The sequence below is a fragment of the Urocampus carinirostris genome, chromosome 1 (assembly GCF_059441175.1).
Source record: "Urocampus carinirostris isolate Australia breed hairy pipefish chromosome 1, RoL_Ucar_1.0, whole genome shotgun sequence".
NCBI classification, from domain to species: domain Eukaryota; kingdom Metazoa; phylum Chordata; class Actinopteri; order Syngnathiformes; family Syngnathidae; genus Urocampus; species Urocampus carinirostris.
In genome coordinates, this window is record NC_142349.1 from 45799367 (window position 1) to 46087724 (window position 288358).

Genomic DNA, 288358 nt, shown 5'->3' on the forward strand with positions numbered 1-288358 from the left:
GACAGCAACGACGCCCCCAGCCTGCAAACTAGTCCAGAAAGTCTATGACACCCATAACGCAGCTTCCCATCTCTGCCAGCTGGCCCATGCAGGCGTTGACATGCTTCAGGTTAAACGCTGTTCCGCTGACTCATTTCAAATCGTCCTTCTCCTTCGTATCACCACCAGGCAGGCAGGCGGAAAAAGAAAGGACAATACAGAATATGAGGTGGGCATCAATCATAAGCTTTGGAATAGAAGTGTGACATGAAATCTGATTGGCTAAAGTCTCAGCAGGTTTATTGAACACATACGTTATGCCTCGGTTCTACAGAAGTCTATGTGAAGGCCTCCAGGTAGATTACTGACCTTGGCAATAAGTAATAGCTGAAATGTGGTTAAATGCTTGAATATAAAACCACACAGGGGAAAGGCGATAAAAGGAAGATCACAGACTACAGTATTTGGAATTATTCAATAAGTATTCAGGGACAAAATATGATAACATCACATGATTCAGGTATTTTTAGGCCAGCAGAGAAAGCCTTGCAGGCACTCGCGGCACACAAGTGTTCCTAGTAGGAACAATTCAGTCGTCCATGAACCAAAACAAAAGACATTTTTAGAACCACACTTTTGTCCTACTTTTCAATACCTTGATAAAAACATGGTTTTAACTTGTTTTTAACCCTTAATTGAGCCAATTCGGAAGACATATCTCATCTATTTGATTCAAGTTCAACTCATTTTGCACAAATGAACCGAAAAGAAAATCACTGCTTCATACATACTGTGTATCTGCGCATGCGTAAGGGTTTTTATTTTTCACGTAAACACAAGAAGGATTTTAAAGGTTGTTGTCTGTCGGTCTATCATTTGCAACCAGTCATTCATTCTGCCGTGTGCGTGTACGTGAACATGCGCGAAGAGGACGAGGAGGGGGATAAGCTTCACGCGCGTTATGCAGAGCGCAGTTTTTGCGTGGTACTCGTTCTGTGAGCAGTAGCGAGCGTCAAACTGGACTTTACCGAATCAGCAAGCCGCTGTATCCTCCTTGGTGGACTTTTTCCCCGTAGAGATGCTCAAATAACCGATTTGAGTCGAAGGAGGAGGGGGTAACAAAAATCACCACGCTTTACTGTTTCGGACCTGTCGGGACACATCCACGGGAGGGGGGTCAGCTGACCCGCTGTTCCATGCCATTCGAGCTTCTGCGACCAGCACCGGTTCTATAAGCGCGTGAGTGGGAAGCATCTGGGCCGAAAGCGCGCGGTTGGATGCAGAAATACGAGGGGGACGACGCCACTCTTTCCGAAATGTAACATTTTGAAGCCACAGTGCTCGACGCTACGTATTTCACCTCCTTCACTCGTCCACCCACCAGCGGATCTATTTGCTTCGATCACAAAAAAGGTCGGTGTTCTCCATTATGTCACCTCTTTTCCAATGCATCTGATATAAAGGGGGCGGGGAAGACACCGTTCACATTCTGCAGAGAAAACGTTTTTCTACTTTGCAAAATCATATTATAGAGCTATTTGGTGCACCAATTTCACACTGTATTTTCGAACCCTCCATGAAACATGTTGGTGTAACTCTAGTCGGCTCCAATGTCCTCCATTTTCGCTCCTCCGACGCACACACATGCACAGTGGGGTTTTTAGGGGAGTGCCAAGCAGCCCACCATTGTTAAGAGGTGAGGTGTCATTCTTTATTCCAGGCACACACACGTTTGTGGCAATGCTGCCTGAAACAAACACTCTTCTGGAACGCCCCTGAGAGCCTCCATGTGGTGAACATTGTCAAGGGGAAAGGGGCTGATGTTGGTGGGGGGTGCTAGAAAAAGAGCATTCTCTACGTTTGTGTGTGTGTTTGCATTCAGCTGCTTCTTAAGTCATCAAAAAGCACCTCCTCCTTTTATTTGTGGAAACTCAACGAGCATGACACCGCCTGAAACTCAGTTGGAAATGAAGTTCAATAAAATAGGCACTTGGGTGCCATTACAGGAAAAGGATGTTTGAGTGGAAATTGGGGTCTGTGGATGTATTGCCGTTGGTTGGCCAACAGATTCTCGCCTCATTTCAGTTAGTTAATGGTTACATGGGTGCGTAGTGAGTGTTACAGTGGTGCCTTGAGATAAAACCTGTCATTTGATAATTTCTAAGTCATAAATACTGGTTGTGAACAAGGGGCGGCATAGTGGCAGACTGGTTAGCACGTCTGCCTCACAGTTCTGAGGTCCCGGATTCAATTCAGAAGTCACACATATCAAAGACATGCATGGCAAGTCGATTAGCAGGTGCAAAATGTCCCTAGGCATGAGTGAGTGCGTGAATAGTTGTCTGGTAGCCAGTTCAGGGTGTCCCATTCCCCCACTGCCTGAAGACAACTGGGATGAGCTCCCTGGCGAGGTTAAGTGATTTAGAAAATGGATGGATGGTTGTGAACTAATCACGAATGGTCAGCAGATATGGGTTTTGACCATCACCCTAGAAAAAGGCTGGGATTGGCACAGATAACAATAACTTGTCAATTACCATTCACATGCCAGACAAAGTGGAGTAACACACAGTATGTATACAGATAATATAACAACACCCACATTCACATTATCTTTATTAACTTTTAAAATGGACTGATATTACTCTGGTTTTGCCTTATAAAACCTTGGTAAGTCAATTTCAAATAATTTTCGTTTGCAGGGTAAATCAAAGGATGAGTCAAAGGGGGAAGTGAGTTAGCACATCAGTCAGCTGTTACTATTTATTGATAGCTTGATGGGAGAACAACAAAAGAGTGGCACTCAACCAGGTTTACGAAGCATTGGGGGAAATGATAACTATTTCAGATGCATGAGTTGGATGTAAAACTCTTGTTTTTGTGTATTGATTACCGTATTTTCTGCACTATAAGGCGCTCCTAAAAGCCTTTATTGTTTTCAAAAGCTGACCATGCGCCTTATATATGGATCAATATTAAGTCGCAAAGTCTTGCAACTAAGGCAAGCAGCCGCCGACTAGATTTTCCCCCGAAGGCGAAGTCGTCCGCGGTGTATGCCGGGATTTATATACCGGCGTTTCATTTCCTAACCAATGTGTCAATCATCGTTTGAATCAGTCACTATTGGCTGAAGTTATTCGGAGGTAAAGGGGGCGGATCCTTTTTATCAGTTACAGGCTCGCATAGGCTAAAGGGGCGAAACAAAGCCTGCAATTGGTCGAAAAAGATGAATGTGAATCACACGTTGGGTTGCACTACGGCATAGAGAAAACATTTTTTACTATTCTGTATTTGTAAATATTTTACTCTCCTGGATTTACTACACTCACGGTTGTAAGAAGACCATGGTTACGTATCATTATTGAACGTGATGGCTGCAAGAGAACTTAGGTGAGCTATGCGGGTTTATATTTTTCCGGTATCTTGTTTTAGAACGATCTTGATGTTTCTGTGATGAGTCTATTTTTAAACTAATTTCAATTCAAAGTGTTTATTGTCATATGCACAGTAAAGAACCCCGTTTCCCTGCACAATAAAATTCTTACTTTGCTGTCCACACAGTTGCCAGCAAAAAATAAAATAGAAACTAAGAAATGGTTGGCATTTCTTGAATCCCAAGACTTAAACCTTCCGAATGATATTTTGAACGATGCATTTGAGTGATTGGTGACATCACTCAAACTGTTTCCGTACATGTCTGAGACACGTATTTGCTTCTTTGCAAGCTTTCGGAATGTTAAGGGGGTAATAAGTTTGACTGAACTATCTGACTGTTTTGTCGACGTTCCCATTGCAGCGCCTTATAATCCGGTGCGCCTTATGCATGGAAAATATAGGACCAAAAACTATTTTTGGGGGGTGCGCCCTATAACCCGGTGCGCCTTATAGTGCGGAAAATACGGTACATTGCCCTCAGCTTGACAGATTCAAAGCAAGTAGGAGCACAAAAATAGATATTTGTTTTTGCAATTTTGTGTTTGTAGAGTGTGACTGTTCTACTTTTTGTATAAAAATACATGTTACAGTGGTATACCTTCCCCAACGTTTGTGTTTGGCTCAATCATTTAAGCTGAATCACTGTACACACAACGGCACTGGTCCAAATCTTGTTTGTCTAATTCATAATGAACATTTCCCATTCTAAAATAATGTAAATTGAAATAATCTTAAACAACGTGGTCGTTGTTTTTGAGATATTCATTTAAATCATTGGCTTATTTACATTTTCTAAAAACATGCACCCTTAATTAATTTCTAATTCGTAGTTGTTACGGTGAGTGAGAATCTTGAGTGTAAGGCTTTGTTCACACACTCATTTAATACAGGTTTAAAAAATATTTGTGCTGTTATACAAGTTCACACACAAATGGTAGATGTCAAACACGCAGAAATCCACAGGCACGTTTCCACTATCCTTTGCCAGCTCCAAACTTGTTTATGATCTTTACGATGTTCTACAAATCATTTGCATCAACTTGCATCTGTGACTTGTCTATTTTTAACCCAAGGGAGTGAAAGACGATCACATGACTCTTGGGCTGTAAACTAGACGCAGGAGTCTATTTGGGAACCTGGGATGACCACACACCAACAAGACAACTGACAAGCCATATTATGTGTTTTTGTGGGACTGGGGGTTTGATTAATCGCTGGCACAGTTAATTGCCAAGTCTATTAGCATATGGTCCTGCTGCGTGCCCATGTCCCATGCTAATGAGACCTAATTGGGGCAATGGGTTTTGCCTCCAAGATGCTGGAAAATCTTTCTTTTTTCTGTACATTGACTCTCAGCAGTCAGTCAGATTCCCCAAGTCTGCAATGCCCTGAGCTATAACATTTCATCACATCCTCTTAACTATTTTATAGGTTCATATTTCACTCTCAAAGATGAAAAGCTTTGAGCAGAGAGTCTGATGGATGAGGATTCTATTTTTCTCCAGGGACTAGAAGTATATTGTCAGGCATGTGCTCCGACCCCCAATCCTTCCACCATAGGTCCCCTGCTTGGTAGCTGACCAAAATGGATCAACAAAAATATTAACATGTTTGTTCGCTGACAATGATGCTCTTGTCTGGAAAGTCCCTCAAAACAAGCATGTGTGCTGTCAGCAGGTCCCTGAGTAACACGACTTAGTGTCACTCGCTCAAGTTGAAACAACACGCACAATTTTTTTGCTCGAAATAGCAGGGGAAGTAAAAATATCCAATTTTAGGGCAAACACGATACAACCTCTCAGTTCAAAAATCAGTTGACCATCTGAGGACAAATACAATTACCGCTCATGGGAAAGACTGGAACTTAGAATCCAATTAAAGAGTTTCTGTTTGAAATTAATGGAAAGCATTTATTTGATAATAATAATGATCATTATTTTTGGGAAAAACATCTCAATAATAAAGTCGTAAAAATACTAAGGATTGTAAATGGCCATGCCCGTGCAAATCTTAAAGCTAGCAAGTGAAAAATAAACCACATTCGAAGTAAAACTGCTATTATGAGATGACATTTTAAATAAGGTTTTAAGGCTAACGCTAGAAAAATAGTAATTGGCAAGTACAAACACAAGTATCAAGATTTTTCAAATTTTAATGTATCAATAACTCCAATACCAGAAAATTAAGAGAAAGACAGTTTGATATTGATAACATGCTTTAGCCTGAAATCAACTTTTTGTAGCCTTTTTACTCATCCGTGAATGGTCAAGTGCTGGAGAAAGACGGAGAGCTTTTTGTTAGATATTATATATTTCTGTATTAATTTAAATTTTGTCTACTGATAAAAATAATATTAAAACACGATGCTCTAAAGGGAATACTCATTTATTCTCCTTTTATAAAAAAGCAGGATTTAAGCAACATTTATTAAAGCATGAAAAAAGACATAGTAAAATAAAATGAGCACTGCATTTAATTTATGAACGAAATCGAATGTTCCCGGCATTCAGCAGCAGTCCCAAGCGCCAAAATGCTTGAGCGCTTTTCCACTTCAGATGACCCGATCATTTCACGAGCCTGATCGATATCTTGTGGTCAAGCGTAAATTCACATCCACTAAGAGAAGCAGTGACACAAGAAAGTAGGCCAATGGGTATATAGCATTAATTGTCACATAGTTAGCTCTGTGCCATAACGGTAACAAGCATTGTACAATGTTGTTGGTCACGGATACGTTCAGAGATTAAATATGTGACCTCTAGACCACTGTTTGTCAACTAGTGTGCCGTGCCACCTTGTCTAGCTGACTGTGAGTCTACAAGCCAGAACCAGCAGGCTCAAGGACAGCTTTTTCTATCAGGCTGAAGGGACTCTGAACTCTCTCCCTGCTCTACATCCTCCAACCGCTTTGCCTTCTGCCAAATCAATTCACTACTGTACTATTTAGATTCCGGCTTATACTTTGCACATTTTTTTGTCTAAACCTTGTATATCTTATATTTTTCGTATGCTTACTTTTACTTTTTTACTTATTTGAGATTTGTTATTCGTCTTATTTATTGCATGTTCGCACGCGGGGTGGGAGGAAGTGATTTCATCGGTGCTTTATGTTGTGCATATATATTGTTTTGTTTTTGCTTTTGTCAAGCTCGAAATAAAAGTTTAATTCATTCATATAGCATTGACAATAAAGTCCAAGTAGCGTACCACAGGAAATTACAGAAACGTATCTTTAAGAAAAAACATTTTCTGTATATTTGCTATTTCCAGTTGAGCTGAGTAACTAAAATTAATCCATATCAGTAGGTGGCAGCAGATTCACATTGTTTTTTGATTTTATGTACTACCGGTAATTATCTCTGCATGGGGTAGAACAGAAAACTATACTTCATAATTATTTTGTTTGATAAATCTGCTTAGCAATCTTAAGCAATGGCACAAATAAAATAAATTAAGAAGTATTGCTTCTAATCGATCTCATTTTGTTATTATTTCATTACAAAGAAAAAAAAGAAAACGATAAAACATAGTATATTATTTTTTTGTTCCACTGGAAGTAATAGTCATTAGTATTAATGTTGTTATTTTTCTGGAAAAACTAGATGAAATATTTAGGCTCAATAAAAAATTGACAAACACTGCTTTAAACGATAGGATGACTCATTTTCCTTTAGGAAAGGCTGTGTTAGTAAATAATTTGATAACTTCCCTCAGTCAATTAAATAATTCAAACACCAAAGACAAATGGTTGAATTATGTAGCTTGTTTTTTATAGGTATATAAGATATTTTTAGGTGAGTTTTTTTGTCTATTACGTTTCTACCTGTGTTACCCCACCGTTTATGTTCAAATATTCATTGCATTTACTTTTTGAGCTATTTCCTTTTGCAAGTGACGCAGTTCAGCATGCAGAGCAGTGCTCACTGCTCATTCAGGGCACGGTCCGACCCATAGAGTGATCCCCAACACAGCCATGCCGCATCTGCAAAACTGGCAAGAGCTGGAACCTCCCTCAATCACCCCCCCACCACCCTTACGTTACATAAGACACACAGAATGGATGGAAGGAAGAGAAAGGGGAGGCGAATTGGATGTAAGTAAATGGGAGGGAAGCAAAATGGAGCAAGGGATGTAATTGGGAAGGAGATGAAGAGTCGCGTTGTTGAAAGGACGGAAGCTTTATAATTGATGAGAGAGGGGAAACAGAAAACAAATTTTGCTTCTATTTCGATTCAACACAGTCCTTTCTGTCTGTCCCTCTGTCCATCTATCCATCCATCCATCCATCCATCCATCGATTAGCTTTATGCTAACGTATAAGGTCAAACGCCAAAAAAGGCTTAATATAATTAGCATCAGTGTCATTGTAAATATACTATTCTCTCTACCCTGGTAACATCATTCGAGAGGGGCGACCGACAGCAAGACAAACACATAAAAAGAAAATAAAAATAGGGAAAAAGTAGCCAAAAACACACACAAAAATCTTTGGACCATGGCCAACCCAAACGCCCAAACACCCAAACAAGTCAAGCACCTTGGCACCCAAGCCAGCCATGCCCTCATCCCTCCGGACGAAACGGGACACAAAAAAGCGGCTATGTCACTCGGGTCAGGGTGACACAACACACTCTTCTGTTCAACAGCAGGGCCCGACAGCTTTCACTGGTTTATCCCTGCTGCATCATAGAGGTACCCTGCCCATCCCTTAGAACATGTCTAAACCAATAGCTGTAGCTTTCACTATATTTAGAACCTATTTCCTGCAGTGCACTCATAACACCATCCATCCATGTCAATAGCGGCTTTCCTCTTGGTCTCCTTCCATTTACTTCTGCTCTGTAGATCCTCTTCAACATTCGCTCCTCATCCATCCTCTCAATTTGTCCAAACCAAGTACTCTCTCATCCACACGCTTGCTCAGTTCCACTAATACTCCAGTTCTGTCCCTCACAATTTCATTTCCCAATCTATCAAATATTGTCACTCCTAATATACTCCTCAAACACCTTATCTCAAAAACATTTATGTTATAGAAATTGTAAAGCAAAAACGTCTACATTAACACACCCTGGGCAACAAGAACATGAACAACAGGTAGCAATGAAATTCTTCTTTTGCTGTTATTTACGTTGCATTATTTCTGTTCTCATTGCTTCCTGTCATGCTGTAATACAGGGGTCTCAAGCATGGTGCCCCCTGAGGACTGCTGAGGTGGCTGCAGACCTATTCTGAAAATAGCTCACCAGTGCTGGGTCATTGTTATTTTCTAGTAAAACTATTTTATTGCGGTTGAGTCTATTTAACCTTAATTCCAATAATTAACCTGGTAATAACATAGCTGTTATTTTAGAAATGCATATCAAACTTAGTGGCCTTTGAGCTAATTAGTTGAAAAAAAGTGTCTCTCATCTTGAAAAGCGTAGGAGACCCTTGCTATAGCACAACCTGGTAACTACATCAATGCCATACAATCCCCAACTCACAACCGCCTGCACTGTTGAAATCAAGAAAATATAAACCAGAAATAAATTGTGTTAAAGTTATTGTATCTTTTAAACAGCTGTTCAATGTTTTGGACTCACATTTGAAAAAAAGGGGTGTTTGTGTGATGTCAGGCGTTTTTTGCTTAAAAGTCGACTCTGAGTTTGCATGTGACTGCACTGCACCCATGTGATTTTGTGTTTGTGTGTGTGTTTGTGAATGTTGCCGCTGGCTTTTCTATGAGTTTTTGTGTGGTTTTCCTGCAGCCAGAGCAGCCATCTGTGCGAGAAAGAGCAACAAGGGGGACTGAGTGTAGGGGTGCAAGGTCTTCCTGCCCCATGTTGCGAGGGTCCTCGCGGCCTTCTTCCTCATGCTTGCTCATTATGAGCTGACAAAGAAGAAGGAGGGCAGAGAATGAAAAAGGAAAACATGAGACAGAGAAGAAGCTGTCCACTTCGTTTAAAGCGGCCGAGCGAGCACTCTCTTGTCTCTGTCAAGATGGGGGAGGTAACCATGGTTACCGGCGGGTCTGGCAGGGAACACAAGGCTTTTTGGGGGAAGGTGGTGTGCACATCACAAACTGCTGGTTTTGTTTACGTGTCTTTTGATGACTCATCCATGGTGCAGCAGGGATGCAAGCAAGGTGTGCGTGGATCAGGGTTTTCCAACTTTTACTTTTTTGTTTTTTATAACCACAAAGGGCACCCGGTTTCATATGCATTTCTAAAAAAATGACAATTCATCTTGTTATTACTACGTCGCTACTACCCGGTGAATTATTGGAAGTTGGGTTAAAAGGACTATTTACCACTAAAAAACTATTAGCCAAAACCTTAGTTTTAAACACTAACTCTTGAGAACATTGTTGTGGAACCCTAAAACGGTTTAAAACCCAAACCTTCACTCCTAACTATAGCCCTACACCTAACTCTAGCTGTAACTCAAGTCCTAACCCTGTTTTAAACCATAACACTAGCTCTAATTTTGTTTTAGAATCTTACATTCAGTTTAGAAACATAACATGGCGCTCAAACCCTAGTCCCTAAACCTAGACTTAATTGTAGCTGTAATCCTATCCTAACCCTATTTCAGGACCCTAAATTCAGTTCAATACCCCAATAAGAAGTCTTAACGATAATTTCTAACCCTAGCCCCCATCCTATTTCAGAACAATAAAACAAATTTAAACCCTGATTTGAAGCCAAAACCATCGCTCCAAACCATAGCCCAACACCTGACCTAAGAAACATGGCAAAAATTTCAAGAATTTGCCTAAACATTTCCAAACCCAGAACTGGACCATTTATAGAAATGGTCCACGGGCTCTTTAACTTTTCTTAGGGGCACCCTGGTGCCTACGGGCACCACATTGGATACTCCTGGTGTAGAGGGTGTTGAGTAGTGTAGTTCTGGTCGAGGGGAGCGGGGTTCTATGACAAACTGTGGCAGAAAAACAGGGAGGGCCACCAAGAACTCCAGCGGCTGCAAATCTCTTTGGGGTACACGCGAGCTGTACACACATGAATATGCAAAACGCATGCACATTAAAACACTCGGACGGTTTCAAAAACATGAATAATAATCACTTGCTTATCATAGTCAGAAAGTTTTCCTCTTTTCCTGACAGCTATTTTTAAGAACCGTATGATGATGTGTTCAACAATTGGATACATGAATACTGAATTTCCCCATTAGATGTTTTATAATCAGCTGTTGACAATAAGTCGAACCGAACGCAACTATATCCTGAGAAAATATGATGTAAAATGGGGCCACAATGTCACTTAATGCTGATTTTGTATCAGTAGAGTTGTTGGGGAGGCCATATTTACAGCGGAGCAGCAGCATCACAGATTTATTGATCTGTAAACTTTTTCTGCATATTTGCATATACCGCGGCAACATCTGCAGAGTCGAAGAATGTTGGAATTAAAATTCACACTTGTTATTAAACACACTGTTAGTATCAAAGATATTAAAATTTTTTATTGCTTTTTTAAAATGTTTTCATCCATGTTTTTAATTCTTTTGTTCAGATTTTGTCTTGAGATGTCTATGGTTTCTGGTGAATTAGTCTGGAAAAGATTTTTGAGTTATGTCGAGGTTTATAGCTTTTGCGGTTTTTCAGTCTTCCACTTTGGATTGTTTCGCTTCTTTCTAAAGTGTCTAGATACACACATTTCTCCCTTGAAGCATTTAACCCAAATCTGTGACATAATCTACAAATTGCATAAACATTGGTATGTATAACATAAGGAGGTCATCATTTACAACTTAAAAAAAGGTTTGTACAGCCCCCTGAAATTGATTATTTTAAAACCAACCAAAAAAGAAAAATTGTTTTTGTTGCAAACAAAAATCAACTAAATACAAATTTTGAAGCAAATATATATATATATATATCTATATATATATATATATATATATATATATAGATATATATATATATATATATAAAACATTAATGATCATGATTTGCATGTTGTTAATGAACATAAGGATCTGGAGGTCACTCTTACTTCAAAACCTAAAGTTTATCACGCATATCGCCAAAATTACCAACAAAGCCAATAACATAGCATCAAACATTTACAGAAACTTTTACAACAAGAACCCAGCATTCTTAGTTCAAATGTTTTGCGTTTATGTTAGACCCGGGTTAGAATATAATAGCGTTGTGTAGAACCCTTACTTACTCAAGGACATTAACCTCCTGGAAGGAGTTCAACGTCGGTATACGAAGCATACGATGCACAACTTGTCATATCCGGAAAGACTACAAAGACTGAACTTGGACTTTTTGGAGCTCCGCAGAATTCGATTTGATTTAATTTTTGTGTTCAAAGTACTGCATGGAATGATCGATGTGCCTTTTGATCAATTTTTTGAGTTCTGTCGTGTTGATGGTTTACGTGGTCACAGTTACGGGTGCCTAGACCTACCAGCAACTTGCATGGAAACTATTTCTTTCAGGATACCAAAAATTTGGATTTTTTTTGCCTGACCGGGTTATTAGTGCAAATACGGTGCAAACCTTTAAGCAAAGGTTGGCAGAAATAGATTTGTCAAATTTTCTTAGGGGAGGAGGCGTAAGGTGACCATATTTGGCCATGCTCACTCTCAGCATTAGTTTTTTTTTTTTTGTGTCATGTTTTGATTAATGTATCTAAAAATAACTTCAATAAACATTTCATATATATATATATATATATATATATATATATATATATATATATATACGTATATCTGTGTATATATATATATATATATATATATATAACTGGGGTATATATAACCACGTTTTCTCTTTTTATGCCATTACCAGAGAGATCACAAATCTGCAGCGGATTACAATAAAGTCTGGCAACATTAAGTTTTTGATTGTCATTAAAACATTCAATGCTTTGTGTATTGCTGAAATAAGTTGCCCATAATTAGTAAATGTGTCGTTTGGGAAACTTTCCTGCGTATAGATTCACTCCTCTAAATCTTTGCCAAATTGGCTTCAAAACAATCTTAATGAGGGCCAATCCCAATATTCTTTATCCTTGTATTGATTATGTATTCGGCCATTGGACTTCTGATGGTTCGAAAAACGTCTCAAGCTCACGTACTGCTTTTCCTTAGCCTCTACTAGCTTTTTTATTAGTTCACCTTTGAACATTTGCCCTTCCCTCACCTAACATTGTTCTGTTTTTTCCTTTTAAAAGGGATGGCGTCCTCCCTGTTGCTGTTGCTGCTGCTTATGTCCCCCATGGTGGAAAGCCAAGACTCAGAGGACACTGAAGCGCTGCCCCGAGGCTGCGGTTGGGGTCTCGGCCGCCCCTACACCCTTCTGTGCGACCTGGATGCAGCGTGGGGAGTGGCGGTGGAGAGCGTGGCGGCAGGTGGCACTCTAGTGGCCGTCTTGCTGGCCCTAGTGCTGCTGTGCCGGCTGCGGCGCATTGGCGAGGCAGAGAAGCGCAGCGGCGTAGGGCCCCTCCTGCTGATGCTTTTGGGCGTGGCCGGCCTGTTCGGTTTGAGCTTTGCCTACCTGATAGAGCGGGACGAATCGCTGTGCTTGCTGCGGCGAGCGCTTTGGGGCCTCCTGTTTGCGCTCTGTTTCTCGTGCTTGCTGGTACAGGGGGTACGCCTGCGGCGGGTGGGCAGGGAGCACCGCAGCCCGAGTGGCTGTGCCCTGACGGGCCTGGCGCTAGGCCTGAGCGCCGTGCAGGGCATCATCGCCGCAGAGTGGCTGCTCCTGACCGTGCTGAGGGAGGGCCGGGCCGCCTGCCAGTACCTGCCCATGGACTTCTCTCTGGCCTGCAGCTACGTGCTGGCCCTTCTGCTCGCCGCTTCCACCGCCGCCACGCTAGCCCTGTGCGGGAAGACACGACGGTGGCGATGCAATGCCATCTGGCTGTTGGTCACCTGCCTGCTGTCTCTGCTGCTGTGGGTGGCCTGGGTGGGCTTATACCTGTACGGCAACGCCTGGCTGCGGAAGTCGCCCGAGTGGGACGAGCCCGCATTAGCCGTGGCGCTGGTAGCTCAGGGCTGGCTCCTGCTTATCTTCCACGCCATCCCCGAGGTGCACCTTTGCATAAAGCCACCACCACAACCCAATGCGCCGGACTACTTTGATACGTCGCAGAACTCCACTCGGATGAGGGAGACCAGCTTCGATGAGGACATCCCTCTCTCTCATCGGCAGTTTGTGGAGAACCAAGGCTACGGCTACAGCGATGAAAATACAGCTGGTAAGGTGCACTTAAAACTGAAAGTGTTGAAAACTGAAACATACCATGCTCATATACTTGTAATCTACTTATTAAATTTAGTTGTTCTGGAAGGTATTTCGTAAACAGAAAATTTTAGTAATAGAAACATAATTTACCCTAAAAATGGGTAATCAAAGGGCCAAAAACTCAGATATAATTTCCACAAAGTATGAATTAAATGGCAAACGGTGCATGACTAATTAGCAGGTCTTTCTCACAGATTGAGAGGTCCTGGGTTCAATTCCTATACCAGCCTTCTTGTGTGCAGTGAGTAAAAGTGTGCTTGGTTGTCTGCGGTGTCCACTTCCCATTGCCCGAAGTCAGCTCGGATGGGCTCTGGCACCACTGTGACTATAGTGAGGATAGGTGGTTGGATGATTGGATGAATATAAGTAATACATTGAAAAATAAAAACAATGTTTGATAACTTTGGTAGCTTCTGCATGCCACTGGGAAGAAAAGGAGAGTAATGAGGAGTATTATCCTCTGCAATTACAACCTTTCCACCCCATCGGGAACAGCAGACTTCTTTTCGTTATGATGATAAGGCTTTCATGCTCGTATAATTGCAAAAAACTAACTCAGAAAGCCAAGCGGCCCTCCTGACCAATAGGATGCCGGGAAGTCGTTCAGCTTAGACGCACCAATTTTAACATAAGTATGTTTAGATTCTCAATCTGCCAATAGCAGCACATGCTGATTTTTGAAAATGTTTGTCTTTGCTATATGGAATTTATTTTCCTTATGAATGGTGCAGAAATTTTCAGAAAAGGCTTTTGTCATTTGTTTTTAAAGTCAAGGGATTTCATGTTGTCTTATATTATTATTACTAATTACCATAATTGTGGGACAATAAATGGTGCTTAACTAAGAATTATCTATTTGCATCACTTCATATTGTTTTGCTCCTGTGTTGTACCCACACATGCAATAAATACAGGATGGAGAAAAAAAATATTCCCAATTTTAACAATTTATCACCATGTAATGCATAGATTTATGTGTTAAGCACTTAGTCAAAGACCGTGTACAAGTTTGAGAGGTTGGGGTAGAGTTAAATTCAGGCCTGAAAAATCCAACTCGGGCCCTTTGTAAGATGTCACCTGTTGCTGGAATACATTATGCCACATTTCATTGGAAATTTCAACTTTTTGGATTCAAGATGTGCTGCCCATTTAAAAATGTTAACACCACAATCAAGATACCCAAAAACTATAAGGCTAGCGTAACTCACTAATTACTCCCCGTGGCTGTCATAAAATTAGTAGAAAATGGCTTAGTTACATTCAGGAAAATCCAGAGAATCCAAATCTGTACAATATTTACTCCAAAACACATGATAATGCCGACAGATGAAGAAGAATCTGCCTGAAAGCATTCCTGTTTCGTCGGACGTTCCGAGTAGTAATCCTTTTGTTTCACTCCAAAACTCCCCTCTAAACATGAACAGACTCGTAAAACGATTAGCCTCTGACCTTTTGATTGACACCACTCTTGACCAATAGCAGGCTTTTTTCACTGTCCACAGCCCGCATTAGCCTAAACTGCCCTGTCTGATAAAACGGAGATCTCCTCCTGTAGCCCTGAATATTTTCAGCCAGTAGTTGCCAATTTGAATGACATTGACACATAGGTTAGCAAATAAAGTCCCCAACATAATTTTATGCCATTTTCGGGAGGTGTATTTAAATCAGAGCCAAAAATAAACATGCGCGCAATGCAACTCATGACTCATTTTTATGCACCATTATTACGTGCAAGTGTGCACAATCATTGATTGACTTCTTAAAAGAGGAGTCAAACATATACAACTCTTTCACAATGTCTAGAAAATTAGCCAAATTAAAGTACACATTTCTCACGGTTTTAGTGTTGTAAACGGGCCGTCTCCAAATGGCCATTTATGGAAACGCCTAAACCAACCCTTAGAAAAAATGTGTAAACAACAATGTTCATATTTTTATATTGTGTTCAAATTTGAAAACGTACCAGATAAGGCTTCGAGTGAGTGTCTCACCTGTTTTCCAGCTAAGATGCCCATAAACATTCATCTGCAGGCATTCATTAGCCCAAAAAATGTACTTGAAAATAAAAACGTTCTATTTCTGTGTGTTGCAACTCAGATTACTCAATGTTAGTAGCACTTGCAATAATTATTACAGTTTGGAACAAAATTTCAGAGTCTTACCCTTCAAAAGAGACCAATAGCATCCATATTCTCCAAATGTTTGACGTATTCAATTTATTTTGGGTACATCTTGGGGTGGAGTTTTAGGCAAATTTTACAGGAACAATAATGGGTTAACTTGATTGTGCCTGGAGAAAACCTTAATTTTTTTATATTTTATTTGTGGGCCGTGCTTTTTCTCGCTGTCTTAAAAAAAATTATCCACCCGTCATTGTTCTTTGTTTCTGTGCTGCCCGGGAACCTAACTGCATCTATTCCGCATATTTGCGTCACACAGAAAAAGAAACAAAAACAATGATGGGTGGATAATATAAAAATCAAAAGTCAGCAATAGAGAAGCCCAGACCGAACTAGAACATAATGATTGACATTTGAGGCCTGACCGAGGGAAAATCTTGCACCGTCAATTGAATACTCATCAAGTGACTGATGTTTGTGTGCAGGTCTGAGAAGCAGCGGCGGCGGGGGCGGGCAGCACAACAGCAACGCGGGCGCCAGACCAAGCGCTCCCTTCCGTAGCAACGTCTACCAGCCCACAGAGATGACCATGATCCTGAACGGGGGAGCGGTGAGTACATCCTCCCAGTCGCAGGTACACATTCCGCTTTCCCCCGGTCTGCCGGCTTGCCTCATCGACCGCCAGCCGGACTGCATGCACAATCATGCGTGCATTTCCGGATCATTTCCACTGAGCCGATGCTTCGGCCGGCCCGTGAGCGTCTGCATGTCCCAGCGCGAGGCGTGGAAAGCCGTTCCGGCACTTTCCCTGTGATATCCAGGTTCAGCTCCATGTAAAGAACAAATGCCTTCGGCGGCAAAGCGCAACGTGGGATGCCTCAACTGAATTCATCATATTTATTTGGCATCAAGTTTTTTTTTTTGATATTACAATAATAAGCAAGATTTTCAAATCGTGCAAATTTGCAAATGCCTAACTCCCAAAAATACAAGCTACCTGGCTTTACTTCTACATTTTAACTAGTGAGTCAACCAAGCACACATGTAGAACAACTACGGTCTATCTATGTAACATTTTTTCCACCACAGTATTAACTCGTTTTAATAGAAGTTACGTTCCAAAAAGAACCTGTGATCAGAAAAATCGGTAAAGTAGAAACCATTATTTATTTTTTTACAATTAATATACAACTAAAACCAAAGAACAAACCATTTTTACAGTCCCAAGGATTCGTCTAAAAAATAAAAGTGCTGTCAACCCTCACCCGAAAAAAAAAAACGGTCTGAAGAGGGATGGGTACCGCCAGGCTGTACTTGCCAGAGACACAGCACATGAAGTGGTGCCCCTACGACCCTGGCGGCTAAGGGATCCGGGATCTGAGAGCGATATAAACATTTTATTTATTTATTTATTTTACAATTCACGACAGTACCGTAAAATCATAAGTAGGGAGACTGTCTAGCCGAAAATAACGCACGATACAAATACTGAAGTAGCGAAACCATGAGATTACTTATTACTGTACGTTTGAGATGAGAAATTTCCCTTTTTGTTATATTTTGGTTTTATCAATTTATTGTTATTATTTCAAATTTGACTACATTTTTAAAGTCGAGCAATATAACAAAAACATCCATAAAAGGCACAAAATAATAATAATAATTGTATCTTATTAGAAAAGAATTATATATATTATGTCCTTTAGTATTTAGAATTTAGGGATGTATATTTTTAAATTTTACTACATTAAAAAAAATCTAGTAAAACAAGAAAAAATATCTGTGAATTTCACACCAAAATTGCAACAATCCTATATAAAGATAATTCTGCTCATTTTCAGGATAATAGTTTTTATTTTACTAAAATAAAAGTAGTATGATATACATATCATATATAATTTAAAGTATTTAATTTTTCTCCTTCCAGAAATTATTTTTCTTATTTGTATTTAGTTTTCTGGGAATATAAAAAATATAATCCTAAGAATGTGCAAAATGATCTATCTATTAAACAAGATTTAATTGTAGCAGAGGAAAAGTAACATAGATTTGTTCTTATAACATGCCAAAGCTGAGAGTCTATTGAGGCTTCGTCCTTGGAACTGTCTTCCTATTGAGAACGTACTAGACCATTGACCTTAATCTGGATATCAAGCAAGTGTGCAAATGGCTTTCCATGGAGGCCTGCGTTTTGTTTTTACATGCATGGTCGAGCTTTGACACAAATGTTCACGATACTCGACGTCGATTTGTGGACCGCCGAGTGGGCAGCAAGCAAGTTAACCTCCCGCGATCTTTCATGCTGTACGTAACGCCGATGAACCGCCTCTCTGGATTTCCATTGAGCACAAAAAATATTCGTGGGAGCTGCATGAGGAGCCGACATCGGCTAAAATATAGCCCCTTGTCACTATTTTTTAATATTGTATAGTCGTTTGTTTTTATTATTAAACCTAAACATACTAAACATTTAAAAGCAACAATACGCTTTTCTTTTACTTCATTTATTTTTCCTGCGCAGACTATGATCATGGCCGCATTTCCAAGTCAATTAGTTCTTATTTTGAGCCCTGCCTAATTTCTCGTATCTCAAACTGAAATAACTGAAACTGAAAACCAATGAATCAGTTCCCAAAAGGATCCAAGTTGACCCTAAATTGCTACACATACTATAAATACATCTTCTGGATCACTAAAATACATTCAAAAAGTAAGTGAACATAGAATGAAGTGATAATATAAACGAGATGATATTAACAAAATATGCCAACCTGTACATACGAAGTAACATTAAATTGTGGACTAACATTCATACCTTTACAAAAGATAACTATTACAATTAATATTTACAAAAAGGGTATATATTTAAACATGGTTTTGTTTCTGATGTCATGTTCTTTATTTATTTTTCTGCATATCATGATGGTGGTGTGTCAAAACTAAAAATTTGCAACTTTTGTGTGTATGCATGTCAAGACACGAGTGGCTTTTGGACAACAAAGGATTTTTGAGTCAAATAACCTTTAATGCTACAAATCCCATTTATATTCCATATGTTGCCATATATATATATAGTAAGTACTGCTATTGGTTAGTTTGTGTGTAAAAGGGGAAATTGTGAAGCACATTGGGAGGTCTTCATTGACTTGAAAAGCGCTATATAAATGCAAACCATTTACATTTACTCTTTAATCTCTATACGTGGGGTTAGAAATAACTTTGTCTACACTCGAGGAATTTTGACCATGAAATGTCCACATCTTTGTAGTATTATACCTTTGTCATTTCCGATTTATTTTTTACTCCCAAACACTCAAAATGTTCAGGAGGACCTTGGCTATCTTTTTCTTTTGGATGCCCTCTGTTTTTATATGCTCTTTCTTGATGATAACTTGTCAAAACCATCAGAAAGATAAAATAAGGAAAAATACTTTCCAAAGGATTAAAGTCACAGTATGTATCATTTAGCACCTCGTAGTGGTATTGATTTGTCTGCCATCATCTGCGACGGATACCTCAAACCCCACAGAAGGCCAGGGGGGAAAGTAGAAGAAAAACAGGATATGGTCACTTTAACTCTCCGTAATTTGTATTTTTCCATGTGCTTTTTAGGACTCATTTTCATCTGCACTAAACAGTAAATAAAATGATAGTCCGTAGTTTGCAATAATCTGTGGGGAGTTCAGCCCTTCGAGACTCCCTGTGATTAAGGGCTATACAAATAAACATGACTTGACTTGACTTAAATTGAGACCTACTTGTCAAATAATCCACAGTAGAAGCAAGATCGGGCCTTAAAAAATCCAATCCTACCCGATCTGGGCCAGACCCTGACTAATTGGGAGCGAACCCGAATTTTCATCTTATATTTGCGAGGACTCAGGAGGAGGAGGATTGCACTGACGAGTACGAGTCGGGTAGGGAATCTATCACGCGGATCCTTCACAAAGAAAGCCTGGCCAGAACCTGAACGTAATGATAAACATTTTAGGCCCGACACGACTCTGATTTTAGGCCGGGCTCGGGCTTAAGATCTTACCACTAATGCACGCAGTCCCTTTAAATTGGCAACCTAATAACAACTTCTTTTTTTTACCATACCTGCAGGTGCCCTCAGCCCCTCCCACCTACACAGGGAGGCAGCTGTGGTGAGCGGAAGGATGACGCTGGGACCACACAGGGGAAGCGAGAGTCCTTCGAAAAATGATCGACAACAACACGGATGCTACTTTCACTTTGTCCAATCTGTGTGCCAATCAAATGCCGTGTAAAAAAGGAGGCTGTGGAGGACAGAGCTAAATGTCTTCAAGCACAAAAATCCCCAAAAGACTTAGTGACCAGCCAACACGAAACAATTTTTTAAAAAGAATTAGCACCGTGAATATCCCCCAAACAGTGAACATCCTTTGTTTGGCTCTATCTTCCATCAAGCCTCAAGCGTGTCAACAAAAACCCTACCCTCTTTTCAAGACTAATTATGATGCCATAAAAAATCCTTCTCTTTTTACTTTTTTTTTTTGCTTGGACACAAAAATGTGACACACAAAAACAACCCTCCCCAAAAAATTACCTGCACAGACCCACTGGAAGCAAGCATCCCGAACGGCATCCTGGCAAATGTAGGACAAATGCTGGCAAATTTATCGCGCGGGAGGAAATGGAGCGGACAAGTTTCTGCAAGACAGCACTATATTTAGAGCGAGATGCGCAGAGATGAAATCTGCAGTCCGAGGTTGAGAATGAGGAGGAGGAGGCGAGCACAAGTGGAAAATCTTCCTTTGGTGATTGAAAATGAGTGGGAGCGGCCGTCTACTTCCTCTTCCTCCTTTGGAGGACCACTCGCTTCACCAGAGTCTCAATTTCAAAGCAGCTTCTCCTTCATCTTGTCAAGCTTTGTACATATTGTTGTAGTGACGTGTATATACATTATATATACAAAAAAAGCCAGATTTCTTGTTGACTTTTTTTCTATTGTGATTTAACCATCGAGTGTTTAAACCAGTTTTTCCCAACCTTTAGTGAAGCGAAGCGCATATAGCCTACCATTGCTAGTTGGTAAGACATATTAAACCCATCAAAATGATTGAAGGGACACTTTATTTTTACGCACCTCGTGTGGTAAAAAATGTAATTCATTAAAATAAGCATTATTGACTTCATAATTGAGCAAAAATACAGAAACTATCATAGCTAAACTAGGTTCACGGGGCTCGCTTAGAAAGAGCTTACTTGATTGTACACCATCTTGCTGCTCAGGGTATCCCAAAAAAGAAAAACCTTGTTGAAAGGCTCGGCAAGAAAATGAGAATAAAAAGAGGTGCGTTTTAGCCATGTTAAGTATAAATTTTAGTAGACAGTCAAAATACGGCAAGAGGACATCAATGGACTTTGAACTTGCAAGGAGGACCGGGAGAAGAGCTGTCAGATAATAACATTTCATCCCTTCCTGAAGCCCTTCTCTGAGCCCCCTCTTTTGATTAAATCTTTACGGTTACGGATAAGATATCAGCCCTAAAGGGTGTGGGAATCAAAGAACATGATTGACAGTAACAGTGGTGCATTAGTAAAAACAATGAACAACAAAGAGTACAAATAAGGAACTGGCATCCCATGGAATTCCCTTTGCACTCGTTCAATAGTAACTAACTTATCCGGTCACTTTGAGTCTCCTTCATTTGTATAATTCCTTGTGCTTTGCACAATAATTTTCCGTTGCACTACACAATACAGCGTCATCTAGAGGTCAAGTATTACATCGTGTCCCTTTAAAGGAAAGAGAGACATTCCCTTGCTATATTCAACATATAAAACATTGATAAATCAGTATGTGCATACTGTTTGATTGTCACTGGAATCTGCTAGCATAGATCAATAAACAATTGCTGTAAATCATTTTTTCCTGGAGGTGTCTTATCCAAAGTGGTTGGGAATAACTAGTTTACACACCTAACATGATGTGTCAACTGCTGTTTTTATTTTCATATTTTTCAAACAGTTGCTTTGCATTTATTTCTTTGTGTGCTCTTACCTTTTTTTTACATTTGTCATAGCAAAATAATTTGAAGTTTAGGTCATATTTCCTTTTTTGTAAACCAGAGTTTTAAAATACAAAACGAACAATGGCTGTGAATAATACTTAACGGCACTTTGTACAGTAACAGAGACAAGACTAAAATACTGTTAATGACGTATGGAGCAGAGCAGGGGCTCTGTTGGCAACACGTGACTCAGAAAAGACAGTTGCAACGTGTTTATATCTTCAAAAACAGGCCTCACCTCATAATAGGCCCAAACACAATTTGTTTTGCATAAACAACAGAGCAGGACCTAAGAAAGAATGGAACCAAGAGTCAATTGTAATCACTGGAGTTAAAAGCTTCATAGAAGTGACAGTAACATGGATAAACATTTGAAACACAACCAATGGTTAGCAAAAGAAACAAGGTTGTCATACACGGTATAGGAACTGACATTAACATGGGCTGATGTCACTACCTATAGAAACAACAGCACAGGCTACACGTTAGATGAAAAAGAATGGACAAAAGAAATTACGAGTTAAATTCCACTAGGGACGCACAGTCACAAGATGAAATCAAGGGCTCGTGAAACTGGATTCATCTCACCAAGGGAAAGGGGTAATGACTGACATGGACTACAGGAAACACAGTTCACACCGCCCACAGGAAGAATGAAAAAGTCTAAATGGCCAGGAAACAGGACAATGGTAACATGGACAGTATTGCCCACATGGATTAAGGGGTCAGACTGGGCGAGCTACAAGCACAAAGGTTGAGAATGTGGAGAACAGAAACAAAGTTTAAGACCACCTACAGGGATCACTGTTTACTCATTCACTGCCAGATGCCTGTCAGCTGTTTGACACTATTTCAGAACATTTTCATGGATTGACATTATGGAGGTTATCATCTTCCATTACAAGATCCCCAATCAGACAAAAACAATGGAAAGGATAAATTATTTCATCAACAAAGCAAATGAGGTCGTGTTCCTGGATTTTTTGCTCTAAAGTAATCGTATTATATGGAAAACAGTTGCAGACCTCAAATAGTGTGAAATATGGTGTGTACATGAAGAGGCCTGTTTAAAGCAAAGGAGCAACACCTTAAACTATATAAACAAAACTGGGAATGCAAATCCTTTAAAGTCTATTACCAAAATGGCAGCGTGTACCACCATTTGATAACGGCTTCAGTTTGTTTGGTCCTATTCTTGCATTTGTCAGCTTCTGTTGCTCTATTGAGACATATTTTATTATCAGCACAAACCTGGTTCACGCATACCTTTTCATACTGAATACAGGACATCTAAAATTGCCAACTAACTCTTTTGATACACACTTTTACTCCCTCACATTTACGTTCTACTTTAAAAATATGCCCATCTCAAATAGCAATGAAATGCCACTGACTAGAAGCAATGGTGTCCCAATAAAAAATTTGTAGCTGGAAGTATTATACCCATCATCAGACATGATAAATAGTAATGATTAAAGTTTTATTTTTAACATGGCAAAAAATGTGACCATTTATATTTTCAGTTTAGCATTAGCCACCTTATTTTTAGTCCTTCTCTTCTCAAAATTGATTTTCCACTATCCAAATTGTCCATGACCAATGAAAAAGCTAACTCTTTGAGATGAACAGTTTTTTTTAAGTCATTGTTTGCACGCCATATCCAAACGTTGCTGGATAGAAAAGTAGAAGCAGAAACTGGTATGGGTGGCTTGTACTCGTCAGACATTATCAGAAATGTTGGAAATCCAATATGGCTTTTTTTCAGCTGAAATCTGAAATCAAATCTCGATCTGGGATAAAGATACCCCGATTCACTAGCATCTAAATGCAATTACAGTGCGCTACAAACCTGTATTTCACCCATCAAAAAATGTGCCTGGTCAATACATCATTAGTAGCTAGCGGTGACAAGGCCACGAAAAAACATGGGTTACGGGAACAGGGTTATTAAATATGACACAGGATAAATATTAACATACTGGGACAAGGCTTGATCTATATGAACATTTATTTACTATGTGGAAGGGAGTTGACCTGAAGAGTGTAAGCTATTTAGGGGCAATTTTCAGCCCTTGTGATGTTTACACTCAGTCTAGAGTAAAAAAAAAAAAAATGTGACTGTAGATTTTGCACCGTCGACTACCTACAGTATGTGTGCATGCTCGGCACCAGTTCTACATGTGTGAAACCTTTCTCTAAGATGTGCTTTTGAATACAATTAACGTGGAAGTCACGTGATAACTAGCTTCATTTCATTGTACCACAATGGCATGTTCAATGTCTGTTAAGTGATCCGGGTTCCTTAACTTCACATCCGAAAGAAAAGGGGTTTCGAAAGAAAAGAGTAACAATCTCTCGACCCGAAAAGACTTTAGAATGGTGTACAAACTCTTGCACCTTGTATTTCATATCCGTATTCTAAATGTGAATTTGCACAGCACATTGTGTGTTGAAATGGAGTTTGTCGGGGCTGTTTGGGTGAGGGGACGGTCAATGTCACTTCCCCTCCCTTAAGTTTTGACCCGTCCTTGCCTGTCCTGTCCTGATTTGTGTTGCCTTCAGAGTGTTCCATCAGGACAGCTGACGGGCAGATCCTGGATTTCACAGCTGTGACTTTGTAGTGACGCAGCATGCCTATGTACAGATTCATTCATCATGCCCTCCTGCCACTATGAGAAAATACCATGACTAAAATAAATAATTAAAAAAACAAACACACATTATTCTTTCTGTAACTCATTTGGAAAAATGTTCAATAAAAGTGTCATCTTTAGATACATTGAACTGGATGTGAGTTTTTGTTAACCCAATAATAACGGAGTACTTTTACTCTGTTACATTTACTCGAGTACGTACGGGGAAATTTTGTACCTCTCGGAGTATTTTTAAATCCCTATACTTTGACTTTTACATGAGTGAATTTGTGAAGAAAAAAACGATTCTTTTACTCCACTACATTAGGCAACATTGAAGTTGTTACTTCGTTACTTAATAAATCCCCTCCACGTAAGCAGGGTTGGGTAGGGTTACTTTAACTGGATTACTTTCAATTACTTTTGGAGTACTCCGATACCAAATATGCTAATAAAAGACAAAAGAAACTAAATATGAATAAAATTACTAAATTTTGTGCAGGCTTGGGGAGTAACGGAATACATGGAACGGCAAAAATGATGTTGGCAATCTGTTTGGATTTATTTTCATTTTGTTTCTGTCGCATTTTATGTTAGTTTTGCCGTATATCAAAGCCAGGAGAGAAAGCTTACCACGTGTTGTGAGTCATAATTTTATTCATATTTAGTTTCTTTTGTCTTTTATTAGCATATTTGGTATTGGAGTAATCCAAAAGTAATTGAAAGTAATCCAGTTAAAGTAACCTTACCCAACCGTGCACGTAAGTACGTGTCTCTCTCTTGGCTAAGGCTCATTTATTTGGACGCAGAACTCCGCCAGGCTCCACCATGTTTAACCAATCAAACGTAGCAGCCTCGTCACGTGACCATATTCAACTTCAGTGGGGGAAAACCGATGAAACGGATCGAAACTTTCGCTTCGCAATACCAACTATGAAAACACAGAAGAAGAGGAGCACTCCTGGCCTCACATCAAAAGCATGTTCCCCTAGATAGGACACCAAACACCAGCCACAATATGCAATGTCTCCTTTGTTCTAGTTCATGGACTAGCTTGTTGTTCTGCTTGCAGAGCCTGTTAAGATAAGTATTGGGGCTTTAAATGTGCTGCATGATGCTACATGTCCTTAATTGATTTATTTGATTGATATTATTTTTATTTCATTGTTTATTAAATCATTTCAATTTATGATGATATTTTAATCCACTTTTAAATAAATGTATTTATTGGTTGATTGGATGGACTTTGATCATTTAACCATCTGATTGGTTGTTTTAAAAAATCAATAAATATGACGTTGCCACAGTTATTCCGTACTTGAGTATTTTTTTCACCAAGAACTTTTTTTACTCTTACCCAAGTATGTATTTGGATGACTGCTTTTACTTTTACTTGAGTAAAACTTTTGGCTACTCTACCCATAATGAAATAAATAGACGGAAACCTCTACACCATCGTGTGAAAGCAGTGAACCCTCCATATTTCTTGGCTTTTGATATCTTCAATCTTAGTTAAGAATAGTTGAGACACTCCATATCTATTCCTTCTTTTGTCATCAAACCACTCAAACATTTCCTCCTTGATTTCTGGGTAATGTCCAAGAATTTTTATTTTTTACTCCAGGCAAAGTGTCGTGCATAAATAATATTACAAATAAAACGACTACAATTCAGCACTCTTACCATAATTTTTTGCTCAAATTTCCTCCATTAATGTTGTTTCTGAATAAGAAACGTCCCCTGCCAACTTTCTGCCATCTATTTGTTACTGTTGACACAAAACCAAATGTGCACATATGAAATGCCCCCCTGATTTTAGTATTTTATTTTGGAGATGTAAATGCAGTGATACGGTAGGAAGAATATCAGAATATCACTTTGGAGAAATTTAATTGTCGCATACTCTGTGTTTGAGATAGCGGCACCGTAACCGTGTAAAGTCTACTTCTATTTCTATTATTAAGTGTTTACTTTTAATGTTGTCGACAGATATAAACTTTCCAGCCTTATTTATTTGTTGTAATCAGAGTGGTGTTGCTGGTGGAGGGAGAACTGAACGAAGGAGCTCCTGTCAAATTGCAGTAGACATGATTTATGATCTGCTTTTGAAAGTAGCGGAGTAACACTCCATGTTGTAACGATGGTTGAGTTAAAAAATGTTATCAATCACGTGTTACAGTAGTCGTTACCAAGAAAAGTAATTGCATAGAGTCCATATTTTCGAGTGAGACCTCTCAGAGGCCGGGATTGTAATGTGCGGCCTCTGCCAAAAGAACGCTGTGATACAGTTTCAGTCCAGGCTGGATTGCGAGCTCCATCTCATGTCCCCTCAAATGAAATGGCTCATTTCATCACGCCGCCCACTAAGTGAAGCAGCTGTCTACTATTCTGCGCCCACAAAGAAAGATACACGAGCCAATCGTTTCCGCTCGGCCCGGTGGAGAGCGGCAGTCGTTTATCATCGCCGGGCTTGCCACAACTTAAAATCGCTACTCAGTGCTGCAACAAGGGACACCTACAGGGTAGGAAGTTTTATGTGGTAACATTGATTGGGTTAACACAAACAGTTAGCAAAATGAAGTTGAAATGTTAAATCCACCCCCAATAAATCAATGAAATCAATCAGAAGTGTTGGGCGCGTGGAGGGCAAAGTGGACGAGTGGTTAGCGCATCCACTGCAGTTCTGAAGTCATTGGATTAAACCCAGCTACCATCCTCCTGTGCGGGGCTTGCATGTTCTCCCGGTGTTTGCTTGGGTTTCCTCCAGGCACTCCGGTTTCCTCCCACATTCCAACATGCATGTCAGGTTAATTGGCCTGTCCAAATTGTCCCTAGGTGTGAATGTGCCAGTGTCTCTGTTTCTGTGTCCCCTTCCCCCCTGCCCGAAGATAGCTGGTATGGGCTCCAGCACCCCGCAACCCTACTGAGAATAGCCTGTGCAGATAATGGATGGATGGATTTTGAAATTTCTATGAAAAAGTAACTAAATAGTTACTAGTTACTTCATTTACAAAGTAATTGCGTTGCCCCCCACATTACTGACACCCCAGACTAGTGCGTTACTCCAAAATTAACTATGTAGTTAAAAATGACTGTACTCATAAAAAGCTGACTCCTTATAACTGCTTCAAAATAGTCAAATAATAAAATAAATAGAAGGAAACATGTACACCAATATGTGGGAGCACTCAACCCTACATAGTTCTTAGCTTGTGCAATTTTAAGAGCCTGCAAACTAACTCGTCCGAGACACTCCATATCCATTTTGATTTAAAACCACTTGACGATTTTCTTCTCTATTTGTGGGTAGTGTCCAATAAGTTTTCCTTTGTCACAGAAGCACAATGCAGAAACAGATAAGTACAGTGGTCTTTATTTTGAACAGGATTCAGCACACAGGGAGTCAGGCATTTAAGCAACAGTATCTACAACACCAGAAGCAGAAGTTGTTGTCCAAGAGGCAGGCGAGGGGCCGGTAATCCAGCCAGCATTAAGAGTGGCAGTCCAAGAATTCAGCAGGCGGTACTCGTGATCCAGAGGGGCGCGCAAGGGTTTGGAATACTGCTATAACAACAAGACTTTGACAGAAAGGCTTCCCACGTGATAAGATAGGCAATGAACTAGCACCGAGCCAAGCAAATGGAGTGTTTAAACAGTGAAAGGGGAGAGGTGTTATTGGAGGGTAATCACGACAAGTGACATATGGTGTGAGATGGAAATTAAAGACAGGAATTGAGTGACCAAAAGAGGTATTTTATAGTTGTAAATATGGTTTAGATGTGAGAATATATGGTAGGAGGAACATCAGAATATCATGCAGGAGAAATTACACACCCTCGTATTCAGTGCCATTGTAACCGCATTCAGTTGTATTTTGTAGGTTCACATAAACACATCTACTTGTCTTTAATGTCATATTCAGCATTATGTTGATGGCGGATCAAAGATTATATGTTGCCTTATGAGCAATGTGTTGTAGCTAGATTTGATATCTTACCAGCTTTTAAACTGCCTGGTGGGCGTCACGACTAGCTACAGCCGTACATTTAGTTGTTAGTGCAACCTTTTCCAACATTTTACCTATTTTTACATCTACATTTTTGACACCACTTACTTAGATTGGATTTTAACATAATAATTTTACTTACTTATTTCAGGACCTCTTTGCACAATTTGCTATTCTGCTTGGTTTTCTTTCTATTTCAAAAATATTGAATGCACTTTAAAGACATGCCTTGAAACATACTTTGTCATCTTCACGCCATTGTGAAGGCCCCCTTGATGACATCCTTGATCTTTGAAAAATGTGGAGAGGAACTACCATTCTGGACACTGTCAGCATCAGCGTTGGGACTAACGCGTTACAAAAGAACCTTTCACTTTACTCTGTAACGAGTTCTTGAAATACAGTGTCTTCTGACTTCAGAATTCCTGAATATCTTTCGGATCTGATTTCCCCCTATGTTCCGGTCCGAAGCCTTCGTTCTGAGAGCGCCGGTTTTCTGGTGATCCCAAGAGCCAAGAAGTGTTCCACTGGTTCGAGAGCGTTCTCCATCCGGGCACCGGTGCTGTGGAATGCTCTTCCTCCTGAGATCAGTTCTGCAACCTCAGTGGAAATTTTTAAATCTAAGCTTAAAACACACTTCTACTCTATAGCATTTGAATAACCTATACTTTTCTTGGACAATATATCTGTAGTATTTGTGATTGCAACATCCTTTGCTGTCTGGTAATCCTGAAAGGGGGATGCCACATGTGCGGTCCCTTCTCAAGGTTTCTTCATTTTCCTCATGTTGAGGTTTTTGAGTTTTTCCTTGCCGTCATGTTGGTTCCAGATCAGGGGATGATGTAATAATAGTCTGAAAAAAATAGTCTGTGTAATAACCTGTGAAGCCGTTTGAGACTATTTGTGATTAAGGGCTATACCAATAAAAATTACTTGACTTGACTGAGTAACTCGCATTGTCACATACACGCTTGTTCCACCGGCCACGCGCTCAATGGTGTGGGCGTGTTTATGTTTATCAACAAGGCACAGCTGAAACAGTTGGCGCTGGCTCAAGCAGAGTACAAGCATACTGAGATTCTCCTCATGGAGATATTGACACTACCGTATATACTCGAATATAAGCCAAATTTAGAGCTATAAATCCAAATAATGAAATCAGGGGGTCAGCATATGCACACAGACACTCCCTGACATACGAACGAGTTAGCTTCCGGACGATCGTTCGTAAGTTGAATTTTTCGTAAGTTGCTTCAGTGCTACATTTTGTATGTTTATGGTTTATATAAGTATGTTTAAGGTTTGTATAAGTAATGTGTATTGTTTTGTACTAACAAACCAACATTTAATAAAATAATATGCTCTATAAATATGAATAAAGTGAGGTTTTACTTACTTTTGAGACTTGCACTTCAAGAGGTCCTCCTCCGTGGTAAAAAGTGGCCGAAAAAAGCGTTCCGATCACTTTCTCAAACGCATCAAGCTTTCTTGTTCCACCTTCATTTCAAAAGAAGCGGATTGCCTCTGTCTTACACTTTCTGAATTTCCCCACGGGGATGAATAAAGTATCTATCTATCTATCTATCTATCTATCTATCTATCTATCTATCTATCTATCTATCTATCTATCTATCTATCTATCTATCTATCTATCTATCTATCTATCTATCTATCTATCTATCTATCTATCTATCTATCTATCTATCTATCTATCTATCTATCTTTACACAACCATATTGAAAGGAGGCACGAGATATTAAACAAAAATGTCAAAGTTCTTAGCACGCTAGCGATACAGTACACGTTATGATTACACACGAACCAGGAAGTAGAAGCCGGATTTCTTCTTCTGTGTGGATGCTGGGTGACCTCTTACAGCGCCACACGGCAGAAAGAAGCACTACAGTACTGTCCTCTACTCAGAAAAAGGTCCACACAGTACAAAGTCTAGCTTACAGCAATGTCTAGATCATTTTCGACATCCCCAAAAAAATGTTTTGCGTAAGTCGAAAGTTCGTAAGTAGGGGAGCGTCTGTATTTGGTTGTGTACCAGGAGCGCCTCTCCGTTAGTTTGGTGCTAGAGTATTTATGTTAAATTATTTAGCATAACACTGCCAACATTTGTTATTTTAGTTAGCTGCAGGTAAGTTAAAGAAGCTAGGCTCCAAAAGTAAACATTTAGGCAAAGTTCACACTGCAGAGCTTAATGCTGAATTCCGATTTTTGGATGAAATCCAGTGAGAGCTAACAATCACGTATGACTACCAACCTACAAAAACTAGCATATAACAGGCCACTAAACTCCCAGTAAACAAACATGTTGTTTGAAGCAGCCAAGAGCTAACGTTGGAGCTGTTAATGTTATAAAAAACTTTATATTTCTACTCAGCAAAGTGAGAATATGTTGCCTAAAATATTATGTTGACTTACCTTAGAACAGAAGCAGACATCTTTATTAACTTTATCTGCTTCGAGTAGGTGCTGTGGTCGAAACATAACTTTATCCAAAGGAGACACTTGTCTAGACGTGGCTAAATCGGTTAAAAATACCCCCCATTACCCAGCCTCTCAGGTTACCTCGTATCAGATTTGCATGTACCCCATGCACACCGTTTGACCATTTTAAACTTTAAAATGTAAGAAGAAACACACAAAAAACAACAACGAAAACTGATGAATAGCAATGCAATTGAATAGCCATGCCAGCAGAGCTTGTCTGAGTCTATCGAGTTTGCTACGCGCAATGTTATTGGTTCATTATGTTTAAGGGCGAGGCTTAGCCATAGGTCAACTGGGTAGACTATGCACACGGACATAGAATTGATAGTAAAAGTGTGCTGAATTGTAATATTACTTGTAAAATTATCTTTGCGATACACCATGCCTGGAGAAAAAAAAGAACATGCCCTATACTAGTGACTTTAAACTAGAGGTGACAAAGGCCATTGAAGAAACAGGCAACCTGGAAGCAGCATGAAAGTGTAACATAGACAATTACAATGTCTACTCAAGAGGATATATTGCTGGGAATTGCACCGAGAGACAAACGTGCAAACAGTGGATCAAAACATTGGACAGTACCAAAAAATGGAGATCTTTGAGTGGTTATGGATATGGGGTATATCAGCTACGTGTTCGTTTGCAAACTCTTAAGATGGTGCAAGCCAAGAAATATTAAATGTGTACACTAATTCCACAGGTTGGAGTATTATTATTATTTTTAGTATGTGGCTATATTAAAGCTGTTTTAGGGGGTCAGCTTATATGCGATTCAGGCTTATATAATAATAATAATAATAATTTCCTTGTATTGTCATTCTGTGTAACAATGTACACAGAACGAAATGTCGATTGCACCTGACCCGTTGTAGCGAGCCGATGCAGCCGCAGCCAACAGAGGGCGCCGCCGACCACTTTTTAAGTCTTAGGAATGACTCGGCCGGGGCGCGAACCACCGACCTCCCAGTCTCAAAGCGGGCGCCTTACCATCTAGGCTACGTGGGTGTATAAAGTAATTTGTAACTAGATAGTTGTTTTCAAAGTAACGCAGTCCTATTGGGTGTCAGTACCCAAGGGGGTACAGAATTACTTTTTAGATGAAGTAACTAATAACTGTAACTAATTATAGTTTTTCAGTAACATGCCCAACACCGGTGTCGAGAAAGAGAAAATTAACAGGTTACCATTTGAAAAATATCCAATTTTTATTAAGTCTTGGTTATTAAACTACAAAGCTCACATGCGTCCTTCAACTTGGCGACGATGGCTCTGAGGGAATGGACACGGATTCAGTGTTTTCCTGTTCATCCATGCTGGGCATGCTGGGCACACTGGGCATGAGCTGTTCGCCTTCGTCCGGGGTGATGAGGGGTGTGATGAAAGACATGCTCAACGGGGTGGGAGAGAGCACTGTGAGGCTCAGGTCGGAACTGTCCGATTCTGTGCTTTCGTTGGTTTCAGACATGGTTGTGCCCACTGTAGACAGTAAAAGTTATGTCTGGTTAACCTTGTGTACAATTGTAAATCTCCATTGAATCTTAGCGAAGACTAATTAAAGACCAAGATAAGATAAAGGTCACTAGGTAACATGTTTTTCTATATCAAACATGGGCAAACTACGACCGGTTAAGCTTTCAAATCCAGCCTGCTGAATGGAAATAGTGAAAATATCATGTTAAAAATGTGCTGATACTATGTTATGCCTTTTGTTGCCGTGCCCATATTTGCCACAAAAATAGATGAGAGAAAATAAAAAAATGGACAGTGCAGCAACAAGATTGGAGAGATGACAGAGAGATCATGATGGTAATTACCGGCTGCGATGCATTCAGCTTCAAATGAGTTTTAAACAAGTACTTATTATTTGATGACAATCAAACCTAGTCCCCATAGGTGGGCTTTAGCAAGCTCATTAATATATTGTCCTAAATTGTTGAGCAACGAATTCACTGTGTCGCATCACTGACCTTGGTGTCATTCTTGTCCCAAGAGTTCCCTTCCTTATAAAGAAACACCTTTTTTAAAAAATCATTTTTGTTGCATATTCAATGTGCTGCTCAAGACCAACATGCAAATGACTTAAATATCTTTAAAATGTATTTATATCGTTTAAATGTCAAATGTTGAGCAAAAGACTGAAACAAAACCCTTCCTTGGCCTTTTAAAGGACTCTTCTCACCCTAGCCACCACCTCCTTGCCCTGTTGCCCTCTGTTAGCGCCCAGATCTCCTAAACAAGGACAGACTAAGACAGTTTTTTTCCCAAGTCCATCACCACCCTAAACAAGTGTGCAAAATTGTGACTTTATACATCTTGCAACCTATTTGGATTCTTGTTGTTGTTGCTACTGCTAAGAGTTATTTCACAATGTTTTCTTGCACTTCTGTATCGATGCACCATTTTACAAAAGAGAAACCATTGAATAATTGTTATAACTAAGGCCAGTCTCTAAGCACTGCTTTATAAATATTTTGCCTATTTGTCCTTACTGTCTTTGATTTTTATTTCTCTCTTTAAAGTCTCCATTACATGTTTACCCAGGAGTGCCATGTCTAATATTGTTGCATACAATGTTTCGCAACTTTAATATCAATGACAATAAAGACAATTTAATTAAATTCAGTTTTGAGTTTTCAAAACCAACCGTCCATTATCTGCACCGCTTATCCTCAGTAGGGTTGCGGGGGTGCTGGAACCCATCCCAGTTATCTTCAGGCAGTAGGCAGGGGACACCCTAAAACTGGTTGCCAGCCAGTCACAGGGCACACAGGGACAGACAATTCGCTCGCTAATTCACACCTAGGGACAATTTGGACCGGGCAATTAACTTAACATGCATGTTTTTGGAATGTGGGAGGAAACCGGAGTGCCTGGAGGAAACCCACGCAAGCATGGGGAGAACATGCAAACGCCACACAGGTTCGATCTCATGACCTCAGAACTGTGCTGCAGTGGTTAGCGGCGCCGTGCTGCCCAGTTTTCAACACATTTTACCTTTTGTGTTTAAAAGGGACATATTATATCATTTTGCTTTCATTTTCACAGTTTCAAAACCAATTTTATAACATTTATCGGTTCCAGACACTGTATCGGCTAATATTTATAATCAAATTTATCAATCAATATTTTCCTCTGGCCTGGTTCCTCTGCAAAAATTTTGGACAAAAAAAAACAAAAAGTTTTACTAACCCATGTTCGATCCATGGCCCAAATAAGGCTTTATACACTATGTGTCTCCAGGCACTTCTGGCTGGCATCATGTATCCATTATGCCAAGAATGATACCAAGAGTAGAACCTGCCCTCTGTTCCTTCACCTCATGCCCCAAAAGTAGCAGTGTGTGCGCCTGCCTGGGTCTCTCATGGAGCTTATTGTTTTTTCGCCTGACTGCCATGCACATCATACCAGCGAAATGTGAAATGGCAGCTGTTGCAGGATCACCTTGGAGAGTGAGCGTGTTGTCGGGAAAAGGAGGAGGTGCAGACTATGGGGGATTTTCAAATAATTCACTTTCATCCTCTTTTTTGAATCTGGCAACAGACTTAAACACAATTGAACTGATTTGAATCACAAGCTGATCCATTAGTGATTGTCCTTTGGAAATAGAGGAGGGAGGAGGGCAGCTGACGGTCAGATAGAATGTCAGATCAGCAGCTATGCTGTGGTAAGGAATGTGGCTGAGCTGAAAGCGGGAGCGTTTACAGTCAAACCGTGGGGGTCAATGTTTGTCCACTTGGAAGACAAGCTGCTTTTCCTTTTGCCTTGTTTTGCTTACGATCACAAAGAACAGAGCAAGGTGAAGGCCAAGAGGCTATGAGTTATCTCAGATGGTAGATGCTTGTTATGTGGTATGCAATGGATAAGAAGCTATCGGATGGATGGATGGATGGATGGATGGATGGATGGATGGATGGATGGATGGATGGATGGACGGATGGATGGACGGATGGATGGATGAACAGATGGACAATTGGATAAATGGGTGGATAGCTGATGCATGAATAAATCAAAAGAAAAAAATGAACCCAAATTCATTTTTCTTAAGGATCAATAGTGTCATAAATAACCAAACTGGATCCAAATAGGACTGACAAATAATGTTTGGGTACCAGTTCTCACCCAGTCTACCTCAAAAACTGTCAACCTATGCACACATAGGTTGATTTTTCATTTATTTTGGGGATATTGGGGATTGGGGATATAAGTGTTTCCATTAGTGCATAACGTTTTGTGAGGGAACCCAGGCAACTCCTGCCCAATCAAAGTGGCTCATAGCCTTGATATTCAGTGTAGAGACAACATTTGCTAGCCATGCCTGAATAATTCCACCTTCCGTCACCGAAACCCATGACTCTTGGTGGTGCTGCTCAGTCATGGACTTCATTAAACATTATTAACATTGTAATGATCAGAATGTACACCACAAACATCTACAGATCTATGACTCTGCCTTAACCAAATCCAACAAAATATTTGTTAATTTCATGCACCAAATGTATTTTTACACCGCCTCCGTGATTTTTGGTTGTTTAATCTGAAGGTTGCTTGCACAAAGAGCTGAAATAATTCCTCTTTATTCTTCCTTTGCTGTTTTTTCATCCTTGTACTGTACGTACCATCCCCAATCCTCGTTCCCTCTCACTTGCACACATACTAAGCCCTGCAGTCATTAGCTCTTCTCTTGACAGCTTTCCCCTCCTTGCTTGCATTCTCTTCATCCCTGCCCTCATTTTCAAAGTCCCTGCTACATGTATCCTCATCTTTTTGGCTTTGAAGAATTCCAATCTACGACTGCACAGCATGCAGAAGACTACATTTGCACTTGCACACAGTCTAGCCAGCTAACAATGTTTACTACGTTTTTATTGACGACAATAAAGATAATTCTACTCTATTCTAGCTGGTACAAAGCTTTTCCGTCACACTAAACATAAGCAACGATGCGCATTTCAATATGTTTCCTCTTACCTCGCTTCTCAACCTGAGCCCAGAATTCCCTGACGGCCTTGGTAATGTCACGGGTTACCCTCAAGTTCTTCTGCCACTGGCGTAGCTCCTGCACATGGGGCTGGGCCCTGACCTACATGCAACACAAGTAAAATCATTGACATCGCACATTTCACATTCCACATTCCAAAACATAATATCTAACAAAAAATTAATCGCGTCAAACATGTGTTGCAGTGAGTTGGCTTAGCTTCGCTCATGTCATGTAATGTTGGTGCGATGTTGGTAGGACCCCCAAAAATAGCAAATGAAAACATAGTAGATTCACTATTCTTATTATTTTTATTATCATTATAATTATATTATTATTATTATTAATATTATTATCATCATTTTGTCATTGATGTTATAGAAGTAATCATTATTATTGTTTTTATTATTATAATCATTAATTACTGACACAATCAAGGAATGGACTGGTGCCATCTTTGCCACAACACAAACTCAGGACAGGAACAGTCAAACGTGGGAAAAGCTCTCCAAAGTTGCATCCTCAGTGGTGCCCTGATGACTCAGGGGATAAGGGATTCGTGAGCCGTGGACGGTAAAATATTATCAGGCGTTTAACCGACCTGTGGTACAGAAAAGGTTAGGGACTATTATTTTAAGGAAGGGCAGCAAGAGGTGGTGGCTGGAATAAGAGGACTCCTGAAAAATGTTGTTGCCTCTGCTCCAGTATCACCAACAGTAATTGTCCCCCAGACTTGGCAGAGAGCAGCTGATGATTTTCTGGCCTGTGTTGATGACTCTCTGTAAGTTTCTTCTGTCTGCTGCAATGCTCCAAGATTACCACACTTGTGCTTCCATATGCAAACATGCTCTCCATTGTGACTCGGCATAAGATCACCATTCCTGTCTCTTTAAGTCTATAAATAGAGGCTAACTGTTGGGAATGTTGAAATTTTAATTAAAAATGGCCTGCATAGTTAATTAATTTCTAGACTCTAAATCTGGAACAAACGAGTTAACATTATTTCAAATGGGACGAGTGTCACAGAATAAACTACAATGAACCTTTGGAGGTAAGAGTTATTTGTCACAAAATGATGCAGATTAAAAACAACAACAACACAAGCACACAGTGAAAATTATACGGATTAAGTGCATCGTACGCATTACATTTCCAAAACCCGTGAAGTGACACAGTGGACTGTTGTAGCGATGCCTTTCGTTTGGCGCAAAGCGGCCTTGTACAGCATTGAAATCTGTGGTCGTGTGAATGTGCTTCCAAGCAACACCTTCACCCGGCAGCAGTTAGCTAACTTTTCGCTAACTCACGCTGCCATGATACAAATAAAAGGCCTTGTAATCAGCTTGGATAGGAAGCCTACAACCATGGTTCAACTCCAGAACTATCAATCTGATGAGGCATGCGAGTTATGCTAAGGTAATGCTAATAGTCCTACTGAAGAGACTGAAACCACAGGCTGAAAACATCCTAACCAAAGAACAGGCAGGATTCGTGGAGGAAAAGACCATCACAGAACAGATTTTGAACAGAGAACAACACCAGAGAAACCTCTGTCATGTTTTTTAGTGGATTTCAAGAATCTGGAGGGACAACAACAAAGAAGTGTAATCAAAGATCAGACACATGCAAGCACTGGTTACTTCCATCTTCCCCTCCGCTTGCGAAACATGGTCTCTTTACAGCAAAACTGGAAAAGAATATCAAGGCTATGGAGATGCGATGCTACAGTCAACTTCTAGGCATCAGCTATTAGCCCATGTGAAAAACAAAACAGTGTGCAACACCATCAGAGGGCACATTGGAACCTACAAAGAACTGTTGTCGGCTGTGCGCAGATGGAAACTTCAGTGTCACAAGATCATCAGGACTGACCAAGATGATTCTTCAGGGCACAGTCCAAGGGGGCAGAAGGAGAGGAAGACTGAAAAAGAACTGGCCTGACAACATTAAGGAATGGACTTTTGTCGAAGGAACTGTCAAAAGTGGGCAAAGCTGGCCAGAGTTGCGTCCACATTGGTGCTGTACACTGCAAAAAAATAAATACACACCCAATGGCAGAAAATGTCGCTCATTTTAAGCTAAGCTCATACATTTCTTTATTTTAAGATATGTTATCCTGTTTTAATAGTAAAATAAAATAAATGAATACTTCAGATAAATAAACTATATTATTTAGCAATATTCTCAATACGTCATGGTTACCATGGCGCCCAATAGGCCGCGCCCGTGTGGCGCCAGCTGCGGCTCGTTGAGAGACTGGCTGCCCGTCAAATGAACTTCTGCCCCACAAGACGTGGGTTCTGACTCGGTTCTGTTTTCCTGTTGATATTTCCAGTCCGGTATTGTTTATTTTTGTCCTGTTTAAATTCAGGTTCCAGTTTTGTTTCCGTCTGTTTTTGTCCTGTTGTTATTTTCTCCATGTTTTGTTCCCGTCTAGTTTCTCAAGTTTATTTTCGATATCCTGATCCGTTATCTATCTTGTCTGTCCCGTCCCGTCTGGTATCGACCCCATCCGTCCAGTATCAACTCGGACAATTGGAATCAATCTCATCGGTCTCTGGCTTCGTGTCTTTCCACGCCAGGCCGGCTGCCTAACCTACATGACTCCCAATTTCCAATAAAATAAAGCCTTGTGTGAGAACGTCACGCAATTGGTTCCTGATCCTGTTCTGGTTACAAAATATTGGGATTGTAATTCAATATGTGATCTTTTCACTATTATTCGTTGTGTTTGGTTTTAAAAGGGACAGTGTGCACTATTTAATGCTTCTTAGTGGTAAAAAAAAAACATATTTTATTCAGTAAATAAAGCTATATTCATTTTTACAGAAAAATCCACAAACTATCATTTTTGAAAATACTTATAAGGTCAAATTAAGGGCAATTATTTTTATAACATGAACCTAAACTAGACTGAGCTGACATATTGTCTGCCATCTTGCTGCTATCACAAAAAACCTTGTAATAGGCTGGGTATAGAATTAGAAAAAACAAAGTGTGCAGTTTGGTAGTAGTATGTATTCTTGGAATTTGCAGAACTCATTTTCAGTAGCATTACACCGGGGGTCTCCAACTTTTTTCAAGCTAAGAGCTGTTTTGTTATGTTTTTTACTTATTAGCGCAAAGGGCCGGTTTGGTATGCATTTCAAAATTAATGAATTATCTTACTAATTACTACGTTGTTACTATGTTATTACCAGGTTAATTATTAACTGTAGGCTTGAATAGACTCAACCACACAAAAAAAATCATTTTACTGTACTAGAAAATCACAATGACCCAGCACTGGTGAGCTATCTTCAGAACATCTACGTGGGCACCTCAGCTGTCCTAAGAGGGCACCCTGTTGTAGACAGCTGCATTACACAATACAGCGACATCTAGTGGTCAAATATTACACCGTGTCCCTTTATATACAAGTTACAAATCTACATATGATTGATTTTACATTAGGTTTTTGGTCTCATAGGGTAATTCATGATGAAAAAAAAATTAAACCATGATATGCAGTAAAAGGTTTTTGTTTATTTGGTTAAGGGTGGGTAAACACTTTTTTAGCAGTCACTATCATCCTTTTAACTCAATTTCATTGCACAACCAAGCGAGTTTCTTAGTCTACAGGGGTCCGTGTGCATATTTGCTAAATTTCCTGCACAAATGCGGCTTCAAGCCGGCCTACTATTCAAAGCTTTCATGTATGGCGACAAGCGGCTCATTCAGCCGGAAACGCAGACCTACTTCTGCAAACTGGGTGACCGGCGGGGTACGTGTATGTATGTGCCACTCTCAGCTCTTTTTGCCCTTACGTCAAGCCCGATCATTGCTCACGCTGGCCCACTTTTTTGACAATAAATAGCACACAACTGCACTTGGACAACCCAGTTAACTAAAGTGGACTTTAGTCCATCAGAATGACAAAAAAAACAAAATAGAAGGGATGTTAAGTCAAGTCAAGTCATGTTTATTTGTACAGCCCTTAATCACAAAGAGTATCAAAGGGCTGCACAGATCAAAGACTATTGCAAACTAAAGACTCTTATTACACCATCCCCTGATCTAAAACCTACATGAGGGCAAGGAAAAACTCAAAAACCTCAACATGAGGAAAATGAAGAAACCTTGAGAAAGGCCACACGTCAGGTAATCCCCCTTCCAGGATGACCAGGCTGCAATGGATGTTGCAATAACAGATAATACACAGATATTGTCAACATAAAATATAGGTTATTCATTTGCTATAGAATAGAAGTGTGTTTTAAGCTTAGGTTTAAACATTTCGCATAAGAATATGCTAAATTTTAATCATTTAAGATGTTTATAGCTAATAACATAAAAAATATGGAGGAGCGATCCTGCCATATGTCGAACTAGAATTAGACCTACAAATACATGCTATATATAAATAAATCATAATACTACTAATAATAATACTGTACCTAAATATTTGACATAAATGTAATGTGTCTTTTTTATTTCCCGTGTATTTTGACATTTATTCCGTCAATTACTTCTACTATCTTTCCTGGATTTCAGAGGAGGATACTTGCATGAACGTATGTGTCAAACAATAAAGTCATGGGTCAGAACTGGCACTCATTTTTGTGATAACATTTGTACGGTGATATACTTCTAAAACACCCAAATCACTTATTGTTTTCACTTCAAAAAAAAATGTTAAAATAATTCTCATTTTATTGTTTACTTTAAAATAAATGCACTCATGTTCAAATTAAGAGTTCTAAAAACATCACAGTAATTCCTTCGGAACTTCGTAGCTAGCTTTGATATGCTGCATCAATATAGATCTCTACATTGTCCTCTTACCTATCGTTGCTGCCATGTAAACAACACGTTTTTTACTGTTTTGCATATATTGTAAGGGGATGGTTTTTTTCCCCTTACATTTTAAGACCATTTTTTTGCCATTCTATCCTACTTCTCACACCTTTCAGCCCTAAGGTATTGCTCCCCTTATTAATGAATACAATTCTCCTTATTAAGCAGTCCTAAACCTTACAACACTGCACCTATTTACTCACAGCAAGAAAATTGAATAGAAATTCAGTTAATTTGGGAACAAATGTTTATTGTGTTTACCAAACAAACGACACTAAAAATTATTTAAGCATCTTTAATAGTTATTTAACCACTAGCAGTAAATGTAGTGTTATGATACCTAGCAGTATATTGTGTTTTTCCAGCAATGCAAAAATTGCTATACGTTGTACAAAATTTGAAATGATTGAAAAAAAACATATGAAATATTTATGAATATTTCACAACGTAAGTCAAAACGGAAATTCCTTTTTGCTTGACAGCTACAATATATATTGCATACTATTGTTCTTTGAGGGAGAGTGTTCAACAGCAGCCACAGGAGTTTTGATGTTTTTTTTAATGAACTCAATTATTTCGGTCAGTGGTTAATAACACACATATTTAAGAATAAGTATTCCTTACTTGTGCTTTGGCAAGCAAGCCAGCATTCGCTTATTGTGCCAAGCAACTTGTTTATTTATGTTTGATTTCACACACAAACAAGCTCAACAACCCTGAATGTTTTTGGGCTTGCTGACAGAACGCCAACCCACTTCAAATTCGTTTTTTCATCGATGTGACTCGCTTGCCCGTATAAAACGCTTCAGCAAGCTGAAAACTAAACTCGAAATGCTTTTTCCCTAATCCTTTGAATTATTAAAGGTTTTACATAATTTCGTTGCTGACGACTTTCTCTTCCATTTTCTCTCTCCCCTGCCTGCATGTTTTCGGTATGCAGACAATACGCTGGTTAAAAACTCTTGGAAAGAAGCAGATTGTTTGAAAGTTGTCATGACAACATTGGTTGTAATGTAGACGCAATGGAGCGCGAACTGTGCACAGTGGATTTGAATCACACTGGGTGGATAAATGTGAAGCCTGTTTATCAGACAGTGACAACTCATACTCTCCGCTGCCTGTCCCACACTGATCCTGGGAAGGTATTCCCCAACTGATTTTTTTTTCAATTCGGCACAGAACATGAAGTGTTCCTCCCGAGAATTATGCAAATATGTCGCAAAATATTCCACGTGCTTGGGGACTTGAGAAACTTTGTTTAAAGTTGACCCATCTCGCTTGTTTCATCTAGAGCTGTGATCTCATTGAAGAAACATAACGCTAGTGGCTAATCCGCTTAACTCATCGTGTGAGGCAGCTCTAAAACAGACAGCCATCGTAGTGAACAGTGATTGCATACCACGGAATTTTGCTTGGAGGTATGCTATTTTGGATTTTTGTTTGTCACTGTGGTGTACTTTGTTCGGCTAGCTACACGTTAGCGTTGAGGCTGCCGAAAGCTTTCATGTTTTGTTTGCATCCGATAGGTGGTCGTCAGCTACCCATTGTGTGTTTTTTGGGTCAGCTAGCCTAGTGTTAGCAGTGGTTTTTCTGTGTATTTTGGTTTATATCCAGCCGGCTTTGTGTTTATCAGGGTAGCCGTTGCCACTTTTCGTTGTTGGTTCCCTGTTAGCCTGACTGCTTTGGCTCAGGTTTTTCCGTGTTCCTTGTTTAGCTGATTTCCGGCTGGGTTTGCAGTTGTGGCAGTGGCTGTTGCCGTTTTTTTCTTATTGGTTCCCAGTTAGCCTGGCTGTTCTCAGTGTTTTTTGTTTTTTTTTTGTCAGCCAGCCTCGCGATCTTCCACCGAGGCTGCGGTTGCCTTTCGTTGATGAGCCCCGTGTAGCCGAGCTATTTTTGCCAATTATCCCCTTTTTGGCTGTACGGCCTTTCCTGTACCATTATTTCATCCACCTACATTTTCTACTCATAAACTACCAAAACGTTGCCATTCGGCTACTTAACACGTGAAACAATATGGCGACAGGCTTGATACACGTGCTGGTGTTCCTCTGATGACATCACAGCTCAGGATGACAAAAAAAAGACATGCTTCAAAATGCATTATCTCAGAAAATAATTGGTATGGTGTAATTGTGCCCTCTGCAGTCCTTTGGGACATTTTGTGTTCAAAGGTTAAACAAATAAATGTAACTTAACTTGACTTGAATATACTGATAATATATATATATATATATATATATATATATATATATATATATATATATATATATATATATATATATATATATATATATATATATATAAATATATAGATTTTATGCAAAAGGCATGTACTATTTCCTCACATTATAAATGTTTAAACATTTAGGAATACCTTTTACCATCAGCCGAGCGTGTGTGTGAATATGCGTGCATGTGCTTGTGTGTACGTGCGCATTGCAGTCAGTGGCATGCATGGATGAATGGATTAGTGAGCAAAGTGTAAAGACGATTACGCAATACGCTGAGACCCCCCCCCCCAGCACTTGCTTGACAGGAGCAGGGACAACAGACAATCGCATTAAGTGTCAGCTTTTTTTCCATTCATCTGCGCAATGTTTTGATGCAGAAAAGCCGACGACAACACACTGAATTTTTTCTCTATTTCTGTTTTACACTGCAGTCAACGATGCGTCACGCAGGTTATATAACAGCCGGGAGAGCAAAGGAGAGGCAGTGTGTGTATTCGAGCACGAGGGAGCTTTGGGCGGTGAAGGGCTGACAAGAGCAGAAAATTTGAATGACTAGAATAGATAACCATACAAAACTATTATTCTGTCAAGAATATTTGCAGTTTAAAATAGCAGACTGCCTGCAACGTGAAATCATTTGCATTTTTCCCTTTGAAAAATGGCCTTCTTGGCATTTTAAATGATGGCTACGCCAGCAGAGAGCACAAGTAAACCTGCACACAAGCATGTGATTGAATGCAGGCCAAGTAAAACGTTGTCCATGACAAAGGATTTTAGATTCAATAATAACTCTTTTTATTTATTTATTTTTTGGTTTATTTCAACAGATTTTGTGCCCTTCCTTCTGGTGTGCACGTCTTTATCTCCTATATTGCTAACATAAGGCATATTATATAAACAAGTTACTTGTGAACAACAAACATGCTAGTTGTTCTTCTCAGAGGACAACTAATATGTCATAGTTAATTGTGAGATTTGGGAGATGCTAGTATTGGATGACGCTTTTAGTTTACACACACATACACTCAAAGTTAACATAAAACAATTAATTTCCTAAAAATGATACACCTTTGTTTTCTGTGAGCCCAATGTAAACTCATAGCGCCAAATGGCAAAGACGGGTTTATGGGCAGCATTATTTCTCACAGTAATCCTCCATTTTGGAAAAAAGTACATGCAAGAGAACAAATATACTTGATGGATTGGCTTGCTGCTAGCTTGATAATGCTGTCTCTAATTCTTTTGTTTAGGGCTGAGGTGTTTGCCAAATCAGAATATTTGGTCTCACTATCGCCCTCTGTCATGAGGCAAGAGTATTACAAGCTTCACTCTGCATCTCCAGACACTCAGCACAGTAATATGTTACATAGTAATTGTATTAGTAGTATTTAAAATATAATGTTACATTTCTGCATTTTCAAAAAGTACAAAAAATGGTGACTTTAAACAGGAAACAACTTTTACACTGAATAAATATAATGATTGAATAGATTTATATTTATATTTCCATGATGATAGGAGAGGCTCAGCCTCAAGTGTCTCCCCCGTCTGTACATCACTGTATAAAGGCACTAAAGTAATAGTTAGATGTTGATCCAATAAACAGCCACCAGTTGCTTCTTCTTCGGTAATCAATATGGGATTAGCATATGCCAAATAAAGCTTTTCATTGCCGATCACGCAAAACTGGAGGACACCCTACGTGCAGTGAGACATGTGCAATTCACTGACTAAATTAGGAACTCATATATTTTAACATGTTATATGCTGTTTAGGATAACAAATCGATATAAATTGGATCAAATCATTTTTTGTTTGATTTTAAAATTGAGAATGCGCATTTAACCCTCTTAAAAGCGGCCGACGGACTGTTGAGAAGCAAATATGTGTCAGTGCGGTGTCACCAGTCACTGAAATACATCATGCCACATATCATTGGAAAGCTTGACTTGTTGGGATTCAAGATACCATTTAAAAATGAACTCATCACAGAAAAATCACGATCGGTTTGAAACAAGATACCCGAAAACTATAAAGTCGGGGTAGCTCACCAAAGACGTCGTCTTGCAGCCATCACATTCGATGATAGTACGCAAGCATGGACTACTTACATCCGCGAGAGTGTAGTGAATGCAACCGTATAAAATATTTACTCCAAAACAAATGATCATGCCAACAAAGAAACTCTGCATTGATGGATGTTCCTTGTTTAGCTCCATAATTCCTGTTTACAAATAAACAGACGAGTAAAATTATTTTGTATCGCCCGTTCGCGACCTAATTGGTATTCACATCTTTTTCAGACAAATGCAGGCTTTCTTTTACGGTCCACAAACCGCATTGGCCTATTGGTTGTTTGGTTGGATCCCTTCACCACTAGGATCATAGGGCACCATTTCCAGTGGTGTGTCTTAGGCAAGTACAGCCTGGTGGCGGCCATCCCTCTCCAAGCCAACATAGGCTTCCATCCTTTCGCATGTTAGTGAACGTACTAACTACTGTGACTGTAAATGCTAAAAAGGACCCACCTTCTTTACCTCCGATCAGCTTTAGCCGATAGTGACCGATTCAAATGATGATTTATACATTGGTTCACCAATGTAATGTCCCTATCATATTCAAATTACCGTATTTTCCGCACTATAAGGCGCACCTAAAAGCCTTTATTTTTTTCAAAAGCTGACCATGCGCCTTATAATACAGTGCGCCTTATTTATGGATCAATTTTAAAATTGCAAAGTTTTCCAACTAACTTGCAGCCGCCGACTAGATTTTCCCCCGAACGCCAAGTAGTACGCGGTGGATGCTGGGATTTATTTACCGGCGTTTCATTGGCTAACCAATGTGTCAATCATCATTTGAATCGATCACTATTGGCTAAAGTTATTCGGAGGTCAAGGGGCGGATCCTTTTTATCATTTACAGGCTGCCATTGGCTTGAACGGCGAAACAAAGCCTGCAATTGGCCGAAAAAGATGAATGTGTATAGCATGTGGCTGACGGCATAGAGAAAGCATTTTTTTCTATTCTGTATTTGTAAATATTGTATTCTCCTGGATTTACTACCCTCACGGATATAAGAGGACATTGCCTGCACATTATTATGAACACAACGACTTCGGTGAGCTACTCCGGGTTTTATATTGTCCCTGTATCTTGTTTCAGACTGAACTCGATGTTTCTGTGATAAGCGATGCAGATAATGGATGGAATGGAGTGTCTATTTTTAAATTCAACTCCATTTCAAGTGTTTATTGTTATATGCACAGTAAAGTTGCGAGCGAAAAAGAAAATAGATACTAAGGAATGGTTAGCATTTCTTGAATCCCAAGACTTTAACCTTCGGAATGATGGAACGATGCATTTGAGTGACATCGTACGGACACCGCATCCGCATGTGTTCTCGACACGTATTTGCGTCTTTGCAAGCTTTCGGAATGTTAAGGGGGTAAGAAGTTGGACTGAACTATCTGACTGTTTTGTCCACGTTCCCATTGTAGCGCCTTATAATCCGGTGCGTCTTATGTATGTCAAAAATAGGACCAAAAACTATTTTTTCGGGGTGCGCCCCATAACCCGGTGCGCCTTATAGTGCGGAAAATACGGTAGTGGAAATAAGTGTGTGTAAGGTCACTACTGACTAATTTTTATGGACTACTTTATGCACAAGTGTGCACATCATTGATTGACTTCTGAAAAGAGAATTCCAACGTTTACAACTCCTTCAGACTGTGTAAAAGAATGGCTGAAGTAAAACACAAATTTGCAAATATTTGAGTGTTGAATACTGGTTGTCTCCAAATGGCCACTCTTGTAAAAACCCAGACCTACCCTTGGACTGCATTTATGTAGCACTTTTCAAGTTACTGAAGACTTCCCAAACTGCTTTACAATGTATATCACACTTACCTATTCACGTACACAATCACACACCGATAGCGGCGTCAACGATGCACGGGGCCTACCTGCTTATCGGGGAATTAGGGGTTCAGTGTCATGCCCAAGGACACTTCTGCATTAAACTGGGAGGAGCTATGCTAAATATTACAGTGGCTTATTGTGTAGAATGTGTGACAAGTTGGTATTCTTGTATTTATGTTTACTGTACATGAATGTAGTATACTGCCTCCCTGTGGCCTTGTCGAATGGAATGCACGGACCTACGGCACTTTTCAACGAACATGCTTTGCTGCACAAAAGTAATCAAAGGTTAGGGTTGTTATTGGACTGAGCATGTCACTATTCTAATCCTTTGGCCCCTTAGTTAAGCATAGGCTTCTAAACACTTCTAATTACCGGTAATACCTCCATGCAAGTGTCAATCAAAACAGAGGTTTGTTCAGACATTCGATCACACACTTATCACTCCTGTGGGCATGAGACAGATTTGTGAACTGAAAAATCTATTCCACTCACAATTGGTCACATGCTTGTTGCAGAGGCATTATGTAGCAGACACACTCGATAAACCCCCAAATAGTCCTAACTTAGGTTATTGTGAGGACATCCATGATTATTGTAGCACCTTACTCCAACCTTAACCACAACCAACCAATTATCTAACTTTAACCGTCCAACCAATTTCTAAAGCGCAGCCTTGACTGGAATCCAGTTTTTATGAAATATTGTTTCTCCTACTTGAGAGCAACAGATTACACATTCATTCTATTGAGAGCTTGTAAATAAACATGGCTATAACACACAGTAAATTCGTGTTTAACTTCAATATGGGTTTAGGACTCATCTTGAGTGGGTCACGTTTTCCTTTCAGCAGTCACCTGAGAGGGAAATCCCAGATCTACTTGATAGGATTAGTTAGATAGATAAAACATGCTCCATAAATACAAAGTGATGTATTGCAAATGCGCTCCAGGTGGCTAGAGGTTTACTTCAGAAAACTATTTGTAGCAAGATGGCAAACAATCATGCCAGTTCCCCCTAGGGGTGAGCCTTAAGTTATGGAAAATAGATATAAATGTATCAACCTATGAGTGTTTACGGAAATGCAAGTTTACATAATGGTTCATGTATTTTGCTTCCTATTCAAATCAATCATGTTTTTTGTTTAATGGATCAAAATTTTCAACCACTAGGACGCAATAAATAATACACAATGTCCCCTTGAAAATCTATTTTTTATATGTTCCAAGTGAATGCAGTACGCCCCAAGAGCATTAAAAATTGTAGTAGATAGGTGACTCTTTACCGCTACCTGTTGCAAATTGGCCTCAATTGAAGGAGTCTGAATTGGAATAATATCAACAGCAATGAAAGAAGCTACTAAAAGATGAAAAACTGAAAGCTTCACATATTTTAGTGCGTCAAAGGGAATTGTATGCTTTTTAAATTCGATTGTAATAATAATTTTGCACCAGACTTCTTTTTTTGTTAAGCACAACATCTCTGCAGGAGGGAACCAAAGCCGAAAACAACGAATAATGGAAGCAAGCTGATGCTAAATATATGTATGTACCACGCTTTTCACATTGGTAGCCAACTGGACTGTCTGTTGCAGTGGTTCCCCACCTTTTCTGTACCACAAACCAGTCTCTGAGAATATTCTCACTAATAACTCAGGAATAACATCAATAATAATGACGATAACAACATCGATAATAAAATAAGCTTAAATGTACTGTGCAGTCACTAGACCACCATTGATGAAGACCAGGGGTGTCAAACAGGCGGCCCGTGGGCCGGATCAGGCCACTAAGGGATTGCATCTGGCCTGCGAGACAATGTTGAGGAAAGCGCAAGAGAAAAACAAGCTGCAGGTTGAAATATGTCCACTTGATGTTGCCAATGCCAGGTGCCTCGTACGAAGACGATGTAGTTGTATTTCTTTCTCTCTCGCTCGTACTCTCTCTCTCTCTTTCACTCGCTCTCTCTCTCTCTCTGTCTCTCTCTCTTGCTTTTTTCTCTCTCTCTTGGATTTTTTCTCTCTCTCTCTTTTCTCTCTCTTTCTCTCATTCTGGCTTTTCTCTCTCTCTCTCTCTCTCTCTCTCTCTCTTTCTCTCATTCTGGCTTTTTGCTCTCTCTCTCTCTCTCTCTTACTTTTTTTCTCTCTCTCTCTCTCTCTCTCTCTCACTTTTCTCTCTCTTTCTCACATTCTGGCTTTTCGCTCTCTCTCTCTCTCTCTCTCTCTCTCTTTCTCTCTCTCTCTTTCTCTCTCTCTCTCTCACTTTCCCTTTCTCTCTTTCTCTCAAATCTACTAGTCCGGCCCCTGGAAGAATGTTTGTCCTATCGTGTGGCCCCCGAGTTAAAATGAGCTTGAGACCCCTGATGTAGATGACAATAGGAAAAAGGCTTTGAGTTTTATCTCATATCACAATTTTCTGTCATGGCACCCTCTTGAAAGATATAAACGCAATAAAGCACAAGAAGGAAAAAAATCTTTGTGGTATATCTGATGATAAATCAGACTTTGAAGGAATACACTGTAAATCTTATTTCGATATTGTGTTGACAGTTTACGAAGTCAAAAAATTATTTTACTGTAATCATGGCCCAACTTATTCAACAACATAGTACAAGAGTAAAATATCATGATGACCAGATACATATAAAGCTTTTTTTTCTCACGTCATCTACATCCGGCGGCGCAGTGGTTAGCGCGTGTGCGGCACAGTTCTGAGGTCATGAGATTGAACCCCCTGTGTGGAGTTTGTATGTTCTCCCCGTGCTTGTGTGGGTTTCCTCCGGGCACTCCGTTTCTTCCCACATTCCAAAAACATGCATGTCAGGTTAATTGGCCGGTCCGAATTGTCCCTAGGTGTGAATGAGCGAGTGAATGGTTGTCTGTCTCTATGTGCCCTGCGACTGGCTGGCAACCAGTTCAGAGTGTCCCCTGCCCACTGGCCGAGGATAGCTGGGATGGGCTCCAGCACCCCCGCGATAAGCAGTGCAGATAATGGATGGATGAATGGACAATAATTACTACCGTAACTCCTCATGTATGACTAAACTTTGAGGGTTTATTTTGTATTAAAAAGAAGTATGTCATACAAAAATAGCATTTTTTTCCTTTCTGTGTGATATCGTACCAAACGACCCACAGACCGGTAGCAATCTGCGGACCGGTGGTTGTGGACTAGTGCTATGCTGTTCTGGGTTCCAATCCTAGCTCTTTGAAACTTCTCCCTTATCACCATGTTAGTTGTTTTTTTCCAAAGTACCTCAGCCTCTTTCCACTTACTGACCTCCCATTATAGACTGGCAAAAGCTGCAGTGTGCACCTCAGCACTTTCAGGGTACCTTATGTGTGTTGTTCTCCTATTTGGAGTACCTTGTAGCCCCTCCAGAAGGACTGGATGATTAAAGCAGCCTGCTCGTCACTCAGCTGCAGGAAGAGTGGCATGGGAGGCCTTGGACTGACAACAAAGCAAAAAAAGATTAAAGTTGCAAAATTTGCATGTGAAAGAAATCAAGTTGAAGCTTAAAAAACATTTACATGAATATTCTTTAAAGGTATCCCAAATTCTTTACGAGATGATGCACTTTGAAAGCAACACGTTTTGTAACCTGAGATGTGATGTCATTAGAGAAACACCTGCACACTAGCAGGCCAGTCGCCATATTGTTTTACATGTCTATTAGTTGAAGAGGTTGAAGTGTTTTAAGCGAAGTTTTGGTAGTTTTGTGCAGATAGCCCAGGCGTTGTGTTGCAGGTGGGTGCAGTAATAGTACAACAACGTGTATGCAGTCAAAAAAGGTCCAAATAAAACACGTAGTCCCGCCTTCAGTGGGCTAAGCAGGACTGATCAACAAAAGACGGACACAGCCTCAGAGGAAAGATGAGAGGCTGGACGACCCAAAAACACGCAGTGACCAGCAAGGCTAACCGGAAAACAACAACGAAAGGGGGAAACGGCTATGGTGACAAACGCAAAGCTGGGCGGGAATGAATAAAACAAGGAACAAGACAAAACCGTTGCTATCGCAAGACTACCCGTCCGAACAACACATGGTGGACAGCCAACAAGCTTAAACCGGAAGAAAACAAAACAAAAAAGCCCTGGGTGGCCCAATGCTAACAGGGAGCTAACAGGACGAAATTATACCAACAACGACAGAAACGTCAAAAAACTCAAACAAAAAGCCACAATCAACTACCTCCAAGCAGCAATGAGCGTTGTACAGTCGCTTTTCACTACGATCGCTCTCTGTTTCGGAGCCGGCCTCACATGTTCTGTTAATAGGATTTGCCATTTTAAAAGGGGTTGATATCCTCTGGAGCAAACAAGCCAGATGGGTTAAATTTGAGACTAAATTTCTCAAGTCCCCCAGTGTCTGGAATATTTTGCAACATATTTGCATAATCGTGGGGGGAACACTACACATTCTCCAGCAAAATGAAAAAATAAAAATCTGTTTGGGAAAACTTTTAAAGAATAATGGCACTTACTGCATGCTTAGCCAGGCTCTAACAAATGGGATGTTGTTAAACTGCCGGTGGGGCTGTCCTTGTCTGCGGGGATTGTGACTGGCAAAGAGTAGGAGAGCAGATGAAAGAACATCTCGAAAATGTCACAATAGGAGAGAGGCCCCTCTCCAAGAGCCACTCAAGGATAAGAGATCACGAGACATAAGAGAATCTGTAAGACTTACTTGTACAGCCACTCCACCAGAAAGTCAATGGGGTTGAATGTCATTACTTTTCTCTGAAACACAGTACAAACATAGTACTCAGTTGAGAAACAGACTACATAAATTGCATTCTGGCAAATAATATTTTAAAAACAAATAGAAGTATAACAACTATGTAAAAAGACATTTAAAATAACATAGAACATACAGAGAGTAATCAACACAGCCCAAGAGATCATCGGCTGATCTCTGCCTAGTCTGGAGGAAATTGTGGCTTGGAATATCAAAACAGGACAATTGACATTAAAAAAGACAATTCCCACCTTGGCCAAAAACTCTTTCACCTGTTGCCCTTAGTATGCGCTGTAGGTCCCTTAAACAAGGACAAACAGGCTAAGAGACAGCTTCTTCTCCAAGGGCAATGACCACCCTAAACGAGTGAATAATCTTAATAAAAATGTTTTAACATATTTTTTCCTTCTCTGTTGCTCCTAAATGAAACTGTGAAAATGTATACTATTGCACAAAACTGTGAAAAATATTCACCTTGTGACTTATTTTGTTGCTGCCTAATCTAATTGAACTTCTCTTTATTGAACTATTGTTGCAATGCACCATTTTTCATTCACTATTATTGTAACTTGGGCCAGTCTCTAAGCTCTACTTTGTATATTTTTTCAACCTTTTATCCTGATCATCTTTTCTTTATTACATGTTTACCCAGGAGTGCCATGTCTAATCTTGTTGCATAAAACGTTTTACTACATTGTTATCAGTGACAATAAATATAATTCAATTAATGAGATTTACATTCAATGCTGATAAAAAAAGTATTTTTTCTTTTAAAAGTTGCTTTAAAAATATAATACATAAATGAAAGCAGAAAATGCTAAAAAGGTTAGGTATAAAAACTTTCAATGTTGCCACTAACAAGTGCCTGATTATAATCAAAAATATAGATTAATAGAAAAGAATAAGGCAAAAGGAAATTTGCAAGGAAATAAATTACAGTCACACATGCGCCAACATTTTAGAGCATCTCAAGTTAATTAATTTCAAACTTAATTTATTTACTCAACAACAGTTGTATGAAAGAACATTGAATACATCAAAAAAATTACGACAGAACTGAAAATAAAACTGAGATAAAGTAACCTTCTTTGATATCTAGCGATAATTTGGTAACATGAAGTAGAATAAACGAGAAAGTGGAAAAAGTGTAGGTTTCAGATTTTGGTGGTCTTCAAAAGGACATAGTGTAGATATTAGTGCCTCCTAGTGGGGCAAAAATATTGATTAAATAAACAATAGGGATTTTAATAAAAAGCAAAAATACTTAAACTATTGTATAAACATGCATTTTCAAAATAGGTTGATAAATGTTTGACCTAACATGCCATTTTGTTAATTTGGGTACCCCCAAAAACCTCTCGAAAGGCTGGGCAAAATATGAGAAGAAAAGTCACTGTGAGTCTCCACAGATTGTATTCTTCCCTGTGGCACTCGTTTTTGGTTGCACTGCACAACACAGAGCACCTAGTGGTGATTTACTACCCAGTGTCCTGGGCGAATCTGGCCTTGTCCTTTAGGGTGCATGCTAAATATTTGCGTACCTGCATACATCCTTGCTTCTCTGCTTCTTTCAAGACCGCCTCAAGTGCAGGCACCAGCACAGGAAACACTTTCTCTTCCATGTAATGCGTGACCGGATCTGTCCAGCAAACCGTCAAGTCAAGTCAAGTCATGTTTATTTGTATAACCCTCAATCACAAAGAGTCTCGTAAAGGCGATGCAATCATAATGGAAACCGGAAAATGGGGACCAACTTACGTTGAAATGGTTGTGGACAGAAAGGGTGGACTCGTTTTTTGCGGCTTAGAGGAGGATGTACTCCAAACACGGAGAAACCGGCGTGGGCAGGATGGTGCAGAAGAGGGTCCAGGTCCAACAGTAGAGCGTTCTCTTCCTCCTCATCGTCCTCCAAGATCTACACTCAAGAAAGACAAAGGTGAAGCAACTCTGGCCTTGTCCAACCAGACCTCAGCATTAAAGTGCTGCCAATACAGATAACATCTGCAGATAGCCCTTTTGGTGTTGGTATCTTGTAACAACAATCGAGTTGAATACCAGTTTGGAATAAAGGTGGTCAGGAGACTACCTAAAGGAGCCCAATTTGGAACTTTCAGCTTTAAGTCAATATTGCAGCCTTAGTCAGTGCATTTATGGTGTGCGTGCAAGTATGTGCATCTTTTAAAGCACTCGAATGAACTCTTTATTCATCTTTCTTGGGGTTTGAGTAGACGTTTGGACTTTAATTTGACCATTTTCATGCAACAAAAACAAATAAAAACAAAAACACGCAGGTACAAGCATGAAGTCACTCTCCAGGACACCAGGCCATAAGCATAAGGGCTCTTTGAACTCAGTAGGGCATTATTAACACATACTTATTAAGTTGAAATTTAACTTTCAACTTTTTAAGGTTACCTTTAAAATTAGCAAATTTTTCTGATAAGAGGAGAATATATTTCTCAGTCTAAATGATTCAGTCCAGGGGGAATAGTGTCTAACAAGAAATTTTAAAGCATAAGAAACTAAGACTGACTATATATAAAATATAATAAATGATTATCTGACCAGGGCAGCACGGCGGCGCAGTAGTTAGCGCATGTGCGGCACAGTTCATGTCATGGGAATCTCCTGCGTGGGTTCAAATCCGGCTCCAGACTTCCTGTGCGGAGTTTGTATGTTCTCCCCGTGCTTGCGTGGGTTTCCTCCAGGCACTCCGGTTTCCTCCCACATTCCAAAAACATGCATGTCAGGTGGATTGGCCGGTCCAAATTGTCCCTAGGTGTGACTGTGAGCGAGTGAGTTGTCTGTCCCCGTGTGCCCTGCGATTGGCTGGCAACCAGTTCAGGGTGTCCCCCTGCCCACTGCCAGCAGATGGCTGGGATGGGTTCCAGCCAACACCCCCCCCCCCTCCCCCACGCGACCCTAATGAGGATAAGCGGTACAGCTAATGAGATGAGATGAGACTATCTGACCACATACCTTTTTTTTCTTGGCGTTGCGGACAGTATATGACAAGAGTACGACGCGCGCCCCCTCTAGTGGTACGTTGAACGCACAGTTTAATGTAGTGCAGGGTAAAAATAATGGTACGTTTCAAACTTTGGAAACATTAAAGCGGCACTGTGAAATACATTGACAATGGATGTCGCTGTTTGGTGTAGTGCAAATAGTGCAAGTAGGAATACAAACTATGAACACTCAAAGGGACCAAACCGCACAATTTTTCTTCACATTTTTCTTCTGTTGCAAGGTTTTTGATTTTTGGGTTACCACTGCCCTTCAGAAAAATACATCTACATTGACATGTTTTAAAATGCAAGTTTTAATAAAAGCTCGTGTTTTTATTATTCAAATCAGTATTTCTCTTTTTTGTGTATAAAGCTATTCAGATTTAATTTCCCTCGATGTTCCGGTCCGGAGCCTTCGCTCTGAAAATGCTGGTCTACTAGTGATCCAAGAGCCAAGAAGAGAACTACTGGTTGGATGGCGTTCTCCATTCGGGCCCCGGTGTTTCGAGAACGTTCTCCATTCGGGCCTCGGTGTTGCGGAATGCTCTGCCCTGAGATCCGATCTGCAACCTCAGTGGAAGTGTTTAAATCTAGGCTTAAAACACACTCTATAGCTTATGAATGACCTATATTTCATGTTGACAATATCTGTGTATTATTTGGTATTGCAACATATATTGCAATCTGGTCATCCTAGAAGGAGGATTACTTCATGTGGGGTCCCTTCTCATGGTTTCTTCATTTTCCCCATGTTGAGGTTTTTGAATATTTAATTGCCCTCATGTAGGTTTTAGATCAGGGGATGGTGTAATAATAGTCTATAGTTTGCAATAATCTGTGGTCTGTGCAGCCCTTTCATACTCCTTGTGATTAAGGGCTATACAAATAAACATGACTTGACTTGACTATTTGTGCAACAGTTTTGCATACTTTTATAAAAAATAATTTGTACTTCTCATATTTGGATCCATACACTTAATCTGTATCCATCTTTGAAACATAAAGAGACCGTGTGAATTATTTATCGCTTTCTAAAAACAAAGTCATTTACCAGACAATGAGCTTTTGAACCTTTGATATATCAACTAGATAGATAGATAGATAGATAGATAGATAGATAGATAGATAGATAGATAGATAGATAGATAGATAGATAGATAGATAGATAGATAGATAGATAGATAGATAGATAGATAGATAGATAGATAGATAGATAGATAGATAGATAGATAGATAGATAGATAGATAGATAGATAGATAGATAGATAGATACTTTATTCATTCCCGTAGGGAAATTCACACTTCCAGCAGTATCATTGTGTTGAAAATAAAACGATAATAAGTAAAAGGAATATAATACATAAATACCCAATGTAACATGTTAATATAGAGTATTTAAATAGTGCTGCATACATACACACTGTAGTAAAAATAGGGTAATATGCAATGTGGGGGTGTGGTTTAATGTGGGCTTATACTCCCCCGGGTGGAGTCAAAGAGCCTCAAAAATGAAAGTGATGCAATGCGTATTGTCCGATTTGATACTCAAAATTTTGGAACAAAATAGTTTTTCACCAGTGATTTAGGATCTAGTATGTTTCAGTATTGCGGTGGTTAGCACATTGGCCTAACACGCTTTACACCCAAAAAGACAACGATAACCAGATGATGAAGGTGCTGTATCTGAGTCAAACCTGGGTGCTTCCCCATGCTGCTGGTAACCATGGTAACCAGTAATATCTGTTCCATGAGGCGGAGGAAACCCATCCATCCATCCATTATCTGCACCGCTTATGCTCAGTAGGGTCACGGGGGTGCTGGAGCCCATCCCAGCTATCTTCGGGCAGTGGGCAGGGGACACCCTGAACTGGTTGCCAGCAAGTCGCAGGGCACACAGGGACAGACAATTTGCTCGCTCATTCAAACCTCGGGACAATTTTGACCGGCCAATTAACCTAACATGCATGTTTTTGGAATGTGGGAGGAAACCGGAGTGCCCGGAGGAAACCCACACAAGCACGGGGAGAACATGCAAACTCAACACAGGAGGTTAGATCTCATGACCTCAGAACTGTGCCGCACACGCGCTAAAAACTGCGCCGCCGTGCTGCCTGCGGAGGAAACCCATTCCCAAAAAAAAGGTCCTGAAAAGGGATAGGCTCTGCCAGTCTGTACTTGCCTAAGACACACCGCAGGAAGTGGTGCCCCGTCAACCCTGAAAGTGAAAGGTTAAAAAAAATTACTTTAATTAAAAAATATATCGATGTAAATAATACGCACGGCAGCGCAGTGGTTAGCACGTGTGCGGCACAGTTCTAAGGTCTTGGGAACCTCCTGTGTGGGTTCAAATCCAGCTACCGGAGTTTGTATGTTCTCGCGTGGGTTTCCTCCGGCCACTTGGGTTTCCTCCCACATTCCAAAGACATGCATTTCAGGTGAATTGGCCGGTCCAAATATTCCCTAGGTGTGAATGAGCGAGCGAGTTGTCTGTCCCTGTGTGCCCTGCGAATGGCTGGCAGCCATTTCAGGGTGTCCCCTGCCCACTGCCCGATGATTGCTGGGATGGGCTCCAGCACCCCCGCGACCCTACTAAGGATAAGCGGTACGGCTAATGAGATGAGATGAGACATGAACCAGTAGGGCTCTCCAGCCCATCCCAAACATGCATTTTTAAAAATACTAATTTAGAAAATGTGCCTCCCCCTACAGGAAGTTGACATAGTTGTCTTCCATCTTGCTGCTAGATACCCAGAAACCTTTAAAAGACTGGAAAAACAATTGGTAAGTATAGTGGTGTGTTTTAGTCACTTCTTACTTTGTATTCTGCATTGTTTTAATAGCACTCATGGGTTGCATTACATAATACAGCGAAACCTAGCGGTCAAATAACACTCACTGTCCCTTTAAAATAGTTAAACGTGGGTAAATAGGACCGACTTGCCTTAGGAGAGTTGCTGCTGCTTTTGGAAGGTTGCGAGTAGGTACCGGGAGGAGTGGGCAGTGCTGCTTCAAAGTCTTCAAAGACAAACATCATATAGATTTCAAAGTCATTTTAAAAACAGTTTGATAACAAGCAGAGTCCTATGTAACCCTCGTTACAAAGCGAGTTAGAAATAAATAAATAAAAGAGATTATCTATCAGATAGATAGATAGATAGATAGATAGATAGATAGATAGATAGATAGATAGATAGATAGATAGATAGATAGATAGATAGATAGATAGATAGATAGATAGATAGATAGATAGATAGATAGATAGATAGATAGATAGATAGATAGATAGATAGATAGATAGATAGATAGATAGATAGATAGATAGATAGATAGATAGATAGATAGATAGATAGATAGATAGATAGATAGATAGATAGATAGATAGATAGATAGATAGATAGATAGATAGATAGATAGATAGATAGATAGATAGATAGATAGATAGATAGATAGATAGATAGATAGATAGATAGATAGATAGATAGATAGATAGATAGATAGATAGATAGATAGATAGATAGATAGATAGATAGATAGATAGATAGATAGATAGATAGATAGATAGATAGATAGATAGATAGATAGATAGATAGATAGATAGATAGATAGATAGATAGATAGATAGATAGATAGATAGATAGATAGATAGATAGATAGATAGATAGATAGATAGATAGATAGATAGATAGATAGATAGATAGATAGATAGATAGATAGATAGATAGATAGATAGATAGATAGATAGATAGATAGATAGATAGATAGATAGATAGATAGATAGATAGATAGATAGATAGATAGATAGATAGATAGATAGATAGATAGATAGATAGATAGATAGATAGATAGATAGATAGATAGATAGATAGATAGATAGATAGATAGATAGATAGATAGATAGATAGATAGATAGATAGATAGATAGATAGATAGATAGATAGATAGATAGATAGATAGATAGATAGATAGATAGATAGATAGATAGATAGATAGATAGATAGATAGATAGATAGATAGATAGATAGATAGATAGATAGATAGATAGATAGATAGATAGATAGATAGATAGATAGATAGATAGATAGATAGATAGATAGATAGATAGATAGATAGATAGATAGATAGATAGATAGATAGATAGATAGATAGATAGATAGATAGATAGATAGATAGATAGATAGATAGATAGATAGATAGATAGATAGATAGATAGATAGATAGATAGATAGATAGATAGATAGATAGATAGATAGATAGATAGATAGATAGATAGATAGATAGATAGATAGATAGATAGATAGATAGATAGATAGATAGATAGATAGATAGATAGATAGATAGATAGATAGATAGATAGATAGATAGATAGATAGATAGATAGATAGATAGATAGATAGATAGATAGATAGATAGATAGATAGATAGATAGATAGATAGATAGATAGATAGATAGATAGATAGATAGATAGATAGATAGATAGATAGATAGATAGATAGATAGATAGATAGATAGATAGATAGATAGATAGATAGATAGATAGATAGATAGATAGATAGATAGATAGATAGATAGATAGATAGATAGATAGATAGATAGATAGATAGATAGATAGATAGATAGATAGATAGATAGATAGATAGATAGATAGATAGATAGATAGATAGATAGATAGATAGATAGATAGATAGATAGATAGATAGATAGATAGATAGATAGATAGATAGATAGATAGATAGATAGATAGATAGATAGATAGATAGATAGATAGATAGATAGATAGATAGATAGATAGATAGATAGATAGATAGATAGATAGATAGATAGATAGATAGATAGATAGATAGATAGATAGATAGATAGATAGATAGATAGATAGATAGATAGATAGATAGATAGATAGATAGATAGATAGATAGATAGATAGATAGATAGATAGATAGATAGATAGATAGATAGATAGATAGATAGATAGATAGATAGATAGATAGATAGATAGATAGATAGATAGATAGATAGATAGATAGATAGATAGATAGATAGATAGATAGATAGATAGATAGATAGATAGATAGATAGATAGATAGATAGATAGATAGATAGATAGATAGATAGATAGATAGATAGATAGATAGATAGATAGATAGATAGATAGATAGATAGATAGATAGATAGATAGATAGATAGATAGATAGATAGATAGATAGATAGATAGATAGATAGATAGATAGATAGATAGATAGATAGATAGATAGATAGATAGATAGATAGATAGATAGATAGATAGATAGATAGATAGATAGATAGATAGATAGATAGATAGATAGATAGATAGATAGATAAGATAGATAGATAAGATAAATAGATAGATAGATAGATAGATAGATAGATAGATAGATAGATAGATAGATAGATAGATAGATAGATAGATAGATAGATAGATAGATAGATAGATAGATAGAAATAATGCACATTCTGTGACGAAAGCCATATGAATATATTTGAAATGATTCACAGTCCATATTATAAAATGAATTCAAAGAAAGTAAACGCAGCCACCCTCTTTTATTTTACTACACCATCGGGCACATTTGAATGAATCTAAACTGTCCACAATAGGAACTCCTACTTAGATAAAAAGAGTTTTTAAAAATCCATCTTACCGGCACAAACCTCCTCCCAAAGGGACTTTTTGGGCACAGTTATAACCCGCGGGGACTCCTCAGTCAGAAAGCTAAACATGTTGCAAAACTTGATGTGTTAAAACTCGATACTTTGGTAAACCCTGCTCTTCAACCTTGCCCAACTCACTTAACAATCAAAATAACAGTTTATCGTAATTCGTCCTCGACTTCATTCATGTTGTTCCTAAGCGGTTGCTAAGCAATCGCTCATTGTTAAAGAGAAACAGACCAATGGTTACCAACACGCAGGGTGGACTTAATTTCGTTTTTTGACGTCATTATTGTGACTTGTCGCTCATGTCTTATCTTCATTTTCGAGTTTGCACCATTTTGCAGCCGTGACATAAGCAAAGAAAGCACCTCGTGGAGTTGAACACAGGGAGGCGTCAAAGGACAATTAACAGCTGGGAGTTTTGAAGGGGAAAATTATGGCTGGATTAAGGTAGTTTCACTTTAACATCGTTTGGAACTTTGCACTAGCTTTAGCGGTAACTAAACTACATGTTTTTGGAAACATTTTTTTCACTGGAATTCAAGCACTTTGAGTAAACCGTTTTATTTTCCTAAACGATTTTATTCGCGGCTACACCGACTAAATGCTCAGCAAAACTTCAAGTTTGCACATGAGCAAGAGGATAACTGAACAGCTGGTTTTAAACTCCCAGTCTCCAGGTATCTTTTTTGTTCTCTCCTTGGATTGTCTTTGAATATAAAAGTTAATCTTTTCCAAACAATACATATGTTGCTGGATTTTTGTCTCCATCTGGACTCAGTCTTACTCATGAGTCAATGACACTGCCAAAAAGGCAAATGCCACCCAAAATGGTTTTCCGTCTCAACGCAGGTGATGCTGAAATGGCGCACAGCCATTCTACTTTGATTGTCTGTTTGTGTGTCTGTCCACCCATGAAAAGGGGACAAGACGTTTATATATGACCACCATATTTCACAAGCAGTTAGTTAGGTTACCATAGATGTTAAAAATGCCAAACAAAAATGGTTTTGTTGACTCAGCATTTTTTCCCCAAGGACATTCCACGCTCCCAGGCCAGAACGACTTTGAATATCAACGCCATTTCGGGATTTTAGTCCCCATTAGGATTCAGTCCTACCCTTTAGGGTTTCCATTTTCATATGCCAATGACCCTGCCAAAAAGGAAAAAGCCACCCAAAAACATGAGTGAGGCTTTAATAGTGCACCATTTTGTTTGTTAGATAAAATAGTGGATATTAAAAGGCTAATTCAGATTCAGATTCAGATTCAGATCTACTTTATTGTCATTCTAGTACACGTGTATACAGAACGAAATGTCGATGCATCTGACCCCCACAGTTTCCTTGAATGTACAGATATAAATAATGTTGTATTGTATTTTGGCTACGTATAGTATTTTACCATAGTTCCGATAGTGCAAGAAGAGTAGCTAACCAGATGCGCAAAATGGGCAGTCAGGTTAACAAGTCAGGTACACAGTAACGTTAACACTGTAACAATAACGCTGTAATTACAATAGTGCAGAGAGCAATGTGCAAGGAGTGGCAAGCTATAAAAAAAAAACTGCCAGTAGTGCAAAAGTCAGATTAGCAGCCGTTTAGATTTAAGTTAACTATATGTTAGATTGACCATTTAACAGTCTAATGGCCAGGGGGACTAGACTATTGCGGAGCCTGGTGGTCCTGCACCGCACACTGCAGTACCTCTTCCCAGAGGCTAGCAGAGTGAACAGTCCATGATGGGGGTGAGAGGGGTCCCCGGTAATGTTTTTAGCATGGGATAGGCAGTGCTTCTGGCCAATGTCCTGAATGGAGGGAAGTGTAGTCCCGATTATTTTCTCTGCTGACCTCGTTACCCTCCTAACACTACCCCAGTCGGTAGCGCTGCAGCCTCCACACCACACAGAGATACAGCTGGTCAGGATACTCTCTATGGTGCCCCTGTAGAATGTAATGAGGGAGGGTGGGGGCAGGTGGGCTCTCCTCATCCTCCGCAGGAAGTACAGGCGCTGCTGTGCCCTCTTAACCAGTGATGCAGTGTTTACGGACCAGGTGAGTTTGTTTGTAATGTGCACCCCTAGGAACTTGATACTGCTGACAACCTCCACAGCCTTGTTGTTGATGCAAAGTGGGGCATGGTTGGGCTGGTTTTTCCTAAAGTCGACAATGATCTCTTTAGTTTTGTCGACATTCAGGACCAGGCTGTTGTCCCTGCACCAGCCCACCAACTGCTCCACCTCCTCTCTGTAGGCCAGGTCGTTGTCATCCCTGATGAGGCCCACCACTGTTGTGTCGTCAGCATACTTCACGATGTGGTTTGTGGCGGACCTAGGGGCGCAGTCGTGTGTCATCAAGGTGAACAGCAAGGGGCTTAGGACGCAGCCTTGGGGGGAGCCCGTGCTGAGGTAGATGACATCTGAACTGTTCTGACCTATCCGCACTGATTGGGGTCTGTCACAGAGGAAGTCCAGCAGCCAGTTCCGCAGGGGGGTGTTGAAACCCAGGAGTCTCATTTTGTCCACCAGATGTTGTGGGATGATGGTGTTGAATGCTGAACTGAAGTCCAGGAACAGCATCCGCACATGGGTGTTCTTCTCCTCTAGATGTGTCAGGCTCAGGTGAAGCGCAGAGGAGATGGCATCCCTGGTGGAGCGGTTTGTCCTGTAGGCAAACTGAAAGGGGTCGAATGAGGAGGGGAGACTGGAGGTGATGTGCTCTTTAACCAGTCTCTCAAAGCACTTCATTATGATAGGAGTCAGTGCAACGGGCCGGTAATCGTTGAGTGATAAGATCTGGGGTTTCTTTGGCACTGGGATGATGTTGGCAAATTTGAAGCATGATGGTACTTTGGCTTGGTCTAGCGAGGTGTTGAAAATGTCTGTTAGTACACAAGCCAGCTGATCGGCGCACTCCCTAAGTACCCGCCCCGGAATGTTGTCCGGGCCTGGAGCCTTCCTTGTGTTGACCCTTCTCAGGGTCTTCCTCACGTCAGATGAGTCCAGGTGGAGTGCTCTTTCGCCCTGATTTGGAACCGCTTTCGCTGCAGGGGTGCCGTTTTGTGCCTCGAACCTTCCAAAGAATTTGTTGAGGTCATTCAGAAAGTCCATGCTAGTGTTCTGCACTGGGGATACAATACAACATGCCATGTTTCAAGTCAAATCATGTTTATTTGTATAGCCCTTAATCCCAAGGAGTCTCAAGGGGCTTCACAGACCACAGATTATTGCAAACCACAGACTATAATTACTCCATCCCCTGATCTCAAACCTACACGAGGTCAAGGAAAAACTCAAAAACCTCAACATGAGGAAAATGAAGAAACCTTGAAAAGCACATGAGGTATTCCCCCTTCCAGGATTACCGGGCAGTAATAGATGTTGCAAAAACAAACAATGAAATAAAAAATGGAAAATAAAAGATTAAAGTGTAATATAAAATAAAAAATAAAATAAAAAGGATGACCAGAATAAAGGAACAGTGAGTATTATTTTACCAACAGATGTCGCTGTTTGGTGTTGTGCAACCGGAAATGACTCAAAGTGACCTAAACGCACAATTTACTTCAAATTATTTTTGAAGGTTTGTTGGTACCCATAACAGCAAGATGGCTGACGATTATGTCAGCTGCCTTTAGATGAGTTTCATGGTATGTAAAACAAATTCTATAAAATTTATTGACCAACTTGTTGGTTGGTTGGTTGGTTGGTTGGTTGTTTAGTTGGTTGGTTGGTTAGTTTGATCATATAATCACGACGGTTTAGAGGCACCACTTCCTGTGGTGTGTCTTGGGCAAGTACTGCCTGGTGGCGCCCATCTCTCTTTGGTATTTTTCAAAATGTATGTTCATGTAATTTTAATGTATTTTTGCTTCTTATTTAGATTTGTATTGTTTGTTTTAAATGAATGAAGTTTGTTTTACTACTAGGACATAATACACACTGTTATTTTGAAGTAAAATACAACTGAGCGCAAATTATTTTTTAACGGTCCTTTTCTTCCCTCTGTCGTTCCATCCCTCTAGGTTTTTTTGTTTGTCTGTTCCTTCCCTACTTGTTTTTCTTTCTTTCTTTCTTTCTTTGTTTTTCTTCTTTCATTATTTGTTTGTTTGTTTGTTTCTTTCTTTCTTTCTGTCTTTCTTTCTTTCTGTCTTTCTTTCTGTCTTTCTTTCTGTCTTTCTTTCTGTCTTTCCTTCTTTCTTTCTTTACAAAGTGCCAATTCCAGTCTTTGGCAGATATGGACCTGTAAAAAAATAGATAGAAAATATGGTTGATTGCCACTTCTGGGTCAGATTTATGAGTGAGTTATCTTTTAAAAATACAAAACAAAAATAAAACAACAACATTGTATATATAATATGCATTTCCTGAGCCTTAACTAGGCAAATTCATTTGCTTTATTCAGTTTGCATGCAAGAAACAATTTAATGGTGTTAATTTATTCAGTGCCAACAGGGAGAGAGTTGTCCTTAAAGACGAACTCGTCAGAATATTACTCTGGAGAATATTAATGAGATGCAGTGAACATTTCAATTAAAAGTACATAAACGTAAACAGTTTTAATTATTATGATTCTATTTAATAGGTTTTAACAATAGAGTAGAGGCGATGATCATGATTCCCAGGAGGGTTCATTTGAATTTCTTCCAATGAAGAAAATGACTTGTGTTGTTTAAGACGACGCTTTCCATCAGCCTCTCGGGGGAAGGACATTAATGACTAAGTGCTTAGAAGACAAGAAGCTCAACCAATAAAATAGATAGGAAGGCGGGAGGGGGGGTCACGCTGCAATTTTATGGCCCGTTAGCTATTAAAGGTGAATGAGAACTTTTGATCCAACCTAAAAATGAATAAAACCTGATATGAACATTACGCAACAATGTTTTGAAAAATGTCTAAAACAGGCCGTCCTACGGCTAGCAATCCTAACGGAACAACCGTATTTGTTACTCCTAGGATGGCCGACTGCTGATGATTGCGTTTCAACGTATGTTCTGCCCTGTGGGGGCTTTCTGCCACATTCCGGTCATTCAACCTTGTTTATGAGCAAAGTTCAGGAGAGCGCGTGTGTTTTTCAAAGCGAAGACGCAAACATCGACCGCATCAGCGTAGACAATTGGAAAGAAAGTGCGTGTCCTTTTGACAGGGTTGTTTTTATTTCGAGTGTCAGCGAAATGCGCAACAAGATAAATGGGTTGCTCCGGGCCCTCAAAGCAAATCCCTTGGACTGCCACTGTACATAAAATATCGTTGGATTACTAAGAACTAGCAGACTGGGAAAACGTGAATACCGCTCTCCTCCCCTTGTTAATTCCAAGCGCTGCAATAGTTTCATTGGAATACTCAACACATGTACTGACTTCCAAAAGGTGTGAATAAAGAACTATTGTTTTATGAAGATAATATATTTTGTCCGTTATTGTAGTTGTCTGCACAGTTGTAAAATTGCTGCATCAAGAGGTTCTATTCTTTCAGAAGGCCTCCAAAGTACAATGAGGCTGTACAAAAAAGACACATCATTGAAAACATAAAACATGGTATTAGCAAAAACAGTGACTGGGAACAGGAAAACCTCCTGAGACAGAATACCTCCTTTCCTCCAAAATTTAGTCCTTATTACATGTTTACTCTGGAGTGCCATGTCTAATCTTGTTACATGTAATGTTTCACAATGACAATTATTTCAAATCAGAGTTTACATATTCCCTCGGTTTAAGTAAAGCAATTATTTTCTTCTTTCTAAAAATCCATCAATTTTGGACCCGCTTATCTTTAATAGTGTTGCGTGTGCGCTGGAGCCCATCCGAGCTGTCTTTGGGCAGTGGGAAGGGAACACCCTGATCTGGTTGCCAACCAGTCGCAGGGCACACAGAGACATCCGCACATTTACATCCTATCTAATACCCAGGGACAATTTCGACCCGCCACTCAACATGTCATGGATGTTTTTGGTATGTAGGAGGAAACTGGAGTGCTTGGAGAAAACCCACATAGGCGGGAGAACATGCAAACTCTGCACAGGAAGAATGGTAGCTGGAATTTAACCTGGGACCTCTGAAGTCTAAAACATCACTGTGTGTCTGCTATAATGTGAAAAAGACTGCCCATACTTCATATGACTGTATTACGACCCCCACATTCTAGTTTCTCAAGGACAGAGGCACTTTGTCACAGTTATAGGTAAGAGCCAGGGATGCTTGGTACTTCTCTTTTCAGACCAATGGCTCTAGAATTGTAATTAATACCAATACCAGTTACTAACTATGGTACATACAATTCCACCAAAGACAAATGCCCATATAACATTGATCTATTTATGTTGGCCTGGAGAGGAATGGGCACCACCAGGCTGTACTTGCCCAAGACACACCACAGGGAATGGTGCCCCTACAACTCTAGTGGTTAAGGGATGCAACCAACCAACCAACCAACCAAGATGGCCACTAAGGGGCAGCTGATACTTTAAGCCTCCTCTGTCTCGATTCATGGTTCACGGATCATGGATCCCTTAACCACCTGGGTTGTAGGGGAACAGCGGCGCTCATCCCTCTCCAGCCTGTTATTCGGGTAGGGATTTACTCTCCTACATGAAACAGATAGTACTTGCTTCTTTGGTTACCAGTGTCTTGATTTTTCAAGAGCAAACTTTGAGAATGTAGAGCTCTCATCGGCTACGTGATGGGTGACCATTCGGAGCCCTAGCTGGTTACAATAATTTTCTAAATGTATCCAGAAAAAAATAGGCAGGCCAAGTAATAATATAAAAATATTATCATCAGAGACATCAAATTGTATTTAAATGTTCTAATTCATTACCATGAGCAATGTTTTCTTTGTGCAAAGTGACCTTTTAAAAAATGGAAACAATTTCACCCAAGCACGTTAAGTTTGGGTTTTTTATTCATTGTGAATCAAAACGAAGTTTTTGTTTGAAACGTTCATATTTGGTTTTCTTAACAATGTCTTCCAAACGATTGCTGCTTATAATCGCAGGTCTGTTGCAATTACCGATACCTAAAAACTAAGTCTCGTATCGAAACTGATATGTGGTCACAAAAGTTGCCCAAATTATTGTAAGAATACTACAGATGTGCTTAACATCATGTGGACTTTAGTTTTAAATTATATCAAAAGATTTTTTTTTGCAACTGCGCATTTGATCAACCAGATCATGTCTAAAATCAAATAAAAATTTAACTAGTAGCGTTAGCCTCTTTGTGAGATAAAATGCAAACATACTTTGTAAGAATGAGAGAGAGATGGAGAACAGGAAGCCTGAGGGTTCGCTATCTAGAACCCTGAGTTTTTAAGATGCGTTAAGGGAAAATATGGGAAGAATAAAATAGAAATTGGCACGGAATGGGATAGAGATGGAAAAGTCAATAACGTAACTTGTCATGATGCCATAAATGCTTTTAATAAAACACCGTGGAAGAAGTCATATCAACTTCACATTTAGGTTTCAGAATCATAGCCCGGAATTGAAATGTGGATATTCTGCAACCACTGCGTTCAAACAAATCATAAAATCTCTTTTCTGCACGCTCTGAATGGAGCTTGGCTTTTGGGTTGCTATCAGGCATGAGTCAGTGGCCAATCTGCAGCAAAGAACAATTCCTGGCACGGGAAGATGCCCTCATTTTTGTCATGCTCTGGAAAATGGGATGACCTCGGGAGAGGGAGATGGGCCGCAGAAGTTTAGCGAAAGTCGAGTGTGCTCTCAGAAGAACGAGGGGAAAAACGGGCATCTGCGGCGCAAAGTTCACTCTGCATACTGACTATTTATGCAACAAAGTTTAGTGACCCCTGCATTTCAAGGACAAAAACACACACCAACCTTCTTTTAACAGTGACAAGCTAAACCGAATGCAGAAAAAAAGCTTTAAATGTAAAAATACAAAGTAATGGAAGCACAAAACTGTTTTGTTATTGTGTTTCAAGTGCATTTAAAAAAAGCAGTTTTTCAAATAGTATTAGACATCATGATTTAGAATGAACTTGAGATTCATTTGCAACCGTTTCAAGGCATAGCTTGAGTCTTGTCCAAACTCAGAGTTGAGGAAGAGTTATGCTGGCGACCGCCACCGACCAGTCACAAGACCCATAGTTCGAAGGTCATCAGTAGTGCCTTGCCATGCAAGTTGCAATCATTCCCTGACGACAATTAGATCTGTAATCATGTTTCCCAATTCCAAAGGGGCTAAAGGTCCGTTAAAACCAGGACTAACAGGCTTAAAAGGCAGTTTTTCCCCAGGGTCATCACCACCCTAGACAAGCGCACAAGACTAAAAAATGTGTATCTTGGTTACGTACAGAAAAATGGGTATCGATATATTATCTATTTGACATTTTTCCCCTAATAGCTCATTAAGTTTTCCAGTGCCATATAGCAAAAGTGATTTGAAGTGTGCTCATCTCAAAACTGATATTGTATTTCATAGTCAAGTCACATTTATTTGTATAGCCCTTCATCACAACATGTCTCAAAGGACTGGACAGATCAATATTACACCAGGCAAGGAAAAACTCGAAACCTCAACATGAGGAGAAAGCGAAACCTTGAAAAGGGGCCTCGCATGTGATAATCCCCCTTCCAGGATGACTGAGGTGGAATGGATTTTGCATTGGGGAACAATACACAAAACATAGTGAACATCAATAAGAAAAACATTACTAATGAATAAGAATTTTCCAAAAACTCCATGAAAACAACGACGCAGCTTCTGAACTTGCCGGCTGCTCCATGCAGACGGTTACATGCTTCAGGTCCAGGCACTGGTCAGCTGAGTCACCCCTCATTTCACCACCAACAAGGCAGCCGGAAAGGACAAGAAAAGAAAAGTATGAGGTGGGCATCAATCATAAACTACAGAACAGAAGTAAGAAAAAACATGAATGTAATAACTGAGGGCTTGTGAAAGTAATTTTATTCCAAGCAGTGGTGGGCTGTCCGGGCCTGCATGGCCTTCTCTGCTGGCCTAAAAAATATCTGACTCATGTGATGTAATTATATTTTGTCCATGAATACTTTTTGAATAATTCTAAATCGTCTGTCTGCTTCCTTTCATTGCTTCCCCGCCTGTCTGGTTTTATATTACATAATATATATATTTCAACCAATCACATTTCAGCATTTACTTGTTGCCAGGATCAGAAATTTACCTTCACAAAGACGTTTAAAGGCCCTGAGACATAATATCAGAGTTCGATTATCCTGTTGGTTTAGCCAATCAGATTTCGAGTTGGTGACATCAAGGCCATCTTGCAGACTTAAGAAAATATAAGTCATGGAGCGGCAACGCACCAAAGTCTAAAATCCGTTATTCTACTGAATTATAATTGCATTTTTTCCCCTCTTCAGTGAACCTTTAACTCATTGAAATTTTGGATTTCTATAATACTAAGGTGCTTTATGGAGAGTAGCTCAGAATCTCTGGAAAACAAACAACTAAATTTAAATTAACAATATTGCTTTTTCAGTGCAACAGCAAATAAACTTTATATTTGTAATGTAAAACATATACCACAGAAAATATAGATCCAAATCTTTGTAGATGTAAAAAGATAAAATAGAATAAAATTTCAACCTTTTTTATGCACGACAAGAGAAAAAAACATCTTAAAGGGAACCCTCTCTTGATTGGTGGGGAGCCGGCTCCTGTCGTTTACTTCCTCGAGTCGGTTTGTTCACGACTGACACATCACTAAAGTTCTATGAGGGTTTTAATAGAGTTCTGACGGCTTCTGTTGGCGGAAATTGGTTGACCAATTAAAGTATCAAAAAAAAACATTGTTGTCCTTGAGCACCACCATTATCAATTGGAGCTTGTTTTTGCCCCCAAAAGTCATTCTTATTGATGTTGGGTTGGTGGGTAAAGATTTTTTCATAAATATACAACTACTTTAAGCAGATTCAGGAGGCTGATATTTAGCTACATACTGAAGACTTTAAAGTGTATCACAGGTTCACACCCATGCCGGTGGCCCAGTTAACTCATTTTCACCCAAAAGCAAGAAAACAAAACAAAAAAAAAATACTGATAGATTATGAGGACACAAATACAAGACTATTTTGAATACCACTGTGTAGAAAATTGGAGATGGGTAGAACACCTTAATGTCAAAAATGGACTTCTGTCCCTCAAATGGACAGATTGTATAATTTGACCTCTAAATGTTGCTGTGGGGTGTAGTAAAACCAAAAACGAGTTCCAAAAAGCACAAGAAAGAATAAAAACGGCAGAAACTTAAAGTGAGCAAAAAGCACCATCTTAATTCTTATATTTTGTCCAGTCGTTTTGAGGTTTTCAAGTACCCGTAGCAGCAAGATGTCAGACAATTGTGTCAGCTCCTTTTAGGTGGCGCTCATGTAAAATAGATGCAGTTTTCTGGAACTTCGAGTAGTGTAAAAAATGTTAGTTTATATGATAATTTATGTATTTGAGCTTAATAATCAAATCCAGACAACAGTATATTCCATAATATAAAATACTTATACTAATGTATACTATACACCTGCAAATATGTAAGATATTTTTTTTATAAAGTGCAAAAAGAAGCGAGGCAACAAGTACTTTGTCAGCGTCATCTTATTCCCTGCAAACGCCAATTGACACCCGCCATTTCACACCACAGAAGCAGGCCAATAAAGTTTGTTCGCACATGTTGAAAATGGCCAAATGCGGACAACAGCGGAGAATATGTGAGCTATGGATTTTATTATCTTGAAATCCAAGCCAGAGAAGCGAAGCGTCATGGATTTCTCTAAAAATCTAGCTAATTGAGCATTAAAAGGAATACAGTTTTTCACTTGAAATCGTTTTGTTATTGCTAGTCATCTTTCGATATGAACACTGTATATTCTACTATCACTGCTTAAAAATGCACAATCCTTTCATTCAATACTTTTGAGAAGGGGATTTTTTTTTAATTGATTTTGATCGCAGCTTGTATTTAGGCTAGCATGGTGGGTCCTTGGCTCAGACCAATAGTGAACCACTGAGCATTCAAAGCACTCTCTTATTTGCATTTAATTAACATGCTCAATGCTGCATAAATCACGGGCCACAAGGAATCAAAGTTGAAATTCGTTGCAGACGCGTTTAATAATCGCTTTTAGTTAATTTGATCCTTTCGTTGTTGCATATTAGTCAAAATTGTGAAAACGACTTAAAGAATACAAAAAAATGCTACCCAAAATAGAGTGAAAAAGACTAAAACCGTCGAATAAAATGACCAAAAAATAACCGAAAAATGACAATTAAGACTAAGCAATGCCAAAAAGGAGACACAAACAAACTTTAAAAGACTCGAAAATTACTCCAAAAACCCAGCTCAAATCCAACCATTCCCTCCATTATCTGCACTGCAACCATTCATACGCTCACTCATGACTGGGGACAATTCGGACCGGCCAATTAACCTGACATGCATGTCTTTGGGATGTTTGAGGAAACCGGAGTGCCCGAAGGAAATCCACGCAAGCATGAACATGCAAACTCTGCACAGGAAGGCCGGTAGCTGGATTTAAACTCATGACCTCATAACTGTTCTAACCACCTAGCTGCCGTGCAGTCTCTAACTAAAACCGCATAATGAAAAACAAAAAACTAAAATGTAAATATGTGAAGAAAACTGAAAATTATGAAAAATGACTGAAAAAGTACTGAAAAGTACAGAAAAATTACAAAAGCTAGTGAAAAACATGAAAGAGTACCAAAACAGAACTTAACAGTATGATAAAGTACTAAAAAGAAAGAAAAAGTACTGAAAGATATGTAGAAGTACTGAATAGTATTATCTTACATATTACTCAAGAGTATGCAAATGAACAAAAAATGACTGAAAATGACCCAAAACATTAATTTATGATGAAAATTGACCAAAAACTACCCCAAAAATGCCAAGAAACAACTCAAACGACACACAAAAAATGACCAAAAACTGAACCTAAAATCAAAAATCAAAAGAAAAATCACAAAAACAATGAATAAGATGGACAAAAAAATAACAACCAAAAGGACTACAAAAAATCTGAAAAAAATGACCCCCAAAACAACCGAAATCACTTAAAAAAGAACTATTCAACGAAAACCAAGTAAATATTACTTAAACATGACAAGACGCGAACAAAACGACTCCGAAAAATGACCAAAAAAATGACTGAATTCACCCGAAGAAACAAAGCTAAAATGGAAAATCGTCAGAAAAACGACAAAAATATGACTGAGAAACATACCTGTCAACCTCCACAGCTCCATGCCCTTGCAAACTGTCATGTTTTCCCTTACAAAATACAAAAAAATCTTACACCATATTTTTTTTCCAAACGTGTTTATTTATATAGTTTAACATGTTATATTGTACATGTGTATATATATATATATATATATATATATATATATATATATATATATATATATATATATATATATATATATATATATATATATATATATATATAAAATGATGATATAATGATACATTTTGTTGTGAGATTCTGAGTTGCTCGACATGAATGAGGTTTATTATAAAAAAAGTTAAAAAATTAAGTAGCTTGGACGATCATAGTAGAAGGAAAAAATACATGCAAATATAATTGAGTAGAATAATACATTTTCTTATTCAAATTATTAATTAATTTTCCGCCTTAAATTATTGTTGGTAATATACTGATTAAAGGGATAACCACAAACCTGTATTTTTTCATTTTCTCCTTTTATACTTCCTTTTTTTCTTAACTTCTTTATACAACATAATAATTCGTAATATCATGCATGAAAGCAAATGAGCCGTTTCAGAGCCCGCTCTCTTTAATGAGTTGTTCCGAAAAAGACGGTTCTCTAAAAAGAGGCGGACTTCTTTCACTACACAACTACCATGGAATGATGCATGATGGGAAATCCCCAGGTGGCAGATGCATGCGCACAGTAGCATCAAACCGCTCGTATCGTTTGCAACGGAAAAAAAACGGTACAGAGCTAAAGGCTACCGCGGCAAACTGGTTTGACTTGATCGATATGCTGTTTCGTGATAGTCGGTGTATACCATATGGTACCCATCATTGACAAATTTGCGTTTTTCGTACAGATTTTATTGTATGTCGTACACGTCTTAAAATGCAAATTAAACGTACTTTGTATGGCAAAAACGTACAGGTTGACAGGTATGGAGAAACGACCTGTCATGGTCGCCTTGGCGATCGGTCTGCCCCGCCCCCTGGGCACCAGCTGAAGCAGTTCAACTAATTGCGTGTCTGCTATTTAAGGCTGGATTGTGGGTTTTGCAGGGGCTGGCTCATTATATACACATTGTCCTGTCTGTTATGCCTTGTCCTGTTTTGTTGAGTTGGAAGAAGCCTGTGTTTTCACGTTTTGTTAAAACCTGTTTGTTCTGTCTTGTCCCTGAGTTATGGACAACTTTTATTTTGGTAAATAAAAGTTTTGGATCGTCACGCAATTGAGTTCTCCCTTCCTGCCTCCTGCCTCCGTTCTGGTCCGGTCACCCCTTCCACTCCCTGACACGACGTCAGGAAAACCAACCTAAAAAAACAAAAAATGACCAAAAATGACTGAAAAACAACCCTTATAATGACAAAAGCTACATAAATAAAATAAGAACAATAAAAATAACATTAAAATTTCTTGGTCCGTTGACAAACCTGTAGTAGCCCTTTGGTCCGGCCAGCCGCAAAACTATCATCGAGCAGGCCAACTGCAGCCTGCGGGGCATATGCTTGAGACCCCTGCTTTGAGCGATCTGACACTTACACGAACGCAACAATCCCCCAATCCCCCCTCCTCATCTCCGGTGACGTCACAAGAGCACAAGGCGCGCGAGCGGCGCGGGACGAGCTTCCACTGCCTTGACACCAACAAGCGCAAATCCACATTCATTATCATGTCCTCCCCCCGCGACCCTTACCAAATATTACGTTTGACTCGATAATTGATTCTCGGGAGAGAAAGACAAGTTTGGGATTGAAAAGGAACGGAGCAACTCTTTTTGCCACATGCTCATAGGATGACGCGAACCGGCGTGGAACGAAGCGGGCGAAGCCTCCACAACAGGTAAATAAGACTTTACTCCATTTTGGCTCGCGAAACTTTATACGAGGGTTGATTTGGCGAAAGCGAGTTGAGTTATTTAAACACCACGGCTCAAGTGTGACGTTCCTTTGGTCTGAGTGAAGTCAAAAGAAGAAAAATAAGAATACTAAATGACAGCTCTTGGGGGTAATAATGTTCAGCAAGCCGTTTCTTGGACACTATATCATTTGAGCATTTTGATTGTGATGTCCGGTGTTAACTTGACTGTTAAGAATAATTGCTGCTTCCTATATGAAAGCTGTTACGAATATTTGCCATTAGAAGTCGGCTGTTCACAAGGTTCCTTCTTGATAAAGAAATCATGATAGCGCTGTCTTAAACTACTTTTTAACAACATAATAATTCTTTTAAAAATAACTTTTTTGTAAAATTGAAGCTCCTTTTTACCAGTTTCCTTATCTTTCCAAGTTTAAATTCTAACTTAGTATTTTGATTCGACCTCTAAAATCCACGATGACTCATGATTTTTCCAACCATTTTTCATCATATTATATATCATAATATTTTTACTATCAAGGGTGTAGGTTTGGTTTTGCCATTGGTGGGGATGTATTGGATTTTTTTAAGTGATCACATAATATTGGTGGGGACATAACAACAATGCTGGGTATTGGTGGGGACATGTCCCCTACGTCCATGCCAAAATGACAGCCTTGGTCACTATCATCCAAACAGAAAACACAAATAACAAAATACAATATAAGCCATGCTCATTTTGTCGTCCTGATTTATTCCCTTAATAAGCTTACAATTTTCATTACACTTGAAAGATTTTAAGCATCCGGACGTTGATCACGCAATGAATTTGTTTACTTATTCGCATAACAATGCCTTGTCATGAAATGTAAACGACATGCACAGCTGAACTAGTTAGATCCCATTTAGTTTTTTTGTTATGGTTGATTTTTTGCAACATACTATGCAGGGGCAGCATGGCGACTGGGTTCAATGGTACAGAGGTTCAAAGTTCAATCCCAGCTACCGCAGCCTCCCCATGTGGAGTTTGCATGTCCTCCCCATGAACTCCGGTTACCTCCCACATTCCAAAAACATGCAACGTCAGGTTAATTGGCCCGTCCAAATTGTCCCTAGTTGTGAATGAGCGAGTGAGTTGTCTGTCTCTGTGTTCCCTGCGAATGACTGGCCACCAGTTCAGGGTGTCCCCTGCCCACTGCCTGAAGACGGCTGGTATGGGCTCCTGCACCTTCACGGCCCTAAGCGAGGATAAGAGATGTGGAAAAAGATGTTTGTTTTGGAACATCCTATGCAGAATCCACAAAAATGTAAAATATTTTAGGTATTATGTGACCTGATATACCAAAACGAGTCACAGTTAGGCAAATATTAAATTTGGGTTTTTGGTATCAATGGAAATCATAAGATGATACCATGGCTTTACGATGAACAACTTTGAAGATATGGACATTTAAATTACGACCTTCCATTCACCTTTTCTGTTTTAACAGTTAAAGGGATTGTCTGATTTTAAAGTTTAAGCCTAAAATAGACAAATGTACACATATAAAAAAGATTTAGACCAGACCGAAATAAATTTTTATCACATATTTATTTAAATACACATTAAAATAACTTAAATTTTGTTTTCTGAGATTGAAAATATTGATCTTCAACTGCTGTTTTTGTTACTTTCCCTATTTTTGTGGATTATGAAATTTGAGGAAAGTGTTTTTCGAATGTCATTTCTTTCCAAATAGCGAAACATATATTAAAAAGAAAAGGATTTTTTATTTTTATTTTGCCAGTTTATTTTTTTGTTATCGGCCTGTAGCCAAAATTAGAATGTTTCTAGTTGCGACTTATTTCGGCAAAGCGTGTCACATATTTCAATTACCAAACACTTGACTATTTATTGTAGCTTATTACAGACAAATACACATAAGGAGAGGAAAAGTGAGCAAAATGGGCTGTAATGTTCAATTCTTTTTTTTTGTCCAACAAATGCATTAATTATTTGTCAGACACACTGCTGGATTTGATTGCATGTCTAAGAAAGAAACTCTGACAAGCAGATGTGCGCCATGTTTAAACAAATGTCTGAGTTTTATGAATGAGGTTTGCAGCAGCAGCTGATGGAAAATGTTGAGGACTTGGCTGAATTCCCTCTTAGTGCATTTGTGGCTGTTCCTGATTTATCCAGCAGGAGGTACTATTTTTTTGGTCCCACTCCAGTATATAGGTTTTATTTCATACAGAGGAGTCAATGATGATGATGATGATGATGATGGTCTGAATTTATATAGCGCTTTTCAAGTCAATTGAAGACCTCCCAAAGCGCTTTACAATGTGATTCACACTTTTCCCTTTTACACACTAACATACCGGTTGCAGGGTCAGCCATGCAATGCAACTACCTGCTATCGGGGGCATTAGGGATTCGGTGTCTTGCCCAAGGACATATAACACGGAGGAGCTGGGAATGGATAAATGGAGATAGTTCATCAGCATTCTGGTGTGTGCGGGACTAAATTCACGTTCTTGTGTTTGTGTTGCTATATCATTTATAATTTATGGGCATCAGAAACCAAGCTTAATAAAATTTATCACGCCTGGTAAGAGAGATACAGTAATACTTTATTAATAGCGTTCAGTCAAATGCTGGCATCTCACAACTCACGGTCAATAGACTCAATGAACACTTTTTCAAATGCACATAAATACATAACTAGCAATACACCATGCAAGACTGCCCATCAAACAAAAGATACAAATAAATGAGCTCTAGTCATGAGCAAATGCCCTCAATTGAGGCACTATAGATTCTAATTACTGTTGTGACAAAAGACCTTTTGAAGCATTCACTCGATGAGATTATTGAGATGGGATGTTTGCATAATTAAACGTACTTAAGCCCTTAAACAACTGCTGGTTTGATACACATAAGCCAGAAACGCACACAAACGCAGGCTTGCATGCATATTGTCTATGTTCTAGGACAACAATTGAAGATTAAAACATTGAAATTCAGTGGCTACGGAAAGTATCACGTCCCCTAAATGTTTCGCTTGCTGTGTCAATAAAGCCTTAATCAAAACAGTTCATTGTATTTCTCATTAATCTACACTCAACTCACATTCGAGAGAGAAAAAAATTAAGTACTGAAATGTGTGCGTGTTCATTAAACACAGAAAAACTGCTCATCACCTGCTCAATGCAATCCCTGTCAAATATAGTATTGGGAGCATTATGTTTTGGGGGTGTTTTTTGACTGCTGGTCAGGACCACTGGTTTTAATTGAAGCAAATATAACTTTGGCCAAGTACAGTGATAGCCTGGAGTAAAACCCCCCCGGGATTGCTTAAAACTTCAGACTAAATCCTGACCCAATTGAGCATCTTTGAAGACCTGAAAAAGGCTGTACAGGGCCCTCATAACGCCAGGCGCTGCACCGATCTGTCTTTTTATCTGCCGTTTCATTCTACCCTCACTCGTGAATAAGACCCCGAGATACTTGAACACCTCCTTGGGGCAGGATCTCATCCCCAACTATGAACCATGGTCTCGGACTTTGAGGTGCTGAAATCCTCCCGTCCGCTTTACACTCGGCTGAAAATTTACCAGTGAGAGCTGAAGATCAACGCTTGAGGAAGCCAGCAGCACCACATCATCTGCAAAAAGCAGAGATGAAATGTTGAAGCTTCCAAGCCGAATCCCTTCCCCGCCAAGGCTGCACCTAGAAATTCTGTCCATAAAATGTATAAACAGAACTGATGACAAAGGGCAGCCCTGGCGGAGTCCAACCCCCCTATAGAAATGAATCTTAATGCCTCAAATGCTGTTTAAACTCTTTTGCACTGATAAGACTGTGTGGTACCACATAATCCCAAAGCATCGCCCCATAGGGCTCCCCTAGGGACATTGTCTCACGCCTTCTCCAAGTCCACAAAACACATGTTGACCGGATAGGCAAACTCACATGCACCCTCAAGGACCCTGCAGACTGTGTAGAGCTGGTCCACTGTTCCACAGCCTGGATGACTTCTGGACCTACTCGCCTCTACAGTACCACCAAATAGACCGTACCAGGGAGGCTGAGAAATATGATTCCTCTGTCGTTGCAACAGACTTTCCAGGCCCCTTTCTTGAAAAGGGAAACTTATCACCCCAGTCTGCCAGTCCAGAAGTGCTGTCTTAAATGTTGCAGAGGCGTGTCAACAATGACACGCCCACAACACTCAGAGCCTTAATGAACTCCTGGCTGATCTCATCTACTCCCAGGGCTTTGCCACCGAGGAACTTTTTAATCACCTCAGTTACTTTAACCCCAGAGATATGAGAGCCCACCTCAGAGCTTCCAGGCTTTGCTTCCTCAGATGAAGACGTGTTGGTGGATTTGAGAAGGTCTTAAAGTGCAATAAACTACTCAAAAGGCTGGGAAAAGCACCCAGAAACTGAATTATGTAACTCTTCAAATTTGCATAATTGCCATTTTAACATCTGTAGAAGTTTGAAACCAACTTTATCTCAACCCATGTCACATAATGAAGAAATTCTAGACCTAAGACGTTTAAAAAACACTTTTATGTGATAGTTTTTGTGTTTTCGCTTATTATTTAACTCATTTTATTTTTAAATTAAAACAATGTTTTAATACAACTATGTCTCACCACACACACTAGGACTTTACATTAAGTAAAAAAAACATCACTGAAGTTACTTCTTGTTTGTGGCTTTTTTTCTAACTCTTCATTTTACAATGACTATGGTTTGGCAGAATAACTGCTCACCTCTTAGTAATATTTGACTGTTAGATGTCGCTGTGTTGTGTAGTGCAACCGAAACTAAGTGCTACAAAGGACAAAAAGAATACAAATTAGACTCTAGGTGACCAAACCATAGCATTTTTCTTGTCATTTTTTTACCCAACCTTTTACAAGGTTACTCATAGCTGCAAAATGGCAGATAATTACGTCAGCACCTTAACATGAACCTCATGTGATATTAAGTAAATATCAACAGTCTTTTTTAAAATCTATGTTTGTGTGAAAGTTCATATATTTTTGTTTATTATTCAAATGAATATTGTTTTTTTTTTTAACAAATAAATTTCTTTATCATCAAGAGGCGCTAAATAACACACAACGTCCCTTTAAATTTGGTCTTTTTCACGGTGACTTGACTTGCGAACACGTTTTTAAAGCTCACACTGATCCACTGTCTTTCTCAGCTTCTCTTCTTCTACACTTGAGAAACACAGTAGGCTTTTTATACCCCCAAATGACTTCTGTGTCTGGTCACAGTGGAATATCCTAACATATATACTTATTTTGGTAGTTTAGGGTCATAAAGATCTGTGGTCGGCAACCACTGGGCCGCGGACCGGTGCTGGTGGGTAGTTTTATACAGAAAGAAAAATAAGTTCCCTCATACCGTACGTTTTGTTGTTTTACTGACTGCTTTGTTTCTGCTCAATCAAATTAAAATGTTTTTTTTTAATTAATTGGGGTTTTTTTTACCACTCGGAAGCACAAAATGATACAAAATTTGCATTAAACTGCTGCTACCAATTGCCTGTTTTTTTATGTTTATTATTTTTGGCACGCTTGATCCTTAGTGAATATCACATTTGGGTGGATTCAGGGTTTTTACAGGTGCTTGAAATCCTTGAAAATAAATTTTAATGTTGCCCTTTCAAGGATTGAAAAGTGCTTACATTTTGGGTGAAGTGATTGTAAATGCTTGAAATTGTTGCCATGTTTTCAAAAAGTCCGCTTAAAATGACACTGACACTGCTCACTGATAGCTTTGCTATGCCATTCCATTTCTACTTTTCACGTGATTAACAGCAGCTGGCATTAATTTGTATGGCATTATCAGTGTTCTTGTTTGCCTGCGTCCCTGCGTCCTTGACGCATCATTTTTGCTGGGGACGCATTGGGTCAAATCAACGTGCGTCCCCGGGACGCAACGTTTTGGACACCAAATTGTCATTATTACCCGATTACTTTTTTTTTTAACAAAGATTTACTGCACTCCAAACTTTTTGTCAGGCAGATCTGCCATTCGCCATTGTTGTTTTGGTCTCGCGCCGATCTCGACAAACGAGATCTCGTTGCTTCGAGATGACACCATTGTTGTGGCGGTTGTCGAGTGAAAGAGAAGTATGCCTCCGAAAAAACAGTTGGTACTAGGTGCAAATCAACAAATAATTGGTAATTTCTTCAGTGTTGATAATAAGTCGAAACATAACACAGAAAGTAGCAACAACGGCAATAATTCCGGCACGAAAAAACGGCGGACAAATTCTTCAGAAGACCTCGAAGGCAAGGAAAACACGTGTTTTGAAGCGAACGATTCGACGACGGAAAATAAACAAAAGAATACTAGCAAGAAAACGACTTTTCTGCCCAAATGGACTAAATTATATTCCTGATTACGCTATGAGGAGGATGATAATGGATTGGACCTTGAGAAGGCATTACAACTATGGCGGGACAGCTAACCACGAAGAAAAATTTGAAGTAATAACTGCTTTGTATTAACAATTAACTGTGATGATTAAAACTGCATGATTATATAAATATTTCAGCAATATTATTTTGTATAGTGTACAATATTGTGAACTGAAAAATCTGAAGTGATAACTGCTTTGTATTACTAATTAACTGTGATGATTAAAACTAAGTGAAAATATAGATTAATATAATTATTTCAGCAATAATATTTTGTATAATGTGCAATATTTTTGTGAACTGAAAAATCTTGAAGTGATAACTGATTTGTATTACCAATAAACTGTGATGGTTAAAACTGAATGAATATATAGATTTATATTATATATTTGTCGCCGATTTAGAATTTCAACCGCGATAACACTAAATTTTAGGGACCCATAGATCTCTGTTGGGACCCATAGATTTTTGAGCATGCGAGTCCCTGGGACCCATCACTTTTCAGAGGTAAAATGAACACTGCATTATCCTATGAAGCATCATCGCCCCCCTGAGGTTTGCGCCCAAGAGGACAGGTGTATGCTAAATAAGGCATCATTAAATTTATATTAGTGCGAGAATTACATACTAATTATGGACATTTATTATGGGGAATGCAAATTATTGAAATACTGTAGAGCGTTTTCCAGTGGTAAATTGTTATGGGAAGAAGTTCCTACGACTGAAATTGTAAGGTACATAGTTCTGTCATTTTTATACAACACTTATATAAGGAGAGGTTTGTTTAAATTACCCACATGATGTTCAGATCCACGAATAAATTTGAAATTTACTTAAGATCTAAAAATGAATTATTCTGATAAATGCACCCGCAAGATTAAAAAAACACTTATGGAAATGGCAGATATATTTGTGGCCCTGCAAAATACGATTCACACCGTTTTTTTTCTTTTAAATGTACTCAATACATTGGAAAATTAGCTTTGAAAATCTTTAAAAAGTGCTTGAATTTGGCCAGGAAAAAGATGTACGAAGCCGTGGATATCAAAGGTAGCCTGTGCCTACTGTTTAAAATTTCTACATCTATGCCATGGCAAATAAACAAACTCCAAAAGCCTGACGTGGAAAATTTACGATCCAGCTGGGCAAATGCGGAACTATAATTGCCTTGTTAATAGTCCGACAGTGTTTGGACAGATAATTGCGGCCAATTGAAAAGCATCACGAAGCGCAGGAATAACCGCAGATCATCTCATTACAGGCGTTAGGCACGCAAATCTATTCGGCACTCGCGGACACACAACAGAAAGCAGCATCTGTGCTGTGCCTTGCGGGGGGCCCGTGCATGACGGTGGTAGGCTCTATGAGGTGGTGATGGGCGCACACATTGCGGCGCTTTGGACGTGAGAGAGCTTCCATGCATACAAAATCAGCACAAGAGCTCGTTCACTGTTGTTGTGCCTCGATTCAGCCACTTCGGCTTCCAACACTTTCTATTATGGTTACCGGCGACGATCTTGGCAGGTGCCACATTTGATTCCATTTGTTTGCTTGCTACGTTGAGCGTTTAGCCAAACTCAACCCTTACATAGACCAGGACGTTAATTTGGCCTGAAAGAGCTAACGCTGAAAGTGCGTGTTGGTATTTCCTTCACAAATGTGGTCAGCATCGCCATAGGCTGGAAAAGGTAAAAGGGGAACATCAGAATACATTATGTGTATACATTATTGCAATGATGGCTGGAGTCCTCCAATTTTAGTATTTGATGTTTATTTGCTTTAATGGTTTGTTACTAAAGATTTGGATGTCATTAAAAAATACATATGTAAAGAACATTGAAAAGGGGCATTACCAGGGTAAAGGGGGATGGTCAGTGCCCAACCACGAACATGCTCTGACCACCAAAAGAAAATTGGTTGTAGCAATGAGGGGAGTCTGGGGGGCACATATGCCATCCCATTCATAAGATATTATATGTCAGCGGATACTTGCGCGGACCCCCTGCGTCCTACAGCACACAGTGTGCGCATCAGTCCCCATACAACATCACCTTACTTTGCCAATGTTGCCACGCAAGTTAGCGCGCATTTCGGAATACCGTGAATTAATCTGTGATTGAGACTAAGCGTGTTTGCTAGCTTCCATTTATTTATAACAATTGATACACGTAAGCAGTTTAAAAAACTCCATCGTCAGACTTAGTCAGAAGCCCAAATGTGCTCAGGGGAATAAGAGAAGTGCCACCTGGCAATTCTGTTCTCTTTAGAGAAGCGGCTCTTTCAGCTGGGCTACCAAACGGCTCTTCAGATTTTTTTGTCATTTTAATCCATATATTACCAATTATTATGTAACATTATGGACAAAATGTTTTTAGACAAAGGGGGCGGGATAAAACAAAAATTGACAAAAGAAAAGAAAAAAGAGGTTAAAAAAATACAATAAAGGAAAAAATATAATGAAAAAAAGGAAAAGAAAAAGTAAAAAGCTGAGAAAATGAAACAAAAGAAGAAAAAAAGAAAAGGATGAAATAAATAACACAGGAAGAAAATAAGTGGAAAAAGAAGCAAAAAGCTATGCGGAAAGAAAAAATACAAAGAAATAAAAGCAGGAAAATTTGAGAAAAAAAGAAAGGAGTAAAGAAGAAAAAGGAAAAAGGACACGCTTTTGGGTCTCCCTTGAACAATATATTACTAATAATAATGAAATATGCACAAAATGAATTCATATCTTTTTTTTAAAAATCCACTATCCCACTAAATTTTAATAACAATAACTTATTTAAAACTTTGAACCTTTTTATACTGAGCAGCTTCAAAGTAAAGCAATTAAAATCCCTGCATGAAACAACAAAATGTCAATTTCAAATATTGACTGTTCATTGCAACAACAAATAAACTAAGAAATACAAGAATAAACTAAACAATTTTCCCCCGCAGAAAAAGAAGCTAATCAGGAAACATATACCTAAAAAAGACTGGAAACACAAATTAAAATATTTACAAATCTAAAAAAAAAAAGATAAAAAAAAAATGATTTATTTATTTTTTACTTAACAGGTTTAAAGTCAGCAACACAGATTGTATGGAAAAAATAGCTTATTGACCAATCATAAAAGGGAAAAAGCTGACTGTCTATTGTTTTAAATGTTAAAGCCTGATGTAAGCTGTTGTTGTGGATGCTGCTGGTTATGTGCATTACTACTGTGCAAAACATCTTTGGGATAATAATAGTTGTGCCTGAGGACGGCTGGGATTTGGCCCAGCATCCCCCTGACCCTGGTGGGGATAAGCGCTTCAGAAAATTCATAAATTGGTGACTTCACCATTTAGCAATTGGGATTCAAAGGGTAGGACAATAATTGCCTGATTTGTGAAGTGGCCGACATGCGAATCCAGACTGACCTGTAAAAAAAAGACTTGCTATCAAATCTTCAAGATGATCGCATACATGTAAATATGCATATTGAAAGTTTTTAATATGTACATTCATTTTTGAAAGACTGCGACAAAGTTTTACACTGCTTGGACAAAAAAAACACATGTACCAACAATGAGCCAAACATTGAAATCGCAAATGGTTAAAGGGACAAGGTGTATGTTTTGACTACGATATGTCACTGTATTGTGTCGTGCAACTGAAAAGGAGTGCTAGAAAACACAAGGAAGAATACAAACCATGGAGACTCAAAGTGATGGAAACACACCCTTTTTTCCCAACCTTTGGTGAGATTTTTGATCATTGAGAGTACTCTTAGCAGCAAGATGGTGGACAATTATGTCACCTCCCTCTATGTTATGTAAGAGTTGGTTGGTTGGTTGGATCCCTTAACCACAATGGTCGTAGTGGCACCATTTCTTGTGGCGTGTCATGGGCAAGTACAGTCTGATGGCACCCATCCCTCTCCAGGCCAACATCTGTTTTTCATGCTGTTATGACAGTTAATGTCACGACCGGTACAAGCAGGGGACCCAAATGCGGAACGTTTAACACAATGCTTTATTGAGGAATCTGGGAAGTCAGGGCGAGATCCGGTGCTCGCTGGGCAGGAGTAGGGGAAGCCCTCGCGAACGAAGAACGGAGTTTGGAACAAGTTGGGTAGCCGATACGGGATAACGGAGGTTGGTCCACGATCAGAACATGTCGGGCAGCCGGGACGGGAGACGGAGGGTGGATCGGAGATCAGAGCAAGTCACGCAGTCGGGATGGGAGAATTTAAACTCGGCATTTAAGGTTTCGGTCGGAAACCATCCGTTATTTGTTCCAGAGGAATATTTGATCAGATTTTGAAATTCTATACCAAGAAAATGTACATGAAAAAAATGTTTACAGACGCTCCCTACTTGCGACTATTTGACTTATGATAAAGGGTAGATATGAACATTTTTTTCAGGATGTCGAAAAATATCCGGACATTCTTGTAAGTTAGATTTTGTATTGTGTGCACCTTTTTCTGAGTACAGGATATTACTGTAGTGCTTCTTTCTGCCGCTACCGGCGAGTGGTGGTGCTGTCAGAGGTCACCCAGGATCCACCCGGAAGAAAAAAAATCAGTTTCTTCTTCCTAGTTTGTGTGTAAACATTCTATACTGTCTATACTATGTCTATACTATCTCCAGCGCTGTAAAAACTTTGCCATTTTTATTGTTTAATATCTCGTGCATCCATTCAATATGGTTGTGTAAAGTGTAAAGAAGAGGCGAGCCGTTTCTTTTGAAACGAAAGTAGAATAAGAAACCTTGATGTGGTTGAGAAAATGGTTGGATCGCTTTTTTTGCGTCCACTGTAATGCAGAGGAGGACCTCTTGAAGCTTATCTTCCAAAATTAAGTTAAACTCAACTTTTTTTATCTTTATAGTGCATATTATTTTATGAAATGTTTATTTTTTTTAGTGCAAAACAATACTTACTAATAAAAGCCTTAAACATACTTATACAAACCTTAAATATGCAAAATACAGAACTGAAGCAACTTACGAATAAATTCAACTTAAAAACGATCGTCCGGAATGTCATTCGTAAGTAGGGCAGCATCTGAATGTGATGTTTCAGCAATTTTAAATGTCATGTACAATAAAAAGTTATTAAAAGTTATTAAAAATAAAACTGAACCAAATGTATCAATGGATGGTAATGAGGCCGTATCCACCAATTTAATAAAAAACAAAAAGTTACTTATATACATAGAATAAACAATAACAACACACAAGTTGAGCAACAAAATAATTTGATTCTAATGAGGTTCAAAAGAATTAGTAATGAAATGGGCCTGGCACCACCAGAAATAATATTGTATTCACCTTAGAGGTCGTTTTCGAGCAAAACATTTGTCAATTATTTCTAAATAACTGTTAATAATAGAGTGTGTGAGCGTCAGTGTGCATCTGTGTACAGCGCTTAAGAATAACATAATTACTAGGATTATAGGCCTTTTTTTGGTATGAACATCCATTGTTATTCTTCCAGACATTTTTCTCCATGCGATAATGCTGAGGTTGATGAAACACCAGATTTAAAAAAACCTGAGACCCAAAATATTGTTAAATGATATTGATTAAAAAAAAAGACCAGTCAAAAAGTATCACCATTTGCATTTCCGAGCTGACTGCTTTCTGAATGAAGGTGGAGTGTTTCCACCCTTTTGTCACTTTTCCATGGTTGTTTGAATCGACCCTTTAATTTGCGATACGACTTAGTTTACCATGATGTCATTTCTCTGGTACGGAAAATGATACAATAGAATAAACATTTCTGAAAAAAAGTAAGAACAAAATTAAGATTTGCAAGAACAGTGCCAAATACTTGTTGGGAATTTTGAAGGAAAAGGAAACACATGTCTTCCGGCGTTCAACATTTGGTGTCCTAAAAATACCAAAGTTAAAGATGTTAAATAACCAATAACAAATGCTGAAGAAGGAACAACATGAAAATTCTTGGACATCTTAAACTGTATTACCTGATTTGAGAAATTTCCTTCCATCTTGTAAAATTTTTCACAATACAAATAATCAATCGGTGAATCACAACAAACAGTTATCTTTTTATATTTTTGGTATCCTTCAGGAATAAAAATTAAAGATTTGAGTTTAACTTCTTTTGAAATCTCCACAATGGTTCTTTCATTGATTGCGTTTCCATTTGTAAAATAACTTTGGCCGGGGATTCCATATAATATTCAATTACAAATTCTTCGATGCCCATTTTCCAAAGGGAGAGAAAAATGATACAGCATAACCAAGATTGTTGGTTGAAGTAATCTTGACTATCAGTTTGCTTTCTGTTTCGATTAATTAGGATTCAAAGCTTGTTAAACTTGTTGGCTGTGTTCATACCATAGGAGGCACGTTTATCACATTTAGTTGTGTAGGGATAATTCCCCGACCGACTCCACCCACAGAACTGCCACTATGGGAAGCGACCGACTGTTCATTTGTCATCAAAAGATTAATGTTCTCCATCCGTGTGTCATGTTTATGTCAGGAACTATTTGACAGCGTTTCTTGAATGAAATTGTGCACTTTATCAACCATTATGATTATTATATCTGTTATAATAAACCGATTGGAAAACTTTATTTTGAAAAGCCTCAACAAGAACTCCCCGGTAACAGGCAAGGCAAGCAATATATATATATATATATATATATATATATATATGCATAATGTATGTAGGGGGTGCAGTGGTTAGTGCGTGTGCGGCAGTTCTGAGGTTGTGAGATACCCCCTGTGTGGAGTTTGCATGTTCTCCCCCTGCTTGCATGGGTTTTCTCCGGGCACTCCGGTTTCCTCCCACATTACAAAAACATGCTTGTCAGGTTAATTGGCCAGTAAATTGTCCCTGGGAGTGAATGAACGAGTGAATGGTTGTCTGTCTCTATGTGCCCTGCGATTGGCTGGTAACCAGTTCAGGGTGTCCCCTGCCCACTGCCCAAAGATAGCTGGGATGGGCTCCAGCACCCCCACGAGCCTACTGAGGATAAGTATGGCAGATAATGGATAGATATATGTATGTCTATATATATATGTGTATGTATATATATATATGTATATATATACAGTATATATATATATATATGTAAACTATTGCGACTGAGTGATTAAAAAACAATAGAGTACATGCTTTTAACTTAGATTGTCATTTTCTAACACTTACTAAGTTACTGTCTCACATTTCCCTATTCTGGGTCCAAGAAAGGTACAACTAGGAGCCAACATTTTAGCAAACTACAGCTTTCTTTTGGAAGTATTGCAAGTAAGATATTAGCATCATTGGCTGTCTTCAAGCCCCAAAACATTTGCAACATTTTTAACCCGGTCATCTGTTTTTTGGTTAATGCTACCATCTTGAAACCGTAAAAGATAATCAATAAATCTTTACTATGACTTTGAATGGTGGGTGTTTGCAATGGATCACTCATGAAATAAAACGATGTGATGTAATGCTCTTTTAGAACATTCCACAGGCCATTCTTACCCCAAGCTTGTGTTTGATGGTGCCAATCAAACTATAAGAATGAGGAATTTTCTCTTTGTAGAGACATGAGATTACATTGAGCTTTGCTGGGGCAGCTCATTAAGGTGTGTAAGGTCTGTCTTATCGCGTAGCCGTTCAAAAGGACGGCGATTAAAGCCGCAGCTCCTTTGAAGCTGCTCACAAAACAATGATGATTGATGGCCTTATTTATCGCATCAACCAACAATTTATTAAGTTCCTCAAAGGAAAGAAGTTGCGGCAGCAGGTGTGTGAGCAAAACAGGACGAGTGGTAGGACACAAAAAGATTGACAGTAAACAAGCAATATCACTCAGGAGATCCTCAAAGTACACGGTGGCAAAAAGTGTGAGCACGGCAGTGTACGCCCTCAGGCCGGTTCTTTGGGCTGCCGCCAAACATGATGAGCCCAGGAGTGTGCTAAGAATAGCCCACCACTACAAAGAGCTGTCACTCTGGATTGTAACAGAGTGCTGATAAGGGTCCATAAGGGTGATGTTGCTGCTGGGTGCCGCCAGCCCACAACACCTTCCCTGCACACATGGACTTTATCAACAGAGATAGGATGCTGGCTGGTGTGAGAACATGTTACACATTCGCAGAGAATGAAAGTTAGGTTGTTGGCGCAACGTTTCACACATTATGAGCATGACGGTAAATAGCAAAGTCGATGTTTTATTGTAATAATCGTATAGAATGGACTTAACTATTTAATCTAGAAAATTAGTTTGTGTTTATGCAAAGCTGCAAAGCTGTCATAATACGAAAGTGGTTGGCATGGCCCGATGTGACATCCAAATACTATGTTATGACTACACAGTCCACTTGCACTAGATATCCCAGTGGCATATTTTCTCACTGTCACATAAAGATCAGTCATGCGTTGAAGTCTTAATAGCTTAAATGGTGGCGGTCTACAAAACCCCAATAAAAGCAAGTAACAGAAACACCCTTAAGAAAATCGGCGTTGTAGCAAAGGACCTAAGAGGATTTTATGCAAGCAATCACATCGTTTTCTCTGGGGGCTGCTGAAATTAGCATTAATATGAATAAACAGTCACAGGTGTAACCCTTGAAAAACAAACCCGGGCTGACCTGCTATAGATTTTCTTTGATGTTACGCATGACAGCTGCGACACCGTGTTTGTAAAAATGACAATTTATCACTCTTCTTTTTGTTACCTGCCATTCCTTCACAGTAGGGTTGAATGATTAATGACATCCAAAACATAAGTAGATTTTTATGTACACGCAGGACCAAATGCACCAAAATGAAGAAAAGTGAATATAAATGGAAATCAAAAACAAATGAACTGTGATTGCTCATGGGTCTTGACCAATTTATCATCTTCAGTGGAGAGGAAGTAGCAAAACGGATGCCCCACTGAGATAGATAAAAATAATAGAATAGAATTCTAACCCAATTTCCTTTCAAACGTCTTGTAAAGAGAATACAAGACCAAACTTACTGAATTAAATTGTCTTTATTTCATTGATATCTATGTGGTGAAACATTGTATGCAATGAAATTAGACATGGCACTCCAGGACAAACCTGTAATTACAACTTTAAAGAAAAAATACTGGATAAATTGGCAAAAATATTTACAATGTAGGGCTTAAAGACTGGGCCAGGTTATAATGATAGTGTAATGAAAGAAATGTGCAGCGTAACAATATTGCAATGAAAAGTAATGCAATAACATTAGTAGCAACAAGAATTCCCCATTAAATTGCAAGATATATTTTCACAGTTTTGCACGCTTGTTTAGGGTGGTGATGACCCTGGGGAAGAAAACAATTGAGTATTGTTTCTTAACTTTTATTTTCCAAAATAATTGTGATCAAAATTCTGTATTAAGACGAGTGGACGCTTTTTCAACATATCATTGTTAGGATATTCTAGTCAAGTCACATTTTTTGTATAGCCATTAATCACAAAATGTCTCAAAGGACTGCACAGGTTACAATTACACCATCTTCTAGGTTGGCTTCCGCTTTAACTCAAGTTAAAGCTTTAGCTTTGAACACACCAATACAGTGTGTGTGTACACACTGTATTATATATATATATATATATATATATATATATATATATATATATATATATATATATATATATATATATATATAATAAACAAACATTTTCAATGTTGAAGATACCAGTATATTTTACAAAAGTGTTTAGATATTTGGTACATATATATTTGATACATGGTGTTTCTTTACATTCATGTTTTCACTGCTGTATTTGTAGAACATCCATTTTATACAGCTGATCCGAGATTTTTGTTGCATAATTGATCCTCAACTTTGTTAAAAACAATCTTACAACATGAAAACTGAAATCACACAATAATTCAATATAAAGCGAGGTAGCTCGTACAATATGTAATCATTTTTTTAAAATGTGGTAAAGAACATTTCGAAATGTCCTTGTTTAGTTGGAAACACATAAAATAAACACACTCAGGACCACACAACACAGCAAACACTTTGTACATGTGCACGTACACGTCTATTCTCAATAATCACAAAGGGAAGCATCAGAAACAATTCCTTCCTGTTAAGGAGAAGGGAAACATCTCCAGCCTATTGAATAGACATCGACTCCTATGTCGCCCGCAGACACATTTAAACGGACAATTTCTATTTATTCAGGCACTTGCTACCTTAAACGGATAAGTTGAAAGTTTATTACATCTCCCCACGTGTGGACTGAGCTGTTGATGTGACCTCCAAATCAAGCACCTATCACCCCCTTGCCCCCCCCCCCTGCTTCAGAAGGAAACACAATTACTTCTGTGCTCATATGGGCTTATAAAACCCCATACTGTGCTGTACGTTAATGTAACGTAAACATTACATAAGCAGGAGGCACGTGTTTTTCAATTAGAGACAGTCTGTTCAAGTCGTGGTTCTTCAGGTGGTGTGTCTTGGACAAGTACATCCTGGCGGCACCCATCCCACCTCTAGGCCATCATTTGGGGCTTTGGGTATCCTCGCCCGCATGAAACAGGTTACTAGGGGGAGGAGGATTCTCCTGATCTGAGTCTGCATAGGTCGAACATACAAAATTAATAAAGACTAACAACACACAAACTTTCTCCATAGTTGGAGATTTATTTCCTCCCAAGTGTATGTGTTTAGATCAAAGAAAGCATTATTATGAGCAGCTTAGTATTACCTAGGTGTTAGTTCAGCATTCTGTGCAGTTTTGAGTACATTAAACATACAAATCTAGCACAAAGTAACACCACCCACACGTTTTCAATACTTACCGAGAAATCATTAGCATAGCAGTAGGTCAGCGTTAGGTTAGGGTTAATTTAGCCCAAGCTGTACACCGCTTCTAAGTGTACTAAACATACAGAACTAACACAAAGTAACACCACACAAAAGTTCTTAATACTTACCAGGAGTAATATCTTTCTAGAAAATATTGACATAACCTAAGATTTGCTTAGCAATGTGTCAGTGTTAGGTTAGGGTTAGCTTAGTGCTAGCTGTTCTCTCTTGAGTACATTAATCATACAAAATTAACATAAACTAACGCCACACAAACGTTCTCAATACTTACTAAGACAAATGTCTACCGAGAGAACCTTACCATAACTTAACGTTAGATTAGCACTAGGTCAGCGTTAGCTTAGCATTAGCCGCGCTCAAAATCTCAACGTTAGCCTTAGCTCAGCTTAGTGCAACGCAGAGAGCCGTCCAGAGTTGTGTCTTCATTACACAAAGAAGAAGTCCTACAAAAGTATGTTCGCCCAACAATGGCTGCGTTTCTATTAAAGTTTTTCGCAAAAGAAAAATTTATACTTGCCCTATTCAGATGAAGAAGAATTTGGACATGGGGTTGTTTCCGCTGAAGTGTGATTCGCAAATCCGTACAGGCCTTGACAATAACGTTTCCTTACCTGCCTGTCTAATATGGCTTAAAGTTGATGTCATAATGTTTTAAAATGTATCTCTCTGTAAACTACCAAGGAAAAAAAGAAAAGAAAATGCGGGCAGTGGGCCTTAGAGGATGAAGAGTGACTAACCTGGTTTAACTGTTAGTGCGCCCGATATTATACTTATTCCAAATTGACCTGATTCCACATTATAGAAAAATGATTTGTGACTTGGAAGAGGTCATTGATTTTACCTGCTGCAGCTTATGACAAATACGTATGTAGAAAGTTAGGTATTCCTTCTCAGGTTTACTTTAAGTTTTGAGATTTGCTTCATTATTTTGTTCTCAATGCAAATAACAATAGTATTTTAGTCCTTTCGGTTTATAATTGCCCAGCCAATTGTTCTTCATTTAAAGCACGTAGCTTCCTGTCGATGTGAACAAACATTAAGGTTTGTATAGCCGGCCGTGCTCTAGTGGGAAATGGTCGGATTAATCAAGCTGACAGGTCCAAAAACCCAGTGTAACCGTATCAGAGTGGGTCAAAGGGATTTTTTTTTTCAGTTTTTTTTTTTTTTTTTTTTTTTGCCAGTCAAACTACATCTCTGACAGCTGCTGTTAAGCGTCCACGTGGATAAGGAAGCAACAGACTGACTCTAGCACGTTCTCTCTGGAGAGCGGCCAAACACTTCAATCGCACCCTTCCTGAACAAACCGCAGAAAATGGAAATTCAGTCGTGGACACGTATAAAAAAGATTAGAAACCACTCTCAGTATGATGCAATGCAATGTTTGATGCTTCATAAATAAACTTTTGGCAACTTAGACTCTAGACAGCAAGAAAATATACAGTAATAGAAATTGGCCCATTTTTATTGTTGGCAGAGTTACTTTTAAATATAAATTTGATTTATGTGGTTGTAGTGTGGTTAGGCAGTGATTGTTCGTCATGTGAAGCTGCAGGGAAGAAGTTTGTTTTCCATTAGCTTACACAAACGATCCTAACATTAAGGGTGCTGTCTGGAATTTGAAAATGTGTTACTCTCTGCCGCCTTCTCCTGGCTAAAAGTAATGATCGCAGCCTTAATCAGCTCATTCATCAAGTGCGTGCATTTCTTACACACACTCAAATAAACTCTTATTTTGTCATATTTTTGGCGCTTGGTTTGGCATTTGGACTGTATTTGAAACAGGTCTTTTCTTACTTTTACCATCTTTATGCTACTCTAACAAAGAACTGCGTTGAGGCGCATAACGTCCCTCTCCATCCCCCTCTCTCCTGTCACATCCCGGAACAGTGTTGCCAAAAGTAGGATAAAAACCGACAGGCGCTGTGAAAAAGAAAATGATAAAGGCTCTTTGAACTCAGTTGGTCTTACTTAATAGAGAAAATATTCTAATTTCAAATGACGCACCCCACCATTAACCCAGACTTTTCCCGGTGTCTTCAGTTCATTTTTAAATAGTGTTTTTTCCCAAACCAACAGAACACTGTGTATTTCAATCCATATTCAGGAAAAAAAACATAATTCAAAACCTGTGAATTCCAAACTACAGGGTGTGCCTGATTAAAAGTTGCATGCTCAAATTTATGACTCCAGCAGCAGTTCTCCTCCGAGTTGTTTACGTCATGTGTTTTCGGATGGAGCTCACAAAGATGAGCATATTTTTGCTATGTGCCGAAAGAAAATACAAATGAGGGCTTTGTCATGTAATGTAATGGAGCGTTACTTTACAAATGTAATCTGATACAGGTACTAGTTTCCTGTTGAAAAATGTAATTAGTAAAGTAATCCGAATACCAGATTATTGCAATAATGTAACTTGATTACTTTCAATTACTTTTGATATTACTCCAAAACCAAATATGCTGATAAAAGACAAATAAACATAATCTAGATAAAATCACATAGTTTTGTTTAAGATAAATGAACAATATAACTTTGAAAAATAATCAGAGGAAACCAAAGTCAGGTAGCTGCTTGTAGTCCTACTGGAAAGTGCTCAAAATGTAACCACATAGTATAGTTTATCAAACAAAATAAAACTTTCTCTTTCACATGGCAGACAAGATATACACTGTTTGAGTTTACATTAAGAGGACATTAAGTGCCAATGTGGTTTTAAACACACCAAGTGTTCACTTTCTAAATTTCCAATAAACTCCGGTAGGTTCTTCTTGCAGTGGGTATGCCAAAATTCTTGATAATAGTAAAGTAAGTGAAAAATTCTCACTATATAACAAGACAGTGAGCTGTATAACGATTTTAAACCCCAATTAAATGCAAAATACAAAAATAATTCAATCAATCATATGTACGAAATGCCCTTAATTGCATCACTAGTGCACAACTGTGCGGGAAAACACGCACACACGCAAGCACAAAACTGCAGGCTTGCACCAATTCAACATAATGAGTATTACATTGAAAAGTAGATAAAATACAAACCAAAAAAAGTGCTTTTATCTGCAAGACAGTGTGACAAACATCAAGACAGTGTGACAAACATCTAATCTGTACACCCCAATCACAGTTCTCAATATTTTATTTGGTTCTTCTATACGTTTGACTTTGACACCCCTGACATAGATCATTAGTTCAGATTGAAAACGACTATTTGGATGGAATATTTACAAAAAAAACACCTCAGGAATTTGGGCTGCTACCAGTTTTATAATATGGTATGAGTACTTGTGAAGGGGCCTGTTACTATTATCATTTCATTTGTAGGATCTAGAAATTACTTTAAGTATTGTCAAAATATTCATCGAATTTTACAGTAAAAAATAAAAAAAGTTATTCCTCTAAAATATTCAGTCCTTTGGGGAGAGTGTGGATGAGTAAGATTTTTTTCCACGAAATTCTACAGAGTTGTCTTGAAAAAGAGCTCTTAACAGATTTTTACGATGCATGTTAGCACAGTCGCATGTCTAGTCTGTGGTTTGCAATAGTCTCTGGTCTGTGCAGCCTTTTGAGACTATTTCTGATTAAGGGCTATTCAAATAAACATGACTTGATTTGACTTGATGCAGTTGTACAACACGGGCCGAGTCAATGGAGTGAAAGCGGTGAGCCATCGATCCATATGCTCTGACTTCATCCAGCCTTAGAGAAACCTCCGGCACTTTTCCAGTCGTGCCGTAAAAATAAAAGTCATAGCCGGATTTCAACTGTGAGACGCTCGTAAATGCCACGATCAGACATGTAGAGTGGGTTTGTCGGAGAGGAGGGGGGTTGAAGAGGTCAGCGGGTTGAATTGACGGAAATATCGGTTGTGCTAACTCGCTAAAGGCGGAATCAACCCAATCAGGAACGAACGTGGCTGATGCGATTAACCGACTGATGAGCCTCCCACTCGCTCGCCCGAGCACACGTGACTCATTGGGGGGCTTTGGGTAGGGTTCAAGCGGCGGACGTTGGAACGATGGCTTCCATGTCTGGCTGAGCGGGCGGCGTGACTCACGGGACCCTTTTGGGAGTTGAGATTCCTCTTCAGCGCACAGGAAGCCAAGAGTGCAGTGCAATGATTTACGGCAAACAAATCGATAGCAGCATAGGATGGAAGGTAAAGACAGGGAAGTAAAACGTGACATTATTTTGCATTTGACTACCGTATTTTCTGGACCATAAGTCGCTTAGGAGTATAAGTCGCACCAGCCAAAGTATGCACAATTAGGAACAAAACATTTATAAGTTAGATAGATAGATAGATAGATACTTTATTCATCCCCGAAGGGAAATTAACATTTCCGGCAGCATCCCTGAGCTGAGAACAATACAATAATAAAGCAAAAAGAATACAATATACAAATACCCAGTGTGACGTGCAAATGCCCACTGTAGCGTGTTATATAGAATAACTAAATAGTGCTACGCAGAATACATATTGCAATAAGATTCGGTAATATGCAATGTAGGTGGTGTGGTTTACTGTGGGCTTTTACTCTGCCGGGTAGAGTTAAAGAGCCTCATGGCATGAGGAAGAAAAGATCTCTTCAGTCTGTCCGTAGTACAAGACAGTGACAGCAGTCTGTCGTTGAAACTGCTCTTCTGTCTGGAGATAATGCTGTGTAGTGGATGCGATGGATTGTCCATGATTGACCGCAGCTTTTCCAGTGCCCGTCTCTCAGCTACTGTTGTTAGGCTGTCCAGCTCTTTGCCCACAACAGAGCTCGCTTTCCTAGCCAGTTTATTGAGACGAGAGGCATCCTTCTTCTTGACGCTGCCTCCCCAACACGCTGTCGCATAGAAGAGGCCAGCCTTCTGAGGAAGTAAAGTCGGCTTTGCCCTTTCCTACATAGAGCTTCTGTGTTGGCAGTCCAGTCCAGTTTGTTGTCCAGCTGCACACCCAGGTATTTGTAAGTCTGGAAAAATTCTACACATTCTCCTTTGATGGTTACAGGAACCGGGTGAGTTCTGGTTCTCCTGAAGTCCACCACCATCTCCCTGGTCTTGGTGGTGTTCAGGTGCAGCTGGTTTGCGTCACTCCATCGGACAAAGTCCTGAATCAATTTCCTGTACTCCTCGTCCTGCCCATTTCTGATACATGGAGTATAAATCGCTTTTTTGGAGGATACTTTTTTGAAAAAATCCGACACCCCAAACATAAATGGCTTCTTGAAAGGCAATTCAAAATTAAAATAAAATGGAGAAACACAGACTGAATAAGTGTACGGTATACTAACATTACGTGATCGACATGCCTGGTAATGTCAGTACCGACGTAACATATTAGAGTTATTCAGATAACTCTAGCACAAAGAACATGCTTACCAAACTATCAACTTCACTCCAAATCACTTAATTCAATGAAATCTTAATCCTCCGTATCACTTTTACTGATAAAGTCAAATCAAGTCAGGTAAACAGCTTCCCCAACTTGGAAGGTAGACTATAAGCTGATTCCTTCTTCTGCTTTCATATTGCTCACGTCATACTACTGAAGGCCTGGGTGTGAAATCAAGGTTTCCGCGGATCCTTGAACAGTCTTAAAAATCATTAAATTCATTATTCCAAAAATAAACCCTCATTTGGCATTAAAATGTCTTAAATCCCAATTTATGTCTTAAGAATGTGAACACATAAGATTTTTATTTGTTTGAACTTAAAAGATTTATCAAAAATACGTTTTTTTTCATGGTTCATGATAACAACGCTCATTAATGTAGCAAAAGAGTTCTATGGAATTAGTAGATATCTGCCAGGTTTCACTGAGAATCCATGATGTACTGTAAACATCCTTTTTATTTATTGTTTTCCTTGTTTAAAACTTTGGGGAGAGCTATATTTTTCAGATGGAAAGTTTTAAATGGACCATAATGTAAAATAGAAAAAAACAAACCATTAGTTAAAAATTGTCTCAAATACTTGGGGGGATTTTTGGTTTGTTTGTTTGAACTGTGTTTTTTTGTCGACTTGGTCTTAAATTTGATTTCAAAAGGTATTTAGGAAATGTTGAAAAGGCTTGAATTTAACTTGCTTTCAGCTGTTGGCATCCTGGAAATGCACGGCCTGCGACTGCTTGTTTCTGTTATTACCGTATTGTAGTTCGAAGTGGGGTTAAAATAAACTCAGTTAACCACTAAAACATCAAATTTCCTAGAAAATCGTAATGACCCATCACGGATTAGCTGTTTTCAGAACCAGTCCGCGGGGTACTCCGGTGTTCTTCATGCCCTACCTGCTGCCCCCGGGCACCATGCTGGTGAGCCCTGCTGTAGAACAATCATTTCTCCCCCTCCGCACCCCCTCTCATTCCCTTGTGATAACGACAGTCAAGGTTCAAGTGTCATTAGATTAGCGCGGTGCACAATCAGCGAGCGCTACATTTAGCTTCTTTCGCTCTGCTGAAGGGATGTGCTTCATTGCACGTCCCTTTACGAGAAATTCTAACCATGGAGGTGCCTAATTTGTTGGCAAAAATGCAAGTTTTTGCTCCTTAAAACAAGGACTGAACAATTCATCACATTCGAGATGACATTGCATTGTAGTACAAATGGAGGTGAACTGCCAAAATCTCAATAAATGATTAATAAGATCAATTATTCAGTAAGTATTCAATGAGTATGATAAAATAAAAATGCTGTCATTGTAATCCTTTAACTTAGGATAGTAAAATGATTTCGAACGGTGTCGATAGAAATTGTGTTAATCATATTTTAGGCACTATTTTTCTGCAATGTGTCAGAAAATATTAAATCGATGTTAATTATTATTTTCCAAAGAAAAAGCAAATCAAAATTGCACTTTTTGATAACCGGGTCACATTGAATTTTCACTCAACACCCACATGTGGGTTGATCAATATTTTTAAATAAAATAGACTCCATTGTTATTAATAAGGCTTTTGTTAGAGGTTTGCAAGAATTTTCATTTTGAGTCAATGCAAAGGTCTTTTTTCTTAACAAGTCAGCTATTCTAAATAAAAATAAGAGCACTTACTGTACTCCAAAAATACTTGTAGTGAAATATTCTTTTATTGTATGTCTTCCATCCATAAAAGAAAAGAAAGTAATGTATAATCAAATTGATGTTGCGATGATACAGATTAATTTATTGTTCATTGTGAACACAGGAACTTCAAAACTTATTGGGAAAATTCAGGACTTGACGAAAGTCAAGGTGGACCCATATGTCAAGGAAAACAGGAATTTAGGAGACAGGAGAATGCTCAAAAGTAATAGCTGTATTTGTACTAAGCTACAACCAAACGTCACTGAAATGACCAAAAAAAACGCCCAAAAAAACACGAGACTGTGTCGAGATTTAATTTAATTTAGCTGATGTGGTGAAAATAAAAACACCAACTCAAAAACTACTCATAATAAAATGGTCTTTATTGAATATATGTCTTCCCTATAAGACAAAATAATGTACAATCAATCTTGGATTGCAATAATACAGATCAATTTAGTGTTCATAGTGAGAAGTGGAACTTCAAAACGAATTGAGAACGATCATGTCAGGATTTGATGGAAGTCAAGTTGGACCAAACTGTCAAAAACAGGAATTAAGAAGGAAGAAGAATGCTCAAAGTAAGAGGTTTAATAAGTAAAAACAGTACAATGCAATAACCAAAAGTCGCCGAAATTACGAAAACGGTCCAACTAGGGACTGAGAAGAGCAGCTAAGTCAAGTCATGTTTATTTGTATAGCCTTTAATCACAAGGAGTCTCAAAGGGCTGCACAGACCACAGATTATTGCAAACTAGAAACTGTTATAACACCATCCCCTGATCTAAAACCTACATGAGGGCAAGGAAAAACTCAAAAACTTCAACAGGAAAAAACCTTGGGAAGGGACCGCACATGAGGTAATCCCCCTTCCAGGATGACAAGGCTGCAACAGATGTTTCAATAACAAAGAATACACAGATATTGTCAACACGAAATATACTTTAAGTCATTCATAAGCAACAGAATAGAAGTGTGTTGGTGAATCTTGGTTTACTCACTTAGTTTTATTTTGTATTACCTCTATTTTGATTGATAAACTATTATCAGTCACAAAATTTACATTTATGAGAACTGATAGGGTTTCAGAATCAACCAAATCCTTTTTCTGTTAAACTTATTGCCTTTTTCATAGCTCCCCCTTGAGTTTGTTTAGCGTGGCGAATTGGTTCAGGTGTAAAACTGCCTTCACTCAACTGTTAAAATTAACCAGTTAAAGCATTCAGTGCCAAACATAAAAATAATTGCCTGTTGTTTGTGAGTAAATGTGATATGCTTTATAAAGATCCATTTTCTTCCATAATTATGTTAGGCTACTAAAGTAGCCTGAATGATAAAGCATAATACCGAAAAACAAAGCAAAAATGTTGAGTTGAAAGTCTGGATTCAGCCCCAGAGCCAAACTGAGTTTGACATCCCTGGAGTAGAGAATTAATAACCAACCTGGTGCAAACAAGATGTGGAGACAACTGAAGCAATGTCAGCCCTGCACTCCAACATGACTATACAAAAACCCAATAAGCAAACAGAACTAAACACACACTGACCAACGAGACAAATGAGCCACACTTGGACAGTCCAAACAAGGTCGAGGGAGCTGATAGGCTAACCACAAGGAGGGGATGAACAAAACATAGGTGGACACAAAAGCCAAAAAACGTAAGAGGGAAACGCAGACCATTACAGGCATGTTTTCTATTTATTATATATACAATATCAAAATATACAGATTTAAATAACTATAATTAGATAAACTGCAAATGTTGTTTAAGCAGCTTTTGATGATCAGATTTCATTCAAAAACAGTCACATTACCCTCCACAAAAAAACCTGCTTAGAAAGTTGGCATTATCTGGAATGCTATTTCAAAAAGGAAAAAGAAAAGCAAGTGCAATCGTCTCCCTTTCAATAAATCCATGATATTGCGGTATTGACTGTCACTTTGCAGACATCTTGAAAAGTCGCCCAGTGTGAGCAGATAAATTCGAACCCAATTTCCTTTCAAACGTCTTGTAAAGAGAATACGAGACCAAACTTGCTGGATTGAAATGTCTTAATTGACAATGATAACAATGTAGTAAAACATTGTTTGCAACAAGATTAGACATGGCTTTTCAGGGTAAACATGTATTAAATACTTGAAGGTGAAACAAGATAAGACTATCAGGGTATATGGCAGACAAAATTGTTAACAAGGTAGTGCCGACAGACCGGTTGGTCTAAGTTAAAATAATAGGGCAATGTTTGTGAATGTAAAAGAATAGTGCATTATAAAAATAGTGCCATGAAAAAAGTGTGATAACATTTATCTGCAACAAGATACCCAAAATAGGTCACAAAGTATATATTTTCAGTTTCGTGCAATAATATTTATCAGCAACAAAAAATATAAAAAAGTCGCAAGTTTTGTGCGCTTGTTTAGGGTGGTGATGGCCCTAAGGAAGAAACTATCTGTTTGTCCTTGTTTTGAAGTACTTGGAGGGCTATCAGAGGGCAACAGGTCAGAGAGGTGGTGGCCGGGGTGGGAAGAGTATTTTAGAATGTTGATGGCTCTGCTATAGTATCGCAAGCCGGCAATGTAACCGGCCTCGCATATCAAGAAAACTGCTTCGACAATAAAAATGTAATAACATTGGCTGCAATTGAAATCGGTGATCCAATGGAATGTTGTGAATACGTGTTATGCAGTGCCTCAACGTTACAGTAGCAAAGCATGGTTGTCCATTATTTAGCACATCTGTCATACATGGAGCCATATTCCATGAGGAGATTCACACTGGGTGTTTTGATCTATTTTTTCCTTTAGTTCTGTGGAAAAAAATCTGCACGCACACAAACGTTATAATGACCATTGTGTTGCCTCAAAGAAGACATATTACATACAAGTTTGGTCTTTACTTGGTTTTTTTCCCTGCTGTAGCGCCAGCACAGTTAATTCCTGATGAGCTGCTGCAGCGTCAAGCGTCTACTGAGAGCAGAAAGGCAAGTCCCGCCGCTGCCAGAAGAATCGAAGCGTGGCTCCAATCACACATTCTTCCATGAACGCGTGTTTTTTTTTTTCAGTTCTTGGGAGTAGGAGACTCCCAATCACATGATGCAAAGTAAAATCGGGTTCAACAAAACTGCGTGCATGTTCCAACAAGTAGAGTATGCATCGTCTTATTTTTTTCCAGGAAATCAAACTCTTTTGATTAGCGTAGGAAACCCCCACCCAAAAAAATGGCCTGGAAGAGGGATTGGCAACGCCAGGCTGTACATGCCCACTGACACTACAGGAAGCAGTGTCCCTACAACCTTGGTGGATAAGGTATCCGTAAACCGTGAACTGTTGCATTATCTTGTGCCAAAACATCCATCCATTATCCGCACCGTTTATCCTCATTAGGGTCGCGGGGGTGCTGGAGCCCATCCCAGCCAACTCCGGGCAGTACGCAGGGGACACCCTGAACTGGTTGCCAGCCAGTCACAGGGCTCACAGAGACAGACAAGTCACTCGCTCATTCACACCTAGGGACAATTTGGACCAGCCAATTAACCTGACATGCATGTTTTTGGAATGTGGGAGGAAACCGGCAAACTCCGCACAGGAGGTTCGATCTCATGACCTCAGAACTGTGCCGCACACGCACTAACCACTGCCCCGCCGTGCTGCCCGTGCCAAAACATGCCAGGCCAAAAATAGATATAGCTACTGTTTTTCAAAAAAAATGTCGTTCTTACAAAAAAGAAATCATGGTATGCTCTCTTGATACAAATTTCAGCCAGCCAATCAATTTAAGTTAACAGTGTAAGTGCCAGAGGCTCTCAAGGGATGGTGTGGAGGCACAATAAAAAAAAACAGATTGGTACAATTAAACAGTTGTTCTTTATTAGGGCAGAGTTTGTCACACAAAAGGCAAGAATCCTAGCAAGAGTATCCAGAACACCAGAGGAAATAAAGCATTACCTATTAGACGGGCGAAAGGTTCAGTGATCCAGTGAGTCCACGGAGCGAAGTTGACAATGCAAAAGTTAATCAGGCGGCATTCATATTCCATGAGGTCTGGCAAGGGTTTGGTACACTGAAAAGACAGGAGTGATGTAGCAGGAGTGTTTGTAACGTGACGGGAAAGGCAAAAAAATAGCAATGAAACGAGTGGACCAAATTTTAAAAAAGGAAAGAAGATGAGTAGTGATTGGAGGAAAAAACAAACGGAAATCAAGGCATATGACAACAGCTATGAAGAGGATAAAAGAACCTGGAAGTGAGTGATCAAATAGGATATGTAAATGAGAGAGGGAATAGAGAGGCAGAGACAGAATTTATAGTGCAGGATTGTGACAATAAGTAACATCCGACTGATGACCTGCTTTACTCATGTCCAACTGTTTTTACAACCACGGCCTGCATTTTTTTGATGGCCTGCTACTGCACCACAGAGCAGCCAGGCATTGTGTATGACAGTTTTGGAAGCCAGCTATCATCCCAACCTTTCACTCTTGGACAGCGATCTATCACTAGTATCAGTAACTAGATAACGTCTCCACAGCAGATGGCACAATTGTAATGAATTTGGATTTACTTAAATCTGACATACGACAGGTTGGTGGTAACTGATCCTGGTGGTAAATTGGATATGCTTGCACAATAAGTTTAAAAACATGCATTAGATACAATATTATGCAACAGTGTTTCCCAACTGGTGGGTCGGCACCCAAAAGTGGGTATAGTAATCCTTGGCAAAATAAAGCAATCAAAAGAGGATAATTTACTGTAAACTCCTTCTGTAAATGACGAAAAATTCCTGCAAATGCGAGTTGACATCGGCAGTATCACACCACAGAATATGACCGGCTACAGCAGAGCATATGTGAGATATGGATTTTATTATCTTGAAGACAAAGCCACAGAGTTGAAGCATTTTGGACTATATTAAAATAGCAGCTAATTGTTGGTCTTTTTAAAAATGTTTAGTCGCTACCTCTGGTTCAAACTGTCCATTTCTTTCGTTTAATACATTTTAGAGGTGGATATTTTTCTTGATTTTGTTCACAGTTTGTAATTAGTGCGGAACGGTGTGTCCGAAAGACACACCGTTTGAAAACCAATGCATTAAAAGAAAATGTTCATGTTATTCATAGGCAAGGTTCTTTGTTTTTATTCGACTTTTTAATTGTTTTGATACGCTTCCACCGAGCAAATACAGTAAATATCTTGATTTGAGAGTGCCAATACTGGTGTCTGTTGTAAGTTGTTATGGGAATATTTTTAACTATAATTTAAGTGTTGCCGCCGTAAAGGCTTTCAAATGGAGTTCTGCCGTTTTAAAGGGAAAAAACATCTTAACCGAAAAAAAAACTAACCAGACCCAAACACTTGACAGGGTAGTGGTATGGCTCACTTTGTATTGACAAATATTTGACAATGGCCTACAACACCCATGTAAGCTTTTTTAGTCCAGACTTATTTCATCCTTATAATACTGCTCAAAGCAAGCAACAGCTCTATATTGCAAACGCTGCACCTTTCCGTGACATTTCAAGCTTATTGCTATTTCCCAACTCATTACTCATATCCCAATGTCAAACTCATTTAATTGTCCCTTCGAGTTATTATAATAAGCACAAAAAAAAATCTAATTATTTATAATTAGGAGGCGGACTTGCTAACACGAGGTGGTGTATCCCTGGATTTTCACAAAGAAAATATTTCCATCTGCCGCAGGGATGTCGAACTTTTGGACTAGCGTGACGTCATCCGCTCCGCTACAAGCACCCCTAGGGCATCATGTTAATCTGTTAATAAACAACGGGGTAGACTGCTGGAGGTGTGAATTTCCCTATGGGGATGAATAAAGTATCTATCTATCTATCTATCTATCTATCTATCTATCTATCTATCTATCTATCTATCTATCTATCTATCTATCTATCTATCTATCCATCTATCTATCTATCTATCTATCTATCTATCTATCTATCTATCTATCTATCTATCTATCTATCTATCTATCTATCTATCTATCTATCTATCTATCTATCTATCTATCTATCTATCTATCTATCTATCTATCTATCTCTAATAGCCTAGAGGCTAATAAACGCAAAACTTTCAATAAGGTCAGCTCATGACTTCTCAGTGCGGCATGGCTGGTACTTACCGTAACATGAAAGTGCACCTCACTCAGTATGCATGCCATAGTTCAGCAAGTACTGTATTTTAGTTTAGTCTAAGAGACTGACACTTGCAAAACAGCTACTTAAGTTCATGTTTTCTTGAAAAGAAAGGTACTTTGTCTACAGTTTGCAAAGTATACTAATGACTTGCTTAACAGGCATATATCCAGCTAACTCGCTCAGTTGTTGTCATTTCGCTTAAAAATATCCATTGCTTATTTCCTTTTTGTGGATGTAATGTATGTACTAGATATTATCTGCAGTTTAAAGCCTAAACATACTGTATTGCATTCAATGTACTTACTCAGACTCAGGCATGGCACAAAAATAGTAAGCCCTTGAGTACAGTATTTTAACTATAAGGCGCACCGGGTTACAAGGCGCACCCCCCAAAAATAGATTTTTTGTCCTATATTTTCCAAACATAAGGCGCACCAGACTATAAGGCGCTACAGTGGGAACGTCAACAAAACAGTCGGATAGTTCAGTCAAAGTTATTAACCCTTAACATTCTGGCGGCTCACAAAGAAGCAAATACGTGTCTCAGACACGTAAGGACACGATGTCTGTACGATGTCACTGATCACTCAAATACGTCATTCCACATATCATTAGGAAGGTTAAACTCTTGGGATTCAAGAAACGCCAACCTTTTCTTAGTTTCTAATTTCTTTTTAGCTGGTAACTGTGGACAGCAAAGTAAGAATTTCATTGTGCAGGGAAACGTGGTTCTTTACGACAATAAAGACTTTGAATTTAATTTGAAAATGGACTCATCAGAGAAACATCAAAATCAGTCTGAAAAAAGATATTGGGAAAATATAAAGCCGGGGTAGCTCACAAAAAACATCTTGCAACCATCATGTTCAATAACAATACTCAACCATGGTTCTCTTACATCCGTGAGTGTACTAAATCCAACCGTGTAAAATATTTAAATACTCTAAAATACGCAATAATGCTGACAAATAAAAGTAAAAGCTGCCAAGAAGCATCTACATCGATGGACGTTGCTTGTTGCTAGCTGTCTGTTTAGCCCCATAATTCCTGTTTTCAAATACAGACTAGTAAAAAATGTTTTCTGCATGCCGTAGAGCAACCTAACGTGTGATTCACATTCATCCTTTTCGGCCAATTGCAGGCTTTGTTTTATTCCGCTTTAGCCTATGCGAGCCTGCAAATGCCAAAAAAGAGCCGCCTCCTTTACCTCTGAATAACTTTAGCCAATAGTGACCGATTCAAATGATGATTGACACATTGGTTAGGAAATGAAACGCCGGTCTATATATCCCAGCATACACTGCGGAATACTTTGCCTGCAGGGGAAAACTAAGTCGGCGGCTGCTTGCCTTAGTTGCGAGATCTTGCGAATCAATATTAATCCATATATAAGGCGCACGGTATTATAAGGCCCATGGTCAGCTTTTTAAAAAAGAAATGAAGGCTTTTAGGTGCGCCTTATAGTTGTGTAAATATGGTAATTGAAACACACCCCAAAAACCTTTACGGGCACATGATAGTTGCTATTTCGAACCTCTTTAGTAGGGCAAAGAAAGACCATCTTACGTCTATCGTAGATTTTTGACACACACTCGACACACAAGCTGCCACAAATAACAAAAAATGCGAACAAAAGAAAAAGCAGCTAGAAAATGTACTAAAACAACAAACATCCCCACAGTTAGAACACATTAAATACCATTTTTTTACGTTTTTAATACAAATATTTTTCAAAATGAAAAGTTTCAAAACGTTCTGGTAATTAAAATGATTTTTCTAAATCAAAAGGAAATTCATGTTTAAAATCTTTGGAAGGCAAACACAAAGGTAGCTGGTGACACTTTACCTTTGTGCAGCATAACAGCAAAATGCAGCTTCACCATGTTTACTCTTGCCTTCACCAACTGACTAAATGTTTACTCTTGCCTTCACCAACTGACTAAAGACTGCCACTCTTAAAGCCATACCGTGCTTTCATTTTATTTCCCTTTTTTAACAATCCTCAATTTCAATGTATTCCAGACTCAAAGAATTGAGTGATCCATAAACTAGAACCAGGATTTAGAAATCCCTTCTCAGCTTACTGTGAGCCAGTGTTAATACCTTTGTGGCTGCAGTGTTATGTCCTGATATCTTTGATTTGGTCAGAATCCTCCCTCATTTGGAGTTTTTTTTCCTTAAGCACATTTCAAAGAGTTCAGTAAGAAATTTCTTACAATAATTGAGTCCACTTGGAACAAAAACATTGATAAGCCTTTTATATTAGTCAGGACTGTGGCTTTCACTAAAAGAAAAGGGGTGTGTTTTCCCTCGACAAGGAGATGCCACAAAATAGCACCAACTCTCATCATGTGAGGTCTCCTTAAAAAAAGTTAAAGGTTAAGCATTTACTCTATTAGGTATTTGTTAACAATGCCCAACTGAGTTCAAAGAACCATGTGCTTTATTTTCCACTGCACCTATGTGCTTTCATCTTACTTTTAGTTAAGCTGTTCAGGGCAGAACATGTTAAATAGAAGGAATGGGGCGTTAGGGCGAGTCATGCTTGTCCTTGCAGGTTTTTTTTCTTTCCATTGATTAGTGTAAGTGTAAGAAAATGCCTGCTTTGAGTACATGTCAAACACCAGCCCAAACCCTCAAAAAGATGAAGAGTTTTGTCGAGCATGTCAAAGAAATGCCCGTACTTGCAACGTATTAAGAACGAGCTGACAAGCCAGGAGATGACAACAGCAAATTGGAAAGTTCCAAATTCCGTACGGCTCATTTGAATATTTACGATTCATTATTCATCTCAAATTATGCTACAGATCAATGCAAACATATTTTAGTATTATTTCTGTAGGCAGTGAGCAAAGGTAAAAAAATAGAAGACTGCAAAATGTTCAGCAAGATACACACCTGTGCATTAAAGAAAATACGTGTCCTCCCTCAGGATTGCTTTAGAGTTGCTCTGCTCACCTCCTCCGCTCAGATTGTATGCTAATGTATTACGATGCATAATGGTACCCGCTCGTGTAACTGAGGAACATTGTGATTCACAACTGTCCACATGTTCTCTTAGTGCGCTTGCCTCCCTGCAGATGAGCTATTTGGCTATTTGCAATTCCTAAGTTGTCAATCCAATGAACCACCAATAAATATTCAGTCTTTGCCAACCTACATGTAGGACCATCACCCTCAAGATGATTGGAAAAAAGAGAAGACAGTCATGTATGCAAAACATACTCAGCAATGACTGTCTGTTTGTGCTAGAGGGTTAAAGGTTGTTTCAGTCACGGCATGACTTAGTGGCACGCTTTTTAATGGAATCGCTGAAGATGGAAACATGAAATGATAATAAGAAGTGATAATGTTTTTGAGAGTTATTTGTATTGAATTGTCTTTGCTGTCATTTATAACAACATTGTAGACATGGTTGTAAACAAAATTAGACATGGCACTTCAAAGATTAAAAGCTTTAAAGGAACAGTTGTTATTATTCATAGCAGTTAAAAATTCTTCCATTGAAGGTCCGGGCTTCGCTGCAAAGTCTGCCGCCCTCGCGACCAAACCCCAGATAAGCGGAAGATAATGGATGGGTGAATGTATGGAAAAAAAAACACTATTGATTTGGATAACGAGCAAAAAATACATGAACTATCACATATCTATCTATCTATCTATCTATCTATAACATTTAAAAAATATTTGTAGGTTGAGAAATTAGCATTTATCTTACCGAACATGAACAGCACTTGAAGAAAGGTGACATAGTTGTCCACCATCTTGCTACTAAAGGTACTCAAAAAATAAAAGTCAAATTGTGGGCTTTGGTCACTTTAGGTCTCTGTAGGTTGTATTTTCCCTTGTGTTTTTAGCACTACAAAATACAGCAGCGCAAAAGGGTCAAATATTTCACACTGTTCATTTAAAAGAGAAACATACAAAAAGAATGTCGGGATAAATAGCAGAAATATTCACAAGATAGTACTTGGAGACTGGCTTACATTCTAATAATAGTACAATAAATTATTGTGGATGGGAACAATATTAAAATGAAAAGTAGCACAATAACATTTATTAGCAACAAGATATATATTTTTCAGTTTTGTGCGCTTGTTTAGGGCGGTGATTGCCCAGGGGAAGAAACTGTCTTCAAACCACTTAGTCTTTATTTTAAGGAACCTGAGTTGATGGCTCTGCTAGGGTATTGCAAGCTGGCAATGTCCTCCAGGCAGAGAGCAGCCAATGATTTTCTGAGCTATTCGTCTGAGAAATTATTTTAAATACTTTTGTCTGTTTGTACGTAACATAAAGAAACTGTGTAAATTCTGGTGTGTGAGGTGTGGTCGACACCAGCTCCTAAGAGTGTATTCAGGTTTACTATTGATTGTCTCTTACAGTCTGACAAGGGGCGGAACAAACACATATCAGACATAAACAGAGCCATTGTGTAATATTTGACCACTAGATGTCTCTGTATTGTGTGGTGCAACCAAAAATGTCCACTACCCAAAGAACAATGCCAACTACAGTGACTTTAAGTGACCAAAGCGCACCATTTTTCTTTTCTTTTTTTAACCAGCTTCCTTTGCCCTCATGTAGGTTTTGAATCAGGGGATGGTGTAATTGTAGTCCGTACAGTCCCTATATATATATATATATATATATATATATATATATATATATATATATATATATATATATATATATATATATATATATATATATATATATATATATATATATATATATATATATATATATATATATATATATATATATATATATATATATATATATATATATATATATATATATGATATATATATATATGATATATATATATATATATGTAGATATATATATGATATATATGTTGTCTTAAATGAATGACGTTTTTTATATTACTGGGTTCCTTAACCACTAGGGAGGCACCCAATCTTCTTTCAAATAAATTACAATCTTTGCTCTGAGAACGTATTTGAATGAGTTTGTCATTTGTAAAAATACAATTAAAGACCATGCGTGTTCTCAACAAAAATGAAATCCAAAATACATGGACGAAAAAGAACTCACAAGTGTGTTTATGGGAGTATCGGCGATGTGTGCTTCGTTTATATTTACTTAAAAATCATATGACTGTCGTTAGTTAAAGATTTTTGTAATCTTTTACTTATCTTGTTTAAGTAGCAATAAACGACAAAGGTAATAGCATCACAGTGTGTGGAGGGTCTGAATACATACCAAGTGTACTCTATGGGTCCCACAGTGTGTGTGTTTGTGTTCTGGCCCAATTATTGTATTGTATGGTTGCCCGGCTGAAGCCAAGGCATTTTTAGTGTCATGCCTTTTGAGACATTTGTGTACATTTCCATTCTTATAGTCACTATTCATTCTTCAGTCTCAAAAAACCAAAATGCTTCTGGAGTATATAGTACAAAACGGTTTGTGTACCTGCGACGCATGTTTGCGTACGTGTGCGTTTTTCTTACTGGGTAATTAGCTTCTGTTTGCCGACGACATCCCATCATGACTTGGCCACTTTAGGCAGGTTTTTCTTCTTTTTAATGCTGTATTTATAGCCAACTGGGATGAAATATCTTGATTCACTTTTCAGTCAATGGCATACATTTATGAATAATGAAGCATGTGGATTAATTTTGTGCACCTCACTAAAATTGTTCGAGCTTCTTTTTTTCTCACCGTTTGTGCTACTATTGGAAAATGGAAAGAACGTGCCAGCTTCTCTTGGCAATACGGTAGGAACTTGTTGCCTCAGGTGGTTCGGTATAGCCATGGTCATATTTTAAACAGGTCAAAAAAATAATCATAATGAAAAGAATCATCTCAAATAAACAAGGGGGGTTTAGGGCTAAATACAGACGCTCCCCTACTTACGACCTTTCAACTTACAAAAAACGGTAGACATATTTTTCAGGATGTCGAAAAATATCCACCATAAGTTTGACATCGCTGTAAGTTAGATTTTTGTATTGTGTGCATCTTTTTCCGAGTAGAGGACAGTACCGTAGTGCTTCTTCCCGTCGCTACCGGCATGTGGTGGCGCTGTGAGAGGTCACCCACAGCATCCACCCCAAAGAAGAAATCTGAGAACTTTTTTATTGTTTAATATCTCGTGCATCTATTCTATATGGTTGGTGTGAAATGTAAAGAAAAGGTGAGCTATTTCTTTTGAAATGAAAGTGGAATAAAAAAGCTTGATGTGGTTGAGAAAATGGTTGGAACACTTTTTCTCGGGTGTCGCTCCGCCCTGCTTTATTCCTGGACCCTGGCTATTTCAGCTGAAAATGAAAATCTCCATTCTGATCCCTGAATACAGGTTACTTATACAAACCTCAAACATACCCATTTAAACCTTAGACATACAAAATATAGCACTTGCGAACAAATTCAACTTACGAATGATCGTCCAGATCCAGATCGTCTCGATCGTATGTAGGGCTGCGTCTCTAGAGGGGGGTTTGAAGTAAAGCGACATGCCATTATATTTAAGTAGTAGTTTTGAGTAATAATGTTGTAATTTTCCGGGGCAAAGGTTATAGTTATTAAAGAAATATATTTAAATGTGTAATAAAATAAATGTTAGAGGAAATTGGCTTCATCCGGTGAGGATGCCTTAAGCATGACCCATATGACACGTCTATTACACGCATATGAGGCTGCAGTTGAGTTTTTGCATGAAAAGTCTAAGGGTGCATGCATCCGCCTCGGAATCATCTCTTGTCCGCTTCATCTCGTTGGTTTTCTGTCCCTCGTCTTTTGCGCCGCGTGTTCACGTGTGTATGTGTGCGCCACTTTGACTTCAACTAATGTGCGTGTTTAATCCTCCCGTCCAAGATGGGTCACTTGCTACGAGTGAACCCAAAGCTCGACATGGGAAAATAAACAACTACTGGCAGCCGTTTTTTTTTTTCTTTTCTTTTCGAGGAACGCAACTAAAGTGTAAAAGTGCATATGTGCGCGCACATACGCAGACACACATCGAGTTGCTCCTTTGGTGTCGCTGAGGCAAACAAGCAGCTGCAGTCGCCAACAAGTCAGCTGGGCTCGACTCTGCGAGGCCTCAGGGTAACTGATTATTTTTGCGTACATTAGATAACACCTGCGACAGAGCTGACGATTTGCAAGGACTCTTCTGCTGGCCTCAAACTGACCTACATTTACTATATAGGTTTAAAGGGACACTGTATAAAATGTGATCGCTGGATCTCGTTGCATTGTGCAGTGCAACTGAAAACAAGGTTCAGAGCACATGGAAGAATAAAACCACGGTGACTCAAAGTCACCAAACTTTGATTTATATAATTTGGTTGGCCCAGCTTTTCTCAAGGTTTTGGATTTTGGAGGGATACCCGTAGCAGCAACATGGCTGCCGATCGTTTCTAGGTAGGCTTCATGGTATGTCAAATAAATACACGTATTTGAAAAATTATAGTTCGTGTATGTGCTTTTGTTTATTATTCATATCAATATTGTTTTTGAATGGTTTCTTTCGTTACAACTAAAAATACACACTGTCCCTTTAGGTCTTTGATCTACGGCAGGGTTGGGCAAACATTTTGAGTCGTCAGCTGCATAGGTTGAAAAAATTGGCAAAAGGGCCATCAGTTCGCGGGTCTAAAAAACTAATAATAATAAAATAATTTTTTTTTTTTACTTTTTTTTTTTTAAGCATTTTTGAAGGGGCGTCGCTACTTCGAGGATTTTCACTTTTCGCGGGTGGTTTTGGTCCCCACTAACCGCGATAACCGAGGGATTACTGTGTGTGTGTATATATATATATATATATATATATATATATATATTATATTTGGATATTTATGTTACCATAGTGCAGTGGTTAGCACATTCCCCCAACACGCGAATGGTCCCCAGTTTGAGACAGGGTAGAAACATATGTGTGCCTGGAGAGGGATGGGCGCCACCAGGCTGTATTTGCCCAAGACAAACCGTAGGAAATAGTGTCTCCCACGTTCCTAGTGGTTAAGGGATCCAAGCCAAACCAATGTTTATGTAGTACAGTGGTTAGCACATTCACCGAAGACATGAAAGTTCACCAGGCTGTACTTGCCCAAGAAACACCACAGGGAATGGTGGCCCTACGACCTTAGTGGTTAAGGGATCCAACCAATCAACCAACCATTTACCGAAAGAGTCTCGAATACAATATATGAGCGATCCTGAGGGAACAATATAGATAGATAGATAGATACTTTATTCATCCCTGTAGGGAAATTCACACTTCCAGCAGTCTACCCCGTTGTTTATTAACAGATTAACATGTTGCCCTAGTAGTGCTCGAGCGGAGTGGATGACGTCACGCCAGTCCAAAAGTTTGACATCTCTGCGGCGGATGGAAAACTTTTCTTTGTGAAAATCCAGGGATACACCACCTCGTGTTAGCAAGTCCGCCTCCTCTCCGATTCCCCCCGGCTTTTGTGTCTCTGTTTAGCGGCGTTGAGTGCAGGCGTAATCATTTTTTTCTCATATCCATATTCCATTTTAAAAAGACAAATGTATATGTTTTTGGGCAATCTTATTGTGTCCATTTTTTTCCCATTCCATTCATTCCAAATATGTCAAAAAAATGGACGTAATCCTTTTTTTAAAAAATAGTAACAACAAACAAACAAACATGCAAAGATTTACAATAAAAATAAATAATTCGATCAAATTGGTTTTGATCCGGCCCTAGGTCCATACATTTAAAACCCCTGCACTACACAATACAGAGCCATCTAATGGTCAAATAATACACACAGTCCCTTTAAGGTAAGTGCAACTCAGAAAAGTGTACATGAGTTCTTAGTGGTTTTTATTTTTAGATTTTCTTTGTCTAGAATAATTTATGAAACATATTTGAGAATAGTGGGACGTTTTTATCAGTTATTGGCTCAAACTCACCCAGACCCCCAAGTAAATTGAACTTGCAGACCCCACAAAGGCCACATTATTTAAATCTAATTTGATATTCTTTTCAAAATTGGTTTGTTTTAATCCGTTTGTTACGTGTTAGTTGCCTTGGAAAATTCCTTTGTTTTCTTGATGCATATGGTGTATAAAGGGGATTCCGATTCTAATCAGGAACTGTTTAAAATCACTATTTCATTGATTTCCCCAGGCTTCATGTTATTAGATTTATATTGATTCTGCACACTATTGCAATTGGCTTGCAACCAGTCCAGGGTGTCCCTTGCCTACTGTCCGAAAGTCAGCTGGGATTGGCCCCAGCAACCCCGCAACCCTAGTGAGGAAAAGTGGCTGAAAAATGAATGAATACTCCCCAACACTAAATGATCTATTTAAAAAGCTACATATTGACAGCTATATGATAGACCATATGATAAAGGTGCTGTTTCTGAGTCAGATCAGAAGGCTTTTCCTGCTACATCTGTACCATGGAAACCAGTACTGTCTGTTTTATGTGGAGCAAACCCCTACACAATAAAACTACTTGCCTAAAACACACCACAGGAAGTAGTGCCTCGACATTCTAGGCGGTTAAGGGACACGGGAATCTTGATGTGTAGGCAAAACACAAGAATTCAAACAATTTCCTCTAGTTTAGGCAAAACACAAACTCACAAAATAGCACACTAACACTAATTTGAGTCCAAAGGACTACTTGAGTACCCGGGAAGTGATTTTTTTAGTTTTCGTTTAGATTCCTAAAGGAAACGTGTCCCTGAGTCTGTGAATTTCACGTTTAGATGTTGTGTGTATTATAGAATGACGCATGTTCAAACTTCTGCAAAGGCATCCAGTGGTTGTTATTTATTTATTTTATTTCATTTTTTAAGTCGGGTGCAAATAATCAGTTACCAGGCACTCGTGCTAAAAAGCACAGTTAAGTCAAGTCATGGTTATTTGTATTGCCCTTAATCACAAGGTGTATCAAAGGGCTGCACAGACCACAGATTATTGCAAACCACGGACTATTATTACACCATCCCCTGATCTAAAATCCACATGAGGGCAAGGAAAAACTCCAAAACCTCAACATGAGGAAAATGAAGAAACTTTGAGAAGGGACTGCACATGAGGTAAATCCCCCTTCCAAGATGACCAGGCTGCAATAAATGTTGCAATAACAAACAATACACGGATATTGTCAACATGAAATATTGGTCATTCATAAGCTATAGAATAGAAGTGTGTTTTAAGCCTAGATTTAAATAGTTCCACTGAGGATGCAGTGGGCAGAGCGTTCCAGTAATAAAGGATTGTTAAAGGTATATTTTGTTATATACAGTATGACCACAGTAGAGGTAGGTGGTTTAAATATTAAAGCTGGATTAAGTCAGATAAATCAATTTAGCGGGCCTAATGAATGTGCTATTATTATTATGATTATTATGAATAGTATCATGAATATTACTATGAATATTAACATTATTAGTATTAATATTGTTATTAATATCATTATTAATATTATTATTGATACTATTATTAATACAATTATTAATAATTTCTCATATTTAATTATTGCACGGACAAAAGTTCCTGTTATTATTACCATAATTATTATCATTTTTATTATTATATTATCACATTGTAGCCCTTTCCATCAAAGTCAAATAAACTACCAAGTCTTAAGTAACCATGACGACACTTCATCGCTAAGCTTGGGCTCTATTTGGGTAAGACGATTTAATGTATGTAGAGCAGTGTTTTTAACCTTTTTTGAGCCAGGGCATGTTTTTTACATTGGAATCATTTTGCGGCACATCACTAACCAAAAACCTTATAAAATGACACTAAACAGTATGTTTAATTACAATATAATGTATGATTCCCCCAGTCTTTACAGCACAGACACTTGACATTGACATAATATTTGCAGAAAATGATTCATAAATGTTTTATAAAATTTCAGATTTTAAAAAGTGACATTGGATCATTTCTCACGGCACACCTGACGATCTCTCTCGGCACACTACGTGTGTTGGGCACAGTGGTTGAAAATCATTGATGTCGAGCATCACCAGCATTGAGAAGAGAAACAATTTTCGGGGGGCATATCCCTTTTTGGCATGAGAAAAGAAAACCCAAAGAGTAAGACTGAGTCCAGATGGAGACCTGAAATGGAGGTTAAAATAGCCCAAATATGTAATTGTCTATACGTATATTGTTTTGAAAAGATTAACCTCAAGATGCAAAGAATCCAATGAGAAAACAAAAGAAAACTAGGGACTGGAAGTTGAAAAGCAGATGCTACATCAATTTTATTTATTTATTTATATTTACTTTATAATATACTTTATAATATACTTAAATTGCTTTATATTTCATTGTGTGTTATTGCAACATCCATTGCAGTCTGGTCATCCTGGAAGGGGGGGTTACCTCTTGTGCGGTCCCTTCTCAAGGTTTCTTTCTTTTCCTCATGTTGAGGTTGAGTTTTCCCTCGCCCTCATGTAGGTTTTAGATCAGATAGTGTAAAGATAGTCGATAGTTTGCAATAGTCTGTGATCTGTGCAGCCCTTTAAGACTCCTTGAAATTTAGGGCTATACAAATAAACATGACTTTACTTAACTCATCCTCCTGCTCTTTATTGCTAAAAAAATGCAGAGTCAACAATACCAAAAGTGCTGATTTACCTTGTTGGGGGCATTTTTTATATCTAGGCTAACCGACATGACTGCCTGTGAAAAATGGTGTTCATATGTAAACTCCTCCCTCTTTTCTTGAGTGGACAGCCAGATAGACAGACAAACAAACAAACTTTACATACATACTTAGATCCCAAACAAAAACATTATCACCACCCTTGCTTTACTCTGCTCGCGGGTGATAAATATTGCACTTAGTGAAAACTTATTGACTCCCCCCCATTGGACCTCATTAGGAAACGGTTTAGCAAATGGGCTGCCGCCAATATGCCAAACAGGGTATCTGATCTTGAGATCATCATCATCATCCCAAAAACAGAATCCCAAAGGAAAACACTTTAATTCTTGAATGCATTCAAATCCAAAGTGCATAAACTTTAAGAGATTTGCATTTGTGGTGTATTTCTGTCAGCCTCTCAACCGTTTGAATGCCCTCCAAGTTAAGTTTTTGCCGTGAGGAACTTGACTTGAATTTGAATCGGTATTCATGAGACTCGACTTTGACTTGAACTTCACAACCTTGCTGATTTAATTGTTTTAAAAATGACTCCAGCCATTTGTTTTCCTTTTGAAAAGGAAGATGTTTTTTTCTCAATTATCGACACCAGATTAGTGTGTGATTTTCAGTTAAGCAGATGTTTGTAAACGTCATCATTAAATAAATAAAGAAGTCTTCTTGTTTGAAGATCACAGAGCACTTTGCCATTATTTTACAGGGACGCTGTTACAAATGAGTTTTTAATCTGGAACATGCAATTTTATCTTATTTTTTTTGCAAGAGGCACTTGCACAGATGGCAAAAGAAGTAGTTTATCAACATGATCAAATTGAATTTAATCTCTGTTTAAAAGCGGACCGCATTGTTAAATCAAGCGAGTTTGTCAGGAAGAGCGCTAGCAGGAAAATTACATTCCCATATCATAATGCTGTATGTAATACAATTACTCAAACAAAGTGCATAAATCTGATTTAACTCCAAAAACATTTAAAATAAATCGTGAATTGATTTATCATAATTAAAAACTAAACCTCCAAGAAAATGTAACATTATGAAGTAATCGTTCACAACAGTTCGTAACCTTGTCAGTGTCCCGTAATATTTTTTGGTATGACTAAAACTGGCCTCACTGAGAAGCCGCAAGACTTGCAATCAGAGTCATTTATTTTCCAATGGTGATTGCTGCTCTCTCGCTAGAGACATTCTGAAATAAACATTTCAAAAGGTTTTATTTGACTTCCAACATGCATACTCAAAGTGCTTCAATATGATTTGGCCATGGAGGCTATGGCAGCTCCAGGGAGTAGTTTTGGCATGGACAGAGGGGACCTGTCCCCACTAGTATTGCGCTATAATTGTTTTGTTCCTGACCAATAGAATGTGATCCCCTATCATAAAATGCGCTATGTCCCCACCAATATCGAGCGGTCATTGTTTTGCCCCCACCAATATCACTTAAAAAATGTTGCACCAATGCCAAGACCAAACCCAGGCCCTTGATGTTGTGGTAATGGACGCCACATGCTGTTGTTCCATGTTATTAAAGTGAAATTTGTTCACGAGCTGATAGTTATTGCAGCAATTCAGCTCTTTCAGGTGACACACCCCAAATAAATAATAATAATAATAAGAAGAAGAATAAACAACACATATCCTATGGGCGGCACGGCGGCTAGGTGGTTAGGTGGTTACCGCGCAGCCCAATGGTGTGGAGGTTCATGGTTCGAGTCCAGCTACCGCAGCCTCCCCATGTGCAATTAACATGTTCTCCCCGTGCCTGCGTGGCACTCGGGTTTCCTTCCATATTCCCCAAAACATGCATGTCAGTTTAATTTAATTGGCCAGTCCAATTTGTCCCTATGTATGAATGAGTTAGTGTGATGTCTGTCTTTGTGTGCCCTGCGGCTGGCTGGCAACCAGTTCAGGGTGTCCCCTGCCCACCGCCCAAAGATGGCTGGGATGGGCTCCCTGCAACCCAAATGAGGACAAGCGGTGCAGATAATGGACGGATTGATGGATTGACATATCTTGTGGTGAGCTTTTCACAATGAATAGGCATTAATGTGTGTATGTTTTACCATTTCAGATGAAATGCTGTTGGAACATTTAAGAATTTTCAGAAAAAACTCGGGGATCTAAATGATAATTGGGTTTGGGAGTTTTCAGACGTTTCATGTGTAAGTACATGAAATTGACATTCAAAAAAGTATTTCTTGATAAATGCTAATAATTTTACTTTATCACAAAATACATGAATTTAAAGCGAAAGTTAACCCCATTATGTTTGATAAGCCCCTACTCAGCATGTTATGTTTGTAGTATGAGTTCATTTAAAAAGCACTCATTTTAAACACATATCTAGGGGCAGATGCCGTTTGGACACCTGTTTAACAATAAACAACAAAAAGTTTCTACATTTCCGAGCTGCAAGAAGGTTTGTGGAAGCACCTTATAAGAAATGATTGGAGGCTACGCTAGGAACTAGGTTATTTCAGACGTGCGCATGCAACCAGTAGCCATTTTTTTAACACATACGCAGCCATAGAGACGACCGAGAACACCCACACTCCTCCCACAGATGAAGCATGCATAGTGCATGTCCATGACCAACGTTCTCTGACGCTCATCATTGTTTGTCACCCAGATTCACCAGATGTGACCTTGAAAGAGACTTGACAAAACAAATCAATAACACACGAGGAGGAGGAAGCGAATGAAGCCTGGTGAAAATGACAGCAAGGCCAGGGAGGGGTGCATGTGTGCATCCTTGTGGATACTTTTACAAAACCATCTGCTTTTGGGATTCAGATCACAGGTTAACTGTTGATTTCCTCTCATTTCCCAATGATTTATAAGTTAGTCGAGGGTATGACTTTTGGATACAGGAAATGGATGTCATTTGGCCTCAAACATGTCATATGAAGTCAGTTGTGCTGCTGCATTAATGGCACAAAGGCTGGAATAGAAATGAATGTGATCACATAATCAAAAACCTTACAGTACCCTTTTCCCCCTTGGTAACATAGAACTACCAGTTTGAATATCCTTTGAAAATCAGTATGTGTTTTTGGCTTGGTTCACACTGCAGAGCTTAATGCTCAATTCCAATGTTTTTTTGTGAAAATGTTCACATTTCCAATGAAATGTGACTTGTATGCGATCTCCTGTGTGAACGCCACAAGTGTCACACATCTGCAGAAGAGGACACATCACGTCACACGCAATGCGCTCAGTGGATGCTAACGGCATAGCGTATCTAGCTATTTGAAGGTTATTGCGCTACCAGACGTTAAACAGAGTTGTCCGCCCAAATTAAAACCAAAACCTCACTTTCCCGCCATTGAATACTCTCTGTGTTTACGTCCACCATGGTTGTTGATTCGTCTGCTTCCTCCCCCTATCAATGAAGTGCAAGTCGCATGAATGCGTCTCGACCATTCACACAGCAGTCACATTCCAAAAGATCAGATATGTATCGGATTTAGGGCCACATATGAAAGTGACCTGGGTCTTGTGTGAAAAAATCTGACACGTGCCGTTCGGACGGACTTTGAAATATCGGATACAGGTATTGTCTGTGCAAAATCAAATCTGATTTCCCTCCGGTGGGAACGTAGCCTCAGATAAAGAAAGAACATTTTGTCAACATTTGAATAATGACTATACAGTATTTTCATGTAGGGAATAGTTGAACCTGAATTTGGATTTTTGTAGAAATTCCCAAAAATCGTTTACATGACTAGAGAAAAAACAACATCCCCGTATACATGCCATTTTTGAATATTCCTAGTAATAGGGTCAAGTGTGAGCGACGTCATTACATGATAAGATATAGGTACATATTATATACATTTTCATGTTTGTATTTTCAATCAAAGAGGGAGCATTGAAAAGTAGACACTTTTGAGCAAAAATGTTCTCTGGGTTGTGAAAACATGTACATTTCAAAATGGCAAAGTGCTGTGATTTATATGTCATTACAATTGAGAGCTAACCACATACTATACACAAAACATGTTATGTACATTATTTGGAAGTATAAATACATTTCTTAGGATTTTGGTATTTTTATCTTCATTGCCGAGGAGTCAATTGGATGTGAAGTTCACGTCCAAATACGTACACTGACATCCATTCATTCATTCATTCATTATCTGCCACGCTTATTCTCAGTAGGGTCACGGGGGTGTTGGAGCCCATCCCAGATATCTTCGGGCAGTGGGAAGGAGACACCCTAAACTGGTTGCCAGCCAGTCGCAGGGCTCACAGAGACGGACAACTCACTCACTCACATACCTAGGGACAACTTGGCAACAGTCCAGTTTTAATTGAGTTGTGTGGCTACAAAGTTTTTTGCAGAAAAGTTCACTTCTGCACTTAAAAGTGCTTTATCAAACCCAAGTGTATTGTAAATGGCTGCGCCTCTCTCCCATCCCCTGTTACCTGACACGTAGTCAAGTAAAGTCACATTTATTTGTATAGGCCCTTAAGCACAAACTGTCTTAAAGGACTGTACAGGTTACAACTACACCATCTCCTGATCTTAAACCAACATGCGGGCTAGGAAAAACTCAAAACCTCAGCATGAGGAAAATAAGAAACCTTGAGAAATGGCCTCACAAGTCATCCCCTTTCAGAATGACCAGGGTGTAATAGATTTAGCATTGTTTACCAATACACAAAACATCATGAACATCAATTGAAAAACAAAACAAAAACATAGATAATATAGAAAAATATGTCCAGAAAGTACATGACAGCAACGACGCCTCAAGCCTCTAAAACTGTCCAAAAATTTCTTGGCAGCAATGACCCAGCTTCCCATCTCTGCTGGCTGGTCGATGCAGACGTTGACATGCTTCTGGTCCAGACGCTGGTCCACTGACAGGAATACAATAATTCATCTTTTACTAAGCTTAACTAATGTGAAAAGTGTACACTAAGTTTTACTACTTAAATCTATGACAAATCAATGCCCACCAAAGCAGAGTTGACGAAGAGTTTTGGAAATTGACAGCTACGTATAGAAGACTGATTATTGTAAATTTGGAGAATTTTGATTGTTCTGATGGTGATACATAGAACGAAGTGGCTTTACTGGCAGAAAGCTTACCTTGTTTTGAAAAACAAAAAACATGCATCCAGATTTGGACATTGCTCGGAGTTTGTCCATTTCAGCTGTGTATCTTCCAAAATAAATAGGTCTTCTCTGTGGAAGTGGGCCCTAAAAGTAATCAGTTATATTGTAAATACTTATCCCTCCCATGAAAACTTTGTAAAATGTACGTTAGGCCACAGGCCCCGCAAAACAATGAAGGCCCAACAAGCAAATATTGGTTGTGACATATTATGTAAACACAGCACAGCAGATGACCAGCAGATTTGTCTCCCTAATAATACAGTAGACAACTGAGATCCCTGGCGGGGTGACAAAATTATGCAGAGACTGAAGGGGCAAAGGCTAGGAGGTAGTTAGCAACATATGCCTACAACAATGAGGAAGCCATTGCTCACAAACACACGACCTGGATTGTTTAAATGTGACACAACACAAGTGATTTGCTGTCAATGTACTCGTGAAGCGTTGAAGGAGGTTACTGTTCTTTCTATACATTTTCACGCGAATGTGATTTGGTCAGAATCAATGTCATTTGTGAAGGACCCCGCAAATGATTTTTTTTTTTTTTTAAATAAATGTTTTTCAGGGCTAGTAGACGATGTGTCAGCCTAAAGCTAGATTTCTGTGTAATTTATGCAATGTCCTTCCTAGTTAGGGCTTGCCAACCGTTGCTTATAAAAAAAAAAATCGTTCCATATTTAGAAGTAAAAATACGCGGTCTGTATTGAGTTGTCAAGGAACCCACTTTTTCCCATAATACCCAGAAATGAAAAAAGTGCTTTTCAGATGACAGTTTATGGTTACATTCCAAGGAGTGCTCGACTTTGTGACCAATGAGCTGAGAGCATTTTATCAATATACATGACTGCAAGGAATTTGCTCAATTTATTGTTTGATGTTCTCTTGCATTTATGGAAGTAAATCGTGGAAGACAACAAATCAGTTTATATATTAAAAAGTGCAATTATATTTAAAGTAGCATTGGACAAATAAGTTAATATGAAATGCCTGTCTTGTTCGAGTGGCCGACGTGTTTTATCGCAAAAACATCGTACAAGGTCGCCTAATCGGTTGCAAGTTTTGTATGTTGACCAAGGTTTACCTCATTTGATACGCATGAACCGATATGCTGTGCAATGTACCGGCTGTAAGTTTATTGCATTAACTTCAAAAGTAATATTGACTTTTTAAAAAACATTGAAAAAAGACAGTTGGCAACCCTATGTCTAGCTAGCTAACAGCTAGCCGACAGTCACACAGGAATGAATGCGACTTTTTCCTGCAGCCATCCTCCACAACATAACATGTGCAGGTCTGGTACCTTTGAACAGCTTCCTATTTATGTCCATAGTTTACATCATAAACAAGTTTTTAAAAAAAATAATCCCATGCCGTTTAGTGAATGCTTGACAGAGGTTGTCGCTCTTGTTCGCTTTAGTTGTCTTCATTTATTTAACATCTGTTCAAGCTAAGCTTCATCTTTCAGCTCATTCTTTTGCAGCACAACATTCATATTGTATGTGAAAAGGCTTCAATTTAATCCGTGTTGATCTTTTTAAAGCGCTTAGTGTTATATTTTTGTTTTGTCCATTTGTCTGCACATGCAAACATATGAATCACTTTCTAAACAAAACAACATCAATTGCCATCACAAAATGCTTTTGGGTTTATTCAGAATTTTTTCTCACCTAGTTTTGAGTGGTACCCACTCAAAGCTCTTCAGACAAATTGCCTGTTTTAACAAAGGAAACAGATTCTATTCAAACGGCACCAATTTGGTGAAGAGTTTGTTACTGAAAACGTTCTACGGAAAATTTAACTGTGCAAATGAATAGCCACTTAAAAGTTCTAATACGTTTGTTTTTAACAAGTACCTACACTGACTGGGTGTTTTTTAAAACCATATCCACTGAGCAAACATCATTTTAGTTAGTGGAAGCACTGCCGAAAACTGATTTTTTTTAAATCGTCAAACAATTTTCTTAAAGGTGAATTGCCTGTTTCAGCACAAAAAAAGGACTAGAATTTATAAAGATGTACTACCAGGTGACTTCATGTTCATGGGGTAACTGTGGATGTTTGCAAGACTCCATCCTATTCATTCAAATGTATGTGTGTATGTATATATATACACATATATATATATATATATATATATATATATCCATTCATCCATCCATCAAGGCGGCTTGCGTGGGTTTCCTCCTGGTTTGGCCCCTTTGCCAAATATATTTACCCATTTTTACTCGCGACTGAAAAAATTTTTTTTTCACTCCTCGTCTAAAGGAAAAACAAAAAAGTTGGCAAGGATTGACAATTCCTCTTTTTTCTGAGTTGGTTTTTGAACAACTCAGTCGTTGATTTTTGGTTGCATTATTCATCTCATCAGCTGCACCGCTTATCCTCAGTAGGGTCGCGGGGATGCTGGAGCCCATCCTAGCAATCATCGGGCAGTGGGCAGGGGACACCCTGGACTGGTTGCCAGCCAATCGCAGGGCACACAGCGACAGACAACTCACTCGCTCAGTCACACCTAGGGACAATTTGAACCGGCCAATTCACCTGAAATGCATGTTTTTGGAATGTGGGAGGAAACCGGAGTCCCCGGAGGAAACCCACGCAAGCACGGGGAGAACATACAAACTCCGCACAGTAAGGCCGGGAACTGGATTTGAACCCACTCAGGGGGTTCCCACGACCTCAGAACTGCCCTGGTTGCATTATTAAATTAATCAATTAATTTAACATGTCTTATTGAAAAATAAATACATTTGCTAAAATACAAGTGACTTGGCCAATTTATTTTGTGTGTTTGTGCGGATTTTTCAATCAAATTTACCACTTGGGTCCCACTCTCAAACATCAACCTTACTCCTGCAAATAACGACCTAGGCTTTTGGCCACGCACTTCATTTCATGTAGAACGTAATCAAATTACACCCATGTAAAGCATATAGCATAACTGTTTACTCTGTTTAAAAATGCTCACCATGTTGTTATGGAACTCTATTATCTTCAACTCATCTTGCTGTGTTATGAGGAAATAGATCATGAGCAAATGTCCTTTGATGATGTTTGCTTCTTTGCAAGTAAAAAAGCTCAAACATGATAAGAAACACAACAAAACAAGAGCGTGATTACTGTGCAAGTTGGACTCCAACCCCCACAAGGACCGCCTTGTTTCTGGTGCACATATAGTATCTAGTAAGACTTATAGATAGCGCAAAGACCGCATCGGCATGGAAGGATTATTCAGACAGGGTTGGCCTTTATCCGTCTTCATCTACTCCGGCCTCAATCAAAGCCAATTAGTGACTTAGTGAATCGGCAACAAATATTGGTCTGATGACTTTCTATCCCTTTTATTTTATTTATCTGGGTTCTTCTGAACGGCACACAATATGAATAATTCAAACTCAAAGAAAAAGGGATGAATTCTTTATAGACCCTATGGAGTCTGTATGGCCTGGAACTTTGTTGTCACAAGCAGAAGAGCAGCACAGAGCTGTGGGGTCACGGGGGCATCTCCCACCCAGCCCTGTCATCTGTTAATTATTGGCGTAATTGGCAAAAACAAACAAAAAAAACACAACTGAGCCTTGGTGGTTTCCGAGCTTGGTTATATTTGTCAGTGAGAGAATGAATAGAGCAAGTCCTATAATGACGAAGTTTTATCTCACTTGCATAAGGTACACTAACAGATTATTGAGCTTGATTAGGAATAGTGTTATCTATACGACCCTACACTACCAAAATACATATTTTTTCGTAAGATATTTCACTTAGACCAGACACAAAAGTAAATTGGGGGTGCAAAAAAAAAGGAAAAAGAACAGTGGAACAGTGTGAGCTAGAAACTCACCATGTCCACCAAATTGTGTATTATTTAGAGCCCCCAAGTATTAAAAAAAACATCATTCATTAACTCATTTAATGCCATGACATTTAAATATGTTTTTAGAAACATTTTCCCTGAGTGCCAAAATGTAAACATCTTTTTTGTTTGGCTCAACTCATCAGTAAGTATCAGGCTTCTGGGAAAGATTTCAGAATGAATATCACCGTTAGACGGCATGAGCGGCTTTGATCAGATCTTTGTCCACACAAGGCCCCACTTCCTAGTGTTGTTTCCTGTTTCCAGGAATGTAGGATGGCCATATTACAAGTAAGTGTAGTGCAGCAGTGTGACACTACGTGATTACAGTAGTCAACAAAAACCATGCTAAAATGCTACCACAGAAAAACATGCCAGGCTTAAAAGCTACGTCTGAAAGCAGTATTTTGAAGTGGTTCGCACATTAGACCTAACACGCGAAGGTTTGACACCGGGTGGAAACATTTGTTGGCGTGGAGAGGGATGTGCTACACCAGGCTGTACTTGCCCAAGACAAACTACAGGAAATGGCGCCCCTACGACCCTAGTGGTTGAGGGTCCCAACCAACCAAAAGAGTCAAATAAGACTAAATAAAAAATCATAAGTACTAAACGCTTTCAACGGAATGCATCATCGCTTTCAGGCACGTCTAACAAAACTTGCACATTTACCAGGAACATCACTATCAGCGTTGTGCGTATGCCTGTACATGTGCACTGGTCATTGGTAGTACGTCTCAATGGGTAGGAAGGTCTTTTAGAACACCGGTTCTTGAAAAAGTATCGGAACTACCATCACTAGTAACAATTAGCTGTAATGCTGTTTTGTCTTTCTTTTGTAGCAGGAGAAAATGTGAATGGAATTTTCATTGATTTATTTGAGGAAATATCATTTAAGCTTCTTACATTACATGTCTTTCTTTTGATGATGTTTAATAAAAAGAAGCTTAAGAAAAAATGTAATTTATTCCCATCCGACATCATGCTATCTTTCAGACTCATGTATACGGACATGACGGTTACGTGGCGACTCGAGTTGATCTGATGCGGGTCGGCGCCCGGGCTAATCAGCTAATGTTTCCTGTAGGTCATTCCACTGTGCAGACCATTAGGAAAGCATTCCTCTTTGCTTTCGATGTTATCTGAGGTTCTGCTCCCATGTCGTCAAACATTTACATTTGCAAGCCTTTGTTTGGAATGTTCACACAAAATAGCTGAGAAGGGGCAATAAAGTGTCTTCAATCCGTACATCAGAGACCAGAACCGAATGAAACTTGAAACGTTTTAGCCAAAAATGTTATCATGGTCAGTGTTTTTTGCAGAAACGTTTCAGATTTCGTCCCGTTCTCCTACTTCACACTTTTGCAAAAGTAAATGCTATCAGGCTGACCCGTGACCAAGCAACCCGGAGTGGTCAGAGGGATGGAAATGGGACGGGTCCGGATAACAATGGCCTCTTGAATGTAGTACAGTTTCCAATGTGACAATACCGCCCTGCCTCTTTCCTCTTTTGGCTTGTGTTACGTGACATTTTGCAAACTGTGTGTGTGTGTGTGTGTGTGTGTGCATGTCTTATCCAGGTAGTGTGGCCGGTCGAGAAAAGCCCCCTCCCATCCCCAATGAGGTGAATACCCTCCACGTCCAGCAGAAATCCCCTCGCCCCTTCCCCAACCCTCTCCTGCCCCCTCTTTTACCCACTGACAAGGCATGACGCAGCTCCTCCTGCTTTTGGCCATGCTCCTCGTCTCTGGCAGCATCCAGGTGGGTCCTTAAAATACAATCACCATCTTCAATGGGTTAAAGCCAGAGGGCAGCCGTTCCTCCTGACACTTTTGACTGTTTATAGCAAGGATGGGCAAACCTTTTGAGTCACGGGCCGCATTTGTTTGAAGTAAGTTACACAGGGGCTGGGCCAGAGGAAAAGACAAGGCTAATTTTTGTTAATGCCGGGGTCTTCAAAATGGTGCCCCATGAGGACAGCTAAGATGCCCGCAGAACTGTTCTAAAAATAGCTCTTCAGTGCTTAGGTCATTGTGATATTTCTTGTAAAATGTTTTTTTAGTGGTTGACTCAGTTTATTTAACCATACTTCCAGGAATTAACCAGGTTATAACATAGTACCAACATAATAACAACATAGAAATAACATAATAAGTTATTCTTTTAGAATGTAATATCAAACTGAGTGCCTTTTGCGCCAATTAGTAGCAAAACGTAGTTCTCAGCTTAATAAAGGCTGGAGACCCCTGCGATAGGAATTTTTAAATACGATAACTCGGCGATACATGAGGAAAATAGATAACGTAAGCAAATTTTTCTTGTATGCATTTGCCAAATGAACAAGTTGTGTTTCGTTGTCTATTTGTTTATACAAGGACAATTGTATTCGATTTTGAAACATGTAACATTAACAAATACATTTGAATGTTTGCCATGAGCACAATGAAAAATATGATTTTTGTTGGGGTACACACACGTTCACAGGCTAAGAATTCCAGAGTAGTGCAATCGAATTGCCCTAAACAAAGACTTGTATTTGAAAAAAATGTTCTCTGTTTGATAAATGGTTGTCTGCATATACAGCTACAGCAAGTGGTTTGGAGTGGTATGTGGACTTGACGACATCTAGTGAACATATTAAAAAAATGCAGGTCATTCTTTAACAAGAAGCTGCACTTTCTTATAAATCAGCATTGTCTCACAGCCCAGATTAACTCTTTTGACGGGCCTGATACAGCCCGCAGGTGTGGTTTGGTGACCCCCTGATTTACAGAGCATGTTAACGCTTTAAAGTAAGGGTAAGCAAACTATGGCTTGCATACAACATACTTTTTGGTGAGTTAAAATGAGGTAGGCATCGTTATTCCATAGATGTGTATTTTATCTTACTGGTAATGCTTATTATACCGCATGTGATTTTTGCTTTTTTGTTTCTGTCAAGAAGAATTGTGAAAATTAAACCTTTATTTTGTTTTGAATATTGGACACATTCAAAGGAGATTACATAGAATGCCAGTTCTTTATCTGACCTGTGTTGCTCGCTATTGTTCAGTGTTTTGACTATTATGCACTCTTTACATCATTGTCACTATGTTGATGTTCTTTAATTCCCACAAGCTTTGGGCCGGATTTGCTTTTGTAGTCTAGGAGATTTAATAAAAAGCAAGGGATTTTAAACAAGTTGGAATTTCTTATCTGAAGTTTTTCCCTTGTTCTCCTTGCAAGTTCAAAATCCATGTATGTCTTCTCACTTTGATTTGAGTGTATAGTAAATTACGAATTTAACTCTTCTCAAGCTGGCCAGCGAAGCGATAACGATAATATATCCAATGGTAATAAAAAGTACTGCTATTAAAAAAACTATTGGCGGCAGTCTTGTCCATGTCCCTTTGTGCCCCCCCTCATAAAACCATTTTTTAATTTTTTCTTTATTTTATTGGTCAAGATATTTATCAAATGTCATGGAAAAAAACAGTCTGAGCTATCCCTTTTGTATTTTAAGATTTTTAGTGCATAATATTAAATGTTGTGGTTAAAATGAATGCTTAGTGCTTCAAATCTAATTCTATGAAACAGTGTATTTATAAACCAATATCAAATTAAATATAACATGGACATGCTGATGTATGCATGTTTATTCATAAATGCTTAGTACAAAAATTAGATAGTCCTACGTTATCTTTTTTCCTCATGTACCACCAAGGTATTGGATTTTATACTCAGCTTTATACTGACAACAACGGCAACCAGATGATGAAGATGCTGTATTTTAGTCAGATCAGGAGGCTTCTCTTGTTATGGTAACTATGGAAACCAGTACTATCTGGTTCATGTTGGGAGCAAACACCTACCCCAAAAAACACAGCCTGGAAAGGCATGGGCGCCACCAGGTTGAACTTGCTCAAGACACACCACAGGAAGTTGTGTCCTGATGACCCTGGTGGTTAAGGGATCCGTGAACCGTGAAGTTTGCCCACCCCTTCTTTAGAGTAATTAAATAACAACCATGGTTTTGAGAGCCTTCAGTGAGTGAAGAACTTCGGAGTGATCTTCCTAATGTACTGTCCATATGCCCCTGTGAATTGTGTGTATTTCTCCCTCACCTCCGTTGGCCTCTGAGACAATCCAGACCAATGTGACGATGTGCTCATCTAAGCAAACTGTCATGTTTTGTTAACCGCGTGTGTGTAATGTCACCCTGTGCACCCTCTCAACACATCACAGTCTGGGTCGCTCTAATGGATTATGTCATAATATAAGACATGTATACTATATATACACCTTCACATGGGTTTTGTGCCATGTCTAGTGTCGGTCTCACATTATTATCGTGCTTCCTGACCGCATGGTAATCGTGCAGTAAAAGCATGCAATGCATCCATTTCTGATGTAGCATACTATTCGGCCCATCACTTAAAGGCGTCTCTCACACCACTTTAGACGTCGCCCGCCGTCACCATGGATCAGCTGCACGAGAGCTGGAAGTTGTACATGGTTGAGTGTGAGCGAAACAACAGCAGGACGCCGCCGAGCACCGGTGAGATTAACGACATCATAATTATCAATAAAAGAAATCAAGCCACAGCTTTGGCCTACATAAAATACGTATTTTAATTTTACATTCCCTTTGTTTCTCCTGACTAAACTGCATGAAGTACAAATACTTTCACTCTAACGACTTGAGCTATGCGAACATTTCTTTAAAGAGACATTGTGTGTTATTTCACGCCTCCTAGTGATTAAAAATGTTTTAATTGATTAATAAACAATATTGATTCAAATAATAAGCATGGAGTAATTAACTATTGTATAAATTACTCGTAGGTTAAAACATTTGCATTTATTTTACGGGACATAAACTCACTTAGAGGAAGCTGACGTATTTGTCCGTCATCTTGCTGCTACTGGTACCTCAAAAAGGCTGGGAAAAAATTGAGAAGTAAAATTGTCTGGCTCTGTCACTTTGAGACTCCGTAGTTTGTATTCTTTAGTGTGAAGAAACCTTGAGAAAAAAAATAAAGTAATGACGAACAACCCCAATAGTATCACCAGAACCATCACCATCAACCACCAAGAGCTTGAACCTGTCACCCAATGTTATTATCTTGGAGCTTTCAAATTAAAAGACCAGTAATCATGGCCAGAATAGCTCGAACCACAGTTGCACTTGCCAGACATATAACCCATCTGGAGAGACAAGAACATTGCAGTGCATTGAAAAAAAAAACAGACTCTGCAAGCGGTTAGTTCTGTCTTCCTCTGTGTTTGCAAGTCATGGACTCACACAGCAAAGCTGGAAAGGAAAATCCAGACCATGGAGACACAATGTTACAGGAAACTTCTAAGCATCAGCCAGAAAGTCTATGTGACAAATGAAACACTTCCCAACACAGAGGGCACATTGGACACTATGAAGAACTGTTGTCAACTGTGCACAGACGGAAACTTTAGTGGTATGGTCATGTCACAAGATCATCAGGACTGACCAAGATCATTCTCCAGGGCACAGTCCAAGGGGCAGGAAGAATGGAAGACAGAAAAAGAAATTGCCGTCAACATCAAGAAATAGACAGGTGCCAACAACCCGAACTTAGGTCAGGAACTGTCAGCAGTGGAGAGAGCTGTCCAGAGTTGCGTCCTCAGTGGGGCCCTGACAACCCGGGCGTATAAAGGATCTGTGAACTATAAACCATGAATATATTATTTAGGAACTCAGGAAAAGTAAAAAAAACTACATGAGAATTTCACAATGACTGTGCTTTTCATAGGCAGGGTATTTATTCTCTTCTGCCGGGCTAACAATCTACTGTAGACTCCTTTACAAGCTGAAAAGTAGTGTAGTGGCATCCATTCACCAAATTATACGTCCATGACTTAATGGTTGGTATGGTTTTTATTTTTTTGAGGCACAAACAACCCACCATTTTATCGTTTACTTTCCAGAGAGTGCAAGATAAGCCACACAGGTGGAAAATTACTAGGTCAGGTCAACCAAGATCATCTGATTCTGTGTCTGCGTAGTATAGTTAGATTGCTTTGAAATTCCATTACACTACAACAGATCCTTTTGATTCCCATTGAAGCAAACAGTAGGTAGAAATTTGGATTTCCGCACAGACGTAAGCCCTCCTGAAGACAAAATCATGAGTAGCATCATCCAGTTTAGAGTCAAGTACTGACATGTGGTATCAACCATTAAATTTTTACTTTTGTTTTGTTTTACTTCAGTGCTTGTGTGCAACAGAACCTTTGACAAGTACGCATGTTGGCCCGACGGACTGCCCAATACGACGGTCAGCGTATCGTGTCCGTGGTATCTTCCATGGTACGAAAAAGGTAAGATCAATTGAGTTAAACTAACTTGGAAAACACTGGTAAATAATCTCCCACTTCTGGTTTATTTTGAATAATATTCTTTGTAATTGATTGTTTTTTTTTTTGGGGGGGGTGTTGTACGATAAGTAAAAATATTATATATATAAAAGACAGGTTTAAAGGGACAGTTTGTATTATCTGGCGCCTTCTATTGGTTAAAAAAACATATATCAAAAAGAAACATTACTGAACTATTTCAGACATGTGCAATTTTTGAAATAGTCATAGGTCAGGATTAGGGATCAACCGATATGGGTTTTTCAGGGCTGATACGATGCCGGTTATTAGTATTAATAGGAAGCCGATAACCGATATTTGGAGCCAATATTCATTTGCTGTAAAAAAATCGGCATAAGAATTTTTAATAATGAAAAAGAAACAAAGAATCTTTATTATAGATTGAAATAAAACTTTAATAGCTTTCTGAAACATTTTATAGTGAAAAAAAAAAAAATTACAACTTGTATAAAGGTCCATAAGAACCTATTTAGCTCCCTGAAACGTTTTACAGTAAATAAATTACAATTTCAACACAACCAACATGATTAATCTTACACTCAAATCAAAAAGTAACAGTACAGGAAATAACATTTTACCAGGAACTCGTGTAAAGGTGCATAAAAACTAATGTAGCTCTCTGATCATTTTTTTTTTTTACAATAAATTAACAAAAATGTCAATACAACCAACATGACTTAAATTAATTCAAAACAAAAAGCGCATGGAAATTTGAGGTAAGCTGGCAAATGGAAAGTGCGGGCACCCCTGTTTTAGAGCCTGGTTGACTAATGTTATGGTAAGAGAGATAATCACTTCCACTTTAGCGTGCTTTTTCTGCTCTCTCTCAATCGCATACACAAACGCCTGATTGACGAACTTATGTTAGGATAAGAGCTAATATATCAGTCTTCACCTAAACGTTCCTCTCTGAAACAAGTCAACTATACTCTTATTTGCAAACATGCTGATCTATCACCAATGCAGGCATGTCAAGGAGAGTTAGCAGAGTTAATGCTCTAATGTTCATGCTGGAGTGGTTCGGCCTTTGGTCGCTTATCCAATTGTGAAGTTTGGTCACTTTGAGTCTCCGTAGTATTCTTCCTTGTGGTTTTCAGCACCCATTTTTGGTTGCACTACACGATACAGCGACATCTAGTGGTCAAAAAATACACTCTGTAACTCTAAAACATAGTTAAATCTGTAAAATGACTCTTAAAATGCAGACAAAATTGTTTTCATTTTTATGAGTGTGTCAAACTACACGGCGTAAGCGAGTTTTTTGAACATATAGTTCAGCACGGCATGGTGTACCAGGAGTGTGACGCTAACGGGCAGTGGCTAACCATGAAGAACACCAGCGAGTGTGACTCCAGCGGCCCGAGTCAGGTAAAAAGAATCCCGACAACAAGTGATCTTTAGCAAAACGTAAGCTACTGTGTTTGTCCTCGCAGCAGTACTACGGCCAGATTCGGATCATGTACACTGTGGGGTACTCCCTTTCACTAGTGGCTCTGGTGTTGGCTTTAAGTATTCTCATATTCTTCAGGTAAGGGTCAATGCATCAAGTCCTAGTTGTGGTTGTAACATAACCTCACCCAACAGGAAACTGCACTGCATGAGAAACAACATCCACATGAACTTGTTTGCATCCTTCATCCTGCGAGCATTATCCATCCTGATTAAAGATGCGCTGATGGAGGCCAACATCACCTCGCAGGACCTGAGCCGGGACCAGGAGCAAGGTGTTTCTCGGGCCTCTGTGTCACCTGCGGACCTGCTGGTTGACAATGAGGTCAGTGGATCATCCTCAAAACTCCTTCTATACTGTTTCAGTCTTTGAACTATTCTCTCTTAAACCAGTTGTGTCAAAAATAACCTATTTTTGTCAAGAGAGGACCAATTCATTGCTTGGATTAGTTGGACCTAATCTATCTAACTTATCCGTGGCTTTTTTGGCAAAGAACTTCTCCAAAAAGGTTATTTGTTTATAGCAGCTGTCCAAGCTAAAGCCCATGGGCCTTTTGTGACCCAACAACCATTGTTCAGATTACCGTTTTTAGCTAGAGTCTGAGTCTGACGAGAAAGAATGCTTTTCACAGATGCTCCGGAATTTTCTCTTTTATCATCTTCAGTCCCTTGAGAAAGAGTTAAATGGGAAAACAAAACAAAAAACCCTCAGAAACCTTAAAATATATAATGTGATTCAAACAATCACTTATAATTTATAAATTGACTGAGAAATGATTGTTATGACAGTGTAAGAAATGATAATTTGCTTAAATGATTGATAGAAGATGCGTCCAAAGTTAATTCGTCATCCATTTTTCCTTTTCGGTTGATTTATTCATATATTGTCGAGATGTTTGTTGCAACATGATTGAAAAGAAAAAATAAATGAATAATAAATAAATAAATGAAAAAATGGCCCTTCTATATTTGCTTGTTTTGATATTTGGCTCTGGAATTGAAAATTTGACACCTTTGATTTAGAGCAATCCCAAAAAGGGTCTCACCTTGTTTTCAAAGAACAGTTTACAGTAATCCCCCATTTATCGCGGGCTTTACGTTCTAAACAGAACCCGTAATAGGAGAAATCCGTGAAGTGGTAACCTTACAATTCAATACTCTATTATACACTTAAACTAAAGAACAAACCCTTTTTTACAGGCTCAAACATTTGTTTAGCAAACAAAAGTACCGTATTAAACGTTTCTCACTTCCTTGAGTTTTTCTTTACAAGTAAATACTGTACTGTCAGACAATAATAATCGGGGAGACCAATTTGCCAATCACATTGCAGAACACAATACTCAGTGCAAATCTGTGAAGAAGAGAAACTGTGAAAAGTAAACCGCTTTATAGCGAGGGATTACTGTACTCATAATGTACGAAACAAAATACCCCAAAATGTGATCTCCTTTTTGAAAGTCAAAATATTGTGTTGTTTTCTAAGAAAGGACCCACATCAAAACGATTTTGTTTTTTCTGATACTGCCTCAAATTTTGACCGAGTCATATTGTGTCGAACGTTTAGAACAATTGCTTTATTTGTTACACACAACCCAGGAAATTAGATCAGATTAATGCAATCAGTGAGTAGTTATATAATATCCATTTTGGGTTATTTTTCACCCAGATGTAGCAATGTCTCTTTTATTTAATTCTCCATTTAACAATTTCTCCTGTCTTAACGTGAACGTGACGACCTTGCCACGGCAGATAACCGTCAGCTGTCGTGTGGCAGCTGTGATGATGCAATATAGCATCTTAGCTAACAGCTACTGGCTCCTGGTTGAAGGCATCTATCTCCACAACCTGCTGGTCATCACCGTGTTTACAGAGAGGAATTACTTCCAGATCTACCTTTGCATCGGCTGGGGTGAGCCAAACTGCGCTGCTGCAATTCGGCACAAAAAAAATTAAAATAACCGTGATTATTTCTTCTCAGGGACGCCGCTGTTATTCCTTTTTCCTTGGGTGATCGCTAAATATCTCTACGAGAATCACGAGTGAGTTTTATAATGCTTTTTCAGGCTCAGTTGGCCACAAACTTGATTGAGGAAGCAAAGAAAGGCAGTCAAAACTGTTGGCAATAAACTTTCGTCCACTAATCTAGTGTGTCAGCTTTTCGGTGTTTTTGCATCTTTTAGTCAACGAGTGTAATTTAAGTATTCCAAGGATATTTTTCCAAAATCTATCACCAGCTAAAGATAAGCGATGAATGACATTAGTAAGATGAGCTTGAAGAATCACTTTGAATTGAATGGAAAGAATGCAATATGGCATGGCATTACATTTATAGTAAGAAAGTAAAACCAAAACAAAAACAATTTGCAATTACAAACTGCGCGACAAGATGCAAAAAACAGTCATAGCTATTGATGACTTTTAAAGAATCGGCTTTCGACTCGGCTCCCAGACGGCTCTTTGTTTTTTGTTGTTGTTGCTTTAATTCATTTGTTAATAATAATGTAACATTATGCACAGAATTATTCAATATATTTTTTAATGTATTATACTATTATATTGTATTGACTATTATCTTTTCACTCTACATTGAACATTCAACTACCGGTAATTTTATCTTTGGTGCCATCAATATCATTTAAATGAGTTAAAACGTGGCTCCTTTTTCTTCATGACCGGAGAGCCGGGATCGATACCTGATACACGGGTAGATACAGGACAGGCAGGATCGATACCGGACAGGACGGGAAAGACAGGATCGATACCAGATACTGGAGACTGGAGTCAGATATCAGACAGGACGAGACAGACGGGATCAATACCAGATACTGGAGACTGGCGCAGGATATCGGACAGGATGAGACAAGCGGAATCGATACCGGATACCGGAGACTGTAGCAAGATATCAGACAGGACGAGACAGACGGGATCGATAACAGACACTGGGGACTGAAGTCAGTTATCAAACAGGACGAGATAGACGGGATCATTACCAGACAGGATTCACAATCAGGATACCGGACAGAGTCAAAACACACGTCTTGCGGGTGCAAAGGTTCGTTGACGAACTTACAAGGGGTGAGTGAGAGCACTGAGCTTAAATAGGAGGGAAGCCAATCAGGCAACGAGCCGCAGCTGGCGCCAAACAAGCGGGGCCAAGTGAGGGCAATGGGCAACCGCGACACATATTGCACTCTTTGTTGTGTACACGCAAAAAAGACAACACACCTATTGACCAATCACGTGTGCTTTCAATTGAGAAAAAAAAAAAGAGAAAAAAATTGTTTTGAAGAGGGCCAGCTCTGGTTGTTCACTTCAAAGAGCCGGTTTTTAGAGCCCTTATGTTCAAAATGACTCTTCACAAATGGCTGTTGTGATAAACCTGACATGCAAATGCACACAAAGTATAGATAATTATAAATAAAAACAGAACAGTGCAGCCGTAGATCATGACAAACTGATAAAATGGATTGATTTAATATTTTCCGAGTACGTTTCATAGGTGGAGGTAATAAACTACTAGCTCCATAGTCCTTGAATGTATCGGTTGTGAACAGGACACATCAACACAAAAATACTACAGAATCGGAATTGAGTAATAACAGTACCTAAAGGGAATAAAGTACAGGAAATATATGACAGCTGATCCGGTTAATAGCAGCGGATCTAAAGAAATTTCAAGATGGAGTGTAAGCACCAAATAGCAGCGTTGTCTGCGCAGGATCAACTTAAGGCAGATTGTCCTGCTCCTAAACAAAGTCAACGTCGAGGCTAAATCTAAAACCTCATTGTTGCAATCACTCTACGACCCAAACTGCATTGCACACGCTGTTATGAGCAGCCAAATATGGGAATTATGTCCAAGTACTTTTTGGGAGCTGTCCCAAGTGGCCCACACCTCATTAATATTACTCATAAACATTATGGCTGTGGCTTTGTTACGCAAGCGCTGCAAATGTTAACAAGTACTAATGTCAATGTTGCGGCTGTTTTTCAGGTGCTGGGGCCAGAATATAAACATGAACTACTGGTGGATCATTCGTTCCCCAATACTGGTGGCAGTTGTGGTAATTTGCTTTCATCCAATTACTTGACCTTGTCACTCGATGCAAAAATAAATAGTATACAGTAATCCTTTGGTTGTTGCTGTAATTGGTGACCAGAACCTTCGCAAAAAGTGAAAATTCGCCTAGTAGCGCCGCACCTTCGTAAAAGCCCCCAAGGGTCAAACTAACCTCGAGATGACGTCCTACTAACTGAGAGTATATGACTTCGACACAAAAACAACAATAGCTCTACAAATGAAAACAGAAATGCAATTAAATGAATGGTCGTTATTGTCATTGCACAATAGTGGTGGGCTTTTCCTTTCTAAGTAAGAAAGAGATTTAGAGAGCAGCTGGCTAGCTGCATGCTAGAATCCTGTATCCTCGGATTAAGCCAGGTCTTTGTGATGTTTAAAACACAACCAAGACCTGCAGTCATGAATATATCTAATGGATGTCGCCAAAGCTAAGCGTCACTTGCAAAATAATCCACCTTCTCCAGCTGTATTTGCTGACAACCATGTATCGGCCAGAGAACATTTGAAGCTGCAAAGTTTCCAAATTCAGGTTAACATTTTCATTTAAAAAAAATACATAAAAAGCCAAAACAAAATAGCAAAAAATTATTAAATAAGTTGCAAGTTTATTTACCCACAAAAAAGCTGAATAATTTTATAATATTATACATAAACATGTACCCAAAGGGCTTAAACCAGGGTTGTCAAACAGGCGGCCTGCAGGCCGATTTTGGCCCGCTAAGGGATTTAATCCGGCCCGCGAGACAACACTCAGAGAAGCACAAGAGAAAAACGAGTTGCAATTTGAAATATGTCTACTTGATGTTGCCAAAGCCAGGTGCCTCTGACAAAGACGCTGCACTTGTATTTCTTTCTCTCTCTTTCTCTTTTCCTCCCTTTTTCTCTCACTCTCTGTCTCTCTTTCACTCTCTGTGTCTCTTTTGGTCCTCCTTTGTTCCTCTCTGTCTTTCTCTCTATGTGTCTTTTTACCTTCTTCTGCTCTATCTTTCTTTTTTCCTTTTCTATCTTTTCTCTTTCTCTCTTCCCTCCTTTTCTTTTTCCCTCCTTCTCTTTTCTGTCCTTCTCTCTTTCTCCTTTTCTCTTTGGATTTTTGTCTTTCGTTCCTTTCTTTCCCCCTCTCTCACTACTTCTCTTTTTTTATCTTTTGTTTTTCACGCACTCTTCCTCCATCTCTTTCCTTCTCTTTCTCTTTCTTTGTCCTGCTCTCTCACCTTTTCCCTCCCTCTTTCTCTTATTTCTTGGTCTCTCTTTTTCTCTCTCTCTTATCTACAAGTCCGGCCCTGAATGTTTGTTCTATCGTGTGGCCTCCGAGTTAAAATGAGTTTGACACCCCTGGCCTAAGCTGAAGCCTCCACTGTTGCATTTTATTTTCATTGCATAAAAATCATAATCAAAATCAAAGTAACATTTTTATCCCATAAAGGAAAATTAAAAAAATTAAATAGCATCGCTAGTGACTTGTCTATCATATAATACACAATTTTAATCTTTATATTAATCTTTAGTATATTTATCCAAAAATACGTATAGTGTATGTATATACATATATACTTTAATTATATAAATATGGGACATTTAAGGTTCGACGTCTAACTTGTTCCGTAAGTGAATAGCTTTTCGGGTCGCACAATATTCATTCATTCATTCATTATCTGCACAGCTTATCCTCAGTAGGATCGCGGGGGTGCTGGAGCCCCCATCCCAGCCATCCTCGGGCAGTGGGCAGGGGACACCCTGAACTGGTTGCCAGTCAGTCGCAGGGCACACAGGGACAGACAATTCGCTCGCTCATTCACACTTAGGGACAATTTGGATCAGCCAATTAACCTGACATGCATGTTTTTCGAATGTGGAAGGAAAACAGAGTGCCCTGAGGAAACCCACGCAAGCACGGAGAGAACATGCAAACTCAACACAGGAGGTTCGATCTCATGACCTCAGAACTGGGGTAGCACAAGAACTTTTTAACATTGTGCATGAATACTGGACCTTGAAATTATGGATTCCCCTGAGATAATGAGTATTAAGGCGAAAAAAAAACCTCAATAATCCTATTATAATCGAGTATCATACCCCTGAGCAGTGTTCCCTCTAAGCTGTGCGCGTGCGCAATTGCGCACTGCTCGCACATTCTCTGCGCACAAGAAAATCTAGCCGGCGCACAAAAATGAGGGCTCAAAATTACTAATTAAGAAGCGACCTTAGTCAAAGTTACAGTGCATGAAGGTAAAAATACACGGGTTCCCCTGACGTTGTGTCCTAAATGCTGTATTTTGAAGTCGAGTCTGAGTAGAACGAAGTTGAGTAAAGTTAGTAGAGTTGGTTGAGAACCGGCTTCTTCGGCTCGGCTCACTAAAAGGAACCGGCACTTTCGGGTCCTAAACGGCTCTTCAGGTTGTTTTTGCTTCTTTAATCCCAACATGACCAAATGTTATGTAATACTATGCACAAAATGACTTAAAAGAAGAGGGGAATAGAACAAAAAAATAAAAAAATACCAAAATGAAAAAGTAGTGAAAAGCTGAGATAAAAAGAAAGAAGAGGAAGAGAAAAAAGGAAAAAATTAGAAAAAAGCCAGAAAAAAGAAATGAAAGAAATGTAGGAAAAAAGTAAATAGAGAACAAAAAGAAAAAAGTAACAGCTCGGAAAAAATAAACACAATGAGATTTTTTTAAAAGGAATTTTAAAAAAAGTAGAAAAAAAACACGGAAAAAAAAAGAAAAACTTTGTGTTGCATTCAAATAATTTCCAATGATATCAAGTGAATCTTGTTGCCAACATTGTACTTCCACTAAAAAATGTGATTAAGTACAGTTCTGTATCTTGCAACCGACTAATAAGCCCCCAAAAATGTTAATATTATGCGACAAAATATATCAGGAAAAAAAAAGAAATGGATATCTTGCGAAAGAATTGTAAGAACAAACGACGTTTGTAGGCCGTACAACCTTTGCAATATTACATGAGTCAATTCATTCAAAAGAGAAAAATAATTTTGCATCGCCGGAAACTCATCATAATGTAACTTGATGTCAAGTTTTGGACATGTTTGATAATTAATTATCTTGCCACACTTGGGATTATGGTTGCTCACTGTTGTTTCAAGCGTTGCTCACCGACTTTATGTGAACGCTCAGATTTGTGGAAAATTAGAGGGAACATTGCCCCTGAGTCGTATTTAATTGAGAGCCTCCAAAAGATTCCCAACCTCACTGCTAAAGCACTCTTTTTATGTCATTAATTAATGAGTCTGACCCTCCGTGAGAGTGTTTTTGCTACCATAAGACACCTGAGCTAAAACGAGTTTGGCACCCCCCGGTTTAAGATATATTTGAGGAATAGTAGCATACTCTAAATGAAAAAAAAATATCAAAAAATAGACACACTATATTTGTCCTGTAGAATCTCGGAGAGTCCTAAAAATGGTCATTCCGATGAAGCCCCTCACAAAATGGTCTACGAGCGAACCTTAGCTCGCAGTTTGAACGCAAAGGTCATCTGCGAGCGAGCGTTTATATGAGTGTGAATTGTCTTGACTCTCATGTCGAGCCCGTCTCTCTCGCACACACGCGCACCGCTATTTTCCACACATTAATCATCTTGTGGAGTGGGTTGTACCGCACAGGAATTCCTGTGTTTGCGTTGTCGCGGCAACAAGCCGGACTGGCTCCCGTTTTAGTGCCTCCCTCTTCATCCTGACCCAATTGAGCTCAAGATGCACATCAGTCTAGAAAAGAATCCCCGATCCTCCTGATGACCAGTAAATCAACACCTTCTGCTCGGCTGCAACATGGAGAAAATATTGATTTCCAGCGGGATTACATCAGGTCGACTGCCCCCAACCTTAGCGTGATGCTATTGTGTGAATGCTAACAATTTGTGTAGGTAATAAGTGAGTTAACACAGTAAAAAGGTCACATCACAAATAATTTCCATGACATGGCGCATGCTGTTTCTGGAAATGTCACTTGTTTTTAAAGCCTCTATTGCTTGTAATTACACTGTAATGCAGGGATGGCCAAACTACGGCCCGCGGGCCGCATGCAGCCTACTAGGCTTTTTCATCCGGCCCGCCAAATAAAAAAAAGGGCCAAAAGATACTGACAATAAGCATAAAAGTAAATTAAGTACTAAAACAATAAAAGTTTTTGGTGCCAACTTTGTCCCCATTGTCCCTGTGTGTGTCTACAACAAAAATACTACTACAGAAATAGTACAAAATACTACCAAATTACTAGATGTCAAATTTAGTGCTTGGAAACAGGGACCTAATATATTACTTTGCATTTATTCTTAACAAAAAATAGTATAGCAATGCTACAAAAATACCACCACAGTAATACTATAATACAAAGATACTACTAAAGAAATATTTCAAAATAATTATCACAAAACTACAACCACATTAATATTACTAAAAATATTAAAAATACTATGGAACTACTACAACAACTACAACTATTCTAAAATAAATCAACAATTCAAATATCTCTAAAATACTTGTAAAGATATATCATAAAATTATGACTGCGGTAATACTATACTACAAAAAAAAGTAAAGTAATAATCCAAAATAATCTACTATGGAAATACTACAGACTTGCTCCAATAATGCCACTAAATACTAGTAAAGTATTACTACAAAATACTCTTGCAGGAAAAACTACAAAATGCTACAAATAAAACTACAGTGATACTAATGTAATACTACAGAAATACTACAATAATCATACTGCAGATATATTACAAAATAACTAAAAAAAAGACATACTACAGATATACTACAAAACTAAATATTAAATTTCTTGCTTAATACAGGGATCTTATTTATTATATTCTCTTACTTGTGAGCATTTCAAAAGCAATTTAAATAAAATATTCTATTTAAAAAAACATAAAGAAATATAACATGCAAATGTCTGCATGACTAAATTTGTCTGCATGAATAAAAATACTGTGGTTGCCCACCCCTGCTATTGGTGATGCAGGAGACAGAAAATTGCACAAAGTGGAGTACTGTAATATATTTTTTGCTTAATGCTGGGATTTTGCATATCCAAAAATTGGCATATTTGATACTTTTTGACAGCAATGTAGGAAGGAGAGTGTTTTCACGAGCGTGCTCTCAGTTTTCTTTAATTCTAGGATAAGAACGTTGAAAGTAAAGGACCGTTTCATATGCAGTCCAAATGCCGTCTCAAACCCCCAAAAAGAAACCGGAACAGTTTACTCAAGCATATCTCAAAATTTCACATACTTGCTGTGCAACAAAAGAGCTTGACAGAGGCTGAATTATGATTTTATCCAGAAGATGACATCAGCTAGTAGAATAGTTTGAAGTTAAGGACACCACCTTTAAGTGTGGATACTCTCCCAGCCGTTAGGCACACTTTAACATTTCTGGCCAATTGGGTGTTTTTAGGTGCGCCTTACAGTCTGGAAAATAAAGTGCTAATAAAAATATTCTGTTCTGGTTTTGAATGTTTACTGCTTAAGACTCATATAGAGGATTTGGTTATAAACAGGATTTCTAAGCAGACTCTATCTCTGGCAGATCAACTTCTTGATCTTCATCCACATTATTAAAATTCTTGTGTCCAAACTGAGAGCGCATCAAATGAGATACACTGACTACAAGTTCAGGTGAGCAGAAATGACACAATGGTTTCTAAAAAGTTGAGATCTGATGGTTTTGGTTTTGTTTGTTTTTTGGTCCGTTGTAGGCTGGCCAAGTCCACTCTCACCCTCATTCCTCTGTTAGGCATCCACCAGGTTGTCTTTATTTACGTAACGGATGAAGCCACCGAAACCACCATTGGCCTGCGCCTCACCAAGCTGGTCATTGACCTTTTCTTTTCCTCGTTTCAGGTACATTCATGTGGCATAACTTGACATTAAAGTTCTTTGGCGCGTAAGGTGGGAAATGTAGTAGTGTTCTTTTTTCCCCCTACTTGACTTGGATGTACAGTGCCGTGGAAAGTTATTCGGACTCTTTGAAATGTTCAACCTTTTACCACATTTCAGGCTTCAAAGATAGAACAATTATTATTTGTTTAGAATGATCAAGAATTGGAACACCATCTTAGATTGGAATGACATACAATGCCGGGGTTCAGTCGGTCAGGTCCTTCAGTAACCCGAGAGTCACCTGTTAGATTCCAGCTCGCTTCTGGACGTTTTGTGTCTTTGTCTCCTTGAGCTTGACACTAGACACACACCTTGCCTTCAGTGCCCCTCTCACTGGTCAATAAAAGGTGTAAATGTTTGGTGTTGGTACGGAGGCGCCTTCGGTGCGATTTGGCAGCCATGCTTGTACCAGTTTGTGTATATATGTACCAGCACCATGTGTGACTGAATCAATAATGCACCCTCTGTTAACCATCCTTGAATTTCCAATAAAGTGCCATTTAAATCAAATCCTTTAATATTTATTTGATATTGTATACAAATTAAATAGTGAAAAGTGTCATTTTGTTGGGCCCCTTTACTTTCAGTGCGACACACTCGTTCTAGACATTCAGAGATAATCCCCAAACGCTCCAAAGTGGTTATTTGTTTAATCAAGTCTCAATATAAATGCACCTAGTCTGTGATCGTCGCAGGGTTCTTTTTAAAGTTCATAAACCATCCTGAATGCCAGTAACACCCCAGGAAGATCTGAGATACTGTTGTGTGGAACTTTAAAGCCGGATTTGGATATAAAACAATGCTTTGAAAAACTTAAGGAACTGTCATGGTTCCCCATTGCCCTCAATCATCTCGTCCTGTCTGATATCTGACTCCAGTATCCAGTTTCTGGTATCAATCCCGTCTCTCTCGTCTTGTCTGATATCTTGCTACAGTCTCCGGTATCCGTTATTGATCCCGCCTGTCTCATCCTGTCCGATATCTTGCGCCAGTCTGCAGTATCTGGTATCGATCCTATCTGTCTCGTCCTGTCTGATATCTGACTCCAGTATCTGGTATCGATCCCGTCTGTCTCTCCCTGTCTGATATCTGACTCCAGTCTCCAGTATCTGGTATCGATCCTGTCTGTCCCGTCCTGTCCGGTGTCGATTCCGTCTGTCCGGCATCTGCTCGTGTATCTGGTATCAATCCTGTCTGTCCCGTACTGTCCGGTATCTAACCCGTTTGTCTGGTATCTGCTCGTGTATCTGGTATCGATCCTGCCTGTCCCGTCCTGTCTGGTATTGAGCCCGTCTGTCCGTTATCTGCTCGTGTATTTGGTTATCTGGTATCAATCTCGTTGGTCTCTGGCTTCCTGTTTTGTCCACGCCGGACTTCTGTCTTACTTCTTCCGCCCAGCGATCGCCGAATCACTGCCGTTTGTGTTCACGCACATGACCTCCCCCATTCCCGTAAAATAAAGTTTGTGTGAAAACGTTATGCATCTGGGTCATCCTCCTGTTCTGCTTCTGACAGGAACACTGTGCAAGCAACGTCAAGTCAAGTCATATTTATTTGTATAGCCCTTAATCACAAATAGTCTCTTAGGGCTTCACAAGTTATTACATATAAGAAGTTTAGGTTATTCGTATGCTATAGAGTAGAAGTGAGTTTTAAGCTTAGATTTAAACATTTCACACTGAGGTTGCAGATCGGATCTCAGGGGGAAGAGCATTCCACAACACCGGTGCCCGGATGGAGAATGCTCTCGAACCAGCGGAACACTTCTTTGCTCTTGGGATCACCAGGAGACCGGCGCTCTCGGAACGAAGGCTTCGGGCCGGGACATAGGGGGAAATCAGATCTGAAAGATATGAGGGGGAAAGTCCATGTATGATTTTGTATAGTAATAGGAGAACCTTAAAATCGCATCTTAGGCTAACAGGGAGCCAATGCAGATTAGCCAAAATTGGGGTGATGTGATCGTACTTTTTTGTCCTTGTTAAAAGCCTCGCTGCAGCATTTTGTACCAGCTGAAGACTCTTGAGTCTGGTCATCGGAAGACCGGAAAGTAGTGCATTACAGTAGTCGAGACGGGAGGTAACAAACGCGTGAATTATGATTTCCGCATCCGACTGAGAAAGTATAGGACGAATTTTAGCAATGTTTCGGAGATGGAAGAAAGCGGTTCTAGTAATTTTCTTCACATGTGTTTGAAAGGACAGATCGGGGTCGAAGATGACAACTAAATTTTTAAGTGAGTCGCTCTGTGTGATGTGGCAATTGTCTATGTTTACAGCGGTTTTAGAGAATAAGTCACGGGACTTAGATGGACCAATAACTAACATTTCAGTCTTTTCAGAGTTAAGACGCAGGAAATTGAGTGACATCCACTCTTTTATCTCAGTGAGGCAGGCCTCCAAATTTCCACAGTTTAGTGTGGCAGATTCCTCCATCGGGAGATAGAGTTGAGTGTCATCTGCGTAGCAATGGAAACTGATATTATACTTGCGAATAATATCACCTAGTGGAAGCATATAAATGCTGAAGAGAAGGGGGCCAAGCACTGAACCCTGCGGAACACCACAAGTAACACTAAAGGGCTCAGATGTCATTTCGCCATATTTAACACAGTGCGTCCTATCTGAGAGGTAGGATCTGAACCATATGAGGACGTTTCCTGAGAGACCAATCCATTTTTCCAACCGTTCCAGCAAGATATTATGGTCCACTGTGTCAAATGCAGCACTAAGGTCCAGCAGCAGCAAAAGTGATGATGCGCCAGAGTCCATTGCCCGTAGGAGATCATTGGTTACCTTAATCAGAGCCGTCTCAGTAGAGTGGTTAGCCCTGAATCCTGATTGCATTGATTTAAAGAGATTGTTCTCGGAACAGTTAATCATTCAGCTGCTGTGCCACTACTTTTTCAAGTATTTTAGAAAGAAACGGTAGGTTTGACACAGGTCTATAATTACATAAGTTTTCTGGATCAAGGTTGGGTCGTTTCAGTGTGGTTTTAATGACGGCGGACTTAAAAGCCGCTGGAACTACACTTGAGGAGAGTGATATGTTTAAAATATTTAGAACTGAAGGTGCAAGAACGCCAAAGAGACCTTTAATAAGTGAACCTGGAAGCGGGTCAAACTGGCAAGTCGTCGGTTTGGCCGTATTCACCATCTGTTTAAGATTATCGAGTGACAGTTCACTAAAACGGGACAAAATCCCTGGACAGCCACCATGTCGTGCATCTATAGATTTGAGTGCTTAGTGTGTGTTGAATTAATACTGTATTTAGCAATTTCTTCCTGTATGCTTTGGATCTTCTTAGTAAAGAAGACCATTATGTCGTGGGCAGAATGAGTGGAGCTATCTGGGATAGTCTGTTGCCTTGTGAGCGACGCTACAGTGTCGAAAAGGACCTTGGGATTGTTCTTTTGTGACGCAATCACCTTCGAAAGGTAGGCTGATTTTGCAGAGGCCAGGGCTGCTTTATACTTCAACAAACTATCACACCAGATTTGATGGAAAACTTCAAGCTTGGTAGCGCGCCATTTTCTTTCAGATTTCCTGCATTCTCGTTTAAGGGATCTAGTTTCATCATTAAACCAAGGTGTGCGTCTTTTAGGTCGTGATTTAAGCCGGATGGGCGCTACTGAATCCAGGGCACTAGCCAGGGTAGCATTGAATTCATTTAGGAGTGGATCGATTGAGGCTATGTAGGAAGGAAAGTACGCAACTGCTCCTGGAAGAATATCGGAGAGCTCAGAAACTGTGCCCGTGCTTATATTGTGTCCAGTGAATCCTTCAGTTTTTTTGGTACTACATTTAGCTAGCACATCAAATGTAACTGAATAATGATCCGAGATAACTGTAGTACACGATAGCACCGTCATGTTTGAGGTTGAAACTCCTCGAGTCAGAACCAAGTCGAGCGTGTTTCCATCTTTATGGGTTGGCAAATCAACCAGTTGATTAAAACCAAATCCATCAATTATAGACTGAAACGCAACAGTGAGTGAACTGAGTGGGGAGTTCATATGAATGTTAAAGTCCACCATGATTATAATTTTGTCTGCATAGGTTACTAGTTCAGACAAAAGTTCAGCAAATTCGTCTAAGAAAGTTGTGTATGGTCCTGTTGCGCGATACATAGTTATCACATAAATTGACAATGGAGAGGACCTCATAACAAGAGCCTCGAATGACTTATGATTATTAGAGGTACGAGGAGTAAATTTGAGCGTTTTTTCAGAAATGAGCGCGACACCGCCACCCTTTTTCAACGTGCGTGCTATATGGCTACACTCGTAGTCTGGGGGAGAAGCATTATTTAGTGGTAAAAACTTGTCCGGGCGTAACCAAGTCTCACAGAGACCGAAACAGTGAAGTTTATAATCACGAATAATATTATCAACAAGTAAAGCTTTAGGAGCAAGCGATCTAACATTCAAAAGACCAAATTTTAGCTTTGAATCATTTAACTTAGCTGTAGTCTTTGTAGAGATCGTCACAAGATGTCGCCGTTCGTGTGCGTTGGGCTTCAGGCGTCGGTAGACTCGCAGAATCGATGAAGAAATGATGGTTGGATTAGACAGATCTTCATGTCGTAGCTCCTTCAACTTCACACGCTTCCCTGCACGACATCCCGCTTGTGTTTTCTGTCTTTGCGCCGTCTTCGTCTTCAATTTTTCTTTTTCTTCGGTGGAGCGGGAAAGCAGGGCGAACCCGAGTCCCTTTGGAGCTCATTCGGGATGTCATGGGTGGTATAGAAAGTGCCCGAAAAGTCGAAATTTAGACGCCCACCCAGTCGGATGAGCTCCTCCCGGCTGTAGGTCTTATTGGCCACGCATGTATCCAAAAGGGAAAGCAGGAGGACAATGGTAAATAGTAGGATAGCCGGATAGCAACTAGCCGCAAAGTAAACACGCGCCGCCATGTTGGAAACCGGAACCGGAAGCAACCATATTGAAATGGAAGGAGTATCAGACATCTGCAAATTTGCCATACCTCTTAATGTTCACCTCAAACAAGCAGACTGTTTATAGATACCGCCAAAAAACCCATGATCACTCTGAAAGAACGGCAAAAATCTACAACAATCAGTTGTACCCTGCACAAATCTAGCCTTTATATAAGAGTGACAAGAAGAATGCCATTTCTCAAAGATATCCAGAAAACATCTTGTTATGGTTTAAAATGAGCAACCTGGGAAGCACACCAAACTTGTGGAAGAAGGTGCTCTGGTCAGATGAAGGCAAAATTTCACTTTTTGGCCAGCATGCAAACCAATACGTCTGGCGTAAAAGCAACACAGCTCATCACCGTAAAAACACCATGCCCACTGTCAAACATTGTGGTAGCAGCCTAATGATTTGGGCCTGCTTTTCTTCAGCGGTTACAGGGACGGTGGTTTGAATTGATGGAAAGATGAATGGAGCCAAATACAAGACTGTTCTGGAAGAAAACCTGTTAGGGGTCTGAAAAAGACCCGAGACTGGGATGGTTATTGATCTTCCATCTGGACAATGGTCCAAAACATAAAGCCAAATCTACAATAGAATAGTTAACAAATAAGCAAACCTGGTGTTAGAATGGCCAAATCAAAGTCATGACCTGAATCCAATTGAGAATCTTAGGGCAGAGCTGAAGTCAACCCAAGTCATGTTTATTTGTATAGCCCTTAATCACAAGAAAGGCTGTATAGACCATCCCCAGATCTAAAACCTACCTTGAGGGCAAGGGAAAGCTAAAAAAAACTCAGCATGAGGAAAATGAAGAAACCTTGAGAAGGGGCCAAACTTGATGTAACCCCCCTTCCAGAATGCAATAAATGTTGCAAGGGTATCAACAGACAATACACAGAAATTATCAACATAAAATATAGGAAATAACAGAATGTCCATTTGACAGCTTGATGAACGCAGCAAGTTTTAGCTTCTCAAACGCTCTGCATCCAACTTCACTAAGCTCCAGCTGTTTTGCAAGGAAGAGTAAGCAACAATTTCAGTCTTTCAATGTGCCAAACTGATAGAAAGAGACTTTTGCAAGAGTAGTTGCAGCAAGGTGACGCAACTAAACAACAATCCAATTAGGCTGAATGATAATGTGACCCCGACTTTTCATTTTTTTGTTTGTTAAGAAAGTAAAAATATCCAATTTGTTTAGCTGCACTTTAAAAATGTTTCCCACCTGTTGTTTTCTATTAGTTGTCAGTTTTCTATCTTTGTTTGAAAACAGTTAAAGGGGGGCAAATACTTTCACAAGGCAATGCACTCTTGTGTTCATGAAATTTTTATGTACATGAGTATTCTTTACGTGTAGCACATTTTTACATTATCAAATCTCATATGAATCACTAAACTGATAACAGAATAGGGAAAGGGGAAATCTCCCTTAGGTGCGTGGAAAAAGGAGGAAGTTTTCCCCTTTTAAAGAAAGTCTTATCATAAATCATTCATTGAGGAAAAACTGTTTTCTAATATTTATAACGCATTTAAGCTCCCTACTGTGTTCTGAATGAGACACAAATAGAACAAAAGACATCTTTACAGGTCTAGGTTGAAATAATCTGTCGGTAGCAGAGTCAAACTCAAGGAAATCATCACTTTAGTTCTTGCTACGAGCACTTCATCGTGAGTCACGTCGCCGCTTTCAGCGATGACTCAGACTTTCAGCGGTGATTACATGAACGGAGCGCGCTGCTAATTGGCTTTGTCGTGTTGTCACATTACCATCGACTGTTTGGCCAATGAGGCAAAGATGTTGAACTCGTTGCAGAAGGGGCAAGTGGACTTGACGGTCATTGTGACACAGACAGCGTTGATGAGACTGAAAGTGATAATGGTCAAGTCTTAAGTGGAAGAAGTCTAGATGCGTGTTTTTCAACCATTGTACCGGGCACACTAAACGCTGGGAGACCTTGGCTAGTTTGTTCAGCATCATTGCCTTTTCCACTGATCAACCGAGTAACTATAACATTCATCCATATCGGTAGGTGGCAGCAGCTGACTTTTAATTTTTATGTACTGTATATACTATATGCTCATGAGGTAGTTCACAGATCCCTTAACCACCTGGATCGTCAGGGCAACACTTCCTGTGCTGTGTATTGGTACAGGGAAATGTATTACATGACTTTATTAATATATTAAATAAATTTTATTAAATAGGTTAAAATATAGAAACTTCCCAAATTTCAGCAAAATATTTTTCTCTGGTCTGTCAGGCAAGAGTTTTGCTCAAAAGACATCTCATTTCTAAAACTGCTCTTAACTAGAGAATTTCTACATAGAGGGGGCCACTGTACTCCAAGAGATAATCCCAATTTCTTAAACATGCCGAATGTTAGGAAATAGTATACAGTAGGACCTCGCTACTTCGCGGTTCCACGTTCGCGGGTTCAGAGCTTCGCGGGTCTAAAAAATAATAATAAAATAAAATAATAAAAAAAAAAAAAAAAATTCTTTTTTTAAGCATTTTTGAAGGGGCGTCGCGGATTTTCACTTTTTGCGGGTGGTTTTGGTCCCTATTAACCGCGATAACCGAGGGATTACTGTATGTCTTTTGCATAAAATCTATATAGATTTAATCGGTATATTCCAATTCTCCAAGATAATGCATTTAAAAGACAACGTGTCTTGGAATACTGAGCTGTGATGTCATCAGAGGGAAACCAGGACTCTAGCAAGCCAGTTGCCATATAAATTCACGTGTTAATTAGTTAAAGAAGTTACGAGTGTTTTAAGTTTTGGTAGATTTTGTGGAGAAGTAATAGGTGTTATGTCGCAGATGGGTGCAGCAATGGTACAACAAAGGGCGAGCAGCCCAAAGGGGCTAACTGGTAAAAAAACACAAGGAGAGCCAACAATGGGGGGCTGAGTGGGACCAATCAACGAAAGGCGGTCACTGCCTCGGCCAAAAAATGCTAATCTCGCCAACCAAAAACCATGCAGTGATCAAGCAGGCTAACCGGGAACCAACAAGAAAAAGTATCAACAGCGACCAATTCGAAGCCGGCCGTGATAAAAAAATCAAGTAACATGGCTCACTGATCAAAAAACATGCGGTGAGCAGCCAAGCTTACTGGGAACCAACAACAAAAAGTGGCAACTACTACGGAGATAAACGCGAAGCCGGCGGGGAATAAGCCAAGGGATACGGCAAAGCCTGCTCTAACGCCAGGCTAGCCGGCCAACAACACATAATGGGCAGCCAATGAGTGCCAATCAATACCAAACTAAATAGATAACCCCCTGGCAGCCGCAATGCTAACAAAATTATACCGACCACAACACATGCGGCGTAAAACACAACCAAAAACACACAATTGCAGATCACCAACCAGCAAAGAGCGGTTTGCAATCGCTGTCTGTTTTATGTTGTGTTAATGGGATTCACCATTTTGCAAGTGTTGTGTTACTTCAATGACGTCACAGCTCTACAGCAAACAAGCCAGATCAGTCGACTTTGAGACAAAATTTCCCAAGTCACCCGACGCATAGAATACAGAGACTTCTTGCTACTTAGCACTTTAGTAATTGCTGGTCACAGATTTTTAAATGAATCAATTTCTTTTTTGTTAATATCAATAATATCATTGTATTGTATTATGCATTGTAGAGAGTGCTCTGAGGGTGCTCTGTTTTCGGTGGGTGTGACTGTGTGCACGACTGTAATAGGCTGATGTGACTCTGTGTTCGTGACTGTGATAGGCTGGTGTAAGCTGTCAGTCAAACTGCCTTTGTAAACAAACTTGGAAGAACCGGGACTGCTTTTAGCGGCTTGTTACATTGTAAAGAAATTAATGAATTAAATCAGACTTAAAGGAAAGTCAGAAAAGAGCGACAGAATTGTGATCCCAGCTGGTGGTTTGTAGGTTTATTATCGGGTTCCAGAAGCGACTCGTCTGGTAGAAGGCAAGAGAAGTGCCTTTGGTCCAGCTTACTGCTAACGGCTAGGCTAACAACTGTTTGTAACCATTGCAGCAGACCCTGTATCTTGCCAACGCCAGGTCCATGAGCCATGAAACAGATGACTTGGAGCAACATCTCATGGGAAACCGCTACATTTGGGGATGGTCCTATTTTAATCATTGTGGTGATCTGTCTCTGTTTGAGGACACCCAATGCAAAAGCTTAGCTAGCCGGTTGCTCTCTAAATTGCTTTCTTATACTTAAAGGCGAAACCCTCCAATTTTGTTTAACTTTTGTATAATCACAATAAAACCATCCATTCAACTTCAATTCAATATTTCCTTCCACTGCTTCGCGGATGACACCCAGCTTTACCTTTCCTGCAAACCCAACTCGATTCTCCCACCACCTGACCTCAACTCTTGCCTTTATGAAATAAAATCATAGTTCACCGTCAACTTCCTAAAACTGAACAGCATTAAAACTGAACTACCGTATTTTCCGCACTATAAGGCGCACCTAAAAGCCTTTATTTTTTTCAAAAGCTGACCATGCGCCTTATAATACAGTGCGCCTTATTTATGGATCAATATTAAGTTGCAAAGTCTTCCAACTAACTTGCAGCCGCCGACTAGATTTTCCCCGGAACGCCAAGTAGTCCGCGGTGTATGCTGGGATTTATTTACCGGCGTTTCATTGGCTAACCAATGTGTCAATCATCATTTGAATCGATCACTATTGGCTAAAGTTATTCGGAGGTCAAGGGGCGGATCCTTTCATCATTTACAGGCTGGCATAGGCTTAAACGGCAAAACAAAGCCTGCAATTGGCCGAAAAAGATGAATGTGTATAGCACGTGGTTGACGGCATACAGAAAGCATTTTTTACTATTCTGTTTTTGTAAATATTTTATTCTCCTGGATTTACTACACTCACGGATATAAGAGGACCATGGCTGCACATTATTATTGAACACAACGACTTCGGTGAGCTACTCCGGCTATATATTTTCCCTGTATCTTGTTTCAGACTGAACTCGATGTTTCTGTGATAAGCGGTGCAGATAAGGGATGGAATGGAGTGTCTATTTTTAAATTAAACTCAATTCCAAGTGTTTATTGTCATATGCACAGTAAAGTTGCAAGCGAAAAAAGAAAATAGAAACTAAGGAATGGTTGGCATTTCTTGAATCCCAAGACTTTAACCTTCCGAATGATGGAACGATGCATTTGAGTGACATCGTACGGACACCGCATCCGCACGTGTTCTCGACACGTATTTGCGCCTTTGCAAGCTTTTGGAATGTTAAGGGGGTAATAAGTTTGACTGAACTATCTGACTGTTTTGTCGACGTTCCCATTGTAGCGCCTTATAATTCGGTGCGTCTTATGTATGTCAAATATTGGACCAAAAACTATTTTTTCAGGGTGCACCCTATAACCCGGTGCGCCTTATAGTGCGGAAAATACGGTATTTCTCATTGGCACCGAATCCACCCTCTCTAAAGCTAACTCCTTCTCTTTTTCTGTTGACAATTCCTCCATTTTCCCTTCCCTCTGGTCAAGAGTCTGAGTGTCTTCCTCGATAGCACACTCTCCTTTAACTCTCATATAAATAACATCACCCGGTCAGGCTTTTTCCACCTGCGCTCCATCAACCGTCTCCGCCCCTCCCTCACCCCACACACAACATCCGTCCTCGTCCACAGCCTTGTTACCTCACGCCTCGATTACTGCAATTCCCTACGGCTTACCTCAAAAGTCCCTCCATAAACTTCAGCTGGTCAATGACTCTGCTGCACTCATCGTCACCAAAACCCTCGCTCGCCATCACATCACCCCTGTCCTTCAGCAACTAGACCGCCTCCCAATCTATCTGCTCTTTACCTACATGGACGTTCATAACCTTGCCCCTAACTACCTCTCCGACCTCCTTCACACTGCCACGCCATCCCGCACCCTCAGATCATCTTCCTCCCTCCATCTCACTGTACCCCCTGCCCGCCTCCATGGGGATCAGAGCTCTCAGCCGCTCTGCCCCCCAGCTCTGGAACTCGTTGCTTCTTGACCTCCGAAATTCTGCGACCCTTTCCACCTTCAAATCCGGACTCGAAACTCACCTCTTCAGACTTGGCTATCCTTGCCCATATGCCTCACACAACGCCCCTTTTAACTATAATGTGTTTTATTGGCTATTTATTACTTCCTTGTTTTACTCTTGTTCTACTCTTCGTCTATTGTTGTGTCCTACTCATATGTACAGCGACCTTGGGCGTCCGTAAAGGCGCTTCGAAATACAATGAATTATTATTATTATTATTATTATTATTAATTATGTATTTTGTGTTATTATTTGTAAATTAAGAGTTGTTATTATGTTACAGTTGTATACTCTAAGTCTGTTATGACGCAATCTTGAGGTAACTCTAACCCTTTGGAGGCTTTTTTGAAGATGCGATGCTACTTCGCAGATTTTCTCTTCTTGCAGGTGGTTCCGGTCCCCATTCACCGTGAAAACCAAGGGATCTCTGTATTTTGAAACATATTTGCACAATTGTGGGAAGGAACATTTCACGTTCTGTGCCTAATTGAAAAAGAATATGTATGGGAATACCTTTAAAAGGTTTACCATTTTCAAAATGTTAATCAAGGATGCGTTACAGAGTAAATTAAACGTGTTAATATCTCCCAATGGAAATAAGGGATCTTAATTAAACCTTTATTTGATGTATTAATTAAAGAGTTGTCTCTGTTGTCTCCTTAGGGTCTCCTGGTGGCCATTTTGTACTGCTTCGTCAACAAAGAAGTAAGTTCTCTTTCTTTGACCTCTACTTATGTTCACGCACACTGTGTTTATTTATAAGACACTAATAGTAACCATGAATATGTACAATGTGCTTTACAAATAGTAAAATAATCGAACAAAAATACACAAACTTTAGGTCCAGTCAGAGGTCCTGAAGAAGTGGAAGCGTTGGAAGCTGGGTCGAAACATTGAGGAAGAATACCGCCACACGTACAGCAACACGCCCAACACCAAGACGGCCAGCCTGCTTAACCACGGCCCCCTACGGCAGGTCGACCAGGACCCCGCCAAGCAGCCGGCCGCGCCCGTCTGTGGCCCCCAGGAGTGGCACGTCCTGGTGGCCAACGGCAGGTTGGAGGGTGAGCGCGAGGACCATCTCGCTAACTGCACGGTGGTGGAGGACGCCGGCCTTCTGGACAAGGCCGATAGCGAGCACGCCGAGAGCTGCCACTGACTCGATGCTCGAATTGTCCTGCGATGAGCGACTAGGACGGTCGAACGGACGGATGAGGCCCCTTCCGCGAATCTCAAGGCAGACGAGCCATGTGAAATAATACGAAAACAACTGAAAACCTCACACGTCGATTTTAAGGGACAAAGAAATTATTTTGTAGGAGCTTTTGTTGTGGGTGCGTTGGGCTAGCTGCAAGGAAAATGGACACAGGCAAAACAGTTGAGTTCAGAGGCGCATACCCCAGTACAGACCTCTTTACAAATTTCTTTCGAATCCAGGAGACTAAAATATACCTACATCCTTTCACAAGGGTATGATCCGAAATTTATTCAAGGCCTCTTTTATTACATTTTAACTTCTTCAACGTGAACACAAAGGATACATGTCAGTATTTATTGTTGACTTAAAAACTAAATTGGCAATTTAAAAATTGCAATTCTATCGATTTACCTGGGTCATATCCCTCAAGAGGGGTGACCGACAGCAAGACAAACACATACAATAACAAAGAAAATAAAAAAGGGGGGGAAAAATATAAAAAAACCACACACACAAACATTTTTGGACCATGGCCAACCCAAACGCCCAAACACCCAAACAAGTTAGGCACCTCGGCACCTAAGTTGGTCACGTATTCGTCCCTCCAAATGAAACGGGACACAAGAAAGCGGCCATGTCACTCGGGCCAGGGTGACACAACATACTCTTTTGTCCAACAGCAGGGCCCGACAGCTTTCACTGGTTTACCCCTGCCGCATCATACAGGTGCCCTGCCCATCCCTTAGAACGCGTCCAAACATCCCACCATCATTTTTCAACACCTCACCACTCATTCCTATCACCAACAAAATTTTAATTACTTGCTCCAAACAAATAGACAAAATCATATTGAACCCTAACAAGCTGCTATTCACAATTTTTAAGCTTTGTTGGATTCAAATAATGTAATATTTTTAGAAAGCGACAGACGATCAAACACGTATGTTTAGAATCTCCAAAGTACAAAAGCTACAAAAATCGGCTTAAGAACCCATTAACAAGTTTACGGTGCGGTGCAAAATCTAACAGCATATTTTATAATAAATGTTAAGAACATTGGCTGATGCAGCCAGGCAATTGACTTGAAATGGCATGCAAGGAAAAGATTATTTGAATAGATATTTCAAGGATCTATGAAAAGCCTGTCAAATGCTCAAAATGTTTACCTCCGAAGGAGGTACGAAATTACGTATGCTGCATATCACAATCAAATGATATTTTGCAAGCAGGAAATAGACTTTATTTGGAATTCGGAGAAAAAGATATATTTTGCAGGGATTCACAGTCACTGTCTACTGCTGGATAAAGCCATTAGTTGCAGTTTGGTCATATTTATTTATTTAAAAATACATTCTTGGTCGGTTTAATATCTTTGGGTGTTGTTTTTAGAAATGGTTGACCAATCTTAAGTGTTGACAAAATCTTAATCATTATTCTAAAGAAGGGATGTCATAAATTGAACAAACAAGCCATTGGGGGATTTTGGCCTTATGCGTAAAAGGTCTTGAGAATGAAGTATCAGTTAAAAAAAAAAATCTGCCAAAATTCGAAATGCTTATATGAAGCCGCCTTTCAGATTATCTTAGACCACACAGGCTCACTTTACTTTATTTTATTTTTGGGTAAAATCTGAAAAAAAATGTACTTAAAAGAATCTGTATCTGTCCTGTATTCAAATCAGCTATGCTAAAACTCATCAGTACATAAAATTCTAGTTAAAAAATAGGAATGCCAACTTGTAGCCATTGTAACTTCAAATGTGTGGCACTATCAAGAAATTGACTCTTTAATTCCGGAGTTTCCCACAAATTCCCATACTGCCGGCCACGATGAATGGCTGATTTGCAAATAGTTGGAGGGACTTTCTATTGATTTTTTTTCTTGCTATCCTACAAACCTTCGAAAGTTTTAAAAATACAGACATTTTTGTGAGCTGATTTCGCCCTGACTTCACCGCCTGTGTTCATGGGAAAGAAGCAGCTGCTCTGGCCAGGTCATTCCTGGTTTACATGTAGGACACAACCCTCCCCCGCCCCAAAAGAGGTCAAGGGAGGCTATGGGATGAATTATAAATAACACGTAATTGCGTGTGCAGCCTGTAAAGGGCTTCTGTTGCGGAATTCGACTCCTGAGCTTGGACGCCGTGGGGACTTAAGTACCTCGTGCATGTACAGGTAGTCACAGACATAGAAAACATTTTTGAACACAAGTAATCCGTTAGGATTAAATGTACAACATTTAAAATCACTAAGACATATTTTTATAAATATCTAACTCAAAAAGATTCCGTCCATGCAGATTCAAAACAAGAAAATGCCTCCCATAAATTACTAACTTTCCAGACTATTAGGTGCACCTGATTATCCGAAAATATTCCCTTTAAAATACTATTTTATGAAGGCTCACCAGTCTTGAAGGCGCATTCAATTGAAACTACAGTAAGATCAAGGTTTGCCTTACAAAAACACTATTGGAAACGAAAAAAATAGTTCATAAAACATTAATTTGAGGAAATCTGATTTCCCAACCAAAAAGAATTGTTTTTTTCATAAATGTTTACGGCCTTTAGAAGCATTTGGTTACGATTATGCATTTCTTATCGTATCTACCGTTTTTAATGTCTATAGAGTGCACCGGATGATAAGGCATACTTTTAAATTTAGAGCAGATTTCATGTTTTTAGGTGGGCTTTACAACCCAGGGAAATACAGTAACTCAATTCCACATAGAGCCAGCATATGCTCAATTAATCGCAGTAAAAAGCATTCCATTCCATACATAAAAGAGTTATGTTGAGAATAAAATCAATCTATATGATAGTGAATCATACTTAAATGGTATTTTTTGTCGGCTTGAGAAAACCAAAATCCTCCCTCTGATTTACAGTACCGCATTTACAGTAATTTATTCATAAAATCCTCTTTCGAACAGAAATGAACCATCTGTCCCGTGATTAATCCCCCCAAAGGTGCAAACAAACAGCTTCCTCAAATAGATATTATTCCCCAATTAGCGACTAGATGTTTTATCTTTTAAAAGGACAGTGTGTATTATTTGAACACTACATGCATTATCTAACACAATTGTAAACGACTGCTAAAAAGCACAAGGAAGAATGCAAACTACGGAGACTTAAAGCAACCATATAGTGAGATTCTTGGGTACCTATAGCAGCAAGATGGCTGACAGTAAATGAGGTTCATGTTACGCGAAACACATTTCTCAACCTACAAGCAGTTAAAAAATGCACATTTATTTTATGATTCATGTATTTTTTCTTAATTCTTAAATAGTGTTTTTTTTTAATTCTCACATTTAAAAAACAACAACAAAATCACCAGTAAAACCAAAATTATTTTAAGTAATAATATTCCCTTATTAGCTGCATTTTTAATGAAATCCAAGTTGCTTCACTAAAATCTATATCTCACATTTTAGAATAGAATAGAGTATACCTTTATTGTCATTGTTACAACATGGGTTGAATATATTGTGACAACAAAATTGGACGTGGCACTTCAGGTCCACATTTTACAGTGAGGATAAAGAAAACAAACAGATGAAGGGACAAAGAAGATGTTTTTACTGTCCTTGATGCACAGGCTTTGTTTTTCTCTGCTGCATCTGCATTTGGCCATGCTCAAAATGTTTAAACTATTAGGTTTTTTTTTTGTTTTTTTTTTCGTTTGAAATGGGGCGGTTCAACTCGCATTTGCAGGGAAATATCACCATCAACTGTTCGGGTGTTGAAATGACCCTCAATTGTTTTATTATTTTTCTTAGCATTATTTTGCATAGGGAAAGGCCCCTAACCCACTAAAAATGGGTCCTTGGCCCACTTTTGGGTCCTGATCCACTAGTTGAGAAACACTGCTCTAGATGAACCTATTGCTATGTAAATAGATACATATTTCTCAACCTTCGATTATTCTTTTTTAAAATGCATGCTTATATGATAGTTAATAATAATAATAATAATATTATTATTATTATTATTATTATTAACTATCATATAAGCATGCATTTTAATGTATGTTAGGTTATTATCTAAAACAGTAGTATTCTTTTTAATGAATTAAGTTTGTTTTTTACCACGAGAAGATACTAAATAATACAGAATCCCCCATTAATTAAGTGTTCACGACTAGAAAGCACTGAATAATACACACTGTCCCTTTAATGAAAAAAGTCCCTTTTAAGACAAATTTCTCTTTTAGATATGAGCCTCACAGTGTCACTGCCAGAGTATTTTTTTTTTTATAAACGAACCCTATCCTAACCAATTCCATGCCTCATTTAATTGCCATTTTACTGGAGTTTGTGTCATCCTTCTCAAATAACAGCATTAACCTAATTATTTTAAAAAATACTGTAAAGGCCAGATCATATTTTATATATGAGGACTCGAGAGAAGGAGAAGTGATTAATGATAACCAATCAAAGTCTGTCTTTTGTAACAAAACCTAAATTGAACAAGACCGTATAGACATTTACATCTTTATATTTCTGCGTCTGCAGTGGTTACTTTGACCGAAAATTTTCAATCTTTGACGGATTTTTTTAAGAGTTGACGAGGAAATTTTAAGGCCGTTCGTCATTTTGACGGGTTATGAATTGGGCCATAAACCACAGCAGCAGTACAGGACCTTAAGAATCGAATGGCACTTTAAGAGAGAGAGAGAGAGAGAGAGAGAGAGAGGCAAAGTAATAAAGAAGAACATGTTTCTTTTTTAATTTACTGTACACATATCGTTTTAGTATAAACACATATATTAAAAACAAAAAAGGTAGCGAGAGAGAAGCCTGGCCTGACCCAAACTTTATGATTGACATTTTAGGCCCGAAATTTAGGTGGTCTTAAATCTTACCTCTACATGGAATCAACTGCCTAGATGTAAGATATTAAGCCCGAGCCCATCCTGAAATTTGGACGACTTTTAAATTTTCCCTTACACTCTTAAAAAATGTGTCAACAGCGGGAAATTGACAGTTAATGTAAGATTATGTTACAAAAGACAGGCTTTAAATGTGGAATCCCCCCCCTCTTTCGCAGTGCAGTGAGGATTGGGTGCGTGACGGGGGCCGACCAAAAGCACACCTCCTCCTCCCGAGTCCTCACAGATAAATTCTGAAATTTTGGACTCCCTTTTGGCTCAGTCCTGCGAATCAAGTTAGTTATTCGGCCTAGGCCAGGTCGGGTGTTCATACCCGTGGGCCTGTGTTGGTTCGAGCTTGATTTTTTTTTTTGAGACCGGATCTTACCTCTACAACAGCCCATCCTAGCGTTGCTCTGGTTGCATGTGTTCAAACGCACAAAGAGTATCGCGTTACGATATGAATGCACCTGAGTGAGCGTGTCCTCCGTGTGAAGCGTTTTGTAAAAAAAAGTTCTGGCTGTCGAAAAGATTTGGCTGACGAACTGCGCCACGTCGTCTCCGGGGCATGCGCTACTTAACGGACGTGAAAGGACGAGCTCCTGTCATAAAAAAGGTTACTCACGTTTGCCTGAGGGGGCCGTGGACACTCTTGAACAAAGCTCAAGAAACAAACAATTTCGGGTACATTTTGATTTTGTGTGTATGCGTCTGAGGGTGAGTGCGTGCCTGCTTTGCACAGTTGTTGCGTATTAATTTATCTTGCCGTTTGTTGGCCAGTCACACCATTGTGGCAGTGATAGATTAGATCTGCGTTGCTTGTGCGTGTATTGACTCGTTTCTGCAGGCACTTTTGCTGCTGTGTGCTCATGTGGACAAATTCAGTATTACGTTGCCTGCAATCGTCAAACAATTGATAGTTCCTGTCACCGGGCAACCCGAGTAAGGCGAGATACTGGATGGTTGTAAATTAACCTTTACATTCGAAATGTTATGACAACAAATGTTCACTGATATGCAAAAAAACAACCCGCATCTACTTGAGAAAAGCATGTGGTGTAGAGGTTAGGCTTCTGTTCAGTTTAAACTTTAGTAGACACTCAAAATAAGGAGAGTAGACATCAAAGGATTTTAAAGCAAGAAGGACCTCGAGAGGAGCTTTCAGATAAGATAATTCAGTTCTGTCTTAAACCCTACCCAGAGCACCCTATTTTTATGAAATCTTTAAGGTAACAAAAAACAGATCAGGACTCAAGGGTGTGAAAATCAAAGAACAGCAACGTGATTGGCTGACAGCAAAAATGAAATTGTCAAAAGAACGAACAACAGTGAGAAAAAAAATTCAAAATAAGGAACTGGCATCTTATGAAATCTATTTTGTAAGTGTCCAATATTAAAAGAAGAATAAACGTAGGCGATCTCTCAGACTTGTTTCACCTGGCGTCTATCATCGGTATGGCGTTTTAGCGAGCTATCCCCGGGCACCGCATTGCGTTAATTCAGAGCCCGTCTCTGCCTTCCACTCACGGCCTAAGGGTGCACTCTTTTCCGCCAGGCTTTCAGGGACACTTGGCTTTCTTTGGAGCTTATTTAGGTCGGGGAACGGCGCAATCTTTTTTGCCTAGGGTTTATGGTGCGCACCCATGATCTCTGAAGGGCGCATTGCAAGTGAAGTTCTCGTCCTGGCCTCCACTCACCAAGCAACAGGAAATAAAGTCACAAAAAAACAACGCCTTACAAATACCTCTTTCATTTGACCATCCAGCAAAATGAGTGTAGACCTGTGAGGACATCAAACTGCGTCTGTTGGACCCATCCAATATGGCCGACCGTTTACAGTCGGGGATGCGTGTGACGATTCCCGAAAACTATCAATTCACACGCTGCATGGAGGCACTGTGTTCCGTTTTAAGCTGTCGTGCACTATTCAGTCCGAAAAGAATTAATATATGTGCGGTATGTGTCCATTCAATGGGGTCATTGTTTCCTTTTATTGCAGATAGATAAATAAGCTGTGACCTGGATGTTGTTCTTGTTGGGTCACTTACTTTACCGTTTTATTTTTTATTGGCCTAATATATTTGAATGTATATTCTGAAATGACCCGTGTTCCTCTTCAAGTTTATGTACAGTATTTTTGGTGTGAGTGCTCAGGTGCAAACAATCCATCATTCTACTGTGAGTATGAGCGTGTGCGAGTAAATCTTGTGTCCAAAATGATGGCAAAATAATATCGTAGTGTCAAATAATGTTTTTTCCTGACTTACATTGTTTTGTTTGAATGTGAAAATAAATACAATGACACCCTTGATTGTCAATTGGGTATTCATTTTTGCCTGAGTCTACAACAAATGTGTAAGGCAGGGGAGTGTAGGGCATTGGGGACAAACTAGGCTGCAGGGGCTCTTCATTTTGATTTGAGGTATTTTTTAATTTTTGTCATTTCACACTTATCTAAAACTGGTTGAAAAGTGACAAGATTTTGTCCAAAAGACATCTTCATTTTGTTTGAAAGTGAAAGTTAGAGAGACAAGGTAATCATAACATCGACAATTTTTGGACTCGATTCTGTCCAAGTTGGATGGGAAACACGATACGATATTAGACATCTGTTTTTGGAACATACATGTCTAAATTGAACCACACCAGATATAGTCCGAATTTCAACCTCCAAAAGACATCAGTCAAGGTCTTTGAGGTATACTATATCCACCTCTTCGCTCTTGGAATCACATGGAGCATTTTGAGAGTGGAGGCTCAGAGCAGGAACATACAGAAAACCTAAATCAACGAGAGAGGGATAGACCACGCACACATTTGTATGTATAGTAACAAAACCTTAAAGTTGCGTCTTAAATGGACAGGGAGCCGGTGCAAGTGAGCTAAGATCAGGGTAAAATGATAAAACTTTGCACTAGCGACAGACATTTGATGCTTGATATAGAGATCCCAGAGGGCAATACAATACAGTGGAACCTCGGTTCTCGGCCATAATCCGTTCCAGAACCCTGTTCGAAAATCGTTTTGTTCAATCACCGAAATCGTTTCTCCCATTAAAAGTAATGTAAATCGTTTTAATCCGTTCCAACACCCTGAATGTTTACCATGAATGTTTAACGTAAACAAAGCTAACCCAGGCTAATCGTACCTTCGCGTTATCGTAATCTTCCGTACGAAAGATTACGCTAACATGAACGTGTTAAAATAAAAAAAAGGATAAAGAAAAGAATTATGAATCGGATTTCTTACCTTTGTGGTGGTCAGCAGAAGGCTCAGGTGGACGGTGGGGAGAGAAAAATCATCAAAAGTTTTTCAACCTCTTCCAAAACTTGTGGCCGTTGCTTGCTTATAGCACTCACTCCCCTAGCCACATCACTAGATTTCACAGCCTCCTTATTCTTTAGTATCGTACTGATCGTAGATTTAGCCATGCTGTATTCCCTAGCAAGATCCAACACTCGCACACCTCCTTCATATTTTGCAATTATTTCTTTCTTAAATGCAATAGTTGTACGCACTACTTTTCTTTCTTCACCTGTAGCAACTTTGCTGCTTGCACTGACTTTCTTCGGAGGCATAATAAGGGGCTAAAGCACCCGTACACCGCTCAGCATCGCACCCTAGCGTACGCACTCACGCATTACCGGCGTTCGAACTACGATTTTTTGACCGAACAGCAAAGCAAGAATTTCTCGATATTTTTGGTCAAACTCCGATTTGTTCGAACTGAGAGGCGTTCGAAAACCGAGGTTCCACTGTAAATGCAATCACAGCACCAGTCTGGTGAATCATCAGGGAAATCCTCACAATATTGCAAAGATGGAAAAGGTTTCTGTTAATATTTTACACATAATGATATGACACCAAGATTTTAAATAGTGCCCCTGAGAATTATTGAATTGTCTTTATGCATCATGATATCAAAGTTGTGAAACATTATATGCAATGAAATTCGACATGACACTCCAGGGTTAACTTTTAAAAAAGACTTTAGAGAAATGGATAAAAGAATATCACAATTTAAGGCTGGGGAGCAAAAAAAATGACAATGTAATGCCTAGAGTGTCATGATAAACGATAAGAATCAACTGTTCCCGCTCATTTGCTGCGGACTCTGATTGGCTCCCTGTCCCTAGTTAAACCTAGTCCTGTCTATCCCCTGTTGTCACTCTGTTTGCGAAACAGTGTATACAAGGCAAGCCTTTTTCGACCCTGACTCCCGCCTGTCCCGTTTTTGTTCCCGTTTGTCTCCGGCTACAACCTGTTTTGATCCTGATCCTGAGCAGACGATCCTGACCACGTCTGCTCTCCTGTCCCGGCTTACGACCCATTTTTGATCCCGACTACGTCTACTCTCCCGTCCTGGCTACCGAGCAGTTTTTCCGTCCCTGACACCGCCATCGCTCGCTACGGAAAATCCAGCGGCTTCCCGCGTCCAGCGAACACCATATCGTGGGCGCAGCCCCACCTCTTTTCTTCAATAAAACTTGTAGTAAACGTTACGCAATTGGGTCCTGTTTCCGTTCTGGTCCTGACATAGAGACAACCCAACTAAAGTCGTATTTATTCGTAGAGCTATTTTATCTGTGAATGTAAAACAATAGTGCATCATAACAATAGTGCAATAATATTTTAGCAGCAATAATCGTCCTCCAAATAAGTCACAATGTATGTTTTTTTTACAGTTTTGTGCAGTAACATTACATGTAACATATCAGGGTTTAAAGCGGTGTACCATAACAATTTACAACATTGAGCTGGATCAAAAACATTTCAGTTATTTCAGGGTTAAGGTGCATTGTGTCAGTTAATTTTTTCCAGGAAGAAAAGACACACCTCAAGTAGACTCCATACACCAACCCAACCACCAAAAAAAAAGAAAAAATACGTGTTTATTAGAGCGTGTATGAGAAATGCATGTACTTGCACACGCATCGTGAAGGAACTGACTAAGGCTGCAATGATGACACAAGCCAGGAAATGGCGACATAGAGTAACAAAGTTCTATATTCCGTACAGCTCCTATAATTGTCAAGAAAAGGTGGTAAAATGCTATTTTTCTTTGGAAAGCTACTTGACTCTTTCAAGTAGTCTTTGTAAATGAAGCTACTTACGTCAATAATTTTGACTCTCAACTGACACCCCTTGCTAAGGGCTTGTGGACCCCCCTATCCCTCCAACCCACCGCTGGAGGCCTGATTTCTGTTTTTTTGTGTGTGTGTGTAATAATGATTGTGTCCCCCCATGCATTTGATACACCTTCCTTGTAGACTGATGTATGGCTACGGGTCTGATTCATGACATTACTGGATATTGACACCATAGCACTAATTTAGTCTAAATGAAGCTCCTCCATCAACATCACTTAACCCCATTAAGAAAAATTCTGTAAATAGCCGAATAGAAGAATTTGAATTGACTTATTTGCAGGGCTTGACTGTGACTATCTTAATGAGCCATCAGCTTTCAATTTTGTGGCGCTCCATTAGCCGTATTATCAAGCACATGTAATATTACGAAGGCCGCGCTTACACACGCATGCATGCACATTGAAGGCCTCCCCGCAAGCTCTGTGCATGAGGCCGTCGAATGACATCAATAGAAAATGCAATCACACCGATCACACGCAGCACGGAAAAAGCACGAACGCAAAGCAAACAGTTAAAGCCGAAGCGACGACTAAACTCAACGGACTGACAAGGTTAGGCTTGAGTTTATCTGATTGGATTTCAGGTAAAAATCCATTTTTTTGTTTTTTTAAAAAAGCTTTATTGAATATAGTAACCCGTTGTTTTTCGCGGGGGTTGCGTTCCAAAAAGCTCCAGTTATTGGCAAAACCCACAAAATGGAAACATTTATCTGTTTATTAGCTATCAGTAACGTATAATATGTATAACTGTAACAACTCTAGAACTACAAAGAAAAACACAGAACACAGAATTGCAGTTGAATGAATGGTCTTTATTGTCATTATACAATTGCACAACAAAATCGGAGGGCTTCTTTGATGCGATGCAGAGAGCAGCCAGCTAGATGCACACTAGCATTGGGGATCCTCGGAATGAGCTAGGTCTCCGTGACAGTTCAAATACAACCGTTAAGAATGTAGTAGTTTCCTATGAGTTATAGCTCCAGGTCATCTGTTTTATGGGTAATGGATCTGGCATTTGTGGAAAACAGGCGCGACAGGAGTGGCTTGTGTGGGTTGTTATGTAGCTGGAGAAGTAGGCCGAACCTGCTGCCCCACATTTACTTCATCTCCCATTCTAGCCTTAGTCCAAGCCCCGGCCCGATAACAATCCACAGAGCACCTTGTTTTAATCAACATTTCTTTGTGCTCTTCTGACTTCCCTCAGAGTCGTATTTAAATGATAAATTTATTTTCAATGTAAAAATTTGCCAAAATACTAGCTGTCGCCGTGCTTCGCAGTTTGTTTGTGTTGACTTTGTATCATGTCACACGCCCAGCAGTTTGACTGACAGCATACACCAGCCTATCACAGTCACAGACACAGTCACACCTACCAAACACACACACACAAACAAAGCCCTCCACAACCTACCCCCATGTTAGCATTTGCTGTGTGTGGCCCTCTGAAGAACACAATACACATTGAAAATTCGGCAAAGTATCGAAACCATGAAAAGTAAACCGCGATACAGCACTTTAAAGGGAAAATTGACGCTATATCTAAAGCACTTACCCAGTCACTGAAATCCTCGGAGACCTAATTCACAGGAGCCAGGAATCGAACCTAAAACCTTGTGGACGAGCACTTTACCTCCTGAGCTATTGCCGCCCTTTACTGTAGCTGAAATATAGAATGTTTGCTAATATGTTCAACAGTCAAGATGGTGGCTCACACCAATAGAGCAGCTCATGGTTCTCCAGCTAGTTTTCTATTTCCTATCTTTTTTTACTTTACGTTTTGGATACATTCTTGGCCAAGAATGCATACAGTCGCCAGGAACTCATTGACCTTGGACTGAGTCTGGAATTTAACTTTTTTAGGTGAACTCTATTGCTTCGATGTACTATTTTTGATAGCACTTTTGTTATAAACTTCGACCAGTCTCTAAGCACTACATTGGAAATATTTTTTTCCTAGATGTATGCCTTAAAATATTTTCTCGTGGTCATATTGCATGGTTATGTAGCAGTGATACAATTATATACTGGCCTTAAAAAAATAATCAAACTACGGTTAAAATTGGTGTGATAAATTGAGTCTAGATTGTTGGTGGGTACAAGTTAATCCCAAGAACAGCATGAGTAGTTTATAGGTCTGAGTTGGGAAAATGGGATTATACAGACATTGTTTGCAGGTCAAGCTCGGTGAGTATGTCATAATTTCTCAATTTTTTCTATTTCTTCGATTTCATTTATTTATTCATTTATTTATTTATCTCTAATGAAACCATTTAATGAATTTATTTATTGCTGTATTTTTAATGAAACATTTTTATTGAATTATTTATTTACATATTTATGTAACTTATTTCAAATCATTGTATTTTTTTCTTTTTTAATCATCTATTTATTTATTCGTTTAAGTACACAACATATTTGAATATCATGGGTTACGGATTCCTCAACTGCTAAGGTCACAAGAGCACCACTTTCTGTGGTGTGTCCCATCCCTCTCCTGACCGTTTTTTGGGGATAGGGGTTAGGGGTTTGCTCCTCCACATGAAACATGGTTCCATGGTTACTAGTAGCACGAGTAACCTCCTGATCCTACTCAGATACAGCGCCTTCATCATCTGGTCAATGTTGTTTTTCAATGTTCAGCGTCATCTTGGTCTTCAGAGATGAGCCGGACCGCGTCTGTGTGACAATATTCATTCTAAATTACTGAAGAAAAACTATTTTCTTCCGAAATGTTGAGTACCACATTGTTCAATATGCATTGCATCATTTGTGGTTTTCATTTTTTGTTGAAAAATAAAGTTTGTGTTGAATATAGATACAGAAAATATACGAAATGCAAGTTGGGACGGAGAGCATTTAATATGTAACAAAAGCAAGGGACGTAACGTCATCGCCACAAAGTTTGTTTCTTAACCAAAATATGAAAGCCACAAGTGATGCAATCTGTATTGAACCATGCGAGTCATTATTTCTGTTTTTTTTTTTCCCAGTGCTGTTGGATCAGTATTGTCACACACCGTTGTCCGTTTATGAGAAGGTTTGCCTCATCTCTGAATAGCAGGATGATGCTTTACACCGATGAAGGTGCTGTATCTGAGTCAGATCATGAGCGCTTCTCCTGCTACTGGTAACAACGAAAACTATTACTATTTGTTCCATGTGGGAGGGCAAACCCCTAACGGAGAGGAATGGGCGCTAGCAGGCTATACTTGCCCAAGACACACCACAGGTAGTGGTAGCCCCTATGACAACAGTTAAGGGGTCCATGAACCATGTTTTTTTTCTCTCTTTAAAGTCTTTTCATGTTTTTACTGGAGTACCATATCTAATCTTGTTGATATCAATGACTATTCTATTCTATTCTATTCTATTCTGTTTAAGTGAAGTCAAGTCATGTTTGTTTGTATAGCCTTTCAAAAGGGCTGCACAGACCACAGATTATTGCAAACTACACACTATTATCGCCATCCCCTGATCTAAAACCTACATGAGGGCAAGGAAAAACTCCAAAACCTCAACATGAGGAAATTGAAAAAACCTTGAGGAGGGACTGCACATGACGTAAATCCCCCTTCCAGGATGACCAGGCTGCAATGTATGTTACAATAACAAATAATACAGAGATTTTGTCAACATGAAATATAGGTCATTAATAAGCTATAGAAAAGAAGTGTGTTTTATGCCTAGATTTAAACAGTTTCACTAAGGTTGCTGATTGGATCTCAGGGGGCACAGCATTTCACAACAACGGGCCCGAATGGAGAATGCTCTCAAACCTGCGGATCTCTTCTTGGCTCTTGGGATCACTAGCAGACCAGCATTTTCAAGGCCTCAGACCAGAACATAAGGGGAAATTAAATCTGAAAGATATGAGGGAGCAAGTCCATGCATGATTTTGTATAATACCAACAGAACCTTAGAATCACATCTTAAGCTAACAGGGAGACGATGCAGGTCAGCTAAAATCTGGGTAATGTCTTAGTTAAATTGTACATTACAGTAATCAAGATGGGAGGTAACAAACCCATGAATTATAATCTGACTGCCCATTTTGCACATCTGGTTAGCTGCTCCTCTTGCACTATTTGCACTACTGTAAAATACTATACATAGCCATAATTATTTAGTATATTATTAGTACTCAATACTCCAACTCAATACAACATATTATTTGTATCTGTACATTCAAGGAAACTGTGCGGGTCAGATGTATCGACATTTCGTTCTGTATACACGTGTACTAGAATGACAATAAAGTAAATCTGAATCTGATTCTGAATCCACATCGAACTGGGACAGCGTAGCACGAATTTTAGCAATGTTGCGAAGATGGAAAAAATACTAATATTCTTAATGTATTTGTGAAATTTAGGATAAAATGTAGAAACTAGCTCTCTAGTAAATAAGAAAAAGAAGAAACTTTTTTTTTTCCTGTTGCATATTGGATGGGCATGGGTGCCATTTGGCTGAACTTGCACAAGGCACACAGCTGGAAATGGTGCCCCTAAAACCCTAGCTGTTAAGGGATCCAACCACCCACCCACCAGTTCTTCACTAGACTACATAAAGATATTTTTGTTCCATCAAACACCCGGCAACAATTACTTTCAATCTCTTTTACACAAAGCACAATAACAATTGAACTCTAAAGACAAGCGTTCCTATTCTTAAGTGTGTTTTCAAGAGTGACGCTTGTAAGGAGTTCAAAGATGAGCACTTTACTGCCAGACGCTAATGTAGCTGGTAACAGCCCCAGGTATTATTATTCCTTCGACCACTTTCATATGACTGACATTATACTTTTCTTTTTTTTTTTAGTCACCGTCGTCTTTCTTATTCCAAGTGCATTTAGAAATTAAATGGGATGAGAAAGAAATGTGTGAGCTCTTAGTGAGAGAAAGCTGCAAAAATTGCTGGTTCTGGTTAAAGACAAAGCCAGAAACTTATTGACAGAATTATTTGTTCATGTATTTATGTAACTTATTTCAAATCATTTATTGATTTTTGAAGGAATGTCTTATTACCAAGCACATTATCAAGTTAACGACATACAAAAATGAGTGCTGCGCTAATCCGATCTGGAAAAAACTCTCACTTACAGAACAGTGACTACATTTCCATACAGGCGGACAAACTCGGACTATTCTGGTTTAGAAAAAGCCATTTAAACAGTGCTATGGAATGCTCTGCCTCCGGAGATAAGATCTGCAACCTCAGTGGAGGTTTTTAAATCTAGACTTAAGACCCACTTCTATTCAATAGCTTATAATGGATGCCCACCTCATACCTTTCTTTTCCTGTTTTTTTCCCGACTGCCTGGCTGGTGGTGATACGAGGGAGAAGGACGATTTGAGTTGAGTCAGCGGACCAGCATCTGGACCTGAAGCATGTCAACGCCAGCATCCACCAGTCGGGAGGGATGGGAAGCTGCGTCGTTGTTATGGACTTTCTGGACATATTTCAACATATTACCTATTGTTTTCATTTATTGATGTTCACTGAGTTTTGTGTACTGCAAAATCTATTACACCCTGGTCATACTGGAAGGAGGATTACCACTTGTGAGGCCGCTTCTTAAGGTTTCTTTTTTTCCTCGTGCTTGAGGTTTTGAGTTTTTCATAGCCCGCATGTTGGTTCAAGATCAGAGGATGGTGTAATTGTAACCCGTGCAGTTCTTTCACAAATTTGTGATCAAGGGATATACAAATAACTGTGACTTGACTCAATTTGACTAAATCACGTACAGAACTAATACGAGTGAAGTATATGACAAAAAAAGCGAAGCCATGACAAATGAAACATTTTGTAAACATAAAATTACTATCACCATTACATGTTGTCACAATCCTGCACAGGCCAAGTCTTCTCCTCATTAAAGTCTATAAAATCTGACACGTGTTTCTGCATTTGGATCGTCTTTTGCCATCTTACCAGAAAACAGCGCAATGATGAATATTCAGTTCAACAGGACACCAAATTGTGAGCGTGTGTATAAGTACTTGTTTGTCTCAATATACTTCAACAACAAAGGGCCAGATGGGCATTTCCCCAAGGCAGAAAATGGCATAAAGATGGCTGCATGTGATGGAAAAACTTGTTTACACGGATGTTGAAAATGACTTTGAAATGAAGTCGCTCGCATTTTAAAAAAGCATCATGTCCTTCACACCCAGGAACAAACACACACATCCAGTAAATATAAACATAAATGTTTTTTTTGTCTTCTCATTAGGAAACAATTGCTGTCATTTCCTGCCTGTAACTGCTTTCGTGCCTTGCAGGCAAAAGAAAATCATTTTGAAAAAGGAAGAAAAAAGTACACTGCGTCGAGTTCATCAGAGTGGCGCTCGACATATTAGGGAGAGGAAGACGGCATTTAGGGGGATATGGTTTGTTATTATGCCCAGAACATTCTGTGACCGATGTGACCTGCAATTATAGCTTGATTACTTCAATAAACAACAAGGTGGGCAGCAGGAGTTGTCTATTTAGTGCTTTTCTGGTCAGAATATGGACCCGGTGCATTGTAAAGGAATGCAGTATACCAAAAAGAAAACACGTCCAATTGCGCTTAAGACTTCAAACAAGTTTCCGCCTTGTCATATACCTGTTTATGGCCGTACCACCCTGAGAACACCCGATCTCGGGAAGCTAAGCTGGGTCAGGCCTGGTTAATAGTTGGATGTGAGACTGCCTGGGAATACCAGGTCATTTGGCACACGCTCTGCTGTGACAGCATTGACTCTACCACCACCCGGGTACAGTCTGTGCATTTCCCAAAGAGAACCAAAAATAATTGGAATTATTATAAACCAGTTTTTATAGTCTCAGCCATAAATGGAGGGGGAGGAATTGCATGATGTGAAAATGAGAATACAATTCATAAAGTGATCAGATAAAACAAAACTGCTAAGCTGCCTTATGACCATACACGTACGATTACTTATATCGACTTGAAAAACCAAGGCTCAAGTGCTGCTTCACTAGATATCATCATCAAGGTTAATTATACGCATTTTTGGAATGTATTCAGTGGCTAGCAAAAGTAAATCTGCTCTGGAGGGAGAGTAGCAAGAAGAAAGCCCTTTCTGAAAGAAAAGCATAAAAAGGCCCGTTTGGCATATAATAACATGTGGAACAAGGTGCTATGGTCAGATGAGACCAAAATTAAACTTTAAGGCTAAATGAAAGGCGTTAAGTTGGGCGTAAATGTAGCCCTGCACATCACCTTGAAAACACCATCCCCATTGTCAAACATGATGGTGGCAGCATCATGTTCCGGCATTGCTTTTCTACAGGAGGAACTGTAAAGATCTTAAGAGTTGATGGGAAGATGGATGGAGTCAATAACCAGGCAATTCTGGTAGAAAATCTGTTGTCTGCAAGAGACCTGAGAATGGGGGTCAGATTCATCGAACCTAAACAAAAAGCAAAATCTTTATCTAACAAGGAAACGCAATCCTAGAGAGCATTTGTGGAAACATATGAAAAATGCTGTGAAATCAAACAATCATCAAACCTTAAGGAACTTGAGCTGTTTTGCAAAGAAGAATGGGCAAATATTTCTGTTTCAAGATGTGTAAAACCTAAAGAGACGTACCCAAAAAGGACTGTGATCGCAGCAAAAGGATATTGTACACAAAAAAACTCAAATGGGGCAAATATTTTAGCAACGTCTACATTTATTTATTTATTTATTTATTTGTCAGCACAAAAAAAAGTTGAGTAAATCAGATTCATGTTCACAATTTTGCTTTACATACTCTTGATTCTTAGAAAACATGCTTTTTTTGTTGTTTTTTTAAATCGATAGGTGGTAAGCCTAGGATAATCAAAAACATTTTAAGAGGGCAATGATTATACAAGTAACTAAATGAGAACTATTTTTCTTTAATAAATAAATTCATGTATTTAAATGAAGGTTCACGTTTACGGACCCCTTAACCGCCTAGGTCGTCAGGTCACCACTGAGGACTTAGCAAGAGTCATTGAATGATTATCCCACGTTTTTTTTTTTTGTTAGTGTAGCATGACAGTGGTGAAAGCAAGAAAAGGACCTGTTTCAAATACAGTCAAAACACCAACCCAAACACCAAAATTTAAGCATGTCTAAGAAACACACATACTTGCACACACCACACAAGATGCTGGACAGATGCTGCAATGTTGACTTATACCAGAAAGTTTCAAAATTCCGGACACTATATTTTTTTTAGTTCGGAGAGATGCAAAGTTTATACAGTTTATCACCACGAACGTATTGACACATAATGCACTGTATTGTGTTGTTGCAGTTTTCACCATCTTGAGAAGGAAATAAATGTTGAATAACACGTCACCTGTGGTCCAGGCACATCCTTGGTGGTTTAACCCGGCCTCATATCATTGGCACGTCTATTGACATTCACATGCTGCTTCACCTATCTAATCTTTTGAAAAACAAGTCACATTACCATAATGAACATCTAGACCAGGAGACAAATAAATAGTCTAGGGCAGCAAGATTTTTTCCCTGAAGCCACCAGTCAGCTAGATAAAAATGTATTTTCAAGATTTTGTTCAATAAATTATTTTCTGAATATATTCTGAAGGATAACCTCGGTGATGATTCATAGATATAATGCACCAAACACGGCTACATAATAAGGAGGCTGTGTCTTAAAGATATTGACATATATCTCATTTTAACACTTGCACCACATCTTAGACCAGCTTTTTACTAACATAAAAACTAGTCTACTTGTGGTCACCAGTTTTGAGTAGTGCTGTTGGCATGAGGTTGACTACTTCAATGCAAGGGTGTATATGACAGGCCTCAAAAGCCCTCTTTTAGGTTTATTCATCACAACCAAGAGTAGTAATAAAGCAGACTATTTTTTTCAAACGACCATTGTCACTAAATACAAATTGACCCATGGAACCACATGCCGCTTCACCAAAACATAATTATCCGATCCCGACAGGTTGCCGCCTTAACGTCGCCAGGGGATGCTACGTCAATTAGCGTCCAGGCCCTTCTTCCCGTTGAGTGTGATTGATGGTACACGCTATGAATCTGCTTTAGTCACGAGGACATTTGCAAATGAGGACAATCGTTTCCAATGTTCTTCTTTCAGCGGCTGCTCTGAATACTACTGTCACGTTGACGGCAAATCCCATCAATTTCTCTATTTTTCTTCCGGAATACACCGATACCTCTTCATACAAGATTAATTCGTTCCCGGATTGATGTCGTAGTTCGAATCGCTCGTCTAACGGGCGAATTTTCCCAATACGAAATGATCAGAAATTATTCGGTCCATTCCCGGGTAAACCAACCGAGTAAACCATTAAAAAGCTATAAAACACGTCTTCCTGATTACAAAGAAACACGTTCAAATGTTTAACATCAAAAAGCAGTAATATAAGATAAAGAACATATTATTGTACTTTACTACGAGCACTTACCATGGTGGCAGTCGGTTATGAGAAGTGACAAAAATCATACGTCAATTTACACGTTTTCCCCCAATTTCATACTTTTTTATCGTTTCAAAATTGTGGAAACAATTTTTAAACGGGGAAAAAAATGTCATCTTGCCCATTTTGTCTCCAATGCACATCGTTTCAGTCTCTGGTAGCAGACGACCACGTCATGGTAGCTTGCTAATATTGTTGCGGTATTCTACTCAGTCTGTCTTGCGGTGATTAAATAAGTGCCGCGTCATGTTTGTACGACTTATTATCGCTTGGTAATGGTAATTGCAACCAACAATAAGGGGAGAAATTGACTGTGGGTTACAGGTATACGATCGAGACTGCTAGTAAACTCATGTTTGTTTCTGTTGATGATATGTAAGGAATTACTATACACTTAAAATTAAAGTTACTGTGACTTTAGATGAATGTGCACACAAAAATATTTTACGGCCCAATTTTTTTGCTTGTAGTAGTTGCATGTGCAAACTGGAATGCTGATGCTGGCAGTGAGGAGTCACGAGCTGTTTCTGGTGGTAGCCTCTGAGAATGCTCTGGACTTGGATTTCCTGTTGTATGCCGCGCAAGATTTTTCTTATAAACTATATCTAAATATGGTTTCATCTATATCTGAATTTTCTTCTGTATTAAAATAGTAAAGTGTTTTCTGTTAACCTTTTAACGTATACCTGAATTTCTTCCAAATTAAAGTGCATCAGAAGAGCTAACTGCTCCTCCATTCATTCCAATTCCTCGTCCATAGCTACGTAGGCCGGCTTTGGGTTTGAGACTTCCGAGCTGAAAAAGGGGCCCACTGGCCCTGCTTACTCATACTTATGCCCCACACACTTTAGTGACATAAAAACACAAAAAACAAGTTACATGTTAAAGGAGTTTATACATTTGACTATAAAGGATTTAATACAAAATCATACATGGACTTTCCCCCTCATATCTTTCAGATCTGATTTCCCCTTATGTTCCGGCCCGAAGCCTTCGTTCTGAGAGCGCCGGTCTTCTGGTGATCCCAAAAGCCAAGAAGTGTTTCGCAGGTTTGAGAGCGTTCTCCATCCGGGCACCGATGCTGTGGAATGCTTTTCCCACTGAGATCCGATCTGCAACCTCAGTGGAAATGTTTAAATCTAAGCTTAAAACTCACTTCTACTCTATAGCATATGAATAACCTAAGCTGCTTATGTGTAATAACCTGTGAAGCCCTTTGAGACTCTTTGTGATTAAGGGCTATACAAATAAAAATGACTGGACTTGACTTGAATACGATTGACTACAAGTAACATGTATTCAGTTTAATGTAATAAAGATATATTCTGACTGTGCTTTGATTCAATGTACAATAAAAGGTCAGGGCAAGCTGTGTGGAATGCATAAATGGCAGATGTTGTTTACAGGACGAAATGTTTTGTCTAGGACACTTCTGATAAGAGGATGCCTGACGCAGGACGACCAGAGATTGTTGGGCACAAAACAACTGCCTTGGAACGCCCATGGGAGGAGCTGACACGCCATCATGCGGGGAGAAGATAACGAATTCAGATTCAGATTCACTTTATTGTCATTCGTGTACACGTGTATACAGAACGAAATGTCGATACATCTGACCCGCACAGTTTCCTTGAGCGTCAGCCGGGATAGATAAGATTAACCATGTCTTCGTCAGAATTTTAGCGCAGCAGTTCGTCATCTCGCGGTTCGATGCCACTTCCAGTTGTAAATGGTCCAGTTTATTGTCCAGAGAGCGAACGTTGGAGAGGATAATGGATGGGAGAGGCAATAAGAGAAAGCTAAAGTTAGCTGCAGATGACACATAGCCAATAGGGGAATAGTAGGATGTCTTTGCTTTGTTGAAATGTATAAATGATCCTGGGCAACTTGGATGGGGGTCGTCTCCTGTGGGATACACTTAGATCTGCTGTTAGGAATAATTAACCCGCCCCCGTGTGGAATTGCCGGCTCCTGGTCATTTTCGCTCTCAAAATGAGCGTGCATAATTGTTGGATGAATGTAGGTTGTGTTTGATTAATGGAGTCAGAAAACTAATTCGAACAATTTGGTAAACGGTCAATTTGGATAGTTATAATCCCAACAATGTGAATGACAATTCATAGTTAAGCAAAATTAGTTTTAGGTTGTTCAAGTACAACTTTTCTGTTTAAAAGGCAATTTTATAAAACTGTCTATTTTAGTCAATATAATGCTGTATGTGTAACGGGACCCAGGTGGATGGACTAGCTCCAGCTGGTGTTACACATTTGTTTTATATATTTTTGTTGTTTTACCTCATCTGCAAAATAGATGATAAATGTCAGTCTCACACGACGCAATTTAATTGTTGGCATTAAGGTTCATTTGTGAGCAAGTCTCTCTAAATCAAGTCAGATCCCTTTATCATTTAAATACAAAATAACATTGCCATCAATTGGTACTATTCAAGATTCCTTTAACAAATCAGCATAACTGTACCTTCCAAAACAACTGTGTTATTTGATATTAAAATATACAAATTAACGTCACAAGTCCAGCACAACATAGAATACCTAACCCAAGGCCCTATTTGTTGCCTATGGTAATGGCACTCACTCTTACAATTTCACTTTTTGTAAAGTTTACAGACATCACAAACAACCTTTACACACACATTTTCATCCCCACAGTAAGTGCGTTCCAAGTATATACATCTCACCTGCAAAATAGATTATAAAGTCAGTCTCACACGAAACAATGTAATTGTTGGCATCAGTTCATTTATGAAGGCTTACTATATCACGTGGGATCCCGTGAGACTTGGCTCAAGCACCCTTCTCTGACATGAGATGTGGCCATCTAGTGGTGATATACTGGTACTTCTTACCCTTTCTGCAGCTATACAAAACTCACTAACCCGATAAATAATAAACTCCCCCCAACAGTCAAATACGGTTTACACAACACGAATCCCAAAATATAACATTTTAACTAGACAGCGCCACATTTACACTTACATTTCCTTATGTATATTTCTGTATGCATCTGACAAAAAACTTCACTATTGATGAATACGTGGAAATAAGATGTGCATGATTGGAACTTATGCCATATAGCTAAATGTTATTCGGGTATTGGGGTATGCAAAATTACCTGGACTCAATTGAATGCCTCTGATTAGTTTCATGTGTTTTTAAAATGAGCAGTTTTGAATGTCATTTTAAATGTTTAAGTTAGACATTGTCTTCAGCTTTTCCATGCACGTGCTTGTTGTGAAACACAATGGAACAAGGTTTAGGTTTATGACACTTGCAGCGTCTGCTATGTAATCGCACTCCTGAATCCTGATGCAATCGTGTCAATAAGTCGATACCAAGCACAAAGATTTGACAAAAAACGCTAAATGTCCTGAGGCAAGAACTAATCAATAACTTTCAAGTACAATGATGATAATTAACCTTCAGTAACAACTTTACTTAATGTTTGTTTTAACCACGGATAATCTTCGACTCAATTTCATAGCTCTACTGCTCTCTAGCGGTAAAATTGGCAACTCACCATGAGTCGACTCCATATAAGGGGAGAAAAGTAAGTTTCGCTAATCCTTTGCCCTTGGTTAAAATTACATTTCGTTTAAAAATCAAAGTTTTTAACAGACTAAATTCTTAACATTCACAAATATTGATTGGGGTACGTCAAATTGCACTTGGGAAAGGATAAAAAAAAGCCTTTCTGGGTGCCACCTTCAAATATAAAATCAATTCAAGAATCACACTCCATTTTTTTATGTTATAATCTCATCTCATTAGCTGCACCGCTTATCCTCAGTAGGGTCGCAGGGGTGCTGGAGCCCATCCCAGCAATCATCGGGCAGTGGGCAGGGATCAAAAGTGAAAATAACTTTTTAGAAAGAAGATGGCACTTTCAGACAATACACATTCCAAGTAAAACATTGGAAAAGCTTTTAAATTAAAAAAAAAAAAGATCATTTAAAACTTAGCTCAAGTCCTCATTTGTATTGAGGACAGTGTATTAGATGCACGGTTCAAAGGCATTTCGTATGCACCAAAGAATGGAACGAAGGGTTTATATTTAACCATTTAATGACAACTAATGACAACAGCGACATTCACGGAGTGAAAATCATTTCCATCCATGTCTGTCTATGCACGCATTCACACAAGTTAGACATGAGCAGAAGCAGTCAGCTTATGTGTAAAAAGTTCAATTTGACTTGTTCTGCCGAGGCTTTGAAGAAACAATATGCAGATAAAAGGCAGTTTTTTGTGTGTGTGGTTTTTTTTTTTAAGAAAATTGGGACAGGGTGCCTGTTGTCTACTCCAAGACCACGGTGCCACCAGCCGCCTGTAACGCGGCTTTCAGTTTCTCCGCTTCATCTTTGGAAACGTTGGCACGGATCTCCTGAGGAAGCGACTCCACCAACTTCTTGGCCTGGTTCAGACAAAATCTATTTACATTCATGTACAATAAAGCCTTTAACGTCAGACGAAAAGTAATTTTGGATAGATTTATCTAAATATAACATGTATAGCTGACAGCCGCTTTCCTGTGTCCGAGTTTTTTATCTGGAGGGACAAAAGCATGACCAACTTGGGTGTCGAGGTGCTTCACTTGTTTGAGTGTTTGGGCATTTGGGTTGGCAATGGTCCAAAAATGTTTTGGTTGCTTTTTCCTTTTCTTTGTTTTTGTGTATTTGTTAGTCTTGCTGTCGGTCACCCCTCTCGAGGGATATGACCAGGGTAGATAGATAGCTGTCAGACAACTGAAAACAGAACCGTAAAAAACAAATAATGACTAGATGATTAATTGGCTGACTAGCTCTTTTAAACTATATGGAGGACAATCCTGAAATATGTAGGAATAAATTTATGAATAAAAGACAAAAAATATATGAAATATAAATGAACACATAAATACACCACGTACTGACTAAAAATCTGACATAAATGCAACATATTAAATCATTTATGCATTTTGTCATTTATTGCAGTCTCTATATTGTGGCGTCTTTTGTCAAAACCAGATTGTATTCAAATGAGGGGCCGGGTCAAACACTTATTGGTTGATTGACAGCTGCACCTATCAACTACAATGCCTTTCTTTATCATTGACCAACCAATAGGTGAAAAGTTCAAGCAACTGGGCCGCCTCCTCATTTGAATAACTTTCATTGTGACAATACACACAAAATACTGAAATAAATAAATGACACAATGCATAACTTAATGAATAAATTGCTTTCATTTAAAATTTTATAGTATATGATGCATCTGGTGTTGATTTATTTATATGGCATATACACAGTATTTGTGGGTATTTATTTTTACATTTATGTCTACGTAGGGTAGTATTAGTCCTCCCAAAAAGCCTTTCTTTTTACAATGAAAAAATACTTAACAATATCCTGGAATTAAAATAGACCAACACTTAATATTCTACTTGTAACTGACGATTAAAAAATGTTTTTAAAAATGGGGTTAAACAGGGTTTCTAATTTTAGTAGTTATTCCCCCAAATTCAACACCGTCAATGTCCAGTTGCTTGAATATAAACGGCTACCATCTCGTTTCTTTTTAAACTTAACAATTTGAAAAATGAACTTTGGAAATTGAGGTGACCGTAGAAAAATTGATGATATTCGATCGTCTAAAAGTTTAATAGGACCTACCTGAACCAGGTTCAAGCCTTGGATGCAGTTCTTCACCTCTTTAATGAGTTTCACCTTCTCGGCCATATTGACTTCTGTTAACTTGACAGTGAAGTGAGTCTTCTCTTTTTTCACTGGGGCCTCCTCTTCCACGGCCTGCAAACATGTTTTTAATCTGTGACAAAACCTCTTTTCACTAACATCACAGGCATATAACAAATAATTCATGTTGAAGTTGATTATAACAGAAGCTGCAATACACAGAATTTTGAGACTTGATTAATGACAGAATTCACCTGCAGAAATGCCAAGAAAAATGGGCTAATTGAATGAAACGATAGATCAGCAAAACACATTGTGTGTCATATTTTATATGGATCTTGTTTATTAAAAGGGACAGTAGGTAATGTTTATCACCCCAACCTTATTAAAAATTAAATAAATACATGAACCATCAAATAATCGTGTTTTGTTTTCAATAAGCGTAGGTCGAGAAAATTGATTTTACATAACATTAGCCTCACCTAGAGAGAGCTGAAATAATTTTCCGACATTTTGCCTGTACGGATAGCCGCAAAGCCAAAAACTTCACAAAAGGCTGGGCTAAAGAGAAAAATAGTGCGGTTGGTCAGTCTGCATGTACGTAGTTGGGATTCTTTTGCTTCATGCAATTAAACCAACATGCTGACGTTTGACGCTTTTTAACATTCTGTATGCTGATGCTTTTTGTCACTCATTTTTGGTTGCATGACAAAATACAGCAGCATCTTGTGGTCAAACCATTCACACTGTCCCGTTATGCATTTGGTCTTTCCAATACCACAACAAAGAGCCGTTATTGGCCGTTTTGGTTATCAATGACCTACGTAGCCTAAGTTTGTTCCTACCTGAGGTCCTGGAGCAGCTGAAGCGGGCATCGCCCCCATTGGCATCATTCCCACATCTTGAATGTTCAGCGTTTTCTGTGACAAGTATATTTAGAAATAAATAAGTCTCTGAAGTCTTTATAAGACAAGAGCCAGAATGAGGAAGACTAAATAATAAATCTAAAATACATTTATTATTCAACTGTCATTCGACATAATCAAATGAACACATTTACATATTTACATATTTAAGCACAACACGGCTCGGTTGAAATGATCAACAGTCCTAGAGCACCCTCTTGCGGTTTATTGTGAAAATAACATGTGAAATGATATGCTGGTAATAAACATTTGTGTAAATAATTTCACATATAAGTCGCAGCCGAGCTAACAATGGGAAAAAAAAGTGCGACTCATACTCCGATATGCATAATTCAAGAAAGTGAACTGGACTGCAATCTTCCACAGGTCTGAGTGTTCACACAAAGTCTGTGAACATCACTTCAAAGAACCTTGAGCACCAGCAAGCCATGAGATCAAGACAAGTGACATTTTGCTGGGTGTCCTGCAACACTCGTTTTTCAAATTCCAATGAATTGGCTAAGCGAGTTTTGAAAAGGTTGCAGCGCGCACGAATGTCAGTTGTCTTTACAAAAACTTTTACATGAGCTTTTTTTAAGCATTTTATTTTTTTGCTGAACACTGAAATTGTGTAGATTTATTTTAGTTAATTGTATTTAATCAAACTTTAAGAGATCATCGTTTCCCATAGAATTTTGTGTGGCCCTGGTGGGTGGACAGTCCAAACTGTAACAAAAATCTTAACCCGAGACTAGTATATTAATCAAAGGCGAATTTATTTGAAGTGAAACTAATGCTCCATTCGAGAAAAGTGGGAAGTCGGATTTCTCCCACTCAGATGGTACCAGATTCGACCTCAAAGCGTTCCAAGGGAATGTAAAGAGCAAAGGTGGCAGATTTCGAAAAGTTGTTTTTTTATTTTGCTCATTAAAACACTTGGAACTACAGAAAACCTGCCTTCTCACAAAGCGCTCAAATTGTGGAGGAGAAATGGCGGCTGAGGTGAATACATGTTTTTATAATCGTGTAAATATGTTTTACAGTTCACCATGCGTTTGTCCATGGGCATCGCCATTTTGTCAAGTGACGTCAGGTTGAAGAAACTCGAAGCAAGGTACGCATATTTTCTCAGACTTTGCGAACCTCCCACCTGGGGTGTCATTTTGGTTATATTTTTCTGGTCGGAGGTTGGAGAACTCCAAGTTCCCACTTTTATGGAATGCAGCATAAGTCTATGTGTGAATAAACCACCCCAACTTGTGATGGGAATTCCAGCTTTTTTAGGGAATTAGCTCTTTTGGCTCAGCTCACTCCCCAGATTCTTTTTGTTGCTTGAATTAATATGCCACCTATTATGTAACATTATGCACGGAATTACTTAATAAAAAAAGAACAAAAAAAGAAAGGAAATAAAGATGTAACATTAGGCACAAAATGAATTCATCTAACAAAAAAAATCTCATTACTAGATTATAATTGTATTTATTATTTTCACTCTACAGTGAATTTTTAGCTTTTAATTTTTTTTATTAAGCACCTTTTAAGTAAAGTAACACAAAATCCCTGAAAAACACATGACACAATAAAATGCAAATTAAAAATATTGACCTATTAGAGCAATAACAAACTACTATAGCAAAAATAATTTTAAAATTGTTATGTTAAAAAAGTTAGTTGTGGTAGTTGATCCCTGAGGAACAGAATAAATAATAGTTTAAAATTTTACAAAGCTCAATTTTTTTTTTTATAACATTCACGATACATTCATAAGTCACATCTGGCTCTTTGAGGACAGCCATTACGCTGATGTAACTCACCGTAAAAATGAGTTTGACACTCCTGCCTCATCTGACCACAAGAACTTTGATCACAAATTTTTTTGAATAATTTAATGGGGAATGTGTTCCCTTATGATAATCAGGAAGCATCTAGATTTAGGAGAAATTCCAGAAAGCAACCTTAAAACATCTTATATTGATTGAATGAAGAGAATGTAAATGGAGAAAAGAAAGGGGCCAATATCAAAGCATTGGGGTACACCACTAATAGCATGATTGGCAACAATGGCGTGAGGGTATTGAGCTGAATGAACTAAGTGCCATGTTTGAGGGAATTGTGGCCCGTTATGGTGGAGAAAAACTATGAAGATAATGTCTAAGTCCAAAATCAAGTCCAGAAGGATGGGGATTGAAAGTCAAGTTTTTTATTTTTTTGCAGATGTTTTGGTGCTGTGAAATGAGTGAAAATTAGTTTCAAAAGACTCAGTGGAATGGAGGAAATGGTATTTAGTAGTGACTTCTTGTCAGAGGGCTTTTGAAAATGCAACATTAATGATTGAGTGGCGGCACGGTGGATGAGTGGTTAGCTTGTCCACGGCACAGTTCTGAGGTCAGGGGATGGAATCCAGCTACCAGACTTCCTGTGCGGAGTTTGCATGTTCATCCTGTGCTCGCATGGGTTTCCTCCGGACACTGGTTTCCCCCCACATTCCAAAAAACATGCATGTCAGGTTAAATGGCCGGTCCAAATTGTCCCTAGGTGTGAAAGAGCAGGTGAGTTGTTTGTTTCTGTGTGCCCTGCGACTATCTGGCATCCAGTTCGGGGTTTCCCCTACCCACTGCATGAAAATAGCTGGGATGGGCTCCAGCACCCCCGCGACCCTACAGAGGATAAGCGGTGCAGATAATGGATGGATGAAGATTGAGTGGATTGTTGTGTTATTGGGGTCAGGACCTGGGTGGGTACCAATGAATCGGGATAACTGATCATGTTCAGAAATATGGATCCAAAATAGGAGCAAGACAGGATGGCAGTTCAGGTTTGAGAAAATTGAGTGTATAAGTAGGAGATTGATCTTTTTGAATTGTGAAATCAAATTCAAAACAGAAAAACATAAACCATTGTAATATAGGGCCCAAGTATGTAGCACAATTTACCTTAAGCAGTTCATTGAGGTCAGACACCTCTAACAATGTGAGGCTAGCTATGTCGCTGACGAGCTGATGTATTTTGGGCGAATAATGCTTTGGGGCGCCATCCAGAGGCGGTGCGATGAGCGCATCAGAGCGGATGGCAGCGCTCGTCCTGAGGAGCCGCAGCATACACCACGCTGGTGTCTGATGATCCGAGAGATGTTTTCTAGGAAACAGCAAAAAGGATAAGATCATGGAAGCCAGCAGACACGCTATATATCACAGAGAATTAACTATATACAGAACTCAACACTCAATGATATTTAATGTACAGGGTGGCCACAAAGTCACGCACCAATCTTCCTCGAGTTGAACCTGAAACCATACAGCCATTTCTAAACGTCTGTCACTATCATCCTCGTACAATTTGTATATGCATTTCTTAAACATACTAAACCAATACAGCAGCTTAGAAGAGCCGCAGGCCGGATGTGGCCCACAAGGTTTTCTACGGCCTCTGAGATCATCTTGATTCATTGTGGTAAAGAATCACTGTGGGTTTTTTACTTACTCCTACTCTTAAGAGGGATTTTGGTTTAACAAATGTTTGCGCTCCATTTCAGTCCATATTATGTAATTACATATTTTATATATATTTCTTATATTTCAGTTGTATGAGTGCTAGACAATTGCTGTCATCATTTTTTCTTTAGAAGTAAATTTAGCCCACTCTTACAAAAATAGAAACCATAGGCTACTCATGGTGCATGAATAATATAAACTTTTTTCAATTAATTCTCATATCATGATGAATTTATATAAAGGAATGTCTTTTGTGCCTGGTAAAAATTAAAGATTACTGACCAAGCCCTTAGAAAATATTTCTTTATCAGATCATATTGGAATTTATTTCTTAGCTTTTCAGTGGGTTCAATTAAGTTTCCTCAACTAAAATGTACCATTTAAAAAGGATTCAACATTCCATCAGAACAGCCTATGGCGTGTAGTAAAAAAATAAATGTTTTTGGCCCTCTGTCCACTTGACACTCCTGTTTAGAGGGGGCGGCAGTAGCTCAGGAGGTAATGCGATCGTTTTAGGCTTAAGGGATCCCAGTTCGAATCCCGGCTTGTCCGTGTTACATGTCGAAGTGTCCTTGGGTAAGACACTGAACCATAAATACCCCCAATAAGCAGGTTAGCGCCTTACATGGCTGCACAGATCACGGCCGCTATTGGGAAATGTGAAGCACAATGTAAAGCGCTTTGGGAAGTCCTTGACTTGAAATGCGCTATATAAATGCAGATAATTTCAGATGCAGATCATTTAGAGGAGTTTACTCTTTCGAAGTTTAAGACACTGGTTTTCAGGGTTGAAGAAACCAAGCTAGTTTTAGGGCGCTTAAATTTTTTTTTTTTAAAGGTCAGTGCAGCCTGCACAAGTAGTATAAGAATCCTAGCTCTGTTCTAATTCGTTGGGCAGGGTTCAAAATTGGGAACAGATCACTTGCAAATACAGCCACAATTATAGTGCACGCAGTACTGAAAAGAAAAAAAAACATTACCTAGCAAAATGCGAAAACCCACCCGAGGTGTGTTTTAAATGCAGTATTTGAAAGTCAGTGTGCTTGAATGGCCACTCACACTGAAGTCATGAGACATAAGTGAAATAGACAGACACATAAAAGGTAGTTCAAGACAGAAATGAACGGACAGAAAAACAGTGAGAGCGAGAGACAGAGAAGGACAAAGAAAGGTAAGGAGGAAGGCCCGATAAATACGGGACTTCCGACAGATTGACTGATCTATTCACATACTGTATCTGGTGTCTTAAGTTGTTTGATGCAATACGTCCCAAGTTTTGCCCCCTGAGCTGAAGATTGTTTTGTTGATGTATTAATTGAGAAACTTTTCCCAAAATTTTCAAACAATGCTGCCCGGATGAATTACAAAATCCTTTTGACGCGCAAAAGGAGAAAAAAAATAGCTTTTTGTCCCTCACTTCCAAACATTATACAGGTGAATTGTAAATTGTCTAAGCCAGAGTATTTCAACCTGTGTGCCGTGAGATCTTGTCGAGCGTGCTGCTGGATTTTGCCCAATTTTATCTTTCCAAGAAATCAGGCCATTATTCAGTATTTTAGCAATCTTCAGACGAGGAACTGTAATAGTCATCTATATCAGTAGGTGGCAGTAGATTTTTATGTACTAATTATCTGCTCATGAGGTAGCACATTATATTTAATAACTTAATTTGTTTAACAAGTTTAAGATTGCACTGTAAAAAATAAAAACAAAACAGTGTTATTTTCTTCTTAATAAATTAATTATATGCTTATGAGGTAGTACAGTGAAATATTTGACATAACTTCATTTTCAAACATTTTAGACGGACTGTGTGCCTCGAAACTTTTTCATAAATAAAAGTGTACCTTGGTTCCAAAAGGGTCGAAAAACACTGGTCTACGCAACGTTAACAGCGGTACCCGAATGTAACACTACTCGCAATCGCATCCATAGGTGACCTTGGCAGTCAACAGAAGAGTTTAATAGAAAATACAAAAACGGAAAGAAATGTGAAACTGTGCAATTAAGTCTTCAATAAATGCACTCGGCTCACTTGACCTTACACATCGCCTTACACAACTGAGAACGAAGAAAAACCGTGCAAAACATGAACCATGCTAACGGAGCAAACAGTAACCTGAAGCTTTGCAGCTAACGTGCGACAGACTGGATATGATTGCAATGATGGTAGATTATAATGCAAAGTTCACAGTCTGCACAATCTGTCTGCCCTTGAGAAAGACCGGTCTGATGCCAAGCGCCATAGCATCCGTTGCAGGTACGGCTTTTCTTAACGCGGTATGAGACTGGGCGGACGTACCGGTGGGCGCACGCCGCTGCCCGCAACGCGGTTCGGATACAGCGTGTGGTGCAGAACATGCTAAGCGGCGATAAGTAGTCCACACGTCCCGTGTTGGCCTTCGTTTCAGGAATCCGACTGTTTTACACAAGCTGCTCCACCTCAAAAGCACATGGCGTCCTCCTTACTGAAACTGACCTACCCAGAATACATTGCGAAAAACTACGGCTACCTAAGTGGACCAAAGAGAACGTTTGGGTTTTTTGATGGATACAGTAAATGGAAAGTTTCTGCTAGTAAAACATTTTTATTGTACGAAACGATGTGCCTACCTATCGTTTCTTACTTGCCCCTTTAATAAACCTTAGAAAAACAATTCGGCACTTACCTATCAGTCCATCCATCCATTATCTGCACCGCTTAGCCTTATTAGGGTCGCAGGGGTGCTGGAGCCCATCGCAGCCGTCTCCGGGCAGTGGGCAGGGGACACCCTGAACTGGTTGCCAGCCAGTCGCAGGGCACACAGAGACAGACACGTCACTCGCTCATTCACACCTAGGGACAATTTGGACCGGCCAATTAAACTGACGTGCATGTTTTTGGAATGTGGCAGGAAGCCGAAGTCCCCGCAGGAAACCCACGGGGAGAACATGCAAACTCCACACAAGAGGTTCAATCTCATGACCTCAGAACTGTGCCGCACACGCGCTAACCACTGCGCCGCTGTGCTGCCCGGCACTTATCAAATCACAGAAAAACAGACGAATGAGAATTAAAACAACGATACATTGTAATGAAGTTTTTAATGAAACAAACAACACAAATAACTCTTCAGGCGTCTTTGTAAGTTACTTCCCGACTTGCAGAAAATGTAGGGTTGCTTATTGGTAAAAATGAGCTTGAATTGCATATACAATGTATGCAATAGAGTAAAATTCCATCCAAAATTGAGACAAATATTTCTTTTTGTTTCCTTTAAGACTATATATAAGTCATCTAGCATCCAAGTAAATTTCACATGTATTACATTACTAGGGATCTCGTACATGGGGTGTAGTGATGCACATAGGAGAATCCGCTTAGGTGGGTAATCTGCCATCCATCTGCTGTTGCTCACTTCTCACCTCAGTCAACATGGCACATTCTCAGTTCTTAAATCTCATCTAACTGCAAAATAGGAACCCTCACATGATCAAAGCAACCAGAAAAACACTTCAGGGATCCAGAGGCCATTGTCCCTCCTACATGCCATGCTACTGTCTCCTCAGGCAGAGAGGAATTGGGAAGCCCTGTGCTCGGTGCTGGAAGAAATTCTCGAGGAGCAATCACACCGGCAACTTTTTGCCCTGGAGCTGGGGTCTGGAACTGGACAACATGTCATCCGCTTTGCCCAGAAGATGCCTTTCGTTACTTGGCAACCGTCTGACATCCGGGAGGAAGCCCGGAACAGGTCTGGGAGATGTTTTCTTGCATGTGTATCATGTGGAACATGCCAGTGCTTTTGATATTCTACGAACTGCTTGTCTGACGTGTGCCAACATTGCAGCATCGAGGCATACATCGCCGCAACAAATGTGACGACGGTGCTGCCTCCTGTGCATTTGGACGTCAGTGAAGCGTGGGAGAAATGGCCAGGGGTCTCTCGCAACTCCTGTGACGTCATTGTTGCCATCAACCTACTGCAGTACAGCCCCTTTAAAACGGCACAGGTGAGTAGGAATAATTTGGCTCGAGTAAAGCACAGTAATGATTAGTGTATATATTGATAAAGGTTTCGAGTTAAAGACCTAGTTTATAGCATGCCTTGAAGGGTTTGTGAGTTTACGTGTTCCAAAATCACACATTTATTCAGGCATATAATGGACTGAAAAAGGTGAGAATGGTGTGGAGCAATGTTCCCTCTAAACTTCCACCGGTCTGACACGGGGTCTTTGAACATCGCTTGACACAGCCGTGAGAAACATCAGTCCTGCGTTTGGCAACCAATCATTGTCAAACATGTCCAAAACCTGAGATCAAATCATATTGCTGAGTTAATGGTGTTAAATTATTTTTTCACATATTAACAAATTGGCTAATGTACTATTGGAAAAGTTGCACAGCCCACAAACTCATTCTTTTTACAACAATTTTCATTAAAAAAAATAATAATCATTTTTTGTTACATAATACCAGCATTTTGTGGATTTATTTAAATGGTAGCAAAAAACAACAGTATTTAATCACTTTTTAATGGTAGTCGTGTTAGCAAAAATATTGACTCAATATATTTGAAAATTATTTAGAAACCTAACCCAAGAAAAAAAGGTTTTTCATGTAAATGTTAACAGACTTCTGTGATGTTTGACAACACAACAGAAGGAGAAAAAAACTGTTTTTTTATAACCATAGTCAAGCAGAAAAAAAGTGTGCAGCTTAGAGGGAACTTATTACTGTACTTATTCGTGTATAGCGCACAACCATAATCTTTTTATTTAATTAGGGTATAACAATTTGTTTGACCAATTCTCAGCTCAAACCAAGTGACAAACGTTGAGTACGTGCTGCTTTGATTCAAATAATTTATTGAAAACTTAACACAATACCATAAAAACAAGATTAATGCACCAGCTCAGTAGCCTAGATGGTAGTGTGCCCGCTTTGAGACTGGGAGGTCGCTGGTTCGCGCCTCGGCCGAGTCATACCTAATTGGTATAATGGCGGCGCCCTCTGTTGGCTGTGGCTGCATCGACTCGCTACAACGGGTCAGGTGTATCGACATTTCGTTCTGTGTACATTGTTACAAAGAATGACAATACAAAGGAAATTATTATTATTATTATTCAATGTCTTGAGTCTAAATCAGATAAAATCAAAGAGTCATTTTCCTTGTCCTTCTATTTTAGCCTTTATATCTTAAGACGAATGTTTTCTCCAATTCTCTTAACATTCATCTCTGGTACCATCAATAAATATCCTCTGGTAATGAGCTAAAATCTAATGAGTGTTAAACATGAATAAATATGGTACTCCCCCAGCGCAAAACGACACTAATTTTAATTCAAATTCGCCACCTCAAATGCCTAATTCTAGGGAAATCTCACTCCGACCCCCCAACCCCAAACCTTTACTCCTTGGACCTATACAATTGACATAGGTCACCCTCTTTAACTTCAAAATGGTCAATTTCTCCAAAATACGTTTTCACGCCTGTTTATTTTATGGAAAACTCATCACAAATGTACCCACAATTTAAGTTTGTAGATGGAATTATGAAGTCTAAAACTGTGTTTCAGTTTATGATGACCGCCTATCTATGTTGGCAATGTTCACATTTCCATAATCTTCCCAACTTGTTCATTTTTCCCCTAAGGGTCTTTTAAACGGGGCAGGTCAGATCATCAAACAAAATGGCATTTTGGTAACATATGGGGTATGTATCACAAATTTGAGCAGACGTTACAGATAGTCTCACTTTCCCCCATTTTTATTTTTTTTTATTTTTAAGGCATATGCTATTAATGGCACGATTACACCGCATTGCAATGAACTCCTTGAGGAAGAACTGCGCAAAATGTAAGTTTGATTATTCCTAACTCTTGACAGCATATTGTACGCAAATTTTTTTTAAAGGGCATATGGTTGTGTGTAATATTTGATACGGATAATTTATCAATACAATGTTTTTTATTGAAGGGATACTGAAACATTTAGGAAAATATTGTGGTCATGAAAATGTATCTATGAGCAAAAGTGAACCCCAAATTGCTTTAGTTTTTATGGCTTCCCACAAGACTTAATGTGAAATTCTATTGTACATCAGGTTTGTTGAATATCATTAAGCATTAATATACAGGAGGCGGCCATTTTACATCTTGTTGACTGAAAATTGCATAAAAGTTGCCTTAGGTAAAAACCTTTCACCACTTGGGCTATTAAAAAAACAAAAGAACCTAAGTACGAATCGTCACCTGAAAAAAGTTAACATCCATGTAATTTCCAGAGGATCCCAAGTAGCAAAATGACCACCTCCTCAATAAAATTACGCACACATTGCTTCTCATCTCACATTTCACAAATGCCCCATTACTCAGAATACTGTGTCTGATAAATGGGAACCTAAAACATGTATGGTTCAAAAATATTTGAGGTGGCTCCAGTTTGTTATTCTACTTTAAATATGGCTTGTTTTTGTTATAATATGGTATTAGGGCAAGAGGAATAGCAAAAGAAAAAAATTGAACGCAATGAAAAAATTAACTCTAATGTGGATAAACCAACGTGTTGGGTTTTATTATGTGCATTGGTTTAAATGAAATACCTTCCAAGTATGTATCCTGTGCCGATCAATATGTGGATTGATTTAAATTACAACATCTATCCATTTATTTTATTTGTTTGGTGACATAATTTATCTTAGCCAGGAAAGGGTAGCATGCTCTATCCGGGTTGGGGATGAGATCCTGCCCAAGTGGAGGAATTCAAATATCTCGGGTTCTAGTTCACGATTGAGGATTAGGGAGATTGACGGACAGATCGGTGCAGGATCTGCCATCATCCGGACCCTGTACCGGTTCGTCGTGATGAAGAAGGGGCTGAGCCGAAAGGCAAAGCTCTCAAGTTACCAGTCGATCTATATTCCTACCTTCCCCAATGGTCATGGGCTGGGCTCTTCCTTATAGATAGGTGAGTAGCTTGGTCATCCGGAAGGGGACTCAGTGTAGAGCCGCTGCTCCTCCGCATTGAGAGAAGCCAGTTGATGTGGCTCGGGCATCTGATAAGGATGCCTTCTGGACACCTCATTTGGGAGGTGTTCCAGGCATGTCCCATGGGCAAGAGGCTCCGGGGACGACCCAGAAACCGCTGGAGAGTCTGTCTATAGGGCTGGCCTGGGAACACCTCGAAATCCTGTGGGATAAGCTGGATGAAATGGCTGGGGGTAGGGAGGTCTTGGCTTCCCTGCAGAGGCGGCTGCCCCAGTGATTCAACTCCAGATAAGCAGAAGAAAATGAATGGATGGGTGGACATTATTTATAATTTTACATGATATAGTTGTCTTAAGTGTTAAGCATTGAGCTATATATTTAATGAAAAATAAGTAAAAGTAGGGAATCAATAACAACAAAATCAAAAATCTGACTTCTCAACCAAAAACGTTTGACTTTTGAACAAAAACTAACATGGTCACCTGTTGATACATGTTCTTAATCTTACAATACAAAAAAAAAACCCTTAGTGTTCACTTTTGCCGTCTTGCCTTTTAGGAATCCTGAGTGGGGACTGCCAGACATTGACGTGCTACGGCAAATGGCTTACGCAAATGGAATGCGTATGGAACGGATAGTAAGTTGTGTAAGAAATCATTGTGGTATTAAAAGATATGTTGACTATCACGGTCTTTCTTGGTCATATAGGTGGAGATGGAAGAATGTTATAAATGTCTGATTTTCAGAAAAATATAGACAATACCATTCACAGTAAAAATCATTTACTTTGTAGTGACATATAAAAATGATCCTTATAATTTTTCTTGAGCCATACAATGATTGAAATAAGAGCAAGTGAACAATAAGATATTTATTAAATATAAATTTAAATGGACTTGTGAGCTCGATAGCTTTAATGGAGTCAAGAAAGATGACAAAGTTGCAAACAAAGCTGACTAGTGATCAGCAAAGAATTGCATGCGGAGGAAAAGCATTTCTATCGGTACATGTCCTTGTGTACCTCTGCATGGACCAGAGAGCCAATAGAGGATATTTACACCATAAGGGCTGACTCCTGTGGGTGAAATCAGTTAGCATGAGTGATACCGTTTCAGTGGATTCTTTCCCAGCAAATAATTCACAACAAGAAAAAGCAAAACTGTTAGTTTGTCTGGAAAGACAAAAGGATGAAAAGAGTGGAACCAAAAAGCGTTATGTTAATCTGCGATCCTGATGAGCGAGTGTTGTACATTCCAAGCCTCTTACTGTGCATCTTCCCCTTTTAAAGACACAGAAACTTCTTTGAAAACATCAGTCCGCAAAATGAAGTATTCTCTGGAATACAATTTTTTTTAAAAAAACATTAACATGCTTGTTTTACGCTTAAAAATTCATTTTCATCCTGTTATTACGATTTTCTGATTTAATTTTTAAGATACTATTTGTGAATGAGAAATACAAAAAACAGATATGACGTAGCTCACCCACTCAGACACTAGGGTAGAGATGATCACAATATTTCACATCGCCACAACAGAACACTGATGTGTAGGTGTGACTGATTAAGAGACAGCTTTGTGTGTTAGGGCGTTGGAGAGAAGAAAGGGTTAATCAAGTAGTGTGGGAGTTGCCTGATCACAAGTAAGCAGCAGCTTTCAGTCAAACGAAATGAGCTGCCCCTCTGCATTGCCGGGAACCAACTGGGGAGGGGCTTGCTGATGTTGATGCTGCTGTGGGGGCTGCTGTGGTGGTGGCTGTGGTTGCTGCTGAGGGAGACTAGGAGGAGCCACCTAAAAGACCAAACAATGTTTTGTGACTATTTTTAACATTTTAGAACAGATTCACAATATTCACGGAGTTGACACATTGACCTTTTTTTGACACACTCAAGCCATTTCACACGAAAAAAAAGTTGGATGCCAGTACATTTCTTTAAAATGTTTTTTTTCCTCATCAGCAAGTGTGACTGAAATACTTGTCCACAATTTTGTATTTAGTGGGTTCACATTGCAATTGTTTCCTTATACCGTTTGAATAAAAAACATTTTGTCAGCAAATGCATCGTTTCTAAAAAAAATGAAAAATATACAAAAATAAACAATTTGAAACCAAAGGTTGTATTGACTCATATTTTCCTTTATGATATTAAAGTGTCCTAATTAAAAATATTAATAATCATAATTATTAATGATTAATAATCATAACTGACCTGTTGGTACATGGGCTGCTGGCCTGACATGTAAGACTGCTGAACGGCCATGTTAGGATCCTGCCCTGGAAGTGCTGAAATTATGTTCTGCATGCTATAAGGTGGGTAGCCCATATAGGCCATGCCATTTGTGTGGACAGCCTGGGACATAGGGGCTAAGCTTTGACCCTGTGACGCCAAATTCTGCAAATAGGGAACCAAACACAAAGCTGAATGATGATTTTGTGGGTTGACCACAAGTTGTTTAAATTGTAGTGCATTTTTTCTTTTGGTAGATTTAAGCAAAGATTTGAAGCAGACCTGGTACCCTTGGGAGGGTGTGGGCTGGTAATTGGAGTAGTGTGTATTGGTTTGTGGGGCCTGACCAGGAGGAGGGGCGGGCTGTCCATTGGTGGCAGCAGGCGGATACATGTATGCATTCAGATTGGGATCTGGACATGCAAAAAACAAAAAAAGTGATAAAAGATCAATCATATGGAGCTGAATGCTAATCTTTGTGTTACCCGAGGCAGCAGCTGGCATGGCCTGGTACTGTGGTGGAGCAGGCTGGCCTGACTGGTTCATGTAAAGGTTGTGCATTGGGGAACCTTCCACAGAGTTGGCTGGACTGAAGGTGCCTGGGTAGTTAGGCGGAGCTCCAGGTTGGTACACAACCGCACCTTGTATGTTGTTGGGCAAAGACTGCACCTATAGAAAGATTACACAGACTTTTGAGCTTTTGTTTGATTAGAGGGTTTGTTTCGAAAAGTCCGTGTCTAATACTCTGGTGCTTTATGGGCCCATTATTATGTGGACCAAAGTAGGATAAGTTTTTAGCAAAATTAAGTACATGTGGGTCCAGTCTTGATCTTTACTACAGAAAGCAAATGTATTGTCAACAAGCATTAGAGAACACCTTGTAAAATATGGAAATCAAGTGAAATACTTTAAATCAGGGGTGTCAAACTCATTTGAACTCGGAGGCCACACGATAGAACAAACATTCTTTCGGGGGCCGGACTAGTAGATTAAAGAGAAAGAAAAAGAGATAAAGAAATAAGAGAAAGAGGGAGGGAAAAGGAGAGAGAGCGGGATAAAGAAAGAAAAAGAGAGAGGGAGAGAGCGTGAGAAACGAAAGAAAAAGTCGTGAGAGAGGGGGAAAAGAAAAGGAGAGGAAGAAAGAAATCCAAAGAAAAATAGAAAGAAAAGGGGTGGAAGAGAGAGAGAGAGAGAGAGACAGAGATTTCAACCTGCAGCTTCTTTTTCTCTTTTGCTTCTCTGAGTGTTGTCTCGCGGGCCGGATTCAATCCCTTAGCGGGCCTGATCTGCCCCCCGGGCCGCCTGTTTGACACCTGTGCTTTAAATGAATAAGCGTGTGTGCATTTGCATACCTGTGCATAGGGTAGAGAGAAAGCAGGCATCTGAGCTCTCATCTGGATGGTGTGCTTCTGTTGCTCAAGACGCATCTGACGTTCCTTCTCCTGCTCCTGCAGGCGCTGAATGGCCAGCTGTCGCTGCATCTCCAAGTACTCCTACAACACATAACACAGGAGTCCTTGTAAAACCCACAATTCCAGTAGTTGAAAAGTCAACAAATTAATACAAAAAATCCAAGTTAAAAATTAAGTGATTTTAGAAAAATCACCCCATAGCTTAAGAATGACAACTAGTATTCTTCAAATTTGTAGTTTAACAATTGACATTATTGTTTCTCAGAGCTTCTCAAACTACATATGTGGTGTCTATATGCTGTTGCAAATCTATTGGCAAGTATCCAATAGACTGCCGCTGGTATTACCTGCTTCTTTTGCCGCATTATCTCCAATTTCTGTGCCAGCTGTATCTGCCTTTGCCTCTCTGCCTCCTCGGCGGCGCGGCGCAATTTCTCTCTATGCTCATCCCGTAAAGCATTGAGAGCGGCTCGAGCGTCACGCACTTGAGCCAGTTTGTCTTGCAACCCCTCATAGTACACTGCCGATCGAACAGAGTATTGAAAACATCAAAAACATCCAGAAAAGCATAATCCAATATCACTCACGTCGCTTTTCATCAAGCTGGTTGAGAATGTCCAGGAGCTGAGGGTGCATGTTGTTGATGGACTGAAAGAGGGACAGGACGGCGCTGTCATTGGTAATACTGCGCCCGCGCATGTGGTTGCTCTTCACGCGGTTAAGGAATGTGGTCACGGCGTTCTGCAGGGCTTTGAGAAACTGCTCGTGGTTCTCCTCAGACTCCCCGTTCTGATACTGTTGCTAGAGAAGTTCGTATACGGCAGGAAATATTGTGTTACTTTCAAAATAAAGACTATAAAAAAAAAAATAATAATAAAAAAAATCCATAGTTTTGTGTAAGAAGTCAGTTTCTCAAACAAGGTTATAATAGCCCAGTATTAAGGCCTGAGCATACCTCCACAATGCTGACAGGCTGCATGGGGACCTGTGCTTCTACAGGTTGGGTGACAGGAGCGCTTACAGGGGCACAAACTGGTACACTGACTGGTGGTGTGGGATCGGTGAGTGGCACTGGGGCTGGTGCAGAAGGCGTTGGACTCTTGCGAGCCTCTTCCTGCTTCTTCTCCCAATATGTTCGGTTCAGGTAACGAGCCAGCTAAATTGATTTCACACGTTAAATAATAGAAAAATAATGCATGAATTTAAAATATGAATAGATTAAAGACTAGAATCACTAAGTTGTTATGCGTAGTCCGAACAGAACAAAAGTCTCATATATAGTAACACAGGAGTGCTTATCAAGGTGTAACTTTGAATCACTAATCATTTCTTGTGTTCGTTGATTGTGACGGAGCCTATCGAGAAAACTAGAAGGGCTTTGCTGGTAGTCTGAGTTCAGGCTAAATGAAGGCAGAATTCATGTACTACTGTATATAAACCTCATTTAGTATTGCCATTCAGTTAAGCTGCCCAGTTTCTCATTTACGTTTTTCATTCATGAAATTATCCCAGGGGTCTCAAACTCACACCCCAGGGGTCAATTTTGGCCCGAAGGATGATAATTTGAGGCAGCACCTTAATATATGAGTCCAAGTATAGCCTCTGTGAATTGGATTAATGGATTAATTTATAACTGATTCATATATTTTCACATTAATTCCTAATTTTGGAGTTTACATCTTATTACTGGGGGCACTTATAATTCCATTAGAGTGAAACATTTTTATCAGGGCTTTTTTTGTGGAAAATCTTATTTTTGCCAACTTCACTTAGAGCTTACCTCTGGCGGCCCCCAAGTAAATTAAATTTGAGACTTAAATAGACTTAAAAGTACTATACATCTGTCTTTTTTTTAAATAAAATTTGGTGGCAATTGATCACTGTTTGTAGACAATATATAAGCAATAATTTTGAAGAGACAAACTGCCTGACTAAGCCTCAAAATAACTGATGTTAGTTTCAGTTTTGTGATGTTTCTTTGTTAACATCGTATCATTTTAAACTACAGGCATTCATAAAGTTATATTTACAACAAGTCAAGTTTTCAAAGATGTTTATTAGATTTATTGTTACCTTTTTATTGCCAACAAATGCCTTTTTTTGACTGCCGTTTAATCAAAACAGCAAGAAGATGAAGGCATTTACCCAGCTTCAATATTTTAAGAATCTGTAGCCTCTCCGGACAAGGAACATACATATATGAGCTCAAAACAAAATAAATAAGTGAACGAATAAATAATTGTATAGAAGAGATACATTTGAGTAATTTACCTCAGGGTCTACTTCTTCAGCCGATGGAGCAGAAGAATTCTAGATTGAACAGAGACAGTTAAAAAGAAAGCATTGTGATGGATTACAAAGAAACTGGCATCAAACATGTTACCATAGGAGGCGTGTAAAGGGTGCTAACAGGTGGTGCCGAGGAGGTGACTGGTGTAGGGTCTGCCTTGGGATAACTGGTATACGAGTTCTTCTGCCTCTGCAAGTGTGTATTTGCTTAGTTTTTTTTGAGTTTTTTTGTTTTTAATTTTTTTTTTGGGGGGGGGGAACTTATTCCCAATCGACAGTTTAAATAGTAAAACCACGTGTCCTACCATTCGCTCTTTTTCTTCAGCCTCACTTTGGGAGAGGGCAATGGCCAGCTGAAGCTCTTCCTCCTCTTGCAGCGCTGTCTCGTCTCTCTTTGGAGGCATCTAGACATGTAAGATAATGCCTTGAGCAGGTACACCCCATTGTACTACAAAGCATGTACACTCATAACTAGATATGTTAAGAAAATTTACCTGTGACTGCTGGGAGAGCGGGCTGGTGAGATACTCAGGAGGCAGTTCAGCAGCGTTGGTAGTCGCCGGTTTATTCTCTGCTTTCCTAAGAGAAGGTGAGGAAGGATTGCTAGTGAGGGGAAAGAATGGGAGAAGAGGTGGAGAAAAACAATTCTGTGAATGAGCATATAAAGCATGAGACTAGGAACATGACAAGTTTACAAGACACATATCAACAGTGTGTAATAAAATCCTGATACAGGGCTTAACAATGTACCTATATTTGGAGTTCTCTAAACTAATATGTTTTATCTCTTCAGTGATCACACTTACAAGTCTTTGCTTTGATGATCTGCCATGACCGTAATATACACATATCAGAGAAAAAGTTGCTGGTGGTCGCTGTTTAAGAGGTCAATCGATGGCGACTATGATTGCAAACAAAGAGCAATGATGTCGGTTTTATCAGAGGGTAAGTTACATCATCTCTTTGTTTCTTTAAAATGTGACAATAGCAATATGTTGGCCTAAAGAGGGATGGACGCCACCAGGCCTTACTTGCCCAAGAAACACCACAGGAGATGCTAATATGTCATGATTGTTTTATTTTAATATTAGTGTCAATAAATTTGTTCAAACCAAAAAAAAAAAAAACTTTTTTGATTGCTATTAAGATTTTCGAGAAGGGTTGTTCAAACCTCACATTGTGCTTGCTGTTAAAAAAGTCATATTGAAATATAATATTGTGAATGTGCTTAATTGCTGTTGAGATTGTCATGATTGTTTTTTCTGTTATTAGTGTCAATAAATTTGTTCAAACCAAAAAATATGTCGGCATGTGACGGACCGTCCTCATCAGTTTGATTTTTGCAATTGGGAGATGGAATAAGAGCTTGCTCTGTCCACTCCACGCATCGACCCGGTATTGCAGTACCACCGGGAACGGTGCGTTCGCATTGATCGCTGCTTGGCTCTGTGGCTAGGACCTTGACTCAGCCTCTTGGCTGAAAGCAAGAGTCTCGGCCCTTTGGCTTTGTAGCGTATTATGATTTGACTGATAACGGTTAATGGATAATTGATAAAGAATATAGAACAATAAACCTTAAAAAATCCCCCCCGCCCCCTACAACGTTAGTGGTAAAGGGATCCTAACAACCAACCAACATGCAATAATATGTAAATACATTAATTTACATTTTACTTTTCACTATTTGATGTCTGGCTAACAGAAGTCAGTATTCTTAGGGATCAGAATTTTCCGCGGATCCGCGGATTTCCGCTGTTTTTGAACCCCAAAGGTCATTCCCGTAAATCGTCTAAATTCGATGAGAAAATATTTTGGGGGGGTGAGGTATGATACGTGACTGTTTCATCACCCCAAGTTAGCAGTTAAAGATCGCGAGAAAAATCGGCAAAAAGAAGCGCAGCGCATTAGATCTATAACACACAACAAATAGATCGACTCCTACCATTGGTCGATAGGTTCGCTGATAACCAATCAGCGGAGCTTTTGTTCAGAGCATTGGCTTTCTCAAACATGGCGCTCCTTCTGGTCTTTTCAAACGGTGAAATGAGTGTTTGAAAAAGTAAATATGAAAATACTAAGAAAAGAAGACGAGGCTTTTGTCTCCGAGATTGATAAAGGAATCAAGAATAAATTTAAGTGGTCATGGCTGGAGAAGACTGTCACAGACTGACATGTATTTTCTTTAAGCATGTTCAGTTTGTTCATTCTATTTTCAAATTAATGATGAATGGTTATTAATGTATATATTTTCATATATATTGTTGATTAGTAGCTAAATACAAGGTCCATCTTCATCATCAAAACACAACAACAATGGTGATGGTTGTAACATTGTAATCTCCCAATTGTTTTAAACATCTTAAAACTGAAAAAAATACATGGTTTCTGTTTTGTTGGATTTAATTCATTCTAGTGCAATTTTCACATAGCAAATAAGATAAATGCCGTTAGCTTCGGGTGGGTTTGCCCCCCTGAGCCCCCCACTGGGCTCCGCCCTGGACCTGGCCGGGGCCTGCGGCCCCTGGACCCTGGCTATTTCAGCTGAAAATGAAAATCTCCATTCTGATCCCTGTATTCTGTACTAAAAAACACATTTATCACAATTATTAGTATATTCTACTTAACTAATGCAATTGCATGATTAATAAATAAATATTCAAGCAAAAATTTAGGGCCCCAGCTCGTAGTATTTGACCCCTAGATGGCACTGTATTGTCTAATGCAAACAAAAAACAGTGCCACAGGGCACAGCAAGATCCCAGACAAACATAGCGGCAACTTCGAGGTAGGGATTCCACTATTAAAAAATTACACATTTCTTGATCAATGATTAATTTTTTAAATAAAAATTGGTATGATGGTTGGTATTTTTGCCCAGTATTTAATCTGTTTTTACTGGATAAAAGTTGTGTTGTACCACTAGGGGGCACTAAATATTACACAACGTGCTTTTAATAAAATGTAGAGGCTGGTGGGAAGCATTTTTCTATCACACCAAGGTGTTAGATGTGTGGGACAATGCAGTTGTCTTGTAACCATTGACAGGGTGCCATTAGGTTAAAACTCTATACTGCTATTCACATAGCACATTTACAAGATCTACAAAGGACACCGAGGTGATTTACATCACAGAAAATAAATAAATATGATGAAGCAAAAACATAAAACAAGAATAAAACCATCAAAAAAGTGTCAGTTAACTGTGAAAGTGGGGATATTATACGAGTTGGAAAGTCAACAACAAATTAATCTGGTATTATAAAAACAGTGATGAAGTAGTGATAGTGATGATGATAATGAAGAGACTGTTTTCACAGGGCCAATGTAAATATGTATATTCGAGAGGTGTTCGTTATATGTAAATACACAGAAGAGCTAACTGTGAGACAATAATTCATAAAGTCAAAGGGGTAGGATTTAAAAAGCATATGCTTCTTCCTACTCCCTTTTGAACATGTATAATATAATAAGTGTTTTTGCTTTAGTCATGTTCGAAATAAAAGTTTTCATTCATTAATTCATAATCATAACACAATTCAAGTAATAAAATAAGAAAGCGGATGTGAATTTGTCAGTTCTGTACTCACTTGTTCAATTGCTCAAAACAGGGTTCACACACACGGACCTCCTTCTCAATTCCAAATTTGGGGATGGTCGAATATTTTGAGGAACACTTGCCACAAAAGATCTGGCCGCAGGCTCGGCAATGGTGCTGTGAAGAGAGAGCGAGAGCAAGAGACAAATCAATGCAACCTTTGGGCCATGTATTTGCCACTCAGATTCAAAGTGCTGACTGAAAAAAAAATACAGCGCCGTTTACATTTTCCTTTTACAAGCACGCCATACCTACCTTTCTTGTCATTACTCCAAACTGGACTCTGCACCTGTGGCATTCCTCAGCATCAACCCAGTCAGGGGCCTAAATCAATACAAAGTGCCGTTTTTTTAACGTGTAATTTGGAAGCATATTTCAAAATAGAGATTTGTTCCTTCTTTACAATTCCAAGTCTAATACAGTACTAGCTTAATTTTCATAGTATTGTCTTGGCTTGTGCAGTCTGCCAACTTGATGTGCTATGGAAAGGTGTTACTTTAAATTTGTAATGGGTGCCCCTGGCTTTTGAACAATAAACAACAGAGTGGTGAATGAATATGAGGAAAAATGAATAATATCTTACTCGTTCTGCAGAAAACATTGCATCACTTTCCTTGAACTCGGGGAACACATGACCTGTAATGTACAAAACATGTAATGTACACGACACCGAAGCGCTCAAGATAGCTTTATCATAGTCACACCCCTGGAAAAATTATTTGATGTAAATTTCAAATCACACCCGGTAGTACATTATGACACACTAAGGTAAAAACATAACATTTGACAATGGGGGGAACTTACCTTCTACTTTCATGATTTGATAGGTGTCTTGCACCACTTTGTATTTTGGCTCGTTGCGGAAGGCATGGGCCCAAGCTTGGATGAGGTAAAGGATCTTGTTACGGACATTTGGCTCCGTCTGTTTCTGGTCAAGGAAAATTTAGTTTAAAAAAAAAAAAAACACTTGCCAAAATGTGTGCTACCCCATTACATTGCTGAAATAAAGTGGGTGACACCCTTTGCATTCCTCTGCACAATTTAGGATTTCCACAAAAATGACAAGAGCAATATTTTCTATTTTGTTTGACATGCTGCCAATGGTTAAGGACTCTTAATTTTTCCAACAGTTTCTTTTTAAAATAATGATATTTTGTGGAATGTATTGACTTTAGGCTTTAAAGTAAGTTGTGATGGTAGTAGAGGTCGACTTATTAACGGGTGGGTTGATCATCGGAACGGGTATCAATATCGAATTTTCATTCGTTCAACGAGCCGATTACCACGCGCCATCTAATTGGTGAGCGACCGGTGGCAGACCTACTGAAGCAGAAACAATAACGTTAAAGCGGCAGCTGAGCCAGAGATAGCATACTGATTCAGATATACCATCATGTAAAAAGGATAGTTAATTAGTTTTAAAAGGGTTGGTTCAGGTGGAGACTGATATATGAACTCTTATTATAACATTAGTTCATCAAGCATTTGTAATTGTAAGAGGGCATAAAAGACATGCTCAGGTGGAAATGATTGTCTCTTACCAAAACATTAGTTATAATAATAATAATAATAATTTCCTTGTATTGTCATTCTGTGTAACAATGTACACAGAACGAAATGTCGATTGCACCTGACCCGTTGTAGCGAGCCGATGCAGCCGCAGCCAACAGAGGGCGCCGCCGACCACTTTTTAAGTCTTAGGAATGACTCGGCCGGGGCGCGAACCACCGACCTCCCAGTCTCAAAGCGGGCGCCTTACCATCTAGGCTACTGAGCTGGTTCAATCTGGCTTTAAAACAGGAATGGCTTTTTGAACTTTTTGTTTTAAGTTTATTTAAGTCATGTTGGTTGTATTCATATTTGTATTTATTTATTGTAAAAAATAAAAAATATGGGAGCTATTTCAGTTTTTATGTACCTTTATTAGTTGCTGCCAAGTTAATTTCTGTTCCCTGCACTGTTAGTTTTTGTTTTGAATGAAAGAATATTCATGTTAGTTGAGTTGAAATTGTAATATATTTACTGTAAAATGTTTCAGATCACAACTCGTTTTACTTGAACATATAACAATTATTTTTGTTTCTTTTTGCATTATCAAACATTTCTTACACCAATTTTAAGTTTTTACAGCAAATGAATATTGGCTCCAACTATCAATTATCTACCTCCTTATAATACTAATAATCGGTATCAGCCCTGAAAAACCCATGTCGGTCGATCCCTAGCTGGTACATGTGACAATAGGAGTGCATCCAACATTTGCCATCTGACACTTAAATGTTTGTTGTGAGGATTTGGGGACCAGAGCTTCATACCATTTATTTTGCAGTGTACACACACAAATGATGGAGATTAAGATAGTCCCGGGGATACAGTATACTGAAATTGTATTATACATCACCTTGATGAGCTCTTTCAACTCTTCCATGGTTTGTTTACTCGCCACCTCATCATGAACAGTTTGTCCACAATTTTTAACCACGGACTCAAGGACCTGAAGGGGGAGATAGTATTGTTACTAAATGTTCTGCCGGTGCCAATATGTCGGGATTTCTTTTTTGAGATAGTAGACTGCTGCAAATATTACTTCAGATGATGCAGCATGCATGGCTTAGTTATAGTGAACATTTGGCCTAAAATGCAAAATAGATCCTCAGCCTGGCTGTCAATGTCAAAGTGCCTTTGAGCGAAACACTGAATTAGGGTTGATCAATTACCATATTTTCATAAGGCACACATAAAAGTCTCTGATTTTCTTCAAATTGTGCGGTGCGCCCTATTGTGTGGTGCACTCTGCATGTGTTGTAAGGCTGCGGACGTCAACCAACTCGGTGGCCTTACGGTTGGGTTCCTGCCCCGAGATCGGAAGGTCCCAGGATTGAGCCTTGGTCGAGATTTTTGGTGAAATCCAATATTTTTGTGAGATCGCTGAAATTTCCAACGAAATATGACTTGTATGCGATTTCCTGTGACTCCTATGTGTCTCCTGAGTGAACGCCACCATGTACCTCTTGTGCAGAGGAGGACACATGACGTCACACGCAATGCATCCACTGTCGCAGAAGTACTTATGGATGCTAACGCCGTAGCATAGCTGGCAATTTGAAGGTTATTGTCATCGTATTGGTTTTTGTTTCATGAAACTGTGTATTTCCCTCCTGAGCCAGACTACAGTGGCACAGAAACTTTCAGCGGATTATAAGAAAAAGAATGGATTGTCTCCTTGCTTGGGCTAATGTGTCTGTGGGGACTGTTGTTCGAGCTTTCGCAAAAGCCGTCACAATTTCAGACTAGCAGCATGACACAGAAGTGTCTCTGAAACTGAAGGAAGTGAATCTTTTAATGGCGATTTAACGAAGCTGATCTGGTCAAAGGATGAGGATTCTGACAGTTTTTCTATGGATTACTGTTAAAAATGTGAATACCAAACTATTTTGCACCAGTTCTTTTTAAAAAAAAATTAAAATTTAGTTTTACTTTGTAATCAATATTAAAATAATCCACAAGAAAACTTTTGCCTTCATCGTATTTTTGTATGGTTGTCTGTATGGTTTAATACGGGTATAGAAATAGCTATGAAAACTGCGTCTTTTAACAGTGTGCCCTATAGTTGTGAAAATACTGTAATTCCATAGTGGTAGGCGCAAATATAATGTGATTGCAATTGAAACACCAAATAAAAGGGTGATGTCAAAGAATTTAGTGATATTAACCCTGGAGTCACACAGAAGAGAAGAAAAAATGTTTTGGCTTCATCTGCATTTATTCTTATATTGTAAAGTTAATAAATATATGATATGGTTCATTGGAATTAACAGCTATTATGGTAAAAAATGTGAAGATAATTTTGGGGAAAATAATAATTTAAAAAATATCACATTATTATCTTCCATGGTAGTTCACATAACCCGGCAACTCACCAATGGTCTATGCATGTATTTTTGAATGGATAAACGCAATGTGAAGCAGTTTACCTTATTGACTACAAACAACGATATACAAGTTAAATAAGAGCTATAGAAGTGATATTATGATATATATCATAATATCATCAAACATCTCACCTCAAGCGCATAAAGTGCCACATGTGGATTTTTGTCGATAAGCTTTTTCTTTATAGCTCCAATTGCATATTTTGCCCTGTTGGGAAAAGGGAGTAATCAATATAGTAAATACAAAAACATTCAATAATACACTATAAACACAACAGTGACTCACTGGGTATCGCCTTGTCTAATAAGATCACAGATTTGCAGGATTGATTCCCAGTCGGTCTCAAGCAGCAGTTGACTTGTGGCCTTATCTGAGATCAATAACATAGCATTACATTTGTGATGTGAGAAACTCTGATGATCATTAATATCTATTTTGCTTTACGAAAGAGTAAAGAGATACGTTTCTGGTTCCTCAGTATTTTGTAGTATATCAACCTTATCAACAATTGCACAAGGAGCTCATGGAATTGCTTAAACGGACAGTCTAATATTTGGTGCCTTAAAGCTGTACAACAAACACTTACATTCCGTGAAAAACAAAAAGGCTATACTGTACTTGACCAAGACACACCACAGGAAGTGCTGGCCCCTACGACCATAACAGTTAAGGGGTCCATGAATTGTGATTTTGACAAGTTTTTTTTTTGTTTTAAAGTCTTTACATGTTTTCACTGGAGTACCATATCTAATCTTGTTGATATCAATGACTATTCTATTCTTGCATTCCATTATCTGCACCGCTTATCCTCAGTAGGGTCACGGGGGTGCTGGAGATCATGCAAACTCCACACAGGAAGGTTCAATCTCGTGACCTCAGAACTGTGCCCCCTTTGTAAACATCACAGGTGTTTTTTTTCTTTTTACTCAGGAAAAAATAAGGAGATTTAGGACATTGTCAAAACGGGAGCTTTTACCAACAAACCGCTCTCTCATAGGTTTGTGTCCCTCTGCAAGAATAATTTAATATTTATATACTGTGGCAAATAAGAGTGTGACTTGCCAACTAATACACCATCATCAGTTCACTTTTTTATATGTCACTATTCCCGGTTGGTAGTTGGTTGTTTAGTTGGTTGGATCCCTTAACTACTAGGGTCATAGGACCACCATTTCCTGTAGTACTGTCTATTTAAAGCTAAATGAACTCCCTAAAATAACAGAAAAGGAAATAGACATTGTTTCTTTTTTAGAATGCATTTGCTTAAGTAACAGCAGTTCGACTTGGTATGTTGCACTTTGTTAGATGGATTTGAAAAAAATAATTGAAATCCTATTTTTTTTTTAATTTTGTTGAAAATTTAATAAAGGTGTTTAAATAATCAGATAATGATACAAAAGTCAATTATTTATCATTTTATGTTATGGCTTTAAAGCGAGTCAGGACCATTTCTTGTACAAGTATTAGTATTATTTTTATTTTATTTTATGTTTTTAGGGGTTACGTCATTTCTGTGTCTGTGTTTCACCTAAGCGAAACACATTTTTGGTTTCTGGCCAAAATTTTGATTTTTCCTAGATAGGACTACGATTCTACATTGCTGGAAATAATTACAGTAATAGACCTCAATTCTCATCTATCAGTGGCATGGAGGCGGTGGTGGTGGATCCCTTAACCCAGGGGTGTCAAAGTTGTTTTAACTCGGGGGCCACAGAATAGAACAAACATTCTGTCGGGGGCTGGACTAGTAGATTAAAGAGAAAGAAAAAGAGATAAAGAAATAAGAGAAAGAGGGAGGGAAAAGGAGAGAGGGCGGGACAAAGAAAGAGCAAGAGATATAAGAGATAAAAAGAGAAGTCGTGAGAGAGGGGGAAAGAAAGGGAGCGGAAGAAATTAATCCAAAGACAAATAGAAAGAAAGAAGGAGAGAAAAGAAATCGCAAAGGAGAGAGGGAGAAAGAGAAAGAGAGAGATACAAGTACAGTGTCTTTGTTCGAGGCACCTTTCTTTGGCAACATCAAGTTGACATATTTCAACCTGCAGCTAGTTTTTCTCTCACGCTTCTTTGAGTGTTGTCTTGCGGGCCGCCTGTTTGACACCTGTGCCTTAACCCCTAGGATCGTAGGGGAAGGGCAAGTACAGCCTGGTAACACCAATCCGTGCCATATTTAAAAGACAAAATGTTAACCCGACAGTAAATTAAAGGAAAAGTCTTCCAGTACGAAAAGAGAAGAAGTTTGCAGGGTATACATACAACTTTTTGAAGTTAACAAATAATGTCGTAATTCTTCGATTTTAACCAACTAGTTGGACTTCTTGTAACCAGGAGGCAAATGGTCCAGTCCCAGGCAAAGTCATAACAGAGACTTAGAAAAAAAGGATACCAGTTGCCTTTTTCAGCATATCAAGGGTTGTAATTGATGGGTTATGTCACTCTGAGTTGTACAATAAGGAACCCCCTTCGAAAATGAGATGCTTCTTCTCAAGGTGCTATCCCTAAAGCAACAAACCATTTTCGAAAATAAAAATCTGGTATATTGAAGATTTAGATAGACTTTTAAATATTTCGTTTGATTAATCAGCCATGTGGAAAAGAGATACTGACGTCGTTAACACTTCCTATATTTCTCAAGAAAAACAACTATTGAAGTACGATTTTGTTCATTAAGATGACAGTTGATAATAAATGTGTTGTCAGATGTTGGGTTTATTGAACACAAAAGAGAAAGGAAAGCTTTTGTGTATTCATACAATCAGATTCAGAGCTGTTATACTTTACACAGCCTCATTAGATTGTCACGGGCTAAAGAGGAAATCATTGGACAAGGTACACTTGCGTATTAATGTAATCTTTAAAGCCGTTTGTTTCACACAAAGCCCTGTTTAAAACGACAAGTGTCACAACTTCTCAAATCGTATAGGTTACCAGCTTTGTTTACAGTGCTTTATTTATTAAATGATGCAAAATGTGTTTACGTTCTGAGCTCGGCTAAAATGACTGTTCATCTTGTGACTCGCTTAAAAAAATGGACGACATCCTTCGTGTCGCACACCATTTACACAATCTCGGATTCTATCGTCTCATATGAATACTGGAGCTAATCTGGGCCTTAGGGGTCGCCAGCCAATTTTTTTAGCAACATGCTAAAAAATTAGCTTGGCCTTAAAACCACAGCCCTAACTCGAAACAATACACTGTTAAACTCACTGTACTTTAAGAACATACAGTCGACTACCAACATTCTTAATGAACTCTTTGACTTACCTAAAAGCCTCTCGAATGTACCTCCACCTTTGCCCATAGTTGAAAATCTTCAAGTGGCTGTCTAGGTGCGTATGCGTGTGCTCGTCTCACTCAGCGACGCGTCCGCTGCTATTTTCTCCGCCTTAGCTTAGCGGCTAGTGCTTAGCGTCAAGTTGCCACTGAACACAGCGCACTAGACGCACAGCTGTGCACTGTTTTCCACACACCACTTCCGGTGGAGAACCTCCCAAAAACCTATTTGATTAGTGCCCTCTAGTGTAAATCTATAACACACAATATTTGTGAAAGATTGGCGAGAAGTAATAAACGCATGAATTATAATCTCAGCATCTGATGAGACAGCATCGGGCTGTAACTTGACATTTCCCTTCTCTGATGAGGGTCCCGAGTCAGTTTGTAACAGAAAAAGTGTGACGCTTGCAGGAGTTCTTCAAATGAAACCTTTTTTTTTATTTCAGACAGCCACAAATAATTCTTCTGGATTATTCAGAGAACATAACTCAGAAAATAAACAATAAGACTCTTAATGATATACAAATGAACAGTAACACTCTGTCTTCACAGAAATTAGTCCATGGAATTGGAACATAAACTTTCTGTTGTGCTGTGCACAGACTCAAAAGGTCCAATGTAGGGGGGGGATTTTTTATAAGTTTATTGTCCATTTTTCATTATCCACTATCCATTATCAGTCAAATCATGATACACTTCAATGCCAACAGGCCGAGACACTTGCTCCTAGCCAAGAGGCTAAGCCAAGGTCCTAGCCAAAAGGCCAAAAAGCGATCAGTGCGAATGCACCGCTTCCGGAGATACTGCAATACCGGAACGATGCGTGGAGTGGACAGAGCAAGCTCCTATTCCATCTCCCAGTTAAAAAAAGGCGAAAGATTTATTCGAAATGAAGAGAAACAAGAGTAACAGCGAAGACCTTGCCTAACAAATGGCAGTTGTAGGTTTACTTGCCAAAGCACGGATCCACCAGTGGTATAGATGACTTGTGAAATGGTGAAAGATGTAATGTCATGATCACACTATGTATAGTCAAGGTACCAGAAACTAACGTTAATTCCATTATGTGTTTCAAGTAAAACAGAGGAATAGGATATGCACAACAAAAATAACATACGTCTTTGATACCGGCTGAAGACAGTGTGACAATAAGATATAAGCCAATGTCATCTTTATCGCTGGTAGTCCAGTAGTAATAATTTGGTGCTCTCACCCCTTTGACCCAGGTACAAAACCTGTTGCAACCTGGACTTTTAGTCTTTTTTCCAGGTAAAAAAAATGCGTGTCAAAATGCTCTCTAGTATTGTTCAGTGGTATGGGCCAAATGCAGAGGCGGGCTGTTGTCTAATGACCACTGATTTAGCGCCTCTTAGTAGTAAAAAAACAACAACAAAAAAACGATTATTACCACAGAAAACAGCATTGTATTGAATAATAAGGCAAACTACGTAAACTATCATATGAATGTGCATTTTTTAAATAATCGTAGGGCAACACAATTGGATTTATTTTACATTACATGAGGCTCACCTGGAAAGAGGTGAGATGATTTGTCCGCCATCTTGCCGCTATGCCCCCCCCCCCAAAAAAAAAACCTTGTGAAAGGCCGGCCAAAATAAAGCAAAATGGTGTGGTTTGGTTACTTTAAGTCTACGTAGTTTTTATTTTTCCTTGTACTTAATATCACTCTTTTTCAGTTCCACCACAATAGGGGTCTCCAACGTGGTGCCCCCTGAGGACAGCTGAGGTGCCCGCGGACCTGTTCTAAAAATAGCTCACCAGTGCTGGGTCTTTGTGATTTTTTATTAAAATTATTTTTAGTGGTTTACTGAGTCTTTTTAATCCTACTTTCAATAACTAACCTGGAAATAACATAGTAGCAACAAAGTGATAACATCTAAGATGTTATTTTAGAAATACATATCAAACTGGGTGCTCTTTGCATTAAACAGTAACAAAAAGTAGCTCTCGGCCCCTGCACGGCCCAATACAGCAGTGGTCAGCAACCACCGAGCTCGAGAGAAAGATAGAAAAGTTGTCTTATTTTGTGCTTACACCTTGTTTAGGTGTGTATAAACATTGTTCTTTTTTTAACTAAAAATGAACCTAAAAACTACAAATTGAAAAAAAGTACTTTTGCAACTGTGTAATGAGTCAGAATGACCAAAAGCATATTTTAAATATCACTTTTATCAATTTGTGATTCATGAGGTCACGACCCAATACCAAAAGTTTTAAATGATTTAATGTGAATCTACATGTATTTAAGTCGTGAAAACGTACATTGGAATAAAAGTTTAGATCTAAACAGCCAATGCTCTGTTCTGATAAACAAGCACATCTGATATGTCCGCAAGGCAATTTTCGTATTATTAAGGTTTCTTTTTTTGTTATTTTTCTTCATATGATTGGACATACAAGGGGAAAAAAATAACAAGTCCATGCTTTAAATTTGACATTTTTGGCAGATATGTTTAACACTCAACAGTTGGATAATTCCGCTTAGTGTTTGCTGTGTACCCCTGGTGACTGGTCTAAGTGCTGCTCTTATTAACAATTTCTCATCACCAAACCATTATTACCCATCCCTACTTGAAATGTGGTGAGATTTTACTGTGGCTGCCTTTCTGTACTAAACAGTAGCCTCAATCAGCTTTGTTCCAGGCTGACGTAATGCATGTATGAGTCACTACCTGGCACCCGAATCACTGGCACTTATTGTTCTTTTCCTGCATCATCAACTTGTATTGTGTTATTCCAGCTGCTGTTATATAGGTGCATAATAAGAATTTGCATTTTTAAATTAGAAAATATCGCAGTATTGTGTAAATAAATGCTTGGTTTGTTTGTTTGGTTCTTTGTGTACTGGGTGGGGGATGGCAAAAACAAAACAGCAGCAAGCACACAATCATTGTTCTACTGTTGTAGTGTGGCAAGCCAAAAGTCACTCTGCTGATTACCTAAAAATATCTAGAAAAAAAGGTTTAAAAGTTTACGATGATACGAATGACAGATACACGGTATAACAGATGTGTTAGGTCAAAGCATATTATGTCACTTAGGATGTCCGTTTTTTTTAAAGAAAACCAAAGATTTTATATTTTCTAAATGTCTGAGGTACAGTTTTTCAAATCAATTCTCCAGCTTGTTGTTTCTTTGACTGGTTTAGTGCTTCATGCTCTTGTCAAGTTATTATTTCTCACTCTTTCCAGACGCATATGTAAACCTTCCTATGGCAAGACTTTCTTTGAAATTGGTAATAGTGTGATGTTAGAGTTATTTAGATATGGTTTTGATGAGGAAGTTGGTTTTAGACCTGTAGACTCCACAACAGATAAGCACATATCACCTAACGCGGTTGGACTTTGGAATGCATCAGTTTATTGAAAACAATCTACGCCTATCAATAAATCCTGAGATCTCTGGATAAAAGGGAAAAAAACCCTCAAAAAAGTGGACTGGACTTAGTCCGAAGTTCAAACAAAAAACAGAAAAAAACTTGAGTGCATTCCAAAAAAACAGTCTTATTACCTCTTGAGTATTCATTCAAAATCTCCAGAGAACGGTTTCAGTATAAAGAAAGACAAAAGTTGATCATATGATGCGTGACGGTCTGATTGGTAAAAGTGCTTATTCGGGTTCCAGATTGAGTGAGGAATAACTTGAGATCAAATCTGGAATCCAGGTCACAAATAAACCTCATTAAAAACAGAAAACAAACAAAAATGTGCAGGTATTATTAATAGTAAAACTAATTTGACAACTACATGATTACATTCACATTTTCTTCATGTAACTTAAATATAGCTTAAGTGAGTTTCATGAACAACATGCAAAATATGCAATAAAGGCCTTCAAGTGTATTTTCTTATGGTGGGTGGGTAGATCCTTTAACCACTGGACGTAGGAGCACCACTTCCTGTGGTGTCTTGGGCAAGTACAGCCTGATGGCGCCCATCGTGTTTTCATATATAAGGTGCATTGAACTATAAGGTGCATGAAATGTAAACAGAAGATAAAAAAAACATATATCAGGGAACACAGATATTAGGGAATAAAATAAATCGATTCATTCATAAATTATTACTCTATGTAGAAGCATTTTGTTGTGATTATGTATTTCCAGATTTATTTACTGAATTTGCTGCTCTATAAAGTTGCACTGGATTATAGGACGCACTTTCGAATCAGTAATTAATTTGGGGTTTTTGGGTGCATATTATAGTCCTGAAATCACAGTATTTTAGTTTTGTTGTTGACATTGTTATACAGTATTTCTATTTTGGTTACATTGCTACATTTTTTGTGTTGAGTCCCTTGACTTTTGTTCTAAAACAGTTGTTGGCGTTAATGTATTTTAATTTGTATAATGTTAAAGGTTTTTACATCGTATTGTTTACATAGCTTCATTAAAATAAAAATATTGTGTAATGGAAGGTATTATAGGTGCCATATTGAATTTATCAAATTTGTATTTTCGATACATCACTCCCTTTTTTGGTTTGACTCCTCTGTTCCTCTAATAGAAATATTTGTATTTATTTTTTAAAACTGTTTGCATTGTAGTTATTTAATTGAAAAGATAGACAACCAAATGCTGATTTTTATAAAAAGAATTATATACTAATTCAATATATATATATATATATATATATATATATATATATATATATATATATATATATATATATATATATATATATATATATATATATATATATATATATATATATATATATATTTATATAAATATATATATATATATATATATATATATACATATATATATATATATATATATATATATATATATATATATATATTTATTTATTTTTTAAGCATTTTTGAAGGGGCGTCGCTACTTCGCGGATTTTCACTTTTCGCGGGTGGTTTTAGTCCCCATTAACCGCGATAACCGAGGGATTAGTGTTTATACTAGGATCGGATCAAAAACCCTAGAAATGAGAAGAAGAAAAAAAACTTATACATGAATCAAGGCCAAATATTTTATTGTCTTTAAAATGGCATACATAAAGTAGAAGAAAATGTTATTTGGTCATACATGATTTCAATTTTCTGAAAACATGCTGAAAAACATTAAAAGGAGGTTGGAGCAGGCTCGGTATCAGTTGAGAGGAACCTTGTAGTTGGGCATGTTAGACGTAACCTTTAACCTGCGAGGCGGGTGCCCGACGAGGGCTGCTTTCGCCGCTACTGAAGGTAGGCGAGCCGGGCATGCCAGGCGGACTGGAGCCGGTATAGAGCAGAGACCCACCGACAAGGAGCAACGCCGAGGCCCCCCAGCCAATATAGAGCCCTGGGCCGAGTTCACGCTTGTGTGGCGCGGCCACGTGCGGGTCATAGAAATCCCTGATGATGGAGTGGGCCGTCCAGCAGACAGGCACCAGGAAGAGAAAACCGGCAACGGCAAAGAGCACCCCCGAGATACGGGCAATGCGTGCCTTTAGGCTGTTGATGCCAACGCACTTGGTGCACTTAGCGCCAAGCACGGCAAGAGCTAGGGCCACTACACACAGCATGACAGAGAGCACCGTGAGGCCCCGGGCAGCCTGCATGTCGCTAGGCAGAGCCAGCATGCTGTCATAGACCTTACACTGGATCTGACCCGTACTTTGCACGATACAATTCATCCATAAACCTTCCCAGATGATCTGTGCCGTCACCAAGTTGTTGCCGATAAAGGCCGTGACTCGCCACAGCGGGACCAGGATCACGACCGCCCCGGCCACCCAGCCTAGGATGGACATGATGAGGCCCACAAGTTGCATGCCCGTTGTTGCCATGGTGTTTGTGTGCTTGGTTTTGAAACAAGTCTCTGCTTTTTAATTTTAGTCCTTAAATCGCTTCCCTTTGCTTAGTCCTTTTTCTCGAGGTGATGATGTCAATCAGCCTAAAAAAGGACAGGTGATCTAAAAACAGGGCGAAAAAAGAAATCATAGGTTAAAAGAGAAATCCTCCATTTTCAATTTGAATTATCATGTATCCTACATTTCTTCATCAATCCAGAATTTTCTGGCAATAATTCAAAACCAAAGTTTGCTGCATATACAAAGTCACCAAATAAGCAGAATGGTACCAATGGTAAAGCATGAAGGTTTTAGTATCGTTGATGTCATGCACTTTCCGGACATTTTCAACATCTTACCTTATGTTTACTATTATGTGTACAGTAATGCTAATTGTAATTCACCCTGGTCAATCCTGGAAGGGGGATTACCACATGTGGGGTCCTTTCTCAGGGTTTCTCTTTTCTCCTCACGCTGAGGTTTTTGAGTTTTTCCTTGCCCGCATGCTCGTTTGGGATCGGGTAATTGTGTAATTTTGTAACTGTAATCCTGTGCAGTCCTTTGAGACATTTTTGTGATTAAGGGCTATATAAATAAATTTGACTTGACTTGACTTGACTAGGTGATTTCAAGGGTATAATTTTGACATGAACTGAGGGGGACGTGTCCCCACCAATTTCGAGCAAACATTGTTTTGTCCCCATCAATATTATGTGTACATTAAAAAAAGGCGTTATGTCAGCTGTCAGGGTTAACACAAAAGGCTTGTTCTGAGGAGTAGGTTGAAAAGGGATAACTAAATTAATTATGCTTTATTTGGGATTGATTTAAGATTGTGACTTGTCCGATATACTCAACTTTAAAATGGGTATGTATAAAATAAATTATTTTTGACAATAATATGTGGCGTTAAACAATATCATTATATTTATGTCTGGTAACTTGAACAAGTTGTAAGCCATACTGTGAAACCCTTGTGAGAATAAGCACTTTAAAAATATTTGCCATTTGTATGGATGTAAACCCTAGTATATCAAACAACATGCAAGACTAACTCTGCGTATGGTTCTCATAACCATTTGTAATCGGGCCTGTTTAATAGATTCCAAGGAGTAGCACACAGACAAGCCTTCTTTGACTGGAGGTGTCTGTGGGTGTAAAGCCGAGCAGCTAATTTCGAAAAAAGCAATGAGCCACTCGTGGAACACAAGCGAGCTTTCATGTTGCAGTTTTGGAGTGGGCCACAACAAGGAGCACATCAGTCAGTGTCCTCATTTGAAAATTCTGAGACTGCAACTGTCCATAATCTTACTTAAAATCTTGTAATGTTGATTAAGAGGAGGTTGACATTGGTGATAGTTCTTTAAAACGTTTGTAACAAAGAACCAATTGCACATGTTGAAGTATGAGTGTTTATTTTGCAAATAATACTGTACATCAATTCAGTAAAAACAATGGGAATCTGTTTAAATGGACCCAAATCGCCCTGAAACTGTATTATTGGATATCATTTGGCTTTTTATATTAGGGGGCTAAAAAAAGCTTGTTTGAGAAAGTTTACAACCTCCAAAATAAAGCGCATATTATATTTCTATTTCAATGTTGATTATTGCACTACAGGTTGGTTTTTACAACAAAGAGTTAAAAAATAAGAATGCTCACAATCCTTGCAGTATGGAGCTCTCATCAGAAGATGAAAACTATATACGAATACAGCTGCAAATATGCTATTTACGCAAATCAAAACTCTTTTTACCTTTAGCTGGACTCTCCCTGTCCTCAGCAGCTCACCGGTGCACTGACGTTGTTCAACGCCCTTGAGGACTTTTCTTTCTTGGTTGCAATGGTTGGAACTAAGGTTTATTGAATTAATCAATTCCACAAGCAGGCAGCTGTCATCAGAGGCTTGAGGAGCATGGAGTGGCGATGGGAGCTGCCCAAGTGTTGTGCCAGTGGGCACAAGCAAGTGTGTCCTTGTATGTGCGTCAATGTGTCTCCCGGTGCCTGGTGTACAAGTACAATAGGCCGCTGTTTGGCTGCGGACATGCCCAACTCTCTCACCCTCCGTTCTAGTCGTACTGTGGCCTCATGTCTGCTCAACTTCTGGCTTCATTGACATTTTCAAGTGTATATGAAGATTTAACTCTTGCAACGGTTCTTTCACATCTATCTTTCACCTCGTGGGGTTCTTCTATCCTGGTAGCTCTATTTCCAACATCCTTAGAGAGGACAAATGGGATCAAAGACTTCTTTGTGAGTTATGGAATGTAGAAAGAAATTGACATGTTTAAGGTAACATGTGTCTGCACTACAGAACCGTTATTAGATTGCTATCTTCTTTCTAGTGGTATCAAATGCTGCAAAAGCTTGACCTAATGATAAGCGGCTCAGCATTTTTGCCACCATGTAGCCGACCGGGACAGAAAAACGGCTGCAGGTTATCCTTGAATGTGTCGGTGAAGGTGTAAATGTGGATGCCCATCTCAGCACAGAAGAAGGACACACGGCCTTCGTCGTAGTCTACAAAGACACCAACCCTCCTGGGCATCTGCTCCAGTGCCACTACACTCACTGGAGAGGTGTTGGCGACAAACTGTCCGCCTGCTTTTAGGCTCAAAGTCCAAAAACCATTTGAGGGGCACACAGTGAAGCGGCCTTTCCTGTTGATGGACTGACGGACCACCCCTAAGCTCCATTCCATCTTCTCACCGACATCTACTTCCCAGTAGGCCCTGCCGCTGCTGAAGCTCTCTTTGCCGAGGACATTGGCCACACGGTCAAATCGCGTGGGGTGATCGAGCACCTCGTGGCGCTTGTCGCTCTGTCTTACCTGTTTTCTGTCATCAGATACTGAAAGTGTGGGGTGGGCCGTCTTGGTGCTTATATTTACATCCACTGCAAAAAAAAGAAAGGTAACAGCTTGAGCATGAAAGAAAATCTGGGATATTTTTTTCCCACTACTTCAAATTTTTAACACTAAATTTGATTGAAATTATTAATCATATTTATAAATGAATAATAAAACTTTACTTAAAGGACCTGTACGGATTTTAGAACATTGATACTCTCTTCCACCATCTCCGGGCTTGTGTCATTATTGCAGCCTCATATAGCTCATTTATGATATGTGTGTTAATACATTTCTTTCATATACACACTCGGATAAACTCTTCTTTTTTCATCTTTCTTATGGGTCGATGTTCGGACTCTACTAAAAGCAGACTCTTTCTTACTAAAAAATGGAAATAAAATCTAAATCAGGACACCTAAAATTACACAACCCTCCTTTTTTGGCAGGGGAATTTTGTCTTTAAAGGCTTGGCGGCAGCAGGTCCAATCTTCTCCTATAAGAATCGAAAATGTTGACAAGGCAATGAAGGACTTTTCTTTCGTGGTTGCAATGGTTGGAAATAAGGTTTATTGAATTAAATTGCGAGGTTAAACACAAGGCATTGTTCTCCTCGTGAGAACAACATGCCTCCAGCGCCGTGCACACCCATGACCACAGAACCTCAGGCAAACAAGTGTCCTGTCTCAGCTTCATGTCCGTAAGGGAAGGGCACCTCGCACAATGGTGGCAATGTCACATAAGTAAATATATGTCTGGTTAAAACCCACTTCACAGGTGGATTTAAATTTTATGAGAGATTATTCTTTTTGGTTTTTCATGTACTTTTTCTATTTTGGATTGCTTTAATTCATTATTTGTTTCATTGATATATTTTATTTTACAGGAACGACAAAATCTTGCTGAAAAAAATCCACTTGTATGCAACTTGTGATTTCAATTATTTTCTCTGCAAACTATTAATATTTACCCAAAACAGATTTCAAGGTATATATATACCAAAGCCATATCCCACTAGTGGGAGGTGGCTAAGACTCTTTCTGGGAGATTGATACAGAGGAGGGGATTCCCAGCCCCCTCGCTCAACCCAACTGATGTGTTGGGAGTCATTAGGTGACCAAACCCCCCAATTCCAACCCCTAATGCCGAGCGCCAAGCAAAGAGGCAGTGAGTGCCAATGTTGTAATTGGTAGGTATGACCCAGCCGAGGTTTGAACCAGCAACCTCCCAGTCTCAGGGCGGGCGCCCTACCCCCAAGGCCACCGAGCTGGTCTTTAAAGCAGGGGGTCTCCAAATTTAGTTATTGAGCCTCTATCCTGCATATTTTACCTCGGTCCTCGAGTTTAATTGTCCTATCTCTTTTGCATGTCTCCCTCATTCAACACAATTTCAGCTCATTAACATGTCCTGTTAAAATTTTTATAACAAAAGCTGTTTTGTTGGGGGAGGAAAATCTTGAAAATGGGCAATACTATGGCACCATGCAGGACATACAGACAGCTTACTGATGAGCTGATTATTTGAATAAGGTGTGTTGAAGGATGGAAATATGTGAAAAATGCAGAATAATGGCATTTGGACACACCCGTTTTAGATGTTTCAATGTACTGATAAAAATATGACTGGATACGACATAAAGATAAAGACTTACCTATGTATCTTTCAATTTGTTTAAGTTCTGCCATGTAAAAATAGATATGTACATATGTCAGTCAGTTAATTTGCATAACACAATTCTTAAATAAGGTCAAGTGAGAACTGACCTAATTTGGAAAGCCTATTTACTTCCAACTTTATATTGTTCATCATTTCTGACAGTGCTCGTCTGGTGACCCCGACACAGGGATCCGTTTCTATGGCAACTGAGGACCAATCGTTGAACTGGAAAGGTTGTCCAGGAGGTACATTGTTCTGTAAACAACACACAAGTGGTAAAAATCTCTGTTCCATCATGCATCTTAGCAAAGAGACAAAGGTAATTGCCCTAGAATCTTCTTTTGACTCATCCTGCTGACCACCAGGAACAGGAGAGAGAGATTCTTCAGACTCCCTTTTCAATTTCTTGATCTCCTGATCCAGCTTTTTCACAAGAGTCTCGACTTTCTCCTGCTCCTCCTTTTGACGCTCTTCTATTGCTGCAACCACTGCTTTGTGGCTCTTCTCCATGGTGTGGACAAGGGCTGAGAATACTTTCTGGCTCTCTCGCACTTCTCTGAGGTAAGAACTCTGAAAGTAGGGACATATATTTAATAAGAAATGTAAAACAGTAAAACTTTTTGGAGGTAGTTTCAACCTTACCTTTTGGAGCTCAAGGGAACTCTTTAACCTGTGTATCTTCTGCAGTCTCCCCTGAATCATTTGTTCAACATTTATAACCTGAATTGTTGAACAACAATGAGAGGAAATTGCTTTAAACTGCAACTTGTGATCCTCTCAGATGCTTCTGTACTACAATACAACTGTACATTTTTTGTTTAAGTATTGAAAGATTTAGTGTGGATCCAAATAGAAAAAAAGACAACCAAGCAAGACAACTCCACAAAAGGGTAGGTAAAAAAACATTATTCTGAGTCTGGAGAATTCTGCAGTACTAAGAACCAAATAATTTTTGATGGTTGATCTTGGATTTTCAACTTCAGACGCTCCGTAGACTTGTGTTTTGTTTTTATATGCTTTACTTTTTGCCCTCGGTTTTTATTTGGTAATTGTACGTCTTGGTTGTCTGCCTTCCTCCCATACCTCCAAAAAATTCATGTTAGGTTAATTCAAGTTTTTTTTTGTGTGCCCTGCTACAGTATAACCCAGGTTCAGCTAGTGAGGATGAGCCAACAAAAATAATAACACACCGCCTCTTCATCTGTGGGTTTTGGTGGTGTAGTCTTCTTGTAATTGTCTGAGACTTCAGCTAGGATGTGGTTGACACTGAGGTCAGGCCTACAGGAGAAGAGTCTCCTACAGGATGGACAGTATCGGGACTGGTGTCGCATCCAATAGTCGCTAAGACAGGAGAGGCAGAAGCTGTGTCCACATGGGGTAGTGACTGGATTGCTGAAAATGTCTTTACACAGAGGGCACAAAAGAGACTTTTCGGGAAGGAGGTTGAAGGTTGATGCCATTGGAGCTGAAAATGGCAGAATCAAAGAAAAGGAAAGTAAAGGAATGTCACCATCTGTTCATTTCCTTTGGTGTCAGTCCTCATGCCCGTGAGTCATCTGTAAAGTTGTCATTCTTTAAAATGCATTTAAATGCCACATGCTTCAGGATACCAAACTATTTCAAGGAACTCTTAAGGCTATTTGGATATTGCCTACCCCTTTTACATAACTTCGGATCAACCTGCTTCACTCTCAATTGTGAAAGCACACAGAATGAACGAAGGTATTTCAAATATCTGAAGCCTGTGGACAAACAGGTACACATTACACATGGGTGACTACTGTCTTAAATCAATGAAGAGTTTAAATGCAACAACAAATTACAAAAAGGAAAAATGATTTTTTGTTTGGTACACCAATGTACTCTTGTCCTTCTCACAAATTGTTGATTTGTTATTGTAAAACCTCATAGTACGGAAAATGTTTGATTATAAATTAAATAAATAGTCAATAAAAAAGCAGCAAGACTCACGTGTCTTGTCAAGACGTCTGCAGTTGTCACTTTGAGGTACAACGAAAAACAAGGAAGTAATGGCCTGATGTTTAATGTTGCATGAACGTTGGATTGTAGAACAGTGGCCTTCATGACAAATACTGACTCCACCCTGCTGTTATTTGAGCTCTTCTTAGGTAGACAATACTAGAGGCAGGGCTTCAAAATTTAGAGGCATTTAAAACAGCCCCCGCAAAAGTGTTTTGTCATGTACAGTATTTACACAACTCTTGAAAATAATTATCATGTTTTGTTTGTTTGATAGATTTTTATATTTTGTGTATCTATTTGAATCCTATAATATAATAATGTTTTTTTTTATATGTCTGCAGTCTTTCTAAATATGTTGAAAAATGTTCTGAATAAACATTTTCTTTTGCTGTCAACAATAAAAAAATGAGAAAATCCAATGAGACGGTAAACTACACACAATTCTATTTAATTGTGCAAGGGTCCCTCCAGTCAGGGACGAGGCGTTGCAAAGAAGCGATTGATGAAGATGGAGTTGAAGTTGAGCCTGGCAGGAGGTGCCACTCTGTCCTCCATGTGCTTTGTGGCCACCTGAGCGGTGCCCCCCGCTGAAGCTCCAACCGCCCCACCAATGACGCCATATAATACCATCCCTCCCGGGCCTTCTATGGAGCCCACTAGTGCCCCCATGACAGCCCCCACAACCACGCCTGAGCCCACACCCCTGGCTAAAGACGTCCTCAGCCAGCCGTTGTCCACTTCTGCCTTGGCCCTGATTAGGGCACTTACACTAGCCGTGTGGGCGTCTTTGCGTCGGTACAACTCATCCGACAGATACTTCTTCTCGAGCTCATGCCATGCCTTCTGGTTATCGGCTGCCATCTTCTTCATCAGCCTATTTTCTTCCCTCTTGACGCTGTTCTCAGCCTTTCGAAAGGTTCTACTGGAAAAGTAGGCACCGCCCAAGGAGGCCACCATCCACTCGATCTTCTGCAGAAGCTCTTTCTCATGGCTACGATCCCTCCAGTTCTTGTTGAAAATGAAAAAGCGTCCACCAAAATCATCAATTAAATGTCTCAAGGGCCAATCGGTGTTCTGAACCACCCGTTCCAGGACTCGGCTGTCAGGGTTTCCATCATAAGCTAGCAAAACGATGCAGTGTCTTAAACAGTGTCTTCCAAAACGTTTTAACATGAGCTGTGGCGTCCTGATGTCATTTGGTGATATTTTCTCCATGTCAAAGGCCACCAGGAAGGCATGAGGTCCAGGCACCGACAAGCACTTCGACCTCCTCAGCTCCATCTTTCTTTTGACGTGAGATATGTCCTTTTCATAAATGTTAGGGGCATTGATCACAGCTACCCGTCGGCCTGCCAGCTCCCCCAAAGTTTTCTGGCTGCCAGATATGGTCGTGGTATCCTTAGAGAACTCCACCCTTCCCAAGATAGTGTTGGTCAACTGGAACTGAGATGGTCCGCTGTTTCCAATGACCATCAGTCTCAGCTCTAGAGAGGATCCTGTGGAAAAGAAGGTCTTAATTCAAATCCTGCTTATGTCAGTCAGAGCACTTAATCTTTTTTCTTGTAAAGTGTTCATGAATGTGTAAGAAAGAGCAGCACGGCAGTGCAGTGGTTAGTGCAAGTGCGGCACAGTTCTGAGGTCATGAGATCCAACCTTACTGTGTGGAGTTTACATGTTCTCCCAGTGCTTGCATGGGTCTTTCCGGGCACTCTGGTTTCCTCCCACATTCCAAAAAACATGCATTTAAGGTTAATTGGCCGGTCCAAATTGTCCCTAGGTGTGAATGAGCGAGTGAGTTGTCTGTGTCCGTGTGCCCTGCGACTGGCTGGCAACCAGTTCAGAGTGTCCCCTGCCCACTGCCCGAACATTGCTGGGATGGGCTCCAGCACCCCCGCGACCCTACTGCGGATAAGCGGTGCAGATAATGGATGGGTGTAAGAAAGAATAGACCGATCACAAATGTGAACGCCAAGCAGAGCGTTTTTTGACAAAGACATTTTGTGTTTCTCTAACCCAAAATTTCAAGTATTTTCATCTCACAATGTTAGAAATTAGGTTCCACCATGGCATCTGAACATGCCCGATGGAAAAAAATCAAGTATGTTGCCAAAATTAAAATACATGTTTGCTCATGAACAATAAATTAGCTTTTCCGTGATTTAGGACAAATTAGCAACCCACTTCCCATTTTTGCTCCACCTTACCTTTTCTCTTCTTCTCCATTTCTTTGACAGACTTGAACAACAAGACAACAATGACAAGTGCCACACTCTATATGTGTATTACAGACCCCCCCCCCCTCTCTCTCTTTCTCTCTCTCTTTCTCTCTCTCTCTCTATTTCGTCAATATCAATTTGTTAGCAGTCCAGGATAATCAATTCTGGATTAAATTATATTTTTATCCTGTGAAGCTCAAACGTGAATTTCGATTATAAAACCTCATGTGGCATCCCTGTACCAGACATTACAAAGACACCTCATGGATTTTTAGATACTATTGCACAATCTCTTGTCAATACAGATTTAATTTGTGCAGCTCCGATTATGTAAGCAAAATATCTATTTGGATGGAAATTACAATTACATAATGGTATCATCTTGTTAAAAATTCATACAGGAAAAGTTCAGTTGTAGGTGAAGGTCCTTTTAAAATCACTGCCAAGCAGATAAAAATACTTTGTTTCTGGTGGACATTTCAAACTAAATTAATTCGAAGGTGCCTTCAAATGGTAGTCAACTTTGTAGATAGGTGATCAGTGAAAACTTTTCAGACTAAATCCAATGCTCAGAATTCAACTCTTATCAAGCATGATTATGAAAATAATTAAACAATATAAAAGGGCAGCTTGGGGCGGCAGTAGTTTAGGAGGTAGAGCGCTCGTCTTGAGATCAAGGGATCCCAGTTCAAATCCCAGCTCGTCCGTGTTACATGTCGAAGTGTCCTTGGGTAAGACACTAAACCCCTAATACCCCCAATAAGCAGGTTAGCGCCTTACATGGCTGCAAGGCCGCTATTGGGAAATGTGGAGCACATTGTAAAGCGCTTTGGAAAGTCATTGACTTGAAAAGCGTTATATAAATGCAAATCATTTCATTTCATTTCAACTTTGCATCGAAAACCTTACAAAAATGATGATTATGAGGATGAAAAATGTTACTAATGTTGTAGTTTTGAAATACGCCACTGCTTATATTTAGTCATGATTGTACAGTTTCTTCGTGTATAGCTACTCAATTTATTTAGTCGTAATTATGTAACTTCAGATGTGTTTTACTATCTAGTAAGAAGTGGCCAAAAGTTACATTGTTAGGTCGATCACCTAACCTTTTTTGAGTGTAATACACAAAGAGGGACATAAAACATAATTTCAGTTTATGAGGAGATGTAATAAGATAAATAATTTAACCGCTGAAAATAACATTAGGAACAACCAAGCTCTTGTGCCCCTTAACAAAATACAACTGACTTCCTCAAACAATAGATGAGTGTCTTGAGCAAGATTTCCTCCATGATGACAAGGCTACTCACATCAGTATAACAGTGCTCTGTTCAGCTGTGGACCTATTTAATGTTTACCTTTGTAAAAGATTTAGGATCAGTTTATGGACTGCACTATTTGACCTAGAACGATGGTAAACCACCTGAGTCTTTGCAAAAGTGAATTTCTCATTTTTGCCCACAATATTCTGTAATAAAACCTTCAAAGGAACTGTTCATTCCAAGCTTTTACTTATTCCAACTTCTTGTCTCAAAACACAGATATAAAAATGAAAACGCTTCAGAAGAAAATCCATTTTTCTTCACTAGGCAAACGTATAAATGTATTTTTATCACTACACAGATTGCTTTTGTATTTTTAATTGGAAAATGTTTTGTATTCACTAAACGATCAGGGTAAAAATATGTGGACGGTATGCAGGGTCACAGCCTATGACGATGAATGCCACATGTACCTGCTTGGTGGCCTTCTGGTGTGTCTAAACTCTAAAGGGGCCATCCCAAAACTGTGAGGTTAGGGGTTCTTTACCTGGCTTGGCCAACCCAAAGAAAAACTAAAACGTGACCCATTGTCTCACTGACTGGCTTGGAATCAGGGGCTTTTTATTATTTAATAAAAAAAAGGAAAGCCAAATTTTAACGTAATGTAATACTTTTGAGAGCAGGTGAGTTTTCACAGTAACACATGAAAAGTTAATCAGACTGACTGACTAAATGTATAATTCAGTCAGCACATTCGATATATATGTATATATATATATATATATATATATATATATATATATATATATATATATATATATATATATATATATCTCATCTCATCTCATTAGCCGTACCGCTTATCCTCATTAGGGTCGCGGGGGGGGGCTGGAGCCTATCCCAGCCATCTTCAGGCAGTGGGCAGGGGACACCCTGAACTGGTTGCCAGCCAATCGCAGGGCACACAGGGACAGACAACTCACACGCTCATTCACACCTAGGGACAATTTGGACCGGTCAATTCACCTGAAATGCATGTTTTTGGAACGTGGGAGGAAACCGGAGTGCCTGGAGGAAACCCACGCAAGCACGGGGAGAACATACAAACTCCGCACAGGAAGTCTGGAGCTGGATTTGAACCCACGACAGGTTCCCATGACATGAACTGTGCTAACCACTGCGCCGCCGTGCTGCCTATATGTATATATATATATATATATATGTATATATATATATATATATATATATATATATATATATATATATATATATATATATATATATATATATATATATATATATATATATATATATATATATATATAATAAAATAAAACGATAAATTAACTAAACAGTGGGATGAAAAAAACTCTTGGAAATAAAATGATCGATTCCCTTGAAGATTTTTTTTTATCAGATATTAAATTACTTATGATCGTGCTAGCAGAGGCCCACAGTGAACTGCAGTCATTTTGGGCAAATAATCAGAACACATTATTGACTTTTATCACAACTTGATTCGATTGTATGGCACAAATTGTTTCTAGCAGCTCGTACAAGACCTCAAATTCAGTTGATACATTTATGAATGCACGTGAGTGGAACCTGTGCTCTTTAACTATGTGTTTCTAGTCGAACTTTTTATGTCACCGGCTCACAACACAAGATTGACAACACAGCCGCCCTCTTTTTTAATATTGAATATATATAAAATGGTGACTATAACGGTCTATTTTGTTGATGAATTGGGATAAAACATGACTGTAACAGGTGGTAAACACCAGTGTGTTAATTTACTCCGCTGTTTTTAAACCCAACTGTTGAGCAGCTGATTTAGAGATTTTGCTTCTGGATATCTGCTCTCTCACACACACACACACACACCAGTGAAGTGTGGTGTTCTGTAAAATAAAGATTATTATTAGTAATAATAAAACGATAATAATGAAACGCACTTGTAGAACGGTGGGACGTGTGCTGACAGCACGAACCCGTCAACACTACTACTCCGAGTTAAGCAGCAGACAAACACAGGACGGATCTATAACGACTGATCAAGAGAATGTAACCAAATATGCCTCGCTCTACATACATGTAAGTCGTAATTGTTTGTCTAGTGATGACGTTCTTCTAACTTAGTTACAAAATAGTCGTATTCTTGTTTTTATTGAGTAAGAACCATCTTTTACTCATAGATGTGGGTCCAAGATTTTATTTTACGTTTACTGAAAGCATTTATATAAAACCACAATAGAAAGAACACTAAATATTAAAGACAAGTGCTGAATAAGGTATCATCGATAGAGGTATTCTACTAATGTGTAGCAGTAGAAATCACTGCATACTGTATACGTTCCACTAAATTAAGCCCCTCGACTCTGTTTAGTTTGATTCTGTTACGATTGCTTTCTCTTCATCACTTCTGTTCAGTTTTAGTTCAATGGCTTACATCATCAACTAGTTCTAGCTTTACGGGTGTTAAAGGGACAATGTGTAATAATTGACCACTAAATGTCGCTGTGTGGTGTGGTGCAACCGAACAGCAGTGCTTAAAAGCACAAGGAAGAATACAAACTACGGAAACTCAAAGTTATCAAAATGCAGCATTCTACTTCGTTTTTTTTTTTTTTTTAGCCTAACCTTTTTGAAGTTTTGGGGTACCCATAGCAGCAAGATAGCAGCAGAAAATTGTGTCAGCTCTCTTTTGGCGAGCCTCAAGTAATGTAAAATGACTGCTTATTTCTGGACCTACGAGTATTTTGAAAAATGTGTGTTCATAGGATAGTTCATGTATTTTTTGCATGTATCATTCAAATATTTTTTTCAATCAAGTTGATTCCCACCACGAGGCACCGAATGTCCCTGTAATTGTGATAAACTCATGTTTTTCTGTTCTAGTGGCCCTACTGTCTCAAACGTTGCTCTTACTGCAACTTTAATAAGTACATCCCCAAAGGTGACAATAACCAGCTATTGAGCCAGTGTCTTCAGCAGGAAATTAAAACGCTGTTGCAGATTAGTCAGGTGTCCTGGTAGGGTCATTTTTTACATACATAAACTCTAATACATAACACTCACCTTTTTCTAATGTACGTGTTTTATCCTTGAAGCATCACCTCTGTGTTTTTGGGTGGTGGAACTCCAAGTCTGGCAAACCCCACCACTGTCTCTGACATCCTGGAAACAATCTCCAAGCAAACAAGTCTGGCAGACAAGGCTGAAGTGTCACTTGAGGTCAATCCCACTTCAGAGGGACGGATGAAATTGAAGGATTTTAGCTCCGCTGGAGTGAACCGTTTCTCCATAGGGGTGCAAGTAAGTGCAATATGTTGTTTCTTCATTACGAAATAAAGAGTTTCTCTATTTATTAATACTGTACTTTGCTACCTGTTCATAGATTAACCTTGGTGGTAGTCTTTTTTCTTTGTATTTATAAAAATACAAACTGAAGCATTGTCATGTGCCACAAAGTGGAGCTAAGTCACTGGGTAATTAATTCCTATATTTTGTACAGTGTATCAATTTTATATATTGGTGCCATTAAACTACAGTATGTACAAATTAGTTAAGCAACTTTACATTGTGTGCACAGCACTGGCTGTGCTGGTCAAAAACATCAAAGCGCACAGGGAGTGCAGTTTGCTGTATTTTACGGAAACGTGGCTCACGTCTAGCATCCCTGACGCTAACGTCGAGCTACCCTGAGCTACCGGAGCTATCCGGAGCTACCCGACTTCAGTGTTGTTAGACAGAGACACAAAAGCCTGCGGGAAGCGGAGAGGAGGTGGACTCGCTAACACAAGGTAGGGTATCCCTGGGCACAAAAATTTCCATCTGCTGCAGGGACGTTGAACTTTTGGACTAGTGTGTGACGTCATCCACTCCGCTGTGGCTAAACTACAACAAAGCACCCCGAGGGCATCCTGTTAATCTGTTATTAAACAAAGGAGACTGCTGGAAGTGTGAATTTCCCTACGGGGATGAATAAAGTATCCATCCATCCATCTATCCATCTATTCATCTATCCATCTATTCATCTATCCATGTATCTATCTATCTATCTATCCATGTATCTATCCGTCCGTCCGTCCGTCCGTCCGTCCGTCCGTCTTTCTATCTATCTATCTATCTATCTATCTATCTATCTATCTATCTATCTATCTATCTATCTATCTATCTATCTATCTATCTATCTATCTATCTATCTATCTATCTATCTATCTATCTATCTATCTATCTATCTATCTATCTATCTATCTATCTATCTATCTATCTATCTATCTATCTATCTATCTATCTATCTATCTATCTATCTTTTGTGTCATACTACTAGAGCTTCAGAATTATTTTGTCAGGCGTTAGTTACTTGTGCAACCAGGTTTCTTGAAGTTTACTAGAACAGCGATGATCTTGTCCGTTTAATCTGAAATATAGGCCCCCCCATGTAATCTGTCACCCCATAGTTTGTTGCAAGATAATTACTTAGTTAGAGCAATACCAAAAAGTAAAAACATGTTCATTAGGCCTTCTACCATTGTGAAATGGAAGAGCAGTTACAGTAATTGATTTATTGTTAAAATAAATACATGTATACATTTTAAGCATATTGTCAAAAGTTTTGGGGATCCATGTGTCAGTCTGACATAAGTCAGCTCTGGTTACAGTCAGTAGTTGATTGCAATGGAGGTGCTGGAGCAGCTGTCTTTTGGCAGCTGGCTGGGTACTCCAAGGTTTAGTTGACAGTGAATGGGAGTGCACACAAATAAGAAAAGCCATTCACCAGACATGGGGACTTGAGACTTAGTGACTTGGACTCGAGTCGACTCGAGTCGCTGTTTTTATGACTTGTGACTTGACTTGGACTTGGCAATCTAAGACTCGGGACTTGACTTGTGACTTGACTTGCCCAAGAAAAAAATACTTGGGACTTACTTGGGACTTGAAGGTGAAGACTTGAGACTTACTTGAGACTTGCACATGTGTGACTTGGTCCCATGTCTGAATGGCATTCACACTTACAATCATAGATAAGAACTTACAAGTTGTATTTGATTAAATGCACTGATGTCTGGGATCTTAAACTATCAAAAACTCAAATGGATTGCTCACGATCTCAACATGACACTTCTCTGTTCAGTCTCTCCAGGATGATGATTTGACAAGGCTCGGCAGAGACCATAGTGCTAATCAGGCCCTGCGAACCATCGAGGAGGCTCAGAAATTGCGCCCTGGTAAAGTGTCTGTTGACATCATGTTCGGCAGGCCGAGCCAAAGTGTGGCATCATGGGAGGCGGAGTTGTCTGCGCTGTTACAGGCCTGCGACGACCACGTCTCTCTGTACCAGCTGACACCTGAACGAGGCACTAAGCTGTTTAAACAGATACAAGATGGCGAGGTGGTGCTGCCCGGCGACCACGAAACTGCAGATATGTACCAGATTGCCAGGAGGCTGCTACACCAGCAGGGATTTGAGCAGTACGAAGTATCAAACTTTGCCAGAAATGTGAGTTGATTAGATATCAAATAAGAGTAGCAAAAATATGTAAGCAATTGACTGAAATACTTTAAACTTTCAACACTGTAGCTGTTTATTAACTATTCTAATCAGTGCTAATCTTATGCTACTCCGACGATTTCAACATTGTGGTATCCAGGCGCAACTTTTTTTATGTTGGGCCTTGGCAGCATCTTGGATCTTTTCAGAAAAAAACCATTTAAACATAGTAGTTAGTTTTTATTTTAAATTAAAGAGACATGAAACAACACCTGACAATAAAAGACCCAACCCTAGTCGTTATTAACGTGTGTATTGTATTCATGACAATTAGGCATGCATAATCACAACTTTCAATTGTGTCTCGATTACCTGAAATAATTCATTCTTTGGGCAAGTTCATGCGGGTAACACAACTCACTACATGACCCACACATTACTTGGCAAATAATGAGTCTGGTTTTTGTCAACATAACAACATAACCAATCATATTACAAGTACTCTCCTCTCTTTCAGTGTATGGGAGAACAAAACAAGCCCTGATTAAGTAAGCAGCAATTTCCTCCAGGGTAACAGCACTTGATACACAAACTCACGTATAAACTATTCACAAACACACCAGCAAACAAAAAGATAATACTGTTTTGGATGATGATGGGTACCTAGCAAGACAGTAAACAGTTAATTTTGGCTTAAACAGGCTATGCATATTTGCCCAGCTGAAGTATTTACCGTAGTATGCTGTAGTATACGGAATCAAACACCTTTGACACTTGAACTCTAAATCAATACGGGTTCTGCGCGTACTTCTCTTTTGTCCCCCTCTGTGCTGTTTTTTGGTTGTTTATTTTATTGTTACTATATATTTAAGAAAGGTTATTCTATAAAAATGTCGCCAATCCAAATATCACTCATTTTCCTTTGCCCCTTCAAAGTACAAATTTTAATTGTTTGCATTTTATTTCACGTCTATAATTTTGGAAGTGGAATAAATGCATATATTTTATTTATTTTTTGACAGAATGCAATAAGTCTTCACAATATGAGCTACTGGCATGGAAGACAATATATCGGTGTTGGTCCAGGTAACCTTTTCAAAGCTAGGGTCCTTAAAGATAGTCCTGTCAACTTATTTTCCATTAAAGGTGCACACGGGCGCTTTGTCCCTCTCGGGGAGGGAGGCATTTCACGAGAGGCCCGCACCCAGACGCTTGAACCTGACATGTGGATCCGTGAGGTGCAGCAACGTGGCCACGGGACTCGAAGGAGGATTCAGATGGGACATCTTGAACTGTGAGCTTCTGCACATAGACTTTGAGTTATGTAGTGTGACATTGGGAATTGTTACAAACAGCATTTATGCATCACCAGCTGACAAATCTCTTCGAGGTTTCTGTGCAAATACGTGTTTTTCAGTCACGCTGTCCATGTGAAAGAATGTTTCAGCACGTTGATGGACAGTGTCATGTTCCTGTTACCTCTGAATTATGGTCACTCTGTTTGGCAGATTGGAGGAGGTGTTGGTGATGGGATTGAGACTGACAGAAGGCATCACGCACAAGGTGATGCAAGGGGATACGTGGGTTTTTACGATACACAAACGCATGCAGGTATTTAAAGTGCCTGTCACACCTTAGATGCCTGTTCACACTCTTAACTTTTTTTGTTTGTTTCATATACAGTAACCCCTTGCAATGTCACTGTTCATCTTCCATGGTGTTGCTAATTAACGTATTTTCATTATCTATTATGTTTTGCATACCGATAGGCTAAACAGTCCCTAAGAGAGTAGTTGTTGGTAAAATAAATAAAATCAATAAATGTTTACGGACATAGTATACAGTGCTTTTATTTGTTAAACAAACGCTTGGGCCCGTAAAAGATGTCCTCGTTGTTTTTAATGTCTAAAGCAATATAGTTAGTTTTATAATAATTGTAACAAGATAAATGTCTCTGCGTTGTTTTTGGAACTTAATACCCGTGTTGAATGAGAGTTCACTGTATATTGAAAACAGACTCTAATCTGGATTTTTAAGTTAATTTTTTTCCCGGCCTGGTTCTTTACTAATTCCACAAAGTTTCAGAAATCCAGGTTAAAAGTTGCAGTCCTCCATAGGTTTCAGTACAATAACACCATGAACTGACAGATGACTCAACATATTGGTTTTGAATGTTATAAATAATAGTGATCATACATGTTGTTTACCATGCATGCCACATACAAAACTCAATTCCAATGAAGTTGGGAAAGTGTGTTAATTGCAAATAAAAATTGATCCAAGTAAATTGCAAATTCTTTTCAACCCATATTTAAATGAATGCACAGCAAAGACAACATATTTATTGTCTTCACTCATAAACTTTATTGTTTTGGGAGAAAATCATCAACTCTGTAATTTGATGACAGCAACACGTGCCAAAATAGTTGGGACAGGTGTCAATAACTACTCAGAAAGTGGATGAATGGAAATCAACCAACTATTTGCAGGTGAACAGATGAATTAGCAACAGGTGAGAGTTGTTACTGGGTATAAAAAAGGGAGACCCGAACAAGCTAAGTCATTCACATGCAAGGATGGGGCGAGGTTCACCTCTTTGTGAACAACTGCGTGAGCAAATTGTTGAACAGTTTAAAAACAACATTCCTCAAAGTACAATTGCAAGGAATTTAGGGATATCATCATCTACAGTCCATAATATTGTGAAAAGGTTCAGGGAATCTGGAGAAATCACTGTGCGTAAACGGCATGGCCGTAAACCATTATTGAATGCCCGTGACCTCCGAGCCCTCAAGCGGTACTGCATTAAGAACCGACATCAATGTGTAAAGGACATCACCACATGGGCTCAGGAACACTTTGGAAAACCACTGTCAGTCAATACAGTTCGACGCTATATCCGTAAGTGTGGGTTAAAACTTTATGTTGCAAAGCGTAAGCCATTCATCAACAACATCCAGAAACGCCGCAGGGTTCTCTGGGCCCGAGCCCATCTAAAATGGACTGATACAAAGTGGAAAAGTGTTCTGTGGTCTGATGAGTCAGTTTTCCAAATTGTGTTTGGAAATTGTGGACGTCGTGTCCTCCGGTCCAAAGAAGAACAGAACCACCCAGACTGTTATGCACGCAAAGTGCAAAAGCCAGCATCTGTGATGGTATGGGGGTGCATGAGTGGCCAAGGAATGGGTAACCTGCACATCTGTGAAGGCACCATTAATGCAGAAAAGTACATTCAGGTTTTGGAACAAAGTATGTTGCCATCCAAACAGAATCTTTACCATGGGCGCCCTTGCTTCTTCCAGCAGGATAATGCCAAGCCACACACTGCACGTCTCACGACAGCGTGGCTTCGTAGTAAGAGGGTGCGGGTGCTTGACTGGCCTGCCTGCAGTCCTGACCTGTCTCCCATTGAAAATGTGTGGCGCATTATAAAGCGTAGAATAAGACAAAGGAGACCCCGGACTGTTGAACAGCTGAAGCTGTACATAAAGCAAGAATGGGAAAGGATTCCACTATCAACGATTCAACAACTAGTCTCCTCACTTCCTAAACGTTTATTGAGTGTTATTAAAAGGAAAGGTGATGTAACACAATGGTGAAGAAGCCCCTTTCCCAACTACTTTGGCACTTGTTGCAATTATAAAATTCTAAGTTTATCATTATTTGCTTATGGAAATAAAGTTTATGAGTTTGAACATGGATAATCTTGTCTTTGTGGTGTATTCATTTAAATATGGGTTAGAAAAGGTTTGCAAGTCATTCTATTCTAATTTTACTGACATTTTAAACTTTTTCCCAACTTCAATGGAATTGACTTTTGTATAAGTCACTAGTTATTGCTGCAACAGTGAACCATTGACACAAAGCTTATTATAAACCTATTTAAATATGATCATAGTTTCTGTAACTGAAAAACAGCACATATCTCCTCCCCACTCCTTCTCTCCTCACATTGATTTGTACATTAAGTATGATACACACATCTCACCTCAAAATTAGTAGGTCCACTCACAACAACGATTGAAGATTTTATGTAAATGAACTTGTCTATGCAAGTGCACTCGGCATAATTGTCAAGGAAGCAACAATATGATTTGTGTGTTATAAGGAAAACTCAATAACATCTGTCTCCATCTATCTATACATTGTCAAAGCACTTCTCATGGGTCGCAGTGGGTGCATCTGATTCAGGGCAGGGGGACAGCCTTGACTGGTTGCCAGCCAATATCAGGGCAGACATGAATACACGTAAGAACGGTTGTCTGTCTGCAACCATTCATACGTGTATTCATGTCTAAGATGACTTGAAATCTCAAATCAACCAGCAATTCATATTTTAGGACCTGCACGCGACTTCTCTGTGGGTACTCTGGACCCACAGATAAGCTCTGGCATGAGGAGAACACGCAAACTTCGCACAAGGAAAGCCGGTAGTTGGGATTGAACATGGTACACCTCCCCATGTGTGCCTGAATAAAAAAATACCAGTATTTTATCTTAAAATATAAAAAATTTCTTGTCTGACATTGTGGAAAAATATTTGATCAGAAAATATCCCAAAAGTCACATTCAATAGATGTAAGTGTGTCTTCCATATAACCAGATGTCCTGTTTTCAAATTTAACATGACTTAATTCATGTTTCAGATCGAGATGATAATGATTTTTGTCAAATACAAAATTAGGGTGGTTCAGATTCAATAAATTATGAGATTTCGTTAATTACACTCTGTAAAATTATTATTGGGACAAAAACATAAAAATCTTGCTGTCACAAATGACAACTTAAATTATTTTGGTATTTGTAAAGATCTGAGAAAAACATAATTTGAAGCTGAATGACTTTGCTAAGGTCAATAAAGTAGATTACATTTACAATACGGTCGGACGTAGGATTACGAGAACATATCACAAATCCAAGTGACAAGGGAATCAAGTTCATGCTCAGCTGTGGTCTAAAGGCCACATGACTCAATATGTTTGTTCGTAAACAGAAAGCCACTTGTAAATTCTGTGACATTTAACAGCACTGGCAGCTGTTCAGTCCAAAGCTGGCCCTCTGGGACATCTTGGGCTCTTCCAGTGACGTTAAAGAATTCCTCCGCTGTGGCCTGCTGACTCTTGATGACGGGTGATTACTCGACTGAAAAAAATTGCTTCGCTTCCGTTCCAAAATAATGCTACTTTTGTTGTGTTTTCTTCCTGTTATCTCAGAGGACTGCGCTGCTCCTGGGATGGTTTGGCATTACTGGACAGTATGCTACCATCACTCTTGCTGGAACTGGAAAGACAAATTCATTCGAGAGCCTTAAAGAGACAAGTGATATACTCCTCCGATTCATGATAGTAGTGCGGAAAAATCCACTCATTTTAGTCAACATGTTCATAATGCAATGAAATTTTGAGCATCTAAATGCAGTCATGCCCTACTGGTTTACAGATAGATACAATTGACATGGCTTATTGCAATTTTAGTGTTTATTTATATTTTATGAAATCCTAATCAAATATTCTGATGATCCAGTAGTAACAAACCCACCTCTCAAGAAAACATGCATACATCTACTTAGAATCTTTAGCTTTAATTCACGTGACTGCACTGTTATCACGTAGAATGGCTTGTGTGTGCATGTGCTATAACAGCCTGCACTCAAAAACATACTGGTATGGATTTGAATAATAACATTAGAATTTCAAAGCGAAAAACATAAGTGGGGGCTATGACAAACATTTTGATTTAATGAGGACATTGACTAGCAGCATTCTAATTTATAATCAGCGATTGGCTGTTTTGTGATGTAAATTAAGGGCATTATATACAATATTTTTCTTCCAATAGATCCATTCAATATCCGTTATTCATAGCAGGCTGCTGTTGAAAATACAAAAGTCAGCCATTTTGAATACATGTCATTTTTCTTATGATGATAATTTTCTTTATTATTGCAGTGGAACACACTGAATTCCCGGTCCAATACTTTATGTGATTGTAAAATCGACATAAATGGACAATATTATGTATGAATACCGCATGTATATTTGTCTGAGATTTATTATCTTTTCTAGAACTACTCATGTGTTCTTAATACAACGGCGGTGAGTGTGGAGCAGTGGTGACTCATATGGTCATAACTCCTCCATTGCGTTCATCCTTTGTGTGCGTAGGTTCTTTTGAGCATACTATGAATGTGTCGGAAAATAAAAGGAGATGCTTAAGGTCCTTTTTTGACTCATCCCCACCTTCTCAACAAACACGCACATCGGATGAGTTGTTTTTGCATCACCACCATCTCTGGAAATAGATGATTCCTCACCTCTGCTAAACCTTTTGTGTGACCAACATCTAGAGTGTAGAGTTTTTTTATACAATGGAGATCACAACTGGAGAACAATTTATTAATAATTTGGAAATAATACCGCTAGGCTGGTAGGGGCACCATTTTCTGTGGTGTGTCTTGGGCAAGTACAGCCTGGTGGCGCCCATCCCTCGCAACACCATCATTCATCTACATCCACCATCTTCACTGCTCAACAGTTTAAGGACATCTTGCTGTGTCTATACCATGATATTAAAACACTTTTTTTACGAGATTGATAAGACATTTCAACAAAAAAAATGTTTTTTGCCAAAAATTCACTGATCAAAATTATAGAACACTTTCAGGTGCCTTCCACTTAAATGGTGCTAGTCTAGCAACTGGTGCTAATGCCCTTGATTTTCTGGCGACCCCTATTTAACTGGCATTCTAATTGCCAGTTTCACTGGTGGGCCGTTCTGAAGTGACTGAAAGCCTCCGGCAGCAGGTTGTCCAAATGAAAGCAAAAGGGATGACCCTATGAGCCACAGCAAGACAAGTTGATCAGTTCAAATCTGTTATTTCAAGAATATTGAATCATTACAAAACTACAAACCTTTTAAAGTACCTCCAAAAGGCTGGTCCTCCACGGAAGATACATGAAGGACTGGGTAATCACTTACACATTGCAGTTGAAATTGCTCGCCAGTCCAAAGCTGAATATTTTTAGGATCTGTCTCACCATACAGTGTCACGCCGTTTAAGAGTATTTGGACTAAAGGCCAACACTGCAGTGCCCAAACCTCTCATTAGCAAAAATAATCAAAGTCAGTGTAAGTCACTGAGAGGTGGAGGAGGAGGAATTGTCATGGTTTGGGGCATATTTTCTGCAGCAGGATTTGGTCCTCTTGTACAGCCACGTGGCCGGCTGAATGCAAATGTTTATCAGAACTTTCTTCAACAGCACATGGTTCTTTACTTGCGTTCATTGTCTAATCACCCTGTAGTCTTCATGCAGGACAATGCTCTGTATCCCACTGCAAACGGGTAAAGACTTTCCTTGAAGGTGAAAACATTGAATTTATGGCATGGCCTGCCCAGACTTCTGATATCAACCCAATAGAGAACCTCTGGAAAATCCTTGGTGGCAGAGTTATGGTCAAGAAACCCACTATAATCACAGTGAGAAGAATGGACCAAAATCACACCAAAGCTGTTTGAGAGACTAGTACTATCCTGTGGCCGCAGATATGCTGGAGTGATTCACAGCAGAGGCCTGTAAATGTCTTATTAATTGCTGACTGTGGTAACCTTTCAGATTTTTTTACCATACCATAGAAATTGTTATTCTTTAATTTTAATCAGTCTGTTTTCTGAAAAATATTCTATTTCTATTTTGCGTGTGTGAAATGCCTTTAGTAGTGATGTAGGACCATGATACAAACACAATAAAATGTAATTTAACTGTAACAGTAAAGATGGTATTATTTTAAAAGTTGTTCTCTAATTTTAAACTTCACTGTGTTTGAATGAACTCTTGTGATTATACAAGTATACCAAAATTGGAGGGCTTCAACTTTAAGTGCAAGTAAAACTAATTAAAAAGGTAAAAATATTCAAAAGGATAAACCCTCAAAAAAACAAAATTATAATGATATACAATATCTATCCATTATCTCAACCTCTTATCGTCAGTGTGGTCGCGGGGGTGCTGGAGCCCATCCAAGCTATCCTCGGGCAGTGGGCAGTGGAACTGGTTGCCAGCCAGTCGCAGGGCACACAGAGACAGACAACTCACTTGCTCATTCACATCTGGGGACAATTTGGACCGGCCAATTAACCTGACATGCATGTTTTTGGAATGTGAGAGGAAATCGGAGTGCCTGGAGGAAACCCACGCAGGCACGGGGAGAACATGCAAACTCCACACAGGAAGATTTGATCTCATGACCTCGGAACTGTGCCACACACACGCTAACCACTGCACCGCCGTGCTGCCCATAAATATTCCAAATTAGCATTAGCAGTTGTTCAGTACATTGTGCTCCAGGGTTGTAATACCTCTTGGGAAGAAGCTATTCCTCATTCTGTTTGTTTTTACTTTGTTGCACCTGCAACGCCTCCCTGAAGGTAGCAGGTCAAACAGTTGGACACCTGAATGTAACCTGTCCTTGATAACGTTGTTGGGCTCTGCTGAGGCACAGAATCGAGTAGATGTCCATCAGGGAGGGGTGATGGCAGGCCATGATGATAGTTACTTGGTATTTTATCTGTTATATAACCTATAAGAAATAAGAAACACTTTGTATAGGTTGTAGTTATTTTAATTTTAAATGTGTTCAAGAAATATTTACATACAAGTCACATTTCTGTGGGGAAACAAATCAATTTCTACTAATAAAGAAAAATGACAGTTATAAATACAAAAATAAGAAATGCACTGGTCCAGCCAAGTGCTATACAGAGTATAACTCCTTACATAATACAACATTGCAGTATACTACCGCAATTGGTTTCTGTAGAGAGGGTTCACAATTCATTGAATCGGACACCTCTCTGGTTTTTTGACTTTGGCACTTGATTCAAGCACCAACCGCAGGTCGCTGTCGAAACTGGGCCGCCGTGCCAGCAGGTCCACGGTGGCGCAGGCCGTGCCCTCTGCAAGCGTGCGGCTGCGTCCCCGACTGCGCTGACATAGCGACTGATAAGTCACCATAGAGACTAGTTGATGCCGCGCAGGAGACGTCTCGTAGGGTAAGCCGCCCATGGCGGCAAGCTCCTGGAACACGGCATCCAGCCCTGTGCCAAACTTGGCAGAGGTTTCGTAGAAAGCCACATCTTTGGCTAAGGCCTCAGTGACGTCGGACCGACTGATGACTCGATGAGTGTCCAAGTCCACTTTGTTTCCACAAACCACCACGGGCAATCTTGTGTGACGTTTGGATTTGAACAACTTTGTCTTTGCATCATGGATCTCGCCGAGCAGCCCACAAACTTCACTTAGGGACTCTCTGTGGTCCAAGCTGAAGACAAGCAGGAATATGTCACCTGGACACAACAAAAATAGAGCCAAATTATACCTATTTGTTTGGCAAATATAAGAATGTATTTTTTCGTTTGATTATACATTGGCACCTCTGGTTGCAATACACTGTATATCCAAACATTAAAAGAAGTAAACGACTGTATTGTAACCAAAGAAATATGAATATCTGTCAAAAAAAAACATTCAAGTAGACCTGTGGTAATTCGCCGTTTGACATTCACGGCTCAGGATTAGTTATTTGTGAAATGATTTTTTGCAACGTACCCCTTTGTTTGTGTGGAATAAACACCCTAATTTTTTTTTTTTTTAGGCTTTTTCTTTTTTAACGGGCAAAGTTCTTAAGGTTTTTCTTTTGCGTTTTCCCTCCTCTTTTCCTTTTTAATTTTTGTACAAGGCCAATTTCCACCTCAACGAGTCTTTTGAAATCAGTGGTATAAATGCTTTACTTAAGATGCAGAAAATGAACAACAAAATTATGATGTATTTAACAGTCATGGTGCAAAAACGATCATCAAACTGAACTATGACTATTCACGAATAACCCTGTATGAAACATGTTTATTTTTTAATTGTTCAAACACTAGAAACCATTTTTTTTGTAGTCCTCCATAAAAGCGGACTTATCATGTTAACTTAAATATATGCAAAGATTGAGTTTTAGTTTTGAAAACAATGAAATATTTACAAACCAATTTGAACATTCATTTTTGTGCTCTTTTTTGTTAAAGTTGTGTTGCAAATTAAAATTTTCCTCCAGGTTCATCAAAAAAAATGTATCAACATAACCCTAACTTAAAGTAATAGTTACTTGTCTGGGCCGATTTTTACACCGATATGACTGTATATATGAATTTTAACAATAAATTGAAGGAATGCAATAACGGATTAGAATTGGGAATGTCAATGATTGTGGTAATCAATATTGAACCAAGATCACTAATTTGAAATACCACATAAAACAAAAAAAGAATTACAGGACGTGATATTCACCTGTCAGTATAGAAAGCCTCCGTTTTGCCGGAAAGTTTCTCTCCCTGGAGGCGTCCAGCAGGTCCACCTGGTATGTCTCTGCTCCAACGTGAAACAGCTTCCTGTGAAAGTCCTCTGCAGTGGCTTCGTACGTCTCTTGGAACTCCCTTCCAAGGAAACGCCTCACCAAATTGGTCTTCCCCACACCGGGTGCGCCCAACACCACAATTCTGTGACAGTTCATTGGGCTGATGGCACAAGGCACATCTGCGTATCTTTCAACCTTGCCGGAGATGCAAGCCTCCTCCTGCGTTCCCCTCTTGTCTTGCTGCCTCCATCGCCCTTTGACTGTTTCCAGCAGATTCATTCCTGTCTTTGATAGGTCTGCCACCTTAGGGTGCTGCTGCTGGACCATTGGGCTAAGGTCTGGCCATAACGGGTGAGGATGCCCGGTGAGTGGTTTGGACATTTGGTGGATTTCATCTGCTGGAAATTGGAACTTCTTGGCAGAGTTCATTTTTGAGTCGGTTCAGCCGTCATCGGTATGAAGATCCTTAAGCCCAGCTCACTCGTCCGGCCATGTGCGTGACGAGCAGAACCCGGTGTGGATTTTATATACACCCACGCGGAGGCTGTGGTCTGCGTCATCACTTGCATCCAGGGAAAGTATTCCTTTTTTAGAAGCCACCCAGTCCCTCCTACAATTAGATTTGAGTAAAGCCACTCCATTTAAAACAGCCTGACTCGTTCTCACCGAAGAGTGTGTGCTCTGTAGCTGTAAATTGATGGACTGAAATTATTGCCAGCCCCCTTGTTGTCCTGGTTACGGGAAGGATGAGAATTCTCAGCACGTTTTGTTCTCATGATGTTTGGATTTTTACATTGTTTGGGTTTTTTTGTGTGTTTATCCGTTTATTTCATTTGATCCAAACCAAATGCAAAAATGCTAAGAATGTGTGACCTATTAAATGTCTTGAAGATTATCATTTTGTCCTAAGAAATAATGTGAGGTGTATGTCTCTATATTCTTTCGGTACCATTGTCCTATGACAGTTTGCGGGCTTGAATTTCTTGGAATTGAGCCTTTTTTACGGTCGTCCTATTTGGTCAAAATGGCACACAAATTTACATATATTAGTAAGACATTATCATACAAATTTTAAAGAAAAAAAAAAAGATTTTTTTTTTTTTTTATACTTTACAAACATTGGGACCCTGACTAGGCCCAAAACTGGTAATAGTTCTATCGAAAATATGTTTTGCAAATAGGAACTATATGCAGTTTACCTCTTTCTGCTCTCCTTTTTATTTTCATTATAATTTTCAACCATATAACTTTTACATTTACAACTTTAAAGTATTTTATTATCTGAAACTGTATGATTGAGTATGTTATTTAGCATAATGATTGTTTTTATTTATTTTGAGTGTATTTGATGTACTTGGCTAGCAGCTACCCAGGAGAAGTAAATCTTCAAATCTGTAACATATTTTGACTATGTTTAATTTTGTTTGACATGTTTATAGTTTAGTAGACACTCAAAATAAGGAGAGAATACATTAATGATTTTTTTAACTTGCAATAACAGTAGAGGACTGTTCCAAACCCCATGATAAAAAATTCCAACCTGTTCTTCAGGGTGCTCCCCTTTGCCGTTTATTTTTGTTAAATTTCGATTATAACAAGCAGGTCAGCCCTCGGGTGTGGCAATAAAAGAACAGCAACATGATTGGCCAACAGTGGCATTGATGTAAACAGCGCATACAATTCAAAATAACGAACGTCAGTGTGAAATCCCAGTCAAAAACACACAAAAAGGGAGCAAAATGAACAAAACGACTGTGTGCAACAACAATTGTCAAAATGATGAGCAACCCTGGTATCCCCAGCAAACCTGTTTGCATAACATTCCCCCCTTTTTATATCACAGAAATAAAGAAATTATAAGAAGTTTTTATTGTCCAAAACAGAATATCAAACATTAAATGATTCACTGATGAATTGACCTTGAGTGCATTTGGTCTGTGTAAGTGGTTGTTGGGCAGCGTCAAATGTTGTGCGGTGAATTTTGCATCAACTTTCACCTCCTAGTTTGCCATCCAAAGAAAATAAGTATTTCAAATACTTCTCAATGTAATTTATTAGAGCTCCATGCCACGAAAACAGAGGCAAAGGCAGTTTCTTGTACAGGGTTTTATGGTGAGAAGTCCTTCCACACCTAATTTTTCCCCTCCAGCTAACACTTATTGAAGAAAAAAACAGCTCAGTCACTCCACTATGATTCACCGAGTATGATGAGTTCTCTCGGTCATTCTTTTTCTGTGTATGCCGAGCGTCATAATGAACCGTTAATTATTCATGAATCCACTAAGCATTGTGTTTGTTGCGTCCTAATAGAGCAAATGATCACCGGAAATACAAATTGAAAATGTAATTTATTCTCCACAACGTGCAGCTGATGCACGTGCTGTTTTTTAGAATCAAAAACTAAATATTACAAATGGCACTTAGGGTATTTACTATTAGACAATGATGACTCATTCAAAACATTTTCCGGAGTTATTGGGACAGTCTGTATTATTTGAACACTAGATGTCGCTGTATAGTGTATTATCCCTTAACCATTGGGGTTGTAGGGGAACCACTTTCTCCTGTGTGTCCTGGGCGAGTACAGCATGGTGGTGCTCATCCATCTCAACAAATGCTTCCATCCGGTCTCGAACCAGCGCATTATTGATTCTTAGTTGTGAGTTACAAGCAATGCCAGAGTGGCTAAGCAGGAAGAACAGAAGATTTCCCAAAGGGCCAGCTCATGTCAAGGTGGAGTCTGGGCTGGCTGGATAAGAAAAATAATTTGAACATGTATCTGTCACTCACACCATCTAACCTTACTCGTGCATTCATTCTGTAGTTAGTTATTTAGCAACATTCAGCAACATCGTTTCATATGAAGCGAGTTTTACCATATGGGGAATTCTCCCCTCCCAAATTTGAACTTGGTTTGGTTTGGCCCACCACCACTTTTTTCTGTAGCAATAAAACTAACACAGAACAGCGGCAATCATATAAGTGGGCTACGATGGAGGGCAGAAAGGTGCTAGTTAGAGTAAAAAAAAGCCAAAAAAGGAAAAAAATGACTGTTATCATTCAGTTCACTCAACTTCCACTTTTTGCCCATCATTTGTGTGTCCCAGGATATGTGTTGTACTACGTTTTCAGAATCTAGCAGTTCTGTAGCTCCTCTCACTCAAATAATCTCATAGTGAAGAGAATTCCGTCTCTTTTTTCATCCATGGGTGGGTGGGTGTTAGTGTGGGTGTGTGAGTGGTGTGTTGGTTGGTTGGTGTGTTGATTGGTTGATGTGTTGGTTGGTTGGGGTGTTGATTAGTTGGTGTGTTGGTTGATTGGTGTGTTGGTTAGTTGGTCTGTGGGTTGGTTGGTTCGTGGGTTGGTTGGCTCGTGAGTTGGTTGGCTCGTGAGTTGGTTGGTTGGTTGGTATGTGTGTTGGTTGGTTGGTTAGTTGGTTGGTTGGTTGGTCGGTCGGTCGGTCAGTTGGTGTGTTGGTCGGTTGGTTGGTGTGTTGGTTGGTTGGTTGGTTGGTTGGTTGGTTGGTTGGTTTGTTTGTTTAGTGTGTTGGTTGGTAGGTGTGTTGGTTGGTTGGTTCCCTTAACAATTAAGGTCGCAGGGGCACCATTTCCTGTGGTGTGTCTTGGGCAAGTAAGGACTGGTGGTGCTTATCCCTCTCCAGGCAAACATGTTTCCACCCTGTCTCGAACAGAGACCTTTCGCGTGTTAGGCGAATATGCTAAATATGTGTTCATCTATAACAGAATCTTCATATAATTTTCATCTGGATTAAAATTGTAAAGTGTTTTCTGTTAATTTGTCAACATACCTTAATTCGCAGGTGTCAAACAGGCGGGCCGCGAGCCAGATCAGGCCCGCTAAGGGATTGAATCCAGCCCGCGAGACAACACTCAGAGAAGCGCAAGAGAAAAACAAGCTGCAGGTTGAAATATGTCAACTTGGTGTTGCCAAAGCCAGGTGCCTCGAACAAAGAAACTGTACTTGTATTTCTCTCTCTCTCTCTCTCTCTCTCTCTCTCGCTCTTTTCCACCCATTTTCTCCCACTCTCTGTCTCTGTCTCTTTCACTCTCTGTGTCTCTCTTTTTCTCTTCCTTTGTTGCTCTTTGTCTCTTTCTCTCTCCGTCTTTTTAACTTTTTTTGCTTTAACTTCCTTTTTTCCTTTTCTCTCTTTTCTCTTTCTGTCTTCCTACCCTTCGCGCTTTCTTTTCTCTTTTCTCTCCTTCTGTCTGTATTTCTATTTCTCTTCCCTCTCTCTCTTTTTCTTTCTTTGTCGCGCCCTCTCTCCTTTTCCCTCCCTCTTTCTCTTATTTCTTTATCTCTCTTTTTCTTTCTCTTTAATCTACTAGTCCGGCCCCCGACAGAATGTTTGTTCTATCGTGTGGCCCCCGAGTTAAAATGAGTTTGACACCCCTGCCTTAATTTATCCCCAACAAAAATGCATCATAAAGGCTTGCTTTTGTTCCAGTCATTCAAATTCCTCTTGCATAGCTAAGTGGGCCGGCCTTTGGTAGAAAACTCCCGGGCTGATATAGGGGCCCACTCCGGCCCTGGTTAAAAGTACGCTGCATGGCCGCATCCCGAACACTAGAGAGCAGCAAATAAACCACAGTGATGTGGACACGAAGGTCTCGTTTTAATGAACAATTTCAACGATTTTGGGGGGTTGAGGGGATGTCAAAAATACGCCTCTGATTAAGTTTCAATTGTATACACTAACTCGCTATTTGTGTCCCCTTACCATGTCGGCACATCATCTTTCTTTTTGTACAAAACTCGCTGACCCTTGTGACAACGAATGCTCAGGCATCCATTGTCAGGAGAAATACAATACATAGGGGAGGGAGTGTCTGGACGACAGCTATGAAGTTGAGCTTGACTGACCTGATCGGCAAGAATCAAAATGAAACCTTGAAAAAAACGAAACAGTGACAACGCGAGTATTTTGATGTTTAAACTAAACGACATCCCTCTGTTGTGCCTCCTGACTCCTTTCCACCATTACCCTTGTTGACATTTGCAACACTTGTGTTTTTTCAAGGAAGAGCTGGTATTTCCTGTACATCCTGCTCCGCCGAACATTTGCCGGTCTTTCCTATTTAACGTTTCCGTCACTTCTCAGGAGATGACTTACCCCCAAATGCCAATAACAGTAATGTCTTGTATAAAACATAAGGACTTGTATAAAACATAAGGACTTAACTTCAGACAATATGCTTTGAGTTTTATACTAGTTCAACTCATTTTAGCATGAGTGGGACTTGGAAAAGCATTTTTACTTTGCACAATTATGGGTTTTTTTTCTCATCACTTCAGGTTTTCAGATTTTGGGGAAGGTATGGCTAAAAAACAGCTCGGAATTGCACTTGTTACGGTTTGTTTTGCTCTAGCAGTCAGCTAGGTACATAGCTTCCAAATGGTCCTTTAGCATAGCCTCTTCAGAGTGCCTCGTTGTCAGCTGTGGCTACTCACTTGTCATGAAGAAAATGCTGAAAGAGCAAACGGGAGGATAGGGAGTCATTCTTGGCAACCAACATGAATGACAAAGGGACTGCTTTTTTGGGCCTCTGTGTTGGCACACATTACAAGGAGAAATCTAGACAGCTACAGCTAGCTTGGTTGCTTGTGAGCAACGTGTTTCAGAGGGTGTCTGATGCATGCTCATTGGGGATTTGTGCTCGCATGGTCACTTTCGAATATATTTAGAATATATTGTGTCTTGCGCCACCCTAAAAATCAGACTCTTCATACTTTTTTAGTTGGCCCAAGATGTCAAAGGTTGGATTTAATTTGAAAAAAAGGAAATTTTATACAATTGCCTCATTTTAGTCTGAGTCAAACTTGCATTTGTTTTAGTCTTTTCACCTGTTTTTTTAAGTATTTGTTGAAGTGTGAAATCCATGTACATAAGTTGTACTCAACTAACAAGAGCTCACTTCGATTAACATACGACAGTTTTTACGGGCATGGAGCCGTGGAGGTTGACAGGTATGCCACTGTCCCTACTTCGCACATGTGACAGTTGGCACTCCATGTAAAACTACGTAAAATAATTACACAGGTTCAAGCAATAAACTGTGGTCTGTGCAGCTCTTTGAGACTTCTTGTGATAGAGGGCTACACAATTAAAGATGACTTGACTTGACTCATCTCATCTCATTAGCCGTACCGCTTATCCTCATTAGGGTCGCGGGGGGCTGGAGCCCATCCCAGCCATTTCCGGGCAGTGGGCAGGGGACACCCTGAACTGGTTGCCAGGGGACAGACGGCTCATTCACTCATTCACACCTGGGGACAATTTGGCCAATTCACCTGAAATGCATGTTTTTGGAATGTGGGAGGAAACCGGAGTGCCCGGAGGAAACCCACGCAAGCACGGGGAGAACATACAAACTCCGCACAGGAAGTCTGGAGCTGGATTTGAACCCACGACAGATTCCCGAGACATGAACTGTGCCGCACAAGCGCTAACCACTGCGCCGCCGTGCTGCCCCTTGACTCGACTATTCCAACCAATTCCAGTCAATTTGACAATGAAAGGGTTAAGGCTGATTTTGCATGCATAGTGCAGGCCGGTCCCCTCCAACTCCTATCCCCACCCCTTGCGTGTACATGAGTTTTCAGGAGACATTCGGGAAGCATGCATGTTTTACAAAACGCGTCCTTACATTTATTTCGATAAAAGTGTTCGAGGATCATTTTGACCTGAGAATTTACACCTAAATTGAAAACATTTGTTCAGGCTTCATGTGTCTCCCCCCATCGTCCGATCGGGACATAACTAGAGGCGGGGACAAATTTGAGTTTGCTTGCCTCCTCCCACTCGGGTTGGCAGCCTGTCGGTGCCATGTCATGAAGGTAAGAGAGCAGATAGAGGAGGAAGAATTGTTTCTTAACATTTATTAAGTATTGGATTGAAATGTTCGTTTGTTTTCTTTATTCAGCCCTAAATCACAGACGCTGAGTCACGATTAAGTAGTTTGCCTCGTCCTTGTCGACGCACCGTCCCGTAAAAGTTCGACACGTACTAAGTAAACTAAAACCTGTTCGTAGAACTCTGATTTTTATTATTTCATCCGTTCAATGGACTAGTTAAGCTTTCATTTCTTCGCGTATATTGTAGTTTGGGCCGTAGGTTATATTGTTATTGTGTCAAAAAAATAACCAAACGGCATGTCAAGGAGACTACCCTAACCCGAATTTGAATCTTTGATATGTATATCTGGGGGAGACCCGTGATTAAAAAAAAAAGTTAAAAAACGATACTTAATATTTAACCATCTGTTTTCATTATTCCATTAAGGTAACAGGAAGTGTACTGGAAAAGTCGCCGTGACGTAACGCGGAAGGATAATCAAAGTGACGAGCAAACAAAAAAATGTTGCATGTCCTATATGCTTTCTTCCTGCGGTGCTTTTTACCACGTATTATCAATAGAGAAGCAACCTGATACATGCTATTTATCAAATCAAATTTATTTGTAAAGCACTTTTCTGGCAAAATAATTGTCACTCAATGTATTGTATAAAAACATTCAGCATACAACAAGACAGTAAATTCCTCAGTCTCCCGACAACCCAAAATACCTCAAACGCATACACGCTCAATGGTTTGAATACAATACAAAACAAAACAAGTAAAGCCTGAGATAAATATATAATTATGGCACAGACTAGCCATGTGAGGAAAGGGACCTGAGGGAGACTCATCCTCACTTATTGGGGATGGCAGCCGATGGCCTCAGGATTTTTAGCCATTGAACCACACCCCACCCGTCTTTTACCCCCATATGAAGAAACACTGAAATATAGAATAAAAAAATAAAAGTATGAAATAAAAGTTAAGTAGTTTACAGTATATATCTCAATGATATTAAAAAAGTGGGTCTTGAGCCTCCTCTTAAAAATAGCAAGGATCCTTGCAGACCTGATGTCCTCCGGCAGACTGTTCCACAGACTGTTAGGCACAGCACACACACAAAAAAACAACAACATCAAATTGTGGTCAAAAAGAAAATATTTGCACAAAAACCCAGATGTACAATGCAATAATAAATACATAAACATGTGCTCGAAGGGTGTAGGCTGAAGCCAAATCTTAAGTCCCTACCCAAATTCCATGTTTTTCCTTGCAGGTAAGACATTCAAAATCAAAACAAGAAAACAGCACAATTTGTAATGTCATTTAAAACTTGCAATAGTGTCACTAGTAACTTCTATAACATCCATCCATTATCTGCACCGCTTATCCTCAGTAGGGTCGCGGGGGTGCTGGAGCCCATCCCAGCCATATCCGGGCAGTGGGCAGGGGACACCCTGAACTGGTTGCCAGCCAATCGCATGGCACACAGGAACAGACAATTTGCTCGCTCATTCACACCTAGGGAGAATTTGGACCGGCCAATTAACCTGATATACATGTTTTTGGAATGTGGGATAAAACCGGAGTGCCCGAAGGAAACCCACGCAAGCACGGGGAGAACAGGCAAACTCCACAAGGTTCAATCTCATGACCTCAGCACTGTGCCGCACACGCGCTAACCACCGCACCACCGTGCTGCCCAACTCCTATAACATATAATACAAAAAAACCCCAATATAATGCTCTTCTTTAATATATATTTATATATTGTATATACATTATTTAAAATACCCATAGTGTATATATATATATATATATATATATATATATATTTTTTTTTATTATTTTTTTTTTTTAAATGGTTGTGAATTAGAGACACTTTTAAGTCGTCTAAATCATTGTTTCTCAACTGGTGGGCCAGGACCCGAAAGTGGGTCGCAAACCCTTTCTGTGGGTTACGGGCCTTTGACCCCGCAAAATAATACAAAGAAGAGGGTCAATTAAACTTCTAATCAGTAGATGGCGATTATGCCTTGCTCGATCTCTTTCTCCTGTTCAGTCAATCGGCGAGTTCATTTTATTGCAATGTGGTTGTTTTATTTACTTTTTTGGGCTATAATATTGGGTCTCAAAAAGTTAGTGATAAGGAAAGGAAAAGTGGAAAAGTCAAAACAACCATCGTGTCGAAGAAGAAAACAATTGCAAAATCTGGAAATAATGTACGAGTTTCTGCCGTTGAAACACTGCTGGAAGGTACTCTACAGTAAATGGTTTAAAAACTTAATAATTTTACTTTCTTCACCAGTATCTTTACTAACTACATAATTTAATATATATCTATGTTGAGGTACACACTTTATTAATATTTTGAATTTATTTTATTATGTGGCTATTTTAAAGTAGTTTGAGGGGGTTGCTTATGTGCAGGCCTATGTGCGAGTGCATATACTAGAGGTCGACCAATTTTCCGGCCTTTCAAATATGGGAACTGATATTTAAGAATTTGAAGGATATCGGTATCTGTGTTTTTTTTGATCCGAAAGGCTGATTTAAATATATTTAAAACTGGGTTATTTAGGCTTGGATGCAGCCGAGGCTCTCTCCTCTCACTCCCGCATTCTATTTTGGAAACTTAGTTTTTGGTTGAAGTGAAAGATTAATCATGGTAGTTGTGCTGGAATTCTAGTTTATCTGTACTGTAATGAGTTTCAGGGAGCCATTTACATTTTTATGTACCTTTTTATAATAGTTGCTGCTTTGCCTAATTTTCTTTCCTGCACTATTAATTTTTGGTTTAAATGAAATTGTTAGTTGTGTTCAAATTCCAATTTATTTACCATAAAAGCTTTGAGAGCTATTAAAGTTTTATCTGAATTTACATCAAATACCCCCCCTTTTTTTTTTTTTTTGCATTATTAAATTTCTTGTGCCAATTTTTAATATTTGACAGCAAACGAAAATAGGTTATCGGCCTCTTTTGAATACTGATAATCGGTATCAGCCCTGAAAAATGCATATCGTTGATCTTTAGTACACATGGTACTTGAAGTCATTATGGTTTTGCTGGGTTTTTTTTTGTTTTTTTTTTGGTCTCAATGTGAAAATATATTATCTCTACTTCAAACTATACAATCCTTTCATTAGTTAAGTTTAAGAAGTGAAAATGTCTTCTTGACTTTGGTTGCAGTTTTGTAATTTGGGTGCAATAGTGAAGACGGACTAGTTTAGAACAAGTGGTCTAGTAGAGAAACAGTGGTCTAAATTGTTCAATAAATTAATACCTTACATAGTGTCACAATTTTGAATGTTCAGTGACAGTATTGGACCTTCAGGTTATGGATTCCCTTAGATCACAGGCGTCAAACAGGTGGCCCGCGGGCCAGATCACGCCCACCAATGGTTTGTATCCGGCCCGCAAGACAACAGTGAGAGAAGCGCAAGAGGAAAATGAGCTGTAATTTTAAATATTTCCACCAGATTTCACTAAAGCCAGTTAACACTTGCAAAACAATTACTCTTCTTTTTTATTTATTTCTTCCTCTTTTTCTTTCTCCTGTTCACTCTCTCTTCTCTATTTCTCTCTCACTCTCTAACTTTCTTTTTCTCTCTCTACTTTACACTTTAATTCTCTTTCTATTTTTGTCTTTATTTCTCACTCTTTCCCCTTTTCGACCTCTCTCTCTCTCTCACCTCACTTTGTCTCTTTTTCTCCTGCTGACTCTTTTTCTTTCTGTCGTTTCACTTCTCTTATTCTTTTTATTTTTCTCTTTTTTCACTTTCTTTTTCTCTATTCATTTCCCCAGTCTTCTCTATTCATATCTCTATTCTGCTCTTTTTTTCTCACTGTTATTCTATCCCCATTGTTCTCCCTATCTATTTATCGCTCTCTTTCCCTCCCTCTCTTTCTCTCTTTTTCTACCTCTCTTTCTCTTAAACTTACTAGTAAGGCCCCCGTGAGATTTTTTTATAGCATTTGTGGCCCCCAGCTAAAACGAGTTTGACACCCCTGCCTTAGATCAAGGGTCTCTAGCCTTTTTAATGATGATACCTACTTTTTCTTAGTTATTAGCACAAAGTGCCCACAATTTGATATGCATTTTGTAAAATGACAACATAGCACGTTATTACCATGTTGTTACTATGAATTTTCATGTTAGTTTTTGCAAGTAGGGTTGAATACTAAAAAAAATCCCAAAGGCCCAGCAATGATGATATAATTTCAGAACATGTCCGAGCGCACCTCAGCTTTCCTTATGGGGCACCCTCGTGCCTGCAGTCACCACATTGAGACCCCTTACCTAGATTATGTCTGTTTGCTCTGGAGAGCAACAACTGTTGAATATATTTTGGGAGTTGGCGTTTACTTGCTTTGTATACTAATCAAAGAGATTTAAGATTTACTATATCTTCAAATTTTAACATGTTGGATTTATTAAGTTTGTATGTTCTTAATACCCATCATTATGCGCAATACTAATAGCTTTGCTCTCTAATCAATAAGCAATTATATATTATTCCTATATATATTTCCCTAAATCTCAACACAATAACTTAACTAAGGCAAAATGAATGAACCTTACATTGTATGAAGAGTTTTTTTCGACCCAATATACGCCTGCATCTACTTATAACTGCAATATTATTTGCTAATTTGGATTGTATGCTATTATCGTGGGCTAATATCATGGCTAATAATCACCCTAAGTACTGTTGGAGAAATCTAAAGTTTGATGAAATGTGTCAAAATTGTTTAAACGGACACTGTTATATTTGACTAGGAGATGTCTCTGTATTATGTAGTGCAACTGAAAACAAGTGCAACAAGGCAGAATACAAACTCTTGACTCTCAAAAGTGACACAAATGTTTTTTTAATCTTTTCTCCCAGACTTTCACATGATTTTTTTTTCCGGGTGCCCATAGCAGCAAGTGAGCCTCGTGTTATGTAAAATAATTAAAAATTTCTTGACCTACTATTATTTAATAAAGTGCAAGTTAATGTGATATTTAATGTATTCTTTGCTATCTCGCAGGCACAAAATAATACACACTGTCCCTTTACATTTAAAGGAGAGAAAAAAGCTATGATTAACGTTAGGGGTAAAAAAAAAAAAATCTCAGCCCCAATTTTCTAAATGATTTGCCTTTCTCATATAAAACATTCTGAGCTTATTAAATATAAAGCATTGGTGTAGTCTCTACTTAGTGGTAAAAGCAGCATAATATTTTTTACTTCAGTTTCCGTCTACTCTTCATCGATTTCAAGCTTCAGTTTGTTTTTTTGTTTTCACCAAAAGAGGAGCTCTCAACCTTTTTTTTGGGACGTACGCCCCAGGAACACTTGTTCCATCGAAGTGCCTTTGACCCGAGCAAATATATTTTGGTTGGGGAAAATGAAATAAAATTTAAATAAATATATTTTCTCTGACTAATTTAACCCCTAAAACCTTGTTTTGTACAGTGTTGTTTCCTTAACCAATTGGTGGAAAATGGATTTGAATAAAATCTAAAATTTTCATAATTATTTTAAAATCTTACATAGCCCCTGGTGTGCTTTCAAGTAACCATTGGGTAGACATATCCACATTTGGGGGAGGTATAGGCTCAGAAGCTAGAGCGCTCGTTTTGGGATTGATTCTCGGCTCATCTGTCCTTCGGCAAGACGCTGAATCCCTAATGCGCCCGATAGCAGGTAGTTGATTTGCATGGCTGACGCTGCTATCGGTTAGTTAGTGTGTAAAAAGGAAAAGTGTGAAGCACATTGTAAAGTGCTTTGGGAGCTCTTCATTGACTTGAAAAGCTCTATATAAATGCAGAGCATTTACATTTACATTTGAGTACCACTGTTTTAGAACATGAAAAAGGTTGGAGTTGGTTGAGGAAAAAAAAGTCAAAATACAGTACATGTAAGACTAACAAAAAAAAATCCTGAGATGACAACATAATTGGGTTTGCACAGATTTTTAATGGAGTTTTAGCACACTTTAGGCCCATCCCTTTTTCTCATTTAGTAAGATACTTCCTTCTTTGAGGGAAGATGTCCGATTTACGGAACGATGGAAAGTGTGTTTTTAAATTTGGAGTGAAATTAAATTAATAACAGCTTCTGTGACTCATATTTACAATAACCATTACTTTAGTCCGTGTTTAGGTTTAATCATCAATCCCTTGAACAGGTTAGTCAACTTCTTAGCAATGTTCGGTTGCACAATAAATTGCTGATTAGCTTTGGATTTAGTGAGAACTAACAACGACTATACCCATTAGTTTATTGCATATGGAATGTCCAACCTTAGAGCACTGATCAGTTAAAAGTTCATTCCACTTAAATGAACCATCAGAAAACATATGTTGTAAGTTGGGAACTGAGAGTGTTTCACAAAGTCTACATGGAAACAACACTTTGGGTTTTGCATTATAATTACTTTGCATTGACCCGTAGAAAGATGACCCTAGGTGTTAGGTTTCATCGTACAGTGTAGTTTCATACTGCCCCCACCCCTCCACCTTTGAATGTTGTAGTTGTGTTGGGAAAGTATTTTATTCTTCTTAATTATGTATTAATTCTGGACAGTCTTATTTTTCCTGGATAGCACAGTGAACTACAAGTTGGCACATCTGTCTCAATGTTACAAGATTTGGAATCTCTGCTGCAGCCTTTTTATGTGACTTTTGCTTGTGCGCTGGATTCCTCTTACATTCCAAAAAGATGAACGTTATGCTAATTAAAGAATCTAAAATATGTGTAAAAACATTCCTACCACTGGAAAAGTTTTAAGACCGGCTGACCAAATTTGGGGTGATTTGTGTATTTTAATGTATACTTTATTTCTTTAAACTAATCTTATAGGATATCTTGTATCTTTCAAATTGTTTATTCCGTACATGTAGACCAAGACAAAAAGGTTTGAAAACCTCTGCTTTATATTCTATATTTTCTCAACAACTTCCGCAAAATCTTACCTAGTGTGTTCCAGGAAATTGACACATTTCAATTACTGAATTATTTTCTTATTTCATAAGAAAAAAAAGTGTGTGTGTGTGTGTATTACACACACAACACAACTAATAAAAAAATGAATCATTTTGAAAAAAAAATGTCAATATTATGGTAGTAGTAGTACTACAGGTTTTTTCACAAAATGACTAAAGGTGTTGCACCCCAAAAATGTTTTTCAGAAAACGCGCTGATCAAAATTAGAAAACACACTGATCAAAATTAAAGAAACGATGAATTTGGCATGGGAAAACAATTATGAAGGTTACCACAGTCAGCAATTAGTAAGACGTTTACAGGCCTGTGCTCTGAATTACTTCAGCACACCTGCGGCCTCCTCCACAGTTTGGTGACTGTTGTGGGTTTCTTGACCATAACTTTGTCACAAAGGATTTTCCAGAGGTTTTCTATTGGGTAGAGATCAGGACTCTGGGCAGACCATGCATTAATTCAATGTTTTCACCTTCAAATAAATTCTTTAGCCGTTTTGCTGTGTGATACGGAGCATTGTTCTGCATGAAGACTGCAGGCTGATTGGGCAATAAACCCAAGTAAGGGACTATGTGCTGTTGAAGAAGATTCTTATACACATTTGCATTCACTTAGCGATGTAGCTGTAGAAGAAGCCCAACACCCAAAACCATAACACTTCCTCCTCCACCCTTCTGACCTTTTTTTTTCCACACTTTGGGTTTAGTCTTTCTCAAATGTGACGCCGAACATAATGCTCCCCATCAGACTCAAAAGAATTAAATTTGCTTTCATCACTTACGTGCACCAGTTCTTCTCTGATGACACATGCTCCTCAGCAAAGCATAGTCTAGATTTTATTTTTTTGCCAATGATTGTGGGCCTTCCGTCCGAATACTTATAAATGGCGGGACACATTATGGTGAGACAGATCCTTACCATGTTCAGCACTGACATAGCGAGCAATTCTAGTTGCTGTGTGGAAACAATGACCCATCGACAACCCCCGGAGTGACCTGTACTCTTTTGCATTTGTCCTCCGTGGACGACATGCCTTCCTGGGCGACTTGAATGAGTTTGTAGTTTTATAAACATTTAATATTCTTGAAATCACAGATTTGGAACTATGAACTTGTCGTGCTGTGGATGATAATTACTCCACCCTGGGCCTCTTTTTGTACAGCCTAGAGCGCTCCGTGCCTGGAACATCGAAGTAAGATAAAAGCAGATAGGCGTGGTGAAAAAAAATATATAAATGCTCTTTGAACTCAGTTGGGCATTGTAAACATATACTTAATAGAGAAAATATTTACTTTGATTCTTTTTTAAGGATACCTCAAACTACGCACCTTCAAATAAGATCAAACAATAATTTTTCTCTCTTCAACAGGATCCGATTTGTGAATATAATTGAAGTTACAAAGACCAGGTTGGGAAATACCTTATCTTTTATTTTTAAGCATCTGCCTGAAGAAATCCTTTTTTTCACGGGAGCACTGAACATTACTGCCAACATGCAGACTTCTCTGCGCCGCCAGATGAAAAATGTGGTCAACAACTACACGGAGGCTGAAATCAAGGTGCGCGAAGCCACCTCCAATGACCCGTGGGGCGCCTCAGGCTCATTAATGGCTGAGATTGCTGACCTGACCTACAACATGGTGGCTTTCACAGAAGTCATGGGAATGATCTGGAGGCGACTTAATGATCATGGCAAAAACTGGCGCCATGTTTACAAGGCGCTCGCCTTGATGGACTACCTCATCAAGACAGGTTCAGCTCGTGTGGCGCAGGAATGTCGGGACAACATTTATTCAATCCAGACCTTGAAGGATTTTCAGTACATAGACCGTGACGGAGAGGACCAGGGTATCCATATTCGTGAGAAAGCCAAGAAACTGGTGGCTTTGCTGAAGGACCCGGAAAAGTTGAAAAAGGATAGAGCCCAGGCATTGAAGGCCAAGTCACGTATGGTTGGGGTCTATGGTGAATATGGGGAGCTTCCTCCTCCGTACCCAGCTACCCAAGCCAGCTACGGGATGTACGAATCAAGAAGTTTGTCTTCTAGTCTTCAATGTAAGTAAAAAGCTGACCTACACCTCATCATACATGTCATCAATCATTGTTTTTTGTGTGTAGATATACAGCGTGTTCCAAAAGTGTTGGGATGTTTGTTTTGGTGGTCCGTGTGGCACTGTGTTAACACTTGCCTCCACAACTGGATCTTGCTCTGGACTGCTTTACTCTCGCAAGCTTTTTTTGTTTTGATTATAGTTTTTTTTAAGTTGGGTCAGTTCTCAGCAAGCTGCTCATATTACTCACTTCACTATGACCTGTTACTTTGACTAACGCCAAAGGATCTATGTCTCTACCATTCCTTTATTACTCTTAATCGATGCTCAGGTGTCTACAGTGAAACATTCTCATACTGAGGATTCTTGCACTTTGGATGCTCTGCATTTAAATTCCCCATCTACCATGTCTCCATGTCCCCTACTAAATTCTCTTCACAGGCGTAGCATTGTCCTCAGTGCTGGCCCACCGAGTTGCAGTCAATGGTAACAAAGCTGCCAAACAGCGTGTGCCGACGCATTAATTAACATTCAGTGCCAGTACCAGCGTCTTTTTGACCCATAAGGCAGCCAAAGTGTCTTGTTTTGTCCATCTTTACGCCTTCTGGTCATGTTTTTGTTACTTCCTAAAAACATTCAATTCACTTTTCTTTCTGTCTTTCTCCAGCCTCCTCTAACTCGCCTCGGCTTGCGCCAGAATTGGAGCAAGCTCGGCCAACCACCACAGGGGAGGAAGAGCTCCAGCTGCAGCTGGCCCTGGCTATGAGCCGGGAGGAGAGTGAAAAGGTATGTTATGTCCCATGTGGACAGTGGACACAACTCTGTGCATGTGTAATACTGTCAACAATGCTGAGCAAAAGTCTCGTTGAGAAACATCGCAAGTTGCTTCCTTTTATATTTCATTCATTTAGGAAAGAAATTGAAACTGTAGGTCAGTCCACACATGGGAGTGAGATTATTATGAATTATTAACCCTACCTAATTATTTTAAAACGGCTTGAACACAGCAACGATGCAGTCTTAAAATGGTTGAGCAAATAAGGTGTTTTGACAACAGAAATATAAATATTACACTATTACAAACAATTTCTGATTAGTTTTCAATCAACAATATTGTTTCGTTATGCAATTTGTTGTCTTTTTTCTCACTTACCTCTGTGTGTATTTTTGACAAAATCAGTACCCTATAGCAATGTTTGGCAACCTCCCGCCCATGAGTCATTTTTGCTTATACCTTATTTGTTTACGCATTTTTTACCCCGGTGTTATAGACGTTACGATCGTACTTTACCCTACTTGAGAAATAATTGGTCAATCGACAAAGACAGCTGACCACATTGGATGCAACGGGAATAAAACCTGGATTGCGGCGGCGAGAGCACCAAATCTTAACCGCATTGACATTAGGATTGTAGAGGACATCGGAAAAGGCATTTAATTCTATGATCAGTTTTTATACTCAAGGTGCCATGTTGTACAACATTGTAATGTAGCATTATGTACCACATGGTACCATGAGTAAAAAGAGTGTGATAAGATGTATTCTAAAAATTTATCCTATGTCATCTAGAATTTTTAGTGGTCTAATGATTACACAATGGATTTAGTAATGTTATCATTATTATTACTAATATTTTTGTTCTTCAATGCCTCGAGAACAATGCAGTGTTTCCCATACCATAGTCAAGTCAAATCATGTTTATTTGTATAGCCCTTAATCACAAAAAGTCTCAAAGGGCTGCAGAGATCAAAGACTATTGCAAACTATTATTACAGACTATTATTGAAATGAAATGTTTATTGAAGGTATTGTTGGATACATTAATCAAAACATGACACAAAAAGAAAAACTAATGCTGAGAGTGAGCATGGCCAAATATGGTCACCTTACGCCCCCTCCCCTAAGGAAATTTGACAGATCTGTTTCTGCCAACCTTTGCTTAAAGGTTTGCACCGTATTTGCACTAATAACCCGGTCAGGCAAAAAATTCCAAATTTTTGGTATCCTGAAAGAAATAAAGTTTCCGTGCAAGTTGCTGGTAGGTCTAGGCACCCGTAACTTATATCTGTGACCACGTAAACCATCAACACGACAGAACTAAAAAAATTGATCAAAAGGCACATCGATCATTCCATGCAGTACTTTGAACACAAAAATTAAATCAAATCGAATTCTACGGAGCTCCAAAAAGTCCAAGTTCAGTCTTTGTAGTCTTTCCGGATATGACAAGCTGTGCATCCCAGGTATCCGCTTCGTATACCGTCGTTGAACTCCTTCCAGTAGGTTAATGTCCTTGAGTAAGTAAGGGTTCCACACAACGCTGTTGTATTCTAACCCGGGTCTAACATAAACGCAAAACATTCGAACTAAGAATGCTGGGTTCTTGTTGTAAAAGTTTCTGTAAATGTTTGATGCTATGTTTTTGGCTTTGTTGGTAATTTTGGCGATATGCGTGATAAACTTTAAGTTTGAAGTAAGAGTGACACCCAGATCCTTATGTTCAGTAACAACATGCAAATCATGATCATTAATGTTATACAGCGGAACAGAACCATGTAAAAACGACTGTGCTAAGCATTTATGAGATGACAATTGCAGTTGCCACTTTTCGGACCAAAGAAAAACTGATTTAATGTCATTTTGGAGAGAATCAATTGTTCCTGTCACCTGGGTTTTTGGTAAGAAAGCCGACAGTTTAGCATCATCGGCAAAAATTGAGATGTCACTACTTTGAATGGCCTCAGGTAGGTCGTTCACAAAAAACAGAAATAATAATGGTCCTAGTACTGAGCCCTGCGGTACCCCACTACAAACTTCCGACCACGCTGAAAGAACATCATCAATTTTTACGCATTGTTTACGATTTGACAAATATGCTGTTATCCATTCAAGCAGTTTTCCCCGAATACCATAGCATTTCAGTTTTTGTAAAAGCTTGTTATGAGACACTTTATCAAAAGCCTTGCAAAAGTCTAAGTAAACAACATGACCAGCCATATTGTGAACAAAAAACATACTGGTAATATTATTCAAATGAGCTATTAAGTTAGTCATGGTAGAATGTCCGGACCTAAACCCATGTTGTTTAAACGTAAAAAGATTGTGCTCCTGTATAAATTTCCATATGGCATCTGAGATAATTTTCTCAAACACTTTACAGACGCAGCTAGTCAAGCTAACTGGTCTATAGTTAGCTGCACTTGTTGTGCTCCCCCCTTTAAAAATCGGTATGACAATAGCACTAAGCCAGTCCTCAGGCAGCTGTGAATCCTCAAAAGATCTAGAGAACAGGTAAAATAATGGTTCACATAAAAAGTCAGCTAGTTTTTTAAGCAAGAAATTTGGAATTTTGTCAGGGCCGGCTGAAAATTTGCTGGGAAGTTTTATCAAGTATCTATGAATTAACTCCTTTGAAAGTTCCACAGAATTTAGAACAGCTGAAGTTCTGCTGGGAAAGTCGGCTGAAACCCCATTGTCACGACCAAAAACACTGGCATACTGATCATTTAATATACGGACATTGTCAGCATTATCTGTAGCAACGGTACCGTCAGATGCCTTCAGGTTGGGAATAGATGCCCTAGAAATTAGTTTACGGTTGATGTATGAAAAGAATTTACGAGTATTATTAGCCTCTAAAACTTTATTTTCCTCAGCCACCCTTTCCCGCCTGATGGCCCTCCGCAGTTCCCTTGAAGCATCTTGATAACTTTCCAAGTATGCCAACTGATCACGTTTATAAAGCTTGTGAATAAACTGCTTTCGCCTATGCAATTCAGCTATATCACGGTTGACGTGAGGTGTAACAGCAACTGAGGGTGTGTATACAGATATCAAAGTGTAAACAACAGATTTAAATATTGCCCACATTTCTTCAATATTCCCACAATTATCAAATAAGAGGTACCAGTTGACACTAGACAGAAAGTATCTCATGCCATGTGTAGATCACAGTCTTTAAAATTTATGTAGTTCTGAGCAGCGGTATCTTTTTTAAGAGCCAGGTTAAGTTGGAAAGTAACAGAATCGTGATCACTGGTAGAGAAACTCGGCCCAACGTCAATGTTTTTAATCAGATATCTGACAGTGGAAAACACAAGGTCTAATACATTGGACCCCCTGGTTGGTTTATCGACATGCTGAAAGAAACCTGCATTTGAAACCAAGTTTTTGAACATTGAAGTTAGATTAGTATCAAAATTTTGAAGAAAACTGTGGTGAAGGTCAGGAAAGTTAAAATCACCCATAAGTAGAATTTGCAATTTAGTATCAAAAATAGAATTCAGATGTTTGAACATAGCGACGTTGGCCTGAAAAGAGCTTAGACCAGAGCGATATACAAGCACCATTCTCAGCTTCACCCCAGAAATAAGAATATCACATCTCAATAACTCAATTCTATCGAATTGATAGTTAGCGACAGAAAACACAGTTATACCATGAGCAAAACTCCTCCATGTTGGGCATTTTTACGGTCAGTTCTAATGGACTGATATTTCTCTATAGTTGGCCCTGTGTCACCAGCGGAGTACCAAGTTTCTGTAATTGCCAAAATATCAGGGGTGTAGAAATTGATGTACGAGACCAAGTCATCTGCCTTAGAAGTCAAACATTGGGCATTAATGAGATGAATCAAGGGGCTGTTCAATAAAGGCGAAGGCGACCTTAGGCATTTCCCGGCTTGACAATAATTTTCCCGTCCCGTATAATAATGATTATGACCATCCCCTCATCTAAAACCTACATGAGGAAGATTCTCAGGGTTAAATGTGTTCCACCAGAGTCTCACAAACGTTATTATTAAAAAAATAGGACCATATTTTTAGATGTACCATATTTAATATATACCGGTGTACAACATACACTTGTGCATGCCCGCTCGAAATCAGTTTATAATTGTGCTTCACTTTTTCTTAGCTCAAAATTTGCTGTTGGATGCAAAAGGAATTGAACTCCGGTCGCAGCAGTGAGAGTACCAAATTCTAACCACTAGATCACCACTGGTATAAATGGCATGTTAAAAAAACAGTTAATTTTATCTCCTTATTACACTATTTCGAGTTTCAGTACCTGTGGCAAATGTTAATTTTGTTGTGTTTCACATGTTACAATGACAATTAAGTTGTCACTTATAATGCTTGGAAAAGAATTTAAATATAGAATCATAGATATAGCTTCTTAATTTTGCTCCAGAAATGCACCTGACTGATGTGTTTGAATTTAAAATGTAAATATTTTATTCTCGGGCACCATATGCCCGGGCCCTTCGAGCCTGTCCACTCACCAGGGTCTCCGAGAATTCTGTGGGAAATACTGTAATGTCAGACATTAAACCGGTCCAATTCACAATTTTCTATCATGAGTAGAATTTTGTCTGTGGTCAAAAGTATAAAAACTGCTCATTGGTGATTTTTCCATTTAAAATGAACGTTTTTCTCTCAACTAGTAATTAGTGACGCCCATGTGCACAAATACATGGATAAGGTTTTACTATCCTGCCTAACTAAATACTATTTGGATAAATGCAGAATGAAATGGAAACAAATTGCTGCATGTTTATATTTACAGAGTCTGTTTTCTAAACCGTTATTGATAGTTAGAGATAATTATAACATTTCAGGCGAATTAATCGTTACTTATATTGTTCAATCAAAACAGGAACTGCTGTTACAATTGCTCACAATGGTCACTGTCCTTATTAGTAGTGATTATTATTGTGACTGTAATTGAGCAGCCCTAATACAGTATTTTGGTATGATTGCTTTGGAAGTTTAGCGTATTATCTCCATACGGGTCCTTGTTGCTTTTTTTTTGTTGTTATCCCACTCTCCTCTCTTTTTCTGGGAGGGAATCTATATTATATTTTTTAGAGTGTGCGCGTTTCTAAAGTGTTTGATCACCAATATTGTCGAACAATTTGGAGACTGTAAAAAACGATTTTCTCAGTATCTGAACATTTTGTGAATCCCTTTGTTTCCCCACAATGAAACATTGTATATACTATCCCTATGTTGGGGTTGTAAGTATTGGTCAATTGTGTGCATGAATTTGCACGCATATGTGTGGTCAATGGAATCATTAATCTCCATTTCATGCATGCCATCCTTTCGCTGAGAACGGAACGTTTCTGGCTATGACTCAGCCACTAATGGCACTCGGATCCATCACTGAGAGTCAGTCAAGCAGGAAGCATTTATTGATCCACACACAGCCTGGCCCCCGCAGTGATCTTTTTAGAAGGGAGCATACATAAACTACTGTATCGCATCAAATGAATGAATGGCTTCAGATTGTCCCTCAAGTCCTTGCTGCTAATCCTTGCACCCCTTAACCCTAGCCTACTACTACAACAATGGTCCTCGATGAAAAGACCGCAATGCAGATTGCCGTGAGCCTTAGCAAAGAGGCAAAGAAGGTACTACTTATCTCGGTCTAGGGACAAGAGGAAACCTTTTTTTTTTCCTTCCCCTTCTTTTTCTCCTAGTGACTTTCATGGACAACAGTATCGAAACATGACAACAAATGAGGGCTTTTCAAATCTATGATCAAAGCAAATCTATGCTTTTAAATGTTAATCCAGACATCTGGCACCTTTTTCTCAACATTTCATTTTTGTCTCAATACTGTTGTCCAACTTGTGTATTTTGGTAATTTTGGATAACTTTTCTTTAGGTCTTTAAATAACAAATGGGTCAATCTTCTCAATTGTGTGAGGTGAGGCACTTCCCAGGTAATGATGATGTCATAACAACTTGTTGCTTGTGTTTTGATCCTTTCATAGTCAAACAAGCAAACAACAGCCACACTGGACATTGATGATGACTCCCAGCTTCGTTTAGCATTGAACATGAGCAAGGAAACTCACCAGAAGGTAAGTTAGAAATATAAAAAATGTTTATTGTATCGGAACGATTGTTTCACTAAAATAAAAATTGTAGATCAGTTGGATTCTATGTAAAAGAACAATCAGAAATAATGAAACTTACTGGGCCTTTGTTTTGACAGGAGCAACTTGGCCGCAAAGGCGATGAGTCGATGCTCAAGAAAGCTTTGGAAGAAAGCAAACGTGAGATGTCATCTAAAGGCGGGGTATGAAACTTAGGGTTATGAAATACCCACATATTGATTGTCAGATAGTGGTTGTGATAGAGATCAGGTGTTAGTAATTTGATTTTTTTCCCCCCTTCTTTTTAATGCAAAACCTAATGGTGGTCATATTACACAAAAATATTTTAACTTTGTGAAAATTCTTACTGACTTGCTTTTTTTCCCTATTGTCAGACTGCCTTCATGGACCTGGTAGATGTTTTTGCAGTGCCCAAAGATCTTCCTCCAAAAGAAAACGTTTGGAATAAAACCCCTTTTCCAGGGTCAACTCATGAAGGAGTCACAGAGCCATGGAACCATTTGGGTGAGCGTCTAAGCGGTTTGTGATTGAGTGCCATAAAGTTAGGACTATAAGTTCGCACCTGATTATAAGCCGCACCCAGTACATTTTTAAAGGAAAAAACGTTTTGTATTTACATAAGTTGCATGTTCCCACATTGAAACATGGGATATCTACAAAGAAAGAGGATACACAGAAAGTTTTAATAATAAACGATACCTTAACCCTTAACGTTCCGATGGCCCGCCGGTGCGCCGCCAGACAAATACGTGTTTGTACGATGTCACCAGTAACTGAAATATGTCATGCCACATATCATTGGGAAGCCTAAACTCTTGGGATTCAAGAAATTATGACCATTTCAAAATATGCTCACCAGAGAAATATCACTCTGAAACAAGATACCCAAACACTATAAAGCCGAAGTAACTCACCAATACATACGTCCCTTGACTGTCTTATACTTCTTTGAATGTCCGCGAAAATAGCTTTGTTACATTAAGGACAATCCATAGAATCCAACCGCGTAAACTATTGACTCCAAAGCACATGATAATGCCAACAAATAAATGGGAATCCGCCTTAAACATTTCTGCTTCGTTGGACGTTGGTTCTTGTAAGTTGTTTGTTTTGCCACATTATTTCCGTTAACGAATAAAAAGACTCTGTTAATTATTCCCAATATCATAGTTAGCCCTTCCCTTTTGACACCACCGTTTCCATGATGAGGATCTGTTCATGGTAGTTTTATTTATGTGCAAAGCACGAAGTTACATTAAACTTGCGTCTTCTTTTACACATATATTTCACGTCTCACTCTTACTTTTACTGCTCGGCCGCCTCTGGCGGGCATTAGAAAAAAATGCATCAATTGGCCGCAACAGATTCAAATAGAAGTAAAGTTAAAATAACTGTAGCAGAGCAGCAATGTGGTCGCATATTGTCACATGTTGATATCTTATTGGTCCTACTAGAATCAGTAAGGCCTTAAAATACTGATGATATGCACTCAGAGGATGGGTATTCCATGTGAGGGAGAATAAACCGTTATTTACTCACTCGAAATTACTCCCCCTTTTAAAGACGGAAAGAGCAGCTCATCTGGAGTATATGATAATTCTTGGATGATTCCACCAAACCCCAGCAGCCCTCCTCCACCCTGGAAGCCTAGCCCACCCCCAGGCAACCCGTGGGACCCACTACCTGGTGCAGCCTCTTCAAATCCATGGGGCACAGGTGGGTGTATATTAGATACTTATGGTTTTAGATTGCTAAAAATTAAGAAATGCGGTTTGTGTGTTCATGTATTACTCTGCCATTTATTAAAATAGTATGATGCGCCTAACTGGTAATACAGACCGACACATAGACCAGTCAGAAAGACTAAGTACTTAAAAAGATCAAATTAATAAGGGGACATCGTCTTTCCAAACTTTCTCAAAGCTGTCTGGTAAAATATATAAAACTATGAGCTGACTGAGCAGAATACATTGAAAATATACTTCCTCAGTTCTCCTGCTGCAATCAATGTACCAAAAGATTTACGCCAGATTATCTAAGATGACTATTTTGATTTATCATTGTCTGAAAACATCCAGACTTTGAATATTAAGGACTTAAAAGCTACACAACTTCAACAGAGTTAGGAAACGAGAAATGGTCAGTGGTAGGTAAGGAGTGGAGAACTGAATGTCAATAATAATGCTTCTGCCTATTTTTAATATCTACTTAAACCAAAAATCCTGATTTGTTTTTTTTTTATTTTTTTTATGGAGTGTTTTATTATTAGTCTTCTATTAAGATTGTCAAGGAGTAGTTTAATTAAGTCAACTGTGTTCAAGGGGGAAGACATAAAAGCCAGTCACACTGGAAAAATAGTGATTATCTTACCCTGGAATAGAACGATAGTATAAATTGGTGTATATCAAGCTGACAATGCTGGGTTAATGCTCGACAGCAACAGTAACCTGCCTAATCTTGACGATATGCCTCACACACCGCCCCTTTTAACCATAATGTGTTTTATTGGCTATTTATTACTTTCTCTTGCTTCATTGTTGTGTCCTACTATATGTACAGCGACATTAGGTGTCCTAAAAGGCGCGTCGAAATACAATGTATTATTATTATTATTATTATAAACTTAATCCCATTTGGGCACCTAAACGAAAGGGAAAAAACATTCCGAGGGAAAACCTTTGAACAACACAAACACTTTGTGGGTGACTGTCTCAACTGGCTTGGTTGAAATGGAGGAAGAGATGAAATAACACAGTAGAAAAAGTTGAGGCTGGACCGACATTTGCCCTGTGATTCATTGGTGAACACAAGTCAGCTGGAAGGACATACACTGTGGCACTGTGAATTGGTCATTAATAATGCTCCTTTTGTAGGATCATCTGTGGATCCCTTCACAATACCAAAAAAGTCTCCCCTCCGAGCTATAAGCCCTTCTGGTAATCAGTACATGCTATTGATTTGTGTATATACATTTTCCCACTATTTAACAAATGTAAACCCAACCTTTCCTCAGATGGTGATCTTTTTGATGAGGCAATGGATGGAGGTAAAATCAATGGGCAGAGAGATGACAGCCCCGAGATGTTTAACATGTTCCAGGTAGAACAGAGTCTGCCCAAGCCCAAGCCTCGCATGATTCACACACCCGAGTTGTTCCTCGGCCCTGCGGCCGCTTCTTTGGTCGACCTGGACACACTGATTCCTGCTAACACCCAAGCCAAGACATCGAACCCTTTTCTGACAGGTAACTGACAATTTAGGGTCGAGCATTAGAATTGGCTTCAAATGTGTCTGTCAATGACAACCATGGGAAGGTTGATCTGTTTTTATTTGTAATGTTTTTGTACATGACCCTATAACAAAAACTGGACCGAAATGTGAGAGCTGTTTATTGTCTCTCAAATTGTTTTCCCTGCAACACTAAGTGGATAATGAGGGACCGATTTTAGGTGTTTCCTTTTTTGGTTATCACCAGGTTTGCACACACTTCAGGAGGAATCTTGGCCCACTCCTCCACACAGATCTTAGTTCGATTAGTCAGGTTTCTGGGCTGTCGCTGAGAAACACTGAGTTTGAGCTTTCAGATTGGGTTCAGGTCAGGGGACCGTCTGCGCAATGCTAGAACCTTGATATGCTTCTTACCGGGCCACTCCTTGATTTTCCTGGCTGTGTGCTTCGGGTCGGTGTCGTGTTGGAAGACCCAGCAACAACCCATCTTCAATGCTCTGACTGAGGGAAGGCGGATGTTCCCCAAAATCTCACAATACACGGCCCCAGTCATCCTCTTTAATGCAGTGCACTCGTCCTGTCCCATGTGCAGAAAAGCACCCCCATGCTTCACCGTAGGAATGGTGTCCTTCTGATTGTACTTCTTCTTCCTCCAAACACGCTTAGTGGAACTATGACCAAAAAGTTCTATTTTGGTCTCATCTGACCACAAAACTTTTTCCCATGATTCCTCTGTATCATCCAAATGGTCAATGCAAGCCTAAGACGGGCCTTGACATGTGCTGGTTTAAGCAGGGGAACCTTTCGTGCCATACATTTCAAATCATAACATCTTAGTGTATTACCTACAGTAACCTTGGAAACGGTGAACCCAGTTCTTTCCAGGTCATTGATCAACTCCTCTGGTGTAGTTCCGGGCTGACACCTCACCTTTTTTAGAATCATTGAGACCCCATGCGGTGATATCTCGCACTGGGCTCCACTAAGATTGAGAGTGACATTCATGATTAGCTTCATCCAATTTTTTTCTGGGTATTTATCTGCAGTGGCGGGTCATTTTGACCCGAGGACGACAGGAGGGTTTATTAATGGAGGCCTTTATCTGCTACTTTTTGGCAAATAATGGGGTTCATGTAAAGTCTGCTCTTTAATTTCTCTGTTTAAGTATTTTTCTCAGGTGAAAAGGTAGGTGTTTGAGCTGAAGTCAAATATGTTCAACTGGTAAAAGAGTAGAATAAATTAATGACATTGAAATAGGGCGTACCCCATGATAGACAATTTTTCCAGTAACTACTTTTTTGCCCTTTCTTTTTAGGTGCGGGTCCTTCCATCCCTATCAATCCATTTGATCTGGAGCCAGATAGACGTACTCTAGGTGAAATAGGCTCGGGTACACTGCAACCTTCCCTCCCATACAGCGCCTCCTTGCCTCTGCCGGCCAGCCAGCAGCAGACAAACTTTCCATCGTCCTTGACCCACACGGGCCTGGAGCTGCCCCAGCCTCTGTTGCCCTTTTCCACGGACGTCCCTCATGTGTCACAGACCGCATTGAACAATCAAAATCCTTTTCTATGAGAAAGAGTTCAACAAATCAGAAAAAAGGGAAATTGAACTTCAGCCTGTGAGGAGGATCCTCTGCCACCCAAACCTCCCAATTATTTTGTTTCTCTACATTATGGCATAACAACCTAACAAATGGGTTAGATAGTACAGTATGTATAATGCAAAACTCATTTTCTGCTAATTGGCTAATGTGACAACAAAAAGACTGATGCCAGCATTGCACTTTGCATTCACTCAGATGTTACTGCCTTTGTGTAGTTAACAATCCTGTTGCACACTCAGCTGTTTGTTGCCGCCACCTGCTGCTGATGCCGTTGTCAACTTGTCATACACAAACATACACAGCAATTTTAGAAAATGATTTATAGATTTTAAAACTGGAAGATAGTTAAATCGCTGTATGTTTTACTCTATACTTAAATCAACATCAGGAAAGTGTAATAGGAACATTAATTTCCTCCACTTGTATTTGGTCTTAGAATAAATGACCTCGGAAATGGATATTATTCCCCCAATAATCTGTTAAAAAATAAATAGCTTCTCCAAATTTTTTTACGTCTCCCTTTCTCTAAAATTTTGCTGTAATTATTTTCTTATTAGACCTTATTGAAATAGAGGTAACAGCTTGCATCATTTTCTAGCAGAATTATACCAATGAGGTTTTTTAACTAACAGATTATTTAGGGTTTCAAGTGCGGTGACTTGATTAAATGTAGAAAATTCCATTTTCCACTTCGTGTGCAGTTGTGAAGCAGCTTCATTAGTCGTTCTTTGGACGTCCCCTGCAGGCTCATCGTAAACCTACATCACATTGCGATCACTTGTCAAAGCGTGCATTAGAGGTAAGATCTTACGCCCGAGCTAAGGGTTGGGCCTAAAATGTCATTCATTACTTTGGGGTTGTCTCGGCCTCGGCTGCTACCTGAGGTTTTTTTTTTTTTTTTTTAAATTATCCATGATTGGGTGTGTCTAGAATTGTTTAGCTTATTTTTCTCTGTGGTGGATCTGCAGAAGCATCCGTCCTCCTTTCGAGCAGCACAGCCTTGGTCCCTGCACGTGCTGGTGTCCATCAAAGTTCTTAATTTATTTTTCTTTGTGGAGGATATGTACGAGGGCTTCTGTTTCTGTGTGCTTGGCTCTGCGGGTGTCCCCCTCTGCTGTCTGCGCAAAAGCGGGACTGAAAGCATTGCGCAGATCCTAAACGAAGAATCACTACAGAAGGATGATTTAAAACAAAACCCCCAAAAACAGAGAAAAGCCCTCCTCACGAATAAAAAAAAAAAAGTCCTCACAAATACATTTTCAAAATTTGGGTCTGCTTTGGGCTCTTGTCCCTCAGATCAAGTTGATTTGTCTGGCTCGGGCTGGTTTGGGCTTCAATGCCCGTGGGTCGGGTTGGATTTTTTTTAGGCCCAATATTACCTCTAGCAGGCAGCACGGCGGCGCAGTGGTTAGCGCTTGTGCGGCACAGTTCATGTCATGGGAACCTGTCGTGGGTTCGAATCCAGCTCCAGACTTCCTGTGCGGAGTTTGTATGTTCTCCCCGTGCTTGTGTGGGTTTCCTCCGGGCACTCCGGTTTCCTCCCACGTTCCAAAAACATGCATTTCAGGTGAATTGGCCGGCCCAAATTGTCCCTAGGTGTGAATGAGCGAATGAGTTGTCTGTCCCTGTGTGCCCTGCGATTGGCTGGCAACCAGTTGAGGGTGTCCCCTGCCCACTGCCCGGAGATGGCTGGGATGGGCTCCAGCCCCCCCCGCGACCCTAATAAGGATAAGCGGTACGGCTGATGAGATGAGATTACCTCTAGCATGCATGCATACATACTGTACTTGATAAAAGCCTTAACGCAGACACCACAAAACACAAAAATAGTCTGTGTGTATTCTGTCATTTAGTGGAAATAATTTATTTTTTCCATTAGGCATTATATTGCTGGCATTTCTTTCGTTGTTGAAGAAAATAATAGATTTCAGACGAAGAACATGATATGTAAATAGGTATGCTTGGCTCCATGCTTTTCAAATTTTGGATGAAATGTCCCAGCTACAACTTTACACAGACTAAAAGTCACTTAACCGTCACGGATTCCAGCCACGCCAACACCTCCCTCAGTCCCAATCCTGAGCGGGCACTTGCTTCCTGAGTGGTGATGAGCTGAGGAGCGCTGGCAATCATGTCGTCCAATCTGAACAGGGACTGGATTTCCACCAGGCTCATAGTGCAAGGCATGTCCCTGGATGGACACCAACGGGGAACACATGGAATAATTGATTTGGTTCTCATGATTGTTTTGACCTTTGTGCAGGAATATTTTTCCCTGGTTTCATCTACATCCACCACAGCTCAGTGGCCCTTTTCCCAACGACAAACTTGTCTGAGTAGATTCTGTTTATGTAGTGGATGCACGCCCATGTAGTCAGGCCATTTTTGTTCTTCGATGAGTCAAAGATTAGCAAAAGCAATATAGGAATAAGAACATTTGACATATTTAAATAAATGGCCCCAACATTCCTCATTTTTGTCATTGGAAAACTTAAAGCACTGTACATCCACCAGCCCTTTGAGACTCTTTTATAAAGGGCCATACAAATCGAACACGACTTGACCAAAGTCTACATACAGTAATGAAGGCAAATCCCAAATGAGTTCTACAGCATTTTGGATTCCTTAAAATGTGCTATATAAAAATAAATCATTAGTTATCTAATAGTTGTGTCTGTTTACCTCTTGTTAAAGATAATAAGCACCGGTGCGTTTCGCAAAGGCTCTGCAGAAAGCACTGACAACAGCTGGATGCACGATGCCGACACTTGGGCGATATTGACCGAGTCCACCACAAACTACAAAGAAACACTGCATGAAATATATTGGGTAGTATGTTAGAAATAATCATGTTAATGCAAAACTTACAATAACTGATGAGACCCCATTGAAGTAACTGGGCCATATCGGACCCATGCAGCCTCCTAGTTCCCTCACTGTCAATTTCTTTCGTCTAAGCATTATGTCTGTAAGGTTGGTTCCCACCTGGGGAGATGTTGACAAGCAAAACAAACATGTGATAAAATCATAAACTCCAAACTAAATAATGTATACATTCAGAGATAAAAAGTAAAATAAAATAATACATGTTTAATTTTGAGTATTGGTTTTAAATCATTAACTTTGAAGTAATTGTATTTATATAACAATAATCAAGACAACAACCAAATTAAGTTATAAAGTATTAGTGTACACATATGCTGTATCTATATTTTAAGGTGTTATTTGACACGTTTTACGTACGTTTTAAAAGTATCATTTCACATTGCGTTAATTTCATATCTAAATTTGTAAAGACAACTCGAAAAAATACGACTTTCCCTTCATCTCATTTTATTTGTACCTATTTTTTTGAAAGAAAACATTGATTATGTTTTAAAATATACCTCTCTCAACACAACAGACACTAAAATATTACATAGTACAGTATAGACATTATTTTACATGAATAAATAAAATGCAGTTAAATAAATTGTACCAAATGATTACTCAAATGAACATTAAAATTACATAACGAAAATGATTGTAATATGTGGAAACAACACAAATATTAAGTTACATCCATCCATCCATCCATTATCTGCACCGCTTATCCTTAGTAGGGTCGCGGGGGTGCTGGAGCCCATCCCAGGTATCTTTGGGCAGTGGGCAAGGGACACTCTGACCTGGTTGCCAACCAGTCGCAGGGCACACAGGAACCGACCATTCGCTCAGTCATTCACACCTAGGGACAATTTGAACAGGCCAATTCACCTGACATGCATGTTTTTAGAATGTGGGAGGAAACCGGAGTGTCCGGAGGAAACCCACGCAAGCACGGGGAGAACATGCAAACTCCACAAAGGAGGTTCGGTCTCATGACCTCAAAACTGTGCTGCACAAGCGCTAACCACTGCGTCGCCGTGCTGCATATTAAGTTACTTACTTGACTAAATGTAACTATGTTGACTATTATCATACCTGTCAACCTGTACGTTTTTGCCATACAAAGTACGTTTATTATGCATTTCAAGACGTGTACGACGTACAAGAAAATCTGTACGGAAAAACACAAATTTGTCAATTATGGGTACCATCCGGTATACACAGACTATCACAAAACGGCAAATTAATCAAGTCTAACGAGTTCGCCGCGGTAGCCTCTATCTCGGTATGCTTTTCTTTTTTTTAGTTGCAAACGAAGCGAGCGGTTTGTTGCTACTGTGCGCATGCGTCTGCCGCCTGGCGATTTACCATCATGCATCATTCCGAAAAAATAAAAAATATGGTGTAAGATTATTTTGTAAGGGTATATATGACAGTTTGTACGGGCATGGAGCCTTGGAGGTTGACAGGTATGTATTATGTATTTCCCGAAATGTTTGAAAATGAATAGTAAATCCAACTAGAAATCGTCTATATATGAAGGGGGTGAGGTTCAGTTTTAAAATGCCTTAAGTATGTTCTCTTCTGTATTGAATTCGACTTTTGATTTATATTCTACTTTACGGTTGGCAGCGTGTGTGGAGGGCTTTCCACTTCAACATTTCCATGCAAAGAGAGCTGTGGACAAAAGGTTAAGGACGTAGCATCCTTTATATTCAAGGAAGGTCAAATCCTAAAGGCAGTTATAAAAGAAAAGAAAAAAAAGACACTGAAATGGTCAGCAACAACTTCAAGCCACAACAGTTAAGTATCCCAATGGATCATAAAGGATATTAAGGAGTCGTTTAAGGAGCAATGTCTTCCCGACACCCGTAGCTCCGAGGAGCAAGCAAACTTCATTATTACTCATTTTATTATCAGGCTCCTCTCGGAGCGTTAGCATTTAGCGAGATAGCTCCGCGTACACGGGCAACCATGGTAACCATCTCCCCTTTCTGATTGGTCTTAAAAATCGAAACACTACGGAAAGCAACAAAAATCAAAAAGCTTTACTGCGGAAATAAGCGTAGTTTTTAGATACCTGTACATTATCACCAACTGACAATGTAAAAAAAAATAAAAAACCTTAGTGGGGATTATGGAAAGATATTATAAATATTCATTATCTTATTCAAACAAGCGATATAAGTAATGCATTTCATCTTCCATACAAATAAAAGTTTTAGTAGCACAAAAGGAACAACTATGTAGTGTCTCAGAGAAATGTTTAATTAAAGGGACAGTGTGTAAATGGTAAATGGTCTGCAATCATATAGCGCTTTTCAAGTCAATGAAGACCTCCCAAAGCGCATTACAATGTGCTTCACACTTACCCATTCACACACACACTCACACACCCATGGCGGCCATGAAGCCATGCAAGGCGCCGACCTGCTCATTGGGGGCATTAAAGATTCAGTGTATTATTTAGCGCCTCCTAGTTCCTATCAATCATTTCAAAGTAAACAACATTTTTTTTCTGTGTTGAAACTTCATGTTTTCAGCTAGTCAAATGGACAATGTTTTAAAATGATAATTTCCCAATATGCAACTGGTTATAAAAGTCGTTCTTCTGTAAAGTATTTGCATATTATTGGAAAATACAATACAAATAGAATAGATCCAATACCAATATTGCTTTGAATAATGAGCAAACATATACAAACACTCATATATATTAAATACATTTCCTGCAATTCACAATTCATATAAATACAATTCATTCGACGTAAGATCAGGATCACCCTCGGGAGCTGAAATATTTGTAGTTTTTTCAAAAAGATACATTTCAATGACAATAGTAAAAGCATATCGCCAAATGTTTCATATAGATGCCTGCTTTTATTCAAAACATTTTACTATTTCTTGTGAAACAAAGAACGCAGTAGATGATTAGCGGGAAATGGGCAGGAGTTACGGTTGTGAGCTTTTTGAATGCTTTTTTAAAAATTAAACATTGCATTATTCAAAGAAAATGGCATGAAACAACAAAACAACAAGGCAGAGTCATCAAGTCTCAAGTGAACAGAGAGTGCTGCAAAAATACACAAAAGAAAAGAAAGTAAATAGATAAAATAACTAGAGTAAAAGCAAATAATGTCGATTCCCTGCACCGGTTCCCTTGGTAACGTCGGGCAATCCGACAGCTCGCACGTGATTGGTGAAACATATGCGTTTCTGATTGGTCAGTTTGATAAAACTACGGAAACCAAAACGATCAAAATGCTTCATTGTCGAACAAAAACAAGCCTTTATTTTGAAATACACCGTTATAGTACATACACCTTTTAAACATACCATTTGTATAACACTTACTTCAATGACGGTATTTTGTGGAATCCACAAAATTTGAGTGAACTAAACGAGTAGCAGTGATAATCGACTTGCTGCTTACAGTTAGCTGACGACGCATCTATATGACTGACGTCGCAATTTTTAGCGAGTGATATATCTTCATTCTTATTTTGACTTAATACGGTATATTCCTTTTTGAGTGATGGAAGAGAAGCTTAAAAGAGAGTTGGGCACAGCAACGTTAAAATCTGCCGACCACTCAGGAGGTGGCTGCATCAGTCAGGGCCAGAGTTACCTAACGGACACTGGGAAAGTGTTTGTGAAGATAAACCACAAGAGCCAGGTAAATTTTTTAACTCCTTTCCCACTCTGCTTGTGTACTTCTTAATTATTAAATGTATTTTTACTTTATAGGCCAAGCCAATGTTTGATGGTGAAATGGCCAGTTTGGAAGCCATACTGAAAACAGAAACAATTAAAGTGCCCAAACCTGAGAAGGTGATCGAATTGGACACAGGGGGCTGTGTGATTGTCATGGAGCATGTGGATATGCGTGGTCTAAATAAGTGAGGTTTCCGTCACGTTAGTTGCATCGCCACCACTCCCTCCCAATGATTTTCAATTTATGTTTTGGTTTGCATTGTGCAGGTTTTCGATGAAGCTGGGAGAGCAACTGGCAGATCTTCACCTTCACAACAAGGGACAAATTGAGAAGGTTAAAGAAGAGCATCAGACAGTCGGTAATTCTTTATCAGTAGTCAACAATGACAAATGAATATGGAATCGTCTTAAACTTTTTCCCAGCCCTAGTTTGTGGATATGTCCAAGATGAGTTTATGAATGCCTTGTGTGTGGATAGGAAAAGGAGCTGGGCAGTCTGAAGGAGCTTATGTAGACAAATATGGCTTCTCTACTGTCACATGCTGTGGATATATACCACAGGTAAACTAATGCTGCCAACCCAATAGCATTGTAGCCTGATAGCGGTATGATGTGATGTAGAATTCAGTCACAATGCTCAAAGTAGCATTATCAAAGTATATTTTTTTCTTTTTGTCTAACAGGATAACGGATGGCAGGATGATTGGGTGACATTTTACGCTCGACAGAGGATTGAATACCAGTTAAACATGTTAGAGAAGTCAGTTGGGGACCGAGAGGCCAAAGAGCTTTGGTCAGCTCTGCAGGTATGCTTAGTTGATTGAATTAAAGTCAGTTGTTATTTTGACCTTTTGTATCTCCGGACTTCACTCCTAGGTATTTATTTGAAAGAACACTTTTATTTGCACTAACATTTTTTGATAAAGTAGCTGCTTTATAGTTACTTAACTGCAAAAACGTATGCACGTATAGGGAAGACCTGTAATGTGTTAATTTCAAAGGAAACTAAAATATGTACAAATATTTGTTTGTCCGGGCTTCTGGACATTTAGTTCAGAGAGAACAAAAAGTCAGTTATTTGGAGCATGATGTTTGTTTGAGGGGAAGTGTAGTACTATTTGTTCCATGTGGGGGACCAAACCCCGATCCCCAAAAAACAACAACTGGGAGCAGCATTGGTGCCGCCAGACTTTACAATGGCCACACCACAGGAATTGATGCCCCGACAACCCAGGCAGTTAAAGGATCCGTGAATTGTGATATACTTGATTAAACACTTACAGACATGCTGCTGTCTGATTGTTCAACTATAGAGATGCTCAATAATATCTCTATAGTTGAATATTTATCATTGATATTAACACGGTAAAATATTGTATGCAACATTATTAGACAAAACACTCCAGGGTAAACGTGTAATAAAGACTTTATAGAGAAAAATGAAAGACTGTCAGAATTAATCGGCAAAACTATTTACAACACAGTGCTTGGACTGGTACGAGTTGTAATATTAGTGCAATGAAAAAGAAGAGCATCTTTACAATCGTGCAATGAAAAGTGTTGCAATAACATTAGCAGCAACAAAAGTTTCGGAATAAATGGCATGGTATATATTTTCACAGTATTGCATGCAGATGGCCCTGGGCAAGAAACTTTCTCTGAGCCTGTATATCCTTTAGAGGACCTGTAGCGCTTACCAGAGGGCAACAGATCAAAGAGGTGGTGACCTGGGTGAGAAGAGTCTTTTATAATGTTGATGAGCGGCTGCAGTATTGCAACCCGGCAATTTCTACTCAAGCGTTGAAATTTAATTGAAGGAGTTGTACTTCAAGGGACAGTGCGGGTATGCAACGTTTGTTGTTCTTTTTAAGTGGTCTTTTTAGCAGAGCCATTAACCCTATAAAATATGATTCCCACCCCAGCCACCATCTCTTTGACATGTTGCCTTCTGGTACAAACGGGCTCAGAGACGGCTTGTTCTCCAGGGCCATCACCATCCTAAACAAACACACCAAACTGTAAAAACATCTTGCGACTTATTTATTTTTTAATTTTTTGTTGTTGTTGCAAAAATGAAACTGTGAAATATACTAATGCCCAAAACCTTGAATATATGTGAAATATATATATATATATATATATATATATATATATATATATATATATATATATATGGCAGCACGGCGGTCCAGTGGTTAGCGCGTGTGCGGCACAGTTCTGAGGCCATGAGATCGAACTTTCCTGTGTGGAGTTTGCATGTTCTCCCTGTGCTTGCGTGAGTTTCCTCTGGGCACTCTGGTTTCCTCCCACATTCCAAAAACATGTATGTCAGGTTAATTGACTGGTCCAAAATGTCCCTAGGTGGGAATGAGCGAGCGAATTGTCTGTCCCTGTCTGCCTTGCGACTCGCTGGCAACCTGTTCAGGGTGTCCCCTGCCCACTGCCTGAAGATAGCTGCACCCCCGCAACCCTACTGAGGATAAGCGCCGCAGATAATGGATGGATGGATATATATATATATATATATATATATATATATATATATATATATATATATACACACCTTGTGGATTGTTTTTTTTTTAAATTGTCTCTGCTATATATCATTGCACTTCATTTTATTGCACTATTGTTCCCACTCACTATTCTTTCTCAGAGCAATTTAGTTCTCTTAGCACTACATAGTAACAATTTTTTTGCCTAACTATCCTTATAATCGTATATCTTTTTTATCTTCAAAGTTTTTATCACATGTTTTACCCTGGAGTGACATGTCCAATCCTGTTGCAAACAATGTTTCACAACCTTGATATAAATGACAATAAAGACAATTAATTCTAATTTATCTGTATAAATAATCGCATGACTAAACACCTAGCAACAGTTATATACAATGCAAGTTACTGTCAAAATACAATTCCATAAGAGTCAAATTTTCATTTTAGGTAAGGTCTAATGTTTGTGTAAAAAGAACTTTATTTGCAAATAAGTGTGTTATCTATTTATTGAACTGGGCTACTGTATGTTAAAATTAAGACACATTTCTTTAAGAAAAGGCTATTGTTCAGTTGTCACAAATGCTTTCGTACAAATTCAGTTTTTTTCCCAACTTTTTTGAGAAAACATGCACTCGTGAGTTAACTTAAAGTGCGTCTTTGACAGCTGAAGATCCCCGGGTTCTTCAAAGACGTCCAAGTGTTCCCCGCTCTCCTCCACGGGGACTTGTGGGGAGGCAACGTGGCAGAAATAAGCAGAGGCCCAGTGATCTTCGACCCTGCTTCTTTCTATGGCCACTCAGAATACGAGTTGGGAATTGCCGGGATGTTTGGAGGCTTTGACAGCTCTTTTTATTCGGCCTACCATGAGAAAATACCCAAGGAGCCCGGCTTTGCCAGGAGAAACAAACTGTACCAACTTTTTCACTACCTTAATCACTGGAATCACTTTGGTGCAGGCTACAGAGGCTCGTCAATAAAAATCATGAAGGACCTTCTCAAATAATTGCTAATAATCAGCTAAATAATTGTCTTTGATACTCGAACCGGGTTAAACATTGTCAAAAGTCTTTGTACCCTTTCAAACCATGCTAATATTTTTTAGATTACGAATGGCGTAGAATCAAAGAGCAGTTTTTTTCCCTTTCATTTGAATCTGATATCCATGCCAATCATAATGATGTATTGATAACACTTCTGCAAGTTTTGGGGTCCATTTTTAGAATCTCAAAAAGGGCAATAAAACACATAACAGTAAAATCTCTGGGGAAAATTTGACAAACATTATTAATTGGCATATCATTACAGTGAATTGCCGGACAACAATAAATACACTACATGAATGACCACAAAGTTACTTGCATTTCATTTTCTACCATCAATGAAATGAAATGATCTGCATTTTATATAGCGCTTTTCAAGTCAATGACTTCCCAAAGCGCTTTACAATGTGCTCCACATTTCCCAATAGCGGCCTTGCAGCCATGTAAGGCGCTAACCTGCTTATTGGGGGTATTAGGGGTTCAGTGTCTTACCCAAGGACACTTCGACATGTAACACGGACGAGCCGGGATTCGAACTGGGATCCCTTGATCCCAAGACGAGCGCTCTACCTCCTGAGCTACTGCCTAGTTTTTAAAGGAATAATGTGTATTTTTTTAGCGCCCCTTAATAGTTTAAAAAAACCTTTGATTTAACAAAAAACTATTAATAAAAATGATGAGAAAAATACATGAACTATCGGTAGGTCAACAAATAAACATTTATTTTACACAACATTAGCCTTACCTTAAAGCAGGTATTAATACGTTAATTAAAGGAAAATTTCACTTTTCTGAAGTCAAAAAAGTGTGACCTACTTGAATTTTATAGATTCAAAGAGAAAATGTTTTGAGATCACGAGGGGTTCATTGTGAGATTTACCAGGTTTAATTGAGTGTTTGAAGTGGTGCATTTGTACTTTCATGGACTGGAGTACCGTATTTATTTGTGTGTTAACACTCATTAGATTATGTCTCATTATGAAATGAAATGATCTGCATTTATATAGCGCTTTTCAAGTCAATGACTTCCCAAAGCGCTTTTACAGTGTGCTTCACATTTCCCAATAGCGGCCTTGTATTGCAGCCATGTAAGACGCTAACCTGCTTATTGGGGGTATTAGGGGTTCAGTGTCTTACCCAAGGACACTTCGACATGTAACACAGCCAAGCCGGGATTCGAACTGGGATCCCTTGATCCCAAGACGAGCGCTCTACCTCCTGAGATACTGCTGCCCCTATTTTCACACTATTTTGATTCACAGTACCAAAGACGAGTGTTAAAGGATGGGGAAAACAGAACGTAGTCCTATGATACATAAATAAACACAAAAAAGCAAGAAGAGGGAAATAACTCTGGCTTATATGATGCTGAATCGGACTTAGAATGACTTGAAATAAGTACCTGTACATTGTAAATTTTTTATCGGTGTTGTGTTTGTAGTTGTCAATAAATTATTTTAATTATGGCTGCATGTATTCAACAACGTTTGTCACAACGGTCTGTGCAGCCCTTTGAGACTTCTTGTGATTAAGGGCTATACGTACTAATTAACATAACTTGACATTCAACACTTTGTTAAAGCTGCCAAAACGTATAGATTTTATAACGATTATAACCTTAAAAAAAGGGGTGCATGTTTCATGTAATATTTATTTGCGTGAAACATGAACCCCTATTTTCATGCCTGTAAAGGAGCTGACATAATTGTCTGTCATCTTGCTGCTACAGGTTACCAAAGTTCTCAAAAAGGCTGGGCGAAAAAGAGAAGTAAAATGGTGTGTTTTGGTCACTTTGAGGCTCTGTGGTTCGTTTTCTTCCTTGTGCTGTTTAGCATTTTTTTCAATGGCACTACATCATGCAGCAACATCTAATGGTGGAATATTACACACTGTCCCTTATATGAAATGTCAATTAAACCTATTTGTGAAAATCGAATGCAGGATAAAATAATGCAACATAACAAGAAAGACAATACAATAAAACCAATTAATTCTTTGCACCATTGACAATAGGAGTGTCGGATAAATCAGACAATAATCTTCGCCTGGTTGTGAGCCTGGTCCGGAGCAGGTCAAGTCACATAAATTTGTATAGCCCTTAATCACAAAAAAAATTGTTAAGTGGGTGCACAGTGCACACACTACCCATACCTACCTACACAAGGGTAAGGAAAACAAATCAAAAAACCTTAGCATGAAGAAAATTAAGCTGCATGGCAAACCATGTCCAACACAGTTTGATTGGGGGGCTGGATCAGTAAAAAAAGTCAAAGCCAAATGTCATATTTAACTTTGGTTTTCAGTATGATACTTTATCATTCAGCCTATATTTGTAGCCTAATATACAAAATTATAATCATGGATGAAAAGAGAATTTTTTCAGAAAAACATCCATCCATCAATCCATTATCTGCACCGCTTATCCTCAGTAGGGTCGTGGGGTGCTGGAGCCCATCCCAGCTATCCTCAGACAGTGGGCAGGGGATTCCTCGAACTGGTAGCCAGCAGGGCACACAGAGATAGACAGCTCACTCACTCATTAACACCTAGGGACAATTTGGACCAGCCAATTAACTGACATGCATGTTTTTGGAATGTAGAAAGAAACCCACGCAAGCACGGGGAAAACATGCAAACTCCACACAGGAAGGTTCGATCTCATGACCTCAGAACTGTGCTGCACACGCGGTAACCACTGCGTCCCCGTGCTGCCCTAAGAAAAACATATTCATCCAAAAAAGGAAAAAAAGATTTTCAAGTTTGGCATTGATTTTGTGTTAACAAACTGTGTATTTTTTAATATTTGAATAAATGGATGGATAGACGCTTGCCTCGCTTGTTTGTACTGCTTTGAGTTAAAAAAAATATATACAAAATAAGACTTTTAGCAGTGAACAGGAAAAAATGTCAAATACAACTATCAGACTGGGCCTACTAAAGTTAAGAAAATACTGTACAATATTGTCCAACTTGAAACCAGATAAATCTCATTTTTAATGATCTGTGCAAACAAATGTTGTGCCATCACACCGTTTACAGTAGTCCCAAACATTGATAGACCCTTCGCTGGACATCAGCTCTTTTACACCTTTAATTCCCTTTAATGGTGCAAAGTACCATTTTGTTTCTATGTATTAAAGAAATAAATAAAAAAAAACATCACTTTTGACAGAAATTAGCTCGAGCAAGGGTCTCCAAACTTTCTCAAGTCGAGAATTACTTTTGTTAGTAATTATCCTAAAGGTCCCATAGTTTGATATGTATTTCTTAAATAAACACTTATCATGTTAATACTATATTATTACTTGGTTAGTTATTGGAAGTAGGGTTAAATAGACTCAGACAACAGATAAAAAAATAATTTTACTGAAAAATCACAATGACCCAGCACTGGTGAGGTATTTTCAGAACCGGTCCGCGGGCACCTCAGCTGCCCTTATGGGACATCCTAGCAGATTTAATGGCTTTCTTCTTGGCTGCCCCTGTCACACGCAACCGTCCTAGGACTTTGCAGTAGGATCATCCAGCAAAACCCCTGCAGCCGACCTCTATTGGCTCAAAGAAAACTTTCCAGCCCTTGCCCCTGCACTCCTCCACCAGCTCCTGGTACTTTGCGTGTTTCCTTTCATTGGCATTCTCAATGCGCTCTTCCCACGGGACTGTGAGTTCCAGCATGATCAGGTCTTTTAAAGTCTCAGAAGTGATTATCATGTCTGGTCGAAGTGATGTTGCTGATATGTGCTGGGGGAACCTGAGTTGTTTCCCAAGGTCGACATGCAACTGCCAATCAGAGGCAATGTGGAGGAGTCCTGATGTTGTCTGTGCACAAGCCCTGGGTTTCTCTCCTGCCTTGATGAAATTGACTGCCTTGCTTGTGGCTTGATGGTGTTGACTGCTAGGGCCATGCACTCAGCAACTGCTTTCAGAACCTGGTCATGGCGCCAGCGTTAGCGACCATCAGCCAGGGCCTTTGGGCAGCTGCTGAGGAGGTGTTCTAAGGAGCTTCTTCCAGAGCAAAGGGGGCAGGAGGGTGTCTCGCTCTTTCCCCACACATGAAGGTTCGCTAGGCTTGGTAGGACATCCTAAACTGCCTGCACAAGGAACCGGACACGGTGGAAGTCTGCTTGCATGATGCTTGACCAGGTTACTTTGCGCTGTAATGTGTTCTCCCACCTTGTCCATGCTCCCTGCTGCCGACTGCCCTGCTCACCCGCTCTGGGCAGTTGGACGAAAGCAGATTAAAGCATCGGATCCGGCCTGTGGGCCATAGGTTTGACATGGCTTCTGTGGGGAATGAATCACCATAGTAACTGTGTGAAACTGAATTGCATCTGTTTCCATGCAACTGATTTAAGGCGAAATTCAGCTAGCAGATCCTGGTTCAATCCTTTATCGTGCATCTTGTGCAAAAGTCACAGAAAATTAAACCATGTGTCACGTACCATAACAGACATAAAATACTCCTACCGCTCCTGTTTGTGAATCACTGAAACGTGTGCTCATTTATCACTTTATTCTTCTCATGCTGTGGGTTTTTTTTTTTAGTTTTTCCTTGCCCTCATGGGGGTTTAAGATCAGGGAATGGTTTAATAATAGTTTGTAATAGTCTCTGGTCTTTGTAGCCCTTTGACACTTTTTGTGATTAAGGACTATACAAATAAACATGACTTCACTTTTCTTTCTCTTCTCTCTTTCTTTAGTCTCTTCCTATTAATGTCACAGTCTCTCTCCCGTTCGCACTCTCTCTCTCTCTCTCTCTCTCTGTCTCTCTCTCTCTCTCTCTCTCTCTCTCTCTCTCTCTCTCTCTCTCTCTCTCTCTCTCTCTCTCTCTCTCTCTCTCTCTCTCTCTCTCTCTCGTCCTGTCCGAGAGAGGTGGAGAACAAGTGAGAGGTGGAGCACAAGAGGGAAAACAAAAGAGAGAACAAGAGAGAAATATCCAAACCAAGTTACATATTTACTTTTTCCATATTTTGCTGAAAATATTTCTGGCAGCACGGCAGCATGGCAGCACAGTGGTTAGCGCATGTGCGGTACAGTTCTGAGGTTATGAGATCAAACCTTGTGGAGTTTGCCTATTATCCCCGTGCTTGCGTGGGTTTCCTTCGAGCACTCCGGTTTCCACCCACATTCCAAAAACATGCATGTAGGGTTAAGTGGCTGGTCCAAATTGTCCCTAGTTGTGAATGAGCGAGTGAATTGTCTGTCTCTATGTGCCCTGCGACTGGCTGGCAACCAGTTCAGGGTGTCCCCTGCCCACTCCCTGAAGATAGCTGGGATGGGCTCCACCACCCCCGCAACCCTACTGAGGATAAGCGGTGCTGATAATGAATGAATGAATTCCTGTCCCCACAAAAAATGTTTTGTATAGCTAATGTTATATTTTACTCGTTATTTTGTTGTTGTTTTGTGTTATTTGCAGCCCTTTGAGACTGTTTGTGATAAAGGGTTATACTGTACAAATAAACAAGACTTGTCCCCCACGGATAGTCTCAGTTGGAGCATGCGCTGTAAAAGGAGCAATTTGAGCTTCTTCGCTTTCCGTAGTGGCAGGGCTGGGCACTTGTTAAAGAATGACAGTACACTTAATTGGCAATATTCAGGATGTTTATTTCACGACTTTAAAATATTGTCGCTCAACCTAACGCTTAGTAGACAGTTTGTCACGATATATACACATATGTAAATTATTTGTCATGCCCCGAGCTATCTGAGCTAGTTTCGAATGCTAACAACAATAAGCTAGTTTGTACATCACACATTAAGCTTTTAGGATATCCACAACATGGCTTGTTCTGGGGATCAGAGACGTGAAACAAATTTATCAGTGATGGAGATTGGATGCACTAGCGATGACACAAGCAAAGGGGAGTTGGCGGAATCAGAAATTGGCTGCTCTGGGGATGGAGGAGAGTTGAAAACATGTGTGTTGGAGGGCTTCGCCGAGCGGGACATGATCGAGGTTCTCATCGCCAGTCTGCCCGACATCCATGAAGGATTGACCAGCCGCGAGTCAGCAACGGAGAAGTTCCTCGGTGAGCCTCGTTTTGTGTCAACAACAGTACACCGTCGACAGTTTATGTTCACGAACCAAAAAAATAATAAAAAAGAGACCGTTTACATTGGACGGGGTCACTCCACAAAACCAAAATATTGAGAGTGAATATCTAATAATCCAGTCAAGTCATGTTGTTTTGCATAGCCCTTAATCACAAAGAGTCTCAAAGGGCTACACAGACCACAGATTATTACAAACCACTGACTATTATTATTATTACACCATCGCCTGATCTTAAACCTACATGAGGGCAAGGAAAAACTCAAAAATAGCCAACCAACACCACTAATTCTGGGATTGTTTACATAAAGTCTCGCGTTTATTTGCTTCACAGTCCCATTTATTTGTTGACTGACTCAACAATTTGCAGTTTTTGTGACCAGTTCAAAGTCACCACAGAATATTAGTTAAATAACACCTAGGAGTGTGTAGTTGTTCTTTCTGCCTGTCAGCACTAGAGATCGGTCGGTTTTCGCGGTCAATGGGGACCAATGTTTGATATCAGTTTGTTAATAACCTATTGTATTTTTCGGGCATGCAGTCTTTCCGTCTTTATGAATACTCAAGCATATTCCTTATGAAGTTTGTCAGTAAACATGAATGGCTTGTAGAAAGTGCTGTTCTCAGATAAAACTTAAGCACAGCTATTTGTGCATGAACTTAAGCGGTCGTGTTGGTTTGAAAACCTCTGACCGTGACCTAAAACAAAATATACTTAAATAAAATATATTATTTTATTATTAACATTACTTTAGTGATTTAAGTATTATCAAATGTATTTATTTATTTATTTATTTTTGCAGCAAGTACATGGGGACTTTACTACATGGTGGTTCTTCCCAACAAAGCATCATTCTGTCAAATATTTTATTTGGTTCCTTAACTCTAAAACATCTCAACGATGCTGATGTTGTCAGTTTCTAAATCACAGTCCAGAAATTGGAAGAATTTGAAGGCGAAGGACCTAACGATGTCTCGCCTCGTGTCCTTTTTTTTACTGGGACCAGACCGAGTATTCGGACTTTGGAAAAAATAGACTTGGAGATAAGCAATGCGGTTGTGGACATTTTTTTTACAAAGTTTACAAATAAAGTTAAAACAGAATGAAAGTATAACAGAATGAACTCCGTACCGATTAATCAGGGAAATGCCCTCCTACCAAGAGGCCAGCCGTGTGCTCCCCTCAGAATTCATGCAAAAATGATTTGGCCCCCTCTCTTATAATAAAAAAGTTGTACATGCAGCATTACAGACACTCGGAAGTCAGACCTCACATTACAAAGCAAAAAAACGTAACTCCCTCTACATGATTGGTACCGCACATTGTTGAGTCTTCAAGGTTGTTTGATAAGACCATTGCTGTGAAAGTACACTGATATGAAATAATACATTCAGCAAGTACATACTTCACTAAAATATGTGGATAAATATGATGTGCATTTACAACAACTAAAATTAATAATGTGTTGATCAAAGTAATGATGTGTTAGTTACATAATAAAACTAATATAGCTGGAAAACTCATGCACTAGTGACAACATACTATGTGACCTATTTTAATAAGCTATTTTTTTTTTCAAAGTTTGTGGGAATAAAGAGTTCGGCAAAATTAAAAACGCCAAATGTTCTTGTTCACTCATCAGACACACTGAACCAATATCAAGATCAGCCTCATCTGCTGGACCCGCATTTGGGTGAGTTCTTACAAAAAAAGTTAATGAGAATGAGATGCAATCCAGCAGTTCAATTTAAATGCAATTATTATGTTTCAGAGTGGATGGTGAATGTGTTACTGAAATTTGTGAGGTGTGATGACTGCCCTTCTTCCCTTTTACATTTGAGCTTCAAGTTCCTCTATATAATTTGTAAGGTCAGTCGGTCATTAATACACACCCAAAATGTAGACGTGGTACCGTTCATATTTCCATTTTACTTAGCTACTTAGTTTTTTTTTCTGCCCAGGTGCGAGGTTATAAAATCTTTATACGGCGTTTGCCCCATGAAGTAGCTGATGTGGAGCCGGTTCTTTCATTATTGTCCAAGCAGGACCCAACGGACACAGAGGTATCGTCAATATAATAGAGCAAGTGTTTGTTTTTTCAAGAAAATATTGTTTCTGAACATTCTTCCTCTCGTATAGACATGGTCAACACGCTATATTCTGCTACTTTGGCTGTCCATGACCTGCCTCACACCGTTTGATCTTACGCGCCTTGATGGAAATCTGCAAAGCGAAGATGGCCAAACCAGAGAGCCTATCATGAACCGCATCCTTGCTATTGCTAAGGTAAGGCAAGCTTAGCTGATTCTGATGCATCTTTACACTGTGCTCTTTAAGTTCCTTCTTTGGCCTGATTTCTCTCCTGTGCAAACTGAGGTGGTCTGCTGTCAATTTTTAAAACCCTGTCCAAAACACATATTTGTTGTGAAAATTGGTGCAAGTAACACACTTTTTTTTAATGTCATGCTATCATATATCAAACCCTCCAAAGATTCAAGTCGTAAATAGCCCCTAACTTAAAATAATTTCATTAATTTATGTTTAGAGGTTTTTTTTTAGGTTTCGGTCTACTTTCAAGGCTCAACTTTTTATGTAAATGTTTGAGTTCTGATGTAATTAATAACGCTCATGTATGCATCAAATATTCAACAGTATTTACAATCAACAAAAGTTTTTTAAAAAGTTAAAATAGTTGTAACAGTGGCTTTTTTCCCTTTGCAGTTATATCTTGGTGTCAGTGATGGCTGCAGGCTTGCTGCATCTGTGTTGGTATCAAAGTAAGTAATTGATCAATCATGAAAAGACTGATATGTTCTAAATGTGAATTTCCCTTTGGGGATGAACAAAGTATCTATCTATCTATCTATCTATCTATCTATCTATCTATCTATCTATCTATCTATCTATCTATCTATCTATCTATCTATCTATCTATCTATCTATCTATCTATCTATCTATCTATCTATCTATCTATCTATCTATCTATCTATCTATCTATCTATCTATCTATCTATCTATCTATCTATCTATCTATCTATCTATCTATCTATCTATCTATCTATCTATCTATCTATCTATCTATCTATCTATCTATCTATCTATCTATCTATCTATCTATCTATCTATCTATCTATCTATCTATCTATCTATCTATCTATCTATCTATCTATCTATCTATCTATCTATCTATCTATCTATCTATCTATCTATCTATCTATCTATCTATCTATCTATCTATCTATCTATCTATCTATCTATCTATCTATCTATCTATCTATCTATCTATCTATCTATCTATCTATCTATCTATCTATCTATCTATCTATCTATCTATCTATCTATCTATCTATCTATCTATCTATCTATCTATCTATCTATCTATCTATCTATCTATCTATCTATCTATCTATCTATCTATCTATCTATCTATCTATCTATCTATCTATCTATCTATCTATCTATCTATCTATCTATCTATCTATCTATCTATCTATCTATCTATCTATCTATCTATCTATCTATCTATCTATCTATCTATCTATCTATCTATCTATCTATCTATCTATCTATCTATCTATCTATCTATCTATCTATCTATCTATCTATCTATCTATCTATCTATCTATCTATCTATCTATCTATCTATCTATCTATCTATCTATCTATCTATCTATCTATCTATCTATCTATCTATCTATCTATCTATCTATCTATCTATCTATCTATCTATCTATCTATCTATCTATCTATCTATCTATCTATCTATCTATCTATCTATCTATCTATCTATCTATCTATCTATCTATCTATCTATCTATCTATCTATCTATCTATCTATCTAATAAAATTTTAGTAAATAAGAATAGTCCTTGCTTTTCAACTGCAATGGGAATATGTGGCCTGTAGAGGGTAGCATAGTGTTACTAATACCAATACATTATTTTACGCCAATCTTGTTACTGTATCTTTGTTCCACCGGTCTCAACAGATTCATGTCAAGACCTGATGTGCTCAAAAAGTGCCTTGGAAATTTCTTGGACTGGAGCCTCGCCACTATATGCCAAAATAATGACGAATCCCTGGACTCCATTAGGGTGCTTGATGGCGC

At 39.1% G+C, this 288358-nt stretch overlaps 15 protein-coding genes and 2 pseudogenes across 27 annotated transcripts in view; 8 read left to right on the top strand and 9 right to left on the bottom strand.

Annotated features, from left to right (window-relative positions):
- Positions 1 to 803: 803 nt before the first annotated feature.
- Positions 804 to 24616, top strand: gprc5ba (G protein-coupled receptor, class C, group 5, member Ba). 2 transcript variants are annotated; one of them, XM_088342081.1, is made up of 4 exons: positions 804 to 1392; positions 12609 to 13634; positions 16287 to 16435; positions 19909 to 24616. In XM_088342081.1, the coding sequence occupies exons 2-4, from the start codon at positions 12611 to 12613 to the stop codon at positions 19951 to 19953; spliced, it is 1218 nt and encodes a 405-aa protein (XP_088198207.1). In that variant the 5' UTR covers positions 804 to 1392; positions 12609 to 12610; the 3' UTR covers positions 19954 to 24616. The 2 variants fall into 2 exon arrangements, with proteins under 2 accessions (XP_088198207.1, XP_088198217.1); XM_088342091.1 differs by having other exon boundaries at positions 805 to 1392; positions 16287 to 16411.
- Positions 24617 to 32157: 7541 nt separating this feature from the next.
- On the bottom strand, positions 32158 to 60714 carry iqck (IQ motif containing K). 2 transcript variants are annotated; one of them, XM_088342215.1, is made up of 9 exons: positions 60347 to 60713; positions 57630 to 57703; positions 53439 to 53595; positions 53222 to 53319; positions 51630 to 51682; positions 51427 to 51504; positions 50308 to 50392; positions 35946 to 36057; positions 32158 to 32453 (listed from the first exon to the last, which is right to left on the bottom strand). In XM_088342215.1, the coding sequence occupies exons 1-9, from the start codon at positions 60423 to 60425 to the stop codon at positions 32227 to 32229; spliced, it is 963 nt and encodes a 320-aa protein (XP_088198341.1). In that variant the 5' UTR covers positions 60426 to 60713; the 3' UTR covers positions 32158 to 32226. The 2 variants fall into 2 exon arrangements, with proteins under 2 accessions (XP_088198341.1, XP_088198350.1); XM_088342224.1 differs by lacking the exon at positions 32158 to 32453 and adding an exon at positions 35648 to 35768 and having other exon boundaries at positions 60347 to 60714.
- A 13490-nt stretch (positions 60715 to 74204) lies between these two features.
- Positions 74205 to 155978, top strand: gcgra (glucagon receptor a). 6 transcript variants are annotated; one of them, XM_088355675.1, is made up of 16 exons: positions 74205 to 74426; positions 101636 to 101816; positions 101889 to 102022; positions 127059 to 127239; positions 129919 to 130015; positions 131707 to 131814; positions 133145 to 133239; positions 133305 to 133399; positions 133456 to 133645; positions 135073 to 135232; positions 135302 to 135362; positions 137318 to 137387; positions 142959 to 143047; positions 143128 to 143272; positions 154966 to 155007; positions 155144 to 155978. In XM_088355675.1, the coding sequence occupies exons 4-16, from the start codon at positions 127186 to 127188 to the stop codon at positions 155459 to 155461; spliced, it is 1524 nt and encodes a 507-aa protein (XP_088211801.1). In that variant the 5' UTR covers positions 74205 to 74426; positions 101636 to 101816; positions 101889 to 102022; positions 127059 to 127185; the 3' UTR covers positions 155462 to 155978. The 6 variants fall into 6 exon arrangements, with proteins under 6 accessions (XP_088211801.1, XP_088211812.1, XP_088211793.1 ...); XM_088355686.1 differs by lacking the exon at positions 101636 to 101816; XM_088355667.1 differs by lacking the exons at positions 101636 to 101816; positions 101889 to 102022.
- A 23071-nt stretch (positions 155979 to 179049) lies between these two features.
- Positions 179050 to 187571, bottom strand: mrpl12 (mitochondrial ribosomal protein L12). Its single transcript, XM_088355724.1, has 5 exons — positions 187376 to 187571; positions 184516 to 184717; positions 181520 to 181594; positions 180654 to 180788; positions 179050 to 179416 (listed from the first exon to the last, which is right to left on the bottom strand). The coding sequence occupies exons 1-5, from the start codon at positions 187432 to 187434 to the stop codon at positions 179300 to 179302; spliced, it is 588 nt and encodes a 195-aa protein (XP_088211850.1). The 5' UTR covers positions 187435 to 187571; the 3' UTR covers positions 179050 to 179299.
- Positions 187572 to 188447: 876 nt separating this feature from the next.
- Positions 188448 to 194258, top strand: LOC148374889 (methyltransferase-like 26 B). Of its 2 annotated transcripts, XM_088342134.1 has the most exons (6): positions 188533 to 188804; positions 188901 to 189063; positions 190707 to 190766; positions 190842 to 190909; positions 192598 to 192676; positions 192748 to 194258. In XM_088342134.1, exons 1-6 carry the CDS (start codon positions 188605 to 188607, stop codon positions 192793 to 192795), a joined length of 618 nt encoding a protein of 205 aa, XP_088198260.1. In that variant the 5' UTR covers positions 188533 to 188604; the 3' UTR covers positions 192796 to 194258. The 2 variants fall into 2 exon arrangements, with proteins under 2 accessions (XP_088198252.1, XP_088198260.1); XM_088342126.1 differs by having other exon boundaries at positions 188448 to 188804; positions 192598 to 194258.
- hgs (hepatocyte growth factor-regulated tyrosine kinase substrate) lies at positions 192805 to 208950 on the bottom strand. Of its 2 annotated transcripts, none has more exons than XM_088342114.1 (20): positions 208760 to 208950; positions 205781 to 205865; positions 205627 to 205702; positions 203964 to 204056; positions 202367 to 202484; positions 202146 to 202198; positions 201818 to 201886; positions 201555 to 201679; positions 198462 to 198570; positions 198273 to 198371; positions 198062 to 198157; positions 197950 to 197988; positions 196634 to 196834; positions 196266 to 196479; positions 196026 to 196198; positions 195619 to 195759; positions 194752 to 194935; positions 194549 to 194679; positions 194249 to 194431; positions 192805 to 193829 (listed from the first exon to the last, which is right to left on the bottom strand). In XM_088342114.1, the coding sequence occupies exons 1-20, from the start codon at positions 208794 to 208796 to the stop codon at positions 193695 to 193697; spliced, it is 2361 nt and encodes a 786-aa protein (XP_088198240.1). In that variant the 5' UTR covers positions 208797 to 208950; the 3' UTR covers positions 192805 to 193694. The 2 variants fall into 2 exon arrangements, with proteins under 2 accessions (XP_088198240.1, XP_088198231.1); XM_088342105.1 differs by having other exon boundaries at positions 202367 to 202490.
- LOC148374891 (U2 spliceosomal RNA) lies at positions 199295 to 199389 on the top strand (annotated as a pseudogene).
- Positions 208951 to 209549: 599 nt separating the features above from the next.
- LOC148374892 (U2 spliceosomal RNA) lies at positions 209550 to 209670 on the bottom strand (annotated as a pseudogene).
- A 4093-nt stretch (positions 209671 to 213763) lies between these two features.
- Positions 213764 to 216807, bottom strand: cldnk (claudin k). The gene is made up of 2 exons (XM_088342182.1): positions 216335 to 216807; positions 213764 to 214701 (listed from the first exon to the last, which is right to left on the bottom strand). Exon 2 carries the CDS (start codon positions 214573 to 214575, stop codon positions 213928 to 213930), a length of 648 nt encoding a protein of 215 aa, XP_088198308.1. The 5' UTR covers positions 214576 to 214701; positions 216335 to 216807; the 3' UTR covers positions 213764 to 213927.
- A 121-nt stretch (positions 216808 to 216928) lies between these two features.
- btr02 (bloodthirsty-related gene family, member 2) lies at positions 216929 to 221444 on the bottom strand. 2 transcript variants are annotated; one of them, XM_088342154.1, is made up of 7 exons: positions 221054 to 221444; positions 220273 to 220547; positions 219725 to 219802; positions 219410 to 219652; positions 219190 to 219337; positions 219078 to 219104; positions 216929 to 217473 (listed from the first exon to the last, which is right to left on the bottom strand). In XM_088342154.1, the coding sequence occupies exons 2-7, from the start codon at positions 220540 to 220542 to the stop codon at positions 216929 to 216931; spliced, it is 1311 nt and encodes a 436-aa protein (XP_088198280.1). In that variant the 5' UTR covers positions 220543 to 220547; positions 221054 to 221444. The 2 variants fall into 2 exon arrangements, with proteins under 2 accessions (XP_088198280.1, XP_088198272.1); XM_088342146.1 differs by having other exon boundaries at positions 220273 to 221444.
- A 70-nt stretch (positions 221445 to 221514) lies between these two features.
- LOC148374895 (GTPase IMAP family member 9) lies at positions 221515 to 223321 on the bottom strand. Its single transcript, XM_088342166.1, has 2 exons — positions 223270 to 223321; positions 221515 to 222561 (listed from the first exon to the last, which is right to left on the bottom strand). Exons 1-2 carry the CDS (start codon positions 223286 to 223288, stop codon positions 221537 to 221539), a joined length of 1044 nt encoding a protein of 347 aa, XP_088198292.1. The 5' UTR covers positions 223289 to 223321; the 3' UTR covers positions 221515 to 221536.
- A 2870-nt stretch (positions 223322 to 226191) lies between these two features.
- Positions 226192 to 236259, top strand: rsad1 (radical S-adenosyl methionine domain containing 1). 2 transcript variants are annotated; one of them, XM_088342195.1, is made up of 9 exons: positions 226192 to 226640; positions 227445 to 227578; positions 227657 to 227861; positions 229684 to 230049; positions 231063 to 231126; positions 231187 to 231334; positions 231549 to 231651; positions 235067 to 235170; positions 235254 to 236259. In XM_088342195.1, exons 1-9 carry the CDS (start codon positions 226491 to 226493, stop codon positions 235381 to 235383), a joined length of 1404 nt encoding a protein of 467 aa, XP_088198321.1. In that variant the 5' UTR covers positions 226192 to 226490; the 3' UTR covers positions 235384 to 236259. The 2 variants fall into 2 exon arrangements, with proteins under 2 accessions (XP_088198321.1, XP_088198329.1); XM_088342203.1 differs by having other exon boundaries at positions 231549 to 231603.
- A 2411-nt stretch (positions 236260 to 238670) lies between these two features.
- rasd2a (RASD family member 2a) lies at positions 238671 to 241082 on the bottom strand. Its single transcript, XM_088355736.1, has 2 exons — positions 240372 to 241082; positions 238671 to 239383 (listed from the first exon to the last, which is right to left on the bottom strand). The coding sequence occupies exons 1-2, from the start codon at positions 240865 to 240867 to the stop codon at positions 238872 to 238874; spliced, it is 1008 nt and encodes a 335-aa protein (XP_088211862.1). The 5' UTR covers positions 240868 to 241082; the 3' UTR covers positions 238671 to 238871.
- A 5988-nt stretch (positions 241083 to 247070) lies between these two features.
- Positions 247071 to 268584, top strand: epn3a (epsin 3a). Of its 2 annotated transcripts, XM_088342233.1 has the most exons (11): positions 247071 to 247293; positions 255653 to 256338; positions 257002 to 257120; positions 262673 to 262750; positions 263117 to 263206; positions 263341 to 263424; positions 263617 to 263746; positions 264806 to 264958; positions 266116 to 266178; positions 266256 to 266486; positions 267786 to 268584. In XM_088342233.1, the coding sequence occupies exons 2-11, from the start codon at positions 255777 to 255779 to the stop codon at positions 268043 to 268045; spliced, it is 1770 nt and encodes a 589-aa protein (XP_088198359.1). In that variant the 5' UTR covers positions 247071 to 247293; positions 255653 to 255776; the 3' UTR covers positions 268046 to 268584. The 2 variants fall into 2 exon arrangements, with proteins under 2 accessions (XP_088198359.1, XP_088198368.1); XM_088342242.1 differs by lacking the exon at positions 262673 to 262750 and having other exon boundaries at positions 247072 to 247293.
- A 1332-nt stretch (positions 268585 to 269916) lies between these two features.
- Positions 269917 to 272918, bottom strand: arl16 (ARF like GTPase 16). Its single transcript, XM_088342255.1, has 5 exons — positions 272774 to 272918; positions 272565 to 272619; positions 270945 to 271061; positions 270759 to 270874; positions 269917 to 270267 (listed from the first exon to the last, which is right to left on the bottom strand). Exons 1-5 carry the CDS (start codon positions 272881 to 272883, stop codon positions 270102 to 270104), a joined length of 564 nt encoding a protein of 187 aa, XP_088198381.1. The 5' UTR covers positions 272884 to 272918; the 3' UTR covers positions 269917 to 270101.
- Positions 272919 to 274137: 1219 nt separating this feature from the next.
- Positions 274138 to 278503, top strand: fn3krp (fructosamine 3 kinase related protein). Its single transcript, XM_088342267.1, has 6 exons — positions 274138 to 274617; positions 274689 to 274840; positions 274923 to 275014; positions 275134 to 275216; positions 275339 to 275461; positions 277818 to 278503. The coding sequence occupies exons 1-6, from the start codon at positions 274477 to 274479 to the stop codon at positions 278154 to 278156; spliced, it is 930 nt and encodes a 309-aa protein (XP_088198393.1). The 5' UTR covers positions 274138 to 274476; the 3' UTR covers positions 278157 to 278503.
- Positions 278504 to 283716: 5213 nt separating this feature from the next.
- Positions 283717 to 288358, top strand: part of tbcd (tubulin folding cofactor D) — a 38234-nt gene continuing 33592 nt past the window's right edge. The window contains exons 1-7 of the mRNA XM_088342279.1: positions 283717 to 284225; positions 285892 to 285942; positions 286021 to 286118; positions 286211 to 286312; positions 286389 to 286535; positions 286971 to 287026; positions 288239 to 288358. The exon at positions 288239 to 288358 is cut by the window's right edge and continues 13 nt beyond it. Coding sequence (XP_088198405.1) covers positions 283976 to 284225; positions 285892 to 285942; positions 286021 to 286118; positions 286211 to 286312; positions 286389 to 286535; positions 286971 to 287026; positions 288239 to 288358 — 824 coding nt within the window. The 5' untranslated portion in view covers positions 283717 to 283975. The remainder of the gene's footprint in view (positions 284226 to 285891; positions 285943 to 286020; positions 286119 to 286210; positions 286313 to 286388; positions 286536 to 286970; positions 287027 to 288238) is intronic.

What these genes read in the sequence shown, in the direction of transcription:
- gprc5ba (XM_088342081.1), top strand. Translation starts at nt 12,611, where the DNA reads ATGGCGTCCTCCCTGTTGCTGTTGCTGCTGCTTATGTCCCCCATGGTG. An exon ending in CAGCGATGAAAATACAGCTG is followed by an intron (nt 13,635 to 16,286) that starts GTAAGGTGCACT and finishes GTTTGTGTGCAG; the next exon opens with GTCTGAGAAGCAGCGGCGGC. An exon ending in GTACATCCTCCCAGTCGCAG is followed by an intron (nt 16,436 to 19,908) that starts GTACACATTCCG and finishes CCATACCTGCAG; the next exon opens with GTGCCCTCAGCCCCTCCCAC.
- hgs (XM_088342105.1), bottom strand. Translation starts at nt 208,796, where the DNA reads ATGGGCAAAGGTGGAGGTACATTCGAGAGGCTTTTAG. An exon ending in TTGGAGTAATGACAAGAAAG is followed by an intron (nt 201,680 to 201,817) that starts GTAGGTATGGCG and finishes CTCTCTTCACAG; the next exon opens with CACCATTGCCGAGCCTGCGG. An exon ending in TGTTTTGAGCAATTGAACAA is followed by an intron (nt 198,571 to 201,554) that starts GTGAGTACAGAA and finishes TCCCCTCACTAG; the next exon opens with CAATCCTTCCTCACCTTCTC.
- iqck (XM_088342215.1), bottom strand. Translation starts at nt 60,425, where the DNA reads ATGTTTAGCTTTCTGACTGAGGAGTCCCCGCGGGTTATAACTGTGCCC. An exon ending in TTGGGAGGAGGTTTGTGCCG is followed by an intron (nt 57,704 to 60,346) that starts GTAAGATGGATT and finishes TTGTCTTTGAAG; the next exon opens with ACTTTGAAGCAGCACTGCCC. An exon ending in AGAGCCTGGCTAAGCATGCA is followed by an intron (nt 50,393 to 51,426) that starts GTAAGTGCCATT and finishes CTTTGTTGTCAG; the next exon opens with TCCAAGGCCTCCCATGCCAC.
- fn3krp (XM_088342267.1), top strand. Translation starts at nt 274,477, where the DNA reads ATGGAAGAGAAGCTTAAAAGAGAGTTGGGCACAGCAACGTTAAAATCT. An exon ending in GATATGCGTGGTCTAAATAA is followed by an intron (nt 274,841 to 274,922) that starts GTGAGGTTTCCG and finishes TGCATTGTGCAG; the next exon opens with GTTTTCGATGAAGCTGGGAG. An exon ending in AGCTTTGGTCAGCTCTGCAG is followed by an intron (nt 275,462 to 277,817) that starts GTATGCTTAGTT and finishes CGTCTTTGACAG; the next exon opens with CTGAAGATCCCCGGGTTCTT.
- mrpl12 (XM_088355724.1), bottom strand. Translation starts at nt 187,434, where the DNA reads ATGTTCTGCACCACACGCTGTATCCGAACCGCGTTGCGGGCAGCGGCG. An exon ending in GCAGCGGCGTGCGCCCACCG is followed by an intron (nt 184,718 to 187,375) that starts GTACGTCCGCCC and finishes GCTGTTTCCTAG; the next exon opens with AAAACATCTCTCGGATCATC. An exon ending in CAGCTGCTCCAGGACCTCAG is followed by an intron (nt 180,789 to 181,519) that starts GTAGGAACAAAC and finishes ACATGTTTGCAG; the next exon opens with GCCGTGGAAGAGGAGGCCCC.
- rasd2a (XM_088355736.1), bottom strand. Translation starts at nt 240,867, where the DNA reads ATGAACTCTGCCAAGAAGTTCCAATTTCCAGCAGATGAAATCCACCAA. An exon ending in GAGGCTTTCTATACTGACAG is followed by an intron (nt 239,384 to 240,371) that starts GTGAATATCACG and finishes TGTTGTGTCCAG; the next exon opens with GTGACATATTCCTGCTTGTC.
- LOC148374889 (XM_088342126.1), top strand. Translation starts at nt 188,605, where the DNA reads ATGCTACTGTCTCCTCAGGCAGAGAGGAATTGGGAAGCCCTGTGCTCG. An exon ending in GCCCCTTTAAAACGGCACAG is followed by an intron (nt 189,064 to 190,706) that starts GTGAGTAGGAAT and finishes TTTTCCCCTAAG; the next exon opens with GGTCTTTTAAACGGGGCAGG. An exon ending in GAGGAAGAACTGCGCAAAAT is followed by an intron (nt 190,910 to 192,597) that starts GTAAGTTTGATT and finishes CTTGCCTTTTAG; the next exon opens with GAATCCTGAGTGGGGACTGC.
- gcgra (XM_088355675.1), top strand. Translation starts at nt 127,186, where the DNA reads ATGACGCAGCTCCTCCTGCTTTTGGCCATGCTCCTCGTCTCTGGCAGC. An exon ending in CAGGACGCCGCCGAGCACCG is followed by an intron (nt 130,016 to 131,706) that starts GTGAGATTAACG and finishes GTTTTACTTCAG; the next exon opens with TGCTTGTGTGCAACAGAACC. An exon ending in ACTGCTTCGTCAACAAAGAA is followed by an intron (nt 155,008 to 155,143) that starts GTAAGTTCTCTT and finishes CACAAACTTTAG; the next exon opens with GTCCAGTCAGAGGTCCTGAA.
- btr02 (XM_088342154.1), bottom strand. Translation starts at nt 220,542, where the DNA reads ATGGCATCAACCTTCAACCTCCTTCCCGAAAAGTCTCTTTTGTGCCCT. An exon ending in GTTCCCTTGAGCTCCAAAAG is followed by an intron (nt 219,653 to 219,724) that starts GTAAGGTTGAAA and finishes CCCTACTTTCAG; the next exon opens with AGTTCTTACCTCAGAGAAGT. An exon ending in AGTCAAAAGAAGATTCTAGG is followed by an intron (nt 219,338 to 219,409) that starts GCAATTACCTTT and finishes TGTTGTTTACAG; the next exon opens with AACAATGTACCTCCTGGACA.
- rsad1 (XM_088342195.1), top strand. Translation starts at nt 226,491, where the DNA reads ATGAAACGCACTTGTAGAACGGTGGGACGTGTGCTGACAGCACGAACC. An exon ending in ATATATCGGTGTTGGTCCAG is followed by an intron (nt 231,127 to 231,186) that starts GTAACCTTTTCA and finishes TTTCCATTAAAG; the next exon opens with GTGCACACGGGCGCTTTGTC. An exon ending in CGATACACAAACGCATGCAG is followed by an intron (nt 231,652 to 235,066) that starts GTATTTAAAGTG and finishes GACATTTAACAG; the next exon opens with CACTGGCAGCTGTTCAGTCC.
- cldnk (XM_088342182.1), bottom strand. Translation starts at nt 214,575, where the DNA reads ATGGCAACAACGGGCATGCAACTTGTGGGCCTCATCATGTCCATCCTA.
- arl16 (XM_088342255.1), bottom strand. Translation starts at nt 272,883, where the DNA reads ATGCTAACGCTCCGAGAGGAGCCTGATAATAAAATGAGTAATAATGAA. An exon ending in CTCCACACACGCTGCCAACC is followed by an intron (nt 271,062 to 272,564) that starts GTAAAGTAGAAT and finishes ACATCTCCCCAG; the next exon opens with GTGGGAACCAACCTTACAGA. An exon ending in CTTATTATCTTTAACAAGAG is followed by an intron (nt 270,268 to 270,758) that starts GTAAACAGACAC and finishes GTGTCCATCCAG; the next exon opens with GGACATGCCTTGCACTATGA.
- epn3a (XM_088342233.1), top strand. Translation starts at nt 255,777, where the DNA reads ATGCAGACTTCTCTGCGCCGCCAGATGAAAAATGTGGTCAACAACTAC. An exon ending in GCAAGGAAACTCACCAGAAG is followed by an intron (nt 263,207 to 263,340) that starts GTAAGTTAGAAA and finishes TTGTTTTGACAG; the next exon opens with GAGCAACTTGGCCGCAAAGG. An exon ending in AGATGTCATCTAAAGGCGGG is followed by an intron (nt 263,425 to 263,616) that starts GTATGAAACTTA and finishes CCCTATTGTCAG; the next exon opens with ACTGCCTTCATGGACCTGGT.